Source organism: Manis javanica, chromosome 1 (genome assembly GCF_040802235.1).
Source record: "Manis javanica isolate MJ-LG chromosome 1, MJ_LKY, whole genome shotgun sequence".
NCBI lineage: Eukaryota > Metazoa > Chordata > Mammalia > Pholidota > Manidae > Manis > Manis javanica.
Window position 1 is genome coordinate 29,164,470 of NC_133156.1, and position 288,358 is coordinate 29,452,827.

The 288,358-nt window shown below is 41.2% G+C and overlaps 3 protein-coding genes, 1 long non-coding RNA gene and 2 pseudogenes across 14 annotated transcripts; 3 read left to right on the forward strand and 3 right to left on the reverse strand.

Annotated features, from left to right (window-relative positions):
* Positions 1–8,497: 8,497 nt before the first annotated feature.
* Positions 8,498–122,553, forward strand: LOC108403881 (SLIT-ROBO Rho GTPase-activating protein 2B-like). Of its 4 annotated transcripts, XM_073231081.1 has the most exons (10): positions 101,126–101,269; positions 101,391–101,531; positions 103,151–103,229; positions 104,771–104,942; positions 108,079–108,181; positions 111,878–112,186; positions 116,012–116,338; positions 118,090–118,409; positions 119,179–119,271; positions 120,169–122,553. In XM_073231081.1, the coding sequence occupies exons 3-8, from the start codon at positions 103,156–103,158 to the stop codon at positions 118,191–118,193; spliced, it is 1,089 nt and encodes a 362-aa protein (XP_073087182.1). In that variant the 5' UTR covers positions 101,126–101,269; positions 101,391–101,531; positions 103,151–103,155; the 3' UTR covers positions 118,194–118,409; positions 119,179–119,271; positions 120,169–122,553. The 4 variants fall into 4 exon arrangements, with proteins under 4 accessions (XP_073087184.1, XP_073087191.1, XP_073087182.1 ...); XM_073231083.1 differs by lacking the exons at positions 101,126–101,269; positions 108,079–108,181; positions 111,878–112,186; ... (2 more) ...; positions 119,179–119,271; positions 120,169–122,553 and adding exons at positions 8,498–8,997; positions 9,087–9,173; positions 22,413–22,608; ... (1 more) ...; positions 45,357–45,419; positions 100,863–101,101; XM_073231077.1 differs by lacking the exon at positions 119,179–119,271.
* LOC140848340 (uncharacterized) lies at positions 59,621–67,238 on the reverse strand. 2 transcript variants are annotated; one of them, XR_012129057.1, is made up of 2 exons: positions 67,066–67,238; positions 59,621–60,217 (listed from the first exon to the last, which is right to left on the reverse strand). It is a non-coding gene; the product is annotated as an uncharacterized lncRNA (long non-coding RNA). The 2 variants fall into 2 exon arrangements; XR_012129061.1 differs by having other exon boundaries at positions 59,621–60,265.
* On the forward strand, positions 109,261–110,562 carry LOC118969937 (putative nuclear envelope pore membrane protein POM 121B; annotated as a pseudogene).
* A 105,719-nt stretch (positions 122,554–228,272) lies between the features above and the next one.
* LOC118969938 (dual specificity tyrosine-phosphorylation-regulated kinase 2-like) lies at positions 228,273–240,128 on the reverse strand. 7 transcript variants are annotated; one of them, XR_005057743.2, is made up of 3 exons: positions 238,065–240,124; positions 234,933–235,219; positions 228,503–232,466 (listed from the first exon to the last, which is right to left on the reverse strand). XR_005057743.2 is itself a non-coding variant. In XM_073231102.1 (3 exons), exons 1-3 carry the CDS (start codon positions 239,742–239,744, stop codon positions 232,388–232,390), a joined length of 276 nt encoding a protein of 91 aa, XP_073087203.1. In that variant the 5' UTR covers positions 239,745–240,122; the 3' UTR covers positions 228,503–232,387. The 7 variants fall into 7 exon arrangements, 1 of the variants encoding a protein (XP_073087203.1); XM_073231102.1 differs by lacking the exon at positions 234,933–235,219 and having other exon boundaries at positions 239,015–239,162; positions 239,696–240,122; XR_012129065.1 differs by lacking the exons at positions 228,503–232,466; positions 234,933–235,219 and adding an exon at positions 228,273–228,493 and having other exon boundaries at positions 239,015–240,128.
* A 1,092-nt stretch (positions 240,129–241,220) lies between these two features.
* Positions 241,221–269,560, forward strand: LOC108387918 (centrosomal protein of 290 kDa-like; annotated as a pseudogene).
* On the reverse strand, positions 261,200–261,431 carry LOC108406707 (metallothionein-1A-like). Its single transcript, XM_037005046.2, has one exon. The coding sequence runs from the start codon at positions 261,398–261,400 to the stop codon at positions 261,215–261,217; it is 186 nt and encodes a 61-aa protein (XP_036860941.1). The 5' UTR covers positions 261,401–261,431; the 3' UTR covers positions 261,200–261,214.
* Positions 269,561–288,358: the final 18,798 nt, after the last annotated feature.

Genomic DNA, 288,358 nt, shown 5'->3' on the forward strand with positions numbered 1-288,358 from the left:
TAGGGGGGTCAATGCTCAATGTACAATCATTAATCCATCTCCAGCCTAATTCTCGTCAGTCTCCAATCTTCTGAAGCATAATGAACAAGTTCTTACATGGTGAACGAATTCTTACATAGTGAATAAGTTCTTACATGGTGAACAGTACAAGGGCAGTCATCACAGAAACTTTCGGTTTTGATCACGCACTATGACCTATAAACAATCAGGTCCAATATGAATATTCATTTGATTTTTGTACTTGATTTATATGTGGATCCCACATTTCTCCCTTTATTATTCTTATTATTTTTATTTTTAATAAAATGCTGAAGTGGTAGGTAGATGCAAGATAAAGGTAGAAAACATAGTTTAGTGCTGTAAGAGGGAAAATGTAGATGATCAGATGATCAGGTGTGTGCCTATAGACTAAGTATTAATCCAGGCTAGACAAGGGCAGCAAAACATCCACGGATGCAGAAGATTTCTCTCAAAGCAGGGGGGGTGAGGTTCTGAGCCTCACCTCTGTTGATCCCCAATTTCTCACCTGATGGCCCCCCTGCGACTGTGCCTATCTTAGGTTGTTCCTCCCTTGAGGAATCTTACCCATCTCTGGCTAACTAGTCATCTTCCGGGGCCATACAGGGAAATGTAAAGTTGGTAAGTGAGAGAGAAGCCATATTGTTTGAAAAGGTTAGCTTTTTACTTCTTTGCAGATTTATGCCCTGTGGCTTCTATGCCCAGCACTTGTCTCGAGGTATCTTTACCACCTGGAGGAATTATGATACTCGGTAAATTCGATATGAGGCACAAATTCTATTTAAGGGTTGTAATTAGGAAGAAAGAAGAAAAGCTACAGATGTAGCATATGGAAGGAAACATGGGAGGATTGATTATTTCTTTGACATATCTTCTTGTAGAGTACCTTAAGTATGTATAGGTTTTAAACTACTAACTAATTTGCACACACATATTAACATAATAGGAATACGGTCACATAAACAAAGCAAATCTATAATTACCATCCAACTCCAGTGAAGCCAAGAAAACCATTTAGGCACCCTAGGCATTTGTGAAAATTTGTCTATGATATGATGGATATTGTCCAACTGTACTTGAACAGTCTGAGAGAACTCAGACAAATTAAAGAAGCCCATTTCTGGGATCTGTTCACATCCCATATGTTGTTTTAACCGTAGATAGTCTATAGTCATAAGATTTTGGAGTGCTACAACTTGCACCCCTCCCAACTCCTGGTTGAGTTCCAACAGTACAGATCCGGTCAAATTCGTTGTCTAACTGTATGCACATGCCAGCCTAGACATCTCCCTCCTCATTCCTATGGCAAGTCCAGGAGACGGTGGGCTGGATGCAGCCACAACCGCAGCATCGTCCGGATCCCTGTGGAGGCTTTTTGATGATAATCCACCGGCACAACTCCTCCAGAGAGTGCTGATGCTGGAAGCTCCTCCTCATATCGTATCTTAGTTCATTTTCTGAGTATCCAAGCTAGGCCTTGATCTTCTGCATAGAAACAAACAGACCCTTTGCCCACACTTTGACATGCCCTCTATACCACTGTGCAGAACTCATTGGAGGTCAGCACACAGGAACTGCTTTTTTTTAATTAAGAGAAAGGAATATTATCAGAAAAGAGTACCTCCATAGCTGATCATCTGACACCCTTTAAGTGATCAACATTAAGGATATTTAAGGCACGCTTGATCTTTGATTTACCAATAGTTTTATCCTATCAAGGAGTAATCCCCCTTTTCTTTCTTTCTTTCTTTCTTTCTTTCTTTCTTTCTTTCTTTCTTTCTTTCTTTCTTTCTTTCTTTCTTTCTTTCTTTCTTTCTTTCTTTCTTTCTTTCTTTCTTTCTTTCTCTTTCTTTCTTTCTTTCTTTCTTTCTTTCTTTCTTTCTTTCTTTTCTTTTCTTTCTTTCTTCTTTCTTTCTTTCTTTCTTTCTTTCTTTCTTTCTTTCTTTCTTTCTTTCTTTCTTTCTTTTTTTTTTTAAATTTTTAATCTACACTTACATGAAGAATACTATGTTTACTATGCTCTCCCCTATATCAGGTCCCCCCTAACAACCACATTACGGTTACTGTCCATCAGCTTAGCAAAATGTTGTAGAGTCACTACTTGTCCTCTCTGTGTTGTGCAGCCCACCCTCCTGTTTCTCCCTCCCCCCCATGCATGCTAATCTTAATACCCCATTCTTCTTCCCCTCTGCCTTATCCCTCCCTGCCCACCCATCCTCCCCGCCCACCCATCCTCCCCACTTCCTTTCCCTTTGGTACCTGTTAGTCCATTTTTGGATTCTGTAATTCTGCTGCTGTTTTGTTCCTTCAGTTTTTCCTTTGTTCCTATACTCCTCAGATGAGTGAAATCATTTGGTATTTCTCTTTCTCCGCTTGGCTTATTTCACTGAGCATAATACTCTCCAGCTCCATCCATGTTGCTGCAAATGGTTGGATTTTTCCACTTCTTATGGCTGAGTAGTATTCCATTGTGTATATGCACCACATCTTCTTTATCCATTCATCTACTGATGGACATTTAGGTTGCTTCCAATTCTTGGCTATTGTAAATAGTGCTGCGATAAACATAGGAGTGCGTCTGTCTTTCTCAGACTTGATTGCTGCATTCTTAGGGTAAATTCCTAGGAGTGGAATTTCTGGGTCAAATGGTAGGTCTGTTTTGAGCATTTTGATGAACCGCCATACTGCTTTCCACAATGGTTGAACTAATTTACATTCCCACCAGCAGTGTAGAAGGGTTCCCCTTTCTCCACAGCCTCGCCAACATTTGTTGTTGTTTGTCTTTTGGATGGCAGCTATCCTTACTGGTGTGAGGTGATACCTCATTGTAGTTTTAATTTGCATTTCTCTGATAATTAGCGATGTGGAGCATCTTTTCATGTGTCTGTTGGCCATCTGTATTTCTTTTTTAGAGAACTGTCTGCTCAGTTCCTCTGCCCATTTTTTAATTGGGTTATTTGTTTTTTGTTTGTTGAGGCGTGTGAGCTCTTTATATATACTGGATGTCAGGCCTTTATCGGATCTGTCATTTTCAAATATATTCTCCCGTACTGTAGGGTTCCTTTTTGTTCTATTGATGGTGTATTTGGCTCTACAGAAGCTTTTCAGCTTAATGTAGTCCCACTTGCTCATTTTTGCTGTTGTTTTCCTTGCCCGGGGAGATATGTTCAAGAAGAGGTCACTCATGTTTATGTCTAAGATGTTTTTGCCTATGTTTTTTTTCCAAGAGTTTAATGGTTTCATGACTTACATTCAGGTCTTTGATCCATTTTGAGTTTACCTTTGTATATGGGGTTAGACAATGGTCCAGTTTCATTCTCCTACATGTAGCTGTCCAGTTTTGCCAGCACCATCTGTTGAAGAGACTGTCATTTTGCCATTGTATGTCCATGGCTCCTTTATCAAATATTAATTGACCATATATGTTTGGGTTAATTTCTGGAATCTCTAATCTGTTCCACTGGTCTGTGGCTCTGTTCTTGTGCCAGTACCAAATTGTCTTGATTACTATGGCTTTGTAGTAGAGCTTGAAGTTGGGGAGTGAGATCTCCCGTACTTTATTCTTCTTTTTCAGAATTGCTTTGGCTATTCGGGGTCTTTGGTGTTTCCATATGAATTTTTGAATTATTTGTTCCAATTCATTGAATAATGTTGCTGGTAATTTGAGAGGGATTGCATCAAATCTGTATATTGCTTTGGGCAGGATGGCCATTTTGACGATATTAATTCTTCCTAGACATGAGCATGGGATGAGTTTCCATTTATTAGTGTCCCCTTTAATTTCTCTTAAGAGTGACTTGTAGTTTTCAGAGTATAAGTCTTTCACTTCTTTGGTTAGGTTTATTCCTAGGTATTTTATTCTTTTTGATGCAATGGTGAATGGAATTGTTTTCCTGATTTCTCTTTCTATTGATTTATTGTTAGTGTATAGGAAAGCTACAGATTTCTGTGTGTTAATTTTGTATCCTGCAACTTTGCTGTATTCTGATATCAGTTCTAGTAGTTTTGGAGTGGAGTCTTTAGGGTTTTTTATGTACAGTATCAGATCATCTGTGAATACTGACAGTTTAACTTCTTCTTTACCAATCTGGATTCCTTGTATTTCTTTGTTTTGTCTGATTGCCGTGGCTAGGACCTCCAGTACTATGTTAAATAACAGTGGGGAGAGTAGGCATCCCTGTCTGGTTCCCGATCTCAGAGGAAATGCTTTCAGCTTCTCACTGTTCAGTATAATGCTGGCTGTGGGTTTATCATATATGGCCTTTATTATGTTGAGGTACTTGACCTCTATTCCCATTTTGCTGAGAGTTTTTATCATGAATGGAAGTTGAATTTTGTCAAATGCTTTTTCAGCATCTATGGAGATGATCATGTGGTTTTTGTCTTTCTTTTTGTTGATGTGGTGGATGATGTTGATGGATTTTTGAATGTTGTACCATCCTTGCATCCCTGGGATGAACCCCACTTGGTCATGGTGTATGATCCTTTTGATATACTGTTGAATTCTGTTTGCTAGTATTTTATTGAGTATTTTTGCATCTACATTCATCAGGGATATTGGTCTGTAATTTTCTTTTTTGGTGGAGTCTTTGCCTGGTTTTGGTATTAGGGTGATGTTGGCTTCATAGAATGAGTTTGGGAGTATTCCCTCTTCTTCTATTTTTTGGAACACTTTAAGGAGAATGGGTGTTATGTCTTCTCTGTGTGTCTGATAAAATTCCGAGGTAAATCCGTCCGGCCCCGGGGTTTTGTTCTTGGGTATTTTTTTGATTACCGTTTCAATTTCTTTGCTTGTAATTGGTTTGTTTAACTTCTGTGTTTCTTCCTTGGTCAGTCTTGGGAGCTTGTATTTTTCTAGGAAGTTGTCCATTTCTTCTAGGTTTTCCAGCTTGTTGGCATATAGGTTTTCATAGTAGTCTTTAACAATTCTTTGTATTTCTGTGGAGTCTGTCGTGATTTTTCCATTCTCATTTCTGATTCTGTTGATTTGTGTTGATTCTCTTTTTCTCTTAATAAGTTTGGCTAGAGGCTTATCTATTTTGTTTATTTTCTCGAAGAACCAGCTCTTGGTTTCGTTGATTTTTGCTATTGTTTTATTCTTCTCAATTTTGTTTATTTCTTCTCTGATCTTTATTATGTCCCTCCTTCTGCTGACTTTAGGCCTCATTTGTTCTTCTTTTTCCAGTTTCGATAATTGTGATGTTAGACTATTCATTTGGGATTGTTCTTCCTTCTTCAAGTGTGCCTGGATTGCTATATACTTTCCTCTTAAAACTGCTTTCGCTGTGTCCCACAAAAGTTGGGGCTTAGTGTTGTTGTAGTCATGTGTTTCTATATATTCCTTGATCTCTATTTTGATTTGTTCATTGATCCATTGGTTATTTAGTAGCATGTTGTTAAGCCTCCATGTGTTTATGAGCCTTTTTGTTTTCTTTGTAGAATTTATTTCTACTTTTATGCCTTTGTGGTCTGAAAAATTGGTTGGTAGAATTTCAATATTTTGGAATTTACTGAGGCTCTTTTTGTGAGCTAGTATGTGGTCTATTCTGGAGAATGTTCCATGTACACTTGAGAAGAATGTATATCCTTTTGCTTTTGGATGTAGAGTTCTATAGATGTCTATTAGGTCCATCTGTTCTAGTGTGTTGTTCAGTCCCTGTGTGTCCTTACTTATTTTCTGCCTGGTGGATCTATCCTATGGGGTGAGTTGTGTTTTGAAGTCTCCTAAAATGAATGCATTGCAGTCTATTTCCCTCTTTAGTTCTGTTAGTATTTGCTTCACATATGCTGGTGCTCCTGTATTGGGTGCATATATATTTAGAATGGTTATATCCTCTTGTTGGACCGAGCCCTTTATCATTATGTAGTATCCTTCTTTATCTCTTGTTACTTTCTTTGTTTTGAATTCTATTTTGTCTGATATTAGTACTGCAACCCCTGCTTTCTTCTCACTGTTGTTTGCCTGAAATATGTTTTTCCATCCCTTGACTTTCAGTCTATGCTTATCTTTGGGTTTAAGGTGAGTTTCTTGTAAGCAGCGTATAGATGGGTCTTGCTTTTTTATCCATTCTATTACTCTGTGTGTTTTGATTGGTGCATTAAGTCCATTTACATTTAAGGTGACTATTGAGAGATATGTACTTATTGCCATTGCAGGCTTTAGATTCGTGGTTACCAAAGGTTCAAGGTTAGCTTCTTTAGTATCTTACTGCCTAACTTAGCTCACTTATTGAGCTGTTATACACCCTGTCTGGAGATTCTTTTCTTCTCTCCCTTCTTATTCCTCCTCCTCCATTCTTCATATGTTGTGTGTTTTGTTCTGCTCTTTTTAGGAGTCCTCCCATCTAGAGCAGTCCCTGTAGGATGCCCTGTAGTGATGGTTTGTGGGAAGCAAAATCCCTCAGCTTTTGCTTGTCTGGGAATTGTTTAATCCCGCCATCATATTTAAATGATAGTCGTGCTGGATACACTATCCTTGGTTCAAGGCCCTTCTGTTTCATTGCATTAAGTATATCATGCCATTCTCTTCTGGCCTGTAGGGTTTCTGTCGAGAAGTCTGATGTTAGCCTGATGGGTTTTCCTTTATAGGTGAACTTTTTCTCTCTAGCTGCCTTTAAAACTCTTTCCTTGTCCTTGATCCTTGCCATTTTAATTACTATGTGTCTTGGTGTTGTCCTCCTTGGATCCTTTCTGTTGGGGGTTCTGTGTAATTCCATGGTCTGTTTGATTATTTCCTCCCCCAGTTTGGGGAAGTTTTCAGCAATTATTTCTTCAAAGAGACTTTCTATCCCTTTTCCTCTTTCTTCTTCTTCTGTTACCCCTATAAAACGAATATCATTCCTTTTGGCTTGGTCACATAGTTCTCTTAGTGTTGTTTCATTCCTGGAGATCCTTTTATCTCTCTCTATGTCAGCTTCTATATGTTCCTGTTCTCTGGCTTCTATTCCTTCAATGGCCTCTTGCATCTCATCCATTCTTATTATAAATCCTTCCAGGGATTGTTTCACTTCTGTGATCTCCTTCCTGACATCTGTGATCTCCCTCCGGACTTCATCCCACTGCTCATGCATTTTTCTCTGCATCTCATCCCATTGCTCTTGCATTTTTCTCTGCATCTCTGTCAACATGTTCATGATTTTTATTTTGAATTCTTTTTCAGGAGGACTGGTTAGGTCTGTCTCCTTCTCAGATGTTGTCTCTGTGATTTTTGTCTGCCTGTAGTTTTGCCTTTTCATGGTGATAGAGATAGTTTGCAGAGCTGGTACGAGTGACTGCTGGAAGGGCTTCCCTTCTTGTTGGTTTGTGGCCTTCCTCTCCTGGGAGAATAGCGACCTCTAGTGGCTTGTGCTGGGCAGCTGTGTGCAGACAGGGCTTGTACTTCCTGCCCTGTTGCTATGGGGTTTATCTCTGTTGTTGCTGTGGGCTTGGCCTGGCTGGGGCTGCTCCTCCAAAATGGTGGAGCCCTGTTGGAGCGGGAGCGGCCAGCAGGCTATTTATCTCCATAAGGGGCCTCTGTGCTCCCTCCTCCCCAGGGGGTTAGAGTGCCCAGAGATCCCCAGATTCTGTGCCTCTGGTCTAATTGACCTGTCCTCCCCCTTTAAGACTTCCAAAAGCACTCTCTAAATCAAAACAACAACAGCACCAATGAGAGAGGGAACAGAAAAAAATAAAATAAAATAAAAAAATAAAAGGAAAAAACACGTGATTTTTTTTGTCCCCATGCACCATTCCCAGGCACCCGCTCACCGGTCCCGCCGCCCTGCCTCCCTAGCACCGGGGTCCCTGTCCCTTTAAGGCTTCCAAAAAGCACTCGCCATAAAGAGAAAAAAAAAAAGGGGAAAAACACGCGATTTCCTCCGTCCTCAAGTGCTGGTCTCAGGCACCTGCCCACCGGTCCCACAGGGAAAAACGTGGGATATTCTTTGCCCTCAGGCACCGGTCCCAGGCACCCGCTCACCAGTCCCGCCGCCCTGCCTCCCTACCACCGGGGTCCCTGTCCCTTTAAGGCTTCCAAAAAGCACTTGCCAAAAAGAGAGAAAAAAAGTGGAAAAACGCACGATTTCCTCCGTCCTCAAGTGCCGGTCTCAGGCACCCGCCCACCAGTCCCGCAGGGAAAAACACGCGATATTGTGTCCTCAGGCGCTGGTCCCAGGCACCCGCTCACCAGTCCCGCCCCCCTGCCTCCCTAGAACTGGGGTCCCTGTCCCTTTAAGGCTTCCAAAAAGCACTCGCCATAAAGAGAAAAAAAAAAGGGGAAAAACACGCGATTTCCTCCGTCCTCAAGTGCCGGTATCAGGCACCCACCCACCGGTCCCGCAGGGAAAAACGTGGGATATTCTTTGTCCTCAGGCGCCGGTCCCAGGCACCCGCTCACCAGTCCCGCCGCCCTGCCTCCCTAGCACCAGGGTCCCTGTCCCTTTAAGGCTTACAAAAAGCACTCGCGAAAAAGAGAGAAAAAAAGGGGAAAAACGCGCAATTTCCTCCGTCCTCAAGTGCCGGTCTCAGGCACCCTCCCACCAGTCCCGCAGGGAAAAACGTGGGATATTCTTTGTCCTCAGGCACCGGTCCCAGGCACCCGCTCACCAGTCCCGCTGCCCTGTCTTCCTAGCACCGGCGTCCCTGTCCCTTTAAGGCTTCCAAAAAGCACTTGCCAAAAAGAGAGAGAAAAAAAAAAGGGGAAAAACGCACGATTTCTTCTGTCCTCAGGTGCCGGTCTCAGGCACCCACCCACCGGTCCTGCAGTGAAAAACGCGGGATATTCTTTGTCCTCAGGTGCCGGTCCCAGGCACTCGCTCACTGGCCCGCCACCCTACCTCCCAGGGATCCCTGTCCCTTTAAGGCTTCCAAAAAGCACTTGCCAAAAAAAAAAAAAAAAAAAAAACCGCTCTGGTTTCTTTCCACCCGCTGGGAGCCGGGGGGAGGGGCGCTCAGGTCCTGCCGGGCTGCGGCTTGTATCTTACCCCCTTCGCAAGGCGCTGGGTACTTGCAGGTGTGGATGTGGTCTGGATGTTGTCCTGTGTCCTGTGGTCTCTATTTTAGGAAGATTTTTCTGTGTTTTATTTTCATAGCTCTATGTGTTTTTGGGAGGAGATTTCCACTGCTCTACTCATGCCGCCATCCTGGCTCCGCCCCAAGAGAATGTTATTTTTAACAATGTAAGTTTTTTATCCAATTGGACATTTTCTTTTGTATTTTGAGAATATAAAATAATGAAGAAGAATATTTCTGACATTTTAACAAGCTGGTGAATGTTCAGTATTTGCTTGAGTGTGAAAAATCTTAAAAGATACATAGTATGTATAGTAATCTTAAAAGATGTATCAGATATACATAGGATTTTTTAAAATGCCATCTCTTTAAGAATTTTGCAGCATAAAGCTGGAAAGACATTTATTCTTTGATCCAGAACTATGGCTTTCAGTTGTAAAATGAATAGTGGGGAAGCACAGGTAACCAGACAACTTAACTTACTGGTTTCCTTGAATCAGCTCCTGAGTGGAGTTCTAGCTCATTTGGAGCCAGAGCTTATTGGAGCTCTTGTTTATTGAACTGTAGTTAAATCAAAATAAAATCTAAAGTTGCCATAGCAATCCAATCAAAGTCTCTAACAGAGGTCTAAAAAATGGTAAGTGTGCTTTACCAGTTTTTCCTAGATAAAGGTATTCTCATACGGTAGAGTAGACATGTAAAATATACCTTTAATTGCAAGATGTGTACAGCATTATGATAGTCACTGGGTTCAGCTGGAGTTCTTTTCTATTATTGACCAAGAGGACATTGTTAATGGGAGAATCCTTGAAGGGCTGGATACCCGAAGGGCCACACTGAGCAGAGAAAGAAGAGGTAGTAATAGGCCAGTGGGTTGGAGGGAGAGGGGGAATATAAACCATTTTATGAATTAGCAAAATTTGGGTCCTCAGTCCATCAGTGCGTAACTAAGCATTTTGATGACTTACTATCTTTACTGGAGCAAACGTTCATCAGTGATAGTTACCGAGCATCTATTATATGCTACATGGAAATTCAGAGACATGATATTTGTATATAAGGGGTTTATAATCTGTATAGTCTGAAGTTTTACAGTAAATATAACATAATAGCAGTAGTACAATAATTTAAAACAAAAGCTGTTGACCTAAAGATACAATATCTGATAAAGCCATGACATTCAGAAAATGCTAGAGAATGAGTATTAGCCACTTAGCCACTTACTTTTTATAAAATATTTGTATTTTCTTTGGCAAGGGGTTCTTATGGCTTCTTACTTTAAGTAAATGATAGAAATGCAATTATAATTTTCTAAATGATGCTAATTAAACACTTAGCATTTACACTTTTATTTGCTACATTAATAGTAAAAACAGTGTATTTATACATTATAGCAAATTGACTAGAAGGCCAGTGATAGATCACATTGGCTTGCTTACTTACATGTTGCCTAGTTGTTGAACCTTATAATTTTGTATCATAAACTTTGGAGCCAGACAAAGGTGATTGGAGTCCAGCCTTTAGTATAAGCATGCTTCTCCTTATTGCGCTTTGCAGATACTGCATTTTTTTTTTCTTTGCAAATTTCTGGCAACCCTGCATGGAGCAAGTCAGCTGGCACCATTTTCCCAGCAGCATTTGCTCACTTCATGTATCTGTGTCACAGTTTGGAAATTCTTTAAATATTTGAAATTTTTTCATTATTATTATGCAATTTGTTACCGTAATCTATGATCAGTGATTACAACGTGCTAAAAGCTCAGGTGATGGCTAGCATTATTTAGTAATAGAGTATTTTTAAATTCAGGTATGTACATTTTTTGGACATAATGCTATTGTATACTGAATTAGGCTACAGTATAGTATAAAATAACTTCTGTGTACCCTGGGAAACCAAAAAATTAATTTGACTCACTTTTCTTGTTCACTTTAGTGGGACATTTGCTTTATTGCAGTCGTCTGGAACCAAACGCTCAGTATCTCTGACATATGCCTGTGTACTTATTGATTGTGTGACTTTGGACAAAATAATCTTTCTCCACTTTGATTTCCTCATCTGTGTAATGCAGGCACTATGTAAATAGATTGTTGTAGGAATTAAAAGAGCTAAGCTATATCAAGTACTTATCACAGGATCTGGAACATAGTAGGAACCCAATAAATATTCTCCTGTTAGTTGTCAATGGTAAATTGCTTGGGAGGTTAAATACACTGTGTTCTTGTAGGCACTTTAAAATTGTAATTACTGCAATAAGGAAAGTAGCCTTAATTTGAAAAAGCCTCAATTCACCATTAATTCAGTACAAAAGATTGAAACTACTTCAGAAGTTACTCATTTTTGAAACTTATGGAGAGAAAAACATGGGTAAGCCTTTTTATTTACTCCATGAGACCTCATGTTGAATTATATCAAGAAAGTCAATGTTTATAGAATGCCTTGTATCTTTAAAAGGTCAGTAACAGAGCCATTCTAAAATCTACATCTTTGGTCTCTACAGATCAGTGATTTCCACACACTGTCTTTGTGTGGCAGTACAAATCAGTCTACTAATGTGGTCTTAAATGTCCTTGCTTAATTATGCTGAAGTTAATGAATTCCTGTCTCTTGTGCATTCTAAATGAAAGCACTGTAGTGAGCCCTTCAGATTTGTACTTCGTTAAACTGGCCTTTCCTACATTGTACTTAAACTGCAATAATTGATCACCTTAATATATTGCTTTTTATTAATAAAAAGCATGCATCTAAAAAAGAAAAGTGCAAATTTGTTTTCTATACTTTACCTGAAAATGTTACCAAGACCAAAATATAATATCTCTCAAAAACTATGCAAACTTATGCATCTGTAGTAAGCTTTTATTCTAAAATAATACCAAGGCTAATGTCATTTCAAGTGAAGATATTACAATGAAAACTCAGAAAGGTGGATACAGCTTCTTTAATGTATCAGAAATATTGTGAAGTTGACTTTCACATCTGAAACAGTGAGTATTAACTGTGCTAAGAGAACAGTTTCTTACCTTTTTTATTCCAAAAGGTTATGTCATAAATCTGCTCACCCCAAATAATGCTTATCATCTCTAGAATTCTAGAATAAGGCTATGGTTTTGAGCTTAGAAGGGAATCAAACTGATTTAATGTGTCTATGCTATTTAGTTTGTTTAAATTGTTAGTGATATTCTAATTTGAAAAGTAGAAAAAATCTTTAAGGAGTTATATTTTCTGTGAGGCAGTAACCTGGAAGGTTACATTTGGTCCAGCCACCCTAAACTTCCTTCCCTGGAACCTAACTCTTTTGGGCCAAGATACCAAAATTCTATGTTGGGTTTAACTTAGGGAACTGTTTTTCCATTCACTGAAGTTGCACAGCCTTCTAAATCCTACATATCCTTGAAAGGCAGCGCAGGGCCCACCCCCTCTAGAGTCATCACTGATGATCCCCTTTGGCCTGTGATCATCCCTTTTCTCAAAGTTCTTTAGAAGGTGTAGTCACCACCGTTGTTCAGTCTAGAACATCTTTTCTGTTTGCATTCCATGTTTTGTGATAATTGGCTAATGTATTGCTTTCCATGGTGAGAAAGTCTTTTTGTGTCTCATCTCGTTGAAGCCTTCCACTGCCTTTGGAAAGGGGATAGGGCACTTATGATTAGTGACTGTTTTGCAGCTGAGGAAGCATGAGTTATGTAGAGACAGTTATTCCTCCAAGATCAAACTTCTGACTGGTCCCGGTGCCTTGATACTCTCTATTCTAACCCATATTTGCCTTGTGCATAAATTGTGTCCTCTGATCAAGCCTGCTAACTCCTCAAAGACCTTTTGTGACAGAGTTCCATATTCCAGATTCCACTTTACAGAAATGTGCTTGCTAATTCACTAATATCCTGGAGGAACATTGTCCTAGAGGTGAGCCTCTAGTATTTTGAGTAATTATAGGTATTTTAAACATAATTTTAAAAAGTAAAACAGATGAACAAGTGAAGTTAATTTTAATAATATCTTTTATATAAATGTCTAAAGCTTTTAATACCAACATTAATATAAAAATTATCAATGAGACATTTTACATTCTTCTTTTCATGCTAAGATTTTGAATCTTGCATGTATTTTACATTGATAACACATCTCAATTCAGACTGGCCGCTTTTCAAGGGCTCAGTGTGACTAATGGCTACTGGCAGCACAGTTCTAGAGGTTTCTCCATAATGTGGTTGTCAGCGTCTACTCCCTGATAAAAAATCAAATGGAAATACTAATTAGTTCCACACTGGAAAACAGAAATGAGATTCATAACTAATTAAAACAACAAGCTTAGGCACGGGAAAATATGGATACCATTAATTTTTTTTATTAAGGTATCATTGATATACATACACTCTTATGAAGGTTTCACAGAAAAACAAGGTGGTTATTACATTCACCCTTATTATCAAGCCTCCCCATACATCATTGCAGTCACTGTCCATCAGTGTAGTAAGATGCCACAGAGTCACTATTTGTCTTCTCTGAGCTACACTGTCTTCCCCGTGACCCCACACACACCCTGTGCACCAATCATGATATCCCACAGTTCCCTTCTCCCTCCCTCCCCACCCACCCTCCCCAAACTCTCCCCAAACCCTCCCCTTTGGTAACCACTAGTCCTTTCTTGGAGTAGGTGAGTCTGCTGCTCTTTTGTTCCTTCGGTTTTGCTTTGTTGTTACACTCCACAAATGAGGGAATTCATTTGGTACTTGTCTTTCTCCGCCTGGCTTATTTCACTGAGCATAATACCCTCTAGCTCCATCCATGTTGCTGCAAATGGAGGATTGTTTTCTTCTTAAGTTAGAATAACATTCCATTGTGGGGTTTTTTTTTTTGTTTTTTTTTCTGTGTGTGTGTATTATGTCTAGTCTCTCTTACCAGCCACTAAAGAGAACTTCTAGCTGATATACCTAGGCTTTAGCCTTACACATGCTGCTGACTCTTGTGTGAACTTGGGGGCAGGTGGAGAATATGGGTGCTATTTCCCATTTTGGATTGGGGTAATGTTTGGGTTAAGAGTATGGGCACAAATTCATCCTCATTTTTTAGGTGTGCCATTGCCCAGAAACTTCATAATGGAGACCACTAATTAAGGTAATAACTTCAAAGTCTGTGGAGTTTTGTTAGCATCCCCCACAGGTGGGACAGTGTGTGACAGGGCTTTTGGCGCTCTCCTTCCTTCATTGGCCAGAATTGGTCATGTGGCAACTGTAGCTGCAAGGCATCCTCGGAAAGTGAGTACCTGCCATTTTCAGCTCTTTTTATGGGAGTCAGTGCCTGCTTTCCTGAAAGGGGAGATAGGAGTGGCTGCTGGAGAGCTATCCATGAGGCCTGCACACCCTCTTCCTTCAGTATATGCATTCATTGGGCATCTATCCTGGGACAGATTTTCCACTTCAACCAGACCAGTTTCTCTTTTATTTTATATATTAGTCTTCTGTGTCCTTCATCACACTTGTAGAAACTTTGTCTATTATACTGGCATTTCCAAAGAACCAAATGTTTTCAGTTTTATTGATGAACTCTATGTTTTGTTTTCTATTTCAATTGTTTCTGGTTTTTTTTGTTGTTATTTTGGTATCATTAATATACAGTTACATGAGCAACGTTATGGTTACTAGACTCTCCCCATTATCAAGTTGCCACCACATACCCCATTACAGTCACTGTCCATCAGCATAATAAGATGCTATAGAATCACTACTTATCTTCTCTGTGTTATACTGCCTTCCCCATGCCCCTCACCCCACTGCATTATGTGTGCTAATTGTAATGCCCCTTTTTCCCTTTATCCCTCCCTTCTGGTCCATCCTCCCCAATCTCTTCCCTTAGTTTTGTTCTTTCAGTTGTTCTCTTTGTTCTTATACTCCACAGATGACTGACATCATTTGATACTTCTTTTTTTCTGCCTGGCTTATTTCACTGAGCATAATACCCTCTAGCTCCATCCATGTTGTTGCAAATGGTAGGATTTGTTTTCTTCTTATGGCTGAATAATATTCCATTGTGAATATGAACCAGATCTTCTTTATCCATTCATCTACTGATGGACACTTAGGTTGCTTCCATTTCTTGGCTGTTGTAAATAGTGCTGCGATAAACATAGGGGTGCATCTGTCTTTTCAAACTGGGCTCCTGCATTCTTTGGGTAAATTCCTAGGAGTGGAGTTCCCAGGTCAAATGGTGTTTCCATTTTTCATTTTTTGAGGAACCTCCATACTACTTTCCACCATGGTTGAACTAGTTTACATTCCCACCAGCTGTGTAGGAGGTTTACTCTTTCTCCGCATCCTCACCAACATTTGTTGTTGTTTGTCTTTTGGATGTTGGCCATCCTAAGTGGTGTGAGGTGATATCTCATTGTGGTTTTAATTTGCATTTCCTGGATAATTAGCAATGTGGAGCATCTTTTCATGTTCCTGTTGACCATCTGAATTTCTTCTTTGGAGAACTGTGTGTTCATATCCTCTGCCCATTTTTTAATCAGGTTATTTGCTTTTTGGGTATTGACATGTGTGAGTTCTTTATATATTTTGGATGTTAACCCCTTATCGGATATGTCATTTACAAATATATTCTCCCATACTGTAGGATGCCTTTTTGTTCTGTTGATGGTGTCCTTTGCTATACAGAAGCTTTTTAGGATGATGTAGTCCCATTTGTTCATTTTTTATTTTGTTTCCCTTGCCCAAGGAGATGCATTCAGGAAAAAGTTGCTCATGTTTAAATTCAAGGGATTTTTACCTATGTTTTCTTGTAAGAGTTTTATGGTTTCATGACTTGCATTCTGGTCTTTGATCCAAGTTTACTTTTGTGCATGGGGTTAGACAATAATCCAGTTTCATTCTTTTGCATGTAGCTATCCAGTTTTGCCAATACCAGTTGTTGAAGAGGCTGTCATTTCCCCATTGTATATCCATGTCTCCTTTATCATATATTAATTGACTGAGATACCATTCATTCTTGTAAGGGTGTTTATTGCTTTTTTGTTTTGCTCCGTAATTCATAATTCAAATGGGGAACCCTGCATTTACAAAGGAAACTCTTATATCATGAGGTATAGGATGCTTAGCGTTTCATGTATTTAATTATATTCTGGAAGGTGAATTTGGTTATATGTCTTCCTTGTTCAGAATTGTTCCATTCCTCCTCACTGGTATTTCTTTAAGTTGCCCAGTGGAAAGATCCAGCTGGGTGCTTAATTAAAATCTTACATTCCAGATCCTGCCAGACCAACAAAATAAAAATTTCTGGCCAATGGAATTAAGCATAAGATATTTTCAGTAAATACCCTGGTGGTTCTTATCGTCAATTCAGTTTAGGAAAAAGGCCTAAAATCTATAGTCTTACTCCTTAGCCTGCCACCTGGGGTCCTTGCTGACCTAGGCCATGATTGGATCGCTGCCCATCCAGGTTAGATTTTAGCAGCAGACAGGTAATTTGTTTGCTTTTTATTCTCTCCCACGTTCTCCATGTATATGTGCTATTCTGGCAGCCTGGTATACCCTTCCCCCTTGTGTATGCCAACAAACTGTCAGGTCAACCACAGGACCACCTCCTCGGTGCTTGTCCCTTTGCCCACCCGTAGGTGCTTTCCCTCCATACCTCCTGTTGCTCCTTGGCATTCTTACATCACGGACCCTGAGGTCACTGATTCTCCCTGTTTGCATTGTCTTCTCAGTGAAGATGGGACTCATGACTTCCAGTCTGTTATTTATACTCACTAGTAAGGAGTTTGGCACGGGAAATATTCAATAAATATTTTTCTAATGAATGTCTGGTAATACTAGTAATAATATCTTCTCCATCTGTTTCCTAGTGGCTTACAGATTGCAGCATGCTTTTTGTTTATATTATCTCATTTAATTCTCACCACAGTTTTGTGAGAGGTTGAACTGTTATTTTACAGGATGAAATTTGCAAACTTAAGTGACTTTCTGCATGTCACATGACTTGTGATAGATGACACTTTAACTCCAAACTGGGTCCACACTGCTGTTACCCAATTTTTGTGCAGAGTGGAAGATAAGTATAAGTCATGGGTTCAGATGTCTGGTGAAATAAAGAAGCACCCTTGTTTATTCATTCTTTTCACCAAAAAAAAAAAAAAAATCAAAGCTCACTTTTATGGCTTTTACTTGCTCCAAAATGTAGCCAGAGAACATATTTCACAAAAGGTGTTTAGCTAATTGGCAGCTGCAAGGTTATGCAAATATTCCATGAGTAATGAGCATGTGAACAATTGGTGGAACCAGTTAGAGTCTCATTGGGTTCTTAAAGACATTCCAGCAGCTCTCACCTGTCTTTTGGGAAAATTCCTTATGTCCTCTGGGTAAAGGTACTGATAAACCTTAACAGGATATACACTTTTTAAATATTGTAAAGCAAATCTGAACAAACAAAACTATGAAATAATGAGACAGTTTGTGATTCATTAGAGATGTTACTATTTTTATTTGCTAGATGATCATGTGTCACAGCCAATCTATCAGTTTTATATCCTAGTCCTAGTTATTCAGTAATGTATTAGAGAAACAGCCCAGTCTGGACTCAGTCTTTCCATGAAATATGCATCAGTCTGTGGTCTCACAAGAATCAGAACTTCCCTTTATATCACAGCAATAGCAAGAAATGCCTACATTTCTTCCTTTCCTAGGAATTCCATTTTACTTGTAGTCAACATACTTGCTGTTGAGGAACTATTTCAAAATTTTTTTAAACAAATTACTTGAGTGGTTTAGAAGTATTATTCTTATGGGATTATTGGTGTCAGTTCATTCTATGATAATTCACTAATAGAACAAATGAAAGTATTATCATTTTTTAAAACCAGTAAATTTCAGCCCTGTGAAAAGGGCCATCATTGTTTTTCAGTAGGTCCAAGCCTAGATTTGAATGGTGACTCCTCAGAGATGTAATTTTTCTGCTTAAAAAGAGGTTGCACTGTTTTATGCAGTTGTTTGGGAGTAGTGGTGATAAGCACCCTCTGAATGTTCTTATTAAATAAATATTTTCTATACCATTAGAAATTGTAACAATTAATATACAAATACCACTGGCCAGTAAATGAATTTACTATTTTGGCTTATAGATAAACTCTGGATGAAGCAAAAATACTGAAGCAAGAGCCATTTTATGAAGACATCATTGTTAAAGTGTTTTATTCATATGCTGTTTAATTTGATAAACTACTAAAAAAATAGTAGGCCTGGAGTACTTAAAGTACAAGAATGAGGAGTTATTTTTGTTGTTATAATTATTCTCAGCAATGTCTCAACAACGAACATGGAATTGTGATACAACAGTATGTTTTTTATCATTCAACTCATCCATTCACAGTGTATGATTCACTGTCAGTGTGTTCAGCTTTGCAACTGCCACTACAATCACTTTTAGAACATTTTCATCACTCCCAAAAGAAACCCTGCGTCTCTTAGCAGTCACCTCCAATTTTCCCAAACTCCAGCCAACTGCTAATCAACTTTCTGTTTCTGTGGCTTAGTCTACTGTGGACATCTCCCATTAATGTAATCACAGTGTCCACTAGTGACAGTTTCATTCACTAAGCTGGAATATTCAAGCTTCGTCCATGTTGTGGCATGAATCAGTACTTCATTCCTTTTTATGGCTGAATAATACTCCTTTGTGTGGCTATACCACATTTTGTTTATCTGTTCAGTAGTTGTTAGACATTTAGGTTATTTCCACTTTTCAGTTCTTATGGATAATGCTGCTATAAATATTTGTATGTAAGTTTTTGTGTGAAAATATATTTTCGTTTCTCTGGATATATACCTTGGAGTGGATTTGCTAAGTCTATATTAACTCAACGTTTCACCTTTTGAGGAACTGCCAGATGGTTTTCCAGAGTGGTTTTACCTTTTTTACAGAGTGGCAATGTATGGGGATTATAATTTCTCTAATCCAGGCACCATTTCTTATTATCTGCCTTTTTTTTAGAGCCATCCTAGGTGCTAAGAAGTGATAGCTCCTTACGCTTTTGATTTGCATCCTCCTCGTAGTTAATGATTTTGAGCCACTTCTCATTTGCTATTGGCCTTTGTTGTCTATGTTCTTCAGAGAAATGTCTATTGAGATCCTTTGCCCATTTCTTAAATTGGGTTATTTGTGTTTTAATTAAGTTGTAAGAGTTCTTTTATATGTTCTAGATACAAGTTTCTTACTAAGTACCTGATTTGCAAAGATTTCCTCCCATTCTACAGGTGTGTTTCCGTTTTCTTGGAGGTTACAGCTGCATGTCCTACTTGTCCTATAAGGCATTTTGTCTTCCAAGCTCTTCCATGGTCTGGGCCAGTTCCTCTTTCCACAGTGTCCTGGTGCATTTCTGTTTTATAGCTCCGAGTACAGCATATTGATAGCATCAATTTAGGATTTGTATTCTTACCAGAAGGAGTTGTGTCTTTCAAGTCTTTGCAACTCCAGTACCTAGGAGCCTGCCTAGCATAAGACAGGAGCTCCATAATAGCTTGGTCAGCTATATTAAAGTGAAGCTTGTGACTGAAAAAAGTGATCCAGATCAATATTAATACAAGAAAGCTAAGAGAAAGGGTCCTGAAAGAGTGTCTTTAAAGAATCTATAGGTGGCAGAGAAACTACAGTCCCTTCTACAGAAATAAGGCTCACAGTTTTTCTAGAAATCACTCCTTAATGTGATGCTTTCACAAGTCCCAGCCTAATGATTCTGCAGTACCTGGAATGACAGTGGTGCTATAGCCTGTGGTCACCTTTGGTCCCATCACGGGGACTGATGGAGTGTGTGGCCCAGTGCACTTGGGCTTCTTTGATCTGTTCTGAGCTGTGGACCTAAATATATATGACCAACCACTTATTGTCCTTATTTCCTCATTTATTTTAAAATGTTTAAATTCTTTGGTGCCACATGAGGTTAGCTCAAATCTAGTGAGGTCATATTAATATAATAAAACCACATCATATGTGCAGGGATGTGACCCTCTGTGACATCGTGCTGCCTTGTGGCTCTGGTGTAATATAAAGAATCCAAAGGTTTTCTCTTCCTAATAAGACATTTCTTATGGTAATGTTTTTATATTGACTTTTTTTTCTTTAGATCTTCTTGGGATTTTTTCCCTTATTTGTCCTAAATGTTCCTAAATTAAGGAGTTTATTGAATAAATTCTCCTCCAGTTTTTAGACCATATTTTATTTTCTCATGATACCCTAGGTTCTGTCCCTCCACATTTTCCCAATTGAAAACTCTACCAGTGTTCTATTTTGATTACAAAATTACAGATAACTGAAGTAGCAATTACTCCCTGCAAAATGAGAATGAGGTTTTAACTATTTTAAAAACAGTCCTCCTGTTCAAAACTCCCTACTTCTCAATTTCAGACTCTGAAGGAAGTAAGCAAGAGAACATCTACAAATGAGACTAAAGAAGAAAGCCCTTAGAATTTTTGTGTATTTCTGATGAGGTGTAATCTCAGCCACTTTTTATGTTATTTAGCACCAAGGCAACTTAAAAAAAACCCCAAAACTCAAAAAACAAAGAAAATTAGTTGACAGTCAAAAGCAGTTGATTTGTTTTCTCCTGGCACCGCAAGATGTGCTAAAATTACTAAATCTTAAAAGACTTACTGGGATTCCTGAATGAAATACCGACACCCTTGATTTTTTTTTTCTTTATGAAACAAAAATAGTTCTGTATTTGTGGGGGAAAGAGCTGAGCAGGCATACTGATTATAATATGTACTGAAAAACACTTAGTTTGATTGACTAAAAACCAGATGCTATTTGTGGTAGTTAAAAGCCTATAATAGTGTCTTCATTCTAGTGTTCCCCACACTTCTATGAGATTAATACTAGGATCCCACAATCTAGAGAAATGCTTGCCTATTTTCCCCCAGTGTTTCTTGGAACATGACCTTATTGAGGGCAGAGACCTTGTTTCATAGTTACTGTATCTTTGTCAGGATATAGGCTTGGCACAAAACAGAAGCTCAAAACATGTTGCATGGATAGAAGGTGGGCAGAAATCTTGGATTAATCTGACTGACAGAACTGAGATTGCCACTTACTACCTGAAGTCCTTGAAGTACTAAATCTCCTTAAGCCTCAGTTTCTTCTTTGTAAAATGCAGATAATACTAATAACCTACCTCAGTAGGGTGTAGAAGAATATTTTTTTATTATTACCTATTATTAATTTGAGCAAATTTCCTGAGACTCCCCATTCAGAACTTGACTGCCCTGGCTGTTAATGAACTCAATTAAACATGGTCGTATGTGTGTATGTGCGCATGTGTGTGTGCACGCATGCATGTATTGTCACTTTGTCTTCCTCTATTGAAGAAGAAGAATAGAAATGGAGGAGGTGTTATTTGGACATTGATTTTCTATCAATTCCACTGAGTTAGATTCAGCCATCACTTTTATGGAATATGCACTGACAAGGGAAAAGGTGAAGTAACAAAGTTTTCCAGTATGAATAATCTTGGTTTTGGAGGCTAGCCCGAGGTCTAAGAAGAAAAACAAGTCAGTGCATTATTAGTTACTTGTATCTCATTTTGAAAAAGAACACATTTCATTGTTACAGCCACTTACAGAGAAGTTTGCATGACACCCTTTTGCTTCTGTGTTTTTGCTAAATCACTAAATGACTAACCTTCACATTCCTAATGTATTAACGTTGTCAAAGGATTCTTTTCAGGATTGTGTGTGTGGAGGAAGCTGTTATTGTTAAATAATGTGTAAAAAGTGACCACCAAGTGAAGAGCCCTTGATGTTGTAAAAAGAATGATTAAGTGGAATCTGAGGATTGCTGGTTATGAATGGATTATTTGGATATAGAAAGAAATTATTTTTAGGCATGGCATCCCTGCAAACCCTGAGGCTATGTGTTTTACAAACTAGACATTTGTGCACTAAATAAAAATTACCAGATGTTGGTGTCTGTATGTGACAGCTGGCACATGTGTGGTGCTCTAGAAGTCTGGAAGAAAAAGATGCTCACTTTTTTGCCATTCAAATACTAAAGGGCTAGTGAAGGTAAAATGCTATTGAAAAAAATTACAATGTTCTCAACTACCCAAAGATGTCCCATGTTTTGAATTGTTATCTGAAAGAAAGGCTTTGATCTTTTTTTCCCCTCATGACTCCATGCATGTTTGTGGCATTACAAATGTAACCCATGTTTCAACTGTAATTTATTGCATTCTTCCCTGAGGCTAGTCTCATTCTTTTAAAGGGTCAGCAGATACCATATTAAAGCACCAATCTGGGTACAGTATCCCATGAAGGTCCAATACAGAGTTAACTGTACAATAGGATTCATTACTTTTATCTTGCCCATACCAACACACCTCACTAATTTTTGTGAAATCATCAAGTGGATTCTCCTCTCTCCTTAGAAATTCGAGCTCAACTGGTAGAACAGCAAAAATGCCTAGAGCAGCAAATGGAGATGCGAGTTCAGCTTCTCCAGGACCTGCAAGATTTTTTCCAGAAAAAAGCCGAAATTGAGACGGAATATTCTCGGAACCTAGAGAAGTTAGCAGAAAGGTTCATGGTGAAGACAAGAAGCACGAAGGATCATCAGCAGTACAAGTAAGAGACACTTGACTCATATGCACTTTTCTAAGGTGATATCCTACCTTTTTGCCAGGCTTATTGGTTTTAGAATTTTCCATTTTTGTATAAGCCATTGATTGGCATATTCCTATAGATAAAAGCAACCCTCTGTACTTACAATTTATGAACATCAATTTATCCAATTTTAAACTAGTATTATCAACGTTTTTCTCTTTCTAGTGAATAATACAAGAAGAAAGAGTGTATGTTTATAAATTTCTTGATTACAGAAAACCAGGGTTTATATCTATCACAGGTAGATACTGAGTGGGCACATTGACAACAACAAGGTCTTTGCTTCTTCCAGTGAAGACCTCAGGATTTCTGTAGTGATATTATATGCATATGAGCAATAACAGTGCTTATGTTTATTCCCCACTCCTGTCATGCTCGTGGTCATTACAATTGAGACTGACCTAAAACAAAGGTCTTTGGTAAAATACTTATAATCAAGTGTAATTAAACCTTGAATTAATTATACTTAACTCATTAAAAAAAATACATGCAGGTTTTTCTGGTAATTAAATTTACTTTATAATTTAAACCCTAGAGACAGAGAGACATGTAGACAGACAACTCCAGTAGGATGAACAAGTGCTACAGGGGCTAAGTGCAGGGAGCTAATGACAGACCTGAAGGAAATCCATTCTATAGTGGAGGTGGGGAAGGGAAGGTCAGGGGAAGGTCTGAAGAAGTGATATGTAAGTGACGACCCAAAGGACTAGTTGGCCAGTTAAGGGAACAAGTGCAGGATGTTCTAGGCAAGGAGAACGTCACACATAAGGGACTGGAAGGAAAGGAGTGTGGGGCAGCTTTGTAACAGAAAGTGGTCGGGTGGGAGTGGGTAGTCAGGTGCTGAGGTGTGTAGCTACTAGTGTAAATTGTATCAGTTCATGGAGTCCTGTGCATCAAACCAGGCAGCTTGAACTTCTGAGGCAATAGGAAGCCTTTTTGAAAGGATGAACAGCTCAGACCTGCAATTTAAAATATGGCAAAGACCATCAATAGCCTTGTGGACTAGAAGAAGATAGAATCGAGGGAGGAAGACCAATGGCCTAAACTAGCAACCCTGCTGGTTGAAAGAAAGAAACTTGTTTAGGAGATGTTAGAGATAGCGCAGTCTTTCTTTTATGGAAATACAGTGGGCTAGATAGTCTGAAAAGTATTTCTGCTACAAAAACTTGAGAAATGCTCATTAAAATATAATAGATATCATTTTAATTGTAAAACTGAACTCATAGGAAAGTAAGGAAAATTTTCAAGTCTTAAAAAAGCAAGAGGTAACTGTAAACCTAAGTGGCAGTTGTATCCACCCCCGAGTCCCACGTGGGGACAGAAGGTGAGGCTTCCCCATCACCAGCCCTGTTGTACTGCATCCCAGCCCACAATCAGGGTGAGCAGAACTCTGCTTGGTGAGATGATAAAACAGAAAACCACCTGTCTGCCTGCACAGGGTGCCAGCAAGGAGGCCTGTCTGCTCAGTTGGGGCTGCAGAAAAACTCACCGTTGGCTTGACATATTCATTTTATACCCTCCCATGGTCTTGGATCCTGCATAAAAAGTAGGGTGGGACTAGACCTTGTTACCTTTACAGAGGCAAATGCAGAACTATTCTGGGTACAAAATACCTTTTTTCTTTCGGGTGACTTTAATCTCTAGTATTGCTCTAGCATAGAAATAAATCTTAGTGATGGTTCCCAGGGTGAACAGATACCCAAAGTACTTGACAGAGATTGGAATCAGTACTACATGCACACCTAATGGTCCATTTTTAAAAGTGATTGCAGATAAGAAGAGAGCCCATTCATCCATTCAATAAATATTTTTTAATGTATTCTTGTATACTGGCAATCTGTTGTGAACTGAAAACATACAGGGGCCCATGTACCTTAGTCGATCAGTAACTCACTCTTTCTCCTGGTTTGTTCACTTGTTTTCATCAAAATGTAAGCAGCTTGGAATTTTCTTTGACTAGAGTAAATTTATTATTGAATAGGAGCTGAAGATAGATGGATAATAAGTCTACAGAAAGGACTTGGGGGAAAAAATCAAAGACGGTCTTTATTGAAGAGTCAGACAGACCTGGTTTGAATACTGGCTCTACTGTGTGACTTTGGTCAGATTACTTAACCTTTCTGAGCCTCTATTTCCTAACTTGTAAAATGAGATTCTTAGGACCATTAAATGAGAAACGTGACAAAGTCCTTGATGTGACTGACAGCTGGTATTAGGGTATATACTCAACATTCCTTCTCCTCTTCACCAAATATATGTTAAATTTTGGATTGAGTGGATAGAAAATGTCAGAAAGGCTCTCATTGTCTGCTGTAGAACCACTGCCTGTTGTCTGATGGCTTGGAGGGAAGAAATGGCATTCTCTGGGTGGGGGATGTAACTCTTAGTGTGCCAGTGGGGAGAATGGGAGGCTTGTTCAAGGGTACAAGTGCCAGGACCCCAGGGCAGGGGTTTCTTCCCCTACAGCCATTCCTACTTCCATCATAAGTCTACCCCCTTTCTTCTAGAGAGGGTTTTGACTCGATAGGGTATTAAATCCTGAAGCTGACAGACTTAAGGGCAGAAAGACCAAACTTAATGATTTCTTTCCTAATTTAATAAATATTCAGACTCATAAGTGATCATGAATAAGATGATAACATGTTTCATAAAAAGGCACAGTGTCCCTGAGTTAGGATGTACCAGTGCCCCATTTTGCCATTTTACAGTTAGATTTTTAAAGTAAAAGAACAAAAAAACATAGTATTTATTTTTTTGAGCGTGGAGTTTTTCTTTTAAGATTTTTTTATGAGTCTTCTTTTGTGGATTATACTCACTTTTAGCTTTATTATCTATAATAAAACAAAGTACTTATAAATCTGAAGGAGTTTAATGGGCTTAAACAGGACATGTAGCAAGGCATTAGCCCATAAGCCAGTGTACCTCTTGGTCCTATTTATGAACCTTGAGACAATGTTACAAAGTTCTGATTCCCAGGAACACTTCTTGGAGGCTGGAGGTTATATATCAGGAGATTAATAACTATTCCTCAAATTTATGTCTCATGGAAAGTACACCTCGCCAGGTGTTTTCCAACAGCAGACTGGGCATTCAAAGCAGACTTTGTGTGCAGTGGCAAACCGCAGGCTCTGTGAGGCAGTAGTCAGCAAATTTTTATATAAACATGCAGTACTTTCTTCAATGGGGTGTTTAAAGCTGAAGGCCTCCTGAGTATGTTAGAGTCTCCTGGCCTTTGTCAGGAGTATGGGTTTGACCTGGAACGTTCAGTCCAGGTTTTTCCTTCCAAGCCTAGGGAACTGCTGGCTCGGTGCCATCACAGCCTGGAAGGCTGTCGTGCTGGCAGCTGAGTGTCCCACTACGAGCAATGCCCAGAACAGAGAGAACAGCAGGGATACCCATCTGACTCCTCAATTGCCTCGGCGACGTCTCTGAGCTGTGTAGGGGCAGTGTTGAAATTGATGGTAATTCTGCCTTTCCTCACTTCTTAGGAAAGACCAGAACTTGTTGTCTCTGGTGAACTGCCTGTATTTGCTCTTGAACCAAGTGAGGAGGGAAAACAGAGACCATGTGACCCTGAGTGACATCTATCTGAACAACGTCATCATGCGGTTCATGCAGATCAGTGAGGATTCCACCAGGATGTTCAAAAAGGTACCGACCGCCAGTCCTGCTGCAGTGCTTTCCTGGGACCACTCTGCCTATGTCCAGGCCTGAGAAGGGTCGTAATTGTACTCAGTAGATATTAGGTAATAAATAAATAAGTGAACATATATTTTAAAGACACAGAATAAAAAGTTAAAGCTGAGCAGGCATACTTACAGAGTTGTGAAGCACTGACTCTGTGACCTGAACAACGTGTGAGCAGAATTCTGAAATGAGAAGTGCCACAAATTGCACTTCTGTCCTTAAGAACGGACTGCCTGCAGTTACGAAGAACCAGACCAGAGGGGAGTAGCCTTACATTCTGTGTTTTGGACTCATGAACAAGATGGCTACATGTGCTGCTCTCTTGGGAGAATGTCACCACAGTATTTTTGTACTCGCACCAGATGGGCAGTGGAGGCTACGAGAGAGTGAGATGAAAACTATTCCGTGGGGCACAGAAAATGCAGCCCCTGACATGCCAGAGAGCTTCCTCCCTCCCAAATCTATTAAAAAAATAGAAAGTGGGCTTTTAAGGCTTCTTATCATTGTTAGTACTCTCAGCCAACTCTCAGCAATTTTTTTGTTGTTTGGACATTTTGCTGCAGAACAATAACAAAGTTGGACCATTTCCTGTGTAGAGAATGCAGCTACTTGCCCAATAAGACTGGCTTTCGGTTTTTATGTTTGTAGGACAAGGGTTCTCCACCCCCTCCCAGCTTTGTAATTGTGGCATTTGGTGCCTGTGTCTGTACCTCTATTCAGTAAGTAATTAGTTTCAGAAAGTGGGGAGGGGGGGAAACCACCTTGTAGATTAATGACATTTATGTTTAAAGGGACCCCTTAAAACAAAGATGTAGTATTAATTAGGCCAGCTGGAAAGCTCCTTGGTTGTATTTGATGTGTCCACATTAGATTTGATTTCTGGCCTAGAAATGGAACTTAGCAAACTCTAGGTTGTCTTTTGCTCCATTAAATGGGAAAAGAAACATTGGAAACAAAGGAGAAATTCTCAAAATTTGGAATAAGAGCATATTAAGAAGAGAAAAAATAGAGAAGTATCCTTTCTATCTTTAAAAATAGTTGAGTCTGAGCCATGAAAATGAAATGATTTTCTCACATGTCAGCCTTTCCACCAAGACCTCGTCATTGGGTTTAGGGGTTTTTTTTTGTTTTGTTTTGTTTTTTTTTTGAGCATCTTCCATGAGCAGGAAATGGTGTTAGGTCTTGGGAAGGCAACATAGATGAAGAAAAACTAATCCTCATGTTCAAGGATGTCATAGTTTATCCAAATTTGGATGGCACTATATGATGCTTCCCAGTTATGGGGATTCAAGCAGCTATTCAGCCAGGACCTCAGATCAGCACCTCAGTTGAGTTCATTCATTTATCCTTCCAACAAAACATCTTTAAAATGCCTGGCTGGGAAAGCAGTGTTAAAAGACATTTCCCTGCCTGCAGGAATTCATTACAGTAATTAACGTTAAAGAGCCATACAGCCCACTATGGGAGCTTGAAGGCTGTAGATCCCAATCTTACCTGAGGGGTCAGGAAATTCTTCCCAGGGAGGGGCCACTTGAAGTGAGACCTGTAGGAGAAGGGGGCGGCCAGCTAGCAGACAAGCACAGTGAACTCTTTGAGGGGGAAGGGAAAGCAAAGAGTTTGTTGTGACTGGACCTGCGCTGTGTGGGAGTGAGTGCTCTGACCTGGAAAGGACAGTCAGAATAAAAAGGGACTTTGTATGTTTTGCTAAGATGTAAGGATTTGTATTTTGTAAATCCAAGTCAACGGTTTGATAAAGTTGCCGCAAACATAGGGCTGAGAGTCAAATAGATTTGGATTTGAATCCCAGCTCTTCTGCTTACTTGCTTTTTGATCTTGGGAGATGATTCCAGATTCGAAGGCGTGCTCTCCACTCTCTGAGGGAGTGGGGAAGGCTGGGCTGTGCCAAGGAAGCTGAGCCTCTGGGGCCCCGGAAGCGGGGTATGACCCTTTGAAGTTGTCTTCTGCCTAGGCCAGGAGGCCTCCCCTTTGATTTGTCTTTGGATTGGAGCTGCCTTTAGGGAGGGGCTGAGAAATCTTGGGGTGAGGCTGCTGCCTTTGGTGGAGGCTAATTCCAGAGGGTAATGCCCAGAGAAGGGTCAGCTGTGAGTTTCAACAGCCAACATTCCCAGTAGTCGGGAGAATAAGTTCTTGGCTCTTGAAGACAGACAGGGTCTGGGGAATCTATAGTAAATACAGTGTCTGCTTGCTTGCTACCTAGAAAGACTTCTTATCCAGATTTTCTGTGACTCAAGAATTATAATTCCTGGAAACTGCCTTTTTACAGTGAATTCCTGGTTACTCTGGCATTTAGTAGCATGAGTGGTATTCTCACACCAAACCACTGCTGCCCGGCTGGAGACTTATCAATCAGGACAACCACAGGTGCCCAGTCCCACCTCCCTCAAGCAAACCCAGCAGACTACATAGCCCACCTCGCCAGGTATATTATTGCTGGGAAAAGAAAGGACAAGAGAGGCAGAAGGCAAAAGGGAGAGACAGGAGCTTATTGAGGAGCCAGGCCAACCCACGAGGACACATTTGTTATCTGAAAGAACAGGAGGTCAGACACATATTTATCAAGTCCAGGTCCCTTTAGATTAAAGAGCAAGACTAGACTTTTCTGCTTTTTTTCCCCAACACCCTGCCTTTTTCTTCTCCAGTTCTTTTGTTATTATGGTTCCAGAAGCGTATTTTCTATCAGAACAGAAAGAAATCATCAGATCCAGTCTGGAGTGATCTCTAGAACTGCTGTGGAATCTTCAGTGAGCATCATGCTTGTCCTTCTTGGGAGACGATTTTGAGATGTCTTTATTTTTCAAAACTGTCCCCACATCTATCTGGAGAACTAGATAGATGCTGGGTGCTTCACAGTTTCAGTCTCTTAAACAGCTCTATCGTATTCACCTCAGTTAGTGATAGAGAGACTGTTCTGTCAAATAGAGACTTTGGAGCAGCTCATTATAGGAGCATTTTTTAGCAAGATACTTATAGGAATACCTAATTCCATGCATAGGTATAGGGAACAGCTTCAGGCTTAAATTTTAATCCCATCAGAACCAGTTAATAGAAATAGTTGTCTGTGCTTGACAAAGTTTTCAGCAGGTAGAAAAAGAGATTTTTAAAAACAAAACAACAGAACCCAATTACTCAAATATTGCTTATTTCAGATTTAGGCCTTTAGAGCTGTAAATGAAGCCTATTGGTCAGAATAATATAGTGATTCATCTTTTAAGCTCTGAAATCAGATATTTTGGGTATGAATCTTGGCTTTGCCACTGAACTTGGGAATATTTGTAAACCTCTTAAACCTCAGTTTCTGCATTTATAAAATAGATACAGTAACCTATCTCGGATAATTGTCTGGAAGATCATGAATTATACATGGAAAGCCACTTAGGCCAGTCTCTGGACTTAGTAAGTCCTAACTAGACCGTTATCTTTATTATTATCTATATAAGTGCTTATTCCATGTGCCTGTAATAATTATGTAATATGAGATTACAGTAGACATTATTCCAAATGTGTCCTCATTCTAAGGAAAATGTGTGGCACAGCTGTGATAAACACACCCAGATCATCACATGTTATTTATATATCATCACACTGTGAAATTCCGAACCATATTTGTAAGTGGACTCAAAATGCCCTCACAGGATCCGTGCTTGGAGCTGAGTTAAAATTCAGGTCCTCACACCCCAACAATTCATGGGAAATCAAGGACTAAGCTGGTGAATACATGTGTTGGCCAACCCCTCTGTGACTCTCAGGTCCCCTCCATCTATTTCTTATGAAGAGTCTTAGCTTTGAGGCTTCGTTGATTTCTTCATTCATTCAACCATAAGAGGTATTGAATTCCAGGCCCGTGGTTAGATACAGACAGTGTAAACATGAACAGAGTAGGGCTGTGCTCTTAACTCTCAAGTTCTGCTTTGCTGTTTTAGGAGACAGCCAGAAATTGGAGAATCATAGCACACATGGGTTTGCTTCATCATCAAACCTCACTTCTTTCCCAAAGAACGAGGGGTGGTGAGGTGCCTCTTGCCCTGTTCCCCAGCCTTCCTTCCCAGAGTGGTGAGATCTTTTTGCTGCCTTCTTTCTATTATTCATGCTGAAAGAGAGTGATCCACATCCAGTGTGGTGCTACAGCCAAGAAACGTGCAGCTCATACGCTATGCTTAAAAATGTAATTAATGCCAGTAGTCACAAATGCAGGAAAGACCACAGCCAGCTTGTGGTAATCATTGTATTTAAGCACCTTATCACATGATTTTATTTTCCAATTTTAAGAATGTTAATAAAAGTATGTAGTTTAAAGGAAGTACCATAAAATGGTAACATTTGGATATGTTAAATCATCTCTGGGTTGTTAAAATTATCTTGACATCTGTCATTTTGCCATGGATTGTTTCAAATTATTAATGTTTCTATCCTTCCTTGGTTTGCCTAAATATGTGCTGCACAAGTATAATTAATTTTGTTCCTTCACCAGTAATGCTGACATCTGTATGCTACCGCTTAACTGAATACTAACTGTGCACCAAGCACTCTGCTGTATATTTTTCATGCATTAGCTCACTCTTCCTTACAGCTGCCCAATAAACAGGTACTAGAATCCGCATTTAGGGATGAGGAAACCGAAGACTCAGAAATATAAGATGCAGAACCATGCTGGCTGGTATGCATTTTGTCTTTGCCCGTAAGTCTCAGAGAGTTCATAGTTACTATCACTTTGTTGGAGTTATTCAGTAGGAAGTGGAGCTGTGACTCAGTGCATAGGTCAGAGACTTCTGAAAATGGGACACTGTGGTTCCTGGCCTTATTAATTTTTTTATGAAAATCCTGAAGAACGAGAGTTCTGGATGACACAGCAAAATCTGTCAGTCATCCAAGTTATGGGCAGGGATTCAAGCAGCAGAGACAGGCCCCAAGCCATTGAGAATTACCTGATTTTGCCATAAATACCATAGGTCCTGAGATTCAGACTGACAGGAATTCAGTTAACCCATTTTGGTATTGTTGATTGTGTGGCCTAATCTGAAAGGAAGGAGAGATTACCAGTAAGATTTGGGAATTTGTGTGCTTTTTAAAAATTTTTGATCAAAGCCAATCATATTCTGTTTCAATACCCCAGTGTTAAAGAAAACAAAGACATTTCACAGGGGTAAAAATGTTTTTTTCATTAGCCCATCTAAAATAAGTTAATATTCAAACAGATGGTTTAATATAAGTTAATTAAAGATACCAGTTCACTACAGATCTCTAAGGCTCTAACCTTGTCTTTTAGGAAAAGGTCCATATGTTTTAAAAAATCTGAAAGCTACCAATCTGAATGAGTATTTCTTTTTAGTATAAAAATATACATTCTTTGTCTGAATTTAGAAAACACTAAAAAATATAAAAATGGAAATAATTGCCTGTATTAATACTACCTACTCTTAATATTTTGGGCCATATCTTTTCAGTTTTCATATGTATATGTATATGCATGTATATGTGTAGTATATAAACATACATACATTATATATTTTACAACATTGAGATCCCAATGTATATAGCTTAGGAGCCTGCTGTTTTCATATGAAATACTGTTAGCATTTCCATATCTAGAAATAATCTTTTACAACAGGATACTTCTGCCTGCATAGTGTTTCACTATCTGCGTGGCCATGTTATTTTCCTTTTAGAGCATTAAATCTTTTACACATCTGTGACATTTATTTTTCTTATGCTGTACTTCCTTGAAGTAGAATTATTAGATCAAAGGGTAGCATTAGAATTTCATGCTTTGGATAAAATTTTTACCTTTTGCTCTTTTGGAGTTTAGATGGTCATGGCTATGATTTACCACTGAGTAATCTATCCCCTGAAAAATAAACTATTTTATTAGCAGCGAGCTACCAGTGTGATTTAGTATACTAATGCAACAATAACAAGAGGAACTTTTTCAAAGCAATTTCAGTGCAGTGTAGCAGAAGAATTCAGTGGTATGCTGGTGGCCTCAAGGTACAGCTTAATTATTGATGGACCCTAGATAAATAAATGAGAATAGTTTAAGCTAACATTACTAGCTGGTTCTCTTAACCCTATAGGTAGCTCATTAGTCTAAAAATAAAACCAAACTATCATTTCCACAATGATGTGATTTTCTGAAATATTTTAGAAAGTATTTTAAATGTGTATATAAATTGCTTATCAGTACAGCAGGCACATAGTAAGTGCTTAATAAATAGCAGTTGGTGCTTGGCCTATTGTATTTATTATTGCCTTTATTGCTTAGTGACAGTAAAACATGTGTGATGGATCTGGCTATAAATGTAGTTACTTGATGAGAGTATTCAACATGAGCACAGAAACTTTATTAAAGACTTTCAATGGGGACATGAAGCAGGTAATATTGTGTCTCTCATTGGAAAGTGGTATAAATTTTAAAAATTTGATGTTAGCTATGTTGGACATTTTGTCACACAGCATGATGGGAGTACTGACATTCACATGTTAGTAGTTGAACTCATAATTACATTGAGAATGGTTGTTAAAAAGCACTTGAAACTTATTTATGTTTAAAAAATTCTGGAAGTGTATAGAACAAAATAATTCTAAATAGGTATCTAAGTTACTTTTATTTTCTTCTGTCTACTCATGTGTAATTTCTGATTTTTGTTCAGGGAACATAGTGAATAAGACACACAGGAAAACAACTATTTATTGTAAAGTAAAACCTTAAAAAATCTTGGCCCAAAGTATACCAGCTTTTACTGTAAAGAGGGGGGGAACTATATCCAGTCACTAATTCAGCCCCAGATACTGTTTATTAATGGAGAATTACCTTATTCTCCACATGCACTTGAGAACTATGCTTAGAATATACAGTATTAGGGTGATTAAAATGAAAAGACATGAAATCAGGGAACTTCTGAGTAAGATGGCAGCTTGCATGTGGGTTCCAGTTGCCTTACCCCCCAACTTGTCTTTGAAATGATAAGTCAAATATATAAACGGGAAAACCTGGAACAGCCTTCTAACTTCAGGTGGATCCAGTTACTGCTTTCTTCACTCTCTGGGCTTCTGCCTCACTCTGCATGAAAGTCTGTACCCCCATGTCCTTTCCCTAGTTTTGTTTTTATCTATAGTACTTATCCCGTTCTGAAATATCATATATTTACTTAACTTCTGTTCACTTCCTGTCTCCTCTCAGAGGAAAGGAACCTTCTATTGTTCACTGAAAGAGTAACTGGCACATAGCAGATGCTCAGTAAAGAGTAAATGAATAAATAATGAGTATTTATCACAAAACAAATTTCAAGGCATTTCAGCAAGATAACAGGGTTGAATTTAAGCAGCACTGTTAGGTTCAGTCTGCTTCCCAAGAGAGAGACATCAGAGGGGATATCAGTCATGGGAAGTCTGTGGCAAGGAAGAGTAATGAAATTTTCAGCTTTCTTTTCAGAGGACTAGAAACGAGGGGGGTCCAAAATAAGCAGAAAGTACGAGGGAGATTACAGAGAGTATGAAGATTGAAAAAACAATCCTGTAAAGTTCTTTACAAACTCCTGAGCTCACCCCGAGCTGCACATGTCTAATCTTAAGCAGTATAAGTGCCAAAAATTTTGAGAACTGAGCTAAGGGGATTAGATCACTGCCTGGGTTCCAGACAAGCCACTAGATGTTACATATGCACGACAGATCCAAGTAGTGTGCTACAAAGGTGTTACAAACAAAACTGACATTGAAACCACAACCCATGGAAGGCTGGTCAGCATTTGCAGCCTGAATCAACCAAGTTGATTTCTTGACAAAATAAAAATATCAACATTCTACATTTGGTTTAAACAAGACCCAGAATCTCATAACATAATATTCAAAATATCCAGAATACAATCCAAAATTACTCAGCATACAAAGAACCTGGAAAACCTCAACTCACGTTAGAACAGGGTATCAACAGACAACAATTCTGCATGACACAAATAGAATTATTTAGCAAAGACTTTCAAGCCAACCATGATAACAATGTTCCAAGAAATAAGGTCAAATGCTCATGAAAGTAATAGCTGGAAAAAATTTCAGCAAAGAAATAGAAGATATAAGTAACCAAATGGAAATTTTAGAAGTGAAAAATACAGTAAGCAAAATTAAAAATTCAGTAGATGGGTTCAGTAGCAGAATGGCTAACCAGAGGGAAGAGTCAGATTTATTTCTATTAAGTTTAAAGATAGATTAATAGAAATGATCTGAGCAACAGAGAGAGGAAAAAGATTGGGAGGGGGGGTGGCGGGGAAAGGTCAGTGCCGCAGGGGTCTTTGGGACAATACCAAAGGGTCTGATGTGAATATCAGCAGAGTGTGAAGGAGAGGAAAAAGAGTGTGTGTAAAAAATTTTTTTGAAAAAATAATTGTAATAAAACTCTCCAAATTTGGCAATAAACCTGCACATTCAAGAAGCTCAACAAAACCTAAACTAGATGAATCTAAAGAAATCCAAACCAAGACACCAATAACATTGAAAAATAAGGACAAAAAATATTGAAAGTAACCAGAGAAAATGATACATTATTTATGGGAAAACAACAATTAGATGGCTGTGGATTTCTTTACTCACTAACTTCCAGCAGCATCATAGCAGTTGTGACAACTAAAATTGTGTCCCCTGGGGGAAAAATTGGCCCAAGTTGAGAACTATTGATCCAAATTAAGTCCTCCATCTTCCCAAACAAGTTTTTAAAAAGAAATACTCCAGTTTGGTTTGTTTTTCAATCACAGGGTTTACGACTCTTGATTAAATGAATAAACATGGAATAAATCAAGAGGCACCCAGTCCCTCATATTTTATGGGAGTCCCAGTGCTGTCACAAAAAGGAGTAAAAAAATATTGTTCGGTCCAGATTTATTTAGGTTCAGTTAGATTAGCACTTAATAATGTTCACTTTCGAAAAAGCCATAGACACTAAATCCTTACCCATTGTCCTCAACCAGGAAGGAAGTGGCAGCCTTAAGAAAAGAACTGATGAAGATAAAACATTCTTACCATATGTCAAGGTATCTGCAGTTGAGATCAACACATTCTAAGGAAACTGAGAACATTATTCTGGTTGCTTGCCAAGGTTTCTTGACATTTGAAGAGCATGTTTAATTTCACATGGTAAAAGATTTCCAGCAGCTGCCAAAAATGCCATATTGGAAGATACTGTGCATATAGCAAATATTTGAATTAAGAAACACTTGTGATATCTTGAATATAACAACTCAAGAATATGTAGTTGCAGACTGAATATGACTGTCAGATTGATTTCAGTAACTTTTGAATCTCAACTGAAGGAGATAAAGTTTTTTTATTATTAGAGAAGCAAATAAATAGAAACAAGCAAAAATTTTACCAGCTGAATACTTTGTCAGATCAACCTGGAAACATAAAAATAATAAAATCTGACCCTGGATATATGAACTATTTAGATGAAGAAAAACCAGTAATGGTCAAGAATTGATAGTAAATAAATACATGTGCCATTTTTGCTTTTTAATCTTTGATAGTTTCAAGTGAGCACAGAATAATAATTGGCTAGTTCACTGGCTTGAATAAACATGACCATAAAAATGTCATCTCTTTAGCTCTAAAAATGGATATTGGAAGGGTCTACTAAAATCATCTTTTATTATTTGTCAGGATATTATACTTCCACTGAACAGTCACAACAAATCCATTGTAACTTCCACTTTGGAAACTACTGAAATCAGCTTTCTTTTCTAAAACTGGGTAGACATTCCATTTCCTTATTCATTCAACACACCTTTATTGATTATCATTGTGTAACAGACACAGTGCTGCATTCTAAGGTCATGAAAGTAAGACACAGATCCTCAGTTAGTACCCTAAAGGAGCCTATAATGTAAGAAGAAAGTGAACTGTGAAGATAGAAGTTAAATTACAAATTGGTAACTGCTGTTACAGAGATATTCCCTAAGACCACAAGGACACAGAGGATTAGAGGATTGAGTAAGACACACTGCCTAAGGAATATGGAGAAAGGCTTCACAGAGAAAGTCGCATTGGTTCAATGTCTTAAACTTGGTGAAGTTTTACAGAGGAATTAGGGGAAGTGCATTCTTCTATACAAAGAAAATAGCAAAAGTTAAGGGCCTGGGGTTCTGATCTAGGAAATAATGTTAGGGGAAGATGATGGTAGGTGGGGTGCTTGGTGGCACCATGTTCCCAGCTCTTAACAGTTGTGAGTTTTAAAGATATATTAGACCATTTCTTTTTTGCCTGGCCCTAAAGCTCACATTAGTTAGACAGCTGGCTGGGGTTAGGAGTGTAACTTGTACTGTGGTGAAGTTTATATAGCGAGATAACAACTATCTGAGACCTACAAAGGCAGGTTTGGTTGGGGGTAGTCAAGGCATGCAAGAATTTTTATTCTCTGTGTGAGTAATTGGTATACTGTCATCTAAGCAACTAAGGAAGCTGGGAGATTTTTTTTATCCAAGGATATGATGTAATTAGCTTTGTTTTTTTAAAAGCGTTTTGAAGAGTAAATTGGAATGGAGGAAACTGGTCTTGGGGAACCTCGTGCGGAAGCTGTTGCATGAGTAACACAGGTGGTAATTTTTTGCACTATCATGAATTATGGCCATTGAATATATGTTCAATGCATATAATGACAATGTCTTCAAGAAGTTCTTATCCATATTGATTGATAATTAATCTGATATGTTTTTGGGGTCATTGTTGTTTTATAAAAGTTCTGTCCTAATCAGATTTTCTTAAGGCTTCTATATCTTTAGCTTATGGCTCTTTAGTCTACTAGAAAAAGAAAAAGAATCTAACAGTGATTCCAAGATTCTTGGACTTAGAGTAACTATGCAGACATGGGTTTGGACTGCCTGCACAAAATGGCAATTGTGAGTGACCTCGTATCACTGGGAAGTGTGTGTTGACTCCTAATCCCTCCAAGATCTTAGCCTCCACCCCTTGACATATAAAGGAAGTGTCTTTAATGCCACTAGCTGCAAGACAGTGAGCAGCTGTCTGGGAGGCAAGGAGAGTTTGCTCTTATTTCTTTAAACTCTGTCATATAGGAAATCGATGAAGACACTGGGACTATTTAGTATAAAGAAAGTAAACCTTAGCTGTCTCCACAATAGCTGTCTCCAAATATTTGAAGACCACAAGCTGGCTTATGTTAACTAGCTCTATAAGTCTACAGGAGTTAATACCAAATGGTAGGACTTATGTGGAGAAAAGTTCCACTTTCTCCTAAGGAAGACTTTCTAACAGTTACTGCAGTCTGGAGTCAGCAAGGGCTAGCTCGGAATTAGAGTTCTGCTTTATTGTAGCTTTGCATTGTTCTGTGGAATGGACTTCATTCTCCTTGGTATAGTACCTCAAATGCTTAAGTATCCCAGAAAGTATGTCTTGAATGACAGAACTTAAATTTATGGAATGTTTAGTATGTGCCAGGCATTGTGTTCAGCAGAGAACAGTGGATATCTCGTTTAACCCTCACAAGAACCTCAGGGTAATATACATTGTAATCTACATTTTACAGGTGAGGAAAAGAGAAGTTAAAGATATTTAAATAGTCTGATCATTGACCTTTCGTGAGGATTTAGGGTCCCCCCCCCTACACATAGGCTGTCATCTCATGTGCATTTGCCCACTAGCCACAAGTGTTTTCTAAATTTCTCTGGTTGTATTCAAGGAACCTAGTTTTTAGTGAAAAGCATACTTAACCCACAGGAATTTGTTTCTTTATGTACTCCTTTAGCTACCTTTACTTGAATATGGTTAATTCTGTAGATAATTAAGCAGCTGTATTTCTGAGATGATGCTATTAGTATTAGGCTAAATATATATCTTTAAAGGAAGTTTCTGATTTAGGTTAAATTCTAGAAGATTGATTACTAAATTTTGGTTTGGTTCAAGAGTTATATAGAGAGATTTTACTTGGTTAAATTGTTTGAATAAGCATAAATCAGACTGGGCTAAAGTTGTTTTCTTCACTTTTCTCACTCGTCTCATTAGACTAAGGCCACTTTTCTATCTCAGGCATGTAGAAGGTACTCATAAAAACGGGCAGAACGAATGAGTGCATGAGTAAGTATGTGAACAAATGAGCTTTTATCAGTATCTCAAAAAATCTCTGCCTTTTGCTTACTAATTCAGCAGATGACTTGTAAATGAGCAAATCTACTACTTCATTGATTTATTTTTGTTAATAGTCCCTGGATTTTTCTTACTGCAATGCTATTAAGACTAAGGTCACAGGTTTCCTACAGTGTGGGCCAATTTGCTTCAGCACAGACTCTACTCATAACTCCAGCCAACTGTGCCAGACTGACCCTCAATGTGGCCAAAATCGCACTGAGGGTCAGTCCAGCTTAGAATGTCTGCATAATCACATACAATTTTATCTCAGGAGAGAAAGTTGGGTTTTCTGGTAAATTAGTAGACTCAGGTTCATGTGCTAAAGAAAATAATGTGGTAATATTAAGCATTATTAATAAAGCTGAGTTACTAAATGTTTGCTGCATACTGAAAATGGTCTGAAACTGTATTCCTGATATTTGTTCATTGTATTACAGTCTGACCAGAGTTTTCTAACATTCTGATTTTAATTAGGTAGGTTTGTTTCCATCAGCTACTGAAAGTTTATGCCTAAGTGATTATTCATTTAGGGACACTGAAAAGACATTTCCAGTTTATTATCATTTTTAGTAGAGAAATAATCCTAGTATGAAAAATTGTGCTTCTTGAAGAGTTAAGGGAAATGCAAGCTGAAAATGAAAAAGAGTTGTTTCATCTCTTTTATTCCCTGTAGGATTTTAAATTTCAATCTTGAGTTACTTAATCTGTCTCTTCAAGTTCCATGTATACCTGGGAGGTTATGAGTGACTTTGGTGTATGTGACTTTGAACCTTCAAACTGCTCATAAGCTGAACCCAGGAAGAGCAGAGCTTTCTCACCAGGATGCTGAATGCCACATTTGCCTGGCAGTTATATTAGTAAATATTCTAGGTGATGCCCTAGGTAGTTCCTTTAATTTTGTCTTATTTCAAAATGAAGTTGTATTTCCCCTGTATCCAAGAATCTTTCTAATTTTCCAATATTTACTACATGGAATTTTATCTAACAGAATATTGATTATTTTTCTCCCCAGGAATGTAGGAGATCATGAGACCAATTCCAGGCATTGATATTTAGTTGTGCATTTTATTTAGTACAAAATAGAAGGGAAATGTGCAGAAACACTATAAACAGTGTCCAGAAAGTGGTCTACGCGATTAAGCCCAACCCAAGTTTCTCTGTTAGGAATGTCGCGTCTTGTCTTCTGAGTGGATATGAATTAAGGGAATCTATTATTATCAAGTCACATGAGCTCTGGAAACTTAAAAACACACACACATTGTGGAAGTATGGCCTGACCCTTTTAACCAGGATTTACGTCCAAAACTCACTGAGCATGAGTTGCTAAAATCATTTGAGACCTTCTCATTAAATATTTAATCTAGTTTTCTTACTTTTCTCTTGCTCCAACTCTGAAGCGGCATGAGGTCAGGATTCCTTGACTGGTCATCACAAGACTTACTTTAAAAATACCTCTGTGAGAGGCCAGAAGCCCTCAGAACTGGTCATTTAATCCTACCACCTGGATCACTTGATTGCTCGGTGTACTTGCGTATGGGTATATTAATTTTGTTTTTTGTTCGGCCTTTCTCTTTCTCCTTTCTGGTAGGTTCTGGGGAGTTCATGTGCGGGCCCCCAGGGATAGCAGTCCCAGCCAGAGCCCACCAGGGCAGTGCTCATTACCGCGCTCGGCACAGAGAGCTCTTGGGGCACATGGGGCTCTCCGCGAGGCTGAGAACTCTGGAAGGTGGAAGTCATGCCTTTACCCAGCTGTGGGCCTGTTCATTCAACACACCTTTACCTAGCACCTGCATTGTGCCAGGCACTAAAGCAGACCCTGGAATACAAAGATGATTTGGAAGTAGTCCTTCCTCTCAAGGAAACCCTCTGTATACGAGAAGAAAAAGAAATGTGAAGAGAGTAACTGATAATGTATAACATCAGTTTAGCATTCACAGTGTGCCAGGTTTTGTGTTAAGTGTTTATTACTCAAGACCATTCCCATAAAACTCTGTGAGGTAGTCTTCCCATCTCCATTTTACCACTGAAAACACTGAGGTCCTGTAAAATTGTTTAGCAGGTGCACAGTAACAAGATAGTTTGAAAATAGGCAGTTTGACTTTATAGTTTGAACTCTTAACCACAAAATTATATGGTCTAGGAATGGCAATAAGTGATTTTATTATAAAATCGGAGAGAAGGAAGATCTAATTTCTCTCTTAGGAGGACAAGATGAAGTTGCAAGCAAGATTTCACAGAGTAGCACAGAGGGTTGTACTAGGCACAAGAAGGAAGGCGAGTCCAGGCGGAGGGGATGGCACGAGGAAAGCACAGGGATATGGAAGTGGGACCTATGAGTTAGCAACTGATGACCAGGAGGAAGGATGTAGTCTGAGGCTTGTGGGAGTGAAGTAGATGAGTTAGGCAGGGGAAGTTATGGGTGATTTCAGAAATTTGAACTCTTTGAGGGGTTTGCACAGACGCAGGACAAAATTAGATCTTTATTTTTATGTTTTTAATTCTGATGACATAGAGAAAAATGGATCAGCCAGAATAGATAGGATGGTGACTTCCTTTCAAAGAGAAGAAGCAAGTCTCGCATGAATCCGGGATTATGACGTGAGAAACACTATTGTCCTGGAAGCAATATAAATTCATTAGAACGCTTTTAGAAAATAGTCTTCTGATATGTATGAATAGCCTTAAAAATGTCAGTCCTTTTACCCTAGTTATTTCATTTCTGGATATCAATCTTATGGAAACAACATAAAATGCAATATATGCCTTTAGACCAGCATTTGTGATAATAATTCAATGCTTAAACCCTATTGGTGAAATTGAATGAATAAGTAAATAAATGATTGAGTGATTGGTGGAAAAGTGTGGAAGCATTGGAAACCATACTAGAACTGGGTAGTTATGAATTCAGTAATGATAGTTCTGAAAATTATTTAAGAATGTAGAAAATTTTATGATAACTGAAGAAAAAAGCAGAGTAGAAAAAGGCACCCTATTATTATAGAATTATTATACCTCAGAACCATGTTTTAGATAAACTTAAAATAAATACATCAAATAATTATAGTAGTTTTGTCCTTCTGTTTTCTATTTTTGCAATAGTCTCCCATTTATTTAATTTTTTTTATAATGGAAAAAGCTAAAATTTGGACTGTTAATTTGGAACCTATCTTGAAGTATCAGAACATCAAAGTGACAATAATAAACAGAAATAGGCTTGGTGTTAAATTCTAGGCTTACATATTGGACACATTTAATAAATATCTACTGAATTGAAGTTCTAACCATTTCCTTTACCCCGGGTCAGAATTCCAGAATCCTATTGCAGTATATGAGAATTTTTACCATTACTTGAACTTATATATTATATAGACTTACATTAATGGGCTGAAAAATTGTTCCTTTTTCTAACTTCATACCTGAAGCAGTTGACGGGACTCTCTATGCAGGAGTAATTTTAAACAGCCAATCTCAAATAACATAGAAAATACTTTATTTCAAACATATATCATTTCATGAAGTTATTTTTTCCTCTACAAAGGGACCCTTTGTTGCTTTCCTTAATACTGGTATCAGTTTTTTACTCAGCAGTTCTTGTTCAAGCATCAAGGATCTGCTTTCACTGTTTTCAAATTTTTAATGAAACAGAATCCAGAGGCATATTTAACCTATTGAATTTGATGGGCTTTTGATAATCCTGATATTGTCCACTTAGAGGGTTTCGGTTCCTAAGTGTGCCAGCATATTAACTGAGTGCCACAGCGGGCATGGTTTGGTTTAAGATTGCTTCTTTTGGGGTCCAGGGTAGTATTTAGAAGAGAAGGTTGTTTTTCACTATTACTCTAATAAGTGGGAGACGTGTTTAAAGTTGGGGTGGGGTAACCTGGGGTCATCCTTTCCCTGTACTCCCATGCCATGAACACTGGCTCTGTGCTTCCATCACTCAGACTAGCCCTTGATGTTGTGTACAGCCCAAGTATCTGTGAATACAAGAGTGTGCATATTCCTGGTTCACACGTTGGTCACATGAACAACTGCTTCAGAGCAGTCCAGTTCTTTAACAATGCTTGCAGACTAAAAGAGTAATGGTGAGAGGACAGCAGTTAATTTCAAGGTTATTTTTATGAGACCATGGAGAGTTTAGACTGATTTAAAGTGTGCAAATACTTTCATGTGTCATGAGGATAGCCAGGGGTATATATATTTGAAAGGAACTCCCCACCAATTTTTCCCAAAATATAAAATTCCCATGGGAACCTGGTTGTGTAAGGGGTCTCTTTCATGAGTTGCATATATCACATTGGCTTGATATGTGATGATGTGATTAATTCATCTAGTACCACAAGGAATAGGATCTCCACAAAAATGGAACATAGAAAGATAAATTTAGTGTGCATATATGGTAAGGGAGTACGGATATAAGAAAAAGCCAAGGGCTTTAGGGCCCTCCCAAATCAGGGGTCACTTGGAGGGATCTAAAGGCCAGGGCAAAGGGGAGGGACATCAAAATTAAATCAACCAGTATCTACCAAGCACTTCCAACATGGAAATAAATGGAACAAGCATCCTTAGAGACCAAAAGAAAGAAAAATAGCACATGGCCTTTTCACTCAAGAGAGTTGCCATTACAAACAATATCTGGGAAAGAATTAAGTACTTAACAGCATTTATGGGATGTCTACTATGTGTTAGGGACTGCTTGACGTGCTGTGTGTGACTCTGATGAATGCTGTCTTCAACTGTACAATAGGCCCCATGACTCCATTCATTCTGCAGATCTAAAACGGAGCCACGAGGAAACCCAAGGTCATTGAGACTTGAGACCCAGGCCCTTGGACTCCAGAGTCCTGGCTGTCGAGCATTATACTATACTGCCTCCCAGACAGATTTTTTTATATTTCAGGGCCTCTGGGGAAAGGGGAAAGAAAAGCAAGTTTGCTTGGCAGAGCAGTTTGAGCTGTGATGCCAGATTGTTTTCTCCTTCATTACCTGAAATCTTGTAAACTGTGAAAAATATGAAGAATCCTCTCACTTGTTCTAAGATATTTGACAAAGGATAGCTTGGACAAGAGCCTTATCACTCCAAACCTACCTATTTAGTCTGATTCTAAATATTCTTGGCTTGGGGCTAATTGGACCTTTGGGGTTTCTTTTTTGTTGTTATTGCTCTTAAGTCTTGGCCAAGAAATATTTTCTTTCTGGACTTGCTACCTGAAATGTGGGCAGCTGGGCAGTTAGTTGGTGCCCTGATCCCATTGGAGTTCTGAATTGGTGGCCCAGATCCTTTGGTGATACCTAATATTAAAAAAACACCAAGCTGAAGGCACAGGAGATTGCAGTGTAATGGATATGGTCAGAATAACAAGACAGGGAAACAAAAGCGAGTTTCGGTTGCCTTCGTTTGCTCACTAGTGACTTGACTTTCACTGTTGAGTTGATTCATAACCCCCTTCTTCACATATGAGGGACCCAGCAAAACATAAAATCTCTAACTCCAGTTTAGGGATTTTGAAAGCTGTGAGGGCTTGATAAGTAGCAGTACTCTATCACTCCAGGAAACACCAGCAACAAAGACTGGTAACAAATTTGAATTTCTCAAAGTTTAGATACTGCTCTGATGTCATTGTCCAACACTGTTTTATCTTCCACAGGTTTTCACTTCATTGCATTTGGCCTTTTTGGAGGGCGGCCTGACCCCCTGACCTTGTGTTTACAGAGAGACTGTGTTTCATCTGCATCCTAATATTTTCTTAAGAGTTGTTTGTGGGCCCTTCCTTTCTGCCCCCTCACCAGTGGCCAGCTCTCAGCAAATGTAGTAACTACTTCAGCTATTACACACACACAGTGTTTCAGCTCATTTTTGTATTCATTAATGGGTGTTTATTGAAAGCTTTCTATGTGCCCAAGCAGGACCTGGGTCAGGGTGAGCATGAGTATCTCCTTAAATTCCATACCCTAGTGCCTCTCTTACCCCACCCTAGTCCTGGCCTTGAGCCCAAGCACAGTGCAGGACCAGGGCCACAGCTGACAAAGGCATGGCCCGTACCCCCAATATACCCTGACAGTCTAGCAGAAGACACACAATTGAACCAATGGATATTGTTAGTATCTGAATCTGTAGATTAAGTCACACTGCACATTTTTTCCATTCCCTATAGCTGACAACATAATTAACTCAAAACAGAAAAAATATAATGTGGATATGTAATTTCCATTAAAATAATTTACACATTTTGCTGAAAAAAATTATTCAAGTATTCCTCTATCAAACTCTCAGAATGAGCCTGGGGAAGCATATTTTAAATGCTGTTATTTACCAATGACTGGAAGAATAAACTCTCTTTTTTGTCTTAATGAAAAATAAATAAATAAATTCAGAGGCAAAAAATAGGTGGGCCTTAACATCTCACTGCTTTGAAAGTTAAAATTGTAACCAGTCAGCTAGTTATTTCAGAAAGGGAGAGTTAATTCCCCTTTTGGTTTCTAAATTAGCATTTTGGAAATCATACTTCAAGTTCCTTTGTGATGATACTAAGAGGGGAGACAGGATGCTGGAATTCATCTTTGAATGACTTCATTCTGCAACTCAGCTTCTGAGCATGCACATGCTTCACCCTGCTTACTTGTATTCTCTCTCTTCTTGGATAGTAGGAGAGTCATCAGACTGTCCATTTGTTTGCCTCTATGGTGACTGTTGGTGCAGGTAGCTAGTATTTAGAAAGGGCCATTTGTTCAAAGGTGTTTATTATGTCAGGACTCTGATAGCCTTTGTTGTTTTACATGCATTCTTGTAGTTTTGGTCAGTGGACTTTTTAAGATGTACATGATTTAGAAACATTTTTCCATTACATTTTAAAAATATTCTTTCTTTATCTTAATTACAGAGCAAAGAGATTGCATTCCAACTTCATGAGGATTTAGTGAAGGTTCTTAACGATCTGTATACGGTAAGCACATCCTCCTTCTTTTGCAAGAATACTCAGTTTAGAATTCTGGTTTTCAGAAATGCTGCCCTTATTAGAACTCATTTCAAGATAGGGTATATTAGTGGATGCTCTTCTAGTTGAAGTGGAACCGAGCAGATACATGCACACTGTTACATTCTTTTGACACTTCCTCCCAAGTTGGGGAGACTGTAGTCAAACAAATATGTATATGCAGTTAGCAGATTTTAAGAAATTAGAGTAAGTTGTCCCAAAAAGACATGTTTTTAACTGGTTGGATTATATGTAACCTGTACCTATATTCAATTCCAGAATATTTTTTCAATTGTTATCATTCTAAAGTTAGCCATTCTAGAATTTGAGCAATTTAGAGTGGCTTTCTTTGGTGTCTTAATGTCTTTTTTTCCCCATTTCAGTTAAATTATTTGGTTAATGACTTAACAGATTAAAATTTTGGGGGGTTATCTGTATTTCCTTTTTGGCAACAGTTTGCTTTTCTGAATTTAAATTTTATTCTGGTTCTGCATATTACAATAAGAAATCAAACAACTTAAAGCTGTTAAGTAGAAAAACTGACACTGAGAAGTGACTAGTGGTTACCACAGGGAAGGGGTTGGGGCAGGTGTGGGGCATGGGAGTGATGAGGATAAAGAGGCACGATAATTCTCAGTCATAGTATAAGTTGGTCATGGGTACTGTAGTACAGCGTGGAGAATATAGTCAATGATTCTGTAACATCTTTGTACATTGATAGTAACCACATGAGAGAGGGTGAAGATTTAATAAAATGGGTAACTGCTGAACCACTGTGTTGTACATTTGAAACCAATATAAGACTGTATATCAATGACACTTCAATATCAAAAGAAAAAGAAAACCAATGGGCTTCCAAGTTGGAGTGACTCATATGTAATTTCTTTTAAATACCTAATGATCATGTTAAGTACAAATTTCTTTTGGAGGAATTTGATGAGTTTTTATTTTATAAGAAAGAATAACAGGAGAAATGAATAGTATTAGTTTGTTCTAACTCCAGGTATTTGCATTTTCATTGTACAAGATTATTTGAGTATTTATAGACAAATTAAACCTGAAAATTAAAACTGAAAATTATTATTAAAATGTTTCTTGATTTACAAATTCCATTTATTACCTAAAACCCATGCGTGTAAAGTGCAATTTTGTGAATTAAATTGTTTTTAATGCTCCACTGAACCTGTAGCTTTAAGCTTCTATGACATGAATATTTATCTAAAGTTCTCTTTCCAAGATTTTTGTGATGTGGATAAAGTTATATTTTTATATAGCATGTTTGCTACTACACCCTCACTTAATAAATTGAATTGATAGTTTCTATATGTCAGTTCTTCCTTCAGAAACTTTTAGCTTTACATACAAAAGTCTCATGTTATAAGGTCATATTCATATAAAAAATACCTAATGAAGTTGAGTTTTTTATGATAAAGTTGATTTTTTTAGCCTGTGACTTGTTAATTTCTGATAACCTAAAGTATCAACCATTTCTAGAAATCCTGGATTTAGAATTTAAAACTTACATGAGCACTATGCCTTTGACACTTCTGAAGAATTCTGTGTCATCTTCCACTGAGCTGTTTTCTCATGAGGGCTTAGTGGCATTTCCCTTGTGAATCCCTTTACTCGTGCATTGTTTTACCTAGAAAGATAAATCAATCTCTAATACTTTAAAAATGAAATATGCTGGTTATCATGGCAGCATAGACAAGATCCTTTTGATTTATGGTCTGACACTAGTAGAGCAACAGTGGCAAAGACAAACTTGATCGTTGAAAATGAGAAAAATTGGTAGAATGTCATGAAGATTTTGTCTCAGTGAGGGACTGCATATAGTGAAATTTCTCCTGGATTCAGCCTACCAAATACACTTCAACATTTAGCAGACTTTGTATAGTTGAAGCAAGTGAGCTGACATGCACTAACAAATGACCTTCTGAGGAGGTGTCAGATCCTCAAAACTCTAGGCAGTATCAGTCAGAAAGCCTGAAGGAACCAGGCTTTAGGAAAGGCCACCAGAGTTTGAATGACCCTGCCAGAGTCATTTAACCTCTAAGAGTCAATAGAGGAATTAAGGGATAGAGGAAGTAAGCAATGAGGCTGTAATTAGGTAATCTGTAGATCACTTGGAGCTCTTGGGAAGAATATTTTACTTGAACCAGAGAGTATGCTCAGCTGAGGTTAGAGGTCATGTTCTATGGGGAGAGGCCTTCATATTACACACACACACACACACACACACACACACGCACACACACACACACACACACTCTCTCTTTAATCTAAAAGACAGTGATATTTGGTCACTCCTGAACTTTAAATTCAGATACACAAAATCTGTGTTGTTCAAATGAAATCTGCCAATTATATACATTCAGTTTACATTCAGAAAGAAAGAAAAGTACTTAAACAGTGGACCAGGAGTTGGGAGCATGGTGGTTTAGGTTCCTTATCAACCATAGACAGGTCATGATCAAATAATTCTGAAATACATCATGCATAGAATTTTGTGCAACTGAAGAAATAAAAATGACTGCTAAAGTAACATACAATATGTGGTCTCAGGAGTTGAAGATGCTATTTAGTTGCCTTTTCAGACAGTTATTCACCCCTCCCTTTCTTTCAGCCCTTGATACTCCCTGGGAGTTGGAAGTGAACATTTTGAGAAGTTCATTAACTTCCTTACACAAAAGGAGCGCTCTATATTAAATTAGAGCCAACGTTAGTGCAGCAGCCATATGTGTAGCCTTTCCTACCCAGATATATTTCCCTCACAGGCCTTTTGATTCTTCGAAACATTCTATCACAAGGCTTTGTCTTAAATAAAATGTGAAGTCGAGGAAGAATAGAAAGATGCCTTATGGTCATTTATACCTTAGGGCAAACCTAATTTGATCAGATCCTTTGAGTATGGATTGTGTGCATCAGGCATGTAGGCTGGACTTCTGAGTATGGGAGAGAGGCATCAGAGTGCCCCTGGAAGGGGAGGAAAGGCTTCAAAGTCATGCATCTACTTTTCTATATTTTTGCCTTCACCTGGCCTTTACTTGCAGAAACAAGGCCTCAAAACAGTTTTGAGCATCCATTTGGATTCTTAGGCCACCATAAAAGCCAGCCAAAGTAGTTAGGATTAGTTTAGCCTTGAGTAACAGAGACTGGTACATTCAGCCTCTTTCTCTCACTCTCACCCGAACAGCTTAGGTTGCACTGAAGCATCGCAAGGGCACATGGTCAGTTCACCTCTTAGTACACCTGGTGGGAAAGCTGGACACGGAGCTAATAGGAGTTAAATGCCAACATGTAGACAATTTCCTGTCTGCAAAGCCCATCAGAAATTACACACAAAAAAATGTCATCTTTTTCCAGCTCTGGAGGCAAAAACCACCCCTCTCTTAGTCATCAGGTGACCCTCCTGTCTTGCAAACACTGACCTTGGAGGAACCGTAAAGTGCGTTCTCACATCTGTAACCATGCTTCATGCAGATGGCTGAGACCAGGGGACTTGTGTGCTTCACTGAATTTTCAGGTTATATTTGACCTCAGTCTGTCACAACACACACTTCCTGACTTCAATCTCCATGGACAATAATCTAAAAGGTTTACATCTACACTTCTGACTTAGTGAAGAGAGTCGATTGAGTGAAGCTGGATCTTTCTTGGATGGATTAGAGTAGCCCTATGTCTGGGCATGGATTTTCACTGTCCAGGCTATAGATGGGGAGAGTGAAGAGGTCTGGGCCCTTCGCTCGTCCTCAGGACAGCTTGGAAAAGTCATTTGCTGTTTGTTTGCTGGTTTATTTTAGCATATTCTCAATGTGTGTATGTCTCTCCCATCAAAGTGGAATGAAGAATATGGATCCAACACTCTCTCCCTCTAAGCACATCGAAGCAATTGCATGTTAACCCAGATACCAGTGCATTTTGGAGGTGTGAGGAAAAAGATGCCAACACACAACTCTGGTCTGGAGACTTTCATACGTGGCAGTATTCACAGAGTTGCCTCCATGCCAGGCTCAGCACTCTCCGTACACTATTGAGTCTTCCCAAACAAACCTTTATTTGTGTATTTTTTTCTTCTGGCCTGTAAGGTTTCTGTTGAGAAGTCTGATGATAGCCTGATGAGTTTTCCTTTGTAGGTGACCTTTTTTTTCTCTCTGGCTGCCTTTAATACTCTGACCTTGTCTTTGATCTTTGCCATTTTAATTATTATGTGTCTTGGTGTTGCCCTCCTTGGATCCCTTGTTATGGGAGTTCTGTGTACCTCTGTGGTCTGAGAGGCCATTTCCTCCCCTAGTTTGGGGAAGTTTTCAACAATTATTTCTATCTGTGTATTTTTTTAATTGCCATTTTGCAGATGGGGAAACTGAGACCTGAGGAGCTTAAATAATGATTTCATAATTTCTGCAAGTACTTGATACATGTCTGACCTAGGTCTTAAACTCAGTCCTGAACAATTGCAGGGACCATGCTACCTTCTGCCATTCTGCTGATCATCTCAAGCTCCTGACTTGATGTGGTGTTGGTGTGGTGTCTACCACGTGCTAGTGTTCACTGACTTTACGAATATGTACTGGGATCACTTATTAACTTCCCCATGGTGCTAGGTGCTGGGGATACATCAATGAATGGGACAGACTTGGTTCATGCCTCAGTGGGGTCCACAATCAAGGTATACCAGATTGAATGTCTAGGGAATAAATAAATGAATGGATCGAACAAACCATAATTCAGCCCCTTCACTCCTTGTGTGGAGTTGCATGAGATTAGCCTCTGACACGTCCATAGTGCGTGCTGGTCTTTAACAATAATTGGACAGTGAACCCCTTGGGAATACAAACCATTCTGTAGTCACATACTATATATAACCAGGTGCACATGCCCGAATCTCAGAATTATAGAAAGAAAAGAGCTTGCTTTAAACATGAATGTGATTTCAACAAGCGAACTAAACTAAACTAAATAGAAAGATCCAACAGTTACCACCCTTTTCTCTTCTGAGTTGGTAGGGACTGAATGCGGCACATTAATGGCCCACCAGTATTCTAATAACTAGAATATATTCTAATACAACTAGACAGTGTATATTAAAGGGCCAATTTCAATTGGTTAATTTTCTAATTTTAAAGTCCCCTCACTTTTCATTCCTCTTTTTTCACGTGAAGAAGCTGAGGTTGGAGAGTTACAGCGACTGGCACAAACCCACCTGGTGTTCTGGATATTAAAGCTGCCAAGAGAAATTTATTTCCCAGAAGCATTTTTGAACTTGGTGGTTAACCCTAAAGGCTGTCCAAACCTCCTCATATTAACTGGGTCAAACTTTTTAGAAAATGAGTCTGGTTATCAGAAGTGGCCGAGATTTCAACAGCAACCATTTTTAAAGCAGCTGCTCTCCTGGGTGATAATGATTTCATTAATGAAATGCATCTCATCATTCACACTGTGGTCACATTATCCCTTAATAAAGAACCCTTGAAAGAATGTTTATTATGGGATTTGCATTTCGTTTGTGAGGGTAGATGTTGGACACCTCGGTAGATGTTGGTCAGGCAGTCACTCTGCTCCTCTCTGGACCTCTACTCCTATAGATTTACAAGATCATCAGTAACCCAAATAAACCCTGTGAGCTCCCACAATAGTCAGAGAAGCAGGACAGAAATGAAGAGGACTGGGGAGTGAGATCCTTCAGAGCTTACTAGATTAGGAGGGCTCCTTTTTACCTAAGCTATTTGATTCATGCTGAAGACAAGCTTATTCATTCATTCAGCAAACATTTCAAGAGTTCTTCTTTTCTGGAAGAAAGGGTTATGCAAGAAGTGTTGTATTTTATACTGCAAATTTAATTCCAGATGCACTGCAGACATGTGCCTCGCACAGAGGCCCTGCATGAATCCTGGAGAGAATCAGGGAGCTCTGTGGGAGTATCCATTCATTATTTACCCAAAGAGCTATTGGGTCTGAAATTGGGGGAGGTGGCAAGACACGGCCTAAATTGAAGAAGTGACTTGTTTAGGGTAACGTGACCAGTTCAAAAGGAAAAAGATCTCTGGGATAATGTTTTTAATGCCAAAAGCAGAATAAAATATAACAGCAGATGCTATTTATCACCTAAATGTGAGGTTCAGAGCAGGAGGCAGGCCACCAAATAGAAGGTTTCTGCAGCTCCATCAGCACAGATGCCCTCAGTCTCTCTCTCCTAGGGAACAGCCCTCATCCCTCCCTAGTAATATTTGAGTCTATTTGAACGTGCTTAGGATGCATATGCTATGCAAACACACATTATGGAATAGAGGGAACCTGGGGTCATAGATGAGGACTGAGTTGTGTGCAGAAATTCAACATGAAATGTGGGGACTGGTATGTAAGCCTGTACGAGGCTTGGGATTTAGAAAAGCATGTGTCAATCTGCACAACCTAGGCCCTTGTTATAAATTAGGTTCAACCCCTCTTTGGATGATCGCATCTGGAAGTTCTGGGAGATCAGAGAACATAAGTTCCTAAAGGTAGACTCCTGGTTCAAATGCTTACTTAGTTCCTAGTGTGTGGCAGGCTCTCTGCTGGGCTCCAGTGCGCTCCTCTGAGGAATCTGATGCTGGCAGACCATGGTTACTGTGAGCATCAGTGCCATGCCACAGTGTCTGTGCTATGACTTCCAGGATTATGCTATACTGGAAATAGATTTCCTGGAATCGATCAGCAAGTGTCTCTCAGTCCATCTCTAACACGGGGCTTGGCAGCGGGGGAAGAAAATGAAATGAGCAGTTGGGAATCAAAGAAAGCACATGGGTTGTGGGTCTTGGGCCTGCCCAGAGTTTGCTTCCATCCTGCAGAAGTCTTCCATGAGTGATCTGTTTGGGAGCCAGGGCGTTGTTCCACGCCCTCATGCAGGAGTGGGAGGGGGTGGGTGGGTGTGCACTGAAGGAGGACCAGGGCTGTGGAACAGTGGTGAGAGCATAGGCTCCTGGTTCAAGTCTCAGCTCTGTGGGCCAGGGGCTGCTTGATTTGGGCCAAGGTAAGTTTTAGCCCCCTTGAGTCTCAGTTTTCTAATCTGACCATTGGGATAACAGTTGTGCTTTCCCTTTTGGATGGTCATGAGAAAATGAGACAGAGTGTATTAAAGAGCCAATGCATTTAAACACTCAGCAGTGGGTCCAGGCTGTCCACTGCATCCCAAAGAGCAGAGGCTACAAAGATGGGAATGCTGTGCCTCGCAAGATGGATACAGGCATGGATGAGGAGTGTTAGCCACCTATGGGCAAGGCACCTGGAGACAGAGTGCCCTGGATTCTGCGTCTAGGTTCCCTGAGGGTTCCCTAGGGCAGGTGGAGGATGACAGGGGGCCAGGGGGTCAGTGGGACCAGATAGCATCCAGGCAGGCTCTGCTCTGTAGGAAGTAGCCCCCACATGTGCCCCTCTCCCACCCACCCTGCCCCACATGGCGAGGGAGGACTTGATCTGAGTCAGAGAGAAAGTGGCTGAGGGGCTCTGGTCTGTAGTCACTTGGGCTCCAGATAGAAACAAAGAGAGAAATGTTGAGATATAGAGATGATAGATAGATCTAAGAAGAAAGAGAAAGATAGATGGAAGAAGAAAAATGTTGGAGGACAGAGGTCTGGAAAGAAGAGGGAGGGAGAGGAGAGAGAAGCGAAGCAGTGCTTACCGACCACCTTCAAGGAGGCATAGTTATTGAGCTCTTTGCCAGGTGGCTGCTGATCATAAGGGTTGGAGATTTGGCCCAGGCTGGGGTAGGAATGCGGATGGCTGGTCTGCTGCAGCAAAGGGGAGGTGGGCACTGCGTTGTTCATCTGGGTAGTGTCTGCAAGCAAAGACAGTGGGAGATGGTCACAGATAGGGCAGGACCTTTTACCCACCCCCACCATCACCACATCCCTGGAGACCAAACTTCCCACCCTTGGGGATGGGACAGAAACTATGGCAGAGGTTGTGCAGATACCAGGAACAACCCACTCCACACTTATTATCGGAGAACGGCTGAGGATGGATAGGCAAAGAGCAAAGGATGTGCCTAGAACTTTCCACCTCCCCTCTAAATTAACTTAAGTTCCTGTCACTATGGAAGCTCGTTTTGTTATCAAAACAGTATATGTACAAAAAGATGATCAATGTCAGTAATAATCAAAGAAATGCAAATCAGAACAGCAATGAGAAGCCCTTTCTTTGTCAAGAGCTTGGAAAGCATTAAAAGCATTGAAGGACACCAGTACTGACCAAGATGTTGGAGACGGGGCAGTCTTATAAATGGATGGTGAATGCTGATTTGGTATATTTGCAGAAAGGAATCTGGCAGTGTGTAATGAAATTTAAGGTGGATGTGCATGTTGGCCAAATAGTATCACTTTTAGGGATTGAGACTTCAGAAATATAAGCATCAGAATATAAGGATATTTCCTCAGAATCATTTTTTTGCACCATTGTTTGTAAAGTGAAACATACACACACAGAGAAACAACCTGAACCTCTATCAATAAGGGAATTATTAAATAAATTATTGCATAACTATATCATATGCATAGTACGTATGATGGACTATCATGCTACTGTAAGAAAAAAATGAGTTAAAAATCAGTTAATTCTATATATGTCAAATTGGATAGTTTATGGTTTGTATGTTAAGGGGAAATAAGCAAACATCCAAGGAATGTGAATAACATAGTATTTTTGTGAAGAAAGGAAAACCTATGCATAATTTTCTGTGCTAGGGTTTGCAAAGACAAGAAGAAATAAGTAAAGACATGAACTGAATATTGGCTACTCAGAGGGAATGGGATTCATGGGGAGAGAAGTTCGGCAAGGTTTCTCTGAGGAACTATCCTTCAAGTTGAGATCTGGAGAACTAGATGGCAGAGAAGTATGGTGGGAGGTGGAGGGTGGGGGGATGTCCCAAGCAGAGGGTAGAGCACGGACAGCAGCCTTGGAGTTGGAGAGAATACTGCATTCTCACAAACTGAAAGACTGCCAAGGGTGGCTGGAGAACAGTGGCGGGGGGGGGGGGCGGGGAGTAGATTGAGATGGGGCTGGAGAGGTTGGCAGGACCCAGGGGACCTTGTAAGGTTTCCATCTTCATCCTGAGAGCAATGGGATAGTGGCAAGAGTGAAAGAGGAGACAGGGAGTCCAGGAGAGTTCATGTGGCTGTTTCAGGCAGTACATACAGGTTCTTTCCAGGTTCATGAAGCACACGTGTGGGTTCTGATAAACATGGCAGTAGATGCCGGTGGTGCCCAGCACATGCACCAGCACAGGCATCTATTTACCAGCTGCTGATGACTCACAGCTGTCCTAGAATCCAGAAAATTGTTCTGGGCTGACAAGTCACCACCCTGGACTGAAAACTCTTCATGTACCTCACCCTCAACCCCTGGGGTGGTTGGCAACCAATGCCTGGCTGGCATCGAGGTACAGAGACCAGCCCCTTGCCTCAAGGTGGGGGTAACTTTATGGAACAATGGATGCTCTAGAGCTCCCATGGACTGGGATAAGTTCAGAGCATGAGTCAGTAAACTTTTCTGTAAAGAGCAAGATTATAAATAGTTTAGGTTTGGCAGGTCATACAGTCTCTGTTACAACTACTCAACTATGCCCTGGTAGCAAGAAAGCAGACATAGACATTATGTAAATGAATGGGTGTGGCCATGCTAATAAAACTTTATTCACCAAAACCAGTGGCTGCTGGATTTGGTCCAAGGGCCCTAGTTTGACAACTCCTAGTCTAGACTTTATCTGAGACTGAGACCCCATCCTCGTGGGGCCCCTTTATCTTTCTTTGTTTCCCTCACAACCTTAGAGATGTGTGTGTGTGTGTGTGTGTGTGTGTGTGTGTGTGTGTGTGTGTGTGTTTTACCTGAAGACCACTCCCTCTGAGTCTCATGCACCTGATCCCCTCTTTAAAATGCTGCTTCTAGACAATTCAACCCATGACATTCATGGAATACATTTGGCTTTAGAAACCAATCAACCCAAATGGAAAATAGGTGAATAGTGAATACCACAGCTGAGACACAGAGATAAGGAAAATAATTTTATCACCACACATGCATAGGCCTTCACCCAAACCCAACTCTCTAATGGGAATGTCACTAGACAGAAGCCAAGTAGCACAGCCCCTAGACTCATCTGAAGAGGTGAGCATATCTTTCTGCCATGATAGCTTTTTGGCTGAGATTCAGCTGGGGTGGGAGAGACCCAAGATTATAGTGGAAAAAGTGTTGCATAAAATATAGCTTTCATTGCAGCCTGGACCCAAGGTGCTCTGAAGTTTTCCTCTCAAGAGCAATCTACTGGGGAGGTCTGCCTGCTTCCTCTGGACAAGTGCATTTTTGTGCCTAAATGTTGGTCCAGTGGGAAGAGGTTTATTGTGTGTTCTCATTGTTTGTAGCTCTGTGGGGGTTTTTTTTTTCATGATACATGATAAAAATATGATACAAATACCTGATTTTTTTGGTATATTCAGAACTACCACTTCCTTTGGCACACTGCTGCATCCCATTTGAGTCATGGATGAGCTGAGCTTCATGGTAACTGTCTTAGTTTGGGTTTTCCCAGAAGATGTCACTGACATAAGGACTCAAGTACAAGCATATTTGGGAGGGGATCTCAGAAAATACTGTTAGAAAGGAGGGAGGGAGGGACACAGGGAAGAGAAAGGAGCTGATAAAGAGGGCAATGCTAAGCAAAGAGCTCCTTAATCCTACTCTGGAATTCTGGTAAATGGTGTTGAATGCATGTCTCAGAATCTGTCACCAGTGGGACAGGAGCACCATAGTATTTATACACCAACTCCCATCAGTCATTAGTTGAGAGCTGCTTTGGGAGATGGTAATTCCTCAGTGCTTGCAACCCACCAAGTTCACGGTGGAGTAGCTCTGGTGGCCAGAGAGACTCTTACTCAGATATAAGAAGTGGCAGTTGTAACTCAGACCAATAATTCACCCCTCCGGACACAGATGTGAGCATGTGATCCAAATCAGACCAATCACAACACCTCCTTCTTCTCACAGTGATTGGGCCAGAAGCAAGCCTGTGATCTAGGCTAGGCCAATCAGAGTTCTTCCCTGAATTTTTCTGTGTCCCGACCTGCAGGACTATCAACGGGGGTCGACGACCTGGAGGAGAGAATGAAAAAAAAAAAAGAGGGGCAAGGGACACAAAGAAAGGACAGTAAGACAGGATGTCTGATCAAGCTGACACAGTTTGTTTGCAGGCTCAATTTATACAGGTCAGCAAGGAAGGGGTGGGTCAGAAGGTAATTGGACCTTAGGTGGCGCTGGCGGGAAGGTGTAGAGGGGTGATTGGACCTTGGTTGGCGCCGGCGGGAGCAGAAGACCCGGAAGAGAAGCGGGGAGTTCGCCATTTGTGGGTGGGGGCCCTTGGGAGGGAGGTTTTAAGGGTGGGGCTTTCCCCTGGGGCAGAGGGTGTTTCTTAATTAACAAGATGTTGGCAATATTAATACACCAGTGGAAAGTACAGAAAAGCACATGTTGCTAGGTAACCTGACCGCAAGGTTTACCTCCATTTAGGCCATGGCAGAATTTCCTTTTGCTGTTGTCTTAAGTCTGACATTACTTAAGTTCTTTCTTTTTAGCTCGCTCCCAACATCTCCCCCTTTTTTATTTTACAATAAGAAGATAGTGCCTATCTTAGGTGCCCCAAGGCAGCGACTCTGATCTTACCCATCATTGGTACTCCCACTCCAATGTGGAAGCCCTGTCTTAGGTTGCCAGAGGCTCCATCCAGGGTGCTTACCCATCTTTGACTATCCCGTCTCCTTTTTCTCTTTAATAAAACAACCAGTCCAACTCAGACTGGGTCAAGGTATGTGCCTGTCTTAGGTTGTATGGTTGAAATAAATCCTTACCCATCATGGGGCTATAGTCCTCTGTCGACCACTCCCTGTCTTAGGTTGGTATTTACAATTCAACCATATTTTACTTGTCACTGGCTACCATCCTTGACTTTAGATCTTATGATTTATATCTTATGATTTACAAGTGGGGGGGGGGCCGTCTGCAATTTCAAATGATCTTAGTTGGATGAGTTTCCACATGCTGCAAAGGACACAAGGCCTTAGTAACAGCAATAGAAGACATAAAATGCTTAGGGTTAAGAGAGGTGTGACAGCATGCCAGACACTATTCAGGGGTTCTTTGAACATGTCGAAAGACAGACATAACTTGAATATATATATAGGTTTTAACAAGCTACTAGTTAAATTGCATATACACATTAACAATAGGAATATAGATACATAACAAAGGCAGACTTACAATTACTAGTTATATCTAATGAAATTAAGAAAACTAGTTAGATAGCTTAGGCATTTGTAAAAACTTATTGGCAATATGATGGATATCATCTAATTGATTTTGGGTAGTTTGAGAAAAATCAGACAAATTGAAACAACACATTCTTGGAAATTGCTCACATCTTACATGCTCTTTTAACAGCAGACTGTCCACAGCAGTGTGATTCTGAAGCACTGCAGCTTGCACTTCTCTCAGTTCTTGATTGAGTTCAGATAATACAGAAGCAGTCAAATTTGTTGTTTTCCTATATGCACAGGCCAGCTTAGATATCTCTTTCTGCATTCTAATGACAAGTCCAGGAACCTGCAGGAGGAATGCAGCTGCAACTGCAACAGCGGCAGGATCTCAAAGTTTCAAGTTTTCATGACAATCAGATGGCAGAGCTCAGAGAAGCCTCTTGCACTTATATCCAGGTGGCCTATTAGAGCAGGAAGAGTGCGTCCCACACTACAAACACCTCGATAGTGTGGAGAAAGGGCTTGATATCTTTTGTCATTACACAAAAATACCCAAACATTTGGAAGTCTATATCTAGAAAACCATTTTACATTGATTGTAAAATTACAGTAAGAGGCTACATGAGTACAATTAATACATACACAGTAATTATAATAGTACTAACAGGTAAATTTAATTGGGCATCAAGAGTAAGTACTTTAGGGGGAAGAGTGATATTTATGTAACATAAAACATTCAGTAATAAAGTTTAGCATTATTCTTTTTGACAGTGCTTTCCAGGTAAATATGTATCAGGTAAATAAGCCAAATTAGTCAAATATTTTCTTGATGAAGAGAAGAAATTCTACTGATATGTTCCAGGGGCCCTCTGGAAAATATCAGAGTTAATTGAGAGGTAAAAATACCTTTTTAAATTTTGGTTTGGGGAAGCTGTCAAAAGTTTTTAAGGCACTTGCCTAAATAGAATTACAGTTATTAAATAACACATTATTTAACTAGAATGATAATAAGAAAGTTTAAAAGCAAATGCAGAACGTTGCATAATTGTTAACAACACTTAGCTTAATCTTTTTAATATTAAGATCTTATTTTCTTAAATACTCAGACAATTCATTAAGACTTTAAGCATAAGAAACTGTTTTAATAAAACAATTAGAGAACCCTTTGCAATCTTTCAATATTAAGGGCAGACTAACAGTTAAAGAATACTTTGTCTTTCCAACTGAAAACAAAAGTCCAATTTTGCTGTGTTCTCGATATTAAGACTCACTTGCTTTAATTTCACATAGCATGATTATATCTGTAAGAATATAGTAATTTATTCTTCATTTGCCCTATGGTCCCAAGCGCACAAGCCGTTAGAATTGTGCCTGGGCTTGCCTGGGGCTTGACTGGGTTTATCCTGCCTTATCTCTAAACATCCTGACCCACCCTCAAAGCAACAGGCTAAGCGGATCCCCCACAACAAAGGGCACCACGCTGCTCCACCACACTGCTTTCTCTCTTTGTCTCTGTCTTTCTTTAAATAAATAGCTGTACTTTAGAACAATTAACTATCTTTTACTCTTAACAAAACGAATTTCCATTCTTCATACTTTCTCTTATTAAAACACACATCTTTAACATACTAAAATATTTTCCTTATTATATCAAGTAGTTTTCATTAGAACTTAAAACTATTTGATACTTTAACTTTCAGTGAACACTGAAAAATAGGCCACTATAAACTGTTACACCAGCATTCTTCAGATTGATACGTTTATGAACATATTTTATCATTTTTGGAAATGTGCCTTATAGCACAATTTCTTATTAAGCACAAAATATGTCTATATAACTTAGCAAACTTTAAGAACTTTGGTTACTGAAAGGAAAGGAGTGACACACAGCAGCAATTCACCGGACAATTCCGCTTTATTAGGGAAAGGTGCTGGGTTATATAGGAAGGGCAATGAATTGATTGAGGTGTCACTTCTATGGGGCTGTTGGCTGTTGGCTAGGTGCTGGGATTGGGAGGGGGGCGAGAGGTGATTGGGCTTCAGGTGGCACCGGTGGGAACTGAAGACCCCGAAGAGAAGCCGGAAGTTTGCCATCTTACTGGTGGGGCCCCTTCATTCCCCCCTTTCTCCTCTATGGACTTGTGGATGTTGCTTTCTCTCTGACTGCTTCCTGCTGAACAGGGGCGGAGAAGGGAGTGAGGGCTTGAGGATTGGGAGGAAAGGATCGATAGGACTCCCCACAGTAAGGATGAGTAGATGTGGACTTCTTCAGGTTGGAAATCAATGAAGGTTCCCTGTAACTATAGGTCGAGCACTTGTTGATTGTAATGGTGGTGCCAGGAGGATACGGGTGCCAGAAGCCAGGCGTCTGCGGCCATTGCTTCTAGGAACAGTTTCCAGCGGAGAGAGGAGTCCATCTCAGCGTGTGGTGAGGAGGTCATGTGAGGGTGAGGGATCTTCTGTGGCCAGAAGCTGGTAGTTCCTGAGTAAAAGCTGGTTGAAAGCTTGATTAGAGATTTTTCCGACTTGGGATTTGATGAACTTTATCATACAGGGTAAGAAGAGACAGGCGAGAAGAATGATTATTATGGGGCCTGCAATGGGCCAGAGCTAGGTGAGGAGGGGGTTTGTTAGTATTGAAGAGAATGGGTTGGAATTGGAAGCAGAGTGGAGACTGGAGGCAACGTCAGTGAGTTTGGTGATGTCAGTTTCTACAATGCCGGATTCGTTGATGTAATAACAGCACTCTTCCCGAAGGAAGACACAGATGCCGCCCTTCTCGGCTGTAAGCAGATCTAGGGCCCGCCGGTTTTGGAGGGTGACCTTAGCTAGCGAAGTGACCTGTCTTTGGAGAGAGGCTAGGGAATCAGGAGTGGATGTCAGGGCTCCCTCAAGTTTGGCGTTGAGATCTCTAACTTCCCATAGAGAGTGACCAAAGGCTTCTCCCGAAAACCCTGCCCCAATGGCTGAGGTGATCAAAGAGATACCGATCATGATGGGAAGGAAAGCAGCTCTTTTTGTGCACAAGGGCAAGGAAAGTTGGAGCTCAAGAAATTCTGCCATGCTGTAAAGTGTAAGCTGTGGGATTAGGGTGACGAGAATGCAGGGTGTATCGGAGTTGAGAGGCAGTGAGTTGAAAAGACTGCCATTACACCAAAAGAAGTGTCCCGGTTGTGTAAAAGTCTTAGAGCCAGAGGTAAGGGTGTAGATAGAGAGGCAGTGAAGTGCGCTGGAGGCGGGTGGAGTTGGGCCTACACAGTGGTGGATGGTGAGATTATCTGCGTATTCTGGTTCCCATGGGGGTATGTCTGCCAGGGGGCAGAGGGGTTGTCTTTCTGCATGGAAGGAGTAGTTGGAAATATTAAGGGGCACGGCTGCCAGCAGTGGGCGCTGTAGTGATGCACACAAGAAACAATTGGCGGTGTTAAGGATGTGGTTGAGAAAGATGGTGGTGTCCTGAATGAGCTGTAATGAAGAGTAGGAGAAATGGGAAGAGGGGTGGGGATAAGAAGATGAAGAGGCGCCGTCAAGAGTTTGGATAATGACTTTTTCAGAATGTCTCATATCTGATGCAACTTGAGAGATCTGGGAATGAGAGGGAACATACTTTGGAGAGATATGAAGGGTACCATGGGGGGTCGAGGACCCCCGTAGTAAACTGAGGCTGTGACTCTGGCATCCCATCGAGAGTCCTAGGGATCTGGGATTGATAAGGAGAATGAGCTGTTGGGATATTTCATGAAACAGTTGGAGGAGTAATACTGTGGGTACTGGAAGTTACCCATGTAGTGAACGGCACAAGACTAGTAGGGACATGTCCTCTAGGTGTCTGGCCATTGCCTGCAATAGGCTTGTTTTTGGTCATAGAGGATGCAGAGGTAGGGAGAATAAGGGTAGCTGCTAGTGAACACTTCGGTGGAGGGAGGAAAGTGGAGGTATAAAGGCTCAGAGCAGCTTTTCAGAGGGCAGTCTGGTGTGGCAATGAGGGCAGTAACTTTTGTTTGATGCTTTGTGTAAGTCTGTCTAACTTTGAATCGCCATACAAAGGAGGCTGGGGTGGTGGGGAAGACAATAGGAATGAGGGAAAAAAAGCGAGAGAGCAGTAAAGGAGGAAAAAGTCATGATTCGGGTATGGATGGCAAAGGGGATGAATGGGATTTTGGAGGAGAGAGGAGTCTGGAGTCTGGAGTCTGGAGTAAGGTCAGGAGTCTGGAGGGAGGGAGATTCTGTAAACTTTTGTAGGTTAAGAGATCTTTTAGGTGATGTGGGGACAGAATGGTAAGGGGTGCCCTGAATGTCAGTTTATGAGCTTCTTTCTGCAAGAGCTGTCTAGCGGCTAATGCTCGTAGGCAGGGGGCCCATCCCCGAACTGTGGGGACTAATTGCTTGGAGAGATAAGCTACTGGGGCAAAGGATGGGCCATAATATTGGCCTAGGACTCCTAGAGCTTGACTGTACCTCTCATGAATGTATAATGAGAAGGGTTTGGACAAATCAGGGAGATGGAGAGCTGGAGCTTCCACAAGGGCTTGACGGAGCTTAATGAAGGAGTGTTGGGGTGAGGATGATAATGGTTCTTCAGGGGGGCCCTTGCTGAGGTCGTATAGGGGTCTTGCCAACAGGGAGAAGTTAGGGATCCACGCTCTAAAATACCCAGCCAGGCCTAGAAAGGAAAGGATTTTTGTCTTGGTTTTGGGAACGGGCAGGTCAGAGAGGAGTCGTTTTCTGTCTAAGGTAATGGACTTTCTTTGTTGAGACAGAAGGAATCCAAGGTAAGTGACAGAAGGGGAAGAGATTTGAGCTTTGACGGGGGATACCCGGTAACTTCTGGAAGCTAGAAGGTTAAGTAGGGAGGCAGTGTCAAGTTGAGACTGTTACCACGAAGGACTGCACAGTAGAAGATTGTCCATGTATTGTAATAAGGTGGACTCGGAGTGATCATGATGAAACTGTTTGAGGTCCTGAGCTAGGACCTGTCTAAAAATATGGGGACTATCTCGGAAGCTATGTGGCAACACTGTCCAAGTGAGTTGTTCAGAATGTCTTGTGTATGGGTCTATCCAGGTGAAGGCAAAAAAATCTTGGGAGGAGAGGTCCAGAGGGATAGGAAAAATGCGTCTTTGAGATCTAGAACTGAGAAGTGGGAGGCCGAGGCAGGGCTCTGCGATTAAAGGGTATACAGATTTGGAACTAAGGGATGGATAGGGACAACAGCCATGTTGATGAGGCAAAGGTCTTGGACAAGGCGGAAAGATCTGTTGGTTTTTTTAACAGCTAATATGGGGGTATTAAATGGGGAGTGAGTGGGTCTGAGGTAATTTTTGTTTAAGAGATCTTGAATGATGGGTTGGAGGCCTATGAGGGCTGAAGTGGTTAGGGGGTATTGGGCCTGACAGATATACTGAGAGGGGTCATGTAATTTGATAGAGGCAGGGGGACATAGGGCCATGGAGGGGCTTGTAATGTCCCAAACTTTGGGATTTACAGGGTGTATGAGGGCAGAACCGGAGCTTTAATTGGGTAGAGGGGGGTCATTGGCTATGAGGGCCATCAGAAAGGGAGTACTGGGGGCTGTGGGAATGGATATAGTTATGGAAACATGGAGGAGAGAAAGGATGTTCCGTCCTAGTAAAGGGATGGGACACTGGGGCATAACCAGGAAGGAGTGGGATAAATGTATGGGATTGTCTTGGATTGTCTTGCATAATAAGGGGGTGGTTTAATGGGAAAATCTGTTTACCTCCTACTCCAACTATAGGAGTAATGGCTGGCATGGTAGGGCCCCGGTATTCTCACAAGACTGAGAAGGTGGCTCCTGTATCTAGGAGGAAGGAGATGGGGCAACCATCTACTGTTAAAGTAACCCTGGGCTCCTGTTTGGTGATGGAAATGGTCGGGTGAGAAGCCCCGGGGCCCTGTCAATCTTCTTCTGCCAGCCCCACTACGGCGGGCTTAGGATGGGGGTTGTTCCTCCAGCCTCCCCTTCAGGTGGTTGGGCAATCAGACCCCCAGTGGCCCTTTTTGTTGCATCTGGGGCATGGGGTGGTAGGAGATCTGGGGGAGGGGCACGCCCTTGACCAATGTCCCTCTTTTCCGCACTTGAAACAAGCTCCTGGGGGGACCTTGTTTGTAGAGGGGCGCCCAGGTTGTGGTTTTATCAGCTGGGCCAACATCTGGAAATTGGCCTGATCAGCCTTTTGTTTATGGCGTTCTTTCTCCTCCTCCCGGTTATGGAAGACTTTAAAGGCCACTGTTAGGATCTCAGTCTGTGGGGTAGCGGTGCCCTGTTCTAACTTTTTGAGTTTAGCTTTAATGTCGGGGTAGCTTTGAGCTGAGAAGTATGTCATAAGGACATGTCTTCCTTCAGGTGTTTCTGGGTCCAAGCTGGTATACAGTAATAGGGCTTGAGTGAGTCTGTCTAAGAACTTGGAGGGGGTTTCATCTCTCTTTTGAATTATGTCTTGGAGCTTTTGAAAATTGACTACTTCACGAGCTGCCTTTTTCAGACCTGCTATTAAGCAGGAGGCAAAAATATCTCGAGAGCGGAGACCCACGGCGGTGTTATAATCCCAGTGTGGGTCTTGTTCGGGGACAGCAGTGGGGCCAGGGGAATAGGTGGGGTCAGTCCTGTGGGTTTCGGTAGCGTGCGTTTGGGCGAAGTCCCAAACTCGTCTATGCTCTTCAGGGAGGAGAGTATTGGCCAGGAGCATGAAAATGTCATGATGTGTGAGGCTGTAAGACTGGAGGGTCCATTGAAACTCCCTGATGTATGTCGTGGGATCAGTGGAAAAGGAACCTAGGCATTTCTCTAGTTGGGCTAAATCTCCTAAGGAGAAAGGGATGTGAACGCGCACGATGCCTTCAGATTTTGCTACCTCCCGGAGGGGGGCGATAATTTGGGGAGGCCCTCGGGACCGAGTCTGAGGGGTACTGAAGGGTTCTGGCTCAGTCTGTGGGGGAGTGACGCGGTCTAGCCGCGCCTAGTTGAGCAGGTCCTGAAGTGCGGAAGGGGGTCAAAAAAAATAAAGAAAGATAGAATCAGACCCATGTGTCGCCAGCTAGCAGCCCAGCTGCTTGCCTCTGCTGCTCTAGTTGGACTTGAACTCATGACTCCGAGGTTAAGAGTCTCATGCTCTACTAACTGAGCTACAGCAGGGCTCCAGTTAATTGCTTATGGAATGCATAAACAGAATGTTCTTTGTTCTCCATTCCTGCCACATCGGCAAGTGGGGGAAGGGCATAGCTAGAAGCAGGGGCAGTGTTTCTACACATCTTCAAGGTCTCCCTATTTTCAGAGTGAGGAGTCTTGGCTCATCTTCGAGTACAAGATATGTTTTTGTGGACAGATAACTTCTAAGGACTGCACTGGTTGTTCTCTAGCTTGTGCTTTCCCATGCTGCATTCAGACATGGGGGAAGGTGCTTTCCCATTCTCCCTACAAACATGTGAGAAGACAAAGGTGGTCCCTAACAGGGGAGAAACAGGTGATGAGTGCAAAGACAGAGGAGGCCCTGGGGACCTAGTTAAAGGGGGGGCTGAAAGGCTCAGGTTTAATCTGCGGGGGATGGAGGCGGAGGAGGTGAGGTGGGGGAGGAGATGGTGGGGGAGGAAGGGAGAAGGGCTGTTGTAGGAGAAGAAGGGGAAGGGAGTGAACGGGAGGCTTCTGCGGGGTGGCAGCTTGCAGACTAGGAGAACTTGGGAGGGGGCGGGGGGAGGAGGAGGCAGAAAGCTTCAATATAGGGAATCTCCTTCCATTTTTTCAGGCGCTGGCAGTAGTTAAAAAGATCGCGAGTGATGTTAGGATCAAGATTTCCCCCTGCGGGCCATTTGTTGTTATTGTCTAGGGGGTATGTTGGCCAATCTTGGGAGCAATATTTACGGAGAAGTTTTGGTTTTATATCAGGCATCAGGGAGAGGGTAGCCAGATGCTTAAGCAGGCATTCAAGAGGTGAACTTTCAGGGAGGGATGAGGAGGCTCCCATGGCTAAAGGACAGAGAAGGAGACAAACAGGGGAAGACGAACGGAGATCCTTGGACTGGAAGCAGACCGCAAGGAGACAAAGGGCATCCCCGATGATTCTTGGTGGTCTGCGGAAACTCGTATACGAGTCGGAATTTCTTAGGAAGTGTGGGTCGTCACCCAGACTTCCCTAAGAAGGCAGTTTCCCGGAGTCACGAGGTATCTAGCGCTAGGAATTTTCGACAGACAGAACAATTTCGGCGGATGGAACAGAAGGAAGGGGGTGGGGGAAAGGGAGTATTCTCATCTGCAAAGGAGCCACCTCTTACAGTTAGTAACACTTTTCATATAAATACACATACACAGACAAACTGACATAAAGATTTGAGTTTCTAATACTCAATGGTCTTCTTTCTTCTTAGTTTATTTGAATAAAAGTACTTCAGTTTTCAAGAATACACTCTAAAGGCAAGCAGTTTACATAACTGGGTTAAGGTTTAGACAGCCCCAGACTAACAGGGCTGATGAAGGCTCTGAACTGATAGGGACTGTGTGTATCCAGGGGGCTGGAAATGAAATGCAAGTACAATTCTAGCTCCAGTCATTTAAAGTCAGGCTGTATTGCAAAAGATAAATTTCTTCTATCTCAGGGAGTTTAGTTTAAGACTTCTCAATTCTCAAAGATAATGATGAACTTAATAAGTAGAATAGATGTTCACTAAAAGAATTTAGAAAACTAGCTCTATATTGTAGTAATTCATGGAACTTTTGACTATTTTCTTCCCTTGTGGCAAAATATATTTAGCTGCATAAAATTATATTGCATACTCTTTTTAGGGGCCAGGCCTCTCTAATCAGAGAGTTTGTACTGGGGCCAGGTTTGTGTGCAGAAGATAAGATACTTCTTTTTATAGTTTAAGGATCGAATTGCTCTCAGTTTTCCTAGTTTTTTCTGCCTGAGCTATAGTCATTCCTCAAGAGACCTCTGCCTGTCTGATAAATGCAGGGACTGTGTGGCTTTTCGGTACTAGAGCCCTGATCTGAGTCACAAGCTTGTTTGGCTTCTCTGGGGCTGTTGAGGAGGAAATGCTTAGCTCTAGGATGACTGCCTCTAAGGGAAGCAGTTAATAGAATAGAGCTATTTACATGTTGATCTGAGGATTCAGCTTAATCACAGGCTCTATTTACATTACACAGGAGGAAGTAACGCAGGCCTAAGAGGACTGCTTTGACTGGAGAGCAAGGTAAAAAAGCAATTTTTAAGGTAAAAAACGTTTCAGGTCTTTTTCTTAACCCTAGTTCCTCGTGTCCTGAGGGGGACTCTTTGAGTCTGGCTATAAATAAATCTTCTTGGGAGAATGCTTGCCGCATAATAACTTACCTTCCTAAATGCATTGCCGGGGAAATACACACGAGTCTATCTCACGGTGGGTTCAGAACGTGGCGACTCAGGCGAAGGTCTTGCTGCAGACACCTCCTTTCATTGGTGGGGGTGGGGGTGGCCCAGGTGGGGGTGGGGGTGGGGGTGGGGGTGGGCCCACCCGGGTGGGCCCGGCCCACCCTCCTGGGGGCGACGTTCTCACCTCTTCGGTCTGTTGGGCCTAGGAAGCCCCACGTTGGGTGCCATTTGTCCCGACCTGCAGGTCTATCAACGGGGGTTGATGACCTGGAGGAAAAAAAAAAAAAAAAAAGAGGGGCAAGGGACACAAAGAACAGACAACAAGACAGGATGTCTGATCAAGCTGACACAGTTTGTTTGCAGGCTCAATTTATACAGGTCAGCAAGGAAGGGGTGGGTCAGAAGGTCATTGGACCTTAGGTGGTGACGGCGGGAAGGTGTAGAGGGGTGATTGGGCCTTGGCTGGCGCTGGCGGGAGTGGAAGACCTGGAAGAGAAGCTGGGAGTTCGCCATTTTGTGGGTGGGGGCCCTTGGGAGGGAGGTTTTAAGGGTGGGGCTTTCCCCTGGGGCAGAGGGTGTTTCTTAATTAACAAGATGTTGGCAATATTAATAAGCCAGTGGAAAGGACAGAAAAGCACATGTTGCTGGGTAACCTGACCGCAAGGTTTACCTCAATTTAGGCCATGGCAGGATTTCCTTTTGCTGTTGTCTTAAGGCTAACATTACTTAAGTTCTTTCTTTTTAGCTCGCTCTCAACAATCTGGAACCTTTGGGATTAAGAGGCTAGGAGGCCATGAATTGAAGTGAGTTTGAACCTACATGTGAGGAAAATTGTTCTTCACTGTGTGGGAATAAAGACAACAAAAGAGAAGCAGAGGAGATAGGGAAGAAACCCCTTTCTAATAACTTATTATGCTTTTGGGTTACTTACTGTTGCTTGTACAATAGTTGCCTGGATTCCCTGTGAGAAATTGTAGCTGACCAGAAGGGAGGCTGCCCATGGGGCTATGAGGCAAGGCCAGTGGATTGTGTCAAGATACAAAAGCCCTTGTCCCTGGATTTTCTACAGAGATACACTAGAAATTTGAAATAGCAATTGCCTTAGTAGTGCCTAGAAAATGCCCAGTGAATGTCATAATGACAGGTCTTTTTTTTTTTCTTTCTGGAAATAGATCGCAAATTCTAGCCTATTTAGTTAAAAGGCAGACACCTTTTGAGCGCCTCATCCAGCGTGATCCCTTCTCCTGTCTTTGTAGAAGTATCCTATCCAAGTAGAAATGTTCCTCCCCACTTGGGACAGCCTTTTTTATTATTAAACAGGATACTTAATATGCCATTACTGGATGATTTCTCCCAAGACCTGAGCTACATCAAGGGCAGAGAGTAGTTACTTAATATAAGTAGGCATGACCAAGAGGGCCCGCCAAAGTGACCCTCACAAAAGAAGAGACGTGGCTGCCCCCAAGTCACGTCCCTGCCTTCACATTCCAAACCATAGGACACAAATTTCTGGCAGTTTTAGAGTGTCATTTTGTGCTAGCTTCCAGGCACTGCATATTCAGAAATACTGAAATCCAGCCTCATGGTAGCAATCAAGAATTATTAAACAGACATTTGTGACTGGGTTTTTTAAATGTTATTTTCATTTTACTGAACAGGAAGATAGACCAGACTTGGCAACCAAGTTTTCCTGTGAATTTTCTACACATATATCCACTTAAGGAGAAGAAACAAAAGTGTAGATGGGAAGCCCAGATTGGCATCCCAAAAAAATAGTATAAGGTGAAGAGTGAAGAGTGTGTGAGATGTGGGTTATAATCTGCAAGTCCTGTCCTTGCCAACTGAGAGAAGAAATATAGAGCTAGATAGATAGATATGTATGTATGTGTATATATATAGAATGTATATGTGTATATGCATATGTATTTTATGTATATATGTACACATACCCATTCACATATTTGATGGATCTGTCTTTCCAGCTACCTAGCTATCATTTCCTTAGCACAGTCATGACTGAGAGAATCCAGTCCGACCAACAATGTGTTGCCCCAAGGAGGATGGTTTCTCTTCTAGACACACCTCGGCTCCAGAGATATCTTACACAGAGATATCAACAGAGATATCTTACTGCCTCTGTAGAAGGTACTTCCTGCCTAATGCCACAAGAAAACTTTCTCTACCTCATTAAAATTTTGCAATTCATTCTGACCCTTCGCAACAACTAACGAGGACTGAATGTTCTCTGGTGCCGCATTCTTTCAAGACCCCGGGTCAACCAACAAGAAGTTGAAGAAGTCACCGTGCTCTCCTCTCTAAAATAGAAAAGCGACCTCCTATTTGACAACAGTTTTCAAGGAAAGTTAAAGTACAATTACTCTAATTGGAAGCATCTGGCAGACTTACCCCAAGCCAACCGCTGTGTAAGTACCATTATTATGAGGTATATCTTAGTCACTAAGCAGAGAAATGAAATGAATGCAATTTAAATAGGGTCAATTAAGGTAAAAATGTTAAGCCACAAACACGGGGATGATGCTCTGGGTTTCTTGGTGCAGAAGAGACAAGTAACAACTAGACTGGTTTGGCTCATCTTGAAGGAAAGGTGACAATAGCAAGTCTTTCAAGACATACCATGAGGAAGAATAGCACAGAAAGGCACAAGATGGTCAAAGTGTTGTTTCGTGGAGCCTATATAACATGCCAGCCACTTGGTAAAGAACCTCAGATACTATCTCCTTTAATCCCTATTTCAACCCTAGGAAGCACAGATATAATAACAGTACATCTTTTTAATTTATTTTTTTAATGCAATATAGTTGATATACAATGTTATACTGGCTTCAAGAATGCCACATTGTGATTTGACAATTATCTACATTATTCAATGCTCACCTCAATTAGCATAGTTACTATCTATGAACACAGAATGACAGTATTATTGACTCTGTTCTCTATGCTCTACTTTCATCCCCATGACTAATTTATATTATAATTGGGGTTTTTGTACCTCTTTATCCCCTTCACCTATTTCACTCACCCACCCCAATTCTTCCCCCATGATAACGAACGACCAGTCTTCTCTGTGCCTATTTCTGTTTTGTTTTGTTTTCTTTAGGTTTCACATATAAGTGGAATTAAATAAACTCTTTATTGTAGAACACTTTTAGATTTACAGGAATACTGCAAAGCTAGCACAGAGAGCTCTCATATATCCCAGACCCAGTTTCCTCTCCTACCAACATCTTACATTGGTGTGATACGTTTGTTAACAATTAATGAGCCAACAGTGATATATTACGATGAACTAATGTCCACACTTAATTCAGGTTTCTTTAGTTTTTACCTAACGTCCTTTTTTGTATTCCAGAATCCCATCCATTTATCACATTAAATTTAATCATGTTTCCTTAGCTTTCTCTTGGCTTGACAGTTTCTCAGATTTTCCTTGTTTTTGGCAGTTTGGAGAAGTGCTGGTCAGGTACTTTGTAGAACGGCCCTCGAGTGGGATCTGCCTGATGTTTTTCCCATTACCAGACTGGGGTTATGGATGTGGCAGGGAGAACCATGGGGATGAAGTGACATTTTCATGGTAGCCTATCAGGGATACATACTACGAACTGATCACTGCTGATGCTAACCTTTATCATTGCCTGATGGAGTGTTTGTCAAGTTTCCCTCCTACTGTACAGTTACTCTATTTCCCCCTCTTTCCTTACCACACTCTTTGGAAGGAAGTTATTACACACAACCACACTTAGAAGTGGCCAGCTATAGTCCACCTGGAGTACAGAGTACCTAAATAAATTATTTGGAAGTCTCCTTCATGGGAGATTTGTCTCTTCATTCCCATTTAATTATTCATTTCATCACTTATTAAAGGGTGTACACTTTAAAGTGGGTAGATAGTCTGCACACATGGGTATGCATTTTATACTTCGAGTTATTGACCAATGTGATTTTGCCTTGTTCTTTTACTCAAATTGTGGCACATTTGGCCATTGGAAACTCTTTCAGTTGGCTTCTATGTCTTTTTTTTTCTCTGAGAATTTCCTTACTTTCTGGCAATGCAAGATACTCCAGACCCATTGTGTATATTTCATGCCTCATCCTAGAATGAGCCATTTCTCCAAGGAGCCCTGGAGAAGGTAATAGAAACCAAGATCTGGGTGCTAGGTGTGCTCACGGCTTCCAGTCCTTCTAGCCAACAGAGTCAGGAAATCTATGTGTGCATCCTAACTTTTACATACACACATATCAATAAATATTTATGTATGGAGCCATCTGTATCTATATTAAACTAAACATGAATTTCCTCTGATATCTCCAGCTCTAACCCATTATCACACAGATCCTTCCCATTTACTAAGTTGTTTAATTCCAGTATACATGTCTAGTAATATCAGATTTGTTAGCCCATATTTTCATGGGAAACACATTTATCAATTAGAGCACAGCATTAAGGACAATGTCTTTTGCAAGTTATTAATGTGTTTCTCTCTTTTGTCTTTCTGAGTACATGAGCTTTGCTCCAGATAGCCCATGGCATGTATATGTCTGAGTAAGGCTGGGGATTCGAATTTATTACAGAAGGAATGATGATGATGACATTGATAAATGAGAAAGAGGGTGAAGACACACATACACATAATAAACACTGAGGTGTTTTGATTAGGTGCCAGGCACTATTCCATATGTGAACTTATCTAATCATCCCAAGAATACCTATGAGATACTATTATTAACTTCATTTTGCAGAAGAGAAAATCAAGGCACAGACAGGTTTGTAACATGCCCCAAAAAGTAAACCCTTGGACAGATCCATGCCTTTTTGTCTCCTCTTTTAACATACTGTTATATCCAGAGAATAAGCCCAAAGTCACACCACTTATAAGTGGGAGAGCCATGCTTTGGACCTGGTAACCTGACTCTAGAATTCATGCCATGCTCATAGGCGCTTCTTACTGCCTCTTAGGGAGTTAAATTCAAATTCCTGATACCCACAAAGTGCTTTTGCAGCAAGACAATAATACAGTAAATTCACGCTGTTGACTTTGGAAATGTTTTTAGTAAATTCCTTTATCTCCACTCGAGCATAGTAAGAATTAGGCTTGGTTGGCAAGACCAGAGTTTTTGGCAAGGTGTTCTGGAGTGGAAAAGGGACGGGAAGCCTGATTATTCTGATTCTGGGAAACTGTGAGGATGAAGAGAGAGAGAGTTGAGCGAGACTGAGATCATGTCACTCAGCTCCCCCTCGTTGCTCTTCAGACCTAGGTGGAGAGAGGAATGCTGGATGACAAGGTGAGAGAAACTCTGAGGGCAGGGATCTCCTGTCTCCCTCTGCTGTTTGGTACTCTGGGAGGAATCCACAGGGAAGAAGCTCTGAGCTGTCAGGGGGTAGCTGCAGCAGTTAAGAAACAGTGGTATGGTCTGAGCACAAGATTGTCTGGTTGGCATTCCTCGATGACTCTGATAGACTGGATGGCCTGAGAGCAGGATCCTGCCCCTGAACCTCTCATGGTGGGAGCAGTGGGTCTCCTCTCTCCCCTAAGCAGATGGTTAACAAGGCCAACTCAGACAAAGCCCATGTACTCAGAAAGGCCAAACAGAAAAGCACATTCATCATGTAAACAATGTACCCCTGTTTCTCTAAGTATTGCACTCCTCTTTTCCAGATCAGGAAACTAATGCTCAGAGGGGTTGAGGCACTTTCCCAAAGTCACACAGCATGTTAGTAACTCTCAGGATTTGATCCCAGGTTTTCGTCTGATAGCAAAACTGGTATTTCCTCCACTAATCTAGGCTGCTCCTAGCATGGACCAGGAAGAAACTGGAGGCTCAGCATTGAGCTTTCTCTAGGGAGAGAGAGACTTCTATCTTGAGTATCTTCCTTCTTATTAAATTTCTCACCCAGACAAGTAAACTGTTGACCAGATCTATGCCTTTTTGCTTCCTCTTTTAAACAGAGAATAGAACTTACTCTTATATCCAAAGAACAAGCAGACCTCCCCAATCCTGAGAATCCCCTACTGCCTTGTGGAACCCACCTGTGCTCTGACCTCTCTGACTGGACTCATTCTTCCATCCCTCCTCACATATTTGAGCATCCACAGTGTGCTGGGCACTGTGCTTAGCAGACAGGTGCCAACTCTTGCACCACTTACCAACTAGAGGCATGCCAAACATCTTCCCAAAGCTTTTACAATGCTTGCAAGGTTGCCTGGCTCTTGAGGCCATGTTGGCCCTGCCCACGGTCCTTCTCCACTCCCATTCATTCCAACACATTCTCTGTGCCCCACGATGCAGCCTTACAATCACTCCCCATGCCCAACACACACAACACCATCCTGGAGAACACAATGCAGTAGGAATGGATTTTTAAGCCAGTCATTTCCAGATTCAAATTCTGGCTCTTCCATTTTCCAGGGGTACCTTTGGATGTGTTAGAAAGCCTTTCTGAGCCTTTCTTTGAGATCTAAAATGGGGACCGTAACAGCTATTCATGGGGTTACTGTGAAGCTTGGAAACCGCATGTACCCAGTGCTCAGCCTCACACCTGAAAGACGGTAAGGATCCGACATACTGTAGCTAAATTTTCTTGCCTCCAATCATGCAGGGAAGCAAGACAACATGATGGGTGGCCATGAGAGGAGGGTGTTAGTTTTCCACAAGGCCCTCTCTGGACTCAGAATTCTTGGGCATACTCCAGATTATTCAGTTGTCCCAGAATCCAACACATGAGAGGGACCAGGCAGGAGATGTTCCTGCAGGAGCCAGTTACACTGGTAATTTTCTTCACAACATAACAAGAGAATAGACATTCAGAAATTACAACAGAGCTCTGGCTTTTAGCTCTGTTTTCCTTTCTATCCTTTCCCAACCTTTATACTTAGCATCGTTTTTAACAGAAAAACCTGAAAATTATAGTTTGAAACATCATGTAGATCTTTCTCTGGCCACAAGCAAGCAAGCAAAAAAAAAAAAAAAAAAAAAAATCACATCCAACTCATAATTACCCTGAATTTGCCAAAGGAGAACATAGAAGCTAGGCTCTCTCTCTCACAAGAAAAGGTTTATGTAGAAAGAGAAATTAAATTCATCTTATTGAATCTTGGTTCCTGGGGACCAGCAGGGATTTTCAATGGAGAAAAAATGCACATATTCTATTGTAAAACCTTTGGCAAATGAGGCATTTATTTGTGTTGCCCAAGGGTTTCTAACTCTAAGCATGCAAAAAAAATTTTTTTGATCATTTAGGATGGGAATATTGTGAAACCGGAGTTGTTAAATATTTACTTAATGTTCACTTCCAGCCAGTTTTTACGAGGCTCTGGGGGACAGAGATTTATTTCATGTCTCGGGCTGCGCTCCATGGAGATGACAGTCTGGGAAGGGAGGTGGACCAAGAATGACACAGGTGAGGCAGAGGACCCTTATCAGCGTGGTTTGTCTATGAGGCAGCGAAACACAGAGCCCTGTGAAGGCCCAAGGGAGAGAGTCCCTAACCCGATTCTAGAAGGTGGAAGACCTTTTTCATCTACATTTTAAATAAGAGAGACCATCAAAGACAGTGGCAAGAAGAGAAGGGCCATTTTCATTTGAACTGGCTTTGTGTTATGTTTAAGAAACTATCATTTCTTGGTTTCACTTCTGAAACAGGACCTCTCTCAGGGGGCTTTACTCAGCATTGATGGCTCAGCATCATCACCATTAAGACCTAAGGTTGTTTTATGCTCACAGCTGCCATTTCCCCAGCTCCGTGAGAGGCTGTAACCCTGGATGTCTGCCCCCATCAGGAGGCCAGAGCGCTAAGGCAGTTGAGTTTCTGCTCCTTTGCTTCTCCTCCCGAGTCCTCCTCTGCATTTCATTGTTTTACATAGTTTTCTTTCCCCTCCATCGTGATTCGTCTGTTTTATCAGCTAGTCCTCTCAGTCCCTACTGTGTCTCCTCTGAATGTGTTGTGGGATTAGAACCTAGTTACCTAAGCTTGTCAGAACAAATTGGAAAGGAACAATTAACCAAATGCAAAAACACTATTTTCTTCTGCAAAATGCTGTCCTTGTTAACTATTTCTTTTCCCAAGCCGACTCTGAGTCATCTTTCCAGTGTCAGCCTAAACTTCATGCCCTCCGAGGGACCTCCCGAGGCCCCTCGCTCCTAAACACTCGGGGGGCTCTGCATCCATTTGCTGGGGTGGCTGTAATGAAGCCCTGCAGACTGGGGGACTTTGTAAATGTATTTGGATATTTTATTTTTATGTTTTTATTGAAGTATAGTCAGTATACAATATTGGTACCAAGTATACAACACAGTGATTGGACAGTTATCTACATTATTAAATGTGCACCCCAACTGGCGTATTGTAGTTCAATGCATAAAGATGTTACAGAACTATTGACTGTATTCTCTATGCTGTACTTTTATCCCCGTGACTGATCTACATTATGATTGAGATTTTGTGCCTCTTTATCCCCTTCACCTACCACACCAACCCCTCCCCCATGGTAACCACCATTGGGGGTCTTTAACAGCAGAATGTATCATCTCACAGCTCTGAGGGCTGGATGTCCAAGACACGGTGTCGGCAAGGCTAGTTCCTTCTGAGGGTTAAGGGAGGATCTCTTCTTGGCCTGTAGATGCGGAAGCCCAGGCTCTGCCTTCCTGTTCACACCGTGTTCTCCTTGGGTGCATATCTGTGTCCAAATTCTTCTGATATGGACACCAGTTAGAGTGGATGAGGATTCCCCTTCCCCAGTATGACCTCAGCCTAACTAATTAGGTCGGTAATGACCTTCCTTCCAAATAAGGTCACATTCTAAGATACTGAGCACTAGGACTTCAACATATCAATTTGGCAGGGATGTACTTCAACCCCTATCACTGCCTTTACTTCCCCTTTTTGTCCACGTGAACATTTTTATTTACTTTCAGTGCCTGTTTGCCTGCACCCCTGAAGTCAGGAGATATGTTCAGCTTCTTCCATGCAACTGAATTCTAACTAATACCAGAAAGGATGAGAAAAAAAGAACATTTCTCAGGCACCTGCTATGTGACAGGCAAGGAGCTTTACCTAAAAGTCAGCTATTTCTCTAAGAGAAATGTTTGAACACACTGGTGAAGCAAGAGCCACTCTCATTGCTCTGAAATTTGCTTTTGAGTTTTGGAGTGAGCACACAGTGGGCAAGTGTTTTGTTTATGGATGATGTGATGCCTGAGATAGCAGATGAGAATAATGAGAAAGCAAAGCGCTATAACAAGTGAGAAAACTGGGCTCAGCTTAACCAAACATGAAACCAAATACATACACTGTATTACCAAGTACACATACTGCTCAGGCGTGTGTCCTGCAGAGGATTACCACAGCACGCATACCTCACGGAGGGAGGATGAAATGTGTCCTATGCTGCATCTCTAGTAAAGACCAATCTAAATAGGGGTTGGAGGACCCTGTAGACAGCCCCATATCAGGAATTTTTCAGTATGCGCAAAAAGGCCTTTAATCAGTTCCCACTTGGGTAAACTCAAAATCCGTACCATGTACCAGGTCCTGTTTGACCCCGCAGCTGCCCACCTCTCCAGCTCCTTGCTCCCTGTGAGTCTCTGCCTACCCTAGCTCTACTAGCTCTCGTTTGGACCCTCAAATGTACGCGTCATTCCTCTGCTCACTCTTCTCTCATTCCTTCTTTTGCTTAGAATGCTCTCTGTCCTCCTGGTTTCCCATTCATTTTTGGGGGCTCTGCTTCTATCTATTTGTTCAGACGAGGGACTCTTGAGCCTCTTCCCCCATATGAAGCTGGCCCTCCTGCTCTAGTAACAATGGAAATAATAGTAACAATAATAATCATAACAGCACTCTGTTTTCCCTTCCATAATCTTAGTTCACAAAATCTGTTTACTTGAATGATTATTTAATTGATTCTTATCCCTTCCACTAAATGTGCAGTGAGCACAACTTGCTTACTGGTTTAACGCCAGCACCCAGCACAATATCTGGCCCATGGTACCCGCACAGCACATGTTTTTGGATGAAGAAAATGAATTAATACTGACTTCAGGGGTTCCAAATATTACTCTGATGGACTCATGACTCCACTAGGGGTCTCCTGAAGCAGGATAACTTTGCCTCTGAAAAGGAGACCCTTCCCCAAATGTGTACCCTGAGATGTAGAATTCTTCATTCTGTGTAGTGCTGTGTGGTGTTGATAATTCTGAATCCATAAGGATGTCTCAGCCTGTTTTCCGTTTCCAAACATTTGATTGCATGGGATCTCATTGGATCTGTTTGTTTGTTTATTTATTTATTTGTTTGTTTGTTTGTTTGTTTTACCATGAGGACACAGATCAGCCTATAGATAGACTGCCTCTGGGGTAGTATCATCCACCTCTTGTCCAAAATTCTGTGACCTGGTTCCATGTGTTTATTTAACAGATTCCCCCTCATTACTTGAGAAATAAGGGAGGGATAATGTGGGTCTGCTTGGGTGTGAGTCTTGGTTCTGCCTTTTAGTAGCTATGTAACTTTGAGTAAATTTCTTAACATCTCTGACTGTTTCCCCAGCTATGAAATAGTGATGATCATAGTATGTATCTTATAATGGCATTGAGAATAAAATAAGATAAAGCTGTTAAAGATATTTGTGCCTAGCACACGGTCAGCACTCAATGGATATCAGGAAGTTGTTATTGTTATGGAAATATCTGGACACTCAAAGCCTCCACAGTCAATAACTGAGGTAGGAATAGTTTCTATACTTAGACCACCTTATAATTAATATCAGGCTTCTCTAGAATGACTGATACTATTACTGAAAAGAGCAGAAAAGATAAGCTAGGTGGTCTCTGAGAAACTGCACCTGGTTGTAGATCAAGCTCGCTAATGTTTGGTCGCCACTTCATCATCTCATGTTCTCTGGGCAACATTGCTGGGCCCTGATGTGGCTTCTCTCTAAGATCTCGTAGACCTGTAGCTGGAGGCTGGCCTCTCTGTTCCCCATTACCAGGACCCTGGCCAAGACCAATGCACAGGGGTGGGAAGTTTTGTGTTGCTGGTGCAGGGCAGGCTCCCCCAGCATCTCAGAGAGCTAGATGACTCTGCCAGATAGCCAAGTGGTTAAATGTTGAAGACTATAAATGAGGCTCATCTCTCAGTCGTGGGCGGGCATCAGCCCTATCTACTATGCCAGGAGCCTAGAGGGGGATCAGAGGAAGCAAGCTGTGAAGACTGAGGCCCAAAAAGGGGCAGAAGCTTCCTCAGGAGATTGTACAGCTTTGTACCTTGAAGACTCCCCAGTCCCTTCAAATATTTTACAGATGAAAACACAAAAACAATGGAAGAAAAAAACCCCAAAACTAAGACCTAAAGTGGGGGTGGACTTGGCCATGGTTACTCAACAAATATGGCTAGGATGAGCATCAACTCCAGATTCTGGGCTATTTCTCTCTCCACACAGACATACCCAACTCAACTTACAGCTAACTCATGAGTGGAGGAGATGCTCTGAGCTCTTGAGAATGAAACATTCCAATTCTCTTCACTATGCTTGCATTTGTTCAAGCATGTTTTTCTCTATACAGAACCTCAGAATAGACCTGACCACATTCACTCACTCACTCATTCATTCATTCATTCATTCAATAGTTAGTTTTGGAGTGCCTCTATGTGCAAAGCATCATCTAGGCACTGGGAATACATCAATGAAAAAACGGACTTAGCTCCTGCCTCTGGGAGTTCATAATCTAGTGGGCAAGACAGAATTAAGCGAAAAAGAAAATCACATGAATGGATATACATACATACATACTTACAAACTATGTCAGTTTCTGAAATAAAAAGTGTTGGGTCCTAGCTGTGCCTAATTCATATGCCATGGGACACTATGAAGAACTGACTGCCCTGTTTTCCCCACATTCTTCTTGTCATACAGGACCGTCCTCCCTGGGCAGATGACCACAGGGCAGCCGGAGTCTCGACAGAGGGTTTGCACAATGAAATCAGACAACAAAATAGTCAGATGCCAGGTTTTTGAGCTTCCAAACACAGCATTGTTAGGGATGAGCATTTGCTGAGCTAGTTCTCTGTTTGTGGCCCAGAAGAGAGGAGTAATTCTGGGCTAGAGGAAGGAAACAGTTAGATAGGAGAGTAATTGTGTGGATCATCATGGACAGAGTTCTGCGTGCTGCCCATGGTAGAAACAAAATGCAGATCTCCGCACCTCAGACCCCCAAGTACACGTGAGAGCTTGGCCCTGGGTGAGAGATGTTCCAGCTGGGGGACTGAGCAGGCAGAAGCAACTGCAGATTCTATGCTAATCAGGTTCTCCCCAGTCAGCAAATAAGGAGGCTCCCTAGCCCTGGGTCCTCAAAGACCACAGGCCGGCAAACAGGCTATAATCATGTGCCCTTCCCAGCCTCAGAGTAACCACATGGATGAATAATGCCGAGTCAACATCATGGCTTAGTTATTGTCTTAAAAAGAGATTAAACGCAGGAAGAAGAGATGTGGGTGATCCAAGAGCTGCAGCCCCTAGGGCCATTATCTGCTTTGAGCCTCAGCCCACCCTCCCACCCACTCCTCCATGTGAGGTTATATTATAACAAGAAGCCTGCAATTATATTTTACTTGGGAAGAAAAAATAGGGCTGAGTCAAAAAGTCAGCTCACAGATGTAAATGTCACTGCTAATTATGTAAATGGCAGTGGGCTGAGACTTGGGCTGAATCTGGAACCCCAGTGGGGGGGGGGTCTATACCCTTGGCTCTGCCTGGCTGCCCTGGGCTGGGTCTCTACTGTGTGAGTAGCACCTGGCCTTGGCTGGCTTAAGACCCCCACCCCACCCCCCATCCTGGACAGAAGAGGTAGTGATTAAGATCTGAGCTCTGAAAAGTGACAGTGCGACTTTGGACAGACCTTGAGGATGGAGAGACATGGGAGCAGGCATGGCATGGTCCATACAACTCGGGTCAAAGGAGAAAAAGGGCACCTCTGTGCTGTGAGGACGAATGCTTCACATCAACCAAGAACCAGGCTGGGCAATGTATCCATCAGTAGAAGCCATTGTAGATGCCAAATGACACCGGCCAGCCCTGTACTCCATATACATCTGGCTACTCTGTCAGGCCCTTGGAATTTAGATACCATCTTGGGGGCCAAGGGGGGAAGGTAAAACAAATGGACTCAGGAAATCTTAATATACTGATGTAAGATTTTAACATTCAGCAGAATAAGAATATAAAGCAGAGATGAAGTTATAAAAGTTTTTTATATATAAATGTATGTTGTAAAAATTAAAATTAGTAAAGATAATATAAATACATGTTAGAAAACTAAATATAAATAAATAATAGAAATAGATAAGTTGTAAATATAAAAATATACATAAAGTTACATTTCAGAATGAGAGAGAGTGCACCTTGGTTCAAATCCCAGTTATGCCACTAAATAGCCACATGGCTTTGGGCCCAAGGAGTTGCTCTCTCTTGCTTGGTTTCCTTACAGGTGATGTTCAGAGCAGAGTGGTGCTGCTCCCCACCCACCCTTGGAAGGATGGGGAAGGATGGGCAAGGCCATATTTTTATGGGCAAAATGGTAAAGGGGAAGCTACTGGCATTGTGGCTAAGTGTCCCTCAATTATGGGGTCCCAGGCAGGGATTCTTCCCACCCCATGCAGTAACAGTGCCCTGCAGAGAAGCACTGGGCCAGTCCCAAGTCCCTTTAAGACCAGCTGGAGACTTCCTTTTATGTCGCGTGCCCTGTCCTCGCCGGCAAGAACAGCACGCAACAACAGCAGGATTCTTCTGCAGAAAGCTTTATTCTTCAGCTCTTTGTGAAACAAATGAGTTGGGCAGGACCCAGAGGGGAAGGAGAGGCTTGCTTATATAGTTCTCATGCTCTGACCTGGTTGGTGAGGCTCCATATGCCTTATTAGCATAACCATTTAGTGGGTCTCATTGGTCCTTATGCCAAGGCGCAATTAGCATGTAGTTTAGTGGTGTGGGATGATTTGTCATTAGGAAGTTCGGGGCCTTCCGGCTGCCCTGCATGGGGCGCTATTTTCTGAGCACGGCTGCCAACATCTCCCCCTTTTTTGTCTAACAGAAGCTCAAGGCGGAACTTGCCAGCAGAGGCGGAGACAGAGGCCTGACCTCCATCATACTTCCTGATGCCCCCTTTTTGGAGAGGGGTTCTGGGCATCTACCCCTATGCAGTCAGGCATGCCTCTCAGAGGGGTCCAAGACCTCTTGCAGTGCTTTGCCTCGCATCCTCTGGCTGGCGTTGGGACCGCTTGGTACAAAGGGTTTGGACCCTTTTTCTCAACCCTCTTGCACCATGAGCTTCTTAAAGAAAGCTGTGATTAAGCATTGAGGTACTCGGGCCTGGTGCAGTGCCACATGGGCTCAGGGTGCAAGAGCTACCTCAAGCTAAAGCCGAGCTTCCTTCTTAAGCATGTTGAGCCACACTTGGGGAGAGGCGCCAACGTCTATCGCCATTAGGGCTTGAGCAAGGATCACCTTGTCCTGCTTATGTTGGTTGCGGAGTCTACATAACAACCAGAGTAAGAGCATGAGACCTCCAAGCAGGAACACGCCCATCCCAGCCATGCCCGCCCACTCCTTGACGTGGGAGAGAGCTCTGAGGAACCAGGAAGAGAGTCCTTCCGCTACGGAGATATCTAGACGGGTGGAGTTGATGTGGATAATTTCTCGCCGCAGCTCTTCTAGTGCTCCATCAAAGTCCTGGGACCAGTTTCCTGAAAGATACTGGGACAGGCCTCGTGACAGATTAGTGAAAGCATTTAATACTTCTGTTAGTGATCCTGGCTTGTTTGTGGCTCTGTAATATGGCTGCGGCTAGGCCCGCGTTGGTGAGTGGCCCTCCTATTTCTCTACAGGCTTTCAACCAAGCGTGTATCCCTTTCTGTTTCCAGGGTGTTATCGCCTGTCTGCATTCCTTGGTACATTGTTCAAATACTAATTGCTCTACCAGGGGCATCGCTTGTTCCTGATCTCCAAATATTCTGCCTGCGGCCTCCATCATACGAGCGACAAAGTCAGAAAATGGCTCGCTCGGCCCCTGAATAATTTTTGTCAAATTGCCTGATACTTCTCCTTTGTTGGTGAGGGCTTTCCATGCCTTGGCAGCGCACGTGTTTATTTGTGCGTATACCTGTAAGGGGAAGGCGGTCTGGTTGGCTACCCACTGTCCTTGGCCCGTCAGCGTATCATATGACCACGCAGGCTGTCCTTCGGCCGCGTTTGCGCGTGCCTGGGTCATACTGATATCATGCCACAATGCCTTCCATTCTATGTATTGCCCCATACTAGAAAGGCATGCCTTAGTTACATATTGCCAGTCTGCGGGTGTCATGGCTGTCTCTGTTAATCTCTCAACTTGTGCTATGGTATAGTTAGCACTGACTCCATAAGCCCGAACGGATTCTGCTAACTCCTTAACTTGTTTATGGCTCAGGGGCTGGTGAGAGCGTACACCGTTATCCTCAAATACAGGAAACATTTGTCTAATTGCCTGAAGAGTATCTGGGTGGCAAAAGGAGAGTGCGCCACTCACGTAAGGTGGCGGGGCAAAGGGCGTCGGGGGACACCCTGCTTTCATTTTTTCCTTGGTCCGCTTTTCAACTTTGCTGGTTCCCTTACTTCTACACTCTGCGGTTTTATTTTCTTCCCCTTCCTCTGCGGACGTTAATTCCTCCTCAGATTCCCTATTGGAGAGTTGGAGGTCCCTCAACTCTTTCCAGGGGTATTTACTATTTTCTCCGAGGCGATTGTCACTCGCTTCTCGGGGCTCTTTCGCTTTTGCCCTAGGCGGGCTTTCTCCCTCACTCTGAGGTTTCTTTACCTTCGTTTTTGTGGCCTTTTTTCGGCCGCGCGCGCTCTCTGTTTCCCGTTCCGTTTCTGACATGCTCTCTTGGATATCTGTCAATGCTCTCTGACCTTCTTTTATTACCTTTTCACATCTCTCATCTTGCAGACAAGCTCTAATCAGTTTCCAGAGGGGCCTGGTGCCTCCCCTCAGGCTACCCTCCTCCTCCTCTCTATCAAGATCTTTCCCCAGTTTGTCCCAGCTCGGGATTGAGAGGGACCCTGAACAAATGAACCAGGGGGCCACACGGTCTATCTCCTTCACAAAAGATCCTAAGACTTTGCTGGAGACCTTCAAGTTTCGCTCTTTGAGAGCTGTCTGCAGCGCCGTGACTAATGACGGTGCATTCCCCATGGTGCCTCCTTATTTACAGAGAACCATCAACCATCATCCTAAAAAGCAGGGGCCTCTCGGAACTTACCCCTCCGGGCTTTCTTCTGACCTGCAGTTCTGAATCCTCTCCAGATGTCTGAAGGGTCCTCCCTGTGCCGGTGATGTTCTGGTTCCCGGGTTTCGGCACCACTTGTCGCGTGCCCTGTCCTCGCCGGCAAGAACAGCACGCAACAACAGCAGGATTCTTCTGCAGAAAGCTTTATTCTTCAGCTCTTTGTGAAACAAATGAGTTGGGCAGGACCCAGAGGGGAAGGAGAGGCTTGCTTATATAGTTCTCATGCTCTGACCTGGTTGGTGCGGCTCCATATGCCTTATTAGCATAACCATTTAGTGGGTCTCATTGGTCCTTATGCCAAGGCGCAATTAGCATGTAGTTTAGTGGTGTGGGATGATTTGTCATTAGGAAGTTCGGGGCCTTCCGGCTGCCCTGCATGGGGCGCTATTTTCTGAGCACGGCTGCCAACACTTTTAACCAGCCCTGACTGTCCCAGGGTCACATAAAACCTGTGCCTTCTGTCTGGCCAGGCGCGGCCGGAGACAGGGTCTACGCCCACCTTAAAGCCCCTCATGCACACTCCTCAAACCTCACAGTCCCCATCCCTGCCCCCAGCTCTATGTCCATTCTCCCTATGCCCAATTCAGGCCACCAGCCTCTCTCTCGGGTCCACCATCCAGGCACTGGTGGGCTCGCAGCTCTGCAACTCCAGGAGAGGCTCACATGAGGACCCTCACAGAGGTGGAGGGGAGTTTTGATGAGCATATGTGGGGGATGGATTTTAGTTACAGGAGGGAGGAATCCATGTGTCCTCCGAACCCGGCATGAGACTGGACCCAGGGGAAGGTCATTCGTGGTGGGGTAAACAAACAGGAGATTGAAAGGTGTCACATGAGAAGCCCCATAATAAAAACAATTGAATACTGTATTTTGCAAACGGATGCAAGGTAGAGGCATAGAATAATAAACATGGAGTTAAAAGGGCATTGGAAATCATCTAATCCAGTCTCTCCTTTATGGTGGAGGGAAGAATTCCAGCGCGGTGACTGGACGTGTTTAAGGCCACACCATGAGCCCGCCTGTGGGCCCTGCCACAGCTCTGATCCCCACTCAGGGCCATGTCCCCCAGGACGTCTTCTCCTCTGTTTTTTTTCTACTTGGGATCATCTCACCCTTCAAGCCACTATTAGACATCACCTCCCCCAGGAAGTCTTCCCTGAACCCCAAAGCTGGGTTAGGTACCCTATTCTTTCCCCCCTGACAGCCTTCTAAACTTCTTTGGCACAGAATTTACTTATCAGACTCTATTGCTGGATTTTTTGTTTAGTTTCTGCTAGATCACAGTTTCTTCATCTCAAAACACTGACATCTTGGCCTCCTTCTTGGCGTTGGGTCAAGGGGGTGGCATCCTGTAGATGTCTAGCAACATCCTTGATCTCTACCCACTAGGTGCCAGTAGCACCCTCCTTCCAAAAAGTTGTGACAATCACTAATGTCTCTAGACATCACCAAATATCCCTGGATGGGTGGCACAGACACGAGAATAATATCACTCCCAGCTGAGAACTGCTGATCAACTGTGAGTCTGAAACAGGGTCTGCTTGTTCTTTATATTCATATTATGCAGCACAGGGCCTGATACATGACGAACATACAATAAATTAAATTTTATACTTATGAAAATGCACATGTAGTGTGTGTATCTGTGCATGTGTGTGTATGCACGCATGCACATGGCATTCCCACATTGTGGCTTTCCAAATAAACTGCCATAGGATACACCGTTTTAATTCTGGGATGCATTTAACAGTTCTCTGTGCTCGTGTGGCATTGTTAAGATGAAAATAACAATAAATGTTGGTGCTGTTCAAGAATTTAACCACCCCTTATTTCTGGATTGGTGATTTTGTGTGTGTATGACGTGTGTGTTCATATCCTTTGATAATAGATGTCTTTCAAACAATATTCTCGGAGAATTCACAAAATGAATTTTTAGTGAAACAAGAAAGCCTTCTTCATTCCAGAAAAGAGACATCTTCTGGCCGTTAAAACATCGTTATACGTTGAGCTGCTAACGCACTGGTCTTTACGGAGTGCACGGCAATCACAGGGAATAATTTTTATTGCCAGATAAACAGATTGGGAAGTAAGATATTATGAAGTGAGCTATTAGGTGGCAGATAAGTAATTAGGTGACAAGCAAAATACATTATTGAGCATTTCAAAATATTTCCACTTCATCACCAGTTCATTAAAATCCCACCTCCTCTCATGACCCACCAGGAATTTATATCAATATTATTTACCAAAAAAAAAAATCATTGGGTTAAATGACTTGCAATTAAGTCATACGAATGTTTTTAACACTTTTCTATGAGCCTAAACAGACAGGTGAAAACAGGCTCCAAGTGTCACTGGCAGGCTGAATGGTTGCTGTTTCACCAGCATGAAGGTGATGGTGAAATGGTGTTTTTCATTATTACTTCACAACAAAAGGAACTGAGGGGCCATGGTGTGTGGCTGGTTAAAACCAAAATCAAGAGGATTGTGTGTCTTTAAAGAGGCTCTGCATGCTGAGTGGATGTGTGACTAATGGCTGAGCTCAATAACAATTTCCTCTGAGAGAGCGCCATCCGGGAGCTACCTGATTTCTGTGCAGGTTTCTAGGCCTCGTGCCACCTGTTTAAGGAGGGACTTCCTATGTGCATCATGCCACAAAGATGCACAGGCGCTCTAAGTAGGGAACTGGCCCATCCCCTGGCCACCTCTGCAGAGCCAGGCATAAGGTTAGTGCCTATTTCAAACTCATGGATTGAGGGATTTGATAACCAATTGATTTAATAAGTGCAGTAAGTAGAGCAGAGTCTCTAGTGTTGTTTTGTATTTTGTGTTTTAGCCTTGGGTCCTAAAAGTTAAAAGAGACAAAATACATTCTTTGGTTAGTTGGTTTTTTTATCCCCTGGGGATAATGGTTTGATAAAGACAGAAAGGGGAGGAGAGGGAGGGAGGGAGAGACAGAGAGAGAGAAAGAGGAAGGAAGGAGGGAGAGAGAAAAGGAAGGAAGGGAGGGAGGGAGGGAGAGAAGGAAATATTCTTACATACATACAACATACTAAACACTAGGAGAAGCATTTGTACTTGGATTACTTCATATAATAGCTACCCTGAAACTAGAGGTCTATCTTGGTACTAGTTTCATTTACTACATGTGGAAAGGATCAGAGAGAGCAATTCATTCAGTATCACAGTCAATGTTGCATTTTTATCTATCGTATGCACATGTGTCCACGTGTACACATACTTGTAAAAGTGATCATGTCGCCTCCTAAAATTCTCCAGTGGTTTTCAGTGTTCTTCGGGTAGATGACAGTCCTTAATATGCTTACACAGCCCCTGCAGCTCATACCCCTCCCCGCTCACTCACACTTTGAGCTTCCCAAAAGTCCCTCGTTCTTTCCCAGTACAGGACCTCTGCAAATACTGTTTCCTCTGCCTGAAACACCCCCCAATCATCACTGACCCCTACCTAGTTACCCCTCTCCCCTCATTCATGTCAGCTGCAGGGGGAGCCTTTCTTGACCTTCTCTGACTATCCCCAGTTATTCGCCTTCTTGGCCCTGCATCCTTCCCACATCCATCCCGTTTGCAACCTCACACCAGTCTTTGTGATGAACAGACTAGTCTACAGTCCCTCCACTAGACAAGAGGTGTCTAAGTTCAGGGACAACCCATTCACCATTGTATCCTCCTGCCCTTTAGCACGGTAGGTAGGCGGCATGCAGAGTGGCTGTATTTTTAAGTATATGTGTAAGAAATCAGACCTAGATTGTGACACCAGCCAGGGGACCGTGCAACCGAGAAATGCCCCAAGAGATGGGAGTGACTCAGGGCTGGGACACAGAGCATAAGTTTTCATCCGGAGTGATCATCCATCATCATTAGTTTTGGGGGAAGCTGGAGATTGTACTGCAAAGACTGCATTGCTCTGACTTCTGGGCCAGGCTGCTCGTAATTGTTTTAGAAATCCAGAGCCAGGAATCTGACAAAATGTTTTGCTCTTTTTTTCTGTCTCTCTTAAAAATGATAGATCAGCTGCTCGGTGTTTTTCATACATTCTTTAGCCAGTGTTAGGTTTTTCTATCCACATTTCACATTACAGATTCTTTATGAAAATGGCTACAAGAGAGAAATTTAATGAGATTATGATTTTTTTAAAGCTCTCTTTCTCTAATTAATACCCCAGAAGGGGGATTTTTTTTCCTGACATAATGGCCTTTCAGTGTTAAAAGGGCTTAATATCATGGTGAAATATGTTAACTTTCCTGGCACTCTGATCTGACTGATAAAATGAAAAGGGAGTGCATCTGTCTTCCCAGGGCTTCTGCCACGGCAAATGGGGTTGTTTTCAGTATTTTCATAATGAACTAGTCAACTGCTTATTCACTAATTGTGTCTACATTAAAAATTTATTACCCTGGAAAAGGGCTACATTGCATTTGACCTTCCAACTAGAGTTGGGAGGGGTGAAGATCACTGTTAGAGGAAACAGTCAAACCCAGGCAGGGTATTTTTCTCTTCTCTGAAACAGGTGTGAGGTCTTCTGTGGAGTTGCCACATGTGAGAGGCTGAAATCCAAAAAGATGGAAATGGCTCACTTGGCTGGGTAGGGTCCATGCCTCAGTAGGTTTCAGCCTCACTATCAGGATGGTAAAAACAACTGTAATGATGACAGTCACTCCTTGAGCAAATTGTTCCTGCAGACACAGTGCACATATAACCTCCAATTCTCACGTCAACTGTAGGAGGCAGGTACTGAAACCCACTCTTACTTATAAAGAATCTGGGGCTCAGACAGGTGAAGTGACCTTTCCCAGAGACACACAGCTCATCAACGGCAGAAGGGGATGTGAATCATGCCTTTTTAACTTCACATTCTGGGCTCCTAGCCTCTCTGAGGATGCTGGAAAAATGAGACACTAGGTGATGAAAAGCTACAGCATATCCCAAATCACTATCTGCTCCTCCGTTTTCACTGCTTCCTGGACAGCTTTCTGCATAGAAGCAGTCACAGCCTCCCTTCTTCCCTTTTGTGGTATAGACAGACAATGCCTGGCAGTTCACCACACCTGGGCAGGCAGGAAGACTACATTTCCCAGCCTCCTTTACTCGTAGACTGAGACCATATGATTAAATGTTGGTCAATGGAGTGTTGGCAGAAGTGATCTAAGTTACTTCCAAGACACTACCATGGCAATTTTGGAGGCCGTATGATTGGATGGCACTGCTTTGAGATGCTGCAAGAGCTGCCCAGTATGCGGCAGAGTTTGTGTAAATAAGAGATAAAGGTTTATTGTATTAAGCTACTGAATTTCCAGGTTTATTCATCTCTGCTGCATGGCCAACCTCATCTAACTGAATTCCCTTTTCAAAGAATAATCATAAGTCTCTATGTCTCTCATCTCCATTCAGTCCACAGACATTATTAAGCACCTCCTGTGTGCAAGACCTCAGAAACACAGTGGCCACTGAGGCACACATGGTTCTGGCTCTTGTGATGCTTCATTTCATGTGTTCACTTGATGGGGCCAACAGACGTCCACACGCTTTATTCTGGGTGTGTTTGTAAGGGTATTTCTGGATGAGATTAACATTTGAATCAGTAAACCGAGTAAAGCAGATCACCCACCCCAGTGTATGTGGACCTCATCCAATCAGTTGAAGACCTGAACAGAACAAAAGGCTGAGTGAGCAAGAACTTGCCCTGCCTAATCCCTGGAGCTGGGACATCTGCATTTTCCTGCCTTCAGATTCAATCTGAACAGTCAGCCTTTCTTGAGTCTTGAGGATGCTGGCTTTTGAACTGCAACTTCCACCAGGTATAAAGATATGGATATAGATACAGATATAAATACAGATATAGCTATTTCTCCTCTAGTTCTGGTTCTCTAATTAATACACCTTCAAAGACTCTGGATGTAGAGAGATAACAAGTAGACAAATGAACATGCATCTTAAATCATTACAACCTATGGTGCTTTCCATGAAAGAAACCAACAAGTTTGTTAAGACAGAGAAGCATAGGTGGCCGAGAAAGGGATCTCCAGGGAGATGACATTGTTTTAAAATGTAGGTTTTATTAAGTTTCTGTGATGGCTGCCCTTGTACTGTTTACCATGTAAGAACTTATTGACTATGTAAGAATTTGTTCACCATGTAAGAACTTGTTTGTTATGCTTCAGAAGATCGGAGACTGATGAGAATTAGGCTTGGGGTGGCTTAATGATTGTGCATTGAGTCCCCTATACAGAATTTTATTGTTGTTAACAACCATTTGATCAATAAATATGAGAGATGCCCTCTCAAAAAAATGTATGTTTTATTAATATTCAGGCATGGCAAAGCCAACATACCAGGAGATCAGAAAATGATTACCATTAAAAGATAGTTTATTATAGTTATGCATCCTAAGGAGGAATGGGCGGGCCACATGGAGAAGCACCCGGGTCAGACAGCAGGCAAAGGGAGGGGTAAGGGGAAAACATAAACAGGAGCCTTAACTGTGGTTCCTGAAGGAAGGAACGGGAGAGGCAAGGTAAGCAGGCTTAGGCATAGTTACTTGGAATAATTTTGGTGGGCTTTGGAACATTGAAGCTACCTCTAGTTGTGTAGTACCTAGACCTGAGTGATTAAGGTAGAGGAATAGTGAGTGGTCTGCAGCACAAGAACCCTTTTGAAGCAGGTAGTTGGAGGTAGGGACTCAGGCTTGGTTGGTTTGCATCTGAAAGGCATGCTTGAGGCAAGCCCTTTATTATCTATAGGTATTGGCTAAGCCTGGGATAGGCAGTCTCACCAGGGTCCAGCTAAGTCCCCAGATTCAAAGCACCAAATACAGAAATTACAAAACATGGTTATTACAGACATGTGACCTGAATAATGAGAAGCCATCAGACATGGGGAGAACAAGAAGACATGCTCAAAGCAGATAGAACAGCATAGAAAATCTAAGAGATGAGACAGAAGGAATGACCAGAAATGAAAGGAGTGGGTAACTGTGCCAAATGCTGCGAAGAAGGGGAGTAAAATGAGAATGGAAAAGACTCTCCTAATAACAAAAAGGAAATCTTAAGAGTGTATACTACCCACTGCCTCTTCTGCTTCCCTACTTTCTCTGGCTTAGTCTGGCTTCTTTGCCCAGAACCACCTCGTGAAGGTCACCAGTGGCTTCCCACTCATCCCGTCCAGTGACCTTTCCTTTGCCCTTATCTTTGACAGCTTCTCTACAACACCTGGGGTGAGTATCGGGGACACAGCAGTAGCTAAAAAGAGACAAAAATATCTGCCCTCATGGTGGTGACATTCTAGTGGGGGAGAAATTATAACAGACACAATAGATAAATATAAAACATCAGGTAAGAGTGAGGCTATGGAGAAAAGCAGGAAAAGATATAGGGAGAGTATGGGAGGAGATGGGAGAAGGTATTTGTGAGAAGTGGCTAGGAAAGCTCTCTCCAGGCTTGCTTTGTCAGCCATGTTTAAAAAAAAGGGGGGTGTGCTTGATCCTAAAGCAAAGAAGATGCTCTAAGATGCCATGACTAGGTGTTTCATCAAGAGGGCTGAGATGTAAAGGATAAGATGGCCAGTGCCATGTAAAGGGGAGACAAAAGGGTGGTCCAGGCAGAAGGGATAACAGCAAAAGCCCAGAAGCACAAAAGATCAGTTAGTGGTCTGATATAGCTTCACTTAAGAGAGGAACTTGGAGAAAATGCACAATCTCGGGCGACTCCCTTCACTTCTCAGGGTCTGAATCATCTCATTTATGAAATGGGAGACAATAAAACTGACATTTGCAGATTTATAAAGAGCACATATAAAATCACAAGTGTAATCTCCTGCTCAACAGTGGACATTAACAAACGACAGCTGTTATCAGGAGAATGACTTCCCATTGAGAATTGTGTGGCTAGAGAATCAGACTCCAGATTCTGTGTGGCTGATATTTGCCATTTTCTTTAAAGGTTGTACGACTTGTGGGCCAATACTGCTTCTTGGGTCCAATTTAAAAGCTCCCCACTGTTTTCATAAAGATCTGTTGACATGATTTATTGGGGACTCTGTCCATTAACATTTTTAAGTGCTTAATAATTCCCAACCACCCTTGTAAATTAATCTTAGTAAGTTCACAGCAGAAAGAACTTTGTTCTCTAACCAGCATATGACAGTGTTTCCACTCCCCTGCCTACTGGAGGAAAGGATGGTGTGTGTGGAACTGTGAACCCCTGAAGATAGAGAAGACACTGTAAAGTACCTTCTCCACTCATGGTCAGAGGAATCCGAAACCACCTCAGCCTCAGTTTCCCCATCCATCCAATGGGATAGGGGATGTAAAACAAATTTTCCTGAGCTTATGACACTTACATGGTTTTGCCAAATTTGTCCGCTCCATATTTATTAAATAATTCACTAATTAAATATTGTTTATTAAATAATTCTTCTTAAACTCAGATCTAATATCACTATCTTTGCTTTGTTCTAAGCAGTAACACCTATAAAATTGCAGATTTGATGTGCTAACTGAAGTTTTTCTAGTAAATTGTTGAAATTACAATAATTTCACTTATGTACTCCCTGAAGTCTTTTGTGCACCTCGGGGCATGCACGTACACTGAGCTGCTGTGCTAAAGAAGCAGTGAGTTGTAGAGGTCACGCCTCCAGGCTGTGAAGTGTACTGCCTGAATTCTTCTCCTGGTTCTATTGCTTTCTGAGTAAGCACGCCACTTAACTTCTCTGACACTCAGTTTGCTCATTTTGAAGATTGGTAGACAATAAGATTTAATAATTTAAGATAAGTAAATAATAAGATTTTAATAAAAGATTTACTCATAGCTTATTTTAAGGATTAAAAATTTGAAACAAAAATGAAAAGATTTTAGAACATTACCCAGCACATAGTATGTACTCAATAAATATTAATTTTTTTTTGTTCTTGTTGCTCCAGCAAACATTTTTCTCAAGAAAACATAGCCCAGTGCTTAACATATGGTAAGCAAGCTTGTTGGGAAACTACATAAGGCTGGGAAAAGAGCCACTTCAACGGACTAGAGAGAATGATTCCCAGAGCAAACTCAGGGCGGGGAATAGCTCCTGTTACCACTATCATAATAGAAAACTTCATAAATCAGGGTAGACTATCCCTAGAATAAATACGTCTATGATCCTAACTTAACAAAACTTAAAGTCAATACCCAAAGGGATAAAACTGTCTCGAGTAACTTAACTGCATCCTAGAGAAAATTATCAAGACTATTCATGAAAACAAAAAATATTCTCCCTAAAAGGTGAATTAAAAATGTCTGGCATTTAGTAAAAATCACCAGGCATGCAGAGAAGCAGGAAAAACAATCCATCATGAAAATAAAAATCGATCAGTTTAAACATCACAAATGATAAAATTCGTAGACAAAGATATTAAGCCATTGATTATAACTTAATTCTATATATTCAAGAAGTTAGAGGACATACTATGTTAAGTGTAAACATGGAAGATATATAAAAGACCCAATTCAGACTTCTAAGGATACACACTACAATATATAACAGGAAATACTACAATATATAACAGGAAATCCAACAGTGGATTGGATTAAAAGAAGATTACACAATGGAGAAGAAAATATTAGTGAACTGCAAGACCTAATATAGAATCAGTTAAAATGAAACACTGAAATTCTTTAAGACAGAAATTTTTTAAGAACAGAGCATCTGAGAGATGTAGAATTGATATCATATCTTCTGTCAATGTTTCTTAAGCTGGAAACTAAGGTCAATCATTTGTAATCTTCTAATGTGAGCATTTGTGCTATGAATTATCCTCTAAAAACTGATAAAGCTGCATCCCACACACTTGGTTTGTTGTGTTTCATTTCTATACAATTCAAAATACATTCTGATTTTCTCTTAACATTTCTTTGAACCAAGATTATTTAAAACTATATTTTCATTTCCAAATATTAGGGTATTTGCTAGATACTTTTCTGCTATTGGTTCCTATTTTCATTCTTTTGTGGTCACAGAATATACTTTGCAAATGAACCCCTTTAAAATAACTGAGATTTGTTTTATGGCCCCAAATGTGGCCCATCTATGATTGGTTGTCTTTTGGATTGCATTGTTCCTGGTGAGAAGTCTGCTGTTATTCTTGTTTGTGTTCCCTCTGTATGTAATGTGTTCATTTTTCCTCTGGCTGTTTCTTTAAGATTTTCTGTAAATCACTGGTTTTCAGCAGTTTGGTTCTGATGTGTTTTTTTGTATGCATTTCTTTATGTTTCTTGTACTTTGTGATTTGTTAAGTGTCTTGGGTTTGTGAGTATAGTTTTCATAAATTTGGAAAATACTTCATCATTGATTATTCAAACTTTTTTTTTTTTGCCTCCTCTTTTCTCTTCTCCCCCAGGGACTCTGGCTCCACATGTATTAGACCACTTGATGTTTCCCACATCTCTCAGATGCTCTGTTCATATATTTATTTTAAAAGAAAGGAGCCCATCTGGGGAAGGAAAACTTAAAATTGTGTTTATTTTCAGGTAATATCATCATCTATGTAGAGAATTCTCAGAATCTATTTAAAAAAGCCCACTATTACAACGAAGAAAAATATTTTAACAAGTTTGCAGGACACAAGATCAATATACAAAACTCAATTGTATTTCTATAGAAGAGTAATGGACTATTAGAAATTGAATGTGAAGAAAAATGCTGTTTGCAATAGCATAAAAATACTAAATACTTAGAGATAAATATGACAAAAGATTACAAGTCCTGTACACTGAAAACTATAAACACTGAGAGAAATTTTAAAAGACCTAAAGAAATGGAATGATGCACTGTATTCATGATTTAGAAGACTCAGTGTTGTTAAGACGTCAGTTCTTCCCGAACTAAATATATAGATTAAATGAAGTCCCTTTCAAAATTAAACAGACTTTTTGTAGAAATGACAAACTGATTCTAAAATTCATATAGAAATTCAAAAATTATAAGCAAAATAACTTTAAGAAGTAAAACAAAATTGGCTTAGAGATGTTAAATATTCCCAAGGCCAAATGAAGATCATGCCTCTCCCCTCCCTTAAATGACATTTGAGACTTAATGCCCTTCTCCCCAGGACCAGTTCTAGGTATTACCTCCAAAGACATTTTCTCATTTCATCCTTACTATAACCCTAGAAGTTTAGCATTATTAGCTCCCTTTACAGACAAGGAAACTGAGGTACAGGTAAACTAAGAAACTTGCTCAAGGTCATTCAAGTTCTGTCCTTGTTCTTCAAGGATATGGCCTTTAATAAAAAGAAAAGGATATATGGGTTGACTTAGTCTCTCTCTCTTGACTTAGCCTTTCTCTCTGTTTCTCTCTTTCTAGCAATTAGAAAACATTACAAGTAACACATTCGCCTTAAGAATTAGGATTGCAAAGGGCCGTCTTTTGACAGGATAACTACTCAGAAATGATGAAACAATATGTGCTCAAAATCACTTCTTCTTCTTGTATCAGAATTTTTTCATGTAAATGGATAATATAATCTTTCCTTTTCCGAGCTGTTGCAGCTGAAGTCTTTTTCAAGTGTTCTGACATGTACTTTTCTGAGATTCCCTCCCAATTTCTCTTATGACAATGATTATATACCTACACGATAACATCACATGGCATACAAAACAATCCTGTGTGTAACACACCATCAAGGCCCAGGAGTTGCCTACTTATTTCCAAGTCCATTTGCCCCTAATTATATCACAGAAAAGAATTTGGAGAAGGCTTGGATTTGTTTTATGAAATCTGGTTAATCACTATAGCAAACATTCCTATGTGTTAAAGATATTCTTTAGACCCAGTACAGTGATTGATGGTAATGCAAATATAAAAGAGCATCCTTACTTCTGTGTTTTTCCTTAACAGCTCTCCAAGAATCATCTGACAATCTAATTTGTTTCTTAACGACTCCTATATCCAAAGAAACACACACCTTCCCTATGTCCCAAGAATTCCACCATTCTACATTCACTCATAAATCTTAAGAATTCATACTTATTCTCCTTATTCTTCAATACCAACTAGGCCTCCAAAGACCCTGAGACTCATATGCATACTCTCTGTCCAAAGAAAAAGCTCTGTCCCACTCCATCCAAACACCCACCCTTCTGGCTACTTTTACTAAACCTATGTTACCTACTTGAGAACATTGAGCCATATAGGCATATTCATCTTCTATTGACTGCCACATCTGAGGTCTACAATCACACTTTCCCCTCCCCAAGTATAAAGTCTCCAAGGAAACAAATCTTTGGAAACTCCCCATTCTGGCACTGGTAGAGAAAAATAATCAGAAATTGGTCTTTCATATAGGGCTTAGTCCAAACTCTCCAACTTTTCTCACTCATAATTTTATCTTGCATGTGGTAGGTGCCCAGAGGATCCACTGCCTATTAAAGAGGCTGGAAGACAGAGAGTCAGGGGATGGAGATGCAGAATGCAGAGACAAGGAGGGTAGTTTGGTTTGTCACTTCTTGGGTCCTGCCCATGATTCTGAGTCAATACAGGAGACTCAGGATGGTTGGGACAGAAAAATCCCTTGGAACCCATAAGGATGTGCCATCTTAGCTGTAGGGGGACAGACGAAGTTGGGATGGGAAAAACACCAAAAGTCAAGACCAAAATGAAAGATCAACCTGTTCAGAAACTGGTCAGAGAAATGTTGCAGGATAGATTAAGAGAAGTTGCTCAGGTATAAGAAAGAGCATTGAGAGGGTGTTAAGGTCCAAGCCTGATGTGGGGCTATCTACACGGGCAGCTGCCTAGGATGACATAGATGCCTACACAGCTGGGGAAGATCCCACATAGCAGAGGCCCCTCCTCCCTTGACTTCAACCATCACCGGAGCTTCTACTTCACCTCGGACATCAAGAAAATCCCTGGGCAGCCTGGAGCTCCCCACAGCCTATAATTCACTCTGCTCACAACTCCCTGGAGCCGGCCAGGACAGAAAATTTCTGAGAATTTCCATGACTCCTTTGAATTGCATAAGCCTTTGACTCTAACCAGGGCTTGCCTTTTCCACCCAATTACTTGTAAAGATTTAGCTCAAATGCGTGCCCTTCTACTTCTGTCGTCATAGGAAATGAGACACGGGAGAGAAACCAGGGTCATTTCAACACCAGTCTCTACCCCGAGGCTGAGAATCTACTTGTTCATTGAAGCCATCCAGCCTGAAAAGGAAAGTGCTGATTTCTCACCTACCCTGTTGCAGCCAGAGGCAGTGGTATCAGGAGGCTTTGGGGAGATATCATCATTTCCCTCCTGTTGGAATGCTCCTAGCAAAAGCATTCTCATAGATCAATGTGTAGATGTGACAAGGAGGCTGTAACGTGTTAGGTTCAGAGAGCTGAATCTGTAAATTGAGCCCAAGGAGGTGTAAAAACTGTCCCCAAGGAGCACATACTAGAATTTTCTCCTCAGATATTGGTTCTCATATTTGGTGCTTGTGTTTGGGTTACTATATTGGCAAAACATGACCTGACATTCATCAGTTGCACCCCATTGAAGCCAAGTAGGATGTCATGATCTTCTGCCTTTGGGCTCCACTATTTTATAGGATATAACAACTGGAAGGGACCAGGACCCCTTACGCATCATAATAGACAACTGAGGGAGGAGCTAACATCAATGAACAAGTGTCAACTTAAGTGCCCCTCCAGTAACTGCACACTCGAGTCACCATTATAGCAATCAGACATCAACAGGTAGATGACACAGCTTGACTGCAGAAAGCCCAGTATAATAAGCCAAGACACAAAATACTAATAACTCAATCCCATATAATCCTCTCCCCTTCCCACATGGTTCTTTAGCCATGCTGACTTTCTGTCTGTACCCAGAATGCATCAGCTCATGTCTACCTCAGGACCTGTGCACCCCTGGTTTCCTTTCCCTGGAATTCTCTCCCTGGGGTCTTTATATGGTTCAGTCTCTCTTAGGAGGTTTAGGAGGGACCTCATTGACCACACATAGGGTTCTCCAACCTTCCCTGATGTCACTGTTTCAGTCTTCCTAGCCCTCACCCAACACAATATGAAATTATTTTGTTTCTTCATTGTTTATTTTCTCTCTTACTTACTACAATGAAAATTCTCTGAAAGTAGATAGCTTGTTTGTTTTATTATTCACTTTACCTCCTGTGCCTGGCACACAGTAGGCCTTCATTGAATGCTTGTGGAAGATGGGCTGAGAAAGATGGACAAGCAGTATGAGCTACAAGAGCTTCATAGAAAGGAGAGAATTCTGGGGTCACGGAGCTGCACCTAGGGGGCAGGCTTGAATCTGGGCCTCAGAGAATGGGCCGATGATTCGGACACCTCCATGAGCCTATGTCGTCTTCCATGGAGGCCACTATAGATAATGATGCAAAGAAGGCTTTGATGGCATAGAAATGTTACAAATGCTTATCAAGAAAAAAGCATATGCTCAAGAGACGCTCTAATTAATGTACCAAGAGCCACTCAAATCCACTCCTGTCAGTCTCTTGAACAAAATCGTACTCATTCCAGGCAAGGAAACAAAACCATTGCCAGTCCTGAACTCCTTGTCAGAACTGGGCATTGCTGAGCTTCCCTCTCCCATATCTCAAGAATAGCCATCCTCAGGAACCTCCACATCAGGGAGAATCAGAGCTGAGATTTGACTCTGGTCGGTCTGAAGGCAAAGCCCAGGCTTTCTCCACGGTTTCTACACTGTTCTGAAGGGGAACGCTGGAAAAACTCTCATCCCATTTTATTGATTAGGCACAGAAAGGGGGAGGTAGCCACCCAGCCTGGAAGGGAAAAACCCAGGTTTGGGCTGCAAGCCCCGGGGATTTCTAAGGTACCGCACCTTACCCCCTGCCCCACCACTTCGCGCCACCTCCTTCCAACATAAAAACCTTGTTTCAAACCACCAGAGGAGCCCCCATGAGAGGCGATAAGAACCTGCGGATATGCAGAAGTAAGAACATGTGGAGGCCAGACAAGCAGAGAGGTGGGACCTCGCTGGACCTAGAGCAGTTATTTCTGAAACAGTCTTCTCAGAACAAGACTCATTCTGATCACTGACAGTTCCTGGGAAACTAGGTGAAGGAATGATTGTCTGGGAGATGAGGGAGCTCTCCTTCTTGAGAGCAAGCAGGGAGGACAGCTGAGAGGCAGTGGCAGTCATCTGGGGGATCACAAAATGACTCTGGTCCTGTTTGCATGCATGCAAAATGCAGATAACACCATTGACTGCACATATCTGTCTGAGAGAAGTTAGCAATAGCAGTTTAACAGTAACCTAAAGCACTGAGTATGCATTACACTGTTTTCAGGGCTTCTCATATATAAATTCTCATGAAGCAAGACACACACATGCACATTCTTATGAATTTATCTCTCAAAACCTTATGAAATGCATACTTTTATGATCTCTGTGTTACTGATGAGAAAGTGAAGCACAGAAAGGTTAGATGATGTGTCCAATTACAGCAAGTAATTGGTACAGCTGGGATGTGAACCCAGGTAATCTAAGCTCGAAGACTGGAGATCTTTAGTACTGTGCTAATCAAGTTTTATAATGCAGGCAATAGAGCTTTTGACAGTAAATTGCTTCATACCTATTAGCAAACACTTTACTTGATGACAGATTAAAAGCTCCAAGAAGGGAGATTCATGTCTGTCTTGTGCTTAGGCTACAGTGAGCAAATAATGCATGTTTAGTGAACTGGAAGGGGCAAGAAAAAGGGAAAGAGGGAGGGAAGGCAGGAAGGAAGGAAGGAGGAAGGAGGGAGGGAAAGAAAGAAGGAAGGAAGGGAGGAGGAAGGAAGGAAGGAAGGCATATGATGAGGATTCAGATGGTAGCAAAGGAATGGAACTTCGCCATCTGGAACCAAGAAAGAATAGAATGTAGAAATATGTTTCTAAATGGGGCCTCTGATACATGCTTGAAAAGCCCTCTGCCAGGTTTTCAGAGGAAATTTGCAATTCACTTATATCTATATCTATATCTATATCTATATCTATATCTATATCTATATCTATATCTAATCTATATCTATATCTATATCTATATCTATATCTATATCTATATCTATATCTATATCTATATCTATATCTATCTATTTAAAAACTCTGTAAGTGAATACTTCTTCGTGTTTTGATGGTGTACACAGTGGAGTCAGTGTACAGAGGACCATACATCTGGTTGTACATATGCATTAGTGGTATGTATGGAGTTCTGTGTACAAACAGAATCACACAGGTGTGCCTAACATTGGTGTGCACAGTTGTGCAAAGATGTAATTTTATATGTGTATATGATAGGATCTACCAGTGAGTGTCTGTGGGATTGGGTGCGCACGCATATGTGCATGCAGTTAATAATATACTAACACATATTTGAGCTCACCATGTGCCAGGCTCTGTTCTTTGCAAATATCACTGCATTTAATCCTCACAGCAGTTATGGATGCACCCAGTTATGCACTTGTGCGTGGCTCTGTCTGAGCTGCACATACACAGATTTTTGTTAGTTAAGCACAGGCTTAGACTGGCTGTCAATTTTCTGCTGATTAACCCAAGTTGCATGAATAATGCCAGGAAGGCACACTTTCCTGGGCTGGAAGAAGTAACAATGAACTAAAAGGTAGATCATAAAGTCCTTTCAAAATACCATACACATAAGAAACAGCAGACATCCAGCCTGCATTTTCTTGCTGTGTAAACACATTCTCACCACCCCACTCCCTTAAATAAGGCTCACTCCACTTTGGCATCCTTGCAAACACATTTTTTTTATAGTTTCTTTTTCAAAAATAAGATTGCTCCCCCAGCAACTGTTTCCAAGCACATTCCCTCATTCTGAGAGGGGGATAGAAAGAGCAGAGAGAACCACTTGTTATGATACAGGGAATGAGAGCAGGGGTGGAGGGTGAGGGGGAAGCCAGAGTGGGGCAGATGCAGGGAAGCTGATGGTGGAGGAAAATATACTACCTCAAGATAGAATCAGCCAAATGCCCCCTGACCCAGCAATGTTTCCCCTGGGTCCAGTGATTGCTAGTTGGTTCAAAGGCTGCAATCTGAGTACCCCAACTAGAATCATCCTCTACTCCACCATATGTGTGTGTGTGTGTGCATGTGTGCGTGTGTGCGCGCGCACACACACACACACATACATACATACATACTATTAAAGGCCAGAGGCCATCCCTGAAGTCTAGTGGAGCTAATGAGGAGAGAGGGGACATCTTAACAATGGCAGCTAAATAATTGGAATGCACTGCTCTATCATTTCTGAATAATAATGATTCTGCCTAGAGCCCATAAAAAATGCTGTTTTGTGTTGCTTAGAGGCTTAAGCTCTCTGGAAAATAACTGAACCCACATGGTTCTTAAGGAATTTAAACTTTCTGTCATTCTGCTAAACTGCTTTGATTCCATAATGTGTCTCCTATTCTCCACAGGGTCTACAGGACTTCACCACAGCACTTTGGTATAACACGTCCAAGACAATACCCAATCCAGCAGGCCCAGTATTCCTGTGTGCTTCCCACGCTGTGCCGGAATGGCGGTCACAGGAAGCGTGTGCTGTCTCGCGTTCATTCCAGAGTGGTGTGCAGGCCTTCGACAGTGAGGATCGCTCCTCCTGGGAGCAACCTGGCTCATTTTCCAACATAAGCATTGCTGGAGGAAAAGACTCCCGGTGTGTCCACTTTATTCTCCTGCAGTTGCTCATCTGAGAGAATAACTAACTCAAAGGAAAGGAAGAAGCTCCTTATGTGAGGGAGAAATCTCAAGTTCCAGTTATTGAGCAGTTTTTTATTTTCTGGGTTTTTCCCAAGACTGTACCTTAACAGCTAAGGCCATTTGTGTGAGTGTATAAATTACCCTTTTGCTTGTTGGATAGCTTCTGATTTCGAGTGCCTGAAGTTCATGCTATGTAGCATGATTATCAGAATATCTTAATGCTAGATTCCTGTTTTCTGTTACAGAGCAGCGCAGATCCCTAAGGCCCCAGAGCCATGGTCAAAGGAGGCTGTTCTGCTTACCCTTGAACGTTGGAAGAGGAAGAAAAGGACAGTGGAGGAGGAGGAAGACCAAACATCTGCTGCTGGTCAGGAGGAGAAAAGAAGGTAACATGCCCTGCAGAGTACTCAACGTGCCTCCCACACGGGCTCCTGGGATTTGTTGAAAGAGAGATCACTCTCCAAAAGAATCAGAGGCCACCTCCTGGGTGTGAATGGCAGGTCCCCTTCTTTGGCTTTCATGGAAGAGCTTGGTAACAAGAGCTTTAATGCTATGCCTTTCATTAGGCACAGGTTCCATACATTTTGTAATATACCTTTTCCATAAGAACTAGAGAAAAGCCAACAGTTAGTGGCCACATCAGCTTCATACTTTTGATATAAACGTGTTAAATTTTATTTTGAGAGAATGCTGAAAGTCTTCCCCTTGTGGTGGTCAGTTATTTGGGTGACCATCAGCTTAGATGTCATGTTTGTGCTGAAGGAAATACTTAGCAAAGAACAGTGAAGACTGGAGTATGGTAGCTTTATGAGTAATGAGAATAAAACCAGTTTCATTATTTGGTTTTTGAAAATGGAATGAAAATAGAGGAAGCAGTCTGTTTCCTCGATGGAAAGAGAGGAAGTTGAAGGCGCTGAGTAAGCTGCAGAACTGCTTGTGGCTTTCCAAGGAGTCAGTTAAGAATTTTCTTATAATTCAACAAATTCCAAGACCCACCATGTGCCAGAGCCTACTCCAGGGACTGTGGATAGAGCAGTGAGCAAGACAAAGGTCTCCTAGGACTTGGGTAATCAATGAAACAGGGTAATTATAGATTGTAAGTATATAAAGATTTTTAAAAAGCAGTGCTATAAAAGGGTCATGAGAAAGTGGGTCAAGGAAACATGCTCTGAGGAGACAGTGGGCCCTACATTTGAGAAATAGAACCATTGTCCTCATCAGTTACACCAGGTTAGCCATAACCTGCAGGTTCACAGCTGGCCATCTTTGATACTGTAAATGGCAACATTAGGTAAGGAAATACTAATAATGCAAGTGTGTTCATTGGAAGATTGATTGGAAGTAACGTTGGAAGATCAGGTAATGAATACTAGGGATATGCTTTACAAGTGAGCAGTCTGAGCTCATGTCAGCCAACTAAGCAGGAGTGGCAGAGGGAGATGGTGTGTTGGAGGTCAGAGAGAAAATAACTATTCTTATGGTCAAAACAGGTTTCTCATGTTCTCCAGGTTGGTAATTTGTCTAGACCCCAGTGAGCCTATAACTGAAGGCTCTGTGTTGTGTTTCCCATAATTGGAATAAGCAGTGATTATGTGCACCATGCGCAGGCCCTTATCTGTGACCCTTGAAGTTCTTCTCTTACAGACTGAACTAAGTGAGAGCACTGGGGGATGTGTGTAGGTGGGTCGCTAAAGTGTTTTTTTGTCTTTAGTTTACAGATGGTAGGATATTAAATTTGTGATTACAGTGCTTTGGTGAGAAGTTAGAAAATAATTAGTACACCTGAATAGTTCAAAAGGTCTTGATGCATTTTTATACTTTTCTTATTAGATTAGGACAGTCCTAGAATAAATTGACCTTCCTGAATCTTTGAGATCTGAGGCAACCTTTTCTTGTCTAGCATGAACCTATGTTCTGTAGAAAGAGTATAAGATCCCAGGAATATGAGAGTATGCTTTAAAGGAGAGGTCGTATCATCTAACTGAGGGTTTGTGATTTGTCACAGGTGCCATGACAGCAGTGGGAGTGGCCATTCAGCTTTTAAGCCCGAGGTGGCCAACGGAGTCCCTGCTGCTTTTGTGCCCGTAAGTGAGAATCCATCTGGGTGAGGTTTCCTGTTTGGGAAAGGGTCATTATCAGACTTATTGACCTGTAAGTTTTCCTCTTTGAAGTCAGAGAGGAACATTTTGAGTAACTTGCCACATTAACTATTTTATCTAACTCCTTTTACTATTTTTCTTTAATATGCATAAAATATGCTAAGGCTAAGAGGGTTTGTAGATACACTGAATAACCAAGTATGTAACAAAAAGATCATAAGGTTTGTGCAATGGATAGAATGTAGCAGTATGAAATTTAAGAAAAATGTGAGATTTCTGCCTTTTAGCTTAATTACATTTGAGGAAGAATTGGCTGGGAGGGAAAAATGCTGGAAATGTGTGTGAAAAGGCTTGGGGTAAGTTGCATTTTTAAATTGAGTCAGCGCTATGATATGGCTGCCAAAATTTAATGGTGCTCCTACTCTGGGCTGATAGCAGAACAAAGACCAGGAGGAGGCAGGTCAGTGGTGGTCCTGAATGCCTTAGTCCTGCTGTCCGCGGAGGGCTGCTGGTGGGCTGTGCTGCCCTGCAAGAGGAGGCAGACACAGACCGAAATTCACTGCGAGAGAGTGAAGCAACTCAAGATGTCACGGGGTGGTGGTGGGTGAGGGGGTTCTAAAGGAACATAAGCACTAGCCCAGAGGAGAAAAACCTCAGGGGTGTAAAGAAATGAGGGAGGGAAGGATAATGGCCTGCAAAAACCTGAAAGACTATCACATGAAAGGAGGACAATTAGCTTGGCTTGGCTCCAGATGGGATCCATAGGTGAAGTAAGTGAAAGAGAAAGTATGCTTGCATCTAGTGCAGGGATAAACTGCTCTGTGGTTGACATTCATCAGCCAGGAGACAGTGAGCTGTCTGTGCTGTCACAAAGGTTGGATGACTATTTCACAGGAAAGATGTTTAGGGAATTTCTGTTTCAGTTTGAATCTTAGAAAAAGTGGTTGGTTCCTCTTAAACTTTTTTTAACACCTTTATTGAGGTATAATTGACATAGATAAACTGTGCCTCTTTGAAGTGTACCGTTTGGTCAATTTTGACATGTATCCTTATCAGAATTATTGTCCTATAAATTTTCCTCTTTGAAATCAGAGAGGAACATTTTGAGTAACTTGCCACAATAACTATTTTGTCTAAGTTTCACACCCACGAAACCATCACCACAGTCAAGATAATGAACATGACCATCACTGCCAGAAGTTTCCCCATGCCCCTTGGTGAAGCCTTAAAATCTCCCTCTCATCCTGTCCCTGTTGCCAGGCATCCATTGGTCCCCATTCTGTCACTATAGATTTGTGTATGTTTCCTAGAGTATATATAAGTAGAATCATACTTTTAATTTTTTAAATACTGAGCTTTCCCTTTCTGACTTTGTGAGACATGTTTAGCTGAATTAACAGTAAAATTAACAACATTATCCTTTTCCATTGCATTAGAACGATTTTGTGACCGTGGATGAAGTCTTAAAACAATGTTGGTGTCTTTCAGTAGCACATCTGTGTTTTCCCCTTTTATTTCCCTGTTAGGCCTGAGCCTCTGAAGAGAGGCCTCAGTTCCCAGAGCTCAGATGGCGAGCTGCGTAAGAGAACCTGCACCTCTGCTGTGAGCTGCTCGAAGGGCACGTGCACATGTGGCAACTGTATGTCCAGCCGCAATGCCATTACCAGTCCCTATACTTCTACTGGAAGCATCTCTCAGGTACATGCACTTGGTGGTGTGGCAGAATTGGGTTCTTTGCATTTATTAGTTGATTATACAGTGTTTACTAGCCACCTTCTGTCAGATGCTGAGATCACCTCTAAGCTAACAGCAGTTACCAACCCTTGAATGATCGCTATGGACCAGTGGAACAAACTAGAAAGCCCAGAATGCCTATGTGGAAACCTGATACAAGACAGAGCCATTATTATAGATAAATAGACAGAGGATGAATAATTCAAAAAATGGTACTAATTTGAATAAAAAGGTAGATTGAGTCTGAATTGCATTGGGTCATAAATTCATCCTCTAGGCACTGGGAATTTAATGAAAGTTTTAAAAATAAGTGGTTATAATTATTTTTAGAAAGGATGTAATGTAGACTGAAGAACAGATCAAGTTTTGCTACCAGAATGACTTGAGATCAAATCTTGGCTTTGGCACTTAGTAGCTATAGACTCTTAGGCAGGTAAATGACTTAAACTCTCTTTTTCTCATCTCTAAAGGATTGTTATAAAGATTGAAGGTAATGTTTGAAAAGCACCCATTACAGTGCTTGTCAGTAAGCAGGCACCCAATATATAGGAGCTGTAAAAAAAAGTTACACATGCGTGAAGGAGGTTTTTGAGAGGAGAAAGAATTTTTTTTTTTAATTTAGAAGTGGTCCCGTTAATTTTTTTTAACAACAATAAAATTCTGTATAAGGGGTCAATGCTCAATGTACAATCATTAATCCATCTCAAGCCTAATTCTCATCAGTCTCCAATCTTCTGAAGCATAACGAACAAGTTCTTACATGGTGAATGAATTCTTACATAGTGAATAAATTCTTACATGGTGAACAGTACAAGGGCAGTCATCACAGAAACTTTAGGTTTTGATCACGCATTATGAACTATAAACAATCAGGTCAAATATGAATATTCGTTTGATTTTTATACTTGATTTATATGTTGATCCCACATTTCTCCCTTCATTATTATTATTATTTTTATTTTTAATGAAATGCTGAAGTGGTAGGTAGATGCAAGATAAAGGTAGAAAACATAGTTTAGTGCTGTAAGAGGGCAAATGTAGATGATCAGGTGTGTGCCTATGGACTAAGTATTAATCCAAGCTAGTCAAGGGCAGCAAAACATCCACGGATGCAGAAGATTTCTCTCAAAGCAGGGGGGGGTGAGGTTCTGAGCCTCACCTCTGTTGATTCCCAATTTCTCACCTGAAGTCCCCCCTGCGACTGTGACTGTCTTAGGTTGTTCCTCCCTTGAGGAATCTTACCCGTCTCTGGCTAACCAGTCATCTTCCGGGGCCATACAGGGAAATGTAAAGTTGGTAAGTGAGAGAGAAGCCATATTGTTTGAAAAGGTTAGCTTTTTACTTCTTTGCAGATTTATGCCCTGTGGCTTCTATGCCCAGCACTTGTCTCGAGGTATCTTTACCACCTGGAGGAATTATGATACTCGGTAAATTCGATATGAGGCACGAATTCTATTTAAGGGTTGTAATTAGGAAGGAAGAAAAAAAGCTATAGAGGTAGCATATGGAAGAAAACATGGGAGGATTGATTATTTCTTTGACATATCTTCTTGTAGAGTAACTTAAGTATGTATAGGTTTTAAACTACCAACTAATTTGCGCTCACATATTAACATAATAGGAATACGGTGACATAAACAAAGCAAATCTATAATTACCATCCATCTCCAGTGAAGCCAAGAAAACATTTAGGCACCCTAGGCATTTGTGAAAATTTGTCTATGATATGATGGATATTGTCCAACTGTACTTAAACAGTCTGAGAGAAATCAGACAAATTAAAGCATCCCATTTCTGGGATCTGTTCACATCCTATATGTTCTTTTAACCGTAGATAGTCTATAGTCATAAGACTTTGCAGTGCTACAACTTGCACCCCTCCCAACTCCTGGTTGAGTTCCAACAGTACAGATCCGGTCAAATTCGTTGTCTCACTGTATGCACATGCCAGCCTAGACATCTCCTGAGAGGAGAAAGAATTTGACATAAGTTTTCATCTGTACAGAAGGCTCTTAGAGTAATATAAATGACACATTAATGATAAATGACAAATATAGGAGATGAAGGGCCCAGCCAAGCAGTTATGGCAATGCAGAGCATAATAGTACAAAGCTTTGCCTGGATCTATTCTGCACTAGGCCCTCTGCTGAGCACAGTACATACATTTCCTCAATCAGTGATCACAACAGACCTGACATACATAGTCATTGCCCCTTCTTACAATTTTATGTCAAATGTCAAACATACACAAAAGGAAAGAAAAATATCATAATGAACCTCCATGTGGCTCCAGCAGTTAACAGTGTTTTGTCAGTCTTGATCCATCAACACCCCTACCCCAAATTTGTTTTCCTCTTGTGTTGTAAAGTACAAACACGTTGTTTCACCTGTAGGTACTTCAGTGTATTTTTAAAACTTTGTGAACATTAATAACCACAATGCCTCTATTCCTCTGAATAATCATGACTTAATGTTAGTTATTATCACTCCAATTTGCCCTTCTTACCCTCCCTGTCTTATTACAGTTACTTTGAATCAGGGACCAAAAATCAACTCATTGTGTTTGGTTCACATGTTTCTTAGACTCTTTTTTTTTTTTAGCATTAAAGGTATTTAATTAATATATGTAACAAAAAGTCTGAAGGTAAGGTTGTACACTTATGGAAATAATGATTTTGACCTACTTTGTAAGATAGTTGTGAGGCAGTACATGTAAAGTGTTCATGCGTCTACACTGTCCATAGTAAGCATTCAAGAAGTGCTACCAAAGTAAGTACTGAAATTTACATTTCAGGGGACTTAATTCACACTCAGAGCTTCAGACTTAGCATTATACAAGGTTGTATCTGATGGCCTAACAAGCAGACAGGGTAAAAATAATCAACTTTTTAACAGGCCTGGGCCGAGCAATGATGCTCCGCGCAGACGCAAGTTTCCCCTGGTGTCCTCCAGGCGAGGGATCCCGCTGATCTTGGTATGGTCTGTCCACCCACCCCTGCCCACACAGTCTGGCTCCCCTGCGTCTCAGGAACGGAAGGGTCAGTACAAGTTTCTTTCACTTCCTTCTGACTGGCTTGGTTTCTCCTTTTTCTCTTGGTAGCCTCCAGCTCCCTGGATCGGCCGCTCGATCACGGTCGAAGAGTATTACCAGGAGAAGCAAGCTCAGTCACAGTGGCTGAAGAGGATCTTCGAGGATAAGACTGGTAAGGAATATGGGTTAATTTCACACTCCAGAGACGGTTCCCAGAATCATATTTGTTGACTCCTGTATCCCTGGCCCAGCAAGGCTTCTAGAGCACCAAATACCATCACGTTTGAGATACCATAGTTGACATTTTCTGTTCTTCTTCCTAGAATCTGCTGCAGTGGCAATGTTGGGGTGGGGGGAGGCATTATGTATTTTACTCCATTCTTGTCCCCACCGTGATGAAGAATTGAAGGGCAGAGACACAGTAGTGAAGCAGAATAAAAGTTTTATGTAAAGTTACTTAGCCATGAAGAAGTGCAGGTGACCTCAGAGAGGGAGGAGTGCCCTGAAAGGTTGGAGAGAAAGAGTCTAATATTAAAAGCTCACACACTTAGAAAGTGTGGGTGACTTCAGAGAGAGGAGTGCCCTGAAAGGTTGGGAAGAGTTGAAGTTATGCACTTAGGAAGTGCAGGTGACCTCAGAGAGAGGAGTGCAGCATCATGAAAGGTTGAAAAGAGGGAGTTTAAAGTTAAAAGGTTCTGCACTTAGAAAGTGGGGGTGACCTCACATAGGAGCATAGTGAAAGGTTGGGGGCTCCATCTTTTAAAGATTTTTCAGGAATGTGACAGAGGGCTAGGGTGTGGGCTTGTTAAGTGGTCTTAAGCATCTTTGATGAGACATTAAGTTACTAATCAGTCCTCTAAGTAATTCTGCAAAATTAGCTTATCAAGAAGACTGTCTGCCTTTCCTCCAAGGTGGGCAGAGTTATTTGTTTGCTAAAGAGGTGGGATCTCCCTGTCTTTACTTTGCTGTTTATAGGTGAGCCTTTTAGCAGGCTAGAGTAAATCATACAGTGGTCTAATGGACACAATGAAGACCTGGGCTGTGTTCAGATACTTTTATCTGGGGAATATTCAAACCTCAAGGCCAAGTTTCTCTTGATCTTTTGAGCTTTAACTGATTAACTCACTAACTCTGAATCTTTTCTGGATTTCTGGATTTAACTGGTTAACCGAGTCCTTTCTAGGGGGCTTTGCTGACCCTGTACTCTTTCCACCCCACTCATATGTATTTCCCTGCCTAGCAGCCACGCCCATGGCCCATTCACCCCTGCAGACACCTGGCCTTCTGGGCCCTTTTGGCTCTTCACAGCCAGGGCCCCTCCCCGACCCCTCCCCAGACTCCAGATCCACAGCCCCTTTCTCGGGGCTGACCCCTGCCTCTCCCGCAATACCAGCCAGTGACGCCACCAAGTCACCTCCAGCCTCTCAGGCTGAGACATCTGCCAAACCCCAGGCCCCGCTTGCCCCAGGCCCCACCCTGAAGCCCAGTGTTCTCTTTGGAACGCTGAGCAGACCACCTGCTAACCCTTCTGCCTCGGCAGCTCCTGCTGTGTCTTCAGCACATCCCATGTTCAAGCCCATCTTTGTGGCTCCATCTAAAAGTGGGAAAGAGGGTCCTGTGCCATCCAGCCATTCCCAAGTTGCAACGGAGGCATCTTCCAGCTCTGCCCACACCCCGACTACCAGCAGACTGCCCCTCACTTTCAGTTCTGTTTTTAGCAGCACAGGGCTACCTACCTCTTTGCCCTTGTCAACTCCTTCCTCCTTCAGTCAGACAACTACTTCAGGCACTAGCACGAATGCCCCTCTGTTCCCCGGCCCGGCCAGTGTCAGTGTCCCCTCAGCAGCGGCTTGGGGGACCACCACCGGCACAGCTGCAGACTCCACCCGGAAGCCTGTCTTTGGCTCTGGTGTGAGCAGTGTGACCAGCACTGTGAGCAGCATTACCAGCCCCACTGCTTCCACTGCCCAGCCTGTCCTCTTTGGGTCCCCCCTTGCCTCTGCTGCCAGTTCTGCCCAGCCATGGGCTCCATACTCCAGTTTGGCAGGCTCTAGCCATGCCTGCTCCAACAACAGCTGTCACCTTCAGCCAGTCCCTGCCCGGCGCCATCTAGACAGCTGCTGGCAGCAGCACCGCCAGTTTCGGTGGCTTCAATGGCACCCTCACGACCTCTGCCCCCATCGCCCTGAGCCAGCCTGCACTGACATTTAGCAGCACTACCACCCCAGCCTTCAACATTCCCTTTAGTTCTGGCACCAGGCCCCCCTTCCCATCCTATCCTGGAGTCATGCCACAGCACTCGTTCGGAACCACTGACAGGCAGCAGATGTGCACTGCCAGCCAGCACTGGCCCCCAGCTTCGGCAGCTCCTTTCCTTTTGGAAGCTCAGCAGCCCTGGCCCCACCCCAGCCAGCCTTTGGCAGCACTGTGTGGTCAGGTTTTCGTGGGTTGAAACCCCCAGCCTCTCTTTTTGGCACCATCTCCAGCACCCAGACAGCCTTTGGCAGCACCACAGCTGTTTCCTCCAATTTTTTTATTTTGTGGTATCATTAATCTACAATTACTTGAGGAACATTATGTTTACTAGACTCCCCCCTTCACCAAGTCCCCCCCACATACCCCATTAGTCACTGTTCATCAGCGTAGTAAGATGCTGCCAAATCACTACTTGTCTACTATGTGTTGCACAGCACTCCCCATGACCCCCCCACATTATACATGTTAATCATAAGGCCCCCTTTCTTATTCCACCCCCTTCTCCCTCCATTTCCACCTATCTTCCCCAGTCCCTTTCTATTTGGTAACTGTTGTCCTTTCTTGGGTTCTGTGATTCTGCTGCTGTTTTGTTCCTTCTGTTTTTCCTTTGTTCTTATACTCCCGAGATGAGTGAAATCATTTGGTACTTGTCTTTCTCCACCTGGCTTATTTCACTGACCATAATACTCTCTAGCTCTATCCATGTTGTTGCAAATGGTAGGATTTGTTTTCTTCTTATGGCTGATTAATATTCCATTGTGTATATGTATCACATCTTCTTTATCCATTCATCTACTGATGGACACTTAGGTTCCTTCCATTTCTTGGCTATTGTAAATAGTGCTGTGATAAATATAGGGGTGCACCTGTCTTTTTAAAATTGGGCTTCTGCATTCTTAGGGTAAATTCCTAGAGGTGGTATTCCTGGGTCAAATGGTATTTCTATTTTGAATTTTTTGATGAAACTCCATACTGCTTTCCACAGTGATTGAACTAAATTACATTCCCACCACCAGGGGAGGAGGGTTCCCCTTTCTCCGAATCCTCGCCAGCATTTGTTGTTGTTTGTGTTTTCGATGGTGGCAATCCTTACTGGTGTGAGGTGATATCTCATTGTGGTTTTAATTTTCATTTTCTGATGACTAGCGATGTGGAGCATCTTTTCATGTGTCTGTTGGCCATCTGAACTTCTTCTTTGGAGAACTGTCTGTTCACCTCCTCTGCCCATTTTTTAATTTGATTATTTGCATTTTGTTTGTTGAGCTGTGTTAGCTGTTTATATATTTTGGATGTCAACCCTTTATTAGATCTGTCATTTATGAATATATTCTCCCATACTATAGGATGCCTTTTTGTTCTATTGATGGTGTCTTTCCCTGTACAGAAGCTTTTCAGCTTGATATAGTCCTATTTGTTCATTTTTGCTTCTGTTTCCCTTTCCCGGGGAGATATGTTCATGAAGAAATCACTCATGTTTATGTCCAAGAGATTTTTGCTTACGTTTTTCTAAGAGTTTAATGTTTCATGGCTTACATTCAGGTCTTTGATCCATTTCAAATATCCTTTTGTGTATAGGGTTAGACAATGATCCTCATTTCCTCCTCTTTTGCAGCCACCACCTCGGACTTTGGAGCTACGACCCAGACCACCAGCAGCGGTGGCAGCACAACCTCATCACACTTCACATCTGGGGTGTCAGCAGGCCCCGCTGGCAGTGGGGACTTTGGGATGAGCATGTCAGCCCCCCACAGCAGCTCCACCACTGGGGCATTTGACTTTGTGGCAGGACGGAGTGGGAGAACTGGTGGCATGGCCCATTTCTGGGGATGCCTGAGTGAGAATTCCCTTGGTGCAGCTGGCCAGAGCACACTGTTTGCCATCTACGTGGCCAGCACACCTCAGAACACGTCTGTGCTTGCAGGTGAGATTTGGAAGGGGCTCGGTCTGCAGAGCCAGGTGCTGTTTTAAGTGCCAACATAGTCTACACTCTTGGAGCACTATGCTGTGGTGAAGAGAGAGATGTTTTCTGTAAACAGCGACAAGTAGCAGTGTAACTCATGACTGGAGGAGCTATTTAGGTAGGCAGTGAGAGCCTTTCTGAGACAATAGGAAACTGAGGCCATGCTGTAGTTCCAGAGTTGGGAGCAGGGACATCGGCTGTGGGTGAGGGTGTTCAAGGCACAGGAGCAAAGGCCCGAAGTCAGAAACGAACTTATGTTTTCATGAGCAGAGAAGAACCAGGTGTGGCTAGAGATTTAAAAAGGAAAGTGGGATAAAATGACGTTAAGAGACAGGCAGTAAGGAAGATCATTCATGGCCTTTTAAAATGTTTTTTATTTTTTGGTATTAATCTGCAATTACATGAAGAACATTATGTTTACTAGGCTTCCCCCTTCAACAAGTCCCCCCCACGATCCCTATTATAGTCACTGTCCATCAGTGTAGTAAGATGCTGTAGAATCACCCCTTGTCTTCTCTGTGTTGCACAGCCCTCCCTTTACCCCACCCACATTATATATGCAATTTGTAATGCCCCCTTTCTTTTTCCTGCCCTTATCCCTCCCTTCTCACGCATCCTGCTCAGTCCCTTTCCCTTTAGTCCAATAGGTAGTCCATTCTTGGGGTCTGTGATTCCGCTGCTCTTTTGTTCCTTCAGTTTTTCTTTGTTCCTATATTCCAGAGATGAGTGAAATCATTTGGTGCTTGTCTTTATGTGGCTTATTTCACTGAGCATAATATCCTCCAGCTCCATCCCTGTTGTTCCAAATGGTAGGATTTGTTTTCTTCTCTTGGCTGAACAATATTAAATTGTGTATATGTACAACATCTTCTTTATCCATTCATCTACTGATGGACATTTAGGTTGCTTCCATTTCTTGGCTATTGTAAATAGTGCTGAGATAAACATAGGGGTACATCTGTCTTTTTCAAAATGGGCTGCTGTATTCTTAGGGTAAATTCCTAGGAGCGGTATTCTGGGTCAAATGCTATTTCTATTTTGAGCTTTTTGAGGAACCTCCATACTGCTTTCCACAATGGTTGAAAGAATTTACATTCCCGCCAACAGTGTAGGAGGGTTCCCCTCTCTCCACAACCTTGCCAACATTTGTTGTGCTTTGTCTTTTGGATGGTGGCAATCCTTACTGGTGTGAGGTGATATCTCATTGTGGTATTAATTTTCATTTCTCTGATGACAAGTGATGTGGTACATCTTGTCATGTGTCTATTGGCCCCCTGAATTTCTTCTTTGGAGAACTGCCTGTTCAGCTCCCCTGCCCACATTTTCATTGGAACATTTGCATTTTGTTGGTTGAGGTATGTTAGCTCTTTATATATTTTGGATGTCAACCCTTTATTGGATCTGTCATTTATGAATATATTCTCTCATACTGTAGGATGCCCTTTTGTTCTGTTGATGGTGCCCTTAACTGTACAGAAGCTTTTAAGCTTGACATAGTCCCATTTGTTCATCTTTCCTTTCTTTCCCTGGAGAAATATGTTGACGAAGAAGTCGCTCATGTTTATGTCCAAGATATTTTCGCCTGTCTTTCTCTAAGAGTTTTATGGTTTCTTGGCTTACTTTCGGGTGTTCGGTTAATTTTGAATTTACTTTTGTGTATGGGGTTAGACAATGATCCATGATGGCTCCTTTTTTGCAGCCATCACCTCCGGCTTTGGAGCTGTGAGCCAGCCCACCAGCTGTGGGACCAGTACATCTGGGTTTGGCAGCACCATCTCAGCGCCCTTCACATCTATGGTGTCAAAAGGCGCCACTGGCAGTGGGGGCTTTGGGACACGTGTGCCTGCCCCCCACAGCAGCTCCACCACTGGGGCATTTGGCTTTGGGTTAGCATGGAGTGGGAGAACTGGTCTTAAGAACCCTTTTTGGGGAGCCTTAAAACCCAGCTCCCTGGGTACAGCTGGCCAGAGCACCCCCCTCTCCCTTCCACATGGCCAGCACACCCCAGATCCCATCTGGGATTGCAGGTGAGATTTGGAATGGGTTCAGTCCGCAGTGCCAGGTTCTGTTTTACATGCTGACAGTGTCTCTGCTTTCGGAGCTGTATGCTGTGGTGAAGATTTAGATGTTATCACAGAACTTTTCTGTAAAGAGCATCAGGTACCAGTGTAACTCATCACCGGAGGATCTATTTAGGTAGTCAGTGGCAGCCTTTCTGAGCCAATAGGAAACTGAGGTGATGACCGCAACTTCAGAGTTTGTAGCAGGGACCTCGTCTGGGGTTGAGGGTTTTGCAGGCAGTGGAGCAAAGGCATGAAGGCAGAGACAAGGTTATATTTTCATGAGCAGAGAAGAGCCAGTGTGGCTAAAGGTTTAAATAGGCAGATGGGATAAAATGACATTAAGAGGCAGGCAGAAAGGAAGGTAATTCATGGCTTTATAAAATGGCTTTTTTTGTTTTTTTGGTATCGATCTACAATTACTATAAGAACATAATTTTTTTTGGCCCTGCCCTTCACCGTGTACCCTTCACCGTCCCCATTAGAGTCACTGTCCATCAGCATAGTAACATGCTGTAGAATCATTACCTGTCTTCTGTGTGTAGCCTAGCCCTCCCCGTGCCCCCCCGTATTATACATGCTAATCAAAATGCCCCCTTTCTTTTTCCATGCCCTTCTCCATCCCTTCACATCCATCCTTTATCCCTGTCCCTTTGGTAACTGTTAGTCCATTCTTGGGTTCTGTGATTCTGCTGCTGTTTTGTTCCTTCAGTTTTTCCTTTGCCCTTATACTCCCAAGGTGAGTGAAATCATTTGGTACTTGTCTTTCTCCCCCTCACTTATTTCACTGAACATAATACCCTCAAGCTCCATCCATGTTGTTGCAAAGGGTAGGATTTGTTCTCTTCTTATAGCTGAATTATATTCCATTGTGCATACATATCAAATCATTTTTATCCATTCGTCTACTGATGGACACTTAGTCTGTTTCCATTTCTCGGCTGTTTTGAATAGTGCTGTGATAAATATAGGGGTGCATCTGTCTTTTTTTGAACTGGGCAGCTGTATTCTTAGGGTAAATTAATTGGTGTGGAATTACTGGGTCAAATGGTATTTCTATTTTGAGCTGTTTAAGGAACCTCCATATTGCTTTTCACAATGGTTGAATGAATTTACATTCCCACCGACAGGGTAGGAGGGTTTCCCTTTCTCCGCAACCACGCCAACATTTGTTGTTTGTGTTTTGTATGGCGGTGGTCCTTCCTGGTGTGAGCGGATATCTCATTGTGGTCTTAATTGTCTTTTTTCTGATGACAAGCGTTATGACACATGATTTTATGTGTCTAGTGGCCATCTGAATTTCTTCTTTGGAGAACTGTATGTTTTACTCCCATGCCCATTTTTTAATTGGATTATTTGCTTTTTGTTTGTTGAGCTGTGTTAGCTCATGATATATTTTGGATGTCGACCCTTAATCAGATCTGTCATTTATGAATATATTCTCCCATACTGTAGGATGTCCTTTTGTTCTGTTGATGGTGTTCTTTACTTTACAGAAGCTTTTAAACTTGTCATAGTCCCATTTGTTCATTTTTGCTGTTGTTTCCCTTGCCTGCGGAGATACGTTCATGAAGAAGTCGCTCATGTTTATGTCCAAACAGATTTTTGCCTGTCTTTGTCTAAGAGTTTTCTGGTTTCATGGTTTACATTCTGATGTTTGATCCATTTCGAATTTACTTTTGTGTATTGAGTTAGATAATGATCCATGTCTCCTCCTTGTTTGCAGCCATCACCTCGGCCTTTGCAGCTATCACCTTGACCACCAGCACCGGAACCAGTAGCTCAGTGTTCGGCGGTACTACCTTATCACCCATCATGTCCAGGGTGTCAGTAGGACCTGCTGGCAATGGGGGTTTTGTGATCAGCATGGCAGCCCCCCACAGGAGCTCCATCACTGGGTCGTTCATATTTGGGTCAGGACAGAGTGGGAGAACTGGTCTCAAGAACCCTTTCTGGGAAGCCTTGAATCCAAACTCCCTGGGTACAGCTGGCCAGAGCACACCCTCTCCCTTCCACGTGGCCAGCACAACTCAGAACACATCTGGGATTGCAGGTGAGATTTGGAATGATCTTGGTCTGCTGTGCCAGGCGTTGTCTTAAGTGCTGACACAATCTCTGCTTTTGGAGCTGTATCCTGTGTTGAAGATTTGGATGTTATCACAGAAGTTATCCATAAACAGCACCATGTAGCGCTGTAACTCATGACTGGAGGAGCTATTTTGGTAGACAGCGGCAGCCTATTAGAGACAGTAGAAAACTGAGGCTATGGCCGCAGTTCCAGATTTGGGAGCTGGGGCAGCGGCTGGGGTGAGAACCTTGTAGGTACAGGAGCAAAGGCCCAAAGGCAGAGATGAGCTTATGTTTTCATGAGCAGATAAGAGCCAGGTGTGGCTACAGGTTTAAAAAGGAAAGTGAGATAAAATGACATTAAGAGACAGGCAAAAAGGAAGATCATTCACAGCCTTTTAAAATGTTTTTTTTTTGTTATCAATTTGCAATTACCTTAAGAACATTATGTCTATTTGGCTTGCCCCTTCACCAAGTACCCAACCAAAGTCCATCAGAGTCACTGTCCATCAGCGTAGTAACACGCGGTAGAATCACTACTTATCTTCTGTGTGTAGCCTATCCCTCCCCATGCCCCCCACATTATACATGCTAAGCATAATTCCCCCTTTCTTTTTCTCCACCCTTATACCTCTATTCCCATCCATCCTCCTCAGTCCCCTTCCCTTTGAAACTGTTAGTCCATTCTTGGATTTTGTGATTCTGCTGCTGTTTTGTTCCTTTAGTTTTTCCTTTGTTCTTACACTCCAGAGATGAGTGAAATCATTTGGTACTTGTATTTCTCCACCTGGCTTATTTCACTGAGCACAATACCCTGTAGTTCCATCCATGTTGTTGCAAATGGTAGGACTTGTTTTCTTATTATGGCTGAATAATATTCCAGTGTGCATATGTATCACATCTTTTTTATCCATTCATCTACTGATGGACACTTAGGTTCTTTCAATTTCTTGGCTGTTGTAAATAGTGCTGCGATAAACCTAGGGTGCATCTGTCTTTTTCAAACTGGGTGCTGTATTCTTAGAGTAAATTCCTAGGAGTGGAATTCCTTGTTCAAATGGTATTTCTATTTTGAGCTTTTTGAGGAACCTCCATAATGCTTTTCACAATGGTTGAAAGAATTTACATTCCCACCAACAGTGTTGTAAGGTTCCTCTTTCACCACAACCTCGGCAACATTTGTTGTTTGTCTTTTGGATGGCAGTGATCCTTCCTGGTGTGAGGTGATATCTCATTGTGGTTTTAATTTGCATTTCTCTGATGGCAAGCGATGTGGCGCATCTCTTCATTTATCTATTGGCCATCTGAATTTCTTCTTTGGAGAACAGTTTTTTTTTAGCTCCCGTGCCCATTTTTTAATTGGAATATTTGCTTTTTGTTTGTTGAGCTGTGTTAGCTCATTATATATTTTGGATGTCGACCCTTAATCAGATCTGTCATTTATGAATATATTCTCCCATACTGTAGGATGTCCTTTTGTTCTGTTGATGGTGTTCTTTACTGTACAGTAGCTTTTAAGCTTGATATAGTCCCATTTGTTCATTTTTGCTTTTGTTTCCCTTGCCTGGGAGAATACATCAATGAAGAATTCACTCATGTTTATGTCCAAGAGATTTTTGCCTGTTTTTGTCTAAGAGTTTTATGGTTTCATGACTTGCATTCAGGTCTTTGATCCAATTCGAATTTACTTTTGTGTATAGTGTTAGACAATGATCCATGTTTCCTCCTTTTTTGCAGCCATCACCTCGGCCTTTGCAGCAATGACCCTGACAACCAGCAGCGGGACCAGTACAACATGGTTTGGCAGCACCATCTCAGTTCCCTTCACGACCAGGGTGTGAGCAGGTCCCGCTGGCAGTGGGGGTTTTAGGATGAGCATGGCTGCCCCTCCGACACCGCTGGGACGTTCAGCTTTGTGTTAGGATGGAGTGGAAGAACTGGTCTCAGGATCCCTTTCTGGGGAGCCTTGAATCCGAACTCCCTGGGTGCAGCTGGCCCGAGCACACCCTCTCCCTTCCATGTGTCCAGGACGCCTCAGAACACGTCTGGGATTGCAGGTGAGATTTGGAATGGGCTTGGGGTGCAGTGCCATGCGCTGTCTTAAGTGCTGACACAGTCTCTGCTTTCAGAGCTGTATGCTGTGGTGAAGATTTAGATGTTATCACAGAAGTTATCTGTAAACAGCGTCAGGCAGCAGTGTAACTCATCAACAGGAGGAGCTATTTAGGTAGACAGCGGCAGCCTTTCTGAGACAATAGCAAAGTGAGGCCATGGCCACATTTCCAGAGTTGGGAGAATGGACAGCAGCTCGGGGTAAGAATGTTACCAGCACAGGAGCAAATGCCCGAAGGCAGAGATGAGCTTATGTTTTCATGAGTAGAGAAGAGCCAGGTGTGTCTAGAGGTTATAAAGGAAAGTGGGATAAAATGACATTAAGAGACAGGCAGAAAGGAACATCATTCATGGCCATTCAAAATGGGTTTTTTTTTTTGGTATCTGTGCAATTACCTTAAAAACATTATGTTTATTTGGCTCCCCTCTTCACCAAGTACCCCACAGAAACTCTGTTAGAGTCACTTTCCATCAGCATAGTAACATGCTGTAGAATCACTGCTTGTCTTTTCTGTGTAGCCTAGCCCTCCCCGAGACCCACCACATTATACATGCTAATCGTAATGCCCCCTTTCTTTCTCCCTGCCCTTATCCCTCCCTTCCCACCCATCCTCCTCAGTCCCTTTCCCTTTGGTAACTGTTATTCCATTCTTGGGTTCTGTGATTCTGCTGCTGTTTTGTTCCTTCAGTTTTTCCTTTGCTCTTATACTCCAGAGATGAGTGAAATCATTTGATACTCCTCTTTCTCCGCCTCACTTATTTCACTGAACATAAGTCCCTCGTGCTCCATCCATGTTGTTGCAAATGGTAAGATTTGTTTTCTTCTTATAGCTGAATTATATTCCATTGTGCATATGTATCAAATCTTTTTTTATCCATTCATCTACTGATGGACACTTAGGTTGTTTCAATTTCTTGGCTGTTTTAAATAATGCTGTGATAAACATAGGGGTGCATCTGTCTCTTTCAAAATATAGGTGTGCTGTATTCTTAGAGTAAATTCCTAGGAGTGGAATTCCTTGTTCAAATGGTATTTCTATTTTGAGCTTTTTGAGGAACCTCCGTAAAGCTTTCACAATGGTTGAATGAATTTACATTCCTACCAACAGTGTTGTAAGGTTCCTCTTTCACCACAACCTTGCCAACATTTGTGGTTGTTTGTCTTTTGTATGGCAGTGATCCTTCCTGGTGTGAGGTGATATTTCATTGTGGTTTTAATTTGCATTTCTCTGATGACAATCGATGTGGCGCATATCTTCATTTGTCTATTAGCCATCGGATTTTCTTCTTTGGAGAACTGTCTGTTCAGCTCCCCTGCCCATTTTTTAATTGGATTTACTTTTTGTTTGTTGAGCTGTGTTAGCTCATTATATATTTTGGATGTCAACTCTTTATCAGATCTGTCATTTATGAATATATTCTCCCATACTGTAGGATGTCCTTTTCTTATGTTGTTGGTGTTCTTTACTGTACAGAAGCTTTTAAGCTTGGTATAGTCCCACTTGTTCATTTTTGCTTTTGTTTCCCTTGCCTGGGGAGATACATTAATGAAGAATTCACTCATGTTTATGTCCAAGAGATTTTTGCCTGTTTTTGTCTAAGAGTTTTATGGTTTCGTGACTTACATTCAGGTCTCTTATCCATTTCAAATTTACTTTTTTGTATGGGGTTAGACAATGATCCATGTTTCCTCCTCTTTTGCAGCCATCACCTCGGCCTTTGCAGCAGTGACCCTGACAACCAGCAGTGGGACCAGTACAACATGGTTTGGCAGCACCATCTCAGTGCCCTTCACGTCCAGGGTATTAGCAGGTCCCACTGGCAGTGGGGGCTTTAGGATGCGCATGGCTACCCCCCACAGCAGCTCCACCACTTGGACATTCAGCTTGGTTCAGGACAGAGTGGGACAACTGGTCTCAGGAACCCTTTGTGGGGAGGGCTGAATCCAAACTCCCTATGTGCAGCTGGCCAGAGCACACCCTTTGCCTTCCCTGTGGCCAGCATGCCTCAGAACACATCTGTGTTTGTACATCATATTTGGAATGGGCTCGGTGCCGGAGTCCAGCTCCAGCTGACATGTGGGTCATGAAGGAAAGGACAGCATCAACGAGTGAGATCAGTGAGGAGATGAAACACCCAATTAAAGTTGTAACATCTGACATCAAGCAGCAGGGTCTTTATTTTTGTATCTTTTTATGGTTTACATAATGTTGAACATTTTTTAAAATTATGAATAATACAATCCTTTTTCTGTCAGTTACAGAATTTCAGCTTATTACCCTTAATTAAATATCATTATTTCTTCTTATAGTAGCCATTTAACATTTAATTTTTAACTTTCCCCTAGTCTATTGTGATTAGTAATTCATGTAAGCTATGTGCTAGGTGCTAAACAGAAAATGGCATAAGGCAGCGTGTGGGTTAAGCGTGTGGGCTATGATTTTTACTTTAAGTGTGTAAGATTATATAGTCTTTTAGATATGTGTCTAAGGTGTGTGTCTAAGGCTATGTAAAGTTTAATCAGGTTATATAAAATGCAAGCTATATGTCTTTTGGTTATTAAGTGTAGCTATATTATTAATTAAATCCTATCCTACACATGTGAGTTGAGACTTACATCTAAAATCTAGGGATGGTACTCCTGTCACCCATTCCTTAACATTCATATGAATACAATAAAAACACCTTATTCTTTTATAATATTCATTCCAGAATTTCATATGTTTACACCTTTCCTCCTGCATCTACAGGCACCAGGGCCTTGCAGACCTCTTTATCCTTTATATAATAACACTAAATCTGCTCTTATTACCTTACTATTAATATACTAATATTTTATAAATTTGTCATAAACTTTTATATATGGGATATTTGTAAATATAAATTTTATTTTGCTCATAAATTCTTTCTATGAGGGGGTTATCAGAGGTGTCTTCTAATATTATAAGCAACATAAGGGGGGCCCTGGGCAGTGGGGACTATTAATCTTTTTACTTTGCTGTTTCATATAAGTTTCTTGGGAGAATGGGTTTTTCCATGGCCTAGGTTCCTATAACTCCTTCTCTGCCAATATTCTAAAGAAATCCCAGTTAGTCATGTTTGAATTGTTACAAAGGGGAGGACAAACTGCATCTAGTTTTAAGAGAGGCCCGGGCTCTTCTGCCTCACTTATTTGCGGCAGTATGCCTGGAACAGTTGGTCCCATAACACTGCTTTCATTTCCAGAATTGCTGCTTTGGTCAATATTTTGGGTTATGTTATTTACTAAAGATGAATAAATCTTAAGTACATAAGATTTCCCATATATGAGCCCAATCACCAACATCATAACTGCAAAAATAAGTGCGGGAATTAGCAGGGGCCAGCTATGAGGGGCCTGCGCCATCTCCCCCTTTTTTATTTTTTGCAGCTAATTGAAGCATCTTCAATTTCAAATGGGTTATTCATATTCTTGTGCTCAGCAGTTGGATGAAGACTGGGAAAAGGAGGAGAAGGGAGAGTATAATTAATGCTGACATTCTGAAATTTATAAAAAAGGGAAACCAAGCAGTATGGGTAGTATATGGTCACAGGGTAGCCAGGAAAGAATTAGCAACTTTAGGAGCGGTGACTGAGGATACATGAGTTTCACTAATAGCTCTTATCTTTTTGTGTAAATTGGCCATATTTAAAGAAGTATTAGAATTATCACAAATACCTAATAAATGATTTTTCACACTGTCCCAAGAAGTTTCAGTGGAATTCTGTAAGTAGGGAGTCATGCAAATTTATTATACTGACTGTAACATTTGGTGATCAAGCGGATTTTTAAATTTTGGACTTGATTTTCTACATACAGCAGGGTTTTTTCTAAAACATTAATTCATGCCTCAAGTTTTAAATTAATCTGCTTTTGTAAATATAAAGCTATTGAAACATTTTTGCTTAAAGTGTCTACATGGTTGGGTGTGTGGATTTCTTGTACTAAAGCAGTAGTGGATAATGCAAATGAGCTGATGAGTGTAATTAATGCAGTGATTCCTAATATTAAGGCAGCTACAAACTGCTTTGGGTGGCTTAAAACATGATTAATAAACTGAAGAACTTGTATTTCTGGATCATTTTACTAGGGCTCTTTTAAAACTACAGGAAGAATAACATAAGAAGGCTGATGTACAAGCATAAAAACAGTAGGACCATAAATAGGGTCTCTTTAAGGGCATTAACTTTAGACTTTAATTTTTGATCAATAAACTTTTGAGTGGCTAAAGCCAATGATACATTTTTAGACAACTAATCAGTAAGCGGCAGTGTGGGTCTCTTGTGCTAGGGCTACAGCTGAAAAAGAAAGGGAAGTTGCTAAGGTAATGAGTGCAGCAATATCAAGAATGAAAGTTGCCACAAAATGCTTTCCCAAAGTAAGAGAGTGCTGGTACCACAAAGTGCTTGTAGCCCATATCATTAAACTACATAGAATTTAAAGCAACAGAAATTATCAAATATGGGGGATGGTGCACAATAAAAATGACTTTTGCATTAGGTTTTACAAAAATACAAGTAGAGTACAATTATTACAATTTATAATGAATTTATCTATAATTTTGCTAATATTTATAGATCTATAATTTTGAAATAGCAAAAAGGCATATAAAGTTAACAAACAGGCTTGAAATTGATAAACAGCTTTTTTTGTGGGTCTATGCAGTGTTACTGGTCTGACAGAAGCTACAACTCGCCATAATTCAGACTGTAGGAAAGATTTTTCATTGAGAGATATAGTTAATGTGGGTGGGACCTAAGCATAACAATAAACAGAGTTTTATGAGTAATAGGCAAACCCTGAAGGCGATCTACAGCTTCAGCTTTCTCCATCAGCTTCTTTATTTGGTCTCAGGTCAGAGGATCACTTCCTGGAGTTGATCTTGCTAATGGCTGCTGCTGCGGGAGGGAAAACTTGGTCACGACTGGCGAGCTTTTCAGGAATCTTGCAGAGCGAGGTTCTATAAATGCTGTGCTAGAAGTTCTTCAAGGTTTTTCTTGGGCAGGGACTTTCACTTCATCTCAGGAAGTTGTGTGGGGGAGTAGGTGGTGGTTGAGACTTGTCTGATGAGTTTGGTACCCACACGGGTGTATCTGGGTCCTGTTTAAAAATACAAGCATATCCTTTCCCACAGGTTATTAAAATATCAGGCTCTTTCTATTGCCCTGTAAGTAGGTGTTTTTATTTTGCTAAAGGTTTGGAATTAATTGAAGACAAAAAGCCACAAAATCATTTTCTTTAGTTTACTTAATCTTATGTAACCAATACCTGTTCTGCTAAAATCTATTTCTTTACTAATTTAGAAATAATTAGTGACTATAAATGACAGCAAACTTATAAATGATGATGTTTAAAGATTTGATAAGAGCTTACTATAGGACATTTGACATAAGAAAATTTGGATACTTTTGTAACATAAAACATTTAGTTATAAGGTTTAGCATTATCTTCTTTGATAGTGTTTTCCAGTTAAGTATATATTAGATAAATAAGCCAAATTAGCCAAATATTTTTTCAATAAGAAAGAAAATTCCTCTGACATGTTCCAGGGGCCCTCTGGAAAATATCACAGTTAACTAGAGGTAAAAGCACTTTCTTAAAATCTGATTTTGGTAAGCTGTCAGAAAAATATTAAGGCACTTGCCTAAACAGCCTAAATAAAATTATGCTACTATGAAACAATACTTATCTATTTAACTAGAATGGCAATAAAAGATTTTAAAGGCAAATACAAAAGGCTACACAGTTATTAGTAAAATTTAGCTTTTAGTCCTTTTAATATTAAGATCTTATTTTAAGTACTTAGATAATTTATTGAAATTTTAAGCATGAGAAACTACTTTGATAAAACAATTAAAAACTTTTTGCAATTTTTTTAACATTAAAGCAGACTAATAATTAAAACAAACTTTGTCCTTATAGCTAAGAACAAAATTTTAATTTTGCTGTGTACCTGATATCAAGACTCATTTGCTTTAATTTTATATAGTATGACCATATTAATTTTTCCACAAAATTTCTATTGCTGTTTGTAGGTATGCACACTGTAACACACAATTATTAAGATGTTTACCTGCTACACTTAGTTTACTTATTCTTAACAACTATGCTAGATTACTCACAAAACTTTTACCAAAACAATAGACAAGGTTAAGCCTCTCTTTAAGCATTTTTTCTTGAAAGATTTAACACATAAATTAGCTTCAATGACCTTAGGCAGCTGATGACCATAAGGACATGTCTGTTTCAGTTTAACTTAAATTAGCATTCATGCTTAATATCTTTTATTAGAATTTTCTGAAAGTTTTAGAATGCCCAACTTTTACAAGCACTTGTCTTTAAATCAATTGTTATTAATACCACCTGGAGGTTAAAAATATATATTTTTTATTTACACACTTAGACACATAAACATACAGATTAAGATGCAATGACTACAATTAGCAACACTTCACAAAAGAACATATACACAGACAGACAAACTGACACAAAGACTTGAGTTACTAATATTTAATTGCCTTCTTTCTTTTTAGTTTGCTTGATTATAGATATTTTGGAATCTGGAGGCTTTTTAACTAGTTGAGCAGCACCTGTTCTAAAAGGATTATATTGGGCTGCATTTTCTCCTAAATTTCATTCTTTCATGGAGTTAATCTTTCACCATAAAGGGGAGCAGAGGCCAGCATCACTTGAAGTTTTGCTACAGTGAGGAGCGCTGTATCCATCTACCGGATAGGGCCTCAACTAATGTCAAAATGTAAGGTGCTAAGAGACCATGGTTTTTGCAGGCAACCTTTAATTTTTTAAATAATTTATATGGGATGGGCTCCCAGGAGATGCTTTCATTGTTAAATTCTCCTCCAAAAATAATTAGGTAACACACAAATTCTATGTTTCCTTCTTGTTCTGCTTGCTTTAAGGCAGCCCTTACTGCGGTAGGAGTCGTTTGATCAAATCTGGGAGGAGGAGGCTGGAACGGTGGTGGTCTCTGAGTTTTACTAATAGGAGTAGACTCAGAAGGTCTTACAAAGGGATTCTTGGAGGAAGGGTTTTTCTTTAAAGTAGGGGCAATTAATTTAGGTGGATAATTCTCATTAAGATGTTTGGCAGCTTCCTCCTCCAAATCTGCCTGATCTGTGGGTCAGGAATATTATCATCATCTGGAGGAGCTGATGCCAGCATGACTTTAGGTGTTGTTTGTTTCTCCTTTTTGGTACCTAAATGTATCCTCATCAGCTTCCCCAAGGGGATCTTCCTTTTTGTCTTTTATTTCATTAGTGCCATATCCTTTCCTATTACCTTTTGTTTTCTGCCTGTTGCCTTCCTCTTGAGACCTAGAGTTGGATGGTTTTTATGGGAGGGTCTCTACCTGCTGTTTAGGTTTTAAAACCTCTTTGATTAAATTCCACAATGCAAAGGCATTGTAGGGACCTTCTCAGGTCCATGGCTGGCATAATATTCCCTTTTCTCTTCTCCAACCTTCTGCCAGGTTGCGAGACTCACTGTGCCTTGGTCAAGAAACCAAGGACAACATTCCTGGACAAAATGTAAGAATTTTGCTAATTGTCTATTGGTGACTTTTATACTTCTACATACAAGCATATGCATTAAAACTTCGATAAAGAGTCCTCTTTCTTTAGACTCAGTATGGCCCATTGCTTCTCAAAGTTCTAACATATCTGCCCTTTCTCACCCTGCCTTCCTTCACAGAGGGGTCTCGAGCACCCTGAACAGAGTCCTATCTGTCCCTGCAAATACCATAGTATAAAGAGCTTACCTTCGTGCCTCACCATGGGCGCCACTTGCCGGAGTCTAGCTCCAGCTGAGGTGTGGATCACGAAGGAAAGGACAGCATCGGCAAGTGAGATGAATGAGGAGATGGAACACCCAATTAAAGTTGTAACATCTCCTGATGTCAAGCCGCAGGGTCTTTGTTATAATGTCTTTTTAAGGTTTACATAATGTTAAACATTTTTTAATCATGAATAATACAATCCTTTTTCTGACAGTTTACATAATTTCAGCTTATTACCCTTAAGTAAATATCATTATTTCTTCTACTAGTAGCCATTTAACATTTAATTTTTAACTTTCCCCTAGTCTATTGTGATTAGTAATTCATGTAAGCTACGTGCTAGGTGCTAAACAGAAAATGGCATAAGACAGCATGTGGGTTAAGCGTGTGGGCTATGATTTTTACTTTAAGTGTGTAAGATTAAATAGACTTTTAGATATGTGTCTAAGGCTATATAAAGTTTAAGCAGGTTATATAAAATGCAAGCTATATGTCTTTTGGTTATTAAGTGTAACTATATTATTAATTAAATCCTATCCTACACATGTGGGTTGAGACTTACATCTAAAATCTAGGGAGAGTACTCCTATCACGCATTCCTTAACATTCCTATGATAATAATGTAAAGTTATGTTCTTTATAGTCTGCACCAGCAGTTCTCAAAGTGGCCTGCGAACCCTGGGGAACTCCACGACCCTTTGAAGGGACACACTGGGGTCAAAATTATTCTCACCAAATGCTATCGTGTTACTCTCCCTTTTCACTCTCACTCTCACTCAAGACTAGGAGTGGAGTTTACTAATAGGTGTGACAGTTCAACAAATTAGATGCAGAAGCAGGTAAGAATCCAGCTGTCTTCTATTAAGGCAGGCACTGAAGAGATTCCCAAGTATGGAAGGATGCCACTTTCCTTACTAAATTGGTTTTGGTACACATGGCTATTTTTCAACAAAAATGCCTTCATATTTATTTTTAACTGAATTTATAAATATTTTTTAAATGTCTCAGTTTTAATTTCCCATACAGTAAATACCATTTATATATATAGCGGACAGAAAGAAAAGCTCCTTGGGTCAGCTTGAGAACCATAGAGGCAGAAATTAAATTTTAATACAGAATTTATTCTGAGTCATATCTACATGTACATTATTTTAAAAAAGAAGATACTGGCTTGGGGTTGGAGCGAGAGGGAAATGATCCAATTACCTCAGGTAACTGAGTTTTTGTACCAAAAGCAAACTTCAATTTTCAGCACAAATAATCCAATCCATCAATGAACTAAATCATAGATTGTGCCTAATTCTATAACGCTTTAGCTGTGCACAAAGGAAGGATTGACAGGTAGATGCCTTATGAATATAGCAAAAAAAACCTATCAAGGAAAGAAAATGAGGTAGAGAAAAAAATGCTAAACAGGTGAGAGGGCAGAATTACTAATGTTCAAAAACTTCAGTGGGGCTCTGAACTCTGTATCTATACAGACTTCCTATCCCCAGCCACTCATTCATATATACCAAGAAATCTACTTTGTCTAGCAGGTATGTTTACCACTTACCTCCAGCTAAGAGTCATAAAGGTAGATGTATTTGTTTCCATTTCCCCATAGGGAAGCCCAGATGTGGAGAATGCCATGCAAGGCCTCCAACATTTGAGCAAATGATTGTCTGATATTTCTGTTAGGCAGGAAAATAGGCATGAGCGGGGTAGAAAGTGAAAAAGGCCATGAAAGTCCATTAAAAAGACCCAGAGTTTATCAATTAGAGCTCAAAAAGCCAGGAGCAACTTGGCCTGGAATGTTCGAATATTCCCCAAATAAAGGAGGGTACCTCAGCATAGCCCATGTCTTTATTGTGTTAATCATGCAGGCCCACCTTATTTCTTACCTTTACCTATATGATGTTTTTTGTATTTTTTTTCCTCCTTCTAGTTCTAATAAAGTAGTTTGTAACCTAGGCAACTAATTTAGTATTCAGGCCCAGCCATAAACAACATATAGTAAAAGCCAGGAAGGATTCCATCTTAAAGATTGTATTTTAATAAACAGGAAGTTAAGAAGTAACATTCTTAACTTACTTTAGCAAACAGACAATAACTCAGCCCACCTTGGGGGCTGGGCAGGTGGCTTTGTTTGATATGCTCCCAGACCAAGACCCTGGAGAAATCAGCACAGGAAGTTCCTTGTGTTAATTCTAAGTATTCAAAGACCACTTAACAGGTCTGCACACCCAGGCCTTAGTCACATTCCTAAAGAAAGACCCCCCAACCTTTTGGGGCACTCCTCTTTCTGAGGTTGCTCACACTTTCTAACTATGTAACCTTTTAATCTTAAACTTTCTCCAAACTTTCATGGTGCCTCTCCTTGCTGAGGTTACCTGCTGTACTTCTTCTCTCTTTAAGAAAGTTTAAATAAAACTTTTACTCTGCTTCCCTACTATGTCTCTGCCCTTCAATTCTTTGTTGTGGCAGGGATAATGACTGAGGAAAATACACAACACTCCCCCAACATTTCTAATGACTGTGATAGCTGTTGTATTCCCAGGAGTTGAGCACAAAATTTGAAATCAGCCTATAGAACAAAGATGATCTTTCCTTCATTTGAAATTAAAAGAATTGTATGATTACATCACCACTATTTCAGGTCTATATATTTGAGCATTAACCCTATATGGCTCTTTATTAAGTAATAGTGGAATTAAAATATATACAATGCTCACACCCTCAAGAGTAGTTGCTAAAGGTTAAAACAACTAAATAAAAACAAGAGATGTCACCAATTCTCTCTCAAATGCATGACAGCCAATGAATACCCTTAGCTCTGAAGAAGGCCAGAATCGTTAGGCAGTTTTTCAGAGGAAGGTCTTAAAGTAGTCCTAAAGAATCATTTTTCTAAAACTCATTTAGTAGTAAATATTGAAAGAAGCAATAATGTGTTTTTAAATCACTAGTCCTGGCTTACCAAAACACTACTTTGGTAAAATACTTTAAAATAAAGTACATAACTAACATTTCTCAAAACAATTTTCAGCCTAAACATCAATCTTTTCAAACTATTAAATAATATAACTAGAAATAGTGGCAAAGTCCATTCTGAACATTTTTCCCAGAAAAATGTCACTTTTCAAATTATGGCTTAACAAATATTCATCTACAAGGATATTCATCCCAGAAATATTTTTAGTAGTAAAAAATTGGTTACCACTAAACAACAACTAAAAAAAAGGTCAAAGCCATACAATGCAGCTATTAAAACTGACAGTACAGTATTTGTTTGCAAGGGACAGTCACTCCATTTGCTGTGAAAGAACTACTAATCAGTATGGAGAATTATCCCATTTCACAAATAAATGCACATGTATTTAGCAATACACACAAATGATCAATTGAAGCTAATTATGAGTGACAGAATTTATTGGTAATTTTTATGTTCATAGTACTTATGAGAATGTGAACATGCCTACAATGAACACATATCAATTCTGCAGTAAGAAATAAAAATAGTATCATTAAAGAAGTTAATTCTATGTTCCTGACTAATCAATGCCTTCCTCCACCTTGACAGGTTAGTACACATCTCAAGATGTTTTTAAGTTCTTCTCACCCATAGTCAGTAGATGATAGAAATTTTTACAAGACAAATGTTTGCCCAAGGGTCAAAACCCTGCCAAAAAAAAAGAACTCTCAGCACGAGTTAAATAAATCTGCAGCCAAGCCTCTCCAGTAACATGAAGCACTTTGTGAACCCCAAAAATAAAACTATTAAAACAGTTTCTCAACAAGGAAAAGAATATCGGGAACTCTAAAATAAGGTGCTCAAGGGAAGTGTTCCATATGTGAATCCCAAACAAGATGGCTCTGACATGCATTGAGCACACCTGGCTGAAAACCCAGGGGTGCAAAAGTCAAGCCAATTGGCAGAGTTTCAATTTGTGGTCCAGGCTCTTTAAGGACCTAGAAAGGTAGCAATAGGAGACTTAAGGTATTTCAAATACTGAAGGAAAAGAAAAGGCTACTGAAAAACAACAGATTGCGGGTAATAGGACAGAACATATTAACTGAAGCAAAGTTTAATCCTTTGCTTCGAACTGAAATGTTACTGGCTCACTGCAATTATCACCAAAGCCACCTTTCCTGCTAACCAGTTATTGTATGTACCTGGTTAAAAATTGTTTTAATGGGGCAACGTACTACTTGTTTTATACAGCTTAGCAGACAAAATTTTCACAAGAGCTACATCAGAAAAAATAAATGATGACAGTGATAACATTGGGAGCTAGGACTGAAGGGATTCCAAGAATGACAACCCAGATTGCCTCTGAGGACGGCGAGGCAGCAGAAAGGTTTTCAGTTGGTGTGCAAGGTGGGAAAGAGCCAGTGTGGTCATGTGGCCATTGCCAGCACTGGCCTGATGACCTAGGGCCGGGACAGGAGTAAAGGGAGGGCTTCAACTATGCACCCATCAATTCCCACATGTGCACCTAGATATTTCAAAAAATAAACACCAGCTGCTGTAGTCCGAGTTGCCAATTCTCTTCTTCCCATTTGCTGCTGCACTGAATCACCAGTCCAGCTCTGGACACCTGGTTCTAACAACAGGGCAGCAGGGCCCCATTACTAATAATCACAGGGAAGAGCGCCAAGAGGCCATCTAATCTTGCTCTTTTCTCTGCTCAGCTCTACTTTACAGGCTAAACACTGTCCTAACAGGCTGCCAAAATTGTTTTGTTTTCCAAAACATATATTTTAGAGTTCATCCTCATAGGCTATTCATTTGCAACAAAATATCATAGCTATTTCCTCTTTTATTTCCTCTTTTAAAAAAACCCCTCTTAATAGTTCTTTGTATAGTAATACCAGTTTGATTTCTTCCCTCCCTTCACATCCTCTTATGGGCTATACCTATTCAAACGTTAAAATTCGTTTCCTACTAAACATTTGTTTTCTGTCTTATTTTTGCCAGCTTTGTGTTCTAAACAAAATTTGTCAATGTTCACCATTTTCAAAAAGGCACAGAAAGACTATTAGTATGCCATTGTGGGCCACAACAATTTTACTTAAAAAAATTAACCACTTGAGATTCTTGTTCTTGCTTTACTTATATGAAAAAGGTCATATGGTAAACAGGCACCATCTTTTCATAGCTTAAATGTCAATTTGTCAACTTTCTGAAAGGACAGCACAGAATGCAAACCAGTTTAAGTCCTCTCAGCTTGGCAAATAATTGATATGTCTGCTCCTCAGCCCTGTGATGATTAATTACACCACCCCATCCAGCAAGGCTCCATTAGGCTTGACTCACGCAGTCATCAGTGCATCCACTCCACAAGATGGTCTAACAGAGCCCACGATGTGGAAGATCAGGAAATGAATGCTAAGCTGGTGCTAGACCTCTTGGCCCCCAAAGTTTGTGAACTTGAAAAACTCACATTAAAACTTGATACTGTGAGGGGCTGAAGCAATTTCAGACATAAAAATAGGACACAAAGGAGCCAGGATGGTGGCATGAGTAGAGCAGTGGAAATCTCCTCCCTGAAACACATAGATCTATGAAAATATAACAAAGAAAACTCTTCCTAAAATACAGACCAGAGGACACAGGACAACATCCAGACCACATCCACACCTGCAAGAACCCAGCGCCTTGCGAAGGGGGTAAGATACAAGCCCTGGCCAGGCGGGACCCGAGCGCCCCTCCCACCGGCTCCCGGGGGGTGGAAAGAAACCGGAGCGGTTTTTTCTTTTGGTGAGTGCTTTTTGGAAGCCTTAAAGGGACAGGGACCCTGGTGCTAGGGAGGCAGGGCAGCAGGACTGGTGAGCGGGTGCCTGGGACCAGCGCCTGAGGACAAACAAATATCGTGCGATTTTCCCTTTTTTTTTTTTTTTTTTTAGGTGAGTGCTTTTTGGAAGCCTTAAAGGGACGGGGATCCGGATGCCAGGGAGGCAGGGCAGTGGGACTGGTGGGGGGTGCCTGAGACCGGCGCCTGAGGACATAGAAAATTGCGCGTTTTTCCCCTTTCTTTTTTTTTTTCTTTTTGGCAAGTGCTTTTTGGAAGACTTAAAGGGACAGGGACCCCAATACCATCGAAACAGGGCAGCAAGACTGGTGAACGGGTGCCTGAGACCAGCACCTGCGGACAAAGAAAATCGCGAATTTTTCCCAATACTAGGGAGGCAGGGTGGCGGGACTGGTGGGTGGGGGCCTGGGGCTGGCGCCTGAGGACAAAGAAAATTGCGTGTTTTTCCCCTTTTTTTTGGCGAGTGCTTTTTGGAAGCCTTGGAGGGACGGGGACCCCAATACCAGTGAGGCAGGGCAGCAAGACTGGTGGGCGGGTGCCTGGGACCGGCGCCTAAGGACAAACAATATCGCGAGTTTTTCACTTGTTTTTTTTTTTTTTTTGGTGGGTGGTTTTTGGAAGCTTTGAAGGGACAGGGACCCCGGTGCTAGGGAGGCAGGGCAGCAGGACCAGTGAGCAGGTGCCTGGGACCGGGGTCTGAGGACAAAGAAAATCGTGCATTGTTTCCTTTTTTTTTATATTTTTCCTCTTTCATTGTTGCTATTGTTGTTTTGGTTTGGAGAGTGCTTTTTGAAAGTCTTAAAGGGGCAGGACAGGACAATTAGACAAGAGGCAGGGAATCAGGGGATGTCTGGGCACTCTAACCCCCTGGGCAACAGGGAGCACAGAAGCCCCTTACAGAGATAAATAGCCTCCCGGCTGCTACCCCTTCAACGGGGCTCCACCATTTTGGAGGAGCAGCCCCAGCCAGGCCACGCCCACAGCAACAGTGGAGATAAACTCCATAGCAAATGGGCAGGTAGCAGAAGCCCTGTCTGTGCACAGCTGACAAGCATAAGCCACTAGAGGTGGCAATTCCCCCAGGAGAGGAAGGCCACAAACCAACAAGAAGGGAAGCTCTTCCAGCTGTCACTCGTACCAGCTCTGCAAACTATCTCTATCACCATGAAGAGGCAAAACTACAGGCAGACAAAGATCACAGAGACAACACCTGAGAAGGAGACAGACCTAACCAGTTTTCCTGAAAAAGAATTCAAAATAAAAATCATGAACATGCTGACAGAGATGCAGAGAAAAATGCAAGAGCAATGGGATGAAGTCCGGAGGGAGATCACAGATGTCAGGAAGGAGATCACAGAAGTGAAACAATCCCTGGAAGGATTTATAAGAAGAATGGATAAGATGCAAGAGGCCATTAAAGGAATAGAAACCAGAGAACAGGAACGTATAGAAGCTGACATAGAGAGAGATGAAAGGATCTCCAGGAATGAAAAAACACTAAGAGAACTATTAGACCAATCCAAAAGGAATAATATTCATATTATAGGGTTACCAGAAGAAAAAGAAAGAGAAAAAGGGATAGAAAGTCTCTTTGAAGAAATAATTGCTGAAAACTTCCCCAAACTGGGGGAGGAAATAATCAAACAGATGACAGAATTACACAGAACCCCAACAGAAAGGATCCAAGGAGGACAACACCAAGACACATAATAATTAAAAGGGCAAGGATCAAGGACAAGGAAAGAGTTTTAAAGGAAGCTAGAGAGAAAAAGGTCACCTATAAAGGAAAACCCATCAGGCCTACATCAGACTTCTCGACAGAAACCCTACAGGCCAGAAGAGAATGGCATGACATATTTAATGCAATGAAACAGAAGGGCCTTGAACCAAGGATACTGTATCCAGCACGACTATCATTTAAATATGATGGTGGGATTAAACAATTCCCAGACAAGCAAAAACTGAGGGAATTTGCTTCCCACAAACCACCTCTACAGGGCATCCTACAGGGACTGCTCTAGATGCGAGCACTCCTAAAAAGACCACAGAACAAAACACACAACATATGAAGAATGGAGGAGGAGGAATAAGAAGGGAGAGAAGAAAAGAATCTCTAGACAGTGTATATAACAGCTCAATAAGTGAGCAAAGTTAGGCAGTAAGGTACTAAAGAAGCAAACCTTGAACCTTTGGTAACCACGAATCTAAAGCCTGCAATGGCAATAAGTACATATCTCTCAATAGTCACCCTAAATGTAAATGGACTTAATGCACCAATCAAAAGACACAGAGTAATAGAATGGATAAAAAAGCAAGACCCATCTATATGCTGCTCACAAGAAACTCACCTCAAACCCAAAGACAAGCACAGACTAAAAGTCAAGGGATGGAAACACATATTTCAGGCAAACAACAGTGAGAAGAAAGCAGGGATTGCAGTACTAATATCAGACAAAATAGACTTCAAAACAAAGAAAGTAACAAGAGATAAAGAAGGACACTACATAATGATAAAGGGCTCAGTCCAACAAGAGGGTATAACCATTCTAAATCTATATGCACCCAATACAGGAGCACCAGCATATGTGAAATAAATACTAACAGAACTAAAGAGGGAAATAGACTGCAATGCATTCATTTTAGGAGACTTCAACACACCACTCACCCCAAAGGATAGATCCACCAGGCAGAAAATAAGTAAGTACACACAGGCACTGAACAACACACTAGAACAGATGGACCTAATAGACATCTATAGAACTCTACATCCAAAAGCAACAGGATATACGTTCTTCTCAAGTGAACATGGAACATTCTCCAGAATAGACCACATACTACCTCACAAAAAGAGCCTCAGTAAATTCCAAAATATTGATATTCCACCAACCAACTTTTCAGACCACAAAGGTATAAAACTAGAAATAAATTCTACAAAGAAAACAAAAAGGCTCACAAACACATGGAGGCTTAACAACATACTTCTAAATAATCAATGGATCAATGAACAAATAAAATAGAGATCAAGGAATATATAGAAACAAATGACAACAACAACACAAAGCCCCAACTTCTGTGGGATGCAGTGAAAGCAGTTTTAAGAGGAAAGTATATAGCAATCCAGGCACACTTGAAGAAGGAAGAACAATCCCAAATGAATAGTCTAACATCACAATTATCGAAACTGGGAAAAGAAGAACAAATGAGGCCTAAAGTCAGCAGAAGGAGGGACATAATAAAGATCAGCGAAGAAATAAACAAAATTGAGAAGAATAAAACAATAGCAAAAATCAACGAAACCAAGAGCTGGTTCTTTGAGAAAGTAAACAAAATAGATAAGCCTCTAGCCAAACTTATTAAGAGAAAAAGAGAATCAACACAAATCAACAGAATGAGAAATGAGAATGGAAAAATTATGACAGACTCCACAGAAATACAAAGAATTATTAAACACTACTATGACAACCTATATGCCAACAAGCTGAAAACCTAGAAGAAATGGACAACTTCCTAGAAAAATACAACCTCCCAAGACTGACCAAGGAAGAAACACAAAAGTTAAACAAACCAATTACGAGCAAAGAAATTGAAACGGTAATAAAAAAACCACCCAAGAACAAAACCCCGGGGCCGGACGGATTTACCTCGGAATTTTATCAGACACACAGAGAAGACATAATACCCATTCTCCTTAAAGTGTTCCAAAAAATAGAAGAGGAGGGAATACTCCCAAACTCATTCTATGAAGCCAACATCACCCTAATACCAAAACCAGGCAAAGACCCCACCCAAAAGAAAATTACAGACCAATAGCCCTGATGAATGTAGATGCAAAAATACTCAATAAAATATTAGCAAACAGAATTCAACAGTATATTAAAAGGATCATACACCATGACCAAGTGGGGTTCATCCCAGGGATGCAAGGATGGTACAGCATTTGAAAATCCATCAACATCATCCACCACATCAACAAAAAGAAAGAGAAAAACCACATGATCATCTCCATAAACGCTGGAAAAGCATTTGACAAAATTCAACATACATTCATGATAAAAACTCTCAGCAAAATGGGAATAGAGGGCAAGTACCTCAACATAATAAAGGCCATATATGATAAAACCACAGCCAACATTATACTGAACAGCGAGAAGCTGAAAGCATTTCCTCTGAGACCGGAGCCAGACAGGGATGCCCACTCTCCCTACTGTTATTTAACATAGTACTGGAGGTCCTAGCCACGGAAATCAGACAAAACAAAGAAGTACAAGGAATCCAGATTGGTAAAGAAGAAGTTAAACTGTCACTATTTGCAGATGATATGATATTGTACATAAAAACCCTAAAGACTCCACTCCAAAACTACTAGAACTGGTATCGGAATACAGCAAAGTTGCAGGATACAAAATTAACACACAAAAACCTGTAGCTTTCCCATACACTAACAATGAACCAATAGAAAGAGAAATCAGGAAAACAATTCCATTCACCATTGCATCAAAAAGAATAAAATACCTAGGAATAAACTGAACCAAAGAAGTGAAAGTCTTATACTCTGAAAACTACAAGTCACTCTTAAGAGAAATTAAAGGGGACACTAATAAATGGAAACTCATCCCATGCTCATGGCTAGGAAGAATTAATATCGTCAAAATGGCCATCCTGCCCAAAGCAATATACAGATTTGATACAATCCCTCTCAAATTACCAGCAACAATCTTCAATGAATTGGAACAAATAATTCAAAAATTCATATGGAAACACCAAAGACCCCGAATAGCCAAAGCAATCCTGAAAAAGAAGAATAAAGTAGAGGGGATCTCACTCCCCAACTTCAAGCTCTACTACAAAGCCATAGTAATCAAGACAATTTGGTACTTTCACAAGAACAGAGCCATGGTACAGACCAGTGGAACAGATTAGAGACTCCAGAAATTAACCCAAACATATATGGTCAATTAATATTTGATAAAGGAGCCATGGACATACAATGGCAAAATGACAGTCTCTTCAATAGATGGTGCTGGCAAAACTGGACAGCTACATGTAGGAGAATGAAACTGGACCATTGTCTCACCCCATATACAAAGGTAAACTCAAAGTGGATCAAAGACCTGCATGTAAGTCATGAAGCCATTAAACTCTTGGAAAAAAACATAGGCAAAAACCTCTTAGACATACACATGAGTGACCTCTTGAACATATCTCCCTGGGCAAGGAAAACAACAGCAAAAATGAGCAAGTGGGACTACATTAAGCTGAAAAGCTTCTGTAGAGCAAAAGACACCATCAATAGAACAAAAAGGAACCCTACAGTATGGGAGAATATATTTGAAAATGACAGATCCGATAAAGGCTTGACGTCCAGAATATATAAAGAGCTCACATGCCTCAACAAACAAAAAACAAATAACCCAATTAAAAAATGGGCAGAGGAACTGAACAGTTCTCCAAAAAAGAAATACAGATGGCCAAAAGACACATGAAAAGATGCTCCACATCGCTAATTATCAGAGAAATGCAAATTAAAACTACAATGAGGTATCACCTCACACCAGTAAGGATAGCTGCCATCCAAAAGACAAACAACAACAAATGTTGGCGAGGCTGTGGAGAAAGGGGAGCCCTCCTATACTGCTGGTGGGAATGTAAATTAGTTCAACCATTGTGGAAAGCAGTTTGGAGGTTCATCAAAATGCTCAAAACAGATCTACCATTTGACCCAGAAATTCCACTCCTAGGAATTTACCCTAAGAATGCAGCAATCAAGTTTGAGAAAGACAGACGCACTCCTATGTTTATCGCAGCACTATTTACAATAGCCAAGAATTGGAAGCAACCTAAATGTCCATCAGTAGATGAATGGATAAAGAAGATGTGGTACATATACACAATGGAATACTACTCAGCCATAAGAAGTGGAAAAATCCAACCATTTGCAGCAACATGGATGGAGCTGGAGAGTATTATGCTCAGTGAAATAAGCCAAGCGGAGAAAGCAAAATACCAAATGATTTCACTCATCTGAGGAGTATAAGAACAAAGGAAAAACTGAAGGAACAAAACAGCAGCAGAATTACAGAACCCCAAAATGGACTAACAGGTACCAAAGGGAAAGGAACTGGGGAGGATGGTTGGGCAGGGAGGGATAAGGGAGGGGGAGGAGAAGGGAGGTATTAAGAATAGCATGCATGGGGGGGAGGTAGAATGGGGAGCATGGGCTGTACAACACAGAGAAGACATGTAGTGATTCTACAACATTTTGCTAAGCTGATGGACAGTAACCGTAATTTGTTTTTTGAGGGGGGACCTGATATAGGGGAGAGCATAGTAAACATAGTATTCTTCATGTAAGTGTAGATTAAAGATTTAAAAAAAAAGAAAGAAAGAAAAGGGGGATTACTCCTTGATAGGATAAAAGTATTGGTAAATCAAAGATCAACGCATGCTTTAAACATCCTTAATGTTGGTCACTTAAAGGGTGTCAGATGATCAGCTATGGAGGTACTCTTTTCTGATAATATTCCTTTCTCTTAATAAAAAAAAAAAAGCAGTTCCTGTGTGCTGACCTCCAATGAGTTCTGCACAGTGGTATAGAGAGCATGTCAAAGTGTGGGCAAAGGGTCTATTTGTTTCTATGCAGAAGATCAAGGCCTAGCTTGGCTACCCAGAAAATGAACTAAGATATGATATGAGGAGGAGCTTCCGGCATCAGCACTCTCTGGAGGACTTGTGCTGGGGAATGATCATCAAAAAGCCTCCAAAGGGATCCGGACGATGCTGCGGTTGTGGCTGCATCCACCCCACCGTTTCCTGGACTTGCCATTGGAATGAGGAGGGAGATGTCTAGGCCGGCATGTGCATACATTGAGAGAACGAATTTGACTGGATCTGTACTGTTGGAACTCAACCAGAAGTTGGGAGGGGTGCAAGTTGTAGCGCTCCAAAATCTTATGACTATAGACTATCTATGGTTAAAACAACATATGGGATGTGAACAGATCCCAGAAATGGGTTGCTTTAATTTGTCTGAGTACTCTCAGACTGTTCAAGTACAGTTGGACAATATCCATCATATCATAGACAAATTTTCACAAATGCCTAGGGTGCCTAAATGTTTTCTTGGCTTCACTGGAGATGGATGGTAATTATAGATTTGCTTTGTTTATGTCACTGTATTCCTATTATGTTAATATGTGAGCGCAAGTTAGTTAGTAGTTTAAAACCTATACATACTTAAGGTACTCTACAAGAAGATATGTCAAAGAAATAATCAATCCTCCCATGTTTTCTTCCATACGCTACCTCTTTAGCTTTTCTTCTTTTTTTCTAATTACAACCCTTAAATAGAATTCGTGCCTCACATCGAATTTACCGAGTATCATAATTCCTCCAGGTGGTAAAGATACCTCGAGACAAGTGCTGGGCATAGCAGCCACAGGGCATAAATCTGCAAAGAAGTAAAAAGCTAACCTTTTCAAACAATATGGCTTCTCTCTCACTTACCAACTTTATATTTTCCTGTATGGCCTGGGAAGATGACTGGTTAGCCAGAGATGGGTAAGATTCCTCAAGGGAGGAACAACCTAAGACAGGCACAGTCGCAGGGGGGCCATCAGGTGAGAAATTGGCGATCAACAGAGGTGAGGCTCAGAACCTCATGCCCCCTGTTTTGAGAGAAATCTTCTGCATCCGTGGATGTTTTGCTGTCATTGTCTAGCTTGGATTAATACTTAGTCCATAGGCACACACCTGATCATCTATATTTGCCCTCTTACTGCACTAAACTATGTTTTCTACCTTTATCTTGCATCTACCTACCACTTCAGCATTTTATTAAATATAAAAATAATAATAATAATAAAGGGAGAAATGTGGGATCCACATATAAATCAAGTATAAAAATCAAATGAATATTCATATTTGACCTGATTGTTTATAGTTCATAATGCGTGATCAAAACCGAAAGTTTCTGTGATGACTGCCCTTGTACTGTTCACCATGTAAGAATTTATTCACTATGTAAGAATTTGTTCACTATGTAAGAACTTGTTCGTTATGCTTCAGAAGATTGGAGACTGACAAGAATTAGGCTTGAGATGGATTATTGATTGTGCATTAAGCATTGACCCCCCCTATACAGAATTTTATTGTTGTTAACAACCATTTGATCAATAAATATGAGAGATGCCCTCTCAAAATAAAAAAAAAAAATAGGACTCAAGGCTTTCTGTAAAGTTAGCCCCAGACCCTAGTCCCATGCCAACTTCTGAGAAACTAAAGGAACAGATATAAATCCCATGAGAAACAGGATGTTCAACTAACTCCACGCTATTTTTGCTTCTGTACATTGCTTTGTTAGAGACCAGCAGTATCACACGTTTCCTGCAGCATGTGGGAAAAACAGGATGCTTAAGGCCCCCGAGCATTGAACGAGGAATATAGCTTGCTGAATTTAGGCGAAGGTGGAAAAGTTGCAAAAACTAAGCAGGATGCCGTAAAAATGCTTAAAAAGATGTTGTAACAGAGGCTTGGGGCTGCACTTGGAGAGCTGGCTCCTTGGCAGACGCCGGCCTGCTAAAATAAAGGCTCCCTTTTTATAATCTACTTTTCTGTGAGGACCTGTTTGCTTACTCCTGCTCCGGCGTGCCCGATCTGAGACCCATAACACTAGTATTACAAAATATTATAAGAGGATGATCAAACATTTTTGTGCCTTTATAAAGGAAATAAGATATAGAATTACCTAAATGTTATTTTTATTTAATCTTTACTTATTATAATATTCATATATAATTAATATTTATAACATTTATTTTTCTCTTTTGAGTATGTTTTGAAATGTAACTAATTATTAACAGTTATGTGTATTTATAATTTATAAATTACTATCTGTATATTAGGGATGCACGCTTATACATTTTTGCTTCTGGGCTACAAAATCAATTTGTTCAAAGATTGCTTTAGTGAACAGAAATACCTGACTGTGTCTAGAATTGAGTAGGTGGCTTTCTCTGATGTTCTTCAGATTTATAATGCAACCAGAGGGTTCTCCAGGTTAGAGCATATGCCCACCATTGTGTATGTATGTGTCCTGCAGAATTTATGGGAAAACAAGAATATAAAGCAAATTCGATTTAGCAATTTAATTAGCAAATTCAATTTCTTGATTAATTGTATTCAAGTCTTTGTGGGGTAATAGGGAAGGAACTGGATTCCTGCCTCAAAGGAGAAGGTAAATATATTGAGGACTGTGTGTTATAAACTAGACTTCAGACCTCAGGCTATTTATATTCTACTATCTGTTGCTGTAAAAAAGAGATAATAATACCTCCGTATGAGACAGGGACCATGGGCTTAGACAAAATAGGATGAGGGCCTCCAGAAAAAGCAAGGCAGGATAATTACAGTCAGAGCAATGTAACTACATGCAAGGAAACCCCCTACCAAAACCCCGTGTTAAACATTAAGCTCTAGAGTCATTCTTCAGTGAGATTAGATCGCATGTTTTTATTATGCTAATCATTTCTAATCATTAGATTCACTTTAGCATGCTAAAAGGCCCAGGCCTCTGTGCTGTCTTTCCTCCTTCAGACCTGATGAGGTGACTTGCAGTCTAGATAATTAATAATGGCAAGCAAGCCCTGCCGAAACAATATAGTAAAAGCCAGGAAGGAGTCCACCTTAAGGATAAGATTGCATTTTAACACCCAGGAAGTTAAGAAGCAAGATTTTTAACTTACTCTTTAGCAAACAGTACCTCAGCCCACCTTAGGGGCTGGGCAGGCAGCCTTGTTTGATATGTTCCCAGACCCAGATGCTGGTATCTCAGGGAAAAATCATCAGAGCAGGAAGTTGCTTGTGTTAAGTTAATTCCAAATATTCAGGGAGCACTTAACAAGTCTACACCCCTAACCTTTTTTTCACATTCCCCCAAATCCTCAACTATCTGTAAAACACCTAGACAATACACCACTACTGAAGGGCCCCCACCAGTAAGATGGCAAACTTCCGGCTTCTCTTTGGGGGTCCTCGGTACCCTCCAGTGCCACCTGAAGCCCAATCACCACTAGCCCTCCCTCCCAATCCCAGCACCTAGCCAACAGCCACCAGCCCCGTAGAAGTGACACCTTAATCAATTCATGCCCCTTCCTATATAACCCAGCACCTTTCCCTAATAAAGCAGAATTCTCCGGTGAATTGCTGCTGTGTGTCGCTCCTTTCCTTTCATTGGTGCCGAAACCTGGGAGACGGGACACCCCAACTGGGCCCTGTCTTCCCCCCGACACCACCAGCAGCTTGCCCTTGTCCTCTTTTTCCGGCGCTGGATCATCATACTCACCACTCCTCTCTGGCCTTTAGGTAAGTTTTCCCCCGGAGTGTGCCACTCTTCCCCAAGCTATTGCAGTGTCATTGACTATGATCGTCCGGCAAGGCCCTGACGCTCGGGGACGAGGAGGAAACTCTCCCTGCCTCAGGCCTTCACGGCTGCGGTGAACCCTCAGGCCCCTCCTCCAACAGCCATAACTTTTTAAGCAAAATTTCCCCGGAGTGGGCCACTCTTTCCCGAGCTATCGCAGTGCCATTGACCGTGATCGTCCGGCAAGGCCCTGACACTCAGGAACGAAGAGGGAACTCTCCCTGCCTCAGGCCTTTAGTGCTGTGGCGGACCCTCAGGCCCCTCCTCCGATAGTCATAAATGCACTCACCATCCCTTCCATCAGTGCCGGAACTTTTTAAGCAAAATTTCCCCGGGGTGGGCCACTCTTCCCCGAGCTATCGCAGTGCCATTGACCATGATCATCTGGCAAGGCCCTGACGCTCGGGGATGAGGAGGGAACTCTCCCCACCTCAGGCATTCACGGCTGCGGTGGACCCTCAGGCCCCTCCTCCAACAGCCATAAATACCCGCCTCAGGCCTTCATGGCTGCGGCAGGCCCTCAGGCCCCTCCTCAAAAAGCCATAAACAAGGTGACTCCTTTGCAGATGAGAACGTTCCCTTTTTCCCCCCCTCCTCCTTCTTTTCTGTCCTCTGAAATCTGTTCTGTCTGCCGAAAATTCCTAGCGCTATGTACCTCGTGACTCCAGCAAACTGCCTTCCTAGGGAAGTCTGGGTGACGACCCACACTTCCTAAGAAATTTCGACTCGTATACGAGTTTCCGCAGACCACCAAGGATCATCGGGGATGCCCTTTGTCTCCTTGAGGTCTGCTTCCAGTCTGAGGATCTCCGTTCATCTTCCCCTGTTTGTCTCCTTCTCTGTCCTTTAGCCATGGGAGCCTCCTCATCCCTCCCTGAAAGTTCACCTCTTGAATGCCTGCTTAAGCATCTGGCTACCCTCTCCTTGACGCCTGATATAAAACCAAAACTTCTCCGTAAATATTGCTCCCAAGATTGGCCGACATACCCCCTAGACAATAACAACCAATGGCCCGCAGGGGGAACTCTTGATCCTAACATCACTCCCAATCTCTTTAACTACTGCCAGCGCCTGAAAAAATGGAAGGAGATTCCCTATATTGAAGCTTTCTGCCTCCTCCTCCCCCCCCCGCCCCCTCCCAAGTTCTCCTAGCCTGCAAGCCGCCACCCCCGTAGAAGCCTCCAGTTCACTCCCTTCCCCTTCTTCTCCTACAACAGCCCTTCTCCCTTCCTCCCCCACCATCTCCTCCCCCACCTCACCTCCTCCGCCTTCGTCCCCCACAGATTAAGCCTGAGCCTTTCAGCCACCCCTTTAACTAGGTCCCGGGGGCCTCCTCTGTCTTTACCCTCATCACCTGTTTCTCTCCTATTAGGGAACGCCTTTGTCTTCTCACATGTTTGTAGGGAGAATGGGAAAGCACCTTCCCCCATGTCTGAATGCAGCATGGGAAAGCACAAGCTAGAGAACAACTGGTGCAGTCCTTGAAAGTTATCTGTCCACAAAAACATATCTTGTCCTCGAAGATGAGCCAAGACTCCTCACTCTGAAAATAGGGAGACCTTGAAGATGTGTATAAACACCGCCCCTGCTTCTAGCTATGCCCTTCCCCCACTTGCTGATGTGGCAGGAATGGAGAACAAAGAACATTCTGTTTATGCATTACATAAGCAATTAACTGGAGCCCTGCTATAGCTCAGTTAGTAGGGCATGAGACTCTTAACCTCAGAGTCATGAGTTCAAGCCCAACCAGAGATGCAGAGGCAAGCAGGTGGGCTGCTGGCTGGCAACACAGCATTCTGATTCTATCTTTACTTATTTTCTTTGACCCCCTTCCGCACTTCAAGACCTGCTCGACTAGGCGCTGCTAGACCGCATCACTCCCCCACAGACTGAGCCAGAACCCTTCAGTTCCCCTCAGACCTGGTCCCGAGGGCCTCCCAAAATTAACGCCCCCCACCGGAAAGTAGCAGGATCCGAAGGCATCACAGGCGTTCACGTCCCTTTCTCCATAAGAGATTTAGCCTAACTAGAGAAACGCCTAGGTTCCTTTTCCACTGATCCAACGACATACATAAGGGAGTTTCAATGGACCCTCCAGTCTTACAGCCTCACGCATCATGACATTTTCATGCTCCTGGCCAATACTCTCCTTCCTGAAGAGCGTAGATGAGTTTGGACTTCGCCCAAACACATGCTAACGAAACCCACAGGACTGACCCCACCTATTCCCCTGGCCTCACTGCTGTCCCCGAACAAGACCCACACTGGGATTATAACACCGCCGTGAGTATCCGCTCTCGAGATATTTTTGCCTCCTGCTCAATAGGAGGTCTGAAAAAGGCAGCTCGTAAAGTAGTCAATTTTCAAAACCTCCAAGACATAATTCAAAAGAGAGATGAAACCCCCTCCGAGTTCTTAGACAGACTCACTCAAGCCCTATTACTGTATACCAGCTTGGACCCAGAAACACCTGAAGGAAGACATATCCTTATGACATACTTCCTAGCTCAAAGCTACCCTGACATTAAAGCTAAACTCAAAAAGTTAGAACAGGGCACCGCTACCCCACAGACTGAGATCCTAACAGTGACCTTTAAAGTCTTCCATAACTGGGAGGAGGAGAAAGAACGCCGTGAACAAAAGGCTGATCAGGCCAATTTCCAGATGTTGGCCCAACTGATAAAACCACAACCTGGGCGCCCCTCTACAAACAAGCCCCCCCCAGGAGCTCGTTTCAAGTGTGGAAAAGAGGGACATTGGTCAAGGGCGTGCCACTCCCCCAGATCTCCTACCACCCCATGCCCCAGATGCCACAAAAAGGGCCACTGGGGGTCTGATTGCCCAACCACCTGAAGGGGAGGCTGGACGAACAACCGCCATCCTAAGCCGCCATAGTGAGGCTGGCAGAAGAAGATTGACGGGGCCCGGGGGCTTCTCGCCCAACCATTTCCATGAACAAACAGGAGCCCAGGGTCACTTTAACAGTAGATGGTCGCCCCATCTCCTTCCTCCTAGATACAGTAGCCACCTTCTCAGTCTTGCGAGAATACCAGGGCCCTACCACGCCAGCAATTACTTCTATAGTCGGGGTAGGAGGTATACAGATTTTCCCATTAAACCCCTTCCTTTTTATGCACAATCCTAGATAATCCCATACCTTTCTCCCACTCCTTCCTGGTTATGCCCCAGTGACCCATCCCTTTACCAGGATGAGACATCCTTTCCCTCCTCCATGTTTCCATAACTATATCCACTCCCACAGCCCCCAGTACTCCCTTTCTGATGACCCTCATAGCCGACAACCCCCCTCTATCCAATGAAAGCTCCGGTTCCTCATTCATACACCCTGTAAATCCCAAAGTTTGGGACATTACAAGCCCCTCCGTGGCCCTATGTCCCCCTGCCTCTATCAAATTACATGACCCCTCTCAGTATATCTGTCAGGCCCAATACCCCCTAACCACTTCAGCCCTCATAGGCCTCCAACCCATCATTCAAGATCTCTTAAACAAAAATTACCTCAGACCCACTCACTCCCCATTTAATACCCCCATATTAGCTGTTAAAAAATCAACGGATCTTTCTGCCTGGTCCAAGACCTTCGCCTCATCAACATAGCCGTTGTCCCTATCCATCCCTTAGTTCCAAATCCATACAGCCTTTTATCGCAGATCCCTGCCTCAGCATCCCACTTCTCAGTCCTAGATCTCAAGGACCCATTTTTCTATCCCTCTAGACTCCTCCTCCCAAGATTTTTTTGCCTTCACCTGGACAGACCCATACACAAGATATTCTGAACAACTCACTTGGACAGTTTTGCCACAAAGCTTCCGAGATAGTCCCCATATTTTTAGACCAGTCCTAGCTCAAGACCTCAAACAGTTTCATCATGATCACTCCCAGTCCACCTTATTACAATACATGGACAATCTTCTACTCTGCAATCCCTCGTGGGAACAGTTTCAACATGACACTGCCTCCCTACTTAACCTTCTAGCTTCCAGAAATTACCGAGTATCCCCGTCAAAGCTCAAATCTCTTCCCCTCCTGTCACTTACCTCAGATTCCTTCTATCTCAACAAAGAAAGTTCATTACCTTAGACAGAAAACGGCTCCTCTCTGACCTGCCCGTTCCCAAAACCAAGACAGAAATCCTTTCCTTTCTAGGCCTGGCTAGATATTTTAGAGCGTGGATCCCTAACTTCTCCCTGTTGGCAAGTCCCCTATACGACCTCAGCAAAGGCCCCCCCTAAAGAACCATTATCCTCCTCACCCTGATACTCCTTCCTTAAGCTCCGTCAAGCCCTTGTAGAAGCCCCAGCTCTCCATCTTCCTGATTTGTCGAAGCCCTTCTCATTATACATTCATGAGAGGTCCAGTCAAGCTCTAGGAGTCCTAGGCCAATATTATGGCCCATCCTTTGCCCCAGTAGCTTATCTCTCCAAGCAATTAGACCCCACAGTTCGGAGATGGGCCCCCTGCCTACAGGCATTAGCCGCTGGACAGCTCTTGCCAAAAGAAGCTCATAAACTGACATTCAGGGCGCCCCTTACCATTCTGTCCCCACATCACCTAAAAGATCTCTTAACCTACAAAAGTTTACAGACTCTCCCTCCCTCCAGACTCCTGACCTTACTGTCCTCTTTCCTCCAAAATCCCGTTCACCCCCTTTGCCATCCATACCCAAATCATGACTTTTTCCTCCTTTACTGCTCTCTCGCTTTTTTTTCCTCATTCCTATTAGCTTCCCCACCACCCCAGCCTCCTCTGTATGGCGATTCAAAGTCAGACAGACTTACACACAGCATCAAACAAAAGTTACTGCCCTCATTGCCACACCAGACTGCCCTCTGAAAAGCTGCTCGGAGCCTTTATACCTCCACTTTCCTCCCTCCACCGAAGTGTTCACTAGCAGCTACCCTTATTCTCCCTACCTCTGCTTCCTCTATGACCAAAGACAAGCCTATTGCAGGCAATGGCCAGACACCTACAGGAGATGTCCCTACTGGTCTTGCACCATTCACTACATGGGTAACTTCCAGTACCCACAGTATTACTCCTCCAACCGTTTCATGAAATATCCCAACGGCTCCTTCTCCTTATCAATCCCAGATCCCTGAGACTCTTGATGGGCTGCTGGAGTCACAGCCTCAGTTTACTACGGGGGTTCCTCGACCCCCCCATGGTACCCTTCATATCTCTCAAAAGTATGTTCCCTCTCATTCCCAGATCTCTCAAGTTGCATCAGATTTCAGACATTCTGAAAAAGTCATTATCCAAACTCTTGACGGCGCCTCTTCATCTTCTTATCCCCGCCCCTCTTCCCATTTCTCCTTCTCTTCATTACATCTCATTCAAGACACCACCATCTTTCTCAACCACACCCTTAACACAGCCAATTGTTTCTTGTGTGCATCACTACAGCGCCCACTGCTGGCAGCCGTGCCCCTTAATATTTCCAACTACTCCTTCTATCAGAAAGACAACCCCTGTGCCCCCTGGCAGACATACCCCTATGGGAACCAGAATACGCAGATAATCTCACCATCCACCACTGTGTAGGCCCAACTCCACCCCCCTCCAGCGCACTTCACTGCCTCTCTATCTACACCTCTACCTCCGGCTCTAAGACTTTTACACAACGGGGACACTTCTTTTGGTGTAATGGCAGCCTTTTCAACTCACTACCTCTCAACTCCGATACACCCTGCATTCTAGTCACCCTAATCCCACAGTTTACACTTTACAGCATGGCAGAATTTCTTGAGCTCCAACCTCCCTTGCCCTCGCGCACAAAAAGAGCTGCTTTCCTTCCCATCATGGTCGGTATCTCTTTGATCACCTCAGCCATTGGGGCACGGTTTTCGGGAGGAACCTTGGGTCACTCTCTATGGGCAGATAGAGATCTCAACGCCAAACTTGAGGGAGCCCTGACATCCACTGCTGATTCCCTAGCCTCTCTCCAAAGACATGTCACTTCGCTAGCTAAGGTCACCCTTCAAAACTGGCGGGCCCTAGATCTGCTTACAGCCGAGAAGGGTGGCACCTGCATCTTCCTCTGGGAAGAGTGCTGCTATTACATCAACGAATCTGGCATTGTAGGAACTGACATCACCATACTCACTGACCTTGCCTCCAGTCTCCACTCTGCTTCCAATTCCAACCCATTCTCTTCAATACTAACAAACCCCCTCCTCACCTGGCTCTGGCCCATTGCAGGCCCTATAATAATCATTCTTCTCGCCTGTCTCTTCTTACCCTGTATGATAAAGTTCATCAAATCCCAAGTCAGAAAAATCTCTAATCAAGCTTTCAACCAGCTTTTACTCAGGAACTACCAGCTTCTGGCCACAGAAGATCCCTCACCCTCACATGACCTCCACCACACGCTGAGATGGACCCCTCTCTCCACTGGAAACTGTTCCTGGAAACAATGGCCACAGACGCCTGGCTCCTGACACCCATATCCTCTTGGCAGCATTGGAATCAACAGGTCCTCGACCTATGGTTACAGGGAACCTTCATTGATTTCCAAACAAGAAGAAGTCCACATCTACTCATCCTTACTGTGGGGAGTCCTATCAACCCTTTCCTCCCAATCCTCAAGCCGTTACTCCCTCCTCAACCCCTGTTCAGCAGGAAGCTGCCAGAGAGAAAGCAACGTCCACAACCCCATAGAGGAGAAAGGTGGGAATGAAGGGCTCCCACCAGTAAGATGGCAAGCTTCCGGGTTCTCTTCGGGGGTCCTCGGTTCCCTCCAGTGCCACCTGAAGCCCAATCACCACTCGCCCCCCCTCCCAATCCCAGCACCTAGCCAACAGCCACCAGCCCCACAGAAGTGACACCGCAATCAATTCATGCCCCTTCCTATATAACCCAGCACCTTTCCCTAATAAAGCGGAATTCTCCGGTGAATTCCTGCTGTGTGTCGCTCCTTTCCTTTCAACTACAGACTCTCTTGTCCCTCTCCTGGCATGATCAAGGAGCTCTATCTTCTCACTGTATCTCTCAATAAAAACCTCTCCCTAGCTCTCCCACTTTGGGTGTTTACTAAGTTCATTCTTCAACTGAACAAACAACCCCAGCATCACCTATATACCTCAAAAATCATTACGAAGTTAAAATAATTAAAAACTGAAAATTTAATGTGGACATATAATATAAACTACACATTATAGCTTATAGGTAGACATTCTTTTAAAAGCTTTTGTTTGAATTTTTCTTTTTCCTTGCAAATGGAAATAATGATGGTTGGATCCTTGTTTTAAATGCAGGCTTATGCTATTAGAATTTATGCAGAATCTTTTCAGTTAGAAGTCATGTGTGTGTAAGGTGGGTGGCGAAGTGGGGAGAGAGACTTCTACCCATGGGTCAGGGATTCTTCAGGTTTCTTTGGAGAACTGTTATTTCTTTTACTTTAAATATTGAGAGTCTCTCTTGCGGCATGTAAATTAATTTACATCTTTCCTTCTAAAAAAAAAGATTTCCATTGGAAAATATTGAATCAGCAGGGATTTACTGACCTCTGATGGCCAGATTTACAACTGCTCCTTTAACCACCCCACCTATAATTACAATGGGAAGCTCTCTCTGGAAACTGCTCAATTGTACATTGTAAAGCACTAAAAAATCACTGGCCAAGAAGAGGGAGACCACAAGGTATCAACGGGTCAACCTGCCTTTTCCCCAGCTTTTATCTAAAGCAGCCGAGGCTGAGGCTCTGTTAGGTCAGTAGTAATTCACTTAAAATGCTTCAGTATGTAAATCAGTAATGTCAAAATGTGTGCCAGTTTAATCTGCACCTCAGGAAGGATTAAAACATTCGAAGAATTTTAATCAGAAATCCACACTCCATAAAATGGTTAATTAGCATTTGAAACACTCTTCAGGAATCCACACTAGAGAAATGACTAACTGCAGCATTTTGAATATTGCTTTCTAAATCTGCAACAGAATGAATTTGCATAAAAGATATTTGAAACAGTTTATTGGGAGAATTGGCGGTGTTTGAGATATGTGGTTGGCTAGGAATGTACAGGTTTCTTAGCTCTTGTGTGGATAGGGTATAAGGATCTGGCAATAAAGGTTTGTTTCTGGAGCAGAATTCAATGCAAAATTGCTTTCATTTTACTGTACCTGGTAGCACGGTCATGAGGGAGGAAATCTATAGCTTACTTACTTCTAATCTTTGGAAGCATTGAAAACCACCAGAGAGAACCTAACAATTGTGAAATGGCTAAATTGCCTTAGGTCAATTTGCAATGGGGCACCCATTTTATTCTTGAAACTTGACAAATGCAATGATTGTAAAAACTGCTTTGGCAATTTCTTTTGCTATGTTTTATACCATATTTTCTCAGAATAGTCTCCTAATTTTTGCCCCAAATCTCACATAATTTATATATGGTTCCACTGAATATGCAGATAAGAGAAATGAACTGGCCCCAACGAATATACTTTTCCAGTAGAGTTAGGTTTTAAAGAAAAGGTCTAAGGTCAAAGATACTTGATTTAGGGAGTAGTTAGAAGGTGGCATTGTTCTCTGGGTGGCTAAAGATGGCTGGGAGGTTGTTTGGATGTCGTAACAGACACTGCATAACCTAAAGTGTAGTGATCACTTTGTGAACCAGAAGCCTGTGCCATGTTAGTGCGGCTGTTCTGTCAATTTACTAGCAGAAGAGGAACCAGCGACAATGACGTTGAGATTATGTTATTTTTTAAAAAACATGTTGTTTGATATGAATATAGACTTTAAACATGGATTTGTACCATAGCTCCAAAAAATGGATTTGTGCTGCTTCAAAACTTGCATCCATTATTCAAAAGCTGGCTTTAAGGCCACGTAAGATCTGACCTCAGGCCATCTCTGGACCTCGTTGCCTCTCCTCTCCCCTCACTTTCTCTTCTCTGACTGCACTAGACCCGCTGCTGTGTCTACAGAACTCCCCCTAACACCCCCACGGGGCCTGGCTGTGCCCTTCGCTCCTCTCTTCATCGGGACTCCCGGCATGACCTCATGTGCCGTGTCAGCCTCCATCACTCTCCAGCCTCCTTATCTGCTTCATTTTCCTCACAGCATTTTTAATTCATACTATGCATTTGCATGCATTTATCTGTTTATTGTTTCACTAGAAAGTAAGATCTATGAAGGCAGAGAATTTGTCCCAGAGAGAGTAATCAATAAACAGTAATTGAATGAATAAATGACTCTTTCCATGTCAATAATCCATTATCTATATTACTATTAACTTTTTTAAGTTGTAAAATAAGACACGATTGCTGAAAGTTACACAGAACACATGTATAGCTTCATTATTGTAAAGCAGTCACCGTTGTAACTACTTCCCGTGGAGACGTGGCTTTCCTGATCCAATCTGTACCACTCCCCCATGGGCCCTCGTCCTGTCCCGACCCCTGCTCCCCATGAAGCAATCACTGTCCTGATTTTTATCATAATTACCTCCTTGTGCTTATTCAGTTTTAGTACCCAAGTGTGCATCCCTCGTGTGTTAGTTTAGTCTTTCCTGCATTTTTGACTTCACTCATTTTCTACTCTATAAATTTATTCAGTTTTCATGCTTTTGTTTTTCTTAAAACTTATCCTTTGAAGAAAGTCTGTTTCATGTGTAGAATTCCCTGCATTCTGAATTCTGCTGATTGCACACTCTGTTTATGTGAGGGCACCACCAAGTGCAGTTTTCAATAAGCCATAGGCTTTCCAATGCCCATGTGCATGGGTTAGAAGTGGATCCTTCACTCAAGTCAAAACTTGAGATGACTGGAGCCCCAGCTACAGGTTGATAGAGCCTGTGAGACACACTGAGTCACAAGCACCCAGATGTGCTGAGTCCAGATTCCTGACCCTCAGAAGCTGTGAAATAATAAATGTTTGTTATTTTAAGCCACTAAGATTAGGGGTAATTTGTCATGCAGCAGTTGGTAATGAATGCAACTGCTACGAGATTTAGTAGATTTGTGGAGTTTAGGTCATCTAAATCATCCAATGATCCTATCTCAGTTCTTAAGCCTCAGTCTTTCCAATCAATATCCTATACATCCCATAAAGATCCTGGTGAGCCTCTGAATTAAATTTATATTGGTTCTCTTCAGGGTCATATTCTGATTGATTTTCATGTACATGAGCCTGATGGTTTAAGGATATGAGATTTGTTTAGACCAGTCTAAGGAGATTCCTGGTGTTCTGACCATGTTTCAAAATAAAAATTAAAAATGTTTTTCTAAGCTCTTCAAGATAGTTGTATTACCCACTTCCATGTTTAGCTGCCAAGCAATCTGGTAAACTGGCTGAAGTAGACACTTCATTCTAAGAAGTCACTGGTGATAAGCTAAGCAACCATTTTGCTAATCCATGAATGACAAATATCTCCTTTTTCTAGAGGGCCCAGCTAATCCCTGTCTTCAATCCAATCAGATCAAGGTATTCATGTTCCCATTTCTGCCTCTTAGGGTCTATTCTTTCCAACTGCTTTGCATGTCTGTGCCAGTCGTGGTTCCATGCAGGCAACAGTAACCAGTCAAGACATTTTAAGTAGAAAGAGATAAAACACGGGGGTTAAAATCCTTGGAATGGCTGGTGGGATGGAAGTCAGGAGGGACACTGGGACAATTGAGTTCAAGATCACACAACCGTTCAGCACCCCCCTCCTCTGGGCTTTGGTAATGACCCCTCCTTGGGCCTAGAAAGGTCATTTCCACTGTCATTTCCGACTGTCACTAGCTTCAGAGCATTTACCCATTTTAATGGTCTCTTTATTCAAACTTTCCTCAGTTTTCCCCTGTTGGAGTGTGCTAGTGTTTCCTACTGATTCACAAAGCTAATCTTCTAGCTACTCTAATAAGCCAAATTCTCTTCAGTATTACAAATGCTTTAAAGAGTAACCAGACTAAGATCAAAATCACTGATTACAAATATTTACTCTTGAGCTCCCCATAAACGTATTAATATTCTTGCTGGAAATAAACTTACTCATGAAGACTGCTACATGTGGCTGCATACCTGGTTCCCTGAACAACTCGGGGGGCAACGTGTACATCAGTGGCTGTGGGAGGTAGACCCTCGAGCTGGGGGTCCACACCCAGCACAGTTGCTTGTGGCAGCCTTGTGTCTATCAGAGAAACAGTTTTACTATTCTAAGAATACGGAGGTCATCCTCTTCAGCAAACTGAGCTAAAAAGTGCCCGCACACTGAGGCTGCTGACCAGCCAGAGAATTTTTGGCTTGCTCTTCTGTTTGATTCTTACCTTACAACTGACCTATGCACAATTTTTTCCTTTTAATTCCATGCCCTCCAGGTAGTGTGTTCTTCCAATATACATGACCCAGATTCAAGTTGAACGCTATCTAATCCTATCTGATTTGAGTTTGAAAATCCCAACCCAGGTTACATCACCACTTGATTGAATTAAATGAATCTAGTTATTGCCTGCCTCTTCTCAGTTCTTCCTGTCTGGCCAGGACACAGCCTTAAAGCTATCTAAATGTCCTCAGATTTAATCCTGGCTCACTGTCTGTGCAACACAACCCCAGGGTGGTTATGAATGAAGGGACGGTGACACAAAATGAGGCTGAATAGGTGGGTAGGTGTCAGACATAGAGAAATGAGCCTTTGAAAGGTGTTTTTTTCTCCACAAGGTTATCTATATTTTATTTTTTCCATTTTATTGAGGAATAATTGACAAATTAAAATTGTAAGATATTTAAAGTGTACATTCTGATTTGATATATGTTGTGAAAGGAATCATGTGTAGTTAATTAGCACATCCATCACCTTATATATTTATCTTTTTTATGAGAAAATTTGTGTTCTACTCTCTTAGCAAACTTGCTAGTGATAGAGACTGGACAGGAGTACTGCCTTTTTGCATAAGCCCACCCACCATCTAAGAGAGACCTAGGTTTCATCTTACTTAGGCTACAAGCATTTTCCAGAGGACACCTCAGCAAGTCACAGGCCCACCTTTTCCCTGATCTGTCCCCTCAAAAGCCTGCCAAAACACTTGGCCATATAAAGCTGTTTAGCCTGTAAGAGATGCCTTCTTTGTTCTTCTGGCCAGAACAGAGAGGTCTGTACCTCTCAGATTTAGCGATAAGCCTGCTTGGATTGTTGAGTTCATGTCCCTTTTTTTCCTTTTAGGTAGTGACTGGATCTGGAAAAGGGAGACATGAAGGACAATCCCTGGAGGTAGCTGGTGGGAGTGGTGGTGATTACTGAGACAGAGGCATACTGATGTAGGGATGGTGAGGCAGGGGAGGGAGAGACCAGGGAGCAGGGAGAGACCACAAGTCCAGGGCGAAGTGTCTGCAAGGAAGTTATTCAAGTGACAGTTTGAAAAAAACACTAGACTTATGGTTTGAGAGGTTGCTAATGGTAATTGGAGCAGACACAGAATTTGAAAAAAATTTTAATGCAGTCTTTAGTGAGTCGGGCTGGAGTGGAAGAAGAAAAGGTACAATAAAGGTAAGAAAATCATTTATCTATCCATCCATGCTATGTTCACTGAAAGAATATTTACTGAGGGCTTTGTTCCCACCAGATATTTAGGTGCTGAGTAAAGTGCTAAAGTGGTGAACTAGACAAAGTGCCTACTCTCGAAGTTCTTATTCTCAGTAGAAGTAAACACAGAATGTTGAGATTAAATGACCAGTGCTACTTCAGAAAGAAAGAAACAGATCAAATTTGGCTTTATTTTTATTTTTTTAGACATGTCACATTTATTTTGCTCTTTTCCATTTTTAGTCGTATTTTTCATAAGTGCTCTATTGGCTAATACTTCATAAATTTGCTAGTTAATTCCCATAAGACATTTATATTTCTATACACAGAAATACTGATTGATAGTCTTCTTTTATGTATTTTTTCTTGAGTTTTATTAGTTTCAAAAGCTCCCTGACAATTACCCAAATAGATAAAGAACTATATCACAAGGAGAGGTATTTTTTTGTTTGTGTGTGAAATTACTTTATAACCCCAAATATGCTACTGAAATATCCTTCATATAGCAGTTTTACAAGTGCAATTTAAAAATATTCAGTGAAATTCTCTCTGAAGATTGTGGTAATAAAGCTAAATTCCGTGACAAGTATGCCTGCCTCAAAAATTTGTTTAGGTTGAAATTATGTCATATATAATTAAAACAAGGAAAATAATGTTGGCAGTAGAAATAGGGTGTTCTTCTTGTTCTAAAACACATTCACATAAGTTTTGGAAAACAAGTCATAATTCCATTGAATACATCTGAGTTGTAATATTACCTTGTTTAGAAATGTGCACATTTGCCAATAGGAAGTGAAAGTTGGGTTGCTTCAGACCACATAAAATAAAGGAATGCACAACCCCATCTGAAGGTCTTTGTGGATGGGCAGACTTGAGACTTTTCATGTGACAATGCTATACTGTTGACTATTGCTGATAGCTATTAAGTTGTCAATTACATTTGGGTGGAGAGGCATTCATCCTGCCCGGGCAAATCCAAATGCAAACATTTATTGAGTGCTCTGCTGTGCTAGGCACTGGGACAGGGGCTTGGGCTATGAAGATAAAAAGGGCTCAAAAACTCTAAATTCAGAGAGAATATCTTTCCTCTGAACCTGTCTAGCATATCCAACATACATGGGGCCTAATGTGTTACCTGCTGTATGTGGCTGGGAGCACTCACCACTGTCTACCCACGCTTACCTAGTTTAGGAACATGGCTTACTTTTTAGTGTCAGCACCACCCTTTTGTTTGACATTGCTCAGAAGTGAAGGGCCATGTTAACCAATTTCCTAGTATTTTGGATAACTCACGGTGAGTCATTGTATCAGTCAGTGTTCATTCCAGCAAACAGAAGGGGCTCCTTGTATTTGAATGTAGGGAATTAGCGGACTCACTCTGTCAGATGGAATAGGGAAGGGCGGGCAGAGCAGCCCCCTGTAAACAATCTCGGTCTGTAACCCTCATGTTGGCGGTCCTTAAGAGCAGGAGACCACGCTGTGTGCTTCCCATCTCCATTAGCCGGGCATCTGCATGCAACCGCCACTGGAGAGGGAGGCCTCTCCCCTCCCTCCCTTGGAACCTCCCCAAGGGCCCATTCCGACCCTCAGGCCATCTTTCCCAGGCAAAACCCCACTTTTACAAGAGAGGGTTGACAAATTTCACTGTGTGTTCGACTTTCTTTGTTATCCAGCCAACTATAGGATCCCATTACAGTTTTGATTTTCAGATGTTTCAACCCTGCAGCTCCAAGAAATAAAAAATTCCTTCAGGGCAGACCTAAAGGTTCTTGGTTGTCTGCGTGCACTTGGGGATTTAAAGGCTTTTCTTCTGTTAGCTGCAGTGTTACATATCCAGTCAGCTCCATAGCCTTGTCATCAAACTTTCTACTCGAACATTCTATTTCAGCAGTCTTAAGGTCTTTCAACACTTAGCTTTCTATAGACCCTTAATTCCAGGCAACTAGTGAAGGGTCCCCACCAGTAAGATGGCAAACTTCCGGCTTCTCTTCGGGGGTCCTCGGTACCCACCGGCGCCACCTGAAGCCCAATCACCTCTCATCCCCCTCCCAATCCCAGCACCTAGCAAACAGCCACCAGCCCCATAGAAGTAACACCACAATCACCCTATGCCCCTTCCTATATAACACAGCACCTTTCCCTAATAAAGCAGAATTCTCTGGTGAATTGCTGCTCTGTGTCACTCCTTTCCTTTCACTGGTGCCAAAACCTGGGAGACAGGACACCCCAACTGGGCCCCGTCTTCCCCCCGACACCAGCAGCAGCTTGCCCTCATCCTCTTTTTCCGGCGCTGGCTCATCACACTCACCACTCCTCTCTGGCCTTTAGGTAAGTTTTCCCCCGGAGTGGGCCACTCTTCCCCGAGCTATGGCAGTGCCATTGACCGTGATCGTCCGGCAAGGCCCTGATGCTCGGGGACGAGGAGGGAACTCTCCCCGCCTCAGGCCTTCACGGATGCGGTGGACCCTCAGGCCCCTCCTCCGATAGTCATAAATGCACTCACCGTCCCTTCCATAAGTGCTGAAACTTTTTAAGCAAAATTTCCCCGGGGTGGGCCACTCTTCTCTGAGCTATCGCAGTGCCATTGACCGTGATCGTCCGGCAAGGCCCTGATGCTCTGGGACGAGGAGGGAATTCTCCCCGCCTCAAGCCTTCACGGCTGCGGTGGACCCTCAAGCCCCTCCTCTGACAGTCATAAATCCCCGCCTCAAGCCTTCACGGCTGCGGCAGACCCTCAGGTCCCCCTCCAACAGCCATAAATGCGGTGACTCCTTTGCAGATGAGAACACTCCCCTTCCCCCCCCACCTCCTTCTGTTTCGTCTGCCGAAATCTGTTCTGTCTGCCGAAAATTACTAGCGCTAGGTACCTCATGACTCCGGCAAACTGCCTTCTTAGGGAAGTCTGGGGGACCACCCATACGTCCTAAGAAATTCCAACTCGTATACGGGTTTCCGCAGACCACCAAGGATCATCGGGGACGCCCTTTGTCTCCTTGCGGTCTGCTTCCAGTCCAAGGATCTCCGTTCATCTTCCCCTGTTTGTCTTCTTCTCTGTCCTTTAGCCGTGGGAGCCTCCTCATCCCTTCCTGAAAGTTCACCTCTTGAATGCCTGCTTAAGCATCTGGCTACCCTCTCCCTGACTGATATAAAACCAAAACTTCTCCATAAATATTGCTCCCAAAATTGGCCGACATACCCCCTAGACAATAACAACCAATGGCCCGCAGGGGGAACTCTTGATCCTAACATCACTCGCAATCTCTTTAGCTACTGCCAGCACCTGAAAAAATGGAAGGAGATTCGCTATATCGAAACTTTTCGCCTCCTAGCTCAAAATCCCAGACTCTGCACCACCTTCTCCCCGCCCCAAGTTCTCCTAGCCTGCAAGCTATCTCCCTCCCCTCCACACGCTCCCAGTCCCTCTTCAATTACCTTTGACCCAGCCGAGGAGCCTCTGCCATACAGACTTCCCTCTTCGGACCCACTCCCTCCTACAACCCCTACACCCTCCGCCACCACCGCTGCCTCCTTCCCCGTGGAGGAAGCCTCCCGTGCTCTCCCTTGCCCATCTTCTCTTACAACAGCCCCTCCCCCTTCCTCTACCGCCTCTGCTGCCACCTCTACCTCCACCCCCACAGAAGCCTCCCATCCTCTCCCTTACCCCTCCTCCCTTCCCTCCACCACCATCTCCTCTCCCACCTCACCCCCTCCTCCTCTGTCCCCCTCACCTCCCCCACTCCCGCAGATCGAGCCTGAGCCTTTCAGCCCCCCTCTAACTAAGTTCCAGGAGCCTCCTCCACTTTTGCCCCCTCAGACTCGGTCCCAAGGGCCTCCCAAAATTATCGTGGCTTTGCCCCCATCACCTGTTTCCACCGCACAGAGTGAGCCAGAACCCTTCAGTTCCCCTCAGACCCGGTCCCAAGGGCTTCCCAAAATTATCGCCCCCCACTGGGAAGTAGCAGGATCCGAAGGCATTGTGCACGTTCATGTCCCTTTCTCCTTAGGAGATTTAGCCCAACTAGAGAAACACCTAGGTTCCTTTTCTGCTGATCCCACGACATACATCAGGGAGTTTCAATGAACCCTCCAGTCTTACAGCCTCACGCATCATGACATTTTCATGCTCCTGGCCAATACTCTCCTCCCTGAAGAGCGTAGATGAGTTTGGGAATTCACCCAAACGCATGCTACCGAAACCCACAGGACTGACCCCACCTATTCCCCTGGCCCCACTGCTGTCCCCGAACAAGACCCACACTGGGATTATAACACCGCCGTGGGTCTCCGCTCTCGAGATATTTTTGCCTCCTGCTTAATAGCAGGTCTGAAAAAGGCAGCTCGTGAAGTAGTCAATTTTCAAAAGCTCCAAGACATAATTCAAAAGAGAGATGAAACCCCCTCCAAGTTCTTAGACAGACTCACTCAAGCCCTATTACTGTATACCAGCTTGGACCCAGAAACACCTGAAGGAAGACATGTCCTTATGACATACTTCTCAGCTCAAAGCTACCCCGACATTAAAGCTAAACTCAAAAAGTTAGAACAGGGCACCGCTACCCCACAGACTGAGATCCTAACAGTGGCCTTTAAAGTCTTCCATAACCGGGAGGAGGAGAAAGAACGCCATAAACAAAAGGCTGATCAGGCCAATTTCCAGATGTTGGCCCAGCTGATAAAACCACAACCTGGGCGCCCCTCTACAAACAAGGTCCCCCCAGGAGCTTGTTTCAAGTGCGGAAAAGAGGGACATTGGTCAAGGGCGTGCCCCTCCCCCAGATCTCCTACCACCCCATGCCCCAGACGCCACAAAAAGGGCCACTGGGGGTCTGATTGCCCAACCACCCAAAGGTGAGGCTGGACGAACAACCGCCATCCTAAGCCGCCATAGTGAGGCTGGCAGAAGAAGATTGACGGGGCCCGAGGGCTTCTCACCCTACCATTTCCATCACCAAAGAGGAGCCCTGGGTTACTTTAACAGTAGACAGTCACCCCATCTCCTTCCTCCTAGATACAGTAGCCACCTTCTCAGTCTTGTGAGAATACCGGGGCCCTACCATGCTAGCCATTACTCCTATAGTCAGGGTAGGAGGTAAAGAGATTTTCCCATTAAACCCCCCCCTTTTTATGCACAATCCTAGACAATCCCATACCTTTCTCCCACTTCTTCCTGGTTATGCCCCAGCGTCCCATCCCTTTACTAGGATGGGACATCCTTTCTCTCCTCCACGTTTCCATAACAATATCCACTCCCTCAGCCCCCAGTACTCCCTTTCTGATGGCCCTCATAGCTGACAACCCCCCTCTACCCAATGAATGCTCTGGTTCCGCCCTCATACACCCTGTAAATCCCAAAGTTTGGGACATTACAAGCCCCTCTGTGGCTCTATGTCCTCCTGCCTCTATCAAATTATATGACCCCTCTCAATATATCTGTCAGGCCCAATACCCCCTAACCACTTCAGCCCTCATAGGCCTCCAACCCATCATTCAAGATCTCTTAAACAAAAATTACCTCAGACCCACTCACTCCCCATTTAATACCCCCATATTAGCTGCTAAAAAATCCAACGGATCTTTCCGCCTTGTCCAAGACCTTTGCCTTATCAACATGGCCATTGTCCCTATCCATCCCTTAGTTCCAAATCCATACACCCTTTTATCGCAGATCCCTGCCTTAGCATCCCACTTCTCAGTCCTAGATCTCAAGGACGCATTTTTTTCTATCCCTCTAGACCCCTCCTCCCAAGAATTTTTTGCCTTCACCTGGACAGACCCATGCACCAGACATTCTGAACAACTTACTTGAACAGTTTTGCCACAAGGCTTCCGAGATAGTCCCCATATTTTTGGACAAGTCCTAACTCAAGACCTCAAACAGTTTTATCATGATCACCCCGAGTCCACTTTATTACAATATGTAGATGATCTTCTACTCTGCAGTCCCTCGTGGGAACAGTCTCAACTTGACACTGCGTCTCTACTTAACCTTCTAGCTTCCAGAGGTTACCGGGTATCCCCGGTCAAAGCTCAAATCTCTTCCCCTTCTGTCACTTACCTTGGATTCCGTCTGTCTCAACAAAGAAAGTCCATTACCTTAGACAGAAAACGACTCCTCTCTGACCTGCCCGTTCCCAAAACCAAGACAGAAATCCTTTCCTTTCTAGGCCTGGCTGGGTATTTTAGAGCATGGATCCCTAACTTCTCCCTGTTGGCAAGACCCCTATACGACCTCAGCAAGGGCCCCCCTGAAGAACCATTATCATCCTCACCACGACACTCCTTCATTAAACTCCGTCAAGCCCTTGTGGAAGCCCCAGCTCTCCATCTCCCTGATTTGTCAAAACCCTTCTCATTATACATTCATGAGAGGTCCAGTCAAGCTCTAAGAGTCCTAGGCCAATATTATGGCCCATCCTTTGCCCCAGTAGCTTATCTCTCCAAGCAATTAGACCCCACAGTTCGGGGATGGGCCCCCTGCCTACGGGCATTAGCCGCTGGACAGCTCTTGCAGAAAGAAGCTCATAAACTAACATTCGGAGCGCCCCTTACCATTCTGTCCCCACATCACCTAAAAGATCTCTTAACCTACAAAAGTTTACAGACTCTCCCTCCTTCCAGACTCCTGACCTTACTATCCTCTTTCCTCCAAAATCCAAACATTTCTTTCCTCCCCTGCCAGCCCCTGAATCCAGCCACTCTTCTTCCTCTGCCCTACTCTCCTCATACTCCCTCGCATGATTGCCTAGAAGCCTTTCACAACTTCCTTCTGTGCCACTCCATGATCTCCGAAGGAGCCCTCTCACACTCCGACCTCATCTGGTTTACTGATGGGTCCTCCTTTAAAAATGAGGGCACCCACTATGCAGGATATGCAGTAGTGTCCCTCGAAGATGTCATTGAGGCATGAGCCCTACCCCCTGGTACAACCAATCAGCAGGCCGAACTCATTGCAGCCACCAGAGCTTGCACTCTGGCCCGGGACATGTCTCTCACATTGTACACTGACTCCAAGTACATATTCCACATTCTCTTGTCTCACGCGGCAGTATGGAAAGAACGAAGCCTCCTCACCACAAAAGGAAATTCCATAACTAATTCAGCCTTAATTACTAAACTTCTAGAGGCTTCACAACTCCCACACTGACTAGGCATAGTCCACTGCAAATCACATCAAAAGGATGACTCCCCTATTGCAAGAGGTAACAACAAAGCCGACAGAGTAGCCCGGTCAGTTGCCCTATCAGAAGACACACCAGACAACAATCCATCTGCCCTTGCAGTTTTAGCCTTATCACAAGATACCCTCTGCTCCCAGGACAAAGAGTCTCTCTTCTGCCTCTTACATGATCTCTTCCATCCCAGCCCCCAATCCTTGATCCATTTTTTACAATGTTTTTTTCCTCTCTCTCCTGAAGACAAAACCCTACTTAACCAAATTACCTGCAAGTGCACCATCTGCCAACGCACTAACCCTAATACCCCCCTCAAGGCCTGACCCTTCCCAGCTCATCAAGCAAGGGGTAATGTCCCCACTGCAGATTGGCAAATAGACTTCACTAACATGCCCCCTGTATGGCGTACCAGATACCTACTCATGTTAGTAGATACATTTTCAGGATGGGTCGAAGCTTTCCCCACCACTAACAAATGAGCGTCCACGGTTGCCTCTATCCTCCTCACCCAGATCTTTCCTAGGTTCGGGATGCCCACTTCCCCCCAATCAGATAACGGCCCTGAGTTCACTGCCCAAATTATCCAGAACCTCTCCAAGTCGCTCTCGCTCCCCTGGCATTTACATTGTCCTTATCGACCACAAGCTTCGGGAAAAGTAGAAAGAGCCAATAGGACTCTAAAAGACATCCTGACCAAACTATCTCTAGAACTACACCTTGACTGGGTTCGCTTACTTCCCTTAGCTCTACTCCGCATTCGAGCCCTCCCAAAGAAACCTTCCTTCTTGTCGCCCTTTGAGATCATGTACAGCTGCCCGATTCTACCCCCGGGGCTCCCTTCCCACAAAGGACCAATTCCTCCCAATATGGCCCTTCCACTACTCTCCTCCACACTGAATTGTGGAAATATCAGGATTGGCTCCATCTTGATCCATCTGCCTCCCAAAATCCTCCTGTCTTACAGCCCGGCCAACTAGTGTTTTATAAGCCACCAGAGGATTGGCCCTCTCTCACCCCGAAATGGGAAGGTCCACACCCAGTTATTCTCTGCACCCCCTTGGCCGCCAAGCTCTCACTGCCCGATAACTTTGTCACCCCTTGGATTCATATCTCCAGGTTGAAACCAAATACCAAGGACCCACCTTCTCTGGACACCCAAGACCCATCAGTCACAATCCGGAGTCCTTTGGATACAGCCCAAGACGCTGTCTACTCTACCATGCCTCATCCCTCTGATCCCTTGAAGCTGCGCATCTCCCGTGCACCCCCTTTGCCATCCATACCAGAATCATGACTTTTTCCTCCTTTACTGCTCTCTCGTTTTTTTTCCTCATTCCTATTGTCTTCCCCGCCACCCCACCCTCCTTTGTATGGTGATTCAAAGTCAGACAGACTTACACACAGCATCAAACAAAAGTTACTGCCCTCATTGCCACATCAGACTGCCCTCTGAAAGGCTGCTCTGAGCCTTTGTACCTCCACTTTCCTCCCTCCACTGAAGTGTTCACTAGCAGCTACCCTTATTCTCCCTACCTCTGCTTCCTCTATGACCAAAGACAAGCCTATTGCAAGCGATGGCAAGACACCTATGGGGGATGTCCCTACTGGTCTTGCGCCATTCACTACATGGGTGACTTCCAGTACCCACAGTATTACTCCTCCAACCATTTCATGAAATATCCCAATGGCTCATTCTCCTTATCAATCCCAGATCCCTGGGACTCTCGATGGGCTGCCGGAGTCACAGCCTCAGTTTACTACGGGGGGTCCTTGACCCCCCACGGTACCCTTCATATCTCTCGAGAGTATGTTCCTTCTCACTCCCAGATCTCTCAGTTGCATCAGATATCAGACATTCCGAAAAGTCATTATCCAAACTCTTGATGGCGCCCCTTCATCTTCTTATTCCTCCTACTCTTGGTTATAGCTCATTCAAGACACCACCATCTTTCTCAACCACACCCTCAACACCGCCAATTGTTTCTTGTGCGCATCACTACAGCGCCCACTGCTGGCCGCCGTGCCCCTTAATATTTCCAACTACTCCTTCCATGCAGAAGGACAACCCCTGTGCCCCCTGGCAGACATACCCCTATGGGAACCAGAATACGCAGATAATCTCACCATCCACCACTGTGTAGGCCCAACTCCACCCGCCTCCAGCGCACTTCACTGCCTCTCTATCTACACCCCTACCTCCGGCTCTAAGACTTTTACACAACCGGGACACTTCTTTTGGTGTAATGGCAGTCTTTTCAACTCACTGCCTCTCAACTCCGATACACCCTGCATTCTAGTCACCCTAATCCCACAGTTTACACTTTACAGCATGGCAGAATTCCTTGAGCTCCAACCTCCCTTGCCCTCACGCACAAAAAGGGCTGCTTTCCTTCCCATCATGGTCGGTATCTCTTTGATCACTTCACCCATTGGGGCACGGTTTTTGGGAGGAGCCTTGGGTCACTCTCTATGGGCAGATAGAGATCTCAACGCCAAACTTGAGGGAGCCCTGACATCCACTCCTGATTCCCTAGCCTCTCTCCAAAGACAGGTCACTTCGCTAGCTAAGGTCACCCTTCAAAACCGGCGGGCCCTAGATCTGCTTACAGCCGAGAAGGGTGGCACCTGTGTCTTCCTCCGGGAAGAGTGCTGCTATTACATCAATGAATCCGGCATTGTAGAAACTGACATCACCAAACTCATTGACCTTGCCTCCAGTCTCCACTCTGCTTCCAATTCCAACCCATTCTCTTCAATACTAACAAACCCCCTCCTCACCTGGCTCTGGCCCATTGCAGGCCCTATAATAATCATTCTTCTCGCCTGTCTCTTCTTACCCTGTATGATAAAGTTCATCAAATCCCAAGTCAGAAAAATCTCTAATCAAGCTTTCAACCAGCTTTTACTCAGGAACTACCAGCTTCTGGCCACAGAAGATCCCTCACCCTCATATGACCTCCTCACCACATGCTGAGATGGACCCCTCTTTCCACTGGAAACTGTTCCTGGAAACAATGGCTACAGACGCCTGGCTCTTGACACCCTATCCTCTTGGCACCATTGGAATCAACAGGTCCTCGACCTATGGTTACAGGGAACCTTCATTGATTTCCAACCTGAAGAAGTCCACATCTACTCATCTTTACTGTGGGGAATCCTATCAACCCTTTCCTCCCAATCCTCAAGCCCTCACTCCCTCCTCAACCCCTGTTCAGCAGGAAGCAGTCAGAGAGAAAGCAACGTCCACAACCCCATAGAAGAGAAAGGGGGGAATGAAGGGTCCCCACCAGTAAGATGGCAAGCTTCCGGCTTCTCTTCGGGGGTCCTCGGTTCCCTCCGGCGCCACCTGAAGCCCAATCACCTCTCGCCCCCTCTCCCAATCCCAGCACCTAGCCAACAGCCACCAGCCCCGTAGAAGTAACACCACAATCACCCTATGCCCCTTCCTATATAACCCAGCACCTTTCCCTAATAAAGCGGAATTCTCCGGTGAATTCCTGCTGTGTGTTGCTTCTTTCCTTTCAACTAGAAGTGGAAATTTAAGAAATTATTTTGTCACTGCATTTGTACACCAAAAAAAATCTCACTTTTTATTAGTAATAGGTTATCACTCCTTTAACTTCTTTCAGATCATAGAATGCATCCTGATTCTCTTCTTTGAAGTTCTGTTTTCCTGAAATTGCTGTCAGTACTCAGTGTGCTAAGAGCCAGAGTTTGGTCATTAAAGCAGAAGTCACTCTGTATGTTCCAGCATGAAGGGTTTTTAATACAGGGAATTAAAAGACCTACAAATCATCAGAAAGCCTAGGGGATCAGAATCAGAGAAGCTGTTTTTGAGAGTGTAACTCCCGGGGGGAAATGCCAGAGCAGAATACCATTGAAACCGAAATCAGTCAAAGGGAGAAATAAAGTGGGAGAAACACATTTATTTCTTACAAGCAGTTGTCCCACATCTCTCTCAACCCAGCTGCAGAAGAAGAGAGAAAGCTCCACCCAACCTCTCTGCTCTGATAAGCCCTAGCTCTCCCCTGTAATTACCTATTGATATGGAGATGGCTACCTCACTCCACCCCTTGGAAACACCTATTGATATGCAGATGCACTAAAGCCAGGGGAGAGATTCTGGAAATATTGCAATTTTACCCACAAAGTGTCACCCTAAATCACTGAAGTGGATGGATCTTAAGAGTTCATTCAGATGCCAGTGTGAATCTTGTATCTGTTGATTCTCCAAGTGAAAGGAGGGCAAACTATGGCCCATAGGGAAAATCTCTAGCCTGCTGCCTGTTTTTGTACAGTGTGTGAACTAGGAGTAGATTTATAAAAAAGGTTGAAAAAACTAAAAGCAGAATAATATTTTGCAACATGTGATGATTACATGGAATTCAAATTTCATTGTCCACAAATAAATGTTTATTGGAACAGAGCTATACTCACTTGTTTATACACTGCTTGTGACTGCTTTTGCATTAGAACAGCAGAGTTTAGTAGTTATGACAGAGACTGTATGGCCTGCAAAGACTGAAATATTTTCTATCTAGCCCTTCACATAAAAAGTTTTCTGATACCTGGTCTATGCATCAGGCTGCAACTACTTCTGGTAATAGTGAAAAATAAATGAAAAATAAAGAAATTCCTCCTCTCCTGCCTTCCAAGTCACATGAGAATGCCTCTCACTGGCAAATCCTCAGAATCAAATGGGGAAAGCAGTTGTGAGAGATGTGACTCTTGGGCTGTCCTCTGGACTGCAGAGAAGCAGTAGCACTGAGCTGACAACAAACAATCGAGAAGTCGCAATATGGTTTTGGTGGTCCCCAAGACCGTTTTTAGGTTAAATGATAAGCTGGAAGGACTCAGAACTCAGAAAAGTTATTACCCTCACTCTGCGGTTTAGTACAGAAAAGGAATATAGATTAAAAGCAACAAAGGTAAAAGACTTAAAAGGCAGAGTCCAGGAGAGGGACCAGACATGAGCTTCCAAATGTCTTCTCCCAAGAGAGTTATACAGACAGTGCTTAATTGTCCTAGCAATGATGTGTCACTAAACACATGAAATATTGTCGTTCATGGAAAACTTACCCAAACCTTCTCTAGGCTTTTTAATGGGGGTTGGTCACATCAGCATGGCTAATCACCCATGTGGCTGACCTCATTTACTCAGTCTCTAGTGCCTCCAAAAGTCAAGCTATACCACATGGTGCATGCACCTGTCAGAAATAATGTTAACATAAACTGTCTGGAGTGGCCCAAGGATACTTATTAGGCAGGGTGTTCCCCAGTATTAGATGTCTCCTTCCAGGAGCCAGTTAAGGATCAAACTGTTCTTTGGAATGTGCAGGGTTTGAATAACCCAGGTCCACTGAGTTAATCCTTTATTGCACACATAGACTCACTGAAATTTGTTTTACTAATTTATTTTTTGGAATATAGTTGATATACAATATTATATTGGTTTCAGATGTACAACATAGTGACTCAGTAATTATATACATTGCTAAATCCTCACCACGGTAAGTATAATTACCTCCTGCTACTATACCAAGATATTACAGTATTATTGGTTATATTCACTAGATTTTACTTCCATTCCTATGGCTAATTTATTTTATAATTTAAAGTTTGTACCTCTTTAGCCCCTTCACCTATTTCATCCATCCTCCCTCAACCCCCATGGTAACCAACAGTCTATTGTTGGTATTTATGGGTCTATTTCTTTACTGTTTGTTTGTTTGTTTTTTAGATTCCATATATAAGTGAAATCATATGGTATTTGCTTTTGTTTCCCTTGCCTGGGAAGACACATCCAGAAAAAAATTAAGAGATTCCTGCCTATGTTTTCTTATAAGTGTTTTATGTTTTTATGTCTTACATTTAGGTCTTTAATACATTACTTTTGTGTAGGGTGTAAGACAGTGATCTAGTTTAACCTCTTGCTTGCAGCTGTTTGGTTTTCCCAAAACGATTTATTGAAGAGACTCCTTTCCTCATTGTATATCCTTTCCTCCTTTGTCATATATTAATTGACTACATATGCATGAGTTTATTTCTGGGCTTTCTATTCTGTTCCATCAATCTATGTGTCTTTTCTTGGGCCAGTACTATGCTTTTCTAATCACTGTAGCTTTGTAGTATAGCTTGAAATCAGGGAGTGTGATACCACCAGCTTTGTTCTTCTTTCTCAAGACTGATTTGTCTTTTTGGGGTCTTTTGTGGTTCTACATAAATTTTAGGAGTCTTTGTTCTAGTTCATTAAAAAATGCTGTTGCTATTTTGCTGAGGATTGCCTTGAATATGTGAATTGCTCTGGGCAGGATGGCCATTTTGAGAAATTAATTCTTCCTATCCATGAACATGGGACAGATTTCCATTTATTTGTGTCTTCTTCAGTTTCTTTCATCAATGTCTTGTAGTTTTCAGAGTATAGGTCTTTCACGTCTTTAGCTGGGGTTTTCCTATGTATTTTGTTCTTTTTGATGGAATTGTAAATGGAATTGTTTTCTTGATTTCTTTTTCTGCTAGTTCATTATTAACATATGGAAAGGTAACATATTTCTGTATACTGATTTTGTATCTTGAAACTTTACTAAATTCATTTATTAGTTCTAACAGTGTTTTGGCAGAGTGTTTAGGGTTTTATATATATAGTATATCATCTGCAAGTGGCAATTTTACTTCTTCCTTACCAATTGGATACATTTTTTTTCCTATTTCTTGTCTGATTGCTGTGGCTAGGGCTTCCAGTACCATGGTGAATAAAAGTGGCAAGAGTAGGCATCCTTGTCTTGTTCCTGATCTTAGAGGAAAAGCTTTCTTTCAGCTTTTCACCATTGAGTACGATAGCTGTGGGTTTGTCATATATGGCTTTTATTATGCTGAGGTTATATCTGCTCTATACTCACTCTGTTGAGAGTTTTTAGCATGAATCGATGCTGAATTTTGTCAAAGGCTTTTCCAGCATTTATTGAGATGATCACATGGTTTTAATCTTTACTTTTGTTTAATGTGGTTTATCACATTGATTGATTTGCTGATATTGTACCATCCTTGCAGCTCCTGATTAAATCCCATTTGGTGAATGATCCTTTTGATGTATTTTTTAATTCAGTTTGCTAATATTTTGTTGAGGATTTTTGCAGCTATGTTCATCAGGGATATTGTTCTATAATTTTCTTTTTTTGTAATGTCTTTAGATTCACCACAACTTGGACCTGAGGGAACCTCAGAGATTATCTGATTAAACCTCTTTTTTGTAGGCAAGAAAAGAGGTTTTGGAATCAAATAGATGTGGATTTAAATTCCAGTTTCACTACTTAAAAGCTGTGAGGTCTTGGAAAAATTATTTAATTTCCCTGAGCTTTTTTCTCACATATTATTAATACAGTCAAAGTAAGAACTAAGTGAGGACTTGCTAAAATGCTTAAGTCAGACTAGTAGTCAAAACACAGTAGGTATAAAAGCAATAATTATTTTACATTTATTCAAAAATCTCATTGAAAGCCTACTACCATACTGATATAAGTGGAAGAAATAGTTGCTACTTGTTAAAAATAAGGACTTTGATACACTAGCACCAGGGAAAATTTTATAGCAGAAGATGTTTGAAAAATGCCTAGAAGTCCTCTGAGAGTGAAGAGTGAGGCTCTTCAGGGTTTGGTATGCAATGAAATGGAGAAATTGTCTGTTCTGCAAAATAATGGAATGAAAAGGCAGTGGGATAGGAGGGAAAGAGAAGGAAAGAAAGCTGGAATCAAAGGTAAAGGTGAGAAGTTCAAAATATTTCTTGAGAAACTGGTTGGTAGCAGAGTGTTAAAAGCTTTCAATTCTATGTGAATGAATTTTCCAAGGTTGTAGAGTTAGTTAATGGGTGCACTAGGACAGAGATCTTTCTAGAAACTCACACTGCTTCTCTAAAAACCAAAGTTTTTATTCCAACCACCTTCAATATAAAATTATACCTTGAGATATTAAGCAGTGTACACAACCCTTTTGCTAACATCTGTGATTCTCAGAAGCCATTCACTGAATATCTGGGGATAATACTGTATTTCAAATAGTTTATTAAATATTTACTTGCTTCCAGTTAAGTTTCAGAGAAGGCTTATGGGAAAATAGTAAGGAACCGAAGTATCACAGATATTGTAAGAGAAAACAAAATACTGCTTCACGCTTGGCTACTTTCAGTGTTTTGTAATAAGCATCCAAATTTTCTTAAACTTACTGTTATTCTTTTGAATTGATAAATGCCCATGGTCTTGTCCGGCTGACATTTTTATATACTGATAGGGAATTATACAACTTAGTCTTTGGGAGCCAGCAAAGCCTGAATTTTGCAAATGTTGATATCTAACACGTGACACATTTGCTGAGCTTCATTTTAGTCACATATCTAGAGAGATAATCCAAGCCAGAGAACACATACGAGAAAGGAATGGAGATGTTTGGAAAGCATTTTCTTTTCCTCATTTTCTGTTTGTGATGTGGGCGGGTCTGGCCCCGGCTGGGTGTGCCTGGAGCTTCCGCTGGGCCAGGCTTTCAGGGCTCACAGCCTAGAAGTAGGTCCAAATGAACTGCAGAGCAAACCCAGCAGTAAGTTAGTCCCCATATTTCAACCTTCATCCCTAGGGTTTCCCATTACATCTTTCCAGGCACTTAACTCTAACCTGTTGCTGCTACAGATGTCCATGATCGTGGAGCCATAACCCTGGTTAAGTCTTCCTTTGTTTGTCTAAGGTTTGGGTTTGTAGATTAAATTATTCATCACAACTTTTCATCTCTATTAGTAGTGTTCTATATCTCTTGCCACAGCTACATGGTGAATCGACTCTACTCTGCTTGAATTTGGGCTTGACCATGAGATTGGCTTTGGCCAATGGGATGTCAGCAGATGTAATACAAGCAGGGATTTGAAGTATGTTTATGTGGTTAGATTTGTCTCATACCCCTCAGGTACATGCCATGAAAAGAACACGGGCCAGTTGGTCCTCCAGTCTGGGGAAGATGAATAGGACAGACCTGGATGCAACTTTCACTCAGACTGAAGTGAAGCCCAGGCCTACCTCACATAAGCCCCAGCAGCTGATCTGCACACATGCACAAGAATAGGTGATTGTTGTTTTAAGCTACTGAGTTTTGGGGTGTTCTATTACACAGCTTTGCAGTAAATACTGACTGCTACCCTAGGCAATGTCAAGACACATAGGAGAAAGGGCAAGAAAAGATGATGGGACAGTGCAGTGTCCTGAACACTGTTTATTGGGGTGCTGGTTTTATTGTTGAGTCAGGCAGCAGCCCACAGGTGACTGACAGTACAACATTTGGCTTATGGTTTTATCACTTATTATCTTTGGACTTGGCCTTTGGAATCTGAGAACTGAAGATAATAGTGAGTATCTTTAGGGCTCATGTGAGTATACAAATAATGTCAAGCATCTGGGTTCATTAAATGGGAAATAGCATCATCATCATCACCATCATATTCACTAGTAGTTGGATCAGCATCAGAAACAAGAGTAACCCTGATCTCATCTGTTACATCCTTTCACCTCTTCCCGAGATCGGTGTGGCATTTTCTCATGGGATTCTTGTAACGTCTATGAAGAAATACCATGATAAAGGAAAGCACTCATGGAATAGTTGTTTGAGATTTTTTTTGCTGAAATTTAAAATTAGTTTCCTTTTTCTTAGTCCTATCAGATATTTCTATTTACCCTGAGCTCGAGTGAAAAGGGAAGATAGAAGCAGCTTAGGGAAGACCCTCTTTTTCCAAAAGAGAGAGGCTCAGGAGCACATATCCCAGGCTAATGAAGATCTGGAGGTGGGTGGGATAAGTTTATAAGAAAATTAATAAATTTTGAGAAATTTATTTCTCATTAATAAATAATGAGAAAAAGATTTAGACCTGTGCTCATGGACTTTCTAGGGAATGTCAGTGGTAAGTTGTAGTGTGTATCTTTGAAAGCACTTGGAAATTTTATCCCTTTTCTGGTTTACCCAACATCAGTAACAGTGAAAAGCCACAGGAAGCCTGAAAAGGGAGCTCTTGGGGAGCAGAGTCGCTGAGAGAGTGTCTGGGTTTCGCAGTGAGTGGAGGGAAAATGAATTACGTCAGAAACAAAGGGCAGTGGCAAGAGGAGAAAACACTGCCCAGGCCTGGGGCTTTTCCTGGAATAAGTAAGATCTGCAGGATAGGGGGCATGACTTCTTCCCTTTCTCTTACTCTTACTCTTCTACCTCCCTTTTCCTCCACGGGGCCCATCCAGAGGACAGACAGCACTCGCCAAGGAACTAGGACATGAGAGATGGTGATCTCCCTCTCCACGCTGTGTCACTGGGAAAACGGATCTGATTTCCAAATGACCAACTTGGAGGCTTCCTATTTGTCTTTACTTCACCCTTTGAGAATAGGGAGCTGCCCGGTACTTTGAGAGAGCTTAGCTTGGAGGAGCCAAAAAGGGGCTGCAGGCTGTCCTTATACCAACGGAAAGCTCTCGGCAGCCATCTTCACCAGCAGTGGGGTCACATTTGTTAGATATGTCCACAAAATTAATGAGGCTCCCGGTAGCCTTTTTTCTTTTTTGCAGGGACTAAAGAATCCCCTTGGACTGGGTTCATCTCTTGGAACCACTAACTTGACTTGGAAAGGCAGAGGTGAGGGGTAATTCTGAGAACACTGTGTTGTTCCATGGCCCTGCCCTTAGCCCAGTCCTTATGGACTAAGTGGGATCCAGTGGGGTGGGGTGGTGATGATGGTGTATCATCAGTGAAACCTGGGGGAGCCATTTTTAAAAACTCTGTTAGACTTCAGGGTACCAGGATATATGCCTTGGTACTTCCTATCATTCTCCCAAATCAGTTTTGGCACCTATGGGGCTCCATTGTGACACTGGTTGGGGACAGTGCCTAGAAGCTATGGCAGTGGTATCTGGTGGAAAACTATGGTTCCTGGAGGACACTGTGAGGTGAGGGGTTTAAGTTGTCAGGATGCTGGAGCAGAGGGAAGAAACTGGGCAATTTAAGGGCAGCAAAATGGCTAGAACACTTCATTTGTTAGTGGCAGGTGGAATTCTTCAGTTGGCTGGAGTCCCGCAGGGGAGGCAGGAAAAGAGCAAGTAAAAAGATATATATTTGACAGCCAAACACTATAGATAGATTCTATCATTGAATCCTCACAACAACCTTGTGAATTGCATACTAATTTGTCCCCATTTCCCAGATAAGACTTCTGAGGAAGATGCAGTTGGAGAAAATTGTCCAAAGTCCTTGGCCAGCCCATGAAGGATGCAGGCTTAAAACTCAAGCCATCTGATTCTGGAAGCCTCACTTCCAGTCATTGCCTCCTGTCTGTCCTCTTGTCTGTGAGAGCTGGAAACACTAAGGTCAAACACTCATTAGGTGTGGCCTGTTTGCTCTGATGACTTATGGGGTTGGGAACCCCCAGTTTCACACTGGGGCCTGAGGCAGAATCCAGAATACTCCCAGCACAGTGCATGCATGTTTTAACATTAACTACCTTCAAAGGTATTCTAATTATCTGTGGCCAGTTAATCGTTTTTAAAGACACTTTCCTCAGGGAATAAGCATTACACTGAGGCACGCAGTAACACAATAAAGAGCATGCTTTGCATCTGTAACTTTTTTTTTGACTGTGGAAGTCTTAGAATAACAGACATAATTTTCCCATCCTTAAATTTTTCCAGGTGGCATGGTATCAGTGGTTAGGGAATAGGTAGAGAGTTGACTGACCTCTTTAGTTAATAAAATGAGATGTATGGGGTAAAAAACCAAGGTGGGATTACATTGCATGTATAGTTTTTAATTTTCTTTGATGAAAATATCTTGATAGAAGATGGGTTTTTGTTTTTGTTTTTTAAATTGTCCTTCTTTAGCAAAATCTAAATTTAGTATAGTTGTGTAAGTTTCTAATATTATTTTTAAAATGATCGTGGTCTGCAAGTTGAACAGTCTGAGAACTACTGCTATAAACAAGGAAGCTGTTGAAGGAATTTGGCCCTGGGATGTCATAGCTGGATTTACATTTTGAACAATTTCTTCAGCTGTGTGGAGAGTGAATTTGAGGAAGAGGACACCAGATTCAGGAAGACCATTTCTGAGGTTAATGTCCTAATCTAGGTCAGTGATAATGAAGACCTGACCTAGGGTTGGGGCAGCAGGGAAGATGGGAAGTAGGAAACAGATTTAAAAATACAAGATCAAATCAGCAGGAGTTGGTGACTGGACACAGGAATGAGGGAAAGGGCTGAATGTCACTGTTCCGTGGCACACCACATCACTTTGTTGTTCATCATTTTAACACATTCACATCTTCTACACCCCCCACCTCAGCTCCTATAAAAAGCTGAAATAAGCAGTCAGCTCAGACAGGGCTTGGCTGCAAGGGCAACCATAAACCTTTGGTTATTGAAGGGAAAAGTGATTCTAACCTTGGATCTGATTGGAGCAGCTTGTGCAATCACACTGCTTTGACCACTGAAGCACGGACCACACCCTGAGGGTCAGCTGAGTGTTCTGTTCTCTGGGAGAGGTTTCCCTGTGTGTCAACACCGTCACTTAGTAGAGGAGCTAAAATTCAAATTGCAGATCTTCTGACCCAAGCTTTCATTAAGCTCAGCAGAAAGGAATATTGCAAGTTAAAATCCTGACACCTTCTGATTAGGACCCGGCAAAAGATAGAGCAGAGTCGCCCGGAGGACTGCTGGGAAAACATTTGCTGAAAGATTGTAAAACAGTGCAAGGCCACATCCCCTGAGCTTTGATTCTACTTGACCCTGACAGAAGAGTATGCTAGAAATGCGGAAAACACTCGGTCAGAAATGGACTTGGGCTTTGGAAGGCTGCATCCTACAATGGAAGTTAACTGACAGGAACAGGGTGGAAATAAGATGGAGCGAGAAAGCTGTTGAAGATGAGGTTGCTGAAAGGTCTTGTTCTTAAGTGAATGGCAGGTCTTTGAATTCAACGGCCCATAGTTAAATTGAAACATTAAATAATCATTCTTAACAGTTGGCATTTAAGGAGCAGGAGGCAGAATTGTGTTAGTCTCTCTGAAATAATTCCACATCATCATCTTAAAATGCTTAATACTGCTAAGGGGCAACAGGAGATAAGTGACTTTCAGTTACATTAACTTCCGGTAAGCAGTGGGTTTAGAGGAAACTAGTTGATAAAATCATATAGAACAACCCATCAGCGACACAGTGAGCACCGCTACTCTGAAGGATTTTGTGCTCTGGGGGCAGTGCACATCATTTGTTGCCTGGCACCATTGATTGCCTTTCTTCAGTCCTTCTAATGTACCCCAGTTTTTCTTTGGGGAACCACTGTTCTCTCTATTGGGTAGCAGCCCTGTAGCTTGGGTGCAGGTGACCCCACCTCCAGCTGCCAATCCCTAGCAGGTAATCTCATCTCCCATGCCTTGGGGATTGGCTGAGGGACCTCAGGTTTAAGCCAACCACTGCAGAATTTTCTCCTGGCTGGAGGAAGGTCCACTCTGTGTGAGGCTCGGAACTTCTGCCCTGGGCTGCAGACCTGCTCTCTGATGAAAGCAGGTGCACTGCCTGCCTCTGCTCTGGAGTTTCTAGTTTCACGACCCCATAAACACCCTGTGTTGTGTGCACTTTGTTGATTGACAGATAGGTCTCTTGTTTGCGTGCGGATGCAGGGAGTAAAGGGAAGTGTGAAGTTTGGTTCTGTGTCTTTACATTTATACAAGAAATATAAGTCTTGGTACTTTATACTTAAGCTTGATTGTGGAGTGACTACATTTCTTCCCTTATCCTTTTCTGGCAGGTAATACTAGCAAGATAAGGACTTTCTTTTCTGTTCCTCCTTTTTTCCCCCTTTCTAGCTCTCTCCCTCAGACTCTGCTGAAGGAAACCTGAGACGGTGTGTTCTGCCTGAGCAAGCAGGAGGAAGATGATGGGAACTCGGAGGAGGGACATGGAAGGAAAATAACCAAAACTCCCACTGATTCCTTCCTGAGACGGAAAGCCCTGCACAAGGCTTCCCCTGCGCGTTAAGACATTTTATGTACTTGTAGTAAGAGGTTAGTGCTTGAGTTTAAGGCTTGTCTACCAATGGGGTTCTGATGAGCAGAAACATGCCTGGCTGTTTGTGGGGCTGGGTCTGCCAGGGGGTCCGAGCACAAAGGACTGGAGAATCTCCTGGGGGAGATCTCGTTTTTGGGAAAGCTGGCAGGGAACCTTTATACAGTGGACAAAACCTTAATTTTTAGAGCAATGATTTGGAGTAGAGCTGAAGCAGACTCACATGCGGTTCCTCAGACGAAAAAGGAGGGCTGTGGGTAAAAAAGTGAAAGATGCTTAAAAAGAGGAGGTAAACTGGAAGGCTGGGGGGACAGAGAAAGAAGGGGAAAGACTGTGGCTGGCAGCAGCGGCCCTCGCATGCTGGCTTCGGCCCCATCCACATGAGCTTGGGTGCCTTCTGAGTTCCTGGTCTGGCCGCTCCCGCCCAGTCAGGGTCATGACCCCTGGAGAGCCCACAGTTAGTTTAAAAAAGCAGCAACCCCAGGGGCGTGACGAAATGAAAGATCAGCTAACAGCAGAGGATATAGCTGGTAAGAATTCCCTGGACAGAAAGGCTGCCATTCCATATGAAATCACTAGTTCTTCAAACATTAACAAGGTATCAAAACTGCCTTCACCAGAAAACAGCAGGGGAAAAAGCTATTATTGCTCTCTTGTGCAAAATAACACTGATTTGATGGGTTTGTAGAAGAATACCAACCAGTTCTTTTTTTTTTTTTAATTATTTTTTATTGAAGGGTAGTTGACACACAGTATTACATTAGTTTCCGGTGTACAACACAGTGATTCAACATTTATATACATGATAATTCTAGCTACCAGCTATCACCATACAAAGTTGTTACAATATTTTGAATATATTCCTTATGCTATACATTACATCCCAGTTACTTATTTATTTTACAATTGGAAGTCTGTACTTTTTTTTTTTTTTTGAGAGGGCATCTCTCATATTCATTGATCAAATGGTTGTTAACAACAATAAAATTCTGTATAGGGGAGTCAATGCTCAATGCACAATCATTAATCCATCTCAAGCCTAATTCTCGTCAGTCTCCAATCTTCTGAAGCATAACGAACAAATTCTTACACGGAGAACAAATTCTTACATAGTGAATAAGTTACATGGTGAACAGTACAAGGGCAGTCATCACAGAAACATTTGGTTTTGATCACGCATTATGAACTATAAACAATCAGGTCAAATATGAATATTCATTTGATTTTTATACTTGATTTATATGTGGATCCCACATTTCTCCCTTTATTATTATTATTATTTTTATTTTTAATAAAATGCTGAAGTGGTAGGTAGATGCAAGATAAAGGTAGAAAACATAGTTTAGTGTTGTAAGAGAGCAATTGTAGATGATCAGGTGTGTGCCTGAAGACTATGTGTTAATCCAAGCTAGACAAGGGTATTAAAACATCCACGGATACAGAAGATTTCTTTCAAAACAGGGGGCATGAGGTTCTAAGCTTCACCACTGTTGATCCCCAATTTCTCATCTGATGGCCCCCCTGTGACTGTGCCTGTCTTAGGTTGTTCCTCCCTTGAGGAATCTTACCCGTCTCTGGCTAACCAGTCATCTTCTGGGGCCATACAGGGAGATGTAAGGTCGGTAAGTGAGAGAGAAGCCATATTGTTTGAAAAGGTTAGCTTTTTACTTCTTTGCAGATTTATGCCCTGTGGCTTCTATGCCCAGCATTTGTCTTGAGGTATCATTACCACTTGGAGGAATTATGATACTCGGTAAATTCGATATGAGGCACGAATTCTATTTAAGGGTTGTAATTAGGAAGGAAGAAGAAAAGCTATAGAGGTAGCAGATGGAAGAAAACATGGGAGGATTGATTATTTCTTTGACATATCTTCTTGTAGAGTAACTTAAGCATGTATAGGTTTTAACTACTAATTAAATTGAGCACTCACATTAACATAATAGGAATACAGTTACATAACCAAAGCAGATCTATAATTACCAGCCATCTCCAGTGAAGCCAAGAAAACCAGTTAGGCATCCTAGGCATTTGTGAAAATTTGTCTATGATATGATGGATATTGTCCAACTGTACTTGAACAGTCTGAGAGAAATCAGACAAATTAAAACAACCCATTCCTGGGAACTGTTCACATCCCACATGTTCTTTTAACAGAAGATAGTCTGTAGTCGTGAGATTTTGGAGCGCTACAACTTGCACTTCTCCTAATTCTTGGTTGAGTTCCAACAGTATAGATCCTGTCAAATTTGTTGCTTTAATGAAAGCACAGGCCAGCTTAGATATCTCCTTCTTCATTCCAATGGCAAGTCCAGGAAACGGTGGGATGGATGCAGCTACAACTGCAGAATCACCTGGATCTTTGTTGAGGTTTTTTGATGATCAGCTTCTGGTATGACTCTTCCAGAGAGTGCTGATGTTGGAAGTTCTTCTTCATATCGTATCTTAGTTCATTTTCTGGGTAGCCAAATTAGGCTTTAATCCTCTGTATAAACAGAAGGAGAACCTTTGCCCTAACTTTGATATGCCCTTTATACCTTTGTGTAGAACTCATTGGAGGTCACCACACAGGAGCTGCTTTTTTTTATTTTTTTATTTTATTTTTTGTTATCATTAATCTACAATTACATGATGAATATTATGTTTAATAGGCTCTCCCCTATACCAGGTCCCCCCTATAAACACCTTTACAGTCACTGTCAGTCAGCATAGCAAAATGTTGTAGAATCACTACTTGTCTTCTCTGTGTTGTACAGCCCTCCCCTTTCTCTCTCCCCATGCATGCTAATCTTAATACCCCCCTTTTCCTTCCCCCCCTTATCCTCCCTACCCACCCATCCTCCCCAGTCCTTTTCCCTTTGGTACCTGTTAGTCCATTCTTGAGTTCTGTGATTCTGCTGCTGTTTTGTTCCTTCAGTTTTTCCTTTGTTCTTATACTCCTCAGATGAGTGAAATCATTTGATATTTCTCTTTCTCCGCTTGGCTTATTTCGCTGAGCACAATACCCTCCAGCTCCATCCATGTTGCTGCAAATGGTTGGATTTTCCCTTTTCTTATGGCTGAGTAGTATTCCATTGTGTATATGTACCACATCTTCTTTATTCATTCATCTATCGATGGACATTTAGGTTGCTTCCAATTCTTGGCTATTGTAAATAGTGTTGTGATAAACATAGGGGTGCATCTGTCTTTCTCAAACTTGATTGCTGCATTCTTAGGGTAAATTCCTAGGAGTGGAATTCCTGGGTCAAATGGTAAGTCTGTTTTGAGCATTTTCATGTACCTCCATACTGCTTTCCACAATGGTTGAACTAATTTACATTCCCACCAGCAGTGTAGGAGGGTTCCCCATTCTCCACAACCTTGCCAACATTTGTTGTTGTTTGTCTTTTGGATGGCAGCCATCCTTACTGGTGTGAGGTGATACCTCATTGTAGTTTTAATTTGCATTTCTCTGATAATTAGTTATGTGGAGCATCTTTTCATGTGTCTGTTGGCTATCTGTATTTCTTTTTTAGAGAACTGTCTGTTCAGTTCCTCTGCCCATTTTTTAACTGGGTTATTTGTTTTTTGTTTGTTGAGACATGTGAGCTCCTTATATATTCTGGACATCAAACCTTTATCGGATCTGTCATTTTCAAATATATTCTCCCATACTGTAAGGTTCCTTTTTGTTCTATTGATGGTGTCTTTTGCTGTACAGAAGCTTTTCAGCTTAATATAGTCCCACTTGTTTATTTTTGCTGTTGTTTTCCTTGCCTGGGGAGATATGTTCAAGAAGAGGTCACTCATGTTTATGTCTAAAAGGATTTTGCCTATGTTTTTTTCTAAGAGTTTTATGGTTTCATGACTTACATTCAGTTCTTTGATCCATTTTGAATTTACTTTAGTGTATGGGGTTAGACAATGGTCCAGTTTCATTCTCCTACATGTAGCTGTCCAGTTTTGTCAGCACCATCTGTTGAAGAGACTGTCATTTTGCCATTGTATGTCCATGGCTCCTTCATCAAATATTAATTGACCATATATGTTTGGGTTCATGTCTGGAGTCTCTAATCTGTTCCACTGGTCTGTGGCTCTGTTCTTGTGCCAGTACCAAATTGTCTTGATTACTATGGCTTTGTAGTAGAGCTTGAAGTTGGGGAGTGAGATCCCCCCTACTTTATTCTTCTTTCTCAGGAACGCTTTGGCTATTCAGGGTCATTGGTGTTTCCATATGAATTTTTGAATTATTTGTTCCAGTTCATTGAAGAATGTTGCTGGTAATTTGATAGAGATTTCATCAAATCTGTATATTGCTTTGGGCAGGATGGCCATTTTGACAATATTAATTCTTCTAGCCATGAGCATGGGATGAGTTTCCATTTATTAGTGTTCCCTTTCATTTCTCTTAGGAGTGACTTGTAGTTTTCAGGGTATAGGTCTTTCACTTCTTTGGTTAGGTTTATTCCTAGGTATTTTATTCTTTTTGATGCAATGGTGAATGGAATTGTTTTCCTGATTTCTCTTTCTATTGGTTCATTGTTAGTGTATAGGAAAGCTACAGATTTCTGTGTGTTAATTTTGTATCCTGCTACTTTGCTGTATTCCAATATCAGTTCTAGTAGTTTTGGAGTGGAGTCTTTAGGGTTTTTTATGTACAGTATCATATCATCTGCAAATAGTGACAGTTTAACTTCTTCTTTACCAATCTAGATTCCTTGTACTTCTTTGTTTTGTCTGATTTCCGTGGCTAAGACCTCTAGTACTATGTTAAATAACAGTGGGGAGAGTGGGCATCCCTGTCTAGTTCCCGATTTCAGAGGAAATGCTTTCAGCTTCTCGCTGTTCAGTATAATGTTGGCTGTGGGTTTATCATATATGGCCTTTATTATGTTGAGGTACTTGCCCTCTATTCCCATTTTGCTGAGAGTTTTTATCATGAATGGATGTTGAATTTTGTCAAATGCTTTTTCAGCATCTATGGAGATGATCATGTGGTTTTTGTCTTTCTTTTTGTTGATGTGGTGGATGATGTTGATGGATTTTCAAATGCTGTACCATCCTTGCACCCTGGGGTGAATCCCACTTGGTCATGGTGTATGATCCTTTTGATATGCTGTTGAATTCTGTTTGCTAATATTTTATTGAGTATTTTTGCATCTACATTCATCAGGGATATTGGTCTGTAATTTTCTTTTTTTGGTGGGGTCTTTGCCTGGTTTTGGTATTAGGGTGATGTTGGCTTCATAGAATGAGTTTGGGAGTATTCCCTCCTCTTCTATTTTTTGGAACACTTTAAGGAGAATGGGTATTATGTCTTCTCTGTGTGTCTGATAAAATTCCGAGGTAAATCCGTCCGGCCCCGGGGTTTTGTTCTTGGGTAGTTTTTTGATTACCGTTTCAATTTCTTTGCTCATAATTAGTTTGTTTAACTTTTGTGTTTCTTCCTTGGTCAGTCTTGGGAGGTTGTATTTTTCTAGGAAGTTGTCCATTTCTTCTAGGTTTTCCAGCTTGTTGGCATATAGGTTTTCATAGTAGTCTTTAATAACTCTTTGTATTTCTGTGGATTCTGTCGTGATTTTTCTGTTCTCATTTCTGATTCTGTTGATTTGTGTTGATTCTCTTTTTCTCTTAATAAGTTTGGCTAGAGGCTTATTTATTTTGTTTATTTTCTCAAAGAACCAGCTCTTGGTTTCGTTGATTTTTGCTATTGTTTTATTCTTCTCAATTTTGTTTATTTCTTCTCTGATCTTTATTATGTCCCTCCTTCTGCTGACTTTAGGCCTCATTTGTTCTTCTTTTTCCAGTTTCGATAATTGTGATGTTAGACTATTCATTTGGGATTGTTCTTCCTTCTTCAAGTGTGCCTGGATCCCTATATACTTTCCTCTTAAGACTGCTTTCGCTGCGTCCCACAGAAGTTGGGGCTTTGTGTTGTTGTTGTCATTTGTTTGTATATATTCCTTGGTCTCTATTTTGATTTGTTCGTTGATCCATTGATTATTTAGAAGCATGTTGTTAAGCCTCCATGTGTTTGTGAGCCTTTTTGTTTTCTTTGTAGAATTTATTTCTAGTTTTATACCTTTGTGGTCTGAAAAGTTGGTTGGTAGAATATCAGTATTTTGGAATTTACTGAGGCTCTTTTTGTGAGCTAGTATGTGGTCTATTCTGGAGAATGTTCCATGTGCACTTGAGAAGAATGTATACCCTGTTGCTTTTGGATGTAGAGTTCTATAGATGTCTATTAGGTCCATCTGTTCTAGTGTGTTGTTCAGTGCCTGTGTGTCCTTACTTCTTTTCTGCCCGGTGGATCTATCCTTTGGGGTGAGTGGTGTGTTGAAGTCTCCTAAAATGAATGCATTGCAGTCTATGTCCCTCTTTAGTTCTCTTAGTATTTATTTCACATATGCTGGTGCTCCTGTGTTGGGTGCATATATATTTAGAATGGTTATATCCTCTTGTTGGACTGAGCCCTTTATCATTATGTAGTGTCCTTCTTTATCTCTTGTTACTTTCTTTGTTTTGAAGTCTATTTTGTCTGATATTAGTACTGCAACCCCTGCTTTCTTCTCTCTGTTGTTTGCCTGAAATATGTTTTTCCATCCCTTGACTTTTAGTCTGTGCGTGTCTTTGGGTTTGAGGTGAGTTTCTTGTAAGCAGCATATAGATGGGTCTTGCTTTTTTATCCATTCTATTACTCTGTGTCTTTTGATTGGTGCATTCAGTCCTTTTACATTTAGGGTGACTATTGAGAGATATGTACTTATTGCCCTTGCAGGCTTTAGATTCGTGGTTACCAAGGATTCAAAGTTAGCCTCTTTAGTATCTTACTGCCTAACTTAGCTCGCTTATTGAGCTGTTATATACACTGTCTGGAGGTTCTTCTCTCCCTTCTTATTCCTCCTCCTCCTCCATTCTTCATATGTTGGGTGTTTTGTTCTGTGCTCTTTCTAGGAATGCTCCCATCTAGAGCAGTCCCTGTAGGATGCCCTGTAGAGGTGGTTTGTGGGAAGCAAATTCCCTCAGCTATTGCTTGTCTGGGAATTGTTTAATCCCACCATCATATTTAAATGAAAGTTATGGTGGATACAGTATCCTTGGTTCAAGGCCCTTCTGTTTCATTGTATTAAATATATCATGCCATTCTCTTCTGGCCTGTAGGGTTTCTGTCGAGAAGTCTGATGTAGGCCTGATGGGTTTTCCTTTATAGGTGACCTTTTTCTCTCTAGCTGCCTTAAAACTCTTTCCTTTTCCTTGATCCTTGCCATTTTAATAATTATGTGTCTTGATGTTGTCCTCCTTGGATCCTTTCTGTTGGGGGTTCTGTGTATTTCTGTGGTCTGTTTGATTATATCCTCCCCCAGTTTGGTGAAGTTTTCAGCAATTATTTCTTCAAAGACACTTTCTATCCCTTTTCCTCTCTCTTCTTCTTCTAATACCCCTATAATATGGATATTGTTCCTTTTGGATTGGTCACATAGTTCTCTTAGTATTGTTTTATTCCTGGAGATCCTTTTATCTCTCTCTATGTCAGCTTCTATACGTTCCTATTCTCTGGTTTCTATTCCTTCAATGGCCTCTTGCATCTTATCCATTCTGCTTATAAATCCTTCCAGGGTTTGTTTCACTTCTGTAATCTCCTTCCTGGCATCTGTGATCTCCCTCCAGGCTTCATCCCTTAGCTCTTGCATATTTCTCTGCATCTGTCAGCATGTTTATGATTTTTATTGTGAATTCTTTTTCAGGAAGACTGGTTAGGTCTGTCTCCTTCTCAGGTGTTGACTCTGTGATCTTTGTCTGCCTGTAGTTTTGCCTTTTCATGGTGATAGAGATAGTTTGCAGAGCTGGTACGAGTGACAGCTGGAAGAGCTTCCCTTCTTGTTGGTTTGTGGCCTTCCTCTCCTGGGAGAATAACGACCTCTAGTGGCTTGTGCTGGGCAGCTGTGCACAGACAGGGCTTCTGCTTCCTGCCCGGCTGCTATGGAGTTTATCTCCGCTGTTGCGGTGGGCGTGACCTGGCTCGGGCCGCTGCTCCAAAATGGTGGAGCCCCATTGGAGGGGGAGCAGCCAGGCGGCTATTTATCTCTGTAAGGGGCCTCTGTGCTTCCTGCTGCCCAGTGGGTTAGAGTGCCTAGAGAACCCGAGATTCCCTGCCTCTGGACTAAGTGTCCTCCCCTGCCCCTTTAAGACTTCCAAAAAGCACTCTCCAAACCAAAACAACAACAGCAACAACAACAACAAAAAAATTTAAATAAATAATTTAAAAAAAAAGAAAAAAGCATGATTTTCTTTGTCCTCAGGTGCTGGTCTCAGGCACCCACTCACCGGTCTTGCTTCCCTATTTCCCTAGTATTGGGGTCCCTGTCCCTTTAAGACTTCCAAAAAGCACTCACCAAAAGAAAAAAAAAAAACAATGGCCGCTCCCATTTCTTTGTTCTCCAGCATCGGCCTCAGGCCCCCACTCACCGGTCTTGCCACCCTGTTTCCCTAGTATCCAGGACCCCACGCATGCACTGTGTCTGCGCTCTGGTCCGGAATCCTGGGGCTGGGTGTTCAGCAGTCCTGGGCTCCTTCTCCCTCCCTGCTGACTCCTCTCCTCCCGCCAGGAGCTGGGGTGAGAGCGCTTGGGTCCCACTGGGCCGGGGCTTGTATCTTACCCCTTTCGCGTGGCACTGGGTTCTCTCAGGTGTGGATGTGGTCTGGATGTTGTCCTGTGTCCTTTGGTCTCTATTTTATGAAGAGTTTTCTTTGTTTTATTTTCATAGATATATGTGGTTTTGGGAGGAGATTTCTGCTGCTCTACTCATGCCACCATCTTGGCTCCACCCCCAACCAGTTCTTTTCTTAAAAGAAATTCTGTGCCAAGGAAAAATGTGTCAAATGCAAAATTACCCTAATGCAGTGGTAACCCCCTGTACACTTCAGGCCAGCCAGCCAGCCAGAGGCCTTAGAACAGAAGATCTCACAGACTAAACTGAGATGCTCAAGTCACATATTTTATTGGACCAATATAAAACATATATGGAGGAGCAAGGGAAGAGAGATAGGCACTAGGTTTACAGCCTTAAGATGGAGTAGAAAGCCCACACTACCGGATTCTGTGTTACATCACACAATTGTTCCTTTGTCCTCACTTTCCCTCACTCCTTCTCTCTCTCCCTCTTCCTTCCCCCCACCGTCTCTCCCTCACTCTCTCTGTTGCACTAGTTTTCCCTAATGATGGTGTGGTTACAAAGATTAGATCTGAGTTCAAACAGGTGGGTTTTGCAAGCTCAAAGTGTCTGGAGCCAACACACGCTGTTGACACAGGGACAAGGAAGCCTGGGCACAGCCTTAGCTCGCCAAGTGGTTTGCTGGGCAGCTGAGAGCTTCATCTCCTGGGCAGCATGTGTGCAAAGCCAGGATGGAGCCAGAGGCTGGCCAACTTAGAGATGACATGTCAGTCTGATGGAGGCTGGGTCGGTGCCTTATGATTTGGTCCTCCCATCATTTTCTCTTTATAAGTAAACTCTTGAGTGTTCCATCTTCTAAAAAATCATATACTTCATTCTTTCTGTCTTTAACATGTCTTCCTGATTGCCAACTGTGAATGCTGAACAATACATCTTTTGAATTCTGCTCATGTCTCCCAAGCCACTTGCTTACTCACTATTTTTAGCACATCGTGTGATTTTCATCCACCTTACTTGCTTTGTCTTGTCAGCTACAGAAGAGCTGAATATTCTCCATTAATAGCAAACACACATTACAGAATGGAAAGCTTGCCTGCCTCACCCAGAGAGCATATCATCATTCTCACCATCACCTACATTTCAGCAAAAGAACTGAGCAAAATAAACTAAAATATGCTTTGTATCCTTTAGCATCTTAGAAATGGAGATTACTACTCTGCTGCTGTCATTTTTTTGAGTGTTTACTCTCTGCTAAATATGTGACATACATTATCATATCTTCACAATGAACCTGTGAGGGAGGCATTGTTATATCAAGTCTACAGATAAGACAGCTAAGGCTTGGAGAAGGAAGGTGGCCTGTTAGGGTCAAGTGCATGGGGAGAGTGGAGCAAGGAAGGGAGCCCAAGACTCCCTGATCCCCAAACCATTCTTCTGGCCATTGGACTAGGCTCCTCCACTGCCAGAGTCGCCTCAGGGACCCCCGACATCAAAGAAATGTTTCAGCAGTTTTTGGTGTAATACGTGTAGTAAACTCCAAAGACATAGTTTCAATCCCTGGTTGCGTTACCAACTAGCTATTTGACAAGGAGCACTTATTATTTTATTATTATTTCACTTTCATTCAAACACCATTTATATAGAAGAAACACCACTATATAGAAGAAAAATGCATGTTTCCAAAAACTCTAGAGTCTGAAGTGTAAATATATATATAAACACTTTCTAACAGGCCATCATCATCTTTGGGTGGAAATAAAGTAACTGGAGACTACCAGTGTTATATATACCACAAGTAATAGATGAAGATTAATTTTCTAGGAGAAAATTATTTCTAGAAAAAATTTTCAATTTTTTTTTCTAGGAAAAAAAACTCCTGTGTATCCATCAGGTAAGTATTTTGCCCAACAATATTCCTACTAATAATCTGTGGTCAGTAACTCTGAAGAATCAACTTTGAAACAAAAATAAAAAACAATTGAAGCCAATGAAATCCAAGAGCAGAAAAAAACAAACGTTTGTGATAGAAAAATTTCAAATAACATATTTGAAGAACTAGCTGAATAGTATGAATCTAAAGCAAATCAGTTTTATGATTGAACTGAGAAAATATTTTATATTACCATATGTCTTCTTCTAAGTCCAAGAAAATGATCATGACATCTGAGTGTGTCCCATACCGATATTTCCCAGACCATGAGATGAGTTTTCAGAATCTATGTGGGAACAGTGAGGCTGTGTTCATCTGCAGCATGGCGTTTTAAAGCATAAATAAAGGCCTTGTGAAATATTCAGCTAACTTCTCTATTCAGATTAATAAGCTTTCTGAAAATACTGTGTAGCTTAAGTTTAATCAAATATTTGACTCTCAGAATTAGACACCTTGGAACCATGTTGTATATGCAATACTTCTAAAACAGATTTATGCTGTGTTACTTCATTTCTTTTGAAGTTCTCTTGTTTTGTTTTTCTTGGCTTGGTTTTGCTTTGCTTTTCAATTTGGACATATATTATTATTATATTCTCACATGACACAATATAGTTTAGATTTTCACATATCTATAAAAGTTTAAGCCTCAAAAACCTCAACAACTATTTATGGTGTCCACTGTATTTTTTTAATATGAGTGTAATTAATTTAGACATAATGGCTCTGTTTTTGGTCACCTCCTGTAGACTGCAAAACCTTCCTATGCCTTTTTGCTCTATGCTTTAAAAGGAGTAATGATAGAAATTCCTTTAGTAATAAATATGACTGATTAGAAATCTATTAAATTATGCTATAGAATGTGATTTTAAAACTGTGGTGCTTTAAAAACACTGGTCTTTGTAATAGAATGGTTTCTCTTGAAAGAGTTGTGTACTGTTTGGAAGGTTCAGAGGTTACTTTAAGAGTACTGAGCTCATAATTTACATTATAATATGTATTAGTTTATAGGTCAGGCTTCAAAATTATAAGGTATTTTTGTATGTCATATACACACACATACAGTATTTTATTACAAGTCTGCATGTGGTTATTTGTTTTACACATGCATACAGTCCATTTGTGTTACACATATAATACACAGGCATACAATAACACTGTTCTTAATATCACTTATTTTTAAATAAAAGTTACAACCTCATCATCTGTGAGAGTCTGTACATTGCTAAAAATATTTTCTTTTGGCAACAATATGCATCTTGATTTTTAAATAAATTTACATGGTCAAAAACATCCCTCTAGTCTTGATTCAATTTATGAAATTTGAACAAAACTTATGTGCATCCATCTTTAGATCTAATTTCATTACTTTTAAAACTATGTGTGTTGTTTTAGCACTTAAGTGTACTAAGGATCATAAATCTCTACTAACAAATTATGGAAATCACATGCATACTTATACAGACCCTGGCAGATAATAAGATAAGGGATAATTTTGTAAATTTCATGAAACTTTAAAAGAATTAACAATTTATTCTGCAACTCATTTTGAAATTCTCGTAAGACACTTTAAAATTTGTGATCTTCCTTCTTGGATAGAATGTCCTACTTTTTCAGATGTGATTTATTTTAACATGAGACAACATAAATAGTTTTTTGAAAGTCATTTATTCTAAAGTATAATTATGACATTTCATATGTTTTTTAATCCAGATATTTATTATTTTATATAGAGATAAGCATAATTGAGCTAGAGCAGGTTTTTTCCTCACTTGATTAAAGAGTGGGCCCTTTTCAAGAAAAAGCTTCCAAGAATTCCCATGTAGACAAAAATGATGACTTTATTAGTATATTGTAATAGTGTAAACTTGTTATAAAGGCTTAAAGATCTTGTAGAGGTATAAATTAAAACTCATTAACAAATTAAAAAAGAAAACTATAAAACCAATAAAATTCATATTAACAGAATATAACTGGATATTTAAATTTTTACTAAGCATGTAAAGTGGCACTTAACCAAAATTCGAGAGAGAAGAGAAGAAAATCTTAATGATCTCTTTCTATAGCAACTTTTCCTTATTTTTCTCTCCCTCAGCTTACCTGCCCTATCTAAAAGGAGGTATATCCCTTTGAAGTATATTATTCCCAATTTTTGTTATGTTCTTGTGGGTCAAGTGGATATCTGACTATTTACAAAGGTCAACTGCAAAGTAGTTTTCTGTTTTCATTTATTCTTAAAACACAAGTTTGTGACAATTGCACAATGTAGTTGTGGAACGTATACTATGATTGCACAGCTTTCAAAATTAAGAGCCATTTTTGTCTGTTTTCATACTCAATACAAGGCAGTCAGTCAAATGAGGATTTCTATAACCCAACTAAAATTCTACTTCTTTCACGTGGTCTAAATCCCAAATGACTCAAAGATAATCCTTTTTCAGTTACATCCACCTAGTGAGGGTCTAATTTTGTAGCTGACTAAAGACATGGGCAATTTTTGTTTTGGTGGACTTTCTTTTTAATTTGTTATAGTTGATATATGATCATATACTGGTTTCAAGTATATAATACAGTAGTTCAACAGTTACCCACATTATTAAATACTCAACCCCACTAAAGCAGTTACTATAGAAAGATGTTACAGGATCATTGGCTATATTCTCCAGTACTACTATCCCTGTAACCAACTTATATTATGATTGAGAATTTTTGTGCCCCCTTATCCCCCTTACCCTCCCTCCCTACCCACCCCAACCCCTCCCCAATGCTAACCAGTTACTTCTTAATGTCTATGAATCTACTGCTATTTTGTTCAACAAAATTTATTTTTTAACAGCAGTAGCATGATTTTATTAAATCAATTTTAAAGGGAACTGAGACTTTAGAGTTTCAAAGCATTTATTTTTCAAATGTTTGCCATATATAAATAATATTTACATTTTATGAATTTTTCAGATTTTTCATTACTTAATTGAATAATGTTTCAATATTGCCTATTCTACTTACCACTTATATAGTATTTTAAATTAGTAAGATTTTCTTTAGAAGTATTCTTTCAAAGTTAGACAAGCTAATATATATATATATATATATATATATATATATATATAATATAGATATATAATATATGAGCAAATTATTTATCCCCAGCTTTATTGGGATATAATTGACATACAGTATTTGTGTAAGCTGAACAGTTGGTGTTGATTTGATACACTCATATATTACAAAATGATTACCACCATAGTGTCTCCTAGCACCTCCACTATGTCACATTATTACCCTTTCTTTTTTGAGGTCAGTTTGAAAAACACTCCTTAATGGAAAGATATTTTGTGTTTGTAAGAATAGAACATTATAATCTAGAATCAGTTCTACCAAATCATCTAACCTCTCTGTGCCTCAGTTTTTCTATTTCTCTCATGGCTAAAGTGATATACATCCTACCTTAGCAAAAGGAGATCATCAAGAAGAAAAATGCCTTGAATTCAATGATATAAAGATTCAAAGAAATGTTTTGTGAATTGAAATGTAAATAATGTAATAATGCAGCTATATTAACTGATGTCTGAGACTTTACCAAGAATCAGATTCTGGCTTTCTTTCATGTTCTATCTCATGAAGCACCACTTCTATCAATTCAATTATTACCAAAAAATAATTAGAGTAATTGGGAGAGAAGAAAATTTTTAACCTAGCTCATCATCTTGTTTCACAGACATCTTGAACAGACAGCAAATGAAACTTATTCATGGAGATATTCTACTAGTCCACAAAAGTTTCCATTGATAAACACTTTTATTTCCTTCAATTGCTTAAAAATTGCTTAGGTTCTTCATTTCCAACTGGAAATTCAAGAAAATTTTCTGAGTAGCATGTATTTATCCTGCATTTAAATAAAAAGCCTGAGATCTATTTATAATTCAATAGAAGGGCAAAAATATAATCTTTGCAGTTGCTTCAAATCCTATAACTCTATTTGATTCTCTTTGCCCAGGAGATCATATCCTATGTTCTTAATCTTACGATATTTGGTCAATTCCAATCTTTTGAGTTGTAAAGATAATTTTGTACATTAACTTGTCTTGTCCATGATGCATCCTATGAAAATTCACTCCAAAGCATATTTTAGTTCCCAAGTTTCCAAAACGAAAACTGAAATATGAAACAAAGAAAAAATTATCTTATCTACTTTTGATTAATATATTAAAATTTATGTTAAGCAAAGAAGAAATTTGATCTTTCCATCACAGCCTAACAGGGAAGAGAATTTGTCATTTTGTCCATAACTCTTTCCTCCTGTTGAGTGTCAGTGATCATTTTGTAATATATAATAGCATAATATGAATGTGAAATATATTTGTGCTATTGGAAAGAGGGAAACATGCTTTCTGTCAACAGCAGAGGGAAACTTTTAGCAGCAATGTGGTTGTAATGGAGAAAAAAATGCCATTGTTTGATCTGTTAATAACTGCACCGTGCTTCTGTGAAGGTATTTGTGGTTACATGAAATAATATAGAAGAAAAATATGAGTGCAAATCGTTAAAAGTTTTATTGTTTAACAAAAATATTTCTTCTTCTTCCCACTCCTTCATTGAAGAAAACTTTCCCTTCTTCAAGGTCTTGTGGGCTAGTCATAGAGCTATGAATTCCTAAGTTATTCTTTTGTTAAGAATAGATGTTCTTTCCCTGAATCTTCCTTCTGGATTATCATTTAATACACTGGGGTTTTGGCTCTGCTTTTCTAAAGTGTCATTAGAAAATGTTTCTTTTTAATTTTTTATTAACTCTAGATAATATGTCCCAAATATGGGGACATAGGATTTAACTCTCCCGTGGCCATTAACTTGCTGGGTGGCTTCAGACCTCAGTCTTCTCATCTGCCCAGTGTAAATATTAATACCTTATCTTCATAAAGCCAGGCAGCTGTCACCTCCCAAGTTCTTTCTAACTTTTTAACTCTAAATTATTCCTACCTTTGATTTCTGGGTGCTCTGGGGTTCTAAGATATTTCCTGACTACATCAAATTGGTTAAGGCCAACTTTTCAGGGGTACATCTACCCTGTTTTTTGTGGGGTGGGGGTAGGGGGTTCATCTGTTTCTGGGATAAACCCTTCCACTCACGCCACCATCCTGGCTCAGGGGGTAAACCCTTCCAGTGTCTCCTTTTGGTTCAGTCCTCCGTGCATGTTTAATCCAGCTGATTCTGTGTTTCGGCTCCCTAAGTCTGGAGCTTTCCTCAAAGAAGGTTCTATGAGAGGTCATGGTGTCATCAGGCATGAAGGTAAGACCCATGCAATATAATAGCTGTCATTAGTGTTCATGGCTCCAAATTAAGAGGGATACAATACATTCCAAACTAATCTGAACTTTTTATTAGTGCTGAAATGGGCAGGGGACGGGGGAACATGAACCAAAAAAATACATGGGCTAAGCAAGAGGTTCCAGAACAGTTCAATCACCATTACAGGCAACAGATGATGTAGCTTCTTCCCATGCCTTTATTTTTTATGTATATAAACTGGGGGAAATCACTTAGAAATTGTATGAAATTAGGAAAATATTTCTGAGATTTACTCTTAGCCACAATATTGTTTTTCTATGAAAAGGTCTCTAATCACACAACAAGATGAGTCAGAAATAGAGAACATCAAATAGATCAGTGTTTATTTTCTCAGGCTGATACATCAAGGAACACAGGGCAGTGTTTTACATTCAGTCACATGACCATCACGTCAATTCTGGGCTTCCATTCAGATAAATGCATTGTTTCTAGGACCTTCATTCTGTACATACACCTGAGAAGTTCCTGCTCTTTAAACCTGTGGAGATGAGCGCTCTCTCTCCTCACTCTCTCTCTCTCTCTGTCTAGCTCTAGTTCTAGCTCTTTTTCCAGCTTTATCTCTAGTTCTCTCTCCCTCTCATACACCATTCACAATATCCCTAAACCATTAGCATTGTGTGTTTCCTTCCTTCCTACCACTTTACTTTTGCTTCTCAATTTCTATTCTACTCTGTCTCAGAATCTTTCAACTCAAACCTTTTAAAAAGAGTGCACGTTTTCCATGTTTCCCTGCAGAGACCAGACTGCCTCTTCCTGCCGTCCTCCTCCCTACCCACCTAGCAAAAGGACTCGCAGAACCAGGTTCTCGGTTTGAGAACAGCCACTGCTGCTGCTTCCAGGGCACTCATGCTGCTTTGAGGAAGCTTCTGGTCCCAGGCGAAACAGGGAAGACGGCCACTCTCGTTTTTCCCAGTTCAGGGCCTGGCTCCACCCCTTCCAGCCTTCTGACCCTCTTACCTAGCAGAAACCCCACAGGGGTCCAGGTGTTCATGCTACCATGGCTCCCCAGAGGTCTTCCTACTTCCTCTCTGGAAAAACCCCCAGTCTTTCCCATCCCCTTCCACTCCTTCCGTCTCATCCTCAGCAGAGTGCCCTCCTTGGATCCCAGGCCCTCAGGCTCCTGACTGCTTCCAGCTTCCAGACTGAATCTGATAAAACTTCTTACTTGTGGTATTTGACGATGAGTTGATTATTTATTTTGCATTTTAATACTGACTCAAAGTCTCTTATCCCTAAAGATGATTGTCCAGCAGACCGGGCACTGAGATGATACTGATGATGAGACAAGCAACAGATAGCACGTCACATGAGAAGATGTTCACATAACACTTAAAACATTCTTTATTTGTAAGGCCCATTGGGATATATGAACTGCATTATCCTGGTATGGAGAAGGTTTTATACAATGTTGCTTGTGCTAGCACGCTCTTGCATAGAATGAGAATTATGACTGGTAAATGTATTGTTATAAGCATGTGAATAATAGATGACTAATACCGGAAACACCTAGATAAAACATCATCTTTACTACTAAACATTACAAAGCTTTTTTAACAAAAGGAAAACAGAGCGAATAAAGCAAATAATAAATTTCTTCCTTTTCAGAATAGGCCCTAGGAAGAAATAAGATAATTAGGTATAATCAAACATCATCTCTAATTCACAGCTCTCCTTTCTCCTGATAGTATAGGCTTGGGGAATAAAAACCAGGAAGGAGATTTTCTTGCTGTCACTGAAAAGTGGTCACTAATGGTGGAAATTTCAGGCACTGTGGTACAAAATAGGAGAAATTTGGGGGTCAGCAGAATCCTTTATGAACCCTCAAAGACAAGCCATTTAATCATCAGTGTGGCTGAAAATGATTGTCGTGAACCAGGTTTCCCAGGTAGATGAGTTCTGATGGAAGAGGGATTTCTAGTTGCAGCCAAGCAAACTGAGAAAAGGATCATTCATGTGTTGCTTGTAGCTGTAAGGTACGGACAGCGGAAGGCAGCTTCCTCCACCTGAGAGCTGAAGCAAGGATGCAAACCACTGGGAGTCCTGGTCGGAAAGCAAGAGGGAGGGCGTTCTCTCCCTCAGTGCCCCAGCGATGAGCACACCTGGGCTTGCCGTTCAGAGAAGGGGAGGAGAAATCAAAGGTTTCTGAGGAGGCTTGTTAGACCTAGACCCTCCTGCAGCACAGACCCAGGGCTGGTGGGAGAGGTCTCAGCCCTCCGGCTGCTAGAGGCAGACAGGAGCTCTTTCCTCAAGGGCGCCAGAAGGCTGCCCTCTGCAACTAGAGTCACACTGTTGGATTCCCCTGAGGAAGGCGCCGCCCCAAATCACTCACCAAAGACGTTTCTTGATGCAACAAGCAAGAGGAATTTATTCAGAAGCCAACTAGCTGGGGTCCAAGTCAGCCCGTTGCAGCGGGTCTCAACGAGGACCCTGAGCACTTACAACTAAGTGGTTATATAGGATTTTCTGAGGCATTCAGCTCTAGAGGATTACCATGGTTACAGATTAGAAAACAATTCTACAAAGGCAATAATTTTTCAAACCTATGATTTCTGGGTTGGCGCCACGTCCCGGGGGTGTAGCAAGATAAGATCATTCTTTTTCTGCTAGGGTGATTTAGCAAAGTAGGGTTGGTATTCATAATTAACTAACCAAGAGGTTAGTGGTGCCAACAGTCATGATTGATTAACTTGTTTTTCCAGAGGAGTTACCTGGTTTCAGTTGTTCCCTCTGAGTCATATATCAGAATGGCTTTTTAGGCTTCAAGATGGCTACTCTTAGGCTAACTTATTTCTCAGGGAGGTTGGGGTCTTACATTTCCCCACTTCTTTTTCTGAACATTCTAATCATGGAATGTTGGTTTCTTCTTGTTGTGTGAGGGTATGATACTGTTGTCTCAGCATTAGCACCTGCACAGCACTTACTCTCTCTCTAATAAAGGTTATTACTCGATTTAAAATGCAGGGACCTAAGGTGAGGAGCAATATCAAAATAAGCAGGGGTCCTGCCAAAGTGGATATTAGAGTTGTAAGCCATGGGGATCTAGAAAACCAGGATTCAAACAGGCTCTGGTTAGCTTCTCGTTCTCGCTTTCGCTGATCTAATCTTTCTCTTAATTTAGACATTGAGTCTCTTACTACTCTAGTGTGGTCTGCATAGAAGCAGCACTCTTCTTTTAGAGCTGCACACAATTTACCTTCTTTTAGAAATAGTAAATCTAACCCTTGTCTATTTTGCAGCACTACTTCAGAGAGAGAGGTTAGGGATTTTTCAAGTTTAGAAATAGACTGTTCTATAGTTCTCAAATCTTCATCGATAGCTATTCTTAGTCTTTCGTAATGTTGGTTTCCTTGTATAATTGCAGCTGCCCCTGTTCTCACTCCAGCTGCGACTCCCACTCCTAGTAATACAGCTAGAGTGAGTGAGACTGGCTCTCTTTTATACCTTAGTTTAGGCTCTAATGCTGCCACGAATGATAAGTCATCATGATACATTAATCTAGGTACTAACTGGACTATTATACAAAATTCGTGAGAGAAATTGAAGACAGAGGTGGAAACACATGGAGTTAGTCCAGTATTACAGGACCACCATCCTTCGGGTGGTGGGACTAAATACCTGTTTTCTCTTGTGGGGATCATGGGGATGGTCTCATTACATAAATTTTTATGTGTGGCAGGAACTGTACCTAGACATTTTCCTTTTCCAGATACTTCGGTCAGTGTTAGCTTTTTATGACTGCCCCAACTACAAATTTCGTGGCTGGTTGTATTCTTAAAATTAGCTGACAATCTCAGCCCTTTATAATAAGGTGGTCCAGAAGAAAAACATAACCAACAGGATTCGGTAGTTTTAGGGTCGGTGGCATTTAGGACTCTGAAAGCTCCCTCAACGAGATTGAGGAGGCGCTGCCCATTGCTAGGAAAGGAGGTCAGTGGGCTAGGAGCAAAGACGGGGACAGCTGAAGTAATGGCAGGGTTTGTTGGTGGAGCTGGGGTTCTCTTCGGGGCTGGGGTTGGGAGGCGAGGTTGATCTGGTAAGACAACATTTGGTCCTACTGGAATGGCCGGGAGGGTCTCTACTTTGAGTCTAAGAGTGAATATAACTCTATTATCATGTCTCTCCTGATAGAGTCTTAATCCCCACGTGAGCCCCCTTTCCCAATTCGCCCTTTTTCCGGCTTCAGTAAAGGAAATATCAATAGGATTACAGGCAGAGCTGGTCATACATTGAATCTGAGTACTATTTCTTTTAACTCTTATGAGGCTTGGAGGGGAGCTCCCGGCATTTCTGTCTATCCAGTGACATGTCCTTGTTTGCTCACAGCCCCAATTTTTGCAAAAGAAATTATCTTCCCTACTACATTGGGAAGCTTGCGCACTACTAGTTGGGGCAGGGCATACGTAAAAACAAGTGTTCTGAAGTTCTTTGACAGTTCCAGACCCCCCATGTCCAGTATTGAGGGGGTTAGATATACAGGAAAGCAGAACATGTTTAAAGAGAGTGCACAAATCTACCGTCAAAGTGGGCCACCAAGTTCTTACAGGATGCTGGCCTTGCCACTGGACTATCATCTGGCTATCAGGGGCCGGAGTAACAATTTGCCACGTTAATAACCTGGGTTCATGAGGGTTAGGGTTCTGGTGGGTTAGGGGTGGCAGAAACATCAGAATTACTAACAGCATAATTCTTTTTACACAAGCGAAGCTTAAGGGGGTTATCAGTCCGAGTTACTCACCAGTCCGGGTCCGGGGGTGCCTTCTTTAGATGTGAAGCGTGTATCCAGGAAGAGACGCCGTCCACTTTTACAGCTGTGGGAGTAGTCAGGAGGACGACGAAAGGTCCCTTCCACCGTGGCTCGAGGTTTCCTGTCCGGTGCTTTCTCACGTAGACAGGGTCTCCCACCTGGAACTGGTGAGGCACTGAGAGGTCCTCTGGCCGATAGGCTTCCTTGATGGAGGCCCACACCTCTTTCTGCACAGCCTCTAAGGCTCATAACTTTTCAAGCAAAAACTTATTAGTTGCACACTCAGGGAATATATGAAGATGTGCTGACTGAAGCGGAGCTGGGGCCCCAAACATTATTTCAAAAGGCGTTAGTCTAAAGTGGCCGGGAGTGTTCCTGACTCTAAACAGGGCGAAGGGAAGGAGGACCAACTAATCACATAAGCCAGTCTCTATGGACAATTTAGTCAAGGTCTCTTTTAGAGTTCTGTTCATCCTTTCTACCTGTCCTTAGCTCTGGGGCCTGTATGCACAATGCAATTTCCAGTCCATCCCCAGGATCTTGGCCAATCCTTGACTTACCTGGGCAACAAAAGCAGGGCCGTTGTCGGAGCCGATTACTTTTGGGATCTCAAACCTGGGAAATATTTCTTCAAGGATCTTTTTAGACCCTGTCTGAGCTGTCTCAGTTTTGGTGGGGAACGCCTCTGTCTATCCTGAAAATGTGTCTAGAAAAACTAGAAGGTACTTATATCTATACTTAGCAGGCTTAATTTCAGTGAAGTCAACTTCCCAATAAGTTCCTGGGTGATCTCCTCGAAGTCTTTTCCCGGATATTGCTTGATTTTTGCTCACGTTTACTAATTGACAGGGAACACAATTTTTTACAATCTCATCAGCCAATTTTCTTAATATAATAACATGATAAGGGGAGTCTCGAACCAAGGTCTTTAGGTTTTTTGCTCCCAAATGTGTCAGTTGATGTAATTGCCTTAAGTATTCTTCTGCCTCTCTCCGGGGCAGGACAACTTTCCCTTTTTCAGACTTGTATATCTCTTGGGGTGAGGAATTTTTGAACCCTAATTTGTTTATACAAGCGAGATCTTTAGGTGTGTACTGGAAGCTCTTGATGTGAGTGGCTTCCGGACACACTTGGAGGGGCAAAATGTTCATTCCCTGAGCCGCTTGCTTTGCGGCTTGGTCTGCTCTCCGGTTTCCTCGAGCTATTGGAGAGTCATCTTTCTGGTGTCCAGGGCAATGTATTATTGCTACTTTTTTAGGCCTATGGATGGCTTCTAGCAAATCTAAAATCTCTTGTTTGTTTTTAACATCTTTCCCGGCAGAAGTTAACAGCCCTCTCTGTCTATAAATAGCCCCGTGTATATGAGCAGTGGCAAAGGCGTATCTGCTGTCAGTGTAGACGTTAAGTCTCTTACCTTCTGCCATTCTTAGGGCCTGAGTCAGGGCGATGAGTTCTGCTCGCTGTGCAGACGTGCCCGTTGGGAGCTCACTGGCCCATACAACCCGGTCATCATCCACTACTGCAGCTCCAGCCATTCTCTTACTATCTATGATGTAACTGCTCCCGTCCGTATACCAAGTCAAAAGTCCCGGTCCTCTTAAGGGCTGATCTTGCAAGTCCTGGCGGGTGCCTGTCTCCTCAGCCAGGATTTCCTGGCAGGTATGAAGCACTTCCTTCCCCAAATCGGGGAGCAGAGTGGCCGGGTTTAGGATGGCAGGGGGGGCAAACTCTACTCGATAGCAATTCAGGAGTAAGGTTTGGTAGTGAGTCATTCTGGCATTCGACATCTATCTCTCGGGTGGCTGCCGAATTACACTCTCCAACGCATGTGGAGCAACCACAGTAAGTTTCTGTCCCAGTGTCAGTTTGTCAGAATCTTTAACTAGGAGGGCCACGGCCGCCACTACTCTCAAACAGGCGGGCCATCCACTACTTACTGGGTCTAATTTTTTTGACAAATAGGCGACAGGTCTCTTCCAAGGTCCCCATTGCTGGGTCAACACTCCCCGAGCCACTCTACTCCGTTCATCCACAAAAAGGACGAACGGCTTAGTCACGTCTGGCAGGGCCAGAGCGGGTGCTGACAGGAGGGCCTTCTTGATCTCATCAAAGGCCTGTTGCTGTTCAGGTCCCCAAACAAACGGGGCTGTCCCTTTGGTTAGGGGGTACAGGGGGGCGGCTAAGGTGGCATATCAGGGTATCCATAATCTGCAGAACCCTGCTGTTCCCAGAAATTCGCGGACTTGGCGCAGAGTAGTAGGGACCGGGATCTGCGTCACAGTCTGCTTCCGGGCTTCTGTAAGCCACCTTTTCCCTTCTCTCAGGGAATACCCTAAATAAGTCACTTGTTGTTGGCAGATCTGTGCCTTTTTGGCAGATGCTCTATACCCCAGCCTAGCAAGTTCAGTCAAAAGGGCTTCAGTGGCCGCTTGGCAGACCTCCTGTGTAAGAGCGGCTATCAGTAAGTCATCAACATATTGTAACAAGGTTACCTGTGGGTTGGAGGCTCGGTAAAAGGCCAAGTCCTGGTGTAAAGCCTCGTCAAAGAGGGTAGGTGAATTCTTGAATCCTTGTGGCAAGCGAGTCCAGGTCAATTGTCCAGTAGTTCCTGTGGAAGGGTCTTTCTACTCAAAAGCAAACAGCGGTTGGCTACTCTGGTGCAGGCGCAAACAAAAGAAGGCATCTTTTAAATCTAAGACTGTATACCAAGTGTTTTCTGGGGCCAGAGAGCTTAGCAGGTTGTAAGGATTTGGCACAGTGGGATGAATGTCCTGTGTCCTCTTATTAACCTCTCTTAAATCTTGCACTGGTCGATAATCTCCTGTTCCCTCTTTCTTTACAGGCAGCAAGGGAGTGTTCCATGGGGATTTACATTTTACTAATATCCCCTGCTCTATGAGCCTCTGGATATGGGGCCTAATTCCATCTCTGGCTTCTTTACTCATTGGATATTGTCTCACAGTTACTGGTGAGGCTGAGGCTTTCAATTCTATGACCACCGGGGGCTGGTTTACAGCAAGTCCCATACCTGCTGTCTCTGCCCAGGCCCCTGGAAACTGGTTGAGCCACCTCTGATTAACTCGGGAGGGTTCTGGTTCCTTAAAAAGGCGGTACTCGTCTTCTAACTTTATGGACAGAATGCTTAGGCCTAAGGGTTTCTTCTCTCTATCAGTCACTAGGGTATTTTCAGCCTGAAAGGATATTTGGGCCCCGACTTTAGTCAAAATGTCTCTTCCTAACAAGGGTGTAGGGCATTCCGGTATAACAAGGAATGAGTGGTTTACTTGTCCCACTCCTAAGTCCACTGTTCTTTGGGTAGTCCATGCATATTGTTTCTGACCCGTGGCCCCGAACACCCAAGACTTTTTACTAGAAAGGGGGCCTCTAGCTTGGGTCAGTACTGAATGTTGAGCACCAGTATCTACCAGAAACTCAACGGGTTGCCCCTCCACCTTCAGAGTTACCCTAGGCTTGGGGAGGGGCTCCGAGCCCCGTCTTCCCTAGTCCTCGTCTTCTAGCAGAGACAACACTTTCTTTGGAGGTCCCCGCGGTGGTTTCTTTGGGCATTCTTTCACCCAATGCCCCTTTTCCTTGCAGTACGCACACTGATCTTTATCCAAAGGAGGTCGGTTGCCCAGGGACCCTGCCTTACTAGTTCTACCACTAGAGGGCGGTCATCCCTTACTTTCTACTACTGCGGCCAAGATCTTTGTTAAATTTCTCTCATGCTTCCTATCTCTCTTTTCTTCTTTACTTTCCCTCTCCTTCTCTTTCCTTAACTCTTTCTCTTCCTTAGTCTCTCTCTTATGATAAACTTTCTCTGCTTCTTTCACTAAATCCCTCAGCGACAAATCCTGTAAGCCCTCCAATCTCTGAAGTTTTTTCCTAATGTCAGGTGCTGATTGCCCGATAAAAGCAAGGGCCACTGAAGCACTATGCCCCTCAGAAGTGGGATCAAAGGGAGTATACCGCCTGAAGGCTTCTATCAGGCGCTCTAAGAATACTGCAGGTGCTTCAGTGGCTCCCTGGCTGACCTCTCTTACCTTGGCCAAATTGGTGGGGCGTCTTGCGGCCCCACGGAGACCTGCCACCAGAGCCTGATGATAGATGGTTAGTCGCTCCCTACCTTCTGGAGAATTAAAGTCCCAGTTGGGTCTAGTCAACGGGAACCCCCTCTCTATGTCATGAGGGAGTTGCGAAGGCCGTCCGTCGGTTCCAGGCACATTCCTCCGTGCCTCCAGGAGAATCCTCTCTCTCTCTTCCGTGGTGAAGAGCACCTGCAAAAGCTGCTGACAGTCATCCCAGGTGGGCTGGTGGGAGAACATCAGAGACTCTACCAAACCAGTTAGTTTCTGCGGCTCCTCTGAAAAGGGCAGGTGATTAGCTTTCCAATTATACAAATCAGCAGAGGAGAAGGGCCAATATTGCAGAGGTTGGAAAGGCGGTTCCCCTTCTTCCCCAAGGATGGGAACTCCATAAGACCGGAGGGGAAAGATACCCGGTGGATCCAAGATGGCCCCTCGGCGGCGCCGGGTGCCCTGGGCAGGTCCCGGAGCCGGCCCCGCTGCCCCAGCATCAGGGACTGAGGGTGCCGGGGCCGGTGGTGCTGGGAGTGCCGGGGCCAGGGGCACCGGGGGTGCCGTAGGGGCAGGAGGGTAAGGAGGGGGAGAGGGATCATCAATTATAAGCAAATCTTGAGTATCAGGGTAAACTTTGGTAGTTTCCTTTTCCTTTTTCTGAGGTTGAGTCTGGGCAGCCAAAACTCGAGGGCCCATTTTCTTTTGCACCCAGGGCTTTACCCAGGGCGGTGGGTTCTCCACCAACTCTTGCCAGACTACAATGTAGGGTTGCTGATCCGGGTGTCCTTGAGACGAATCCTAGAAGACAACAGCTTTTACTGCTAATAGGGTGGGGAGATCAAAAGTCCTCTCCGAGGGCCACCCAACATTGTAGGTGGGCCATTCGGAGGTACAGAAAGTCTGCCATGGTCCCTTTTTCACTTCTACTGACAAGTTATGTGCCCTCTCTCTAGCTTCCGTCCAATGATCTAGCGTCAGGCTAAGGGGGGTCGTCACTGTCTGTCCCATTGTCAGTATAACAATAATTAGACATGTAAAAGACACAAAAAACAAAGACACACACAAATTAGACACACAGCGGCCGCTTTTGGTTCTTTTCAGACCCTCAAACAGAAACCGAAAGGAATCAGAGGGTTGATATTCTCGGCGCCCAAAAATCAACCCTATCTCATCAGGTGCAGTTTGCCGGAAAAACAGATGGGAGGCTACCAGGTGTCCCTGGCCCCCCAACCTCCCTGAGGCGTCCCCCAGGGTTGCAGCCTGCGGTGCTCTAGTACGTCTACCAACCGCAGTCACAGCCCCTTTACGGGATTGAGATGGCTGCCAGACAGCGGGTACCCTTCAGAACTCCGACCGGTCTCACTGAAACAGAAAACAGAACACATACAACTCAAGGCGCCACCAATCTTACCTCTTCCTCCAAGAGCGACTTCGGGAGTGAAGCGGGGTGGATGCCCGATCCCGGACGAGCCCCCAAATGTTGGATTCCCCTGAGGAAGGTGCCGCCCCAAATCACTCACCAAAGACGTTTCTTGATGCAACAAGCAAGAGGAATTTATTCAGAAGCCAACTAGCTGGGGTCCCAGTCAGCCCGTCGCAGCGGGTCTCAACGAGGACCCTGAGCACTTACAACTAAGTGGTTATATAGGATTTTCTGAGGCATTCAGCTCTAGAGGATTACCATGGTTACAGATTAGAAAACAATTCTACAAAGGCAATAATTTTTCAAACCTATGATTTCTGGGTTGGCGCCACGTCCCGGCGGTATAGCAAGATAAGATCATTCTTTTTCTGCTAGGGTGATTTAGCAAAGTAGGGTCGGTATTCATGATTAACTAACCAAGAGGTTAGTGGTGCCAACAGTCATGATTGATTAACTTGTTTTTCCAGAGGAGTTACCTGGTTTCAGTTGTTCCCTCTGAGTCATATATCAGAATGGCTTTTTAGGCTTCAAGATGGCTACTCTTAGGCTAACTTATTTCTCAGGGAGGTTGGGGTCTTACAACACCCTTCGGAGTTTTCCCGTGTTCTCCTGGGTCTACAATTTCTAGTGTAGAGAGGAGTAATTTAGTTTAAAATCGTGGGGCTTCTCATCGTACAGACTTCCTAGTCGCCATGCCGTGTCGCTAACTCCAAAGACTTAATTGGCCTCCCATGGTTGTCTTCCCTCTTAAACGTTTTCCTGTTGCTTGCCTTTTGCCCTCTAGAAACTCTGCTGCTTTGTAAACAACCTCTTCTGAAGCCTCAGTCTCTTGAGGATTATGAGAAATACCATACAAGAAAAATCTGAAAGGTGAATGGATTAGATTGAGGTGATGTGAAATACTGTATGAGAAAAGTCTGGAAGGAATGTATCAGTCAGAGTTTTCCAGAGAAAGAGACCAACAGCATGTGTGTATGTGTAAAAACGTTTATTGGGATGAACTGGCTTGTGAGATCTTGGAGATCGGTGAGTCCAGAATCCGCAGTGTGGGCGGGCAGCCCGGAGACTGAGCAGAGCCGCCGGGGCCTCTGACGTCCCAAGGCGGCCTGCGGGTGAGCACGTTCCTGCTTGAGGAGGCTGCTCTTTTCCACCCAGCCTCTAGTGGACTCAGTGAGGCCTGCTCCCATCACGGAGGGCAATCTGCTTACTCAAAGTTCATCAGTTTAAGCTTTAATCTCATTTAAATACACCCTCCAAGTTGACACTTCAAATTAAACATCACAGTGAAAAAAAAAACAAAGAATAGTTGTTTTTAAAAAATATTTCCTCTTCTTTCTTTCCTTTCCTCACCTTAATGGGATGTGGCTTTCCCACCATGAAACTGCTTTCTTTGTACTGTCTTCCACGGAGGCAGCCCTTCCTTGCGCACAGCACGGCCGTGGGACTCAGAGCAATGTCGGCATTCTCCTAGCCGCCCGGTGTCACCTCCAGATGACTTTTCTCCCTCCTTGCCCAGAAAGCATCTGCTTCAGGCTCTGCTAATAGGTAAGGACACCTATTACCTATTCACATTGTTGTCATTTCCCTACTGGTCAATTTCTCATAGTCATCAAGGGCTCTCATACCCAACTTGCAATATTTCCTCTTCAACTCAATCCTGCCATTCCTGCTGGTGAATTCCGTGCCCATGGTGCTGACTCATCCTTAAACAAAGAGTTTCTTCAACTCCTTGCCTCCTAAGGACTTCACCCCTTCCACTTCAGCAGTGCAACCCACATCCTAGGAATGACCTTCCCATGAAGCCCTTCAACAGAATTCATTATCTTCCCTTTATCTGCATTCTTTTGTCCACCATAGAAACCCCTTTTGTTGTCAAGTCCTAAATAAAAGCATCTGGTGGGAAGGACACTTAGCCAAAGAGGTGAAGCAGGTGGGCAATAGAACAGAGCAAGAATGGAGTAAGCAAGGAAATTTCTGCAGATGGGGCTGGGATTACCCTCTGTCCAGTCTTCTACTCACCAATCACTCCTCCTCACTCCCTCCAAAACACCAATCCAGTGTAATTTCCTACACAAAACACTTCAGTGGGTTAGTGGGTAAATCCTAAATCTGGGCCATGCACACAAGGATCTTCACAATGAAAATTCTTCCGAGTCTTCCACATTCGGTGTCCTCATACCTACTCTGCTGCCTATTTAGTGAAAGGCTTTCACACCCATAACTGAACAACGCTCTACCAGACCTCATTTCTTTGCACATTGTTCCCTCGTCTGGAAACTCTTCTGTTTTTATGCTACTGTTCAAATAGTAAACTCTTCCTTATCCTTTAAAAACTAAGGCACAGGGATCTTCGTGGGACATATCCTTTCTGAATCCCTCCCTCCCAAGCAGAGAAGAAACTCCTTCCAGGGGCTATACTTCCAGTTTATAAATCACTGTATATTGCAGATTAGTTGTTTGTTTCTAAGTCCATCTTCTTTCCCTCATTCTGAGCTTCCTGAGGGAAAGCTTTGTTTACTATTCAGTCCTCAGCACCCTACCTAGTGGAAGAAGCCTGCTTATTTAAGTCTACTTAGAGCCACTGACCACCAGCGTGGCCCAGGATGCAGATGCTCTGGACCACTGGCAGATGCTGTCCTGGCCTGACCTGTCCTGTTCCTTCTTCCTCTAGTCCACTGACTATCTGACTTCTATCTCTCTGCTCTATGGCTCATCTCCCATTCTGTGTTTAGAGCAGGACAATAGAACTCAGATCTCTAAGCTGCTTAGGGCAGCAATTCTAAACCTCTGTATCCCAAATGTGTTGAGTCATAGATCAAAAAGAGAGGAAGGGTTGGAGTCAGAGTGAGCCTGCTGGGGATGCAAAATTAATACCACATGCATAACATAACACTGAGGCAAGCAGACAGACACACACACAAAACGTGCATGCGTAAACTAACCTATGATGTTAGAAGTTGGGATAGGAGTTCCTTAGGGATGGAGTAAATTGAAAGGATCATTGGGGAAGGGGAGGGTCACTGGGTGCTTATTTCTTGATCCATGTGTTCCTTTTGTGAAAATGCATATAGCTGTACAGTTACAATCTGTGGAAAACCATTTTATACTTGGGGAATAGGAAAAAATTTTAAGTCTGACAATGATAAAATTCTTTATCAAGAATGTGCAAAAATGAGAACTTGTTTTCAGAAGTGTAAATTGGCAAGCAAGTTTGTGGAAAACAATGTGGCATTATCATGTGAGGCTGAACACATGCATATCATACAACTCAGTAATTCCATTCCTAAACCAGAGAAGTTCTGGCATACCTGTATCAGATAGCATGCAGAAGACTGTTCATAAAAACACTATTCATAAACTTAAAAAGAAAGAAAAAAGAAAAAAAATATTGGGGATGACCCACTGTCAGGGAAATAACTAAATAAATGGCAGCATATCCACACTACAACAGCAGCGAACATAAAAGAGGTATCATCACATCAACAGAGATTATTTTAGAAACAAAATGCTAAAGACAAGTCACAAATGATTACATATGATTCGATGTTTATAAAACCTCCTAACAAACCCTCTTACACTGTTATGGGAATGTAAATTGGTGCAACCATTGTGGGAAGCTATATGGAGGCTCCTCAAAAAACTGAAACTAGAAATAACATTTGACCCAGGAATTACACTCCTAGGAACTGGAAAATAAAGATAATCACAACCCACAATAAGAACCATCCTTTTAAGTCACACAAGCATTCCAAGAAATGATTCTTTTCCTTGCTATACGAGCTATACCCTAATGTTCCCATTGTGTTTCTGTTTGTAACAGTCCACTAAACAAGAGAAGAAAACAAGATCCCTGATTGAAAAGACATGTGGATTCCCATGTTTATTGCAGACCTATTTGCAATAGCCAAGATATGGAAGCAACCTAAGTGTCCATTAGTAGATGAATGGATAAATAAGATGTGGTGCATATACACAATGGAATATTATTCAACCATTAAAAGAAAAGAAATCCTGCCATTTGCAACAACATGGATGAATCAGAGGGTATTAGGCTCAATGAAATAAGCCAGGCAGAGAAAGACAAATACCAAATGATTTGTGGAGTATAAAAACAAAGAAAAAGAGAAGGAACAAAATAGCAGTAGACTCATAGACACTGAGAAGGGATTAGTATTTACAAAGGGGGAGGGGTTGGGTAGGGCAAAAGGGCTTAAGGGGCACAATAATTCTCAACCTCAATATCGGTTGGTCACAGGGACAGTAGTACAGCACAGAGAATATAATGATTCTGTAACATCTTACTACGTTAATGGACAGTGACTGCACTGGAAAGGGTGAGGACTTGATAATATGGGTGAAAGTTGAACCACTGTGCTGTATATTTGAAACCAACATAAGATTGTATATCAATGATACTTAAAAAGAATCCTAACTAGCAAGCAAGTATACACGGTGTGATAAAGCTGTCAAAGAGGGCAGATGCGCAGTAAACACACAACCCAGGACAGCGGCACCCTCTGGGAAAAAGGAGGGAGGTGGTACAATTGAGGAGGTGCGTCATCAGATTTATCGATGTCCTAATTCCAAGATTAGGAGGTGGGTTATCATTGTGCTTTGCAACTTGCCTGTATATTCATTTGGATGTACAGATATTAACCAACAAAAATTTATCTGCGAATTCCTGTTCAGTATGAGCACATGCTCTTACCTGATCTCTTTTCTAAACCTTCATTAAATGAAAACTACTGATAAGAATAACAAAGGCTTAAAAACACACAAAGCAAACAAGAAAAGCCATTAGCTAACAAAAGCTCTCTACCCATTTCAGAGAGACCGAAAGTGGGGAAGGCGCTGCCATTGAAGTATGGCAGTGGAAGCTGTAGTGAAATGTATGCAGAAAGGCGCAAAGCTGAGGAGACAGCCATCCAGATCCCCCAGAGAGACTCCTCCCTGGGAAATAGCCGTGGGACAGGCAGGGAGGAGAGGTGGAGTGGAAAGCAGAGATTCCGTGGCCATCCCTGGGTGAAAGAGTCTACTCCACCTCCCTCACCCCAGGGAGAAAATTCCTGGGTGGAGAGGCACATGCTCTGGACAAATGCAGCTGCTGACTCTCCTCTTGGTGAAGGGGGCCCAGGTTTTAGCACTGGTTTTGGTGGCCGCCTGGATCTCCATTTTTGGTGTCATTGAGATTCTGTAGCAGGAGACATTGGGCTTCTGTGCTTTTCCCAAGGAATGGCTTCAGCTAAGTCTGTTATCACTTGCCCGTGTACTGCTGGGCTTTTAAAAGCTTGTTGCTGTTTTCTCCTCTCAGTCCTTGTGATTTTGCCCTTTTATTTAAATTTCTTTATCATGATAGGGGTTGGGAGAGCAAGGCCGCCAGGAAGCTCCTGCAAACTGAGTAGTTAGTCCCACATTTAACCAAAAGTCTCTATAACTTTTACAACAAGAAAAACAAGAAATATTCTTAAATTGAATTGAGTTGGGGAGATAAAATATATATGTGCTTGTTTAGTGGACTGTTACAAACAGAAACACAACGGGAACATTAGGGTATAGCTCGTATAGCAAGGAAAAGAATCATTTCTTGGAATGCATGTGTGACTTAAAAGGATGGTTCTTATTGTGGGTTGTGATTATCTTTATTTTCCAGTGTGGAAAACACTTTATTAAACACACGTTTGGTTAGCTTCCAAAAGCCCAGAATAGGGCTTCCAAGTACAGAGACCCTGACTGATACCTGGATCATGGAACTAGAAAGAAAACAGCAAGACACACTATTTCTAAATCAGCTGCTAGGTGCTTATGTATCCCTGTGGGAGTGGTGACAGGGTTCTTTGTGACTTTTCAGTATATCCTTTTGTAAAAATATAACCTATTCTCATAAATAAATACATACATTTATAAAAGGGCATTTTTTTTGTTTGATTTCCTACAGGATGCCAGGCACTGCCTTAGTGTTTTACTGAGAAAACCAACAATCTGCCCTAAGAAAGAAAATTACTCGTTATTAGAAGTCTAAGGTAGTGGAATGGTGAAAAAACAGTGTAGTATGTGGTGATCATATGTTCTGGTGATATCCAAAAGCCAGCAGGACGTTTGCTAGTTTTGACTTTATTGAGGCAAATTCAAGTGAGAATCAAATGAGATCATGCAGGATAAAGTATTTTGAAAATGAGGGGAAAAAAGCAATACAATCTGAATGTAAGCTAAAACCTCACAGCTCTGAGGTCCTCCAGGATGTGGGGAAAATGAGGACTTTCCTCTCACAAATGAGTTAGAGGGAGTATTTACAGGGTTATATTTATTTTTTCATATTTTGGGATGGGATTCTCAACAACCTCCAAGATTGAAATTTTTCCCAAATGTTAGAAATGCTGAAAGGTCAGCACAGCAAGCCGCAGTTTGTTGCTAAGCCTAACAACGTTTTCCGTTCATCACAGTTTTATCATTGTCCTTCCGGCTGGGTGATCTTAGACAAATGATGCTTTCATACCTCGGTTTCCTCGTTTGTCATTAAAGACATACAGGCACATAGAATTATAGACATTGAACCAGATTTCTTCCAGTGTAAACAGTCTGTGGAATTCCCCCACCAGCCTCCATATGTGGGTCCATTTTCTCCTTGAAATCATTAGTCAAGTCATTTCCATGAACCAATCAGATTTTAACCATGATGGCTGTCCTGAGACATGATCCTTCCCACGACTCCCAGATCAAAAGAGAACAATTTCTACTGCAAAGTATTTCATTCATGGCACACTGTAATGCTCAAATAACAGGAGAAAAACTAATCCACATACTTGCTGAGCTTAGAATAGCTAAACTCTGGCCTGCGGCAGAAGATGGACCCTCCCTATGCACGTAAATTGAGATCCTCAACACCACCACAAACTCCTAAATGCTGAGGTCAGAAATGAAATGCTTGCGTTGGTTTCTCACATTTGTATAAGGCTACAGGAGACTGCTCTTGACCTCATTTTTTTAAATCTGTCTGCAAATGGGAAAAGAAACTGAATTATAAAAAATATTGGAAGAACATGTTGGAATTTTTAAAAATAATTTTGCACAGTGAAGATTCTTCTAAGCAACAAAGGACCCAATATCTTAAAACATTGATGGATTTAACCCTAAAAAATACTGGATGGAAAAGTATGTGTTTATAGATATATAAAATTAAAATACACTTTAGATATTGCACAATTTTAGTTGCCATCTATACCTCAATACAGCAGAAAAAAAATAAAAGACCAGCAACTGATGGGGAGAAATATTAGCTATGTATTAATAAATACACATTTAATATATAGAAAATATAAAAGAGTCTATGAATAAGAATAAACAAACCAATAGAAAAATGGGCAAAAGATACAATGAAAAGATGAAAAGAGGGTAAAGAAAAAACCAATAACATATGAAAAGATAGCCAGATTGATAAAAAAAAGTCATGTAAAAATATTTATTTTTGGCCATCAAACAAGCAAAATTTTAAAATAGTTAAAATCAAGTGCTGAGAGATGGGGAAATAGGCATTTAGGCAATATTGGGTTACATTAAATTGCTACTGCTTACTTGGTGGGCAATTAGTGGTTTCAATGAAAATATGCAATTGTTTTCTTAGATCCAGCAGTTCTACTCCTAAGTATTCAAAAGAACAATTCATACACACACACACACAGAAATTATACAAGTATATTTATCTCAGCATCCTCCAAAATAACAAAAAAAGTATATAATCTAAAAATAATATATGTAGAATATGTTAAATGAATATATTAAAGTATAGAAGTAAATATATATTTCAATATATTTGATATATAAACTTTTAATATTTTATTTAATGAATATAAAAACATATTAACCAAGCTATATATATAGCTCAGTAAATTATGGTACATCTTTATTTGCATATGCAGAGTAGTCACAAGGAATGAGGAAGGTGAAAATACACCTACAGGGAAAGAGCCCCAAGGTAGGCTGGGGCTCTCACAGAAAGCAAGTCCCATTGTACGCACTTTGTATGAATGCACTTACGTTCATGTATGTACATCACGGGAGAAATCAAAGTTCATAACTGATTAAGGACATACATGTACTTCTAGAGGAAGTTCTGAATGGAGCCCCACCTCTGGGTAAGGTGGACAGTAGACAATGAGGCACAGGGGAGGCAGAAAGAACATCATCTCTTTAGGTACCTTTGTAATGATGTATATTTACAAGGAAATGTGTTATTTGCATTATTTTAAAATTTGAAGACAATACAGGAAAGGGAAGCAAGGGAAGTAAAACTTCTGCTTGTATCAGGCATCAGAGCATCAGGGTCTATCTGGTCCCCTTAAAAATGATTTATCCTTGAGCAGCCTCACTGCCTTCACCTAGACTTCTTCTGCTAAGAGTAGAGCAGAGGGGTTCGCAGCCCAGTCTCTAGAACTGGGCTATTGATTTAAATGCTACTCTACCTACCAGATGTGTGGTAACTAGAAATCTCTGTATTTCAGTGTCCTCATGTGTAAAGGGAGGGAATATTAATAACTACTCCACAAAGTTCTTATAAAGATTAAATGCAAAACCCCTTGGAGCAATACTGACATACAGTCAACAATTAATGTTAGTTCTTACTGTGAATACCAGTGAGCATCACCTGTATGTCTGGATGAGCATAACATGCAATAGCACTGCTCTTTCCCTGCTTAGCATAACAGGCGGAGAAGACTGTTTTGGAAGCCAAATCTAAGTGTGGGTAGGTCCAGGTAGACAGCACAGCCTCTCACCTTATACAGCCTACAGACCTATTAGGTAAGGTGCTAAGCCAAAGAGCTGTGGCACCTGCAATGCAGCAAAAGGTTTGCCAGTGTATGTGTGACTTCAAGCTTTTTCAGCATAGTTGGATCTCAGTAAAGGTGTATTGACCAACTTGATAGCATATGCTTGGTAGCATATCTACTGTGGCACAAATTCTGGTTCACAAAGCATGTGATTAATTAGACAAAAGCTTTAATCCTCCACTTTCTCATCCAAGAAAAATGTGGACTGGAATGCCTACTTTGCACTGTTAGAAGGGTTAAAAATAGTATTTGTGTAGTGCTAAATAGTGCCTGGAACAAAGTAGGTATTGAGGAGATGGTAGCTGTTGTTATTATGGTCTGAGTCTATCCATCCAAGCTGGCTTGTTTTAAAATTTGGAAAACAATTCAACTTCATGAGTATCACAGTTTGTAAAAAAAACCTTATGACTAAATATGTCTAAACATAGGACTAAGAACCAAGAGTCCTTTCTAATTTTGGCTCTGTTGCCAACTTCTTTAATGCCCTTTGAGAAGTTTCATAATCAAATGCAATACTTATTAATAATAATAAAGTCTGTAGCCAAAGCACATTCCCTTGCAGTACCACTCACTGTGATCAGACCTGAATTACATTTAAAATTCTTAGACTTCTGTCTTGTGTGCTATGAAGGCATTAAGCCGTGAACCTCCTCAGGACTTTCACCTATAACCTTTGGTTTGGTGTAGTTCCTCCGGGTGCTCCATGCCTGGGTCTAGCTGGCCTGCCTGGGTCAGCCCGCACTTCGAGTGTCTCTTTGTTTGACCTGCTTTGCCAAAGATTTCAGAGAGGTTGGACACGGTGATTCTTATTCCAAATGTGCACTGGTTCACTTAAAGAAATCAGAATAGTGATTCCTGTCCTGGCACCCCAGTTAGTTATTTGCCTTATATTAACTCCAGCTGACTAAACAACTTACCTTTTGCAAATGACTGTAATGACACCCCCACTCCACCCTCCCACCAGGAAATATGTCCACCCAGTCTGAACTCCCAGGGCATTTCATCTCTAACCACTTGGGGGTATGTATGATTTTCTACCCTACATAATAATGACACATCTCCCCTCTTAGTTTATACATTTCTCAAGGGTTTAAAACTCACATGTTGATAGCCTCACAGGCCTAGTAAAATACCTTATAATAAATTATGGTACAAAAATAAGGAAAAAGGTCTCCTGAGATTTCTTACATCTACAATGATTTAAAAATTCAAGGCCATGATTTTTGAGTTGTTTAAGAAAATAGCAATATAATTATTTATTACACTGATGGCTTGCTTTTATCCTGATATTATTCTCTTTGCCATAAGAAAACATTTTCATTCACAATAACAAGTTCATAAGACTTAACATTTTACTTCATTATAATGGGTTAGAGAAAAATCTAAAAATAATGTCCTATTTTGTAAAGTCTTGAAAATTTAATAAGTCTTATATGGTATGGATGCCAGTATGTACATGTATAATATAAATACAGGGCTGGCCCTGGGCAATGTTTTAAAATTCACTACAGTCTCATTTAATCTTTTTATAAAGCAACTTTCTTTGAACATGTACCAGATATTATCTTACTCAATCTTCACAACAAATAATTCTAAGAGCAGTTCATTCATGCATCTTTCATTCAATTTAATGGACGTGTACTTCTACCTTACCATACTGTTATAAGTACTATACTTGTTTTAAGTACATTAGGCAGGGAAAAGATACTCCAGGAGTAGGGTGGCGGAAGGTTCTCATCTTCATGGAGGCTATAAAAGAAAGAACAAAAAAACATATAATAGAATATCAAATAGTGATAAATATTATCCCCTCATCTCCCTGCAAAAACAAAGCTGCATAAGTCAAAGGATTTGGGAGTCAGAGATGGAATAGTTATTTTATGTAAAATGAAAGATGTAACTTATTTTATATAAGACTGAAAGGTCTATTTGAAGAGATAATATTTGAGCAGATGCCCGAATGAAGGAGGGACAAATCATTCAGAGATCCGATCATAAAAACTTGCCTTCTAGGCAAGGGAAATGGAAGTGCTAATGGCCTGAGGTGAGAGCATATTAATATAGTCAGGTGAGGTTGGAAAGTTCGCCAGAGGCGACCACCTGCAGGGCCTCTTAGGTGATAGCAAGAATCTTGAGGATTTTTGCTAAATGTGATAAGAAATTGAAAGGTTCAAAGCAAGGAAATGATATACAGTAGTCCTCCCTGATCTCTGGTTTCACTTTCTGTTGTTTCAGTTACCCACAGTCAACAGCAGTCTGGAAACAGATATCAGGTGGTCAATAGCAGCCTAAGTCTATGTCACAATGCCTATGTCCTTCCCCCACTTCATCTCATCACATAGGCATTTCATCATCTCACATCATAACAAGAAGAAGAGAGGTGAGTACAGTACAATATGATATTTTGAAAGAGACCACATTCACATAACTTTATTACAGTACATTATTATAACTGTTGCATTTTATTATTAGTGATATTGTTAATCTCTTACTGTGCCTAATTTATAAATTGAACTTTATCATAGGTATGTTAAGTATAGAAAAAATATATAGGGTATGTAGGGTTCAATACTATCTATGGTTTCAGACATCCAGTGGGGGTCTTGGAATGTATCCCCAGTAGATAAGGGGGCACTACTGTAATTTTAATGGCTTCTACACAAAACACCTTAGCTACAGGTAATACAGTGGAGGCTGGGACAAGAGTGGAGGCAGCACCCTGTTTTGTTTATAGCATTTTAGGTATTGAGCTTTATTAAATGCTTTTTCTGCATCTATTGAAATGATCTATATGGTTTTTCTCCTTTAATTTACTTAATTGGAAATTACATTAAAAGACATATCAATGTACTAACCATCCAAACTTATGTGGATAAACTGTATTTGTTCACAATGATTTTTTAATGCACTCAATTCAATTTCCTTCAATTTTATTCAGGATATTTGCTATGTTTATATGTGAGGCAGGACCATAACAATCTTTTCTTATCCAGTACTTACCTGATTTTGTTTCAGGGTAATACCAGCCTCATAAATTAGTAGTTTCTCCTCTTTTACTATGTCTAGAATGATTTTTACAAGGTCTAAATGATATATTCATTGGAGATTTGACAAAAGTAGCCTATAAAACAGACTTAAATATTGGGTTGGATTAAGATATCAGACTTAACTCAGAAAGATTATGCATTTATTTAATGGTTATTAGTCTACTGTTTCTCTTCAGTCTCTTTTGATAATTTATATTTTTCTAAACTATTTTAAATTTTATCTTAATTTTCAAATTTATTCCCATGAAATTTTTAAAATATTTCATCTGTTTTATCTGTATTATGTCTTGTTTTTCATTATAACACCATCACCTCTGGTGCTTATTTTTTGTTATAGCACCTTTAATCTCTCAAACTAGAAATCTAGACATCATGAGTCCTCTTTTTTATTACTCCCTGCAGATATTAGCAAGTCCATTGATTTTTTTCTTCCAAAATACATATTGAATTCTCTTTCTCTCTATCTCTGTACCCACCACCTTAGTCATTTCTCTCTCTCTGTTCTACTGCAATAGTCTTTTCACTGGTCTCCCTGCTGCAATCTCACACAACCTCACAACTACTCTCACCTCCCCTCTCTCCTCATCCTAGTACTCACAGAACTTCAGCCAGATTTATTTCATCAGTTCTTAGAGTATACAAAATTTTATGAATAATTTCAAAATCAACTGTGGCTCATAGCCAAAGCTTCAGATTTGCACTTATTTTATTAAACCCAGGAAAGAAAACATTTTGGATGAAAATCAAACCATCAAATAAATATACTGAATAATTTCCTAGTTTTCATTTCTAGTAAGAAGACACCAATTTTTTTTTCTGGCAGTAATTTTGGGAGTGGTGTTAGTGGAAATACAAATGACCAAAATAAATTCTTTCAAGCGTTTTGGGAATACAAAGAAGTTAGTTCATTCTTTTTATCCATTTACTCAGCAAACATTCATGTATATATTACTCCATGTCAGGAATACTACCAACATTAAGAACATAAAGATGAGCAAAAGATAGTCTCTATTCTTAAAGAGCTCATTATTTAGCAAGATATACACTAAAAGCACAGAAAATTAATTGAGTAAAATTCAAATACACAGAGATGCAAGAAAGGACCTACCAGGGGAAGGAGATAGCTGGAACAAAGACTTTTAAAAGAGCATGAAATTGCATTTGACTGATTTATGAGAGTTATGAAGTAGAGTCAAAAGAAAGAAAATCCAAAGGGCATACTGGTGTCTTTATTACCAGGCAAAGTGGCTTAGGCTACATCCTCAGGTCATATGAAATAATGAAAGATGATATTGGGCTATATTCATCCATAGAATTGGGACTGATCTGAATATAGAGAAAGAAAAAGAAGGCAGACTCATAGGAAACACTAAATTGATATAGCTAAGAAATAGCAGGGTCAGATTTAGCAGAGGATTGTGAAAAGAGAAAAGAAAATTATTGAATTCTTCCTTTGTTCTAAGCAAAGCACTGCGTACTATCCATGCATCGCTGACTCCTCACAAGAAGGAGTTAATCCAAGGGGGTAATTAGTAGTATCTTCTTTTTACAGAGTAGGAATCTGAGGCCCAAAGGGGTGAAATAACTCACCCAAGGTCACTCAGCTCGAAAAAAATGGAGCCCTGGTGGAAGCAGAACAAAGAGTCTTGGGAACTGATTGGATGTCAGGGTGAAAAAGAGAGATGAGTAAAAGATGAGACTTCGGTTGTCGGCCTGAGTCATATTGGTGGAAAAGTTGTGATGCGCAAGTCAGGAGGAAGAGCTGGTTTGGGTAGCTAATGAGGGATTCTCTGTTGGACCTGAGTTTATGCCACTGGTGAGAGATCTTGATGGACAAGTCAGGTAGTCTGTTAAAAATAGGAATCTGGATCTTAGGGGAATGGTCAGCACTGCAGATAGAAATTTAGAAGTTCTGAATTTCTGTTAAGCTGAAGGTAAAGAGTGAGAACAATGAAATACAGAATGCATAGAGCACAAAAAGAACACTGTTAAGTACCATGTGCTTTTGGCTTGGCAAAAAAAAAGACATTTTCTTTATACTCTCTCTGCCTAAAATAAGGCAACGTTTGAACCTCTGGCAATTATCATTTCATAGTAAAGAGAGCCAGTTGCTGTTTCCTGAGGAAACAGCCTATTTCCTATGGGCTGCAGTCCTCAGCACACCCTGCTTTCCCTGTTAGAGGCACAGGGAAGCATGTACATGTCTCCACTCCATTCCCCTGGCCTCAAAGCCCTCCTTTTGGCCAAGCCTATTTCAGTGGGGCAATGGCTGGAGATTGATGGAAATCTGTCCCCAGATCTTTCCCAACTTCAGTGGCTCTGTTTTTCTTTTTGCTTCCAGAACAATTTGTGGACATTTTTGAAGCACAAGACAGTATTACTTTTAACTTACTCTTTATTTACTTAGATTTCTCCAAGTGTCCATGGGTGTGGCAGTTAAAAGCTCTGCAATCTTTTGCCTAAAATCTGGGTGACATGCTGTTTATGGGGATGGGGGATGGGGGAAAGGAATGGTTCCTTCCATGCAAAGTTGCCCCACCACACCCCTGTCCTTAATCCCAGAGGCCAGCACCATCTCAAAGAAGGGAAGGGCTGAGAGCAGCACTTGACTGGATTTACTGTTTTGCGCCACTTGGAGATCATCATGTCCTGAAATTTAGTAGTCTCCCTCTTTCCAGAAATTTCTATAAAAATCCTATATATCTGGTACTACAGGACTAGTGCTTTGCTTGATATAAAAGAAAAAAATAACAAAAAAAACCCATCCCAGTTATCTATCAGTTTCCTTTCCATATTCTTCTGCTTGCCATCTGATAAAATAAAACCTTGAGGTAATTAACCAGCAAACTAGCTATTTTGTTGGCAATAGTGGCAAAACACAATTACTTAGAACCAATAACTTCTAAAAGTTTTCTATGATTCTCAAAGACAAGTCAACAAAAGTAGTCCTAGGGCATGTAATTCTAGAAATATGCTGTTCAAAACCAGTACTGCTCTTCAGAAACAAAGTACTAGCTGTACAGCCTTGGGCAAAGTTGTAACCCTTGTTAAACTTCACTTTCCTTATCTGTACATTGAAAAGAATAATGTGTCTTCTCTCTGAGCTGCTGAGGAGAAAGTGTTTAGCAGTAAGTGCTCAGCAAATGATAGCTGTGGTCCCAGGAGTAGGCACTATCCAAGGGTGAGCAAGTTTGCCCTCAGGAGTTTGCAGGATAGTAGAATAGATGAGTATTTACGTAGGGAAAATCATAAAACAGTAGGCTAACAGCCACACAGGAAGAGCACACAAGTTCTCTGGGGGGATATTGTAATGCCCCAGGGTTTGACCGGCTGGTGAATAAGGAAAAGTCCCTGCCTCTGTGAGCTCAAGCTAAAAAGGCCAAGTAAGGCATATATACCTAGTAACCACACTTGAAGACACGAGGTATATAGAGTACCTTAGGGAAGACCCATATGTCATAGAGATTTCTGGTAAAGGAAGACTATCTCACCTTATATGTATGGTTTGTGAGCCAACCCATACTTCTAAGGAACACTGTCTAAGAAACCTCAAAACTCATGGAAATCGTATTGACATGAATCCTCCTCAGTGCACAGTATACAAAGTTTTCAGCCTCTAATAAAAGATAAGTAGCTCCTATTACCCATTGATTGTCCAATTTGTTGTGCCTATGAATAAAATTCCTATTGAAAAGATACTTGAAGCTAGCACTTAATGATTAGATTCTGGTTTTCAGTATTCTCTTTTGAGAAACACTCAAGTGGTAGGAACAATTCATTCATGGCAAATTAATTTTCATATAATGACAAATTCATCTTTTATCGGCTTAACATTATAAAGTAAATCCTGGCATGGGAATTCCAACCAGAAGGGAGTGCTCTTGAAATATTCAAAATCTCTTGAACAGTGGGATTTTTTTTTCTGTTTTCTCACCATTGCAGCTGTGTACATCAGTAGAAATAGATATCACTGAGTGATATTCCAGAATATCTAGCCTGGCTTTAGTGCATCTGCATATCAACAGGCATTCCTCAGGGGTGCATAATAGTTCATCTCCATATCAATGGGTAATTACCTGGGCAACCGAGGGCTTCTCTGAACCTGAGAGGTGAGGGGGAGGGCTTGCTTGCTTCTGCTGGAGTAGGAGAGAGAGTTAGCCCCAGACTGCAGTTTGTAAGCAATAAATGGGTTTTAAACTTTATTTCTCCCTCTGACTGATTTTGGTTTTAGAGGTATTTTGCCCCAGGGTATCCTTTCCCCGGAGTTACACGCAGGGTGGCAGGATTTCACAGCATTCGTGAAGGCAAAAACATTGAATGCTCTGAATCTGTTATTTAGTAAAATAATGATGTTTTCCACAACATAAGAATGACCTCAAAATTCATGTTTCCCTTCAAGAGAAATAAAAATTCCTAAATGAAGACCTTATGTACATTTGAAACTTAATCTGTCAAGTTTATTCATTATGGCTGACATAGGCAATATGTATGTTATTATATTGTGCACTTTTTAGTGGAGAGCTGCAGTACAACTAAACAGCAAAACTGTACAATGAATATGTGTTTTTGGTGTTTTTGATTTGAATCAGTTCAATTCAGGAAGCCATCTGTCTGTTGCCTGGCCATAATTTTAGTTTTTCACAGCCAACTGGGTAGATAGAAGGATACTTTGAACTCAAGCCAAATATTTTTGGTGATTTATTGACAGTTTTAACAAGTTCAGTCATGTGAAAAGGTGAAACATTTGGTTAAAGAGAAGCTCCTGCATACCTGTCCTGAGCTGAACTGTATCCCCCCACCCAAATGCATACATTGAAGCCCTAACCCCCAGTACCTCAGAATGTAACTGTACTTACAGAAAAGGACTTTAAAGAGGCAATTTAGTTAAAATGTGGTCCCTGGGGTGGGCCCTAACCCAATATGACCGATGTCCTTACATGAAGGGAGAATTTGGCCCATGTGAGAAGTCCAGGGAGAGGGGCCTCAGAAGAAACCAAACCTCTGACAACTTGATCTTGGACTTCAGGGCTCCAAAAATACAAGAACGTTGATTTCTATGTCTGAGTCACCCAGTCTGTGGTATGTCAGCCTAAGCATACTCATATAGCTGTGGATTTCTGTAATTGTGATTCCCACCTTACACACCCCCTTACTGTGAATACTTGACAGCTATTTGGGTTCTTTTTAGGAAGACACCTGGACAATAGTAAGTATGGCTTTGGACCTGCTGGTATTACATGGTTTGTTGACTGGGTCAGAGATGGACTTGTGTGACTGCAGAGCCACACTGAGCAAAGTTCCTCCCCTTTGAACACAGTTAGAAGAGGCTCCCAGGATAAGGTCCTGTGACCCCTGTGCATAATTGAGGTGGCAAATATTCAAGAGGTCTTTTGATATAAAAAATAATAGATTACCTATATCTAGACTGAGATCTTTGCTAATTTACAGTTGCTGTTTGTATAATAAATTTTGGGATTAAATCAGAGTACATAGTTCTCACACATCCTGCTCTCTGTGGCTTACCCACACCCAGCTAGTCCCTACAGTTCTAGCCCTCCCCAAACACCCCTCCCTTCTCTGGATGAGGAATAGAAGTGTGTGTTCATCTGGGTTATCCTAACTGTGATAACCCTTTCTTTACATCCAAAGTTGCAGAACGATATCCAATGGCTCTAAATGACTGAGTGCATGGTCCTTAGGGACCCCAAGAGCTCGGTAGTCTGTGAACACCCCAAGGTAATTTCACCCCAGGTCCAGGTTCTATCTCTTGTGCCAAGGACTGTTTGAGCTGAGTGGTGAAATTGAGCCATTCCCCTGAAAGGAACCTATTTGAGGGAAGCTCAACCATAATATTTTATGCATTTCAAAACCATTTATTATTTGTCTCGCCATAGAGCATAGAGAACTACAAACATTCCAGGATGTCTCCATTGAAATTCTAAGAACTTCTAGATTTTATTGTGCCCTTAAGTACACCAGTTATAGGAGGCCAGCATCATGCTATGCCTTAGCTCCTTCCTTCTGCCTGCCCCAGTCCAACTCCTCTTTTTCCATTAAACTCTGGCCTATATTCTTGAACATTTTAGATGGACAAATCTATTTTTAATTCCTACTTATTGACACCCTCAGTTTACTGAATTAATATTACATTATTCCAATTACCATTATATTTGCAATATTCTGGAATTTTAGCAAATTTTCCCATAAATGCAAAACTTGGTCTATGCATCATGATTCATTTCTGCTCTTTTTGTGTCATCTGCCTGCCCATGGTACACATGTGTTCTGTAAACAGTGAGGCTTAATACATACTCTTGCTTGACTCTTGCCCCTCCAGTGAGGCTTTTTGTATCCTGCTGTTTTTTTATCCATTCACTCCCAGGATAAGAACAAACAACTCTGTTCTAGGAACACCCACAAAGTGACAAACTGCAGAGCCGGCCAGGGCTGTGTTTAGACTCAATTAATGAGGATTCTGCAATCTGGTAAGAGCAGATAATTTCCATTTAGAGTCAAAAGTGAGAACTTAACCATTCTTTGACTTGGTTGTATTACAAGAAAACAAGGTAAAACATGGTTTCCATGGTTTTCAGACTCTGGAATGCATTGACTATGAGTTCCTAGCAGGTCATTTTGGTAAACATTATGAGATGTTTTTTATACCAGTCACACTCCCTGCTGTATATTCATCTCTCCAGCTTCTCCTTAAACAATTACAAGTGTCTGTTGGGGTAGATACAGCAAAAATAATATAAGACCTTGAAATGTGCCATTTTCAAAGAAATTTCTTTTCTGTGTTCAGTTTACTGACATTGACCCTTTAGAAAAATTTTAGAAGAAAGTAACCAGGTAGAATTTATTTTTCTGCAAAAGTTTCTTTATGTATAGCTGAGTTTCCATATTTTGGCTTGTGGTTTTTGTTGTTTTGCTCATCCATACATGTATAAACAAAGCTCAGCTGTTTTGCTAGTAAGGGGAATTAAAATTCATATTTACTGAGGATTGAACTCTAAAATAGAATAATAAAGGCTCTTGGAAAAAGTGTTAAATAAAATAGAAAATTTTCACATTTTAATTCCAACAAAGGATTTTTAGATATTGTTAATAAGTAGTGAGATTCCTTCCCATTGTTCATTTCTTCAGCCTTATATGATGCACATTTAACTGAACCCAATACCCAGAGACTTAAGAGTATTAAAATACACATGTATTTTAAGGGAAGACTGTATAACAAGTGAGATTATTGTTCTGTAAAATAGCAGTTTATACACACAGCACACACACAAAAAAAATAAAAACAAAAACTTTTTCATCTATGTATAAGGTGACCATCATAATTATCTCAACTAAGAGTGCTATTAAATTTTCTTTCACATCTTGAATCAGTAAGTTACAGTTTTCAAATAAATTGTTTCATCTAAATTAACAAAATTTTTGGCAAAATACTATTCAAAATGTTTCTTTACTATTCTTTTAATATCAACTAGACCTAGAGTGAGGACCATTCTTACATGTCTGTTATTGGTAATTTGTGTTCTTTCTTTTTTCAATCCATTTAGTTAAAGGCTTTTCAATTTTGTTGCTTGTTCAAAGAATCTGTACCTGACTATAGTGGTCCCCCCTTATCCATGGTTTCAGTTACCTGTGGGTCTGTGATCTCGAAGCAGACCAACCTCCTGCTGACGTATCATCAGAAGGTCCATTGTAGCCTAAGTCTATGTCACAGTGCCCACGTCGTTCCCCCCACTGCCTCTCATCACGTAGGCATTTTGTCATCTCATATCATCACTAGAAGAAGTAGGGTGAGTACAGTGCAATAGGATATTTTGAATATAGAGAGACAACACATTCACAGAACTTTCATTACAGTACATTGTTATAATTGTTCTATTTTATTATTAGTTATTGTTGCTAGTTCTCTATTGTTCTGCCTGATTTATAAATTAAACCTTATCATAGGTATGTATGTATAGAAAAAACATAGTATTTATAGGGATTGGCACTATCTGCAGTTTCAAGCATGCACTGTGGGTCTTCATATGTATCCCCCTTGGATAAGGGGAGATTACAGTATGTTAATTTTCTCTACTGCTTGTCAGTTGTCTATTTATTTTTACTCTTGACTAGACTATTACCTTCCTTTCACTACCTTGGAATTTACATTTTCCAGATTCTTAAGGTGAAATTGTCAATAATTGGTTTTAAAACCTTCTTTTCTAGTATAATCATTAAAAGTTATACATTTTCTTCTAAAACTTGTTTTAAGCTTCATTGTACAAATGATATGTATTTTCTTTACCATACACTTAAAAATATTTTCTGATTCCCCTTGTAATTTTTCTTTGACCCATGAGTTATTTAGAAGTATGTTATTTATTTCCAAATGCCTGGCATTTTCTGTAGCTATCTTAATATTCTTAATTTCTAATATAACTCCTCTGTGATCAGGGAACATACTCTGTATGATTTTTAGTCTTTTAACATTCACTGAGGGTCATTTTATGGCCCATCATATACTCTGTCTTGGTTTCTGTAACGTGTACTTGAAAAGACTGCATTCTGCCATTGTGGTAGCAGTGTTCTACACCAAGTAAGTACAAGTAGTTGATAACGTGTTTAGAAACTCAATACCTTTACTGAGTTCTGTGAAATTGTGCTATCAATTATGAAAGAGGGATTCTTAAATCTCCCACTATGATTGTGGATTTGTCTACGTTTCCCTTCAATTCCATCTGTCTTTGTTCCATGTATTTTGATGCTCTGAGGTTTATACACATTAATGATTTTTATGTCTTCCTGATGACTTGTCCCTAACATGCCTTTTTATATGTTACTATTCTTTGTGTCAAGGTCTACTTTACCTGATATTAATATAGACACCAGGTTTCCTATGCTTACTGTTTGCATAATATATCTTTCTTTATCCACTCAATTTATTTTCAACCTATCTATGTTTTATATTACAAGTCCATCTCTTGTAGAGCGCATACAGTTGGGCCTTACTCTTTAAATCAGTACTCAATATATTTTTCTTTTCCTTTTATCACAATTTGACTTTGTTCATATTTCTTGATTCATCTGTATCCATCCATATTCCTTATCTCTCAACTCTCTAAAGACCCTAATATTTTTAAGTCAGTATCCATTTAACAGCGTCTTCATACACACTGAGTCAGAGATCACTGCAGTTGCGACTTTCTCAACCTTTTCCAGCAATATTTTAACTTTCTTAAGATGCAAAAATCAAGATTACCCGAGGAATTCCTAGTAATCTTCACAACTTGTAAAGTTCAACAACTTGCATGTATTGTTATTTCATTACTTACATGGATATGCTCTTACTGATTTAGCACATGGATAGGACAATGCTTGCATGCACTTTCTAATGCAGGTTCTGATTCGGGCTCCAGTTGTGTTTGCCTTTCTTAACTATGTAGCAGCATATTCAGCTGAGAACAGAGTTTCTCATAATTCAGAATCCTGTTCTGGGTCATAACTGAGGATCATAGCCTCTCATCTTCAAACACAGCCACTGTTGTTTTCTCTAAATATCCTTCTCTTCATTCCCTCATTGACACACATCTCACAGTTTTTAGTCCACTCCCATATTTTAGTCACTTGGCATATTTTTGTCTCTTAGTGAGGTTCTTTCAAAAAGAGTATTGATCTCTCTGCATCCACGGAATTACACTGAAATAAAACCAAAGGAACCTGTTGCTAATACCGAAATCCATCTGGATAGTTGATTTTTTTTATCCCATCTGCTCTTTTTAAGCCATTCTGTCCATTGCTAAATAAACCTTCTTCCTGATCCTGTTTATTTAGTCAAAAAAATATTTAATGAGTGCCTGCTGCATGATAGTCATTATTCTTGGTACTAGAAATTCAGAGGTGAAAGAGACAAAAGTCTTGATCTCATGGATTTTAGTTTGTAGTGATCAAAGATTGACAACAAAGTCAGCATAAAAATACACAAGATAATTTCAAGTAGGGAAAAATGCCTAGAATGTTGCTGAGCCCTGTGAGAGAGAAAAACGATTAGAGAGGATCCAGAAGTTTAGAGGATCCTTTTTCCTCTCCCAGACAAAGCCATGGTGGAGTGTTGGGCATTACAGTGCCCTAGGTGGACCTGAAGACCTAGGAGAATAAGAAGAGGACTGCATACCTTTCCAGGACAGTGCATGGGAAGAGACAAGATTCAGAATTTCCCCCAAGCTCTGCATGTTTTAGAAACAAAATAAATATTGACTTGTGATGTTACATAGATGGTCTGAGACATCCCTGCATAGTACTGTTCCCCAAGATATTTCATAAAAAGGTAGAGATGCAGAGAGAGGCATGATTATAGCATAGATCATTGGTAGGCTGAGGAGGCCTTGTAACTGGGCCATGAATCTTGACCTTGAGCAGTGCCTTTTTCTGCTTTAGAATCTTACTTTTAAGAGTCTAGGAAACAACCTCAATGTCAATTTAAAAGAAAAATTTACTCCTACATTTGTGGATAGTATTGGAATAGAAAGGAAAAAGAGAACAAAACCGCTGAAGAATTAAAAGTAACCCTACGGAGAATTAAAAGCAGGAGTTGCCCACTTAAACTTAAGCTCACATAAAAGTGCATGTGAAATTTACATTCATAAAACCAGCCCCTGTGCACTTCCTGTGTACACTTCCTACACAGACAAAAAAAAGCTTGTCTTTTTCAGTTTCCTGTAGATCTGCACGAAGCCTTAAATGTGTGAACATTTGCAGCCACCCCCACACCCCGTTACCTCAGCCATACCCAAGGGTGGATAATTGCTTCTGACTTCACAGATAAATTGAGTTTCTTTGGTACTGAGGCTAAATACCATTACTGGAGCAAGGCCCACGACAGAGAGCTGGGAGGGCACAGTGACCACACTCCGGCAGTACCAAATTGCTTTTGCACACTTTCTCTACACTCTCTTGCTTCTCCAGTCTTGCAAATGTAATTTTTTTTATGCCTTATGAATTTAAAAATTCTCAGAAAAAAAAATCTCAGAAACACCCATCAAATATATATAATATGTTCCATAGACTTCAATATGCATGTGCATGTATATTCGCTGGCCTTCAGAACCAAGTAGGGCTTTTGAAACATATTTTTTTTTAACTTATAGCTAATAACCGCTTTCCTAAATATTCACAATTTTTATTACACATATTTCAAAACTGTAACTCTGGAAATACCCAAAGATATCAGCTTCTAAACATGCATTAAAAAAGGCAGTTTGTGGGAGCGGGGGGAAGGGGTGCTCCAACACATACTTTAACCATTTTGAAAGACATATATGACTGGCTCATAAGTATGAGAGAACACTGGTCTCCCATTAAGGACTGGCAGCAGGCTGTGTCATTGTGAAAACAGACACCTGCCTGCAAGCTCACATTGTGGCAGAATTCATAATCGGCCATTGGAAACACTTAGTGGACCTTTTGTTAGCATTAACATATATGAAATGTAAATGAAGTTTAGGTAGGACTTCATGCCCTTTGCCTCTGGGAGCTTGAAGTAGTGTATATTTAGATTTATTCCAATTCTGTGACCTGGCAAAGTCTGAACCTTCTCTCTAGAAGATTTCATTAGCTTTCCAGAGACTTATTTTCTCATGGCGACTCCTACTTCCAAGTCTTGGCCCGTTGTGTTGATGCAGATGTCAAATAGACCTCTGCACTGTTCTCTGCATTGAAACCATTTCTAGCAAGCATTTCACAAATCCAAAATGGATATAGGTAGACCACAGAAAGATGAGCAGTACTGTGGACCACTTACCCTTCAGTCATCTCACTTCTCTCTCAGGCCTTCTCTGTCTTCACTTCCTTCTCCTTTCTTTGAGGAATAAAGTGAATCCTTCTTTGCTTCATGTATAGCAACTTAGCAACTATTTTTATTGCTTAAGGATGTCCTTGAGGCCTCACTGGCCACAGCAATGACTTATAAAAGTATGTCTTCCATACAAATAATCTGCCCCCCCTAGGAGAGAATCTGTAAGAAGTTAAAATTTCCTCTCTCTTTATAAAATATGATCTACACATCATTCAAGTATTTTCAGGCTACTGGTTATCTGCCACATACATCAAACTATGTGCCCGTATGTGTTTTCAGTGCTGGAATGTAGTAAAGAAGACAGTCTCTGCCATCACAAACCTCATATTCTGTTGAGGAGGGAGAGGCATGATACCAATCACATATGTGTGCAAACGCATGTACCGCATAGAATAGCTTTTCACAGTAACCATTCCTATGCAGGCAACAAAACTGGGGAGTGGGGTAGGGGAGTGTGTGTGCTATCTGTCTGTGGCTACTACAATGTGGCAAGTGGGAAAACCATTTTCAGAGGAGGTGAGATTTCCACTGAGACAAGAATACTGAGGTGAAGGCAGTCAAGTAAAGAAGGTCTTGGAGGGGTACAGTGAGGGCAGAGGAGACCCCTAGTACAAAGATCTGAAGAAGGGAATGGGAATGCCATGTCACAAGACAGGGGCAGGACCCTGTGGCTGCACAGTAGTGAGTCAGGGAGGGTGGGAGAAGGGATGATGAGAGGGGGCAGGGCCAGAACACCAAGAGCCTTCTGGGCCTGTAGCAAAGAGTTCGAAGTGCACTCAAATTATAATGGAAAGCCACTAGAAGACTTTTAGGAGAGAAGTGACACAATATGATAGTTATTTTTAAAAATATCACTTCAGCAACCTAAATGTCCATCAGTAGATGAATGGATAAAGAAGATGTGGTACATATACACAATGGAATATTACTCAGCCATAAGAAAAAAACAAATCCTACCATTCGCAACAACATGGATTGAGCTAGAGGGTATTATGCTCAGTGAAATAAGCCAGGCAGAGAAAGACAACTACCAAATGATTTCACTCATATGTGGAGTATAAGAACAAAAGAAAACTGAAGGAACAAAACAGCAGCAGAAGCACAGAACCCAAGAATGGACTAACAGTTACCAAAGGGAAAGGGACTGGGGAGGATGGGTGGGAAGGGAGGGATAAGGGGGGGGGGAAAGAAAGGGAGCATTATGATTAGCATGTATAGTGTGTGAAGGGGCATGGGGAGGGCTGTGCAACACAGAGAAGACAAGTAGTGATTTTACAGCATCTTACTATGTTGATGGACAGTGACTGTGAACAGAGGTGTTGGGGGGACTTGGTGAAGGGGGAGTCTAGTAAACATAATGTCCTTCATGTAATTGTAGATTAATGATACCAAAATAAAATTTGAAAAAGATATATATCATTTCAGTTGCTGTGTGGGGAAAAAACCAAAAATGTATACTGGACATTTGCTAAGAGAGTCCATTGCAGGAGCTCTTACCAACACACACACACACACTGGCAACTGTGTGAGATGGATAAATTAGTTTGACTAGTAATTATTTCACTATGTTTATATCAAAACATCATGTGGTATCCTTTATATATATACAATTTTATTTTTAAAGTTTTAATTAAAAATAAAATTTGACTCATTCATAAAAAAAAAAGAATATAGAGGCAATAGCAGCATTCAAGAGACCACTCAGGGGCCTGCTGTAGGATCATTTGGTCAGGGATGGTGGCAGCAGAATTAGCAAGAAGTGGTCAATTTGGGTTACACTTTTGAGGTGGAGCCTATGGAGCCTGATAGACTGTCCGGTGGTGGGAATGAAGGAGGGAGCAGACTCAAGGATGACTCCAGGGTTTTCCTTATGTAACACAGAGCAGCATGATTGTGGTATATCTCACTCCTTGGTATAGCAAAGTAGTAGTTCATTTTCTTACTTAGCCTTTGAATATGCAGAAGGCGCTGCTAGATGCTACCAGAAAATGCATGCTAGCACATATCTGCTTATTAACATGCAATATAGAGCATATCCTAACATGAGGCTGGTTCCTGGTCTGGGCAAAGGGACTTGCTCCTTGGGTTTTTTTATGGAAATATACATTAGTTGAGAATGACTGAATCCATGCTATGAGACAGGAAATGTATACTTAACTAAATATATATATTTACTAAATGGCTACTTAATACACAGACTACCCTGAATGGTACACAGTGGAGTGCATGTCACAGAGGAAAGCTCAGTCTCTGTTGAGATGTAGATGCCGCCTGTATCCTCTCTCTTCGTGCATCATCCCCATCCTGCTGATTCCTCTTGTGTTTCATGTTGTTTCCGCCTTATGAAGATCAGGGTCCTTGTTTTCCACCTGTAATGATGTACTTGCTCAACTTACTCATTAAAAACAGTCCATTGTATTTCTAATGGTGCTTATTTTCTCCCAACTCCTGGCAAAATTCCTCCTGGCAAAAACACCAATTTCTTATTATTCAGTACTCATATTATTGGTGAGTGAAATTACAATCCAAGCCTTTTACTAGGAAAGCAAACCCTATTTTGGTGCCCCATCAGAAAATGGAATTACCACGTAAACTGAAACACTGATGCTTCCTGGCAGCACATTACCTGGCCCCAAGCCTCTACCAGGTAACCCTTTCCGGCATCTTTAGTGTACCTAGTCACATGAAATATATTGAAAGACATTCTCTTTGTATTTAGCTAAAAATTATGCACACACATACACACACAGAGTTCCAATTCCAATTCAGGGGACTCCTAAATGAAAAAAAGAAATGTACACTGAATATGTATAAACTGGATTTCAGCTGAAAGAGCTGTGGTTATAAAGTGACATAATACTTGCAATAAATGTCTAAAAACTCAGCTGTGAACTGACCTGTGCTGTATGCAAGAACTGCAACTCTGACATGCAAATGTGATCTAACTCATCAAAAATATACCAAAAAATATACATATCACTGAGTGCAAACACAGGCTCAGAAGTTTTTTTGCTTCAGCATCCATAAAAAATCTCATTATTGCTGCTTGGGCAATTTACCTCGGATTGTGGCTTACGATTCCTGAAGCAGTTTGCAGGCATTCTGCTTTTTTACAAGTTTGTAATTCTGAAATGATGTGCACTGTGTTCTCCAAGAATCCAAATTGGGCTGACAGTCATCATCCCATATTTAGACTATCCTGCTGGCTTTATATTCTAAATACCGTCTCTTGGATCACACTGGATCTTGAGGTATAACTGAGGCTCCCTGTGACCTGAGTCAGGGCAACCATCCCAAGTTTATTCTTGTCTAAAGAGGAGTTTTAAAATTGTATTTTCATATGTATGACAGGGAAACTTCTCTTCAAATACTTTCCACACTTGTTTGCTAGTACCTATAATTAAATTATGCCATAAACATCATAACATAATATCATGACATTGTCTTGTCATTCTAGAATTTTTGATACTGGCTAAAGTTTGAATCATACCAGGCCTGACATTTTAGTAACCTGGGAATAAGATCTAATAAGGAGACAGAACCTTCGGACTGAGTCGAGGGACAATATCTAGGACAGCAGACGTGTGTGCACACATGCACATGTGTGTGTTTATATGTGCTCAGAATTAGGCTGCTATTTCTGTCTCCAAGTCTCAAAATCATCCTTTATTTTGCTGCAATTTCTTATTCTTAAAAATGGTAGAATCAAATAAGCCCAATTTTTCTGTAGAAATGATTTGCACAAAGAAGCTAGAGATAGTTTGATCTAATTGCTAATCATACAGGCTACATGATTTCTCAGGAAAGAAGATAAAAACTAACATTGATAGCACTGGACATGTCAAGAGCATCACAACTATTATCTTAATTTTCCCAACAACCTTAGAAGGTCATTGTTATTGTTCCCAATTTAGTGAGAAGGAAAGTAGGCAAGGTCACAGGTCTGTTAGCCACACAGGCAGGACTCAAACCTAAATCTTTCTGATGCATCATCTTGTGTATTTTTCACATTCTATACACAAGTGGGGATCTTCCTTTCTTCCTATACAAGTGTATAGTTAGAGCTCATATTTTGAAGGCAGATAGACCTAGGTTCACATCTTTATTCTTAAAAAAGGAAGAGTCAAATGAGGCCAATTTTTCTGTAGAAATGATTGGTCCCTTCTCCATCTGTAATTTCTACCACTGGGTCAAATTCAGAATTAATTGCTGGCTTCTCTTAGTGCTTCTGAAATTGAAGGGCTGGGCATTTTGACATTGTGTCAACTGCTATTTTCATTTATGCTAAAGAAAAATATGTTTCTTTAGTCAGTAGTGATTTCTTTAAAGAAATTATCATGCTTACAGTGTTTCTGTACACAACAGATTTTTATGTAGTTCATATATATTTTCTATGTCAAACTGTGCTTCCTTTATGTCAAATGAGCAGGGCAAGATTAAAGTGCTGGCTCTTGAAGGGATGAACTCTTGGGCTGATAGATCATGAAAATATGCACTGCCCCTAAAATTATATGCTCTTCATCTAATGGTTTTTAAGTAAATGCTTACTTCCAAATAATAGGATCATCAATATGACATAATGCAATAATGACTTGTACATAGTAGTAACCATATGCACACATAAATACACACATAATTTATAACTCACAATAACCCTATGAGGAAAGTATTATTATTACCATTTTACAGACACATTAACTTGACCAAGTCACACAGCTAGACAGTGGTAGGGATAGCATTACAAATCAGAGATAAAAGGAAGACTTATTCAACTGTTGGTGTTCTACATGGAAAAAATATAGATCTCTACCTTAATAAGGCCCAGCTAGATTAAGATATATATGTAAAATATAGAATTTTACACATTAGAAGAAAATATAGAAATAAATTCATAATACTGGTGGTAAGGAAGATTTTCTTTTATAAAAATCAAAAAGAAAAATGATCAAAACACATTTGATAAATTTTACATCAAAATTAAGTATATAGTCAATAAAAACACATAATCAACATTGAAGTAAGAGACACAAAAGACAGGTAACCAAATTCATACACAGAATATTTTTGAAACCTTAAAAAGTCTGCTGGAAAATGAAGAATAAGCCCACAGAAAATGGACAAAGAATATGAACAGATAATAATCATAAGAGGAAACCCAAATAGACTAACAAAATACTCAGCTATTTGAAAAATGAAAATTCGAACAAGAATCAGCATCAAATTATCAAGAATGGTGATGTGCTAGCAAGGATGCAGGGAAATGGGAACACTATACATTGCTGTAGAAATAAACTGGAACAAGCATTTTGGATATTGCAATAAAACATTAAAATGCTATTCTAAATATAGGCATATATCCTGGAATGGTTCTTGCATTTATGCTCAAGGAAACTGTAGAAAGCTATTCATGTGTATTAGAAAGCATAATAGAATTTATGACAGCATAATACAAAGGAAAAAGAAAGCCACCTAAATATTCATCAGAAATGAATAAATACCATGACTAATATTCATAAAATAGAATCCTATATAAGTTAAGAGAAATAATCTATTTTTATACATTTTATAAGTGACCTTTATTTTATACATATGTATATAATATTTATCTTTATACATATTTTTATACATACATATATATATATCATACCTGTCTCAACATGGAAAGATTTCAAAACCTACTCCTCTGTGAAAAAAATAATTCATAGGTCAATATTGACTTTATATTTTTCGGATATACTTTCTTTAAAAAGATATAAATGCAAAACTTTATTTTTTGATAGCTATAAAAACAAAAATTGTATTAATTAGAAAGTTAACTTTAAAATATTTGAATTAATTAAGGTAATTGGGGCAAAATATAGAAGACTAAACATTGGATTAATTAGCATAATTTGGGAAATACAGGTATAACAAAGGATTAATTAAAGTCAAGCAACATATCTACAAAAACAAAACATTAATTAGGTAATTAATTTGAATGACTAATTAGATTAACAAAATAAAATTTCAGTGGCTTAACGCAATAATTTTTATTTCTTGCTCATATGACAGTCCAGTGCACATTTTCTTGCCATCATATATTCCTTCATGAAGTGATTTAGGGATTCAGACCCCTGCAATTTTTAAAGTCTGACATCCAAAAAAAAAATGAACATCTTTTAGGACCTTGCCAACAGAGGGGAAAAGAGATGTAGAGTGAGCACATCTGCTTCTTAAAAGTTTTGGTAAGAAGTGACTTCCATCATTCCATTGAGGAGAAACAGTCACAAGGCTACTCCTAGAGAGACGAAGAGTTTGGACATGGAGCCACTGCTGGACAGGCCCTTCCACGGTGGCTCTAAGCTGGGAGAAGGAAAGCGAGAGTGTCAGCAAACAGCTGGCCATATGTAAGTCTCCACATTTAGTGTTCTCCTATAAACAGAAGTGCATCAGAAAGTAGGAGAGGAGAAGGGGAAAGAAGGCTTCATCTTAATCTGTATCATTTTGTAGAAAAAAAATTGATGTATATCAAATGTAGATGGAGGAACAGCTCCAGGAGCTATCACCGTAGACGGCTTTGCTATAACGTTAACTAGGTGTGGTAGAGAGGGAGGGATGTGGCTGAGTCTGTTAGAATTCCTCTTTGTGCCCCATTGGTTCTGTGTGGCCCATCAAGTATTTTGTTTATCAAACATTTAATCTTTTCATATTCCTTTGAGTTGCTTTCCTTTTCCTTTGAAGTGTCAGGTCCTACCGGCTGGTTCAGGATGAAGTAATATCTCCTTCTCCCTCACTGTCTTTGGAACCAATGTCCATAAGTAATTAAACTTTGTTGTTTCTTACTGTTAGTCTATCTCATGTGTCAATTTGATTCTTAGACCAGCTAGAAGAACCTTGAAGGGGTAGAGGAAATTTCCTCCTCCCCAGCAACATTAAAAAAATTAGCTGTACGGGGCTTCCCAGGTTTACCTTCTAACCTTTTTCTCCAATCCTCTTCCTGGACCTCATGAACTTATTCTTGTCTCTCCTCACAGCAGACCCCTCATTATCCCTGAATATGTAATGAATCTGCTCCTCTTTCCTTTGCCTCTGCTGTTCCCCCTTGCCTCCAGCTTTGCCCATCCCTTGAGGCTCTTCATGCAGTATTTTTTTTGAGGGGGGAGGGATGGGGAGTGGTGTCAAAACCACACCTGATTTTGGGCCTTGATGGCTTTCAGCTAAAAAACTCTTCGTGTCACAGTGGCAAATCTTGGGGCAGCCTGCCATTGGTCTTCACAATGTCAAATGCATACTATGGGATCTGGCACACAGAGATGGTAAAGAGACTGTGGCTGTGTTTTCTAGCTGGACCCAGCTGTGTGAATTTGGGCTTATCATCTCTGATATTTAATATCTGAACTCTAATTTCTCTACTTGTCAAGTGAGGATAAAATGCAGAATTGAGCTTTAAGTGAAAGACATTGTAATAACTATCTAGCAAGTATTTACTATATACAACTGTTGTGATTTGCATGGATTATCCCAGTTTTTAGAGAATAATGTTATACTTTAGATATTACTATCCATATTTTACCATAGAGGAAACTGAGAAAATAATTTTAAAGTAAGTGGGTAGAGTATGATTAAAACAAAGATCTGTCTAATCCAAAGTCCATGTTTTTAAGCAGTATACATTTATGTCTGGCACATAATACACGTTCAGTAAATGTTAGAAATAATAGTAGTAGTAGCAATAGTTAGTAGTGGTAATTACAGTTTATACATAGGAAAAGGAAATCTAGTGGTGAAAATTGTAGTAACAGTAGTAGTAGTCTATAGAGAAAGAAACAAAGGGTTTTTTTGTTATTGTTTTCATAGAAAAAATAGCATGATCATATTTGAATTCTACAACACAACTTTGGAAGAAGTATATTTAGAAGATGCATTTATAGAGGAGAAAGTTTCTAGAGCTTCAAAGGCCATTTATTTAGGAGGTTATTTCATTTATTTAGGAGGTTATCTCCCTCTCTTTATCTCTATTCCATTTTCATCTCTATCTATCTCTTCTTGCACATACACCAAGGAAAGGACCCCGTGAAAAGGTACCATCTGCAAGCCAGGAAGAGATCTCACCAAAAACAGAATCAACTGATCCCTGGTCTTGAACTCCCAACTAGGAGAAAACAGATGTTGTTATTTAAGCCACCCAGCCTTGGCAGCCCAAGCAAACAGATACATATGAAGGAGTTTGGACCTTGTCGTGTAGGTCAAAACCTTCCAAAGTTCAGTTCCTGGACCATCTGCATTGGGATCTCCCAGAGGCTCTTCCAAATACAGATAACCCACATTCACTGAATCGGACCGTCTCAGAGTGGGGCCTAGGAATCTGCATTTTCTCAAATACAAGGAAGGCAGTGAGGACAGAGAAAAGAGAAAACACACAAAGGAAATAAGAAATGCCCAGGAAATGGTCTTCACTGGTCACTGTCAATGGCTTCCCCAGAAAGTGGGGCTAACCGGCATGAGACTACATTCAAATTGGAAACCAGACCTCTCTTGCCAGATCTGGGGCCAGGGCTTGGATGCAAGGCATGAATGATAAGGGCAAGCCAGGCCAGCAATAGCTCAATAAACCCTCCCCCCAATGGTGGGGGATCTGCTGGTGATGACTGTTCCCAAGACAGGCATGAAGGGTGGGGCACAAAGGCTGGCCTGGGCCAGGGTCTAGCTGTGGCTGCCTCTCCGTGCTAAGGGTTGGGGTTCTGAGTTAACCCCTCAGTAAGGGGCAACATAGACTTGGGGAAGAGTGAGTAGACTTGGCTGATAAAAGGAAGAGAGCCAAGTTCAGACCTTTCTGCTTTAAATGGCCAAATCTTCCCTTTGAGAAATGAATAGACATGAGGGGGTCTCCTTAAGTCCCAGTCGATCCTCTGTTGGATGGGAATTCCATGAGATGAACCCCCAGTTCTGGGTTGAACCTGTGATTTGGCACGATTTGAGTTGAGCAGGAGTCAGTTCGAGTCTTTGCAGCACTGGTATTCCACAGGGATGTATGTATTCAAGCCCTGTCTTCGGTATTTCCAAACGAGGAGCCCTGAGTCAGTTATGCAACTGTCCTGAATGTCAGTCTCTCTTACCTGTAAAATGGGAATTGTATAAGACCTACCTCATAAGGTCATTGTGAGGATTAAATGAGATCATGCATGGACAGTGTTTACACAGTACCTGGCACACAGTTAACACTCAATGTCAACAGCTATTATTTTTATTGTTTTGTTGTTGATATCATTTTCAAAGAATAAGGACTTTCAATAAGGCAGATCTCTGCTTATCCAGTGGGTGTGATACTTTTATCAACTTGCTCAAAAATTCTGAATTTCAGTTCCCTTGTTTTACAAATGGAGGTAATGATTCCAACATGGTAGGCTGTTTCTGAAACCAGTGAGATGATGTATAGAAAGGTGCCTTGCACCCAATCCTAGATCCCACCTTTCAGAAAAGCAAAAGTTCCCATGAATCAGGAATCCCTCCAAATACATCCACAAGCTTCCATTTCTTCTTTAAATGTGCTTTGGAATTCCTAATATGATGGAATGCTCCCTAGGTAAAAATTGCCTTTCTTAGGGACTTTGTTTCTCAATGTCCCTAAAAAGGTGCCAAAAAAGTACCAAGACAACATGCCCCCTGGCTTAACAAGACACCACTTCATGCTTTTCCACAAATCCCATTCCTTTAACACATGGTGTAATGCTTTTGTAATACTTTCAATAAAGACAGCCATAGATCCAGAAAATAAATAAATAACACGATAAAACATGCTGAGTTTGGGTTCAGTTATTAGCCTTGTACAATATACATTTAAGCGGCAAAAATCTCCACCAATAACCCGGAAACTAGCTCAACTCGGTCTTTCCAGAGAAACAAAAATTCTCAGCCCTTACCACCACCTAACCACTTGGACTTAGGAGCTGAGCTTCTGAGTTGAGCTTGACTACCCTCCCCTACATGGGTAAGTCACCAAAGATGCAGACAGCTCTAGGAATCTGTGGTGCAGAGAAAGAGGGGGAACACTTTACAGTTGGAACCACTAGGAGCGTTGAAGCTGTCGGCAGCTAAGAAGCTAAAGAAATTAATTTGCCTCTGTGAAATTGGCACCAGATTTCAAAGGTATTGATGAATCAGCTGTTCCAGACACCTTTGATCTCCAGAAGGGAATCTGTGTATCTAAGAGTTGTTTTCAGGTAAAAACTACCCAGGCATCCTGCCCATCTTCTTGGGAGATTTTAGGCTGGCAGTGCCCTCACAGCCCCCAACAGAATCAACCCCAGATGTTCAGCAGTCAAGGTAAAAAATTCGGACTGCTCTCAATGTTCTGCAGTCCTGAGGAATGGGGAACACAGAGCAAAGTAAAGACCATGGCTTCAGAGTCACAGACCTGAGTCCAAACTCTGGATCTGCCACTTCTCAGGTGTGCAAATTATTGAAACTTCTTGAATCGCGATCTTCACATCTGTGAAATGGGAGCATTGCCTTTCAGGGGTGTCACAAGAATTGAAAGAAATTTTGTGTATGTTTGTGTGTGTGTGTGTAAAGCAGAGGTCAACCAATTTTTTCCATAAAGGGGCAAATAGTAAATACTGTAGGCTTTTCAGGGTCTTATAAGCTCCATCCTAAGTACTCAGCTCTGCCATTGCAGTGCAAAAACAGCCGCAGACAATACACATACGAACAGGCATGGCTGTTTCAATAGCCCCTTATTTATGAAAAGAGGCACGATGAATTTTGCCCATGGGCTGCAGTATACCAACCCCTAGCTACAAAGCATGAAGCCCAATGTCTACACAGAGAAGACAATCACTGTATGGTAGCTTTGATGCTGCCGAATGGAGGAGACCCACCAGCCAGTCATTCTGTTGAGTGCTTGTGCACATCCAACCCTATGCTAGACTGTGAGGGAGAAGAGAAGGCATATAGGTGAAGCCCCACCATCAAGATACGGTCAGCAAAAAAGTAAATAATGGGTGAAAAGGAATACAGCAATGGGAAAGTATCCGAAGGATGTCTTTGAAGTCCTGCAACTACATAATATTTTAAATAAAAGGGCTAAGTCCGACGGTGAGCTCTGATTCATCAGACATGTGTGTGTGTGTGTGTGTGTGTGTGTGTGTGTGTGTGTGTGTGTGTGTGTGTGTAATGGCCTTAACTCTGGTTCAAAAATCATGCCAGCCCTTTGCTGTGACAGGCAGCATCACATCACAGATTGGTGCAAAGCAGTAACCCAAAATGAGACTCTATTTGAAAAATGCCGCTTTTGGTGTTCATGCTCTTTCCAGAGTCAGAGGGAATAACCAGCGATTTGACTGTTGAAGACCTCCTGTTGGAGCTATTGCCAATATAAGGAAATAAGTACAAACAAAAGGGAGTGAATTGGATTAATTAAGGATATTATCACTTGCTGTTTAATTACCTCCTAGCAGCCGTTCCGAAACTGCTGTCAGATGTTAGCATGTGTGCCCAGAAATAAAAAAAGGAAGGGTCAAATGATCTCAGGAAATGCTCCATCTTTGGATTCACAATTCATATTAACCTGTGAAAGACTCCTTTGAGTACAGAAGCCAAGAATCCCATTTAAATTTGTTACCTTGGGAGGCTGGCTCAGGACTCAGGAAAATATGGGCTTTAATCCCAAAGCTGACCCCAGTGTGGTTGCCTTGGGCACCTTCCTTTAACCTCTCTGTGCCTCAGTTTCCTCCTCTGTGAAGTGGGGATGATAAGGGTCATGAGGGTCAAATGGATGACACACATAGCATGGGTCCTATGGACAGTAAGGGCTTTAAAGAATGATTTTCCAACCTGCATTGACCATATGTTTAGGTCCAGTAGGCTTGGGCAAAGTTTGGACAAAGCAGAGCAAATGGGGAGATGTGAAAAGGAGTGCCTTGCAGGTTAAAGAAGAAGCCCCTTAAGAGCCAGGCTTCTTACCTGTTTGTAGCAGAATATTTGGTGAATAAAGTTTAAGACCGACATGTGTCAGATGCTGGGGCATAGGGGAGTAGACTGAATGTGATCACTGCCACTCAGAAGTTTCTGTTGAGTCACACAAGTTTCTGTTGAGTCCACAGCTCGTGAGTCACTGCCAGAAGCCACTGTCCACATGTTCTAGGCAGATGAAAGCCCAGCTTCCTTCCAAGGCTCTGAAACAGGCGAAAGCCTTTAAGGCCAACACAGACCCCGAGGTAAGAAACAAAAGGGCCGCCAGCAACCTTGTCTGATGGTAGCCGGGCCGGCAGAGGACGTGTATCTGGTCAAAGCTGGAGGCTTCAGCGCTCATTAGCGCTGGGCTCCAGGGAGCCCGCCACCCTTGGGGTCCCTGATGGAGTTGGCAAGGCCCAGGGCATTGCCAGAAAGCTGCCTCGGATCCCAGCACAGAGCGTGGAAATGTGCTGCCTCCTTGGCCCCTGCCCACTTCATCAGTAAGAACTTAGAGAGGGAGAGCGGGAGAGAAAGGCAGGACGGCCTGGCAGTCCCCTAACACAGATCTGTTTCTATAAATACCCACTACCCGATGTGGTGGACGGGGGAGGGATGTTTATCCGGACAGGGAAAGGAGCTCTGGGAAGCAAGGACGAAAAAGGAGGGAAAAGAGAAGGAAAGCAGCAAGGAGGAAGTTCAGAGGAAAAGGAGGGCAGGGATGGGCGGGCTCCGGAGCGGGAGTGGGGGACCCAAGCCACGGATCTTCCTTTGTGGCTGCAGCTTCGGCCTCCTCGCCCAAAAGACGGAGGACGGCATCCAGGAGTGGCCACCGGCCAGGGGCATGGAGACACTCGCTCTTGGACCTCTCCTCTCCCGGCGTCGGAACCGCTCAAGTCCAGTGTTGATGCCCGGGACCTCCCGCACCCCGTCCCCCAGGCCTCCCTCGGGCTCTGTCTCACCATGTGGGCTGCGGCGGCAGCGTTGCTGGCCCGGAGAGGCGGCAGGCTGATGGGGAGGGCGGGCCGGACCCCACTCCGCTCCGAGGGGGCCCCGCGCCGAGCCCCGGGGAAGCCTGAAGCTGACGAATGGCGCTGTCCCCTTCTCTGCCTGGGAACCACGCGCGGGTGGAGACAAAAGGGGGTCAGGGGGGAGTCACCCAGGCCCCGTCGCCCCGCGCCGCCCCTCTGGGCAGCAAACCCCGCTCTCCCTACGACAGAGCCCCAACTGTAGAAACCGCCGTCGGGGGGGGGGGGCCGACACGGCGCCTGGGACGCGGATCCCCAACGCGCACCCACGGGCGGTGCTCGGGCAGCTGCAAAGTTCAGTAGGGCCCAAGCGCGTGTTCGCGACCCCGCGGGCCGGAGCTCGGAGCCCCACGTTGCAGGCCGGGAAAAGGACTGGACTGCAGAGGGCGACGGCCCAGCCAAGCCCGGGCGGGAGGAGGCCCGGGGCCGTCCCCGCCCGGCAGGCTCGGAGGCCTCCACTAGCAGAGCCTAGGCGAGGGCGCGCCGTCCGACCGGAGCTCCCCGCGCTGCCCCGCCGCGGCGCAGACTTTGTTCCAGCTTCGGCGGGCAGCGACGCCCGCGCCTCGAGGGTGGCCCGGGGCGGGAGAGCGGCGCGGAGGCCCCGGCCCTCCTTACCCGTCGGGTAGGCGGCGGGAGCGGCGGCCGAAGGTTTCCTGGTTAACATGGCCGCTGGAGGAGAAAATGCATTTCAGGGCTGCAGTCTCCGCCGCTGCCGCCGCCTCGTCGCCCCTCTCGCGGGTCTCCGGTGCCTCGTCGCCGCCTCGCGTCAGCTACAGCCGGACACACACAGTCCGCTGCATCCCCTCGGTCCGGGCCCGCCGCCGCGAGCCCCGCGCTCTCCTCGCCGCCGTCATCCTCTCTTCCTCGGGCGGCTGCAGCAACCCCCGGCCCGAGCACATGCTTTGCCCTCCCCTGCGCGCCGCTGGCCTCCCCGATTCCCTCACATAGGGAGCGGAGGAGCGGGCTGCGCCGCGCAGACCCACTCGCTCGGAGCCTCCTCCCGGGATCGCGGGCGCGCACGCGCACGCGCACACTCGCTCTGGCGCGCGCCGGGACGACAACCCCGCCTCCACTCCGCGCCACCGCGGGTGCAGGCCCCGCCCCCAGACCCCAGCCTCCCCCGCTCAGGCACACACTCGGGCGTACACCCCGCCCGCACCCAGCCGCCCACAGAAGTCCCTCCCCGCGGCCCAATCATCTGCATGGCCACCCCTCCACTCCCCGGAAAACTGCAGCCTCTGCTCGCCCTCTGCCCCCCCCCCCAAATCCCCTCCCGGCATCTGCACCGCCCACCTCGGCTCCCCTACTAACAACCTTTCCCTCTCCAGCCTCCAGCCCCCGCAGAACCCCTCCTTTTCTCTACCGCGCAACCTACCGCTCCTCTCCTAGCGAAATCACTGCAAGACCTCTCGTCTTCCATGCGCGCCCCCAAACACAAATTATTGCAGCTTTTCGAACCTAATGGCTGCTCACAAACAATACCACCCGCCTCCCCGGTCCCAGTGGCACATCCACCCCCAATTTATCATCTCAATAACTTAGTTGTGCAAGAATCACCTCGGTAAGTCAAGTCCAGTAGAGGGCCGCAATTTAGCCCGGTGACCCCGCGTGTAGGCGAAGGAGGGAACTGCCCTCCCACCTCCACCTCCACCACGCACACCCACCCCGATTTACTGACACCAAGTGACCGCTCTCCAATCGCTAGGACAAGGGGAGGCAGAGGCGCGTGTGGACTGCTGCTGGGGAAGCTGTTGGCTGCGGGTTGCTAGGAAAAAATAAACATCGGAGACACCTCCCATTTCCTTACAACTCGTAGCCTTTCCCTGGCGCGGCCACTGGGAGAGCCACACCTTCCTTTCAGCTTTCTTGAGGTCAGGGAGTGACACCTAATTCTTCTCATTCCCAGAGACAATTCTCTGTCCTTCCAAAACAAATGAATAATTTCCCTTCCTTTTAGTTTGTCATCTACAGCCTCTCTTTCCCTTGCAGACTGAAAAGTTGCTTGGCCATCTCACAACCCATGTCCCATTGTGTGCGGCCGCCGCCTTTGTACAAAGGTCACAGATTTTGTCACTTCAGCAGTTGTGGGGACGCTGGGGGGAGATGGGCAATCTCGGATGAGGGGGCCGGGCAGAGAGCTATGCCGTGCACGTCCTTCCTGAGACAGGCCCGGTTTGACGTTCTCCTGGGGACCTGGGTACATTACTCTCGGGTCCCTGGCTGGACGAAGTATGCAGACCGGTATTAATTCAGACTCAAATCAGAAGGGGGCCATCTCCTGCGGAGTCCCATCACCCCTACTGTTTGCAAATTGCCACAGCAGCCTCCCAAAGAGATCACCCATAGCTTTTTGCAAATGCCAAAAACGGAATTTTTCAGAGGTAGAGTGTGTCCTGCTCAGAGCCTCCAGGGATCCTGCAGGGGCATTAAGGATAGACAGCATTGACTGAGGGGGCAGGTGACAAAGAGTGAAATTTTGCCTAGTAATATGTCTCTCCACAAAATCCTTTTGGTGCCTTCTCCTAATAAAGCAGAACCACAGTGAAATAATGAATCCAATAATATGCCTTTAGAGGGATGATGACCTGATTAGGTCCAAGCAAGAAACAGGCCCCTTTGCTTGTCATCACAGGCTGCAGCCTTCAAATTCACTTGGGAAACATACTTAGTGTTGTGAATTAACTAAAAGAGCTACTTTGTGGCAGAGATGAAGCTAGAACCCACTTGCTGACTCCCAGTCTAATTTCACTATGCTTTCTCTATCTTGGATTTGTGAGAACCTCTGACCTCTTTCCTTCTTTTCTCTTCAAAAACAATTATTTTCATACTGTTTTCCTTTTTAAATGAGTGCTCTATACAACTGAAGTTCAAATATAAAATTTGAAGCAAAAAATTCTATTTTAATGTAACTTGACACTGCTTTTCCCTTGTTATTCTTACAATATTTAAGTAGAAGCTAAATATGCTACTGCTGTTTCATGAATTTTAAAAAATGCCATTGAAAATCATAGCTTGTGAAATCCGAATCGGTAATATTAATCCACACGTTAAGCATGAGGAAAAGGAACACTTTTTTAAAATAAAGGGACACAAAGAATCATTAACTTTAATCAAAGAAAGAAAAAGATACGTTTTAGAGAACTCTTCCTAGTATATTGTTTATGACATGACAAGTATAATTTCAGTTTTGATTTTTTTTTCTTTCTGACAGTCGGGAAAATTTGTAATTAATCCAATCTTTGGGTCTTTTAATTATACATGGTGCACTTTTCAAAATTATATTCTTACTGACCTCAAAGTTAGTATTCACAGCTGCTTGGATTTCCCTCATTCTGTTTAATTTTGATGACCTCAACATCATATATATATATATATATATATATATATATATATATATATATATATATATAGAAATACATGCAAATACGCTCCTTGAGTTTTCTAGGAGAATGAACTGGGTAAATCCTAGGAGTTATTACCCTCAAACTTTATTACTTTGATGCATCATTATTAATTTTATTGTACATTTACCTCTTTATAAAACCCTTTATGTTATCATATTTAATCTGCACAACTCATAACCTGACCAGAGTTGTACTGATGTTAAGAAGTAACCTCCTCAGGGGACTCCAATCAGTTAGGAAGAGTCTGTTCTTTGATTCTTGCCTGTTGTAACAAAATCCATCTGTTCTGTATGCTTATAAAATCCAGATTCAATAACAGGTAGGCAGGATGTGGCAGGATTAAAGAGAGAAACTTCGGGAAACTCAGAATGGAGTCTTGTGGAAGAAAGCTAATTTTTTCATTGGAGAAAGTACTGATCACAGAGAAACTGGAAATGAACAAGAAAATCGCTGGTTTCAAAGCACATTCACTCATTTAATCCCTTTATCCCAGAAACATTTACAAAGAACTTAGTATGTGCGAGGCCTATGGGATGTGATTAATCGTCAGATGTAGTGGGCTTTAGCCCGACAATCTATTGGGACCTCATTTTTTTTATTCTATTAAGCAATAAGCAGTAAGCATCTACCATATTTTTTACCCTGTTAGTACTGAGGCTATAGTTAAAAAAATTATCCCTGGCTCTAGCATTGCTATTAAGAGGTTCACAGTCCAGCAGGAGAGACTAGACATTTAATGATGCGATGAAGCAGAAACCAGGGCAGATAGGCACGAGGGTGACACACAGGAGGGTGATGAGCTGTACCTAAGTGGTGACTGGCATCAAGGGAGCTCTGCTTCAGTGAAGGTTTTAAAGGTAGTTGGGAATTTGGCATTCAGACAATCCAGGCTAGAACATTCTAGGCAGAAGAAATAGGATGTGCATGGATGCTAACGTCTAAGGAAACACAGTGTATTCTGGGAGCAGTATAAGTAATTCAGAATAGAGGAAGCTGGGTTGGCAGAGAGAAAGGCGGTACTCTTTTCTTCATAAGGTTAGGGTTATGGATGATAGACTCAGGTTAAGAATTATCTGAAACTTTATCAGCTGTGGGAATATGAAAATAAGGTACGAGTCTTTTAAAGCAAGTAGGTAAAATGCTGGTGATCTAAAAGTGTCTGGCCAGGTTGGTCATATTTTGTTTTGTTTTTGTTTGTTTTTTGTTTTATCATCTTCCCTTTAGATTTTTAAAATTCATTTTATTATCATTAATCTACAATTACATGAAGAACATTATGGTTACTAGACTCACCCCTTCACCAAGTCCCCCCCACAAACCCCATTACAGTCACTGTCCATCAGCATACTAAGATGCTGTAGAATCACTACTTGTCTTCTTTGTGTTGCACAGCCATCCCTGTGCCCCACACACATTATACATGCTAATAATAATGTCCCCTTTCTTTCCCCCACCTTATTCTTCCCTTCCCACCCATCTTCCCCAGTCCCTTTCCCTTGGGTAACTGTTAGTCCATTCTTGGGCTCTGTGATTCTGCTGCTGTTTTGTTCCTTCACTTTTTCTTTGTTCTTACACTCCACATATGAGTGAAATCATTTGGTACTTATCTTTCTCCACCTGATTTATTTCACTGAGCATAATACCCTCTAGCTCCATCCATGTTGTTGCAAATGGTAGGATTTGTTTTCTTCTTATGGCTGAATAATATTCCATTGTGTATATGTACCACATCTTCTTTATCCATTCATCTACTGATGGATATTTAGGTTGCTTCCATTTCTTAGCTATTGTAAATAGTGCTGCGATAAACATAGGGGTGCATATGTCTTTTTCAAACTGGGCTGCTGCATTCTTAGGGTAAATTCCTAGAAGTGGAATTCCTGGGTCAAATGGAATTTCTATTTTGAGCTTTTTGAGGAACCTCCATACTGCTTTCCACAATGGTTGAACTAATTTACATTCCCACCAACAGTGTAGGAGGGTTCCCCTCTCTCCACAACCTCACCAACATTTGTTGTTATTTGTCTTTTGGATTGTGTTGATCCTTACTGGTGTGAGATGATATCTCATTGTGGTTTTAATTTACATTTCTCTGATGACCAGCGATGTGGAGCATCTTTTCATGTGTCTGTTGGCCATCTGAATTTCTTCTTTGGAGAACTGTCTGTTCAATTCCTATGCTTATTTTTAATTAGATTATTTGCTTTTTGTTTGTTGAAGTGCATGAGCTCTTTATATATTTTGGATGTCAACCTTTTTTTGGATCTGTCATTTATGAATATATTCTCCCATACTGTAGGATGCCTTTTTTTTCTATTGGTGGTGTCCTTTGCTATACAGAAGCTTTTCAGCTTGATATAGTCCTACTTATTCATTTTTGCTTTTGTTTCCCTTGCCCAGGGAGATATGTTCATGAAGAAGTTGCTCTTGGTTATGTCCAAAAGATTTTTGCCTATGTTTTTTCTAAGAGTTTTATGGTTTCATGACTTACATTCAGGTCTTTGATCCATTTCGAATTTACTTTTGTGTATGGGGTTAGACAATGATCCAGTTTCATTCTCTTACATGTAGCTGTCCAGTTTTGCCAACACCAGCTGTTGAAGAGGCTGTCATTTCCCCACTGTATGTCCATGGCTCCTTTATCATATATTAATTGACCATATATGTTTGGGTTACTATCTGGACTCTCTATTCTGTTCCACTGGTCTGTGCCTCTCTTCTTGTGCCAGTACCAAATTGTCTTGATTACTGTGGCTTTGTAGTAATGCTTGAAGCTAGGAAGCAAGATCCCCCCCCACTTTATTGTTCCTTCTCAGGATTGCTTTGGCTATTCAGGGTCTTTTGTGGTTCCATATGAATTTTAGAACTATTTGTTCCAGTTCATTGAAGAATTCTGTTGGTATTTTGATAGGGATTGCATTGAATCTGTAGATTTCTTTAGGCAGGATGGCCATTTTGACAATATTAATTCTTCCTAGCCTAGAGCATGGGATGAGTTTCCATTTTTTTAGTGTCCTCTTTAAAATTTTTCTTAAGAGTGTCTTGTAGTTTTCAGTGTATAGGTCTTTCACTTCCTTGGTTAGGTTTATTCCTAGGTATTTTATTCTTTTTTACAATTGTGAATAGAGTTGTTTTCCTGATTTCTCTTTCTGCTAGTTCATCATTAGTGTATAGTAAAGCAACAGATTTCTGTGTATTAATTTTGTATCCTGTATAACTTTGCTGAATTCAGATAGTAGTTCTGGTAATTTTAGAGTGGAGTCTTTAGGATTTTTTATGTACAATGTCATGTCATCTGCAAATAGTGACAGTTTGATTGCCTCTTTACCAATCTGGATGACTTTTATTTCTTTGCTTTGTCTGATTGCCATGGCTAGGACATCCAGTACTATGTTGAATAACAGTGGGGACAGTTGGCATCCCTGTCTTGTTCCTGATTGTAGAGGAAAAGCTTTCAGCTTCTCACTGTTCAGTATGATGTTGGCTGTGGGTTTGTCATGTATGGCCTGTATTATGTTGAGGTACTTGCCCTGTATACCCATTTTGTTGAGAGTTTTTATCATGAATGGATGTTGAATTTTGTCGAATGCTTTTTCAGCATCTATGGAGACGTTCATATGGTTTTTGTCCTTTTTGTTGATGTGGTGGACGATGTTGATGGATTTTCAAATGTTGTACCATCCTTTCATCCCTAAGTTGAGTCCCACTTGGTCATGGTGTATGATCCTCTTCATGTATTTTTGAATTCAGTTTGCTAATATTTTGTTGAGTATTTTTGCATCTATGTTCATGATGGATATTGGTCTGTAATTTTCTTTTTTGGTGGGGTCTTTGCCTGGTTTTGGTATTAGTGTGATGCTGGCTTCACAAAATGAGTTTGGAGGTATTCCCTCCTCTTCTGTTTTTTGAAAAACTTTAAGGAGAATGGGTATTATGTCTTCTCTATATGTCTGATAAAATTCCACGGTAAATCCATATGGCCCAGGGGTTTTGCTCTTGGGTAGTTTTTTGATTACTGGTGATGAGTTTTTAATCAATATGAAGAAATCTGGCTTATCTGTCACACTGAACTAAAATTATTCCAGCTCAGAAGTAAAATGCATTTTACTTTACCTGCATAAACTTATCACAGTAGTCATATAAGAAATTTGATAACTTACCATCAAGCTCTCCCTTTTTTTTGGAATTCTAGTTTAAGTGTATAATCTTTCCTCTTCACATTTTTGATAACTTGTAAATTAAAATAAGAAATAAAAACATACATCCACATAGAGAATCTAGGAATTTTAAATTTCTTTATTAACTTCTTAAGTTATAAACCTACTTAATATCTTATTCTAGCTATGCCAAACTATGATAATAAGTGTCTTATGAAAAAAAGTGTGGGGGTGTTCTTTGGCCATATATATTAGAAGATGCTGTACATGTCCAGTTTGAGATAATGTTTTACTTTAGACCTTCTCAACATTTAATATGATATTATGAATTATGATTTTCAAGGGGGAAGGATGTTGGAAATGGAGTTTTTTCTTTCAGACCACTTGTTAACATCTCATAGAATTATGTTTCATGAAAACAGTTTAGAAAACTTGACTTTCGTATTTCATACAGAGAAGAGATATTGAAAACTAATGGCTTTTCCAAAGGTCTAGAAATTTGAAATTCTGGTATTTACTTAGAGAATGTAACTTAATCATTCAGGAAATATCTTATCACTTTGTAGACTGAGATTTCTGATATTGCCAAAAGGCACATCAACATTTTGAATGCACAACAACAATCCAGGGAAAAGGAAATAGAGTCCGTCAGAATGCAACTGTCAGACTACCAGGTGTGTACAGTGTTGGCTCTTCTACTCAGATTTGTTCCTTTTTCCTAAATTTACATTAGATATTGGAGTGATTTTATACCTTCAGTCAGAGGATATATCAAAGAGAAGCTCCTGTTATTACTGATTGTATAACCTGATTTGAAAAACTTTTTAATTTGAAATACCATTAAGTACTCTTTAATTTGAAATGCCATGAAATTTCATAACACAGAAAAAGCATTTAAATGCCCACAAAATGCATTGTGCTGGCTGCTCATCAAAGTTAAAGTCAGGGAGGGGAAATACCAAATCTCTCATAACAGTACTTTCTCTTGTATTTATATGTAGCTTTTCACACATTCTCACATTATACATTTATTTAGAATTAAAAAAAATGTCCACACCAGTCTAATACCAGAATTCTTTTTTACATATGAGAGTTAAAAAAAACAGTGATATTGCAACTGTTAATTAATTAGATGCCAGATTTGGATTTAAAATGCTTGATTCTGATTCTTTCATAAATTTTTTATCATTTATATTAAAGCAAGGCTAGATTTTTGTAGTCTTTCAAGTACCACACTTTTAAATTTTATTTAGTAAGTTGTGATTTTCGAAATCCACGATAAGTTGCACTGGAAAAACTTGAAACTTACCACAAATATTTGTTTATATTAGGCACAGTCTGATGAAAAGTTGCTGATTGCCAAGTTGCACCAACACATTGTCTCTCTTCAAGTTAGCGAAGCTACTGTGCTTGGTAAGTTGGAGTCAATGATATCCAAACTGCAGAAGGTGGAGGCCTATAATTTGCGCTTAGAGCAGAAACGATGAGAAAGAACAGGCTCTCTGTTATGCCTGTTCTGAGGGGAGAAACAGAGCAAAACATCTGCCCCAAACAATTCAGTCTCTACGATGACAGTTCAGTGGAGCCTTACCCTTGGCACAACAGGAGTAGTTCTCTAAAACAATGATTCAGTTACAAAATGACAAACTTAAGATAATGCAAGAATTGAACAAAATTCTCAGCAAGAACATAGAAATATGGAGAACAAAGCCATGGAAATGGAATTAAAATTAAAGGGGCTGGAAGAGTTAATAAGCACATTAAAGGATGCCAAGGGAGCCCAGAAGGTAAAACATTGCTTTAGTTCAATATTTCCAAAAGAGTTATATAATAATTTTAAGTTCTTAACATGTGCCTATATGAAAAATAGTTAACATACAATAAAAATTCCAATTATAATTTATTAATTTAGATTCCTGAAATTAGGAGTATTGATGATTTGTATGCCTATTTATAAAAATAAAATGAGATTCTTCTAAGCAATAGTTTTAGTAGAAATGCTTAGATTTTGTAATATCAAAAAATTTTAAATACTGTGTATATTTATTAAATACTAATTATAATTATTCATAAACATTATAATAGTTATCAGTTGAATTCCACCCTTCATAATAAGATTACCCTTCATAATCTGTTCAAAATTATTTATAAGTAATAGGCCCACAGTTATTTTTCAATATAATTTAATTTTGCCCTCATTTGGTCAGAGTTAAGTGGAAAAGTTACATATTTACATAAGTACCCAATAAATAGATGAAAGTAAATAAATAAATGAAAGTGAATTTTAGTCATCTCCATTCCAACATAAGAATTTGTTATGCTAAGCTACCACATACTCTTAGAAAAGTCTATTAAATTTGTAAATAAACTGCCATGTGGCTCAATTAAGGACAGTTTTATTTCTTTATTATAAAATATCCATTAATTTCAATTCAAATCATTTTAATCAATACAGATATATATTATATATATAGTATTTACATTTGTATATGTAATTTATAAATTTTTAGGTAATCAATTGGCATATGAAAATAGAAGAACTTCGTCTTCAAGAGCTTAAACTAAATCGAGAATTAGTCAAGGATAAAGAAGAAATAAAATATTTGAATAATATAATTTCTGAATATGACCACACAATCAACAGTCTAGAGGAAGAAATTGTACAGCAGAACAAGGTTTCATTTAATATTTATTTTAGTGATTTGTTGCTAATATTTTAAACATAAGAACATCATAGTTAAAGATAACTATGTTATTCCTCTTAGTGCATATATTTCCCATTACTATTGTGTTTAAAATATTGTTTCCTATTTTCCAAAGCATTCTAAAATTGCATAGCTATGTTGTAATAGTAGTATTAAACTTAAAAGGAATAATGCCCAATTTATTTGGTAATTTTTATTTCATTATTAGTTATTTGCCTTCTTCCAGTTACAAGTTACTACTGGCTCTCGCTGATGGAGCAGGAGATGGCAGCTCGGTGTAGCATGAAGTCTATGGGCTTTGGAGGCAGATGAAACTCACTAAGCATGATTGCTTGTCTTAGAAATTTTGTTATTCCTTCTCTGAGAGTTAAGGAGGCAAATAACTAATACTGAGATGCCTGTATTTATGCTCGCACTGCCTTCAGGTCTTAGCTCAAATGTCTTACTTACCACAGAGACAGACCTTCATTAGCCACCAAGTGTATTGCTTACTTGTATACTACATACAGGTAAATCCTACCACCAGGATTCCCCAAGTGGGGATTATCTAGCTTCATTTTTCTCTATAGCACTCATCACCCTCTGACATACTACATACTTAGTCATTTATTCACTGTTTACCCCACACTAGTATATACGTTCCATGGTGAAAGGGATTTGGTTTTGTTCATTGCTTTGTTTTTATTGCCTAGAATAATGCTTGGCACATGGTACATGTCATTAAATATGTTCTGGATGGGTGCATGGATGGACTGACAGTCTGACTCCACATGTGCCTATTTCTGCGATCGTAGGCAAGTTACTTCCCCTCTCGGAGTTTGCTTCCCTTTTCTTCCTAAAAGGAGAAGAATGATAGTGACTCAAAGGGTTTGTTCTGAGATTAAAAATAAGAAATGTATGTAAAAGTTCCTGTTATATGCTAGGTGAGTGTCTGTGTCTGTGTATGAACAAAAAAACCCCTTCTCTTTTCAGTTTCATGAAGAAAAGCAAATGGCCTGGGATCAAAGAGAAGTTGAGCTGGAAAGTCAACTAGACATTTTTGACCATCAGCAAAATGAAATATTAAGTGCAGCACAAAAGGTATTAATCCAGTAGCATGTACTTTTTAAAAAGTCAGATGGAATTTTAACTGATGTTTTTTATATTTCCAATATAAGTGGTGTTTAGCCATGCTTTGTCATACTAGTTGTACAAATTAATTCTTCTAAATGCTGCAACTGCTTTTTTTTAATGTTGTATCTTAATAGTTTGAAGAGGCTACAGGATCAATGCCAGACCCTTGTTTACCCCACCCAAATCAACTTGAGATTGCTCTAAGAAAAATTAAGGAGAATGTTCGAGTAATCCTAGAAACACGGGCAACTTGTAAATTACTAGAAGAGGTCATTAGAACAATTTGCACTTTGATCAGTGTGGAATTTTCTAAATATTTTTTAACAAGGGTGAAGTGTAGAATGATGAATATGTTGGTAATTCCATTGTCATTTTCCACTCTCCGATACTGTTTCTCACAGCCAGTGAAGAAAAGCATGTATAGCTAATTTGAATTTACAATCCATTTAATTACTACTTGTCACTTTTGGGCATTCTGATCAGTAGAAGTGACCTTGAAAGGAAACAAAAAGCATTTAGTTTTAGTTTTATGATGTATGTTTTATCCTTATATGTTTCTATTTTTATTTTGAAGTGCATGTTGTATACTCTGAATCAGTTTTCAGTTCATTCATTTTATGGGTGGCTCAAGCATTAGAAGGAGAGCTAGAAATTACTTCTTAGTTTAATGGAGGTCTTAAATTTGATTAATAGGTGATCAAATCTGTATTAAAGAGAAAATAATATAAACTGTTTTCATTTTAGTTTACATCTAAACATATTAATTGTAAATACATTTAAAAGTAACTTTGCAAGTAAAATTGTACATTTGTAATTAATTGAGGAAACTTAGATTTTCGTCAGTAATTGGAGTATTAGTCATTTATATGAGTTGCCCGAGTTACTTAAAATATTTTTCTTAATCCTTTGAACAGTGAACATTTTTTTCTGTTTTGTTTTAATAAACTTCAGATTTTATAGTAATGACCTAACCTATAGTCTTGGACCTAACATTTCAGTTTTTATACTCAGCTTACCTTTATGGGTGGATTGTTCTTCTAGTGTTGTGGACCAAAATAAAAGTCAATGGACCAAAATAAAATGAATGATTTATTATATTTCTTTTCTAAATCCAGCACTATCAGACATTTCTAGTTTTAAAACTACAAGATCTAAATAAATTACCTTAATTCAATTTCATTTTCATCATAACAATGAAGTTTCTAATGTGTGATAATATTATAAATAAATGAAGTACACATGCAGTAACTGAACTGTCACCCAGGAGTTTAATCAATTTAACCTTCTTTTTCTTTTTTTTGGGGGGGGAGGGCATCTCTCCTATTTATTGATCAAATGGTTGTTAACAACAATAAAATTCTGTATAGGGGAGTCAATGCTCAATGCATAATCATTAATCCACCCCAACCCTAATTTTCATCAGTCTCCAATCTTCTGAAGCATAACGAACAAGTTCTTACATGGTGAACAAATTCTTACATAGTGAATAAGTTCTTACATGGTGAACAGTACAAGGGCAGTCATCACAGTTTTGATCATGCATTATGAATTATAAACAATCAGTTCAAATATGAATATTTGTTTGATTTTTATACTTGATTTATATGTGGATACCACATTTCTCCCTTTATTATTATTATTTTTATTATTTTTAATAAAATGCTGAAGTGGTAGGTAGATCCAAGATAAAGGTAGAAAACATAGTTTAGTGTTGTAAGAGAGCAAATGTAGATGATCACGTGTGTGCCTGTAGACTACGTGTTAATCCAAGCTAGACAAGGGCAATAAAACATCCACAAATGCAGAAGATTTCTCTCAGAACGGGGGGGGGGGGTGAGGTTCTAAGGCTCACCTCTGTTGATCCCCAATTTCTCACCTGATGGCCCCCCTGCGACTGTGCCTGTCTTAGGTTGTTCCTCCCTTGAGGAATCTTACCCGTCTCTGGCTAACCAGTCATCTTCCGGGGCCATACAGGGAAATGTAAAGTTGGTAAGTGAGAGAGAAGCCATATTGTTTGAAAAGGTTAGCTTTTTACTTCTTTGCAGATTTATGCCCTGTGGCTTCTATGCCCAGCACTTGTCTCGAGGTATCTTTACCACCTGGAGGAATTATGATACTCGGTAAATTCGATATGAGGCACGAATTCTATTTAAGGGTTGTAATTAGGAAGGAAGAAGAAAAGCTATAGAGGTAGCATATGGAAGAAAACATGGAAGGATTGATTATTTCTTTGACATATCTTCTTGTAGAGTAACTTAAGCATGTATAGGTTTTAAACTACTAACTAAATTGTGCACACACATTAACATAATAGGAATACAGTTACATAACCAAAGCAGATCTATAATTACCAGCCATCTCCAGTGAAACCAAGAAAACCAGTTAGGCATCCTAGACATTTGTGAAAATTTATCTATGATATGATGGATATTGTCCAACTGTACTTGAACAGTCTGAGAGAAATCAGACAAATTAAAACAACCCATTCCTGGGAACTGTTCACATCCCATATGTTCTTTTAACAGTAGATAGTCTGTAATTGTAAGATTTTAGAGCACTACAACTTGCACTTCTCCTAATTCTTGGTTGAGTTCCAATAGTATAGATCCAGTCAAATTTGTTGTTTTACTGCATGCACAGGCCAGCTTAGATATCTCCTTCATTCCCATGGCAAGTCCAGGAACCGGTGGGATGAATGCAGCTACAGCTGTAGCAGCGCCTGGATCTTTGTTGAGGTTTTTTGATGATCATCTTCTGGTATGAGTCTTCCAGAGAGTGCTGATGTTGGAAGTTCTTCATATTGTATCTTAGTTCATTTTCTGGGTGGCCAAATTAGGCTTTGATCCTCTGTATAAACACAAACAGACCCTTTGTCTACACTTTGATATGCCCTTTATACCATTGTGTAGAACTCCTTGGAGGTCACCACACAGGAACTGCTTTTTTTTTTTTTAAGAGAAAGGAATATTATCAGTAAAATGTACCTCCATAGCCGATCATCTGACACCCTTTAAGTGATCAAAATTAAGGATATTTAAAGCATGCATTAATCGTTGATTTACAGTTAGTTTTATCCTATCAGGGAGTAATCCCCTTTTTCTTTTTTTTTTTGTTATCATTAATCTACACTTACATGAAGAATATTATGTTAATTTAACCTTATTTTTTACATCATACTTACAATAGCCAAATAATATTTAATGAAGTGAAAGTTCTTTTTTTTGGTTTATAACTACTCTAAAATTCAGATGAAACTTTTTTGAAAGAAGAAAATATACTTAAATCATTTCTTACAATTTATCGCTGCAGAAACTGAAAGAAAAAGAATCTGCTTTATGGTTAGCAGAGCAAAATATTCTATCAAGAGACAAAGTCGTCATCAGTGAACTGAGACTTCGATTACCAGCCACTGCAGAACGAGAAAAGCTTATAGCCGAACTAGGCAGAAAGGAAGTAGAACCAAAATCACAGTATGCACTGAAAATTCCTCATCAGACCATTGCAAACATGCAAGCAAGGTTAAATCAAAAGGAGGAAGTGTTAAAGAAGTATCAACATCTTCTGGAAAAAGCCAGAGAGGTATTATGTTATGCTATTTAATTTATTATATATTTTAGTCAAATGTCAAATATTATTCTGCCCTGAAGTTGTAGTTCATTTCTTACTTTCCAATCATTCTATCTAGGAATTGTTACTTTCATGTGATTAGATCAGAAATCTGTCAGTAAAACTGGCAGTTTGTGTATGTGTATCTTTCTCTTCTGGACTGACTAAACCAGGAAAGCCGTTTTGGTGAGACCATATAATTTTGAAAAATATCAAATTGAGTTTATAGGTAAAGACAGGCAAAGGTAAGAAGGAACTCTATCACAATAGTCATCAGTGGAAATCAGATTTGCTAGAACTTTGATGGGGGAGGGGGAATTAAACATTTAAAACACTTTTTAGAAATAAGTTAAAAGACTATTGGTATTATTCTAGTATTAAAAGTAAATCATGATCAAGGTTGTCAGCATGAGGAAGACCTTCATATTCTTCATCATAAATTAGAACTACAGGCTGATAGTTCACTCAGTAAATTCAAACAAACAGCTCAGGTAAGATCTAAGAACTTTGTCCTATTCTTTATTGATTTTTGAGACCATATAAGAGAAAATTTAGCACTCTTGGGTATTTTGGTTTTTGTTTTTGTAGTAGAAGCCATCTACCTTTTGTTGCTGGAATAATCTACAAAACACAACTCTTGTCATTCTTTTCTCTATATCCACACCCTTTATTAGCTTACTGCTGCCTACAAAATCATGTACCTTAGCCATGTACTCAGAGGCTTCCAAGATCTGACCTCATTCTACCTTTTCAAATTCTGCTCATTATATGTTTACCTACATCCAACTGCTTTTTCCATTCTAAATTCAGGTCACATTTGCCTCTTTAAGTCCTTGCCTTCTTTATGTGTGAAATGGCCTATCTTTCAACTCCAGACATGCAAACATTAGCATCGTGGAGTTTTAACTCATTAATTCAGTCAATACTTGTTGATCCTCCACTACATTGAGGTACTCTGGGAATACAAAGAATACAAATATTATGAGATCTCTGTGTCCTGTCTTCTTTAAGCCTTCATTGCCCATTAAATCATTAAATTTTAGATTAGATACTATATTTTGATCATTTGAGGGAACCAAATTAAAATGATGGACTTTGTATGGCATTGAATTGTATATGCTCGTGGCTAACTCACTCATATTTTACAGGATTTAATAAAACAGTCTCCTACTCCAGTTCCTACTAACAAGCATTTTATTCGCCTGGCTGAGATGGAACAGATGGTAGCAGAACAAGATGACTCTCTCTCCTCACTTTTGATCAAACTAAAAAAAGTATCTCAAGATTTAGAGAGACAAAAAGAAATCACTGAATTAAAAGTCAGAGAATTTGAAAATATCAAATTATGGTAAGTATTAGAAATATAAAAATTAAAAAATGGTAATAATGATATAATGAGGATAAATGCATACATTTGCTGTGTTGTGCACTGATCTAAAAAGTTGATGTATATTATTTCATTTTATCCTCAGGACTGCTTAAATAGATTTTATTCTCCCCATTTTTCACATAGGTAACTAGGCCACAGGAAGGCTCAGTAAAATGCCTAAGGGCAGGGTTGTAAGCCATGATTTAAATCTAGTCAATCTAACTAAAAAAAAACAACCTACATTCTTGTCTAGAATTTTGTTTTTAACATATTTAAGCTTCGGCTTCACAATCTGTAAAATGGAAATGATGGTACATACCCTGGGTCTTTCAGAGGGGTATATGAAGGCCAAATGATACTGTATATGAAAAAATACTTTGCAAATTATAAGGCAACATATAAATGTAAAAATATAGTTTACAACTTTTAACAGTTCTGACACACAACAGAGGTTCAACAAATACTTGTTGAATGAAAAATCAACTATTTTTTTAACCATGTGCCAGTAAAAGTCACAGCAGCCATTCTTTGTATTAGAGATTCTCAACATTGAACTTCTCAGAATGCAGATTGTAAACCTAAAGTAGGCTTATAGTTATGCATTATGTAGTCATTGTAGAACTCTCTCTGAGCCTTTATTTCTTATCTGAAAAAATGAGAAAGTGGTACTACTTGACTGTATAATTCCATTCCAGTTCTGAAGCTCTTATTAGAACCTTTAATTATTTATCCAAGATGTCTCACACAAAATTAACACTATTTTTGCACAGGACAGCTCTCCCCACAAAGAATTATCCAGTCAAAAATAACAATAGTTTTGGGGTTGAGAAACCGTGATGTATAGGAAGTCACGTCGTGCTGGAGGCAGTAGTTAAAGTGCTATGTTTTGTTCATTCTCTGTGTTGTTAGTCTAGAACCACAAAATCACTTAATGCAATTATTGCCAAAAATAGGAGACAGAAACTAGAGGGAAAAAAAGTTATTTTATGTAAGTTTAAGAAAGCTAAGTGAATAATGAGTTGTTCTTTTGGATTTGAATCAAGACTTAGTTTGGAAGAATATTTAGGACCAAGCATTGCTCTTCATTAAATTTATATCAATCAAAGTGTTAATTGGAGGAACCAGTCTTTCAGATCCAAATGTTTTCTTCTATTAGGCTCCAAGAAAACTGTTCAGAGGAAGTGAAAAAAGTGAAAGGAGAAGTAGAGGACTTAAGGTGTCTTCTGGCCCAGTCACAAAAGGAGTCACAGACTTTAAAATCTGAACTTCAGGCTCAAAAAGAAGCAAATCCCAGCGCTCCAACAACCACAATGAGAAATCTGGTAGATCGACTGAAGAGTCAGTTAGCCTTGAAAGAGAAACAGCAAAAAGTAAGTAACATTAGAAAACACTAACAACATTTTGGAAATAACGTGTGGGAGATGGCTCTTAAGAGAAGACAGGAAACAGATGATAGCGTATCTGTCTGCTTTAATGAAAAGTATGAGTCTTACTTCATGCTGTCAAGCGAGGTCTTAAGATAATTAGTTTAAATAGTCCTATTAGTGGTGATTTTAAATGTGTAGTCCAATTTATCTTTTTATGTTGTCATCAATCTGATTTGTGGGTTGTCTGTAGGAAATAAGGGAAAATCTTAACTCCTTCTTTCCCCTCTTTTTTACTGAGGTCTTATGATACTGAGGCTATTTTGAACAATCTGAATAATTGAACAATTTTGAGCAATTTGGGGTATTAAGAGGGAGATAGGACAGTGGGAAGGAAAGATTTAAAAAGCAAGTCACAGAGATAGTTTTATGAGGAGTTTGTCAGTGGCATTTCTGATTTACTAGTTTTTAAAATTTCTCTCAGTGTTAATCTACACAATTGTTTTAAGAAGTACTTCTGTTTTCTCTGTGCTGGCTCATGTTTATTGGCAAATTTTAAGCCTTTTCCAATCCTATAACTTTCATTGTCTACTTAAATTCAATTATACTGAGAAATTCAGATAAATAGTTAAACTTGGATATTTGTAAATAAAACATACCTGTTTTCTGAATTGCAAATTGTTTGATTTAATGCTGAGTTACTATTATCAAGATTTTGAACTGTCACATTCAATTTGGAAAGAATTGAGTGCAATTACTAAAGGAGATTCATTTGAAAGAGTTGGGTGGTTTGTAAATTACACCTGATTAAGCACATGGTATTTTAGGAAAATAGTTAAAAGTAATAAAGCATGAGTTATTTTGTTGTATTACATAGTGCTCACATAAAATACCAACTTTTTAAAATGTATATATGTTGCAATTTTTAGGCACTTAGTCGAGCACTTTTGGAACTCTGGGCAGAAATGGCAGCGGCAGCTGAGGAACGTATTATTTTTGCAACTTCTCAGAAAGAGGCAAATCTTAATGTTCAACAAATTGTTGATCAACATACTAAAGAGCTAAAGGTGAACACAGGCATTAATATAACAAAATTTCTGACAATTACCATGCAGAGAATCCCCTTCGATATGTAATAATTCTGATAATGAATAGAGTATTCTGATGAATTATTGGTAGATAGATACACACATATTCACACACTTTTGAACAATAGCTATCTTTATTGAATTTAGGCACTGATTATCATCTTGAAGATTAGCAAAGGATAGGCCATGATAAGCTACTCTTCCTAGTAGAATTAAATTTAAGAAACATACATAGGATTTTTACTTATGTTAAAAAGTGAGATAGATGTGTAGTTTTTGTTTTGTTTTATTTCTTTTGTCCTATCAGAATTTTCTAATTTTTGCTTGCCCATAATATGTTAATTAGCTTTCCTTTCCCCCCCCCTCCAAAATAGTTTATGGAATTCATGTAGCTCTTGACATATTGGTGACTCTTTTGGGGAGGTTATTTACTTTTTGGCAATGTATTTTATTATTTTCTAACCTGATCATTAGATTTGGTGATTAAAATGTTTTTTATAAATCATGTGTATTTCATAATGATTTTCAAATTTGTTTACACAAAGTTTCATATATTATGCAGAAAATAAAAAATTTGCTTTCTATATGTTTTATTTTATTTATAATTTTGATTTGCTCTTATTTTCTTTGTACATGCCTTTCAACACCATTAAACTGTCTAGGGACTGGGTTTTACTCAGATTTTTTAAGTCTTGCATTGTAACCATCAAGATTATGAGCATAGTTGACAGTAAAACTCTATTTACTTAATAATATATTAACACAAATAGCCCTTTGTTGATGTCTCTATCACCTTTCTCTTTGCCTGCAATGTCTTCTGTTGAATTCTTCATATTTCTCACGTCTTTTTTCTTGAAGTTTTTTTCTGACTTCTCCAGGACAATTTATGTTTTTCTTCTAACTACATTATAATACTAGTAATTTCCCTTGAGTGTTATTAGTAATGCTTTAGGCCGGTAATAATTTATGCAACAAAATATATTTTAAGTGCTACCATTCCCTTCACTTTACTATATAGGACAACTAGCAACTGCTTTCTAGTGGCTTATGTATACTGTCCAATATTGCAAGTTCTTGTCTTTGCAAAGTAGGTTAGAAACTACTTCAAGTCAGAGATTTTGTTTAATGCCACTCTTAGGCTTTGTAGTGTGTAAAACATTGCCTTGTACACTGAAATGTACTTGTTTCTTTACTAAAAATTAAATCAGCCATAATGAAACATTTGCTAATTTGGTAAAATTTTGTTTCTGAGTATTTGTTGAAGATGAATTGCTTTAGCCTCTTTCTTGTTTACTTCAAGTAGACTTGGTTCATTTAAATGAAGATGAAAAAATATATATAACGTGCATTTTTTTCCTTGTGTACTTAAAAAAATTAGATTGAAACATTCTTGGATTGAAAGTATTAATGGTATACGTTCTGTATTATATTGCTTTTATCCTTGATATTTGAAGATTTATAAATTAAATATTTATCTTTCATTAGTCACAAATTGAAGACAAGTGAAAATCTTTCGAAATTGAAAGAAGCTCTTAAAGTAACTAAAAACAGAAAATTCACTAACTGATAATTTGAATGATTTAACCAATGAACTGACAAAAAAACAAAAAGCCTATAATAAAATGCTTAGAGAGAAAGACGGAATTGATCAAGAGAATGATGAACTGAAAAGGCAAATTAAGAGACTAACCAGTGGATTACAGGTACTTTTGTATTTAATTGTGATCATGTCTGATTGAAAATACATAGGTAGTTGTTTATTCCATTTCTTAATTTTATTTATAATATTTGCTGAAATTAGCTTTTAAGTCACTTTGATTAAGGTAGCTCATTCTTTTTTGACCTCTATTCTATTTGTAGCTTCAGAGTAGCATCTTTAAAATGCAGAAGCAGAAGCAGCTATTATGCTATATTTATATATCAACAGTGTCATTTAGGAAGTATGGCTTAGCTGTAGCCTCAGAAAGTTTCTATAACTGGCATATTTATTGTGTATTTTGTTTAATTTTTTTTACTTAAGGTATAAAAATACATATTATATTTCAGGGCAAACCTGTGATAGATAATAAAGTCTAATTGAAGAACTCCAAAAGAAAATTAAAAAACTAGAAAGTCAACTGGAAAGGTGGATGAAGTAGAACTAAAACCTATAAAAGAAAAGGTATGTGAGGAAACATATTGATTGATATGTTTAAGGTAGTGAAAGACTAAGTTAAATGTATAATTGATAAGCAGATAATTTTTGAGGACCTACTACATACTATACCTAGTACTGAATAATGTAGAGAAGTTTAAGATAAATTTCTGTCCTTTAGGAATTCAGTCTACTTGAGGAGGTCCCTGTAACATAACTGTCATTCAGAGATACTGCAATATGTCCATGTCCTCTCCCTGACATCACAGCACCTCCAAACCTTCGTACCTTACATATCTAACTTCTCCCCCACGTAATTGTTCACATAGATTGGTGCTTTCAATCTTTGAGAAAGAAAGCTGGGCATTTTTAGTCTTCTACCTTGACCCAAATGTGTCCTTTTTAAAAAAAATGTGTCCTTTTTATCCTTCAATAAACTGGTCTGTTATTTCAGGGTAACAAAATGACTTGGAATATATACAGATTTTGCAATAATAATAATCAACCCACTCACTGATTGATTCTATAATGTGAGAAAAAAATTTTGATATAGATTAACAAACTGTTTCTAAAAGATATTGCTGATAGAAATAATCAACTCCGCATAATCCTAAAATTAGCTAAACTTCATATAATTAAATTTATTGTAAATAATAAACAAAATATTTATCTTGTAGTAAATACCAAGTGACCTGGAAAATATTGGTGTTAATAGTAATGTTTGCCCCCGAAGAAAATTACAGTGGAGGATCTATGGTTAAGAGAAGAATTTATCCTAAAATTTACCCATAAAATATTCGATATCTAAAATAAACATGAAAATAGAAAAGAAAATTAACTATCTTTAATGACAATGGAGAAAAAACAGATAATGGGATTAAAATGTCATAATAGACTATATTCAAAACATCCTTTCCCTATGAAAATTAATCGAGGTCAGTATAATTTTGATTAAAATGCTCACATTTATTTAAGTAGAACCCCAACACATTGCTGTCACAGACTTTGCTGGTGAAAATTGCAAGATCACAATGTCCTTACTCTTTTTTTTTTATAGTCAACAACATTTATTATGATTCACTATTTCATACAAACTGTAATGTAGAAAACAGGTTGGTGGTGTACTAAAATATTATTACAATACAGGCTGATGCATGCTGCTCTGTTCTCATGGGGAGCAGGCTCTCCCCCGCATCAGGCACAGCAGCTGCACTTGTCTGACATCCCGTTGCAGATGCCACCCTGGGCACAGTTGGCACAACCCGCAGGGCAGCAGGAACAGCAGCTCTTCTTGCAGGAGGTGCATTTGCACTCTTTGCATTTGCAGGAGCCAGCACAGGTGCAGGAGCCACCAGTGGGGTGGGAGTAGTTGGGGTCCATTTCGGGCCGAGGTGTCCTTACTCACCCAGATTGCTTTCTTCACTGCCTCCCTAGTCGGGCATAGGCCTCATTGTCGGACAGCAATTCCTAACCCGATGGCTATCAGAATACCTCAAAAGCGTTGTGGCCTTGCCTGGACTCCTGACTTCTGTACTTCGGTGTATTTCTCCTTAAAATAAAAATAATACCATTTGCATTGCCAACTTCTCAAAATCATTTTGACAGTCAAATGAAATAATGTGAAAGTCTTTTGTAGGCCATCAAATCCATATCACTGTACAGTATTATTACTAATTAGAAAAAAGAACACTAAAATTAAATTCTGTAAGGATTTTGGAATGAAGATAAGTTATTGGCTCAGATAACTGAACAGACTTTTTAGTTACATGAATGTCCAGAAGAACATCTGAAGGTTCAGCACATGGGACTGTTCTGCATTATATGGATTTTTCTTGGTGACTTCATCTCAATTATAATGAACTGGGACCACTACATCTATTAATTCCCTTCTCTGCTTTGTTTGTTTGTTTAGCACTTACCACCAGTGAACATACCAAAATTTATTTTCTTGTGTTTTGTCTTTATTTTACTTCCTTCTGCTTATTCAACCAACAAAAACTAGACTGTAATATCCATGTAGATAGGGGTTTCTGTCTGGTTTATTCATTGCTTCTGTTCCTGGTGCCTAGAGTGGTACCTGACATACGGTTAGTACTAAACAAGTATGTGTTGAATAAGAGAAGTAATGCTGATTGAGGATTTGAAGGGGCTGTGATGCTATATGGTGACAAAATTGGGTTATTTATACATACATATTCTTTGTTTGAAGTTTACTTTAGTCATGATCGTTTGTATTAGAACCTTTATTTAGAGATTCCTAAGGGCATTAATGTTAGTGTGATCTGTTACTCAGAATTTCTTTTATCAAGTTATAAAATACAGAATCCTTAAGCTAAGTTACATAGCAAAATGAATATATTTACATATTCTCTAGAAGTGTTGGTTTACCATTGTCTAGTAAATTATAGTTGATAGATTTAAAATGAAAATAATATTGGTAATTTTCTCCCTCCTTCGTTATTGTTTACAGAGTGCTAGAGAAGAATTAATTAGGTGGAAAGAAGGTAAAAAATGGCAAGCCAAAATAGAGGGAATTCAAAACAAGTTAAAAGAGAAAGAGGGGGAAGTCTGTACTCTAACAAAGCAGTTGAATACTTTGAAGGATCTTTTTGCCAAGCGAGTTTATTTAATGTAAGCCTATGTATAAAGTCTTTAATTGACTTGGAAGTTAAATTGTTTTATCGTCCTTGATAGTATGAGAAAGTTCTTAGTTTTAATTATATATTATCTATGATTCATTTTTTTAAAAATGTGTTTTAAGTATATCTTAATAATTTATAAACGGAGTTTTGTATAATTTTGAAGTATGTTAGCTCATAGCAAATACAGAAGGATCCAATTTTTTGCATATTGGTCTTGTTGTGAGTAAGCAACAGTTTAATAAATTGAATACGCCAAACAATGAATGGTGTATTTTCATGATTCTGTCTCACAGAGCTGATAAAGAGAAACTTACTTTACAGAAGAAACTAAAAACAACTGGTATTACTGTTGACCAAGTTATGGGAGTGCGAGCTTTGGAGTCAGATGAAGAAAGAAGTGATTGAAGAATTTGTCTTTCTTTTGATATCTATTTATAGTTACTATCTGATCCCAGTAGTGGCTCCTTCACTTCCTGATTTTTCTTGATCTAAACATAGGTTGAAAACAAAACTAAATGCTTTGCAATTTTCACAAGGATCAAAATTCTTTAGTTTACAATCCTAATGATTTTAGAGGTTTACTTGTTCTTTTTCTCTAATAATGTGAGTCTATATGGGTTGAAGTATTTGGAGAAGACTTAATAGAAGAGCTTGAACTTATCTTCTCTCTCAGTTCAAGTGTAAATTTTTAAACTTTAAGAATCAGATCTAGATGTTAAAGGGAAGGAGGACATTTCCAGAAAGAGAACCCCTAGCAGAGACGTAGAGGCAAAGGTGAATCTTTCATGTGTGGGTAAGAGTGAATTTAATTGCCTCAATAAAGGTAGACTCTGGCATAATTAGGTTGAATAGGTGTGATTGTGACAGATATGCAGGGCCTTGTAGGTCACACAGATGACCATAGACTTGAAGTGACAGATTATCTGTCACCACTAAGAGCTTGAACTTTCTGAGAAGCTTGAGAAGCACATGGATTATATGGAATTATCACATGTTTTAAAAACACTGGTGTTTAATTCATATATCTTACACAATTCCATACAAATAGATTTGATGCATGTCCTTTCAAAATGTTAATGTAAACCAAAATTTACTTGTTTACCCCTAATTCAAGAGAGTCCTGCAGTGAATCCTCTGTAGAGGGTCATTTTATAATATAAATAGTCATGTCCTATTTTTATAAGGTTTGTAAGTTTTACAAAATTTAAAATAAATAGTTAATAAATTCACTGTGTTTTCTTTCTTTCCTATATTTTAATATAGTAAAAACAGTGAAATTTGAAGTTTGACTAGTAAGGAGTCTGTGGTTCTTTAATTTCTAGGACTCACAAAGCTCTTCCTCAAGATTTTGTCATAGAAGATTTAGAATTACAAAATAAATACCTCCAAGAAAAACTCCATGCTTTAGAAAAACAGTTTTCAAAGGATGCATATTCTAGGCCTTCAGTAAGTGTATATCTTTTTTTTTTCATTTTTAAGCTCAGAAGTAAAATCAGCTTCTGCCTTTATCAGGTCAGAAACATTCGATCCCTTTCATTAATGTTAATGCAGTAAACTCAACTTTTATTTTTACCAGGTAGTAATGTATGTTGACTTCTTTAATTCTTCTTACATAACAACAGTAAATAGTAAACTTGATTGATTTGCTTTTGCATAAAACTTCATTACAAATTATTTCTGAAGCTTTTAAGTGTAGTTATCATAAGTTTTGCTGTGGTAAGAATATAAAATTAGAGTAAAAAAAAGAAAATAGAGCATTGTTTCCATTCAAACGTGACATGTTTCTAGTTTTTCTTTATAAAGAATCATTATGTAGAATTGTTTGGTATGTCTTACTTTAAAACATTGAGTGTGCATATTTTTGTCTTTTTCCTTTTATCTTTTCATATTTCTCTTCTCTGCTTCAAGCAGAATCTGTTATGTAACACAACTCCTCTTTGTACCCTTGCTACCAGTATTACAAATACAGGCATAATGTTTTTCACAAAAAGAACACTTTACATGGAAACAAACAAAACCCCGTAAGTGTGTTCAGAATTAAAATATGGGAAGGGAATAGATGCCAATGACAACTTATATCATCAGACACCTAGAAATAGTCTCCGTTGTCACAGTAAAGAGGAAAAACACAAAGCGGAAGATAGTGTAGGTCCCACTGAGTTACATAAATCTGAGGCGAGACCGAACAAAATATCAAGTCCATTTAGGTCAACAAATGGTACTGGGGCAGATTTTAACTCCAAATTTGAAAATGAACCAAATCCTGAAATTGAGAAAATAATCAAGACTTGTAAAAATAACAGGAACATAAAGACAAGGAGGAGAAAGAGCTGGGCGAGAAAGAGAAAGGGAAAGGGGACACAGCTGAAGGTGTGAGTCACAACTGCCACGGGGATCGAGAATGACCTCCTGTGCAGGATCACCGTGATTCTACAACAAGCTACACTTGCTGCTGCGGTGACTGGTGGGCTGAGCGGGAGGCACAGGCGGATTCTGAAGCTCACACGCCAGTCCAGCGAAGCAGTGTGAGTACACGGCAGTCCTTTGCTTCTTTGTTAGCAGAGTCTTCTTACAGCCAGTAGTATATATGTATGGTGCAAATGGAGATAAACTGTGCAGAATTTGTAAAAAGTATGAACTATTAAAACTTCATCTTTTATTAAGTCCTCATATTTGACTAGTTCCTACAAAACTTATGCTTATACATTTCCTTATTCATTTTAGTAGTGTTTTACCCTTGGTACTCACCTAAAAAGTACTAGATTAGATAACAATAACAAAAATAGGGCACGTTAGAGGTGTTGGTTTTGCTAGAGAAATTCCTACCTCATCTATAAAATCTCACTACAGATAAAATTTCTGTAAAAATGTGTTGTGATGCTGTGGGACATTCTAAAATAAACTGTTCATCTTTTTGCCTTGTAATGGATATTTTATTTATATTGAGAAAAAGGAGCTTGCATGGGTTGCTATCTATGCTGTGTTAGAATATGTACCTAAGTCTAATTTTCACAGTACCCTGATTTATGTGGGAAGCTTGGAGAGTAAGTAAAATCTCCAGTGATCAAGAAGACGCATAGTCAGAATTTAACTGCAGGTCTGACTTAGCAGTTCTTCATGGACATTCCATCAATACACTATTTTTGGTCAGCTTACCTTGCAGGACAGAAGAAAAGTTTTCCCCAATTCAAATAAAATAGTAGTTATGTTCTTTTTTATTTATCCTTTCTACTTACACATTCCAGTCACCTAAGTCCTAAAAACATCAACTAAAATCAAACATTTAAAAGTTAAGAGTAGATGGATGAAAGTGACTTAATTCTTATTTCATTTATTTATCCCGGTTCATAGTGTTTTCCACTTGATAATCAGTAATTGAAAATTTGAGACTTTCACCGTGTGTTATTGTTAACACCCATCCACTAAGAATTTAATTTCTACCTTTTAACAGGACTCCACTTATGTAAAAGTCTCATAAAATTCATTATTTAAGAATTTTATTCATATTACTTTCATAGGTAGTTTCATTAGAATTCATTTTCCAGAAATTTGGACCATCTCAACCAATACTTCTAGTTTTGTTTGATGAGACTAAGGAGGGTGATGATCCATATTTGCTTACATAATAATGGCACCCATATTTGTGGGAGGAGAACTGTGTTAAAAAATCATACCCTTATATGAGCTCATCACAATTACACTCTTCTGTGAGTGATATTTAATATAATTTATGTCGATCAATCAGTAGTACTCAGGTATTTACCATTTTTTTTGTTAAATCAGATAGCTACCATGGACAGAAGAGATGTGGAAAAGACAGAAGAGCTCAGAGATAGGAAATTAAAGATTTCCATGTCTGAAGAGATCTTAAAAACTGTTCCTTCTTGTGGCTTCATTTGTAAGATGCAAAAACTGAGGACCTTACAGGTGGCATAGTTTGCTTAGCGTTAAGCTAACTGTAGAAGAATAGAATGTATTCTGAGGTTATTTGACAGAATAAGTAGGGACGTATTCCGGCGGTTTACAGATAACAGCACATCCTTTTCTTGCTACTGTGCGTGTGCATTTGCACACACATTCGCTCAAACATATAGACATTGGGTGGATGCGTACAGTGTTTCTAACAGTGTTCTGTTACATGCCCTTGAGTCAGAATCAGCACAGAATATCTTTATTTCTTAAAGTCCTATTTTCTAATTTCTTTAATTTTTTTACTTCTTTTTTACCTAAAGCTGAATATATCAGAATGTACAATATTTAACCTACTGCTAATTAAAAAGATGTTGTAGAGCATGTATAAAAAGATGTATTTGTTTGATTTTGTATTTTTAAAACTATAATGTCTGTGGAGTTAGTAACTTGATAATCTGTCAGGCCAGTAGAGAGAGAAAGGAACGGGGGAGAAAAAACTTAATCGGTGCTATGGGCTTTCACAAAATTACTTCATCTGTTGTTCATAACAATCTTATGAGGTAGGTGTCTTCTACCCACTTTACAGAAAAAGTAATCAAGCACAGATTTCCCTTTCAAATAACCTATAGTTTAAAATGAAAAATAAAATTGAACATAAATAATCTGAGTGTTACTGGGTTTCAGAAGAGGGAGCGATTTTCATTCAAGGAAGGAGGAAAAGCTTTCTGGAGGAAGGGATTGAGGCAGTGATTGTTGCAGGCTTGTGTATTAGTTTACTAGGTCATCATAACAAAGCACCATAGATACAATGGTTTAAACAACAGAAATATATTCTCACAGTTCTGATAGCCAAAAGTCCAGAATCAAGGTACTGGACGGGATTATTTCTTTAACCTCTGAAGGAAGTATCTGTTCTAAAGCCTTCTCCTTGGCGTGTAGATGGGCATCTTCTCCCTTTCTCTTCACATTGTCTCCCCTCCAAGCTACCTCCGCGTCCAAGTTTTTCTCTTGCATAAGAATACCAGGCAGGCATACTGGATTAGGACCCACCCTAATTATTTTAATTTGGTTTAAAATATTTAAAAAGGCTCTATTTCCAAATAAAGTCACATTGGAGGTACTGGTAGTTAGGACTTCAACATATGAATTTGTGGGTGGAATGTGGGAATGAGACATAATAAAATCCTCATAGATAAGTCATACTTTATTTTTGGACTGGAAAAGCCACTATAAATCAATTTAGTCATTATGAGTATATATGGAAGCATTATTTGTGTGGACATTGTTAAGTCCTACTTGACATTGTTTACTTTTTAATTTAAACAAACTCCATTATCATATTTCCCTGCAAGTTTTATATTCTAACGTATTTATTTTGGTTTGAATTTCTCTAGAGCTCTCCAATTTTCTCATATTTTTCTAAGGAAAAATGTTCCCTGTTTTAGCAGTGTTTACTTATCCAGTATGCCTTATGCATTTTTATTTATTGAGCCTTAAAAATATTCCTAACTTCATTTTTCTGAAGACTTCAGAAATGAAGTCAGAAGATCATGGACAAAGAGAACAGGACCTTCAAAAAGAAAACCGGAGGCTATCATCTGAAAATATTGAACTAAAACTTCAGCTTGAACAAGCAAATAAAGATGTGCCGAGATTAAAGGTAAAATTTTGATGTTCTTTAGTTAGTAAATCTAATGCCTGACAACCTTTTTCTCCCACTTGTTGTTATGTTTACCATATTAGCTTATGAAGGAGTCGAAACTCATACTCATACAATGCCCCTATAGTGTTATACTTTCTCTTCATTTAACATAAATTATTTGTTGAGACCTTACTTTGTTGTTAGGTACTCAGCTAGGTGCTGTACAGAATTATTCTTGCACATGTAGAACTTACATTCTAGCAGTGAAGGATGATAAGAAACAAGTCAATATATAGTATGCCAACTACAGTTAAGTGCCAAGGAGATAAAGCATAGTTGCCATGACAGTATGTGTTGTGTTGGGTCGGGGTCTGGGGTGGGGGGAAATCTTCCTTAATAATTAAAACATATTTTAGCAGAGAGCTAGGGGACAGGTAGAAGTGGGTATTAAACATACTTGGAAAAGAGTTTCAAACAACAGAAATAGCAAATTCAAATGCCCTGAGGCAAGGGCATGGTTAGTTTATTCCATTAACAATTGTCACACTTTAAACATTAAAACAAGAAAGTCTTTACATTAAAAAAATTAGGACAGCTGTCTCTTTTGGAAATTTTTTTTTAATGTTCATACTAAGTTTATCTTTGGTTTTCCAAATCTTACCCTGTTTGTGGGAATCTTTTATTCCCTTTGGTTGGGTAATTGTTTCAGTTCTGTTTTCTAACTGGGAATAATAGTAATCTGTTTATTCCACGGGGAATAACACAACTAAATTGTGTTCTGCTTCTTATTCTGATCTTACCCTGTGAAAACTAGTGTTCAAAGTTTTCAGTTGTCTGTGTTTCTCTTTACCAGGATCTATATATGTAATTTATGGAACAGTTAAATAAGAGTTCTGAGCTCAAATTTATATTGTATCTTAAAGCAATAATGTAGAAAATATTTTTTGAAATTCATATACATAATACTGTTGTGTTAATACAAGTCCGTTCACAATCCTCCTTGTTGCTGAAGAGATTCACTCACTTGTTCAGTTTGGCTATACACTTGAAGGCGCTGCTAGCTGAGGTGAATTGTGTGCCTTTCCTTTTCAATGGCTGTAGTTTTGTTAAATTGTTACTTTAATCTTTTAGAATCAAGTAAGAGATTTGAAAGAAGTGTGAATTTCTTAAGGAAGAAAAAGCGGAAGTTGAGCGGAAGTCTGGCCATGTCAGAGGGGTGAGTATGTGAGAATCTGCCAGGTCTTTGTTTTGATTTTAGAAGAGATAAAGCTGGAAATAAAAAAAGTTGGCTGTGTCCTAACAGTGCTGATACGCCTTTACCTGTGCCTGTAGTTTCTGCCTTGATTCCACTGCGTCTACAGCATACAACACCATTCAGCATTTCTTTGTGCTTCAAGTTAATGTCCTTTATCAGCTGCCACACCTTACCTGCATTTTATCTTACTTGGACTCCACATCATCTCCTTTTTCATTGCATATCCCTTCACACCTTGAAAACATTTCACTTTTAGGAGTCCTCCTTCTGTTCATTCACTGACATAGTTACTAACTGCTCCTTGGTCTAATTCTGAACTTTTTAAACTATTTTTATGGCAACTTCTTAGTGTAATGCTCTGTAAATATGTTGCCCAATTTTCTTTGTATTTTTCTCCCCATGTAATTTTGTAGTAACTTTATGTAATAAATAAATATTGCTTGTGAGGACAAGGCCAAAGAGTCAAGCCCCTGCTGGTCTCATGTTGGTGAGTGTCACAAATGGAAGCAATCATAATACAAAAACATATTCAAGTAATACTATTAGATATATGATGGATTTAGTGAATATACTGCACATTATTTAAGAAATATTCAGAACAAGTATCTTGCTGATAGCCATCAGTTGTATTTCATTTCATAAATAAAAATCTATTTGTTAATTTGGCCTTTTCTAAGTTAACTATGAAAATATATATTAAAATTATTTAAAAGTTCAGACTTTAGGATTATTGCACAGTGTAAATATGGACTAAAGTGTAAAAACATTATTTTACTCAGCTGTTAAAAAACTGTTTTCCCTTTAAATTATATGCAGTTAAACTTAATTGGTGACCAGTCTCTTAGTAACTTTACAACAGGTTTTTTTCAGACATCTATTTATATTGGTTAGAAACTGAATTTCTAATCAATGGCTGAATTTTGCAATTCAAATTTGGTAACTCATGAACTCTTTAAAGACACAGTTTTTGTAGCTTTTTTCCATGTAAAGAAGACTCCCCTGGGTTGGAAAGTTAATACAGGCAGAGTTCCTGGGGAGACTGGGATTCCAGCTGCTTGTGGAAAGCAGGGATCCATATCTGGCTGCTCTGGGACAAAAATTTATGCCAGTGTGCCCGGCTCACTGGCTCAGGCAGTGGAGACAGGCACAGGAGCCAGTGTGGCGGGGAACAGCTCTTTCCTACCCCCAGTACCGCTCCCCTGCGACCCCTGACATTGCTTCAGGGGCTCAGCAGCTACAGAATAGAGCTTCTGGACACTAGAGGGCGCCATATACAAACATGAAATGCCAAAGGAACCTTGTCCAGAGTAAAATTGTTAATACAACTCACGAGAAAGATTTAAATGATATTGACCTCTGGCTCTTCCTGAAAGGGAGTTCAAAATAAAAATAATAAACATCCTAATGGAGGTAAAGAAAGACATCCAAGAACTCAGAAATGAATTCAGGCCAGAAATCCAATCGTTAAAGAACATGATGGAGGGTATTAAAAGCAAGTTGGATACGGTGGAGAAGACAATAAATGAAATAGAAACTAGAGAAGAGGAATACAAAGAAGCTGAGGCACAGAGAGAAAAAAGGATCTCTAAGAATGAAAGAATATTGAGAGAACTGTGTGACCAATCCAAGAGGAACAATATTTGCATTATAGGGATACCAGAAGAAGAAGAGAGAAAAAGGGATAGAAAGTGTCTTTGAGGAGGTAGTTGCTGAAAACTTCCCCAATGTGGGGAAGGAGAGTCTCTCAGGCCATGGAGATCCACAGATCCCTCTACACAAGGGACCCAAGGAAGACAACACCAAGACACATAGTAATAAAATGGGAAAGATCAAGGATAAGGACACACTGTTAAAAGCAGCCAGAGGCAGAAATTAGATCACATACAAAGGAAAGCCCATCAGAGTAACAACAGCTTCTCAGCAAAAAACTAAAAGGCCAGAAGGGAGTGGCATGATGTATTTAATGCCATGAAGCAGAAGGGTGTGGAACAAAGATTACTTTATCTGGTGAGATTATTATTTAAATTTGAAGGAGGGATTAAACAATTTCCAGATAAGCAAAAGCTGAGAGAGTTTACCTCCCACAAAACATCTCTGCAGTCTATTTAGGAGGAACTGCTCTAGATGGAAGTGTTGCTAGGGTTGCATAGCTGTCACCAGAGGTAATAAAATCACGGTAGGGAGGGGGGAGCAGCTGATTGTGAGGCAAAAGCAAAATTAAATTATCCCCAAAGTCAATCAAGGGAAAGAGAAAAAGTATAGAATCTGATACCTAATATAGAAAGAATGAAAGAGGAAGTAAAAGGAGGAGAAATAGAAAAGAACCTACAGATTGTGTTTGTAACAGCATACTGAGTGGTTACAATCTTAGATAGCAAGGAAAGTAACCTGGAATCTTTGGTAACCACAAATCTAAAGCCTGAAATGGCAGTAAGTACATACCTATTGATAACCACCCTAAATGTAAATAGAATCAATAGACAACACAACACGAAATGCACAAGAACAGAGCACACAGAGCATACAACAGAAAATAGACACAGAATCACAAAAGAACACCACAAATCAACAACCAACTACCATATACCAACAACACATAAAGCTCACTGCACCCACAACAAACCCAAGAAAAACAAAAGAGCTCAAGTGTATAGGCTTCTACCGCAATGTTTACTAAGTGTTCTATATCACATAGGAGCGAATTGCAGCATAGCACTGTCGCAGGAGGGTCTCCTCAGTGCACGGTGGATTGTTTCCCCAGCAAAGTCTGGCATAAGGCTCTCCTGCGGCAGTGTCTGACACTTTGCTACAAAGGCATCCTCAGGGCGTTGCTATGAAAGGGACGAGGTGGCTCTTTGCGTCCTCTTGTAGCACCCTCGGGAAACAAGGCCCTCCCAGAGGCTTGATTACAAACCTGTGGAGGAAACGGACAGGCAGGAGAGTCTGTCCCCAGTGCGCTTGAACGCAGAAGTCTCGCAACACCCAAACAGCACATCACACTGAACATCAAACCCCACACACACCGAGAACATAACTGCACACTATACGCCTGAAACACGGTTCTCAGAGTAGACACAACACACACAGTGAGGCTCACTGACCAAGCATGACCATACACAGTACACACATCACAAATTACACTCGTTACTCAAACAGCCAACCACACCTACAACCTGTCAAACACAACCACACACAAATCACACTCACACGTGCAAAACGAACACCACGCATACAACACATACAAACCCACACGCAACACACACACGCACAAACCACAACAGAAACAACACCGAATTTAGGCAACACACATTTCACACACTACCCACATCATTCCAAGCACACATAAAACGTACAGCACACATAGCCTCACAGAATGCGCAATGGCAGACGCACAACATATACACAAAGCATATCAGTCATAACACACATTTAATATCTCACACAACTTGCTAAACACACAGACCACGCAACACACACAATATGAAATGCACAGAGAATACACTCAACAAAACACAAGTCACAGAACAACACATCACACAACACACACAAGCATCACACACAGAAATTAGCATCACAACTCGTAACACACACAACATCCCACATTAACAATGCGACACACAAAGAACAACATAACCACTACATACCACACATAAAGCCACACACAACACACACTCAAGGAACAGCCACCACACACACAAGAAAACACCCACAAACACATACATAGAGAACACACAGAACCTCTCAGCATTCACACAGCAGAACATAGAAAACAACATGCATCACAGGACATAAAAGCACACAATTCACACAAACCACAGTTCAACGAGTACACACAACACCCACAATGAGGCACATGACACAAGCACACACAGACAAAACATCTCACATCACACACATAACTCAACCAAATGCACACACAGCCTCTCAAACACAGCAAACCTAAATCACAATCACACATGCCAACCAGGCACACCACATACGAAACCACATGCAAGACCCACAAACAACAAAAACCCACATAGCGCACATTTCACTCACTACACACCACACACACAATCACGCACAGACACCCCACACTCATATCCACGCGCGGGCTGCGCCACGCAAAACACACACACCCAAATCCAAAAATGTAATGAGACGAGTCACAAGACACACACCAGACACATCAAAGCACATAATTGCACACAAAAGACACATGAACCACATTTCACAGAGTACACAGAGCACACACAATGAGGCACACTAAACAAGCACAACCACACACAGACAACACATTTCACATCACACTCATCATAAGCAAACACCCACACACCCACTCAAATACAACCACACACAATTCGCAATCACACACACGAAACACACACCACACACAGCACATGCAAAATGACATGCAAGAAATACACAAACCGCATCAGAAAGAACACCGAAATTATGAAACACACATTTCACACACTACACACATTGCGCAAAGCACACATAAAACATACAGCACACAGAGCCTCACAGAACACCCAATGCAAAGCACACAGCATACATACAAAGCATGTCGGACACAATACACGATAATATCCCACACAACCCTTAAAAAACACAGGTGACACAACACACACACAATACGCAAACAGATAAGAATACACACAACATACATGCCACAGAGAACGCAATATGTTCCACATCATGCAACTCACGTGCGGTCACAACACACATTAAACATGAAACAGAAAACCCTTCACAGACCACATAACATTCCCGACCATGAACACAACATGCAACAGAAGACACCAAACATGCAGCACATGAAGACACACTCCCAGCACACAACACACAACACAGAATCATCCAAAACCACACCAGTCACACAGCACTCCACGGAGAAGTAAGTACACACAGACACACACTACAAACCACAAACTACCCAAACTGCACATATCGCATACACAACAGTCACAACACAGAAAGAACACAACACACAGGAAACACACACACAACCACATAAACACTGCCACACACACTAAAATACCAAATCACAGACTACAAACAAAATACACACAATAACAGCAGGAAAAACGTTACAGAACACAGAAAGAATACACACACAATCACACACCACCACAAAAGACGCCCTACCATATACCCAAAAGACAACGCATTTCACACATAACACAAAACCCAACACAAAGAAGGCGTGTTTGAAAGATTGTATGTGTGGTTGGCGGTTTGAGTAACGAGTGTAATTTGTGATGTGTGTACTGTGTGTGGTCATGCTTGGTCAGTGAGCCTCACTGTGTGTGTTGTGTCTACTCTGAGAACCGTGTTTCAGGTGTATAGTGTGCAGTTATGTTCTCAGTGTGTGTGGGGTTTGATGTTCAGTGTGATGTGCTGTTTGGGTGTTGCGAGACTTCTGCGTTCAAGCACACTGGGGACAGACTCTCCTGCCTGTCCGTTTCCTCCGCAGGTTTGTAATCAAGCCTCTGGGACGGCCTTGTTTCCCGAGGGCGCTACAAGAGGACGCAAAGAGCCACCTCGTCCCTTTCATAGCAACGCCGTGAGGATGCCTTTGTAGCAAAGGGTCAGACACTGCCGCAGGAGAGCCTTATGCCAGACTTTGCTGGGGAAACAATCCACCGTGCACTGAGGAGACCCTCGCTGAGACAATGCTACGCTACAATTCGCTCCTATGTGACATAGAACACTTAGCAAACATTGCGGTAGAAGCCGATACACTTGAGCTCTTTTGTGTTTTCTGGGTTCGTTGTGGGTGCAGTGAGCTGTATGTGTTGTTGGTATATGGTAGTTGGTTGGTGCTTTGTGGTGCTCTCTTGTGATTCTGTGCGTATTCTCTGTTGTACGCTCTGTGTGCCGTGTTCTTGTGCGTTTCGCGTTGTGGGGACTACGGTCTGCGGGTCTTGCTTGTTTTCTGTGTGTTGTGTGCTGTCCGTGCTGTGTGCATCTTGTATGTAACGTGTGAGGTTCCTTACTGCTTGTTGAGTACACTGTTCTGTGTATTTTCCACTGTGTGGCGTGTTATTTGTACGATGCTGGTATTTGTGTGTGGTATGTTGTGTGCGTCCAGTGGGTCTTTGTGCAATGTATATTTTGCCTTTCATGATGCCTTTCATCTGTCGGCGGTTGTCTGTGTTGTGTGGTGTGTGGCTTCCAGTCTAAAGTTTAGTGTGAAATGTGTCTGGTGTTTCTTCGGGCTGTCGTGGTATGTACTGTGCTCTGGGTTGCGTGTGTGCTGCCTATATGCCTTCTGTGTGTTACCAACCGGGTAGATGTTGGGTGGTCTGTGCAATCTGAGCATTGCGTGTGATGTTGATTCGGTCCTGTGACGGGCGTGCTGTGTGCCTGTGCTCGGTGTGTGTGTGGGTGGGGTGGGGTGCGGCGGGTGGGGTTTGGTAGTGCTGTCTGCAGGTGGGTCTGTGTGTGCTCTGTACTGTATGCTTGTGGTTGGGTGTGCTGTGTGCTGTGCGTTATATGTGTGTTGCTTGTGTTTGCGTCAGTTGCGTGTGGATTTGGATGGGTTGTGACAGTTTTGTGTGTGTGTGATTGTGATTTGCGTGTTGTGTTAGAGTTTGTGTGTGTGTGTGTGTGTGTGTGTCTGGCTGAGTTATTCACATGATGTGCAATGTGTTGACTGTGTGCGGTTGTGCTTGTTTAGTGTGTCTCTTGGTGTGTGCAGTACGTAGTCTGTGCAGTTCTTCGTGTGTATTGTGAGCGGTTACGTGCCTTGGAAGGTGTGGTGTGTGTACTGACTATTGTGTTGCGTGTTTCTGTGTTGTGTGGGTGTTCTGCGTTGTGCTCCCGTGTGAGGATGTATGCGTGGTGTGTCTGTGTGTGGTTGTGCGTGTAGCGTGTCGTGCGTGACGTGTGCTATTCGTCTCCTTTGCTGGTTATGTGTGTTTTGTCTACGGATTCGTGAGTGTTGTGTGTGTTTCGCGTGTGTGATTGTGATTTGCGTGTGGTTGTGTTTGAGTGGTTGAGTGTGAGGTGAGATGTGTTATCTGTGTGTGGTTTTGCTTGTGCAGAGGGCCTCATTTGATGTTTGTGGTGTATGTTGTTCATATGTTGTGCTGTCTGCATGTTGAGCTTGTGTGTGTTCTCGATACCTTTGTGTTTGCGGGTGTTTCCCTGTGTTTGTTGTGGTGATTCCTTGAGCGTGTGTTGTGTGTGTGTGTGGCTTTCTGTGTGGCATGTAGTGGTTGCGTCGGTGTGTGTGTTGGTTGTTAATGCAGGGTTGTTGTGCGTGCTGTGAGTTGTGATGTTCAATTTGTGTGTGATGCTTGTGTGTGTTTATGTGATGTATTGTGTGATTTGTGTATTATTTCGTGTGTTGTGGTAACGTACTGATGTGCCTCTCTTAATGTCACACACATTGCTGAGCACCTTCTTTGTGTTGGGTTTTGTGTTATGTGTGAAGTGCGTTGTCTTTTGTGTATATGGTAGGGCGTGTTTTGTCGCGGTCTGTGATGGTGTGTGTATTCTTTCTGTGTTGTGTCACGTTTTGCATGCTGTTATTGTGTGTTTTCGGCTTTGAAGTCTGTGATTTTAAAATAGCAAATTTTAGTGTGTGTGGCGGTGTTTATGTGGTTGTGTGTGTGTTTCCTGTGTGTTGTGCTCTTTCTGTGTTGTGGCTGCTGTGTATGCGATTTGTGCAGTTTGGGTGGTTTGTTGTGTGTAGTGTGTGTTCCGTGTGTACTTACTTCCCCGTGGAGTTCTGTGTGACTGGCGTGGTTGTGGATGGTTCTGTGTTGGGTGTTGTGTGCTTGGAGTGTGTCTTCGTGTGCTGCATGTTTGGTGTCTTGTGTTGTGTGTTGTGTTCATGGTCGGGAATGTTATGTGGTCTGTGAAGGGTTTTCTGTTTCATGTTGAATGTGCGGTGTGACCGCACGTGTGTTGCGTGATGTGCAACGTATGGCGTTCTCAGTGGCATGTGTGTTGTGTGTATTCTTATCTGGCGTACTGTGTGCGTGCTGTGTCATCTGTGTATTTTAAGGGTTGTGTGGGATATTATCGTGTGTTGTGTCCGACATGCTTTGTATGTACGCTGTGTGTTTTGCATTGGGTGTTCTGTGAGGCTCTGTGTGCTGTCTGTTTTATGCGTGCTTTGCGCGATGTGTGTAGTGTGTGAAATGTGTGTTTCATAATTTCGGTGTTCTTTCTGATGCGGTTTGTGTATTTCTTGCATGTCATTTTGCATGTGCTGTGTGTGGTGTGTGTTTCGTGTGTGTGATTGCGAATTGTGAGTGGTTGTGTTTGAGTGGGTGTGTGGGTGTTTGCTTGTGATGAGTGTGATGTGAAATGTGTTGTCTGTGTGTGGTTGTGCCTGTTTAGTGTGCCTCATTGTGTGTGCTGTGTGTACTCTGTGAAATGTGGTTCATGTGTTTTTTTGTGAGCAATTATGTGCTTTGATGTGTCTGGTGTGTGTCTTGTGACTGGTGTTACATTTTGGGATTGGGGTGTGTGTGTTTTGCATGGTGCAGCCCGCGCGTGGATATGAGTGTGGAGTGTCTGTGCGTGATTGTGTGTGTGGTGCGTAGTGAGTGGAATATGCGCTATGTGGGTTTTTGTTGGTTGTGTGTCTTGCATGTGGTTTCGTATGTGGTGTTCCTGGTCGGCGTGTGTGATTGTGATTTGTGTTTGGCTGTGTTTGAGAGGCTCTGTGTGCGTTTGGTCGAGTTAAGTGTGCGATGTGAGACGTCTTGTCTGTGTGTGCTTGTGCCTCATTGTGGGTGTTGCGTGTACTCGTTGAACTGTGGTTTGTGTGAATTGTGTGCTTTTATGTCCTGTGATGTATGTTGTTTTCTATGTTCCGCTGTGTGCGTGCTGAGAGGTTCTGTGTGTTCTGTATGTATGTGTTTGTGGGTGTCTTCTCGTGTGTGCGGTGGCTGTTCCTTGAATGTGTGTTGTGTATGGCTTTATGTGTGGTATGTAGTGGTTGTGTTGTTCTGCGTGCGTCGCATTGCTGATGCAGGGTGTTGCGTGTGCTACGAGTTGTGATGCTAATTTCTGTGTGTGATGCTTGTGTGTGTTGTGTGATGTGTTGTTCTGTGACTTGTGTTTCGTTGAGTGTATTCTCTGTGTGTTGCATATTGTGTGTGTGTTGCGTGGTCTGTGTGTTTTGCAAGTTGTGTGAGATATTAAATGTGTGTTATGACTGATATGCTCTGTGTATATGTTGTGCGTCTGGCATTGTGCATTCTGGGAGGCTCTGTGTGCTGTACGTTTTATGTGTGCTTGGAATGATGTGGGTAGTGTGTGAAATGTGTGTGGCCTAAACTCGGTGTTGTTTCCGTTGTGGTTTGTGCGCGTGTGTGTTGCGTGTGGGTTTGTATGTGTTGCATGCGTGGTGTGTTCGTTTTGCACGTGTGAGTGTGATTTGTGTGTGGTTGTGTTTGACAGGTTGTAGGTGTGGTTGGCTGTTTGAGTAACGAGTGTAATTTGTGATGTGTGTACTGTGTGTGGTCATGCATGGTCAGTGAGCCTCACTGTGTGTGTTGTGTGTACTCTGAGAACGTGTTTCAGGTGTATAGTGTGCAGTTATGTTCTCGGTGCGTGTGGGGTTTGATGTTCAGTGTGATGTGCTGTTTGGGTGTTGCGAGACTTCTGCGTTCAAGCGCACTGGGGACAGACTCTCCTGCCTGTCCGTATCCTCTGCAGGTTTGTAATAAAGCCTCTGGGACGGCCTTGTTTCCCGAGGGCGCTACAAGAGGACGCAAAGAGCCACCTCGTCCCTTTCATAGCAACGCCGTGAGGATGCCTTTGTAGCAAAGGGTCAGACACTGCCGCAGAAGAGCCTTATGCCAGACTTTGCTGGGGAAACAATCCACCGTGCACTGAGGAGACCCTCCCTGAGACAATGCTACGCTGAAATTCGCTCCTATGTGATATAGAACACTTAGCAAACATTGCGGTAGAAGCCGATACACTTGAGCTCTTTTGTGTTTTCTGGGTTCGTTGTGGGTGCAGTGAGCTGTATGTGTTGTTGGTATACGGTAGTTGGTTGGTGCTTTGTGGTGCTCTCTTGTGATTCTGTGCGTATTCTCTGTTGTCCCCTCTGTGTGCCGTGTTCTTGTGCGTTTCGCGTTGTGGGGCTACGGTCTGCGGGTCTTGCTTGTTTTCTGTGTGTTGTGTGCTGTCCGTGCTGTGTGCATCTTGTATGTAACGTGTGAGGTTCCTTACTGCTTGTTGAGTACACTGTTCTGTGTATTTTCCACTGTGTGGCGTGTTATTTGTACAATGCTGGTATTTGTGTGTGGTATGTTGTGTGCGTCCAGTGGGTCTTTGTGCAATGTATATTTTGCCTTTCATGATGCCTTTCATCTGTCAGCGGTTGTCTGTGTTGTGTGGTGTGTGGCTCCCAGTCTAAAGTTTAGTGTGAAATGTGTCTGGTGTTTCTTCGGGCTGTCGTGGTATGTACTGTGCTCTGGGTTCTGTGTGTGCTGCCTATATGCCTTCTGTGTGTTACGTACCGGGTAGATGTTGGGTGGTCTGTGCAATCTGAGCGTTGCGAGTGATGTTGATTCGGCCTTGTGACGGGCGTGCTGTGTGCCTGTGCTCGGTGTGTGTGTGGGTGGGGTGGGGTGCGACGGGTGGGGTTTGGTAGTGCTGTCTGCAGGTGGGTCTGTGTGTGCTCTGTACTGTATGCTTGTGGTTGGGTGTGCTGTGTGCTGTGCGTTATATGTGTGTTGCTTGTGTTTGCGTCAGTTGCGTGTGGATTTGGATGGGTTGTGACAGTTTTGTGTGTGTGTGATTGTGATTTGCGTTTTGTGTTAGAGAGTTTGTGTGTGTGTGTGTGTGTGTGTGTGTGTGTGTGTCTGGCTGAGTTATTCACATGATGTGCAATGTGTTGACTGTGTGCGGTTGTGCTTGTTTAGTGTGTCTCTTGGTGTGTGCAGTACGTAGTCTGTGCAGTTCTTCGTGTGTATTGTGAGCGGTTACGTGCCTTGGAGGGTGTGGTGTGTGTACTGACTATTGTGGTGCGTGTTTCTGTGTTGTGTGGGTGTTCTGCGTTGTGCTCCCGTGTGAGGATGTATGCGTTGTGTGTCTGTGTGTGGTTGTGCGTGTAGCGTGTCGTGCGTGACGTGTGCTATTCGTCTCCTTTGCTGGTTATGTGTGTTTTGTCTACGGATTCGTGAGTGTTGTGTGTGTTTCGCGTGTGTGATTGTGATTTGCGCGTGGTTGTGTTTGAGTGGTTGAGTGTGTGTGAGGTGTGATGTGTTATCTGTGTGTGGTTTTGCTTGTGCAGAGGGCCTCATTTGATGTTTGTGGTGTATGTTGTTCATGTGTTGTGCTGTTCGCATGTTGAGCTTGTGTGTGTGTTCTCGATACCTTTGTGTTTGCGGGTGTTTCCCTGTGTTTGTTGTGGTGATTCCTTGAGTGTGTGTTGTGTGTGTGTGTGTGTGTGTGTGTGTGGCTTTCTGTGTGGCATGTAGTGGTTGCGTCGGTGTGTGTGTTGGTTGTTAATGCAGGGTTGTTGTGCGTGCTGTGAGTTGTGATGTTCAATTTGTGTGTGATGCTTGTGTGTGTTTATGTGATGTATTCTGTGATTTGTGTATTACTTCGTGTGTTGTGGTAACGTACTGATGTGCCTCTCTTAATGTCACACACATTGCTGTGCGCCTTCTTTGTGTTGGGTTTTGTGTTATGTGTGAAGTGCGTTGTCTTTTGTGTATATGGTAGGGCGTGTTTTGTGGCGGTGTGTGATGGTGTGTGTATTCTTTCTGTGTTGTGTAACGTTTTGCATGCTGTTATTGTGTGTTTTCGGCTTTGAAGTCTGTGATTTTTAAATAGCAAATTTCAGTGTGTGTGGCGGTGTTTATGTGGTTGTGCGTGTGTTTCCTGTGTGTTGTGCTCTTTCTGTGTTGTGGCTGCTGTGTATGCGATTTGTGCCGTTTTGTTGGTTTGTTGTGTGTAGTGTGTGTTCTGTGTGTAGTTACTTCCCCGTGGAGTGCTGTGTGGCTGTCCTGGTTGTGGATGGTTCTGTGTTGGGTGTTGTGTGCTTGGAGTGTGTCTTCGTGTGCTGCATGTTTGGTGTCTTGTGTTGCGTGTTGTGTTCATGGTCGGGAATGTTATGTGGTCTGTGAAGGGTTTTCTGTTTCATGTTGAATGTGCGGTGTGACCGCACGTGTGTTGCGTGATGTGCAACGTATGGCTTTCTCAGTGGCATGAGTGTTGTGTGTATTCTTATCTGTTTGGCGTATTGTGTGCGTGCTGTGTCATCTGTGTATTTTAAGGGTTGTGTGGGATATTATCGTGTGTTGTGTCCGACATGCTTTGTATGTACGCTGTGTGCTTTGCATTGGGTGTTCTGTGAGGCTCTGTGTGCTGTATGTTTTATGCGTTCTTTGCGCGATGTGTGTAGTGTGTGAAATGTGTGTTTCATAATTTCGGTGTTCTTTCTGATGCGGTTTGTGTATTTCTTGCATGTCATTTTGCATGTGCTGTGTGTGGTGTGTGTTTCGTGTGTGTGATTGCGAATTGTGAGCGGTTGTGTTTGAGTGGGTGTGTGGGTGTTTGCTTGTGTTGAGTGTGATGTGAAATGTGTTGTCTGTGTGTGGTTGTGCCTGTTTAGTGTGCCTCATTGTGTGTGCTGTGTGTACTCTGTGAAATGTGGTTCATGTGTTTTTTTGTGAGCAATTATGTGCTTTGATGTGTCTGGTGTGTGTCTTGTGACTGATGTTACATTTTGAGATTGGGGTGTGTGTGTTTTGCGTGGTGCAGCCCGCGCGTGGATATGAGTGTGGGGTGTCTGTGCGTGATTGTGTGTGTGGTGCGTAGTGAGTGGAATGTGCGCTATGTGGGTTTTTGTTGGTTGTGTGTCTTCCATGTGGTTTCGTATGTGGCGTGCCTGGTCGGCGTGTGTGATTGTGATTTGTGTTTGGCTGTGTTTGAGAGGCTCTGTGTGCGTTTGGTCGAGTTAAGTGTGCGATGTGAGACGTGTTGTCTGTGTGTGCTTGTGCCTCATTGTGGGTGTTGCGTGTACTCGTTGAACTGTGGTTTGTGTGAATTGTGTGCTTTTATGTCCTGTGATGTATGTTGTTTTCTATGTTCCGCTGTGTGCGTGCTGAGAGGTTCTGTGTGTTCTGTCTGTATGTGTTTGTGGGTGTCTTCTCGTGTGTGCGGTGGCTGTTCCTTGAGTGTGTGTTGTGTGTGGCTTTATGTGTGGTATGTAGTGGTTGTGTTGTTCTGCGTGCGTCGCATTGCTGATGCAGGGTGTTGCGTGTGCTACGAGTTGTGATGCTAATTTCTGTGTGTGATGCTTGTGTGTGTTGTGTGATGTGTTGTTCTGTGACTTGTGTTTCGTTGAGTGTATTCTCTGTGTGTTGCATATTGTGTGTGTGTTGCGTGGTCTGTGTGTTTTGCAAGTTGTGTGAGATATTAAATGTGTGTTATGACTGATATGCTCTGTGTATATGTTGTGCGTCTGGCATTGCGCATTCTGGGAGGCTCTGTGTGCTGTACGTTTTATGTGTGCTTGGAATGATGTGGGTAGTGTGTGAAATGTGTGTGGCCTAAACTCGGTGTTGTTTCCGTTGTGGTTTGTGCGCGTGTGTGTTGCGTGTGGGTTTGTATGTGTTGCATGCGTGGTGTGTTCGTTTTGCACGTGTGAGTGTGATTTGTGTGTGGTTGTGTTTGACAGGTTGTAGGTGTGGTTGGCTGTTTGAGTAACGAGTGTAATTTGTGATGTGTGTACTGTGTGTGGTCATGCTTGGTCAGTGAGCCTCACTGTGTGTGTTGTGTCTACTCTGAGAACCGTGTTTCAGGTGTATAGTGTGCAGTTATGTTCTCGGTGCGTGTGGGGTTTGATGTTCAGTGTGATGTGTTGTTTGGGTGTTGCGAGACTTCTGCGTTCAAGCGCACTGGGGACAGACTCTCCTGCCTGTCCGTTTCCTCCGCAGGTTTGTAATCAAGCCTCTGGGACGGCCTTGTTTCCCGAGGGCGCTACAAGAGGACGCAAAGAGCCACCTCGTCCCTTTCATAGCAACGCCGTGAGGATGCCTTTGTAGCAAAGGGTCAGACACTGCCGCAGGAGAGCCTTATGCCAGACTTTGCTGGGGAAACAATCCACCGTGCACTGAGGAGACCCTCCCTGAGACAATGCTACGCTGCAATTCGCTCCTATGTGACATAGAACACTTAGCAAACATTGCGGTAGAAGCCGATACACTTGAGCTCTTTTGTGTTTTCTGGGTTCGTTGTGGGTGCAGTGAGCTGTATGTGTTGTTGGTACATGGTAGTTGGTTGGTGCTTTGCGGTGCTCTCTTGTGATTCTGTGCGTATTCTCTGTTGTACGCTCTGTGTGCCGTGTTCTTGTGCATTTCGCGTTGTGGGGACTACGGTCTGCGGGTCTTGCTTGTTTTCTGTGTGTTGTGTGCTGTCCGTGCTGTGTGCATCTTGTATGTAACGTGTGAGGTTCCTTACTGCTTGTTGAGTACACTGTTCTGTGTATTTTCCACTGTATGGCGTGTTATTTGTACGATGCTGGTATTTGTGTGTGGTATGTTGTGTGCGTCCAGTGGGTCTTTGTGCAATGTATATTTTGCCTTTCATGATGCCTTTCATCTGTCGGCGGTTGTCCGTGTTGTGTGGTGTGTGGCTCCCAGTCTAAAGTTTAGTGTGACATGTGTCTGGTGTTTCTTCGGGCTGTCGTGGTATGTACTGTGCTCTGGGTTGTGTGTGTGCTGCCTATATGCCTTCTGTGTGTTTACCTACCGGGTAGATGTTGGGTGGTCTGTGCAATCAGAGCGTTGCGTGTGATGTTGATTCGGCCTTGTGACGGGCATGCTGTGTGCCTGTGCTCGGTGTGTGTGTGGGTGGGGTGGGGTGCGGCGGGTGGGGTTTGGTAGTGCTGTCTGCAGGTGGGTCTGTGTGTGCTCTGTACTGTATGCTTGTGGTTGGGTGTGCTGTGTGCTGTGCGTTATATGTGTGTTGCTTGTGTTTGCGTCAGTTGCGTGTGGATTTGGATGGGTTGTGACAGTTTTGTGTGTGTGTGATTGTGATTTGCGTGTTGTGTTAGAGAGTTTGTGTGTGTGTGTGTGTGTGTGTGTGTGTCTGGCTGAGTTATTCACATGATGTGCAATGTGTTGACTGTGTGCGGTTGTGCTTGTTTAGTGTGTCTCTTGGTGTGTGCAGTACGTAGTCTGTGCAGTTCTTCGTGTGTATTGTGAGCGGTTACGTGCCTTGGAGGGTGTGGTGTGTGTACTGACTATTGTGGTGCGTGTTTCTGTGTTGTGTGGGTGTTCTGCGTTGTGCTCCCGTGTGAGGATGTATGCGTTGTGTGTCTGTGTGTGGTTGTGCGTGTAGCGTGTCGTGCGTGACGTGTGCTATTCGTCTCCTTTGCTGCTTATGTGTGTTTTGTCTACGGATTCGTGAGTGTTGTGTGTGTTTCGCGTGTGTGATTGTGATTTGCGCGTGGTTGTGTTTGAGTGGTTGAGTGTGTGTGAGGTGTGATGTGTTATCTGTGTGTGGTTTTGCTTGTGCAGAGGGCCTCATTTGATGTTTGTGGTGTATGTTGTTCATGTGTTGTGCTGTTCGCATGTTGAGCTTGTGTGTGTGTTCTCGATACCTTTGTGTTTGCGGGTGTTTCCCTGTGTTTGTTGTGGTGATTCCTTGAGTGTGTGTTGTGTGTGTGTGTGTGTGTGTGTGTGTGGCTTTCTGTGTGGCATGTAGTGGTTGCGTCGGTGTGTGTGTTGGTTGTTAATGCAGGGTTGTTGTGCGTGGTGTGAGTTGTGATGTTCAATTTGTGTGTGATGCTTGTGTGTGTTTATGTGATGTATTCTGTGATTTGTGTATTACTTCGTGTGTTGTGGTAACGTACTGATGTGCCTCTCTTAATGTCACACACATTGCTGTGCGCCTTCTTTGTGTTGGGTTTTGTGTTATGTGTGAAGTGCGTTGTCTTTTGTGTATATGGTAGGGCGTGTTTTGTGGCGGTGTGTGATGGTGTGTGTATTCTTTCTGTGTTGTGTAACGTTTTGCATGCTGTTATTGTGTGTTTTCGGCTTTGAAGTCTGTGATTTTTAAATAGCAAATTTCAGTGTGTGTGGCGGTGTTTATGTGGTTGTGCGTGTGTTTCCTGTGTGTTGTGCTCTTTCTGTGTTGTGGCTGCTGTGTATGCGATTTGTGCCGTTTTGGTGGTTTGTTGTGTGTAGTGTGTGTTCCGTGTGTACTTACTTCCCCGTGGAGTGCTGTGTGACTGGCGTGGTTGTGGATGGTTCTGTGTTGGGTGTTGTGTGCTTGGAGTGTGTCTTCGTGTGCTGCATGTTTGGTGTCTTGTGTTGCGTGTTGTGTTCATGGTCGGGAATGTTATGTGGTCTGTGAAGGGTTTTCTGTTTCATGTTGAATGTGCGGTGTGACCGCACGTGTGTTGCGTGATGTGCAACGTATGGCTTTCTCAGTGGCATGAGTGTTGTGTGTATTCTTATCTGTTTGGCGTATTGTGTGCGTGCTGTGTCATCTGTGTATTTTAAGGGTTGTGTGGGATATTATCGTGTGTTGTGTCCGACATGCTTTGTATGTACGCTGTGTGCTTTGCATTGGGTGTTCTGTGAGGCTCTGTGTGCTGTATGTTTTATGCGTTCTTTGCGCGATGTGTGTAGTGTGTGAAATGTGTGTTTCATAATTTCGGTGTTCTTTCTGATGCGGTTTGTGTATTTCTTGCATGTCATTTTGCATGTGCTGTGTGTGGTGTGTGTTTCGTGTGTGTGATTGCGAATTGTGAGCGGTTGTGTTTGAGTGGGTGTGTGGGTGTTTGCTTGTGTTGAGTGTGATGTGAAATGTGTTGTCTGTGTGTGGTTGTGCCTGTTTAGTGTGCCTCATTGTGTGTGCTGTGTGTACTCTGTGAAATGTGGTTCATGTGTTTTTTTGTGAGCAATTATGTGCTTTGATGTGTCTGGTGTGTGTCTTGTGACTGATGTTACATTTTGAGATTGGGGTGTGTGTGTTTTGCGTGGTGCAGCCCGCGCGTGGATATGAGTGTGGGGTGTCTGTGCGTGATTGTGTGTGTGGTGCGTAGTGAGTGGAATGTGCGCTATGTGGGTTTTTGTTGGTTGTGTGTCTTCCATGTGGTTTCGTATGTGGCGTGCCTGGTCGGCGTGTGTGATTGTGATTTGTGTTTGGCTGTGTTTGAGAGGCTCTGTGTGCGTTTGGTCGAGTTAAGTGTGCGATGTGAGACGTGTTGTCTGTGTGTGCTTGTGCCTCATTGTGGGTGTTGCGTGTACTCGTTGAACTGTGGTTTGTGTGAATTGTGTGCTTTTATGTCCTGTGATGTATGTTGTTTTCTATGTTCCGCTGTGTGCGTGCTGAGAGGTTCTGTGTGTTCTGTCTGTATGTGTTTGTGGGTGTCTTCTCGTGTGTGCGGTGGCTGTTCCTTGAGTGTGTGTTGTGTGTGGCTTTATGTGTGGTATGTAGTGGTTGTGTTGTTCTGCGTGCGTCGCATTGCTGATGCAGGGTGTTGCGTGTGCTACGAGTTGTGATGCTAATTTCTGTGTGTGATGCTTGTGTGTGTTGTGTGATGTGTTGTTCTGTGACTTGTGTTTCGTTGAGTGTATTCTCTGTGTGTTGCATATTGTGTGTGTGTTGCGTGGTCTGTGTGTTTTGCAAGTTGTGTGAGATATTAAATGTGTGTTATGACTGATATGCTCTGTGTATATGTTGTGCGTCTGGCATTGCGCATTCTGGGAGGCTCTGTGTGCTGTACGTTTTATGTGTGCTTGGAATGATGTGGGTAGTGTGTGAAATGTGTGTGGCCTAAACTCGGTGTTGTTTCCGTTGTGGTTTGTGCGCGTGTGTGTTGCGTGTGGGTTTGTATGTGTTGCATGCGTGGTGTGTTCGTTTTGCACGTGTGAGTGTGATTTGTGTGTGGTTGTGTTTGACAGGTTGTAGGTGTGGTTGGCTGTTTGAGTAACGAGTGTAATTTGTGATGTGTGTACTGTGTGTGGTCATGCTTGGTCAGTGAGCCTCACTGTGTGTGTTGTGTCTACTCTGAGAACCGTGTTTCAGGTGTATAGTGTGCAGTTATGTTCTCGGTGCGTGTGGGGTTTGATGTTCAGTGTGATGTGTTGTTTGGGTGTTGCGAGACTTCTGCGTTCAAGCGCACTGGGGACAGACTCTCCTGCCTGTCCGTTTCCTCCGCAGGTTTGTAATCAAGCCTCTGGGACGGCCTTGTTTCCCGAGGGCGCTACAAGAGGACGCAAAGAGCCACCTCGTCCCTTTCATAGCAACGCCGTGAGGATGCCTTTGTAGCAAAGGGTCAGACACTGCCGCAGGAGAGCCTTATGCCAGACTTTGCTGGGGAAACAATCCACCGTGCACTGAGGAGACCCTCCCTGAGACAATGCTACGCTGCAATTCGCTCCTATGTGACATAGAACACTTAGCAAACATTGCGGTAGAAGCCGATACACTTGAGCTCTTTTGTGTTTTCTGGGTTCGTTGTGGGTGCAGTGAGCTGTATGTGTTGTTGGTACATGGTAGTTGGTTGGTGCTTTGCGGTGCTCTCTTGTGATTCTGTGCGTATTCTCTGTTGTACGCTCTGTGTGCCGTGTTCTTGTGCATTTCGCGTTGTGGGGACTACGGTCTGCGGGTCTTGCTTGTTTTCTGTGTGTTGTGTGCTGTCCGTGCTGTGTGCATCTTGTATGTAACGTGTGAGGTTCCTTACTGCTTGTTGAGTACACTGTTCTGTGTATTTTCCACTGTATGGCGTGTTATTTGTACGATGCTGGTATTTGTGTGTGGTATGTTGTGTGCATCCAGTGGGTCTTTGTGCAATGTATATTTTGCCTTTCATGATGCCTTTCATCTGTCGGCGGTTGTCCGTGTTGTGTGGTGTGTGGCTCCCAGTCTAAAGTTTAGTGTGACATGTGTCTGGTGTTTCTTCGGGC

Excerpts from the sequence above, each read along its gene's own strand:
- LOC108403881 (XM_073231081.1), top strand. The coding sequence starts at position 103,156 with ATGACAGCAGTGGGAGTGGCCATTCAGCTTTTAAGCCCGAGGTGGCCA. Across the intron at positions 103,230-104,770 it reads TCCCTGCTGCTTTTGTGCCC|GCCTGAGCCTCTGAAGAGAG; the intron begins GTAAGTGAGAAT and ends TTTCCCTGTTAG. Across the intron at positions 116,339-118,089 it reads GAACACATCTGGGATTGCAG|CCATCACCTCGGCCTTTGCA; the intron begins GTGAGATTTGGA and ends CCTTTTTTGCAG.
- LOC118969938 (XM_073231102.1), bottom strand. The coding sequence starts at position 239,744 with ATGTTAACCAGGAAACCTTCGGCCGCCGCTCCCGCCGCCTACCCGACG. Across the intron at positions 239,163-239,695 it reads TCCCGCCGCCTACCCGACGG|GCAGAGAAGGGGACAGCGCC; the intron begins GTAAGGAGGGCC and ends CGTGGTTCCCAG. Across the intron at positions 232,467-239,014 it reads CTGCCGCCGCAGCCCACATG|CTTAGAGCCACCGTGGAAGG; the intron begins GTGAGACAGAGC and ends TCCTTCTCCCAG.
- LOC108406707 (XM_037005046.2), bottom strand. The coding sequence starts at position 261,400 with ATGGACCCCAACTACTCCCACCCCACTGGTGGCTCCTGCACCTGTGCT.